Source organism: Ahaetulla prasina, chromosome 7 (assembly GCF_028640845.1).
Source record: "Ahaetulla prasina isolate Xishuangbanna chromosome 7, ASM2864084v1, whole genome shotgun sequence".
Taxonomy (NCBI): domain Eukaryota; kingdom Metazoa; phylum Chordata; class Lepidosauria; order Squamata; family Colubridae; genus Ahaetulla; species Ahaetulla prasina.
In genome coordinates this window covers 46,699,199-46,915,062 of record NC_080545.1, presented here as the reverse complement: position 1 = coordinate 46,915,062, position 215,864 = coordinate 46,699,199, and the positions used below count along the sequence as shown (strand labels likewise).

The window sequence follows — 215,864 nt, the reverse complement described above, 5'->3', positions numbered from 1 at the left end:
CGTGATTAGGCTAGCAGAGCAAGAGTAATTCGCCCCGAGTCGTCCAGTGAATTTTGCGGTTGCACCACGCTGTCTGTCTGGAAGTAACAGTAACAGATTTGGAAGGGACCTTGGAGGTCACGCACGCAGGAGACCTGGGACTGGGATTCGAACCACGGACCTTTCTGATTGACAAGCTCAGCGTCTTAGCCTAGGGAGCTGCCATTAGTGACCCTTCGCATAACCAAGCCTTCACTTCCACAGCGGCTTGCTGGAATTCAGGTTACCCTGCCTAGCCGCTTCCAATCTTTTCACGGCTTGTAGCGAACCCACCGTTGCCTCCGTTTTCCCCGACCGACGGTCTGCACCAGCGCAGAGACCCAGGCGAAGCGGACTTTCGCCTGCTCCAATCACCTACTTAACTGTGGCATGTTCAGAAATCCTGTACATTAATTAAGCAAATCATAGAGTTCATATTATCTAGGAATAAGCTCTTTTAGCTGTTTAAACAACAGTATAGCAAACAGCAAGCAAACCAGCGAAAACAAATAATAGCATTGTCGGTCTTCAGAAGTCACCAAAGCGGTTCATTAACCATGGGGAAAAAAACCACGGCCGCCCAAATCGATCAGAGACGAATTAAAGCTTTAAGTCGCCGCCTAAAAGTCGCATTTGGGCGTTTAGAAGATGGTGAAGCCGGGCTTTTTAAGACAGACATTTCCTATATCCAATAAGAACGTCCAATAGTCGGTAGCAAGGCGGTACTTCGCCTCGGCAGTGGTCACGTGGGTGTGCTGCGCCTGCGAAACTTCCTTTTCTGGGCGGCCGCGAGAGAGGCGACACCATGAAGGCGTCGGGCACGGTGAGTGCTGCGCGTGCGGCCTTGCAGGGGGTCCCGTGCGGGGAGACCTCTGCTGCTGCGTGGCCGATGGAATGCGAGCGAGGCCAAAAAGGGTAGAAAGAAATCTCCGTTCGGGAACCTTCTTGCAGTCGTCTTTTTCCTCTGCCACGAGTGAGCACCCAATATGGCCGTCTCCCCTGCGCTAGTTCCTGTAGCGTGGGTCCGGATCGGCTGCTCAAGTCGGCGGATTCAACTCGCAACATCTTTCCCGAACCTAGGATGCAATATAGTAGAACGAGATTAGTTGAGAGGAAAATGCAGTTGTAGCCGTCTTACTCATGTCATTCTTAGGTTCTTTTCGCTCTAATCCTCGTATCGGTTTCCAAGACTGAACTCCTCGAGGAGGTTTCAAATAGATAATAGTCTACGTCTGTAATTATTATTTTTGAAAATCTTTATGCTTAATTTACATTGGGGAAGCATGGGCTTTCTTTGATTTAGTAAAGCACCTAAATAACACCTTTATGTTACAATAAGTGCATCTACTGATCAAGTTTGAATCTAAAACTAGAATGGATTTTATTAATATTTATTTCTCTTCTTTCTTTTAAGCTGAGGGAGTATAAAGTTGTTGGGAGATGCCTTCCTACTCCCAAATGTCCAACACCACCTCTCTATCGGATGCGTATCTTTGCTCCTAACCATGTTGTTGCAAAGTCCCGTTTCTGGTATTTTGTCTCACAGCTGAAGAAGATGAAAAAATCTTCTGGGGAAATCGTATACTGTGGACAGGTATTGTAATAGGAAGTGGAATAGATTTAAATATTGAACATATTTTCTAATACTGCTTATCCCTAATACTTATAAGTACCTATACTCATTTGATTAAAATGGTTTTCTCAAAAAGTTTGTCTTAAAATTTCCATTACTGGTCCCATCATGACGTATAAAATTCTTAAATTGCTTTACCCTATTTCATTTCATGACTGTTGATAAAATGAATGACCTATTTGTTGAAGATAAACATAAAAAATAATAAGTGTTTTTGTGCCCTGGAGATGAGATAGAAGTTACAAAATTCTTTTAAAATTAGAAACAGTATGGAATTTTTCCCCCAAAAAAGTGCCCTTTTTAAATTTCTTTCAATGAATTTGGCAAAGAGAGGAAAAAGGTTAAACTTTGCACAATCCATTGCAAATTTTCTCTTGCAAAGTAAGGTAGTTATTACCTTACTTTCAATGTCCATCAATTTTATGTCCAGCATGTGGAGGCACCTAGTTGATGACTCCTTTTGATAGACCGTTAGAGAAGCAAACCAGTCCTGGCCTCTTGAGAGCTACAGGTTGATTCTATGTGGTGCCTATGCTAATGAAGAATTAATCTGAGGTGGGCTTCCATAGATCAATGAATATGTTTATAGAGATAAATCTGTCCTCAACAGCAAACCATGAAATAGGTGAAATAGTAATAAATAGAACCAATTTTGTGTCTGCTGAATTCAAAGCACTTCAGGTGGGTCAAAGAATCATAGTACAATGCTACTGACCTTTGCATAAAGATTTCAGTTTGTTTCAGGATTAGATTCATGGTAATCTTGGGTATGTTTTTTTACCCTGTCTAGTCAGATTCAGAGAAAATCTAATGTATTCTGTGGAAATTGGATGACAGCTTTAGGATGTTTGTTCTAATTAATTCATTGTAGACTTGACATGCTAATTAAAACAACACTGATTTGTTTTCTTTTGTTTTAATATGGGTATTTTTATACTGTTAGGTGTTTGAGAAGTCTCCTCTGAAGGTGAAAAATTTTGGTATCTGGCTGCGCTACGATTCTCGTAGTGGAACTCACAATATGTACAGGGAGTACAGGGATTTAACAACTGCTGGAGCTGTTACACAGTGCTGTAAGTAGAGGCCATTCAGTATTAAATCATCTTAAGATATCACTCATAAAAGAAAATAAGTGTTGCAGAATTGGTATTCCTCAGTCTTGGTTTTACAATCATGTTCCTGTTACTTTGACTACTAGCTAATGTATTCTGTGTCTTTACTGAGAAGATAGTAAATAATGGGGTTGTTTTGGGTGCCTTTAAATCAGTTTTGACTCTCAACAACTGCCTGGACAAATCCCAGCAGTTTTCCTGGAAAGGTTTGAGAATTGGGTTGCCATTGTCACTTTCCTAGGGTTGAGAAAGAATGACTGGCCCGAGATCACCCAGTTGATTTTCATGGGATTTCTGTTCTTTAGCTTAATGCTTTAACCACTACATCAAGCTGTCTGTCAAATGGTAATATAGGTAATCCTTGACTTACGACCACAATAGGGCCCAAAATTTATGTTGCTGAGTGAGACAATTGCCAAGTGGAATTTGCCCCATTTTACAACTTCTTTCCAGTTAAGTGAATCACTTCAGTTAAGTTAGTAACATGGTTGCTAAGTGAATCTGGTTTCCCATTGACTTTGCTTGTCAGAAAGTCACAAAAATGATCACATGACCCCGAAACACTGCAGTCGTCATAAATATAAGTCAGTTGCCAAATGTCTGAATTTTGATCACATGATCATGGGGATGCTGCAATGGTCATGTGAAATATAGTCAATCACTTTTCATTGCTGATGTAACTTCGAACAATCACTAATGGACTTGTAAGACAAGGACTACCTGTACTGAATGTTAAAATTTAATGGTTGAAATGTGTTATATATTGCAACTTGGTAGACTCAATCTCATATTACGATTAGCTATGACCGCTATGTTATACAGTGCAACCTTAGTTTGACTATTAACTAAGCTACCTGACATTTATTTCAAATCCAAATTGTCAATCAACTCAAGACCATTTGAGTGTGTCCTAGAAGGCCTTTATTGGTATTAGACAATTATTGTTAAAGTAAAAAAAATTCAAAAATTAATTTGGACAATAGGCAAGAACTTTGGTATAGCTACGTGGAGTATGCTGTCTTATTCAATCAGTAGCTTCAAACTTTAATATTAGATACATTTCTAATATCCTAAACATACATTCAGTTCAGAAAAAACTCTTTGTTTGAGCTAGTTGAGTTAGTCAAAGGATGCTTTAAAAAGGCTCCCCTTCTATGCTGGATATGTAATAATTTTGAAGAAACATGAAATAGACATGTCCCCTTGTAATTCCTTCTCAGTTTTATGTTAATGTTGAACCACATTCTTGGACAGATGTCAGTGTTTCGTTAAATATCCTTAAAACTGGGAATCTTTTAATCTGAGGAACTTTGGGTAGATTGGTGTTGGATTTGCTGCAAAAAGTGATATATTCTTGGAAGCTACTTGTGTTCCAGAAGTTAAAACTTGTTTTAATAAAAATTGGTCAACTGTCTGCTTTCAAATTAGCTTTGTTCACAAAGAGAGGCAAGAATTGATCATATCATTATTTGTGGTCTAGGTTTAATTTATTGCTTAAAAGTTAATGTTAACATTAAAGGAAGTTACATAATTTGAATAGTTTGATTTCTCTGTCTGTTTAGTTTTATTTTTGGTTATCTTTAAAAATAAATTCCTACATTTGTTTGTTTATCCCCCTTGCCCCAGTTTCCCTATTACAGTTTTTTAATAGGTTTCTTTCTAGCAGTGTATAGTATTTTATAGAATAACAATATGATTAATTTAATATAATTTTAATATTTGTAAATATATTTTACAATTAGTTTGTAAAACTAAACTCAAAAGTTTGGAGATCCATACATTTCCTTGGAAGTTAAATTTGGCTAACTTAAGGTAGAGGGATCAAGGATTATATCACAACATAATTTAAGCTTTTCTAAATAAATTCAACAAATTGAATTCCTATATAAATGTTTTTTGCATATTTAGCTTCCCTTAAACCTGAAATTCAAGTCCATCTGATTTTAAAAAGTATAAATAACATGCCATACATTAATTCATTAAAAAAATTCTAAACATATTCTTGGATACAAATATTGAATGTAGTTATTACACTTTTTGTTTCTAGAACCTGTTGATTCTCCTCTAATTAAGCTTGCTCAGCTTATATGGCAGAGCCATAAATTACTAGTTTTGAAATTTTTTAACTGCATGCAAACCCAAAGAGCATTGTTTATAATAAAATGTTCTTGTCATGTGTGCAGATATTAAAAGTTTCTTGTCGCCTTTCAAGAGCTGAAGTGTTTTTGAAAGTGAAATTGAAGATTCTACAACAAATAACTATTATTATATGGAGATTAGTATAAGAGTATTTAAATCAGAGCTAATTGTTTTGCTAAAATGTATAATTCAACTGATGAATTGCAGATCGTGATATGGGAGCACGTCATAGAGCCCGTGCTCATTCTATTCAGATCATGAAGGTTGAAGAGATTGCTGCTAGCAAATGCCGCAGACCTGCTGTCAAACAGTTCCATGTAAGTAAAACAAATTTTAAGTGTGGGTTCTCAAACTGTACAATTTGGAAGTTTTTCTACTTTCTATGAAACTTTATAATTCTGGTCAATGACTATTAGAAGATTGAACACACACACATATATATATTGAAGTTCCTCCATTAATTTGGAGTCACAGACTGTTCAGATAACTACAGAATAATTGGGTCACATCTTTCAGCTCAAATGACTGTAGGTTTGTTGGAAAACTGAAGAATACTTTGTGCACCAATTTGATCTTCTAGAGAAAATGATATATTAAGCTAACAAACACATAATACTAAAAATACTAATATGCCAGAGTTCTAATATGTAATATTTAAAAAAAAACAATTTTCCAAAATGATCCTGTTTAGCATTATACGTGTTTTAAAAAGTATATAATCACTTGCCTTGTTTTTAAAAAAAATATTTTATAATTATGCTCTAAGAAATCCATCCTTTATTTTGCATAGAATAAATAATCACTTGGTACTAACATCAGAGGGATGCGGTGACTTAGACGCTGAGCTTGTTGATCAAAAAGTCGGCAGTTCAGCAGTTCAAATCCCTAATGCCGCGTAACGGGGTGAGCTCCCATTACTCAGCTTCTGCCAATCTAGCAGTTTGAAAACACGTAAAAAATGCAAGTAGAAAAAGAAGGGCCACCTTTGGTGGGAAGGTTACAGCGTTCCTTGCGCTTTTGGCGTTTAGTCATGCTGGCCACATGACTGCGGAGATGTCTTCAGACAGCGCTGGCTCTTCGGCTTTGAAACGGAGATGAGCACTGCCCCCTAGAGTCAGGAACGACTAGCACATATCTGCGAGAGGAACCTTTACCTTTACTAATATTAGAAATATATGTTCTTTCACTAGAAAGTGTCATTCTTAAATTTTTCTGAATTTTTTTTCTGAAAAACCCAAACTGATGAAATTTTATTTGGGCTTCTAATGAAATTTAATCTCTTTCTACAGGATTCTAAAATTAAATTCCCTCTGCCACACAGAGTGTTGCGCCGTCAGCATAAGCCACGCTTCACTACCAAGAGACCAAATACATTCTTCTAAATGTAGGCTTGATTGATATCTTCCATGTATCAATAAAGTTTTTTGAACATTTGATTGTGTTTTAAACCATATTTATTCTACTCTTATTTATATGGCTCCTCATCTCATCAGTGAGACTCTGAATGGCAACAGTTTTAAACATTTAAAACATTTAACAATAAGCATTAATTAGCAACCAAGACAAATATCAACACAGTAGCTTTACAGGCTCTGACTCCAATCCTTCCAGCTTTTGCAAAGACCAACAGGTTCAAGGCCAATCTGAATTATGTTCCACAAAGCAGATGCCATGACGCAAAAGGCTCTCTTCCTGGCATTTGCCCGATGAATTAATTGACAAAATCCATAGCATGTTTCTCAAGTCATACATGATGGGACAAGTGGATATAATCGAGTAGAGGTGGTTTTGCAAATAAAATGCATTACAAATTCAATATTCTGAAATATCACCTTGGAATGGTATAGTCTGGCCCCTGCTCTACTATACCCTAATTATGCAGAAGGCTGAGGTGATAAGAATTTTAGATCTTGCATAAATGTTCACAGAGTATGCTTATTTACTTCAATTTTCATAAGCAATTTCAACTTTATAAAAGCAAAACTTAATTTCGGTCTGGCAACATGCTAAGTAAAGATGCAGAAAACAACGTTCAGTTGAACAATACATTTTCTCAAAAATAGTACTACTGTTGGAAGAAATATCCATCTGGTTCAGTTCCAAGTGGGGAGAAAGACACTGGAAATATGGAGCCTGATTGGAAAGATGGTTTAATGAAGCAGAACCACATGGGTTTGTGGATCTGGGGAGCTGACAAAATGGAGTTGAGAGTGGGTGGTTTTTATACCTTCTTTGGGCTTTGTATTTGAGCTTCCTGTTCCTGTGTAAGAACATGTCCTTTAATATTCTGTTGGCTGTTGTCAGATTCCCATGGGGCTATGCAGGAGTCATAGATGAGGTTGTCTGAGATAAGTTTGGTTGAACCTTGCTGGGTGATGCTGGTCCTTAGGAAATTTTGAAATGCAGTGACTCCTGCTGCTAGATAGGTAGAGGGCTAATCCTATTATGTCCTGAGGGGGTAATGTCTTCATCCCATTACCCTGGAGCTGGAGGTCTTTTGTCTTGTAGATAAGCTGGCCCAAGTCTGTCTTAATGTGCACCAAAATATCTGCTGGGGGCAGGGAGTTGGGGTTTTGTTTCCTTTTAAGATTTTTATTTCTCTTAGGGGAAATATTTTATCTTGCCTTTTTAATATTTCCTAAAATACTTCATTCTTCTAGGAGGGTTGGGTGCTACACTACCTTCTTTAGAATTAAATGTGCCTCAATAACAAAAATCAAAAGACTTGGAAAATACATCACAGGTCATGTAATTGACCCTCTTCATTGGGAAAATCCATTGCAGCATTCCAATTGTATTCTAAAAATAGCACATTTACACACTGAAAGCAGATCAGATATAGCCCAGAGGGGAAAAAAGCTGTTGATATCACTTTTCTTTCAGGTATACTCTTCTTTCAGTTCTGGACCTGCTTGTTCTGGAAATAGATCCTCCCGCTTTTATGTCCTGAGGTCTAGAATTTACAAAAAGTAAGCATAATCATGTATCCAAACTGAATAGCACTAGCAGTTAGTGCATACTACTTCACAGTGCTTTGCGAAGAGTCAGCATATTGCCCCCATTAATCTGGATCCTCATTTTACCGATCTCAGAAGGATGGAAGGCTGAGTCAACCTTGGGAGGAACTGCGGGCAGTCAGCAGAATGAGTTGTAACCACTGCGCCACCACAGGGCTCTTCTAAATAGGGGGGGGAAGATCTATCTGTCTTATCCAAACTTCATACTTTTCCTTTGCATCTAAGGTCACTAGACCTGTATTACTAATTAATATCATAGAGGTGAAAATTTGGGTTAGCATCTATTATGAAAGGGCTGGAAAAAGCTATTCAGCAGGAAAAAGTTTCTTAGGTACTGAAACAGTCCATCAGTGTTTGATTTTAAGGCTCTTCGCTGAGCAGCCTTTTTCAGCGTTTCCCTAAAAAGTGCTAACCCCGAGTAAAGCTCAGCTGTGTGACCTTAATTAGTTGATTAGTACTTCCTCGCAGGCTCCCGCTACTGTCTGAAATGGATGAGACCGTAATCAATTACACGCGGAGGAACGTCTGCCTCCTAACCAATAACTGAGTCGTTTCTCCGTTGCTTCCACAGTCACCTGGTTGCCACGCCCTTCCCGTCCCCCATAAGTCACGTGGGGCTGAGCCTTTGAAAACCGCCTCTCCGGAATGGCTCCTGAAGGGGAAGGGGTTGGGCTTACGCCTGTTATGGCCTTGCCTCTGGCTCACGTGACTGCCGTTCCGGTGGGTCCGCGGCTCTCGCTTGGCTCAAAGGCTGGCGAGCGGAGGCAGCCGCGATCGTCGCGGCGGCGGGCGGCGAATGGGGGAGCCGATGCCCGTGGGAGCGCCAGTCCCGGTGGAGCAGGCAGTGCTGGAGACGTTTTTCTCTCATTTAGGCATCTTCTCTTACGACAAGGCCAAGGACAATGTGGAGAAGGAGCGCGAAGCTAATAAGAACGCCGGGAGCAGCTGGCTTTCGCTCCTGGCCGGGCTGGCTCATTTGGCGGCGGCTGAAAAAGCCTACCATAGCATGACCTTCCTGGGCCAGAAGCTAGGTACCGAAACTCGGGCTGCTGCTGGGCACTGCATCCCACCTTGTCCGTTCTGCTTTGGGGGCGCTTCCCTGGGAAGGAGTCCTGAGTCATGGGCAGGGCTAGAGGAAGAGGGCGGCGTAGGGCTGGGTCTGGGGAAGAAGCCTTTCCCGCATCTGCTGAGCCTCGCTCGGAGCTTGCCAAAAGTCAGCGCGGGGGAGGCTTGAATCCCGACCTTTCTTACAGAACAGATTCAGTTTTCCAAATTCGGGCATTTCTAAGCTTATCCGAAGCACCGTTGCTCCCTTCAGAATGACTCGCTCTCTTATCTTCCTCTGCATCTTGAGCAAATGAATATATTTGGGGTTGAGTCTTATCAGTATCACTGTCCTTGATACTTTTGCTTATGGTGGGGACTGTGGAGGTGTTGCTTTTGGACAGAATGTGCAGACTACATAGGGAAACCAATGTTTACTTGAAGCAGATAACAAATTGATCCCCCCATTTCTGATTAACTGGCTGTAACATAGATTAGTACTTGGGGAGCTGTGCTGCCCATTTTGAACTAAAAGCTCTGTTCTTTTATAAAATATCACATAGAAAGCTACTAGATAATGTTTGGGACTGAATTTTCTTTTAAGGCTCTTCCTGAATTTTTTTAAATTTAGCTGAACAAAAATGAAAACTAATTTTTTTTTAAGATGAGATATAGTGAACAATAAGTGTAATATATATATGATAAATGTAGTAGGGACAGTTTGCCAGCTAATGTAGTATAAATTTTATTCATATTTTTAAGACTAGCTCTTGAAATCTCAAAATTGATATTATCAATAGGCTTTCTTCTGGATTATATTGCTTTATGTAATGTGGGTAATTAATATAATTTGTAATGTTGCTAAATATGCACTAAGGATAGTAAAAACTATCCTGACTTAGAGATACATAATAAAAGTTACAGATCAAAGGAAGAAAGGAAATTGGAGATAGAAATGAAACTATGTAGTAGTTGGAAAAAGAAAATATTAAAAAAAATCACTTAGTAATAAAATGACTGGCACATTCTGAGGAAAGTAATGAAAATGTCTTAGTATTTAAGAGAGGATAAAGTGCAAGAAAAAAATATATACTTCTAATTTAAAATTAGTTCTAAACCTGCAGCTACCTATAGTTCTACCTTCATGGAAGGGTTCTTTTTCTTTCTCTTCTTTAATTCTCTTTATGGTTATTACAATAGACTTATCACTTTATATACAGGTCTTCTGGTAGATATAGCCATTACCGTGACTGCTATATAGTTATATAGAGTTTCTTTCATCTGCTTGGTCAAAAAGCTGAACCACCTAGAGCTTTTAGTAGCAATGTGAAGTATCAACATTTAACAATGGCTGTTCACATTAACTCTCCAGGAAAGGAGTTGTTTTTCATTATAACTAATTTTAAAGTTCTAAATATTGTGGAAACAAAGGTTGGATTCTGAGAGATGTGAAAGTTTTTTAATAGATAGATCATGCTGATAAATCATAAGTTAATATTTTAACTACACTATGAATATGTACCGGTATTAAGGAATAATGAAAGCAGCTGTAAAAGTGTGCCCCCTGAATGTATCAATCAAAAGAAAATTTGCATGAATATTGTATCTTATTCATCATTTCATTCATATCTTTAGTGACACCTTATTCTTTAACAACAAACAATAGGTGGGCAATCATTCTTCAGCCGGAAAGATTCTATACGAACTATATATACGTCTCTGCATAATGAGCTGAAGAAAGTGGTAGCAACTGGTCGGAATGCAGTGGGAGGAACAGCTCCTCACCTTGAAGAACTACTTTCTCATCTTTCTGAGCAGCTCTGCTTCTTTGTCCAGGCTCGGATGGAAATTGCTGACTTTTATGAAAAAATGTACAGCCTCAGTACCCAAAAGTATATAAACTCTGAGGAACTGATAAATGTTTTGGAATCCATCCTCAAAAGATACAGCTCAAGGTTAGTATGTGTACACTGTACAGAATGACTGAAAATCTGTAAAATTCTTATTAATACGGTAAAGGTAACAATACTCTCAAGTTGAGCTCTTGGTAACTGTATTTGCACAGTTGTTCTGCCAACAGTAAGAAAGTGGTTTACTGTGCTTTCAGGATGTTTTAGGACTTTCCAATTTAGCCAACAGTGCAGAAATTCTGCTGTTGTCTACTATCTAATTCTAAACTCTAATTAGGACTCACCAGATTAGCCATTTGATAAAATGAAAGCATGTTTTAAATTTCAAAACAAAGATTATTTAGTTTCTATTTTTGTAAAATATGTAATATATTCATAGCATCAACAGAGTTTAGGCCATATTCAGTTTATATATATATAAATATATATAGCACGTGCACTGGACTATAAGACTATAATTTGCCTCCTTGCAGCAAACAGCCTGGTCAGCTTCAGCACAGCCTGATTTATCATGAGCAGCTGATTGGCGGTTGGATCGGCCTCCCAGAATACCACCGATCAGTTCTTCCAGGCTGTAGGGCTCACTGGCCATTGCTGCCTCCGCATGTCCCATTTTTGGCCTCTGTGCGTCCTGTTTTTGGCCCATTTCAGGTAGTGGCGGTATTCCAGGAGACCGATCCAACTGCCAATCAGCTGCTCGTGCTAAATCAGGCTGTGCTGAAGCTGAACTGTTTGCTGCAAGGAGGCCAATTGCTGGGAGGCAGAGGCCGAAGGGTTGGGGCCAGAGGGTGGGCAGGGCTTCAACATTTGCTCTGTAAGACACATAGACATTTCCACCCCTTTTTGCATCTTATAGACCGAAAAATACGGTACATAACTGATGTTATCAGGCATTGCCACCCATCGCTGCTGCCACCTATTGCCACCTCGGCATGACCCATTTTCGGCCTCCGCGTGTCCTCTTTTTGGCCTGTTCCAGGTGGTAGGGATAGGCGGCGGCAGCGATTCCCACCACCTGGAATGGGCCCAAAACAGGACGTGTGGAGGGCCAAAACAGGCACGCGGATGCCGAAAATGTGGGGGCATGGCAGTTGGCCACAGCAGCGACGGGCAGTGGCGATAGCTGATAGGTGATATTCCAGGAGCCTAATCCAACCACCAGTCAGCTGCTTGTGCTAAATCAGGTTTGCTGTTTGTTGCAAGGAGGCAAATTGCTCAGAGGCAGAGGCAGAGGCAGATTTTTTTCCCTTGTTTTCCTTCCCCAAAAGCTAGGTGCCTCTTATACTTCAGAGCATCTTATAGTCTGAAAAATACAGTATATATTGAACTAAAGTTTATTTATTTAACTAAAACAATAAATGGCTTGTTAATACTTTTTATGTACTATTTTTCCACCTTTTCTAGATTTCATCACCCAATCCTTAGTCCTCTGGAGGGCAGTTTCCAGTTAGAAACTGATGTGCTTATGCATCTTCTGAAGGCTCAGGCCCAGATCTCTGAATGGAAGTTTCTCCCATCCTTGGTCCACTTGCACAATGCTCACACCAAATTGCAGACATGGGGACAGATTTTTGAGAAGCAGCGGGAAACAAAGAAGCATCTCTTTGGTGGGCAGTCTCAGAAAGCTGTTCAACCTCCACACCTTTTCCTGTGGCTAATGAAACTGAAAAATATTCTCCTTGCCAAATTTAGCTTTTATTTTCATGAGGCACTTAGTCGACAAACAACCCTATCTGAAATGAAAACTTTGACTGCAAAAGCTAATCCTGATTATTTTGGGAAAATCTCTAGCTTCATCAGGAAATACGATGCTGTTAATGTTTCATTAATCTTTGACAATCGTGGCTCAGAGAGCTTTCAGGGACATGGTTATCATCACCCCCAGTCCTATAGGGAAGCCCCAAAGGGTGTAGACCAGTATCCAGCAGTGGTATCGCTGCCCAATGACAGGCCGGTCATGCACTGGCCTAATGTCATCATGATTATGACTGATAGAGCTTCTGATCTGAATACTTTGGAAAAGGTTGTCCATTTCTATGATGACAAAGTTCAGAGCACATACTTCTTAACCCGACCTGAACCTCATTTTACCATTGTGGTTATTTTTGAATCCAAAAAGTCTGAGAGAGACACTCATTTTATTTCTTTCCTCAATGAAACGTTCTATTCTCTTAAGAATTCTAAAGCTTTTGCAAGCCTGAAGCCTGGATCCAAAGGGTAAGAGGACTATTAAGGCAAGATAGACAACAGTAGCACAATACGTTCCAAGCTTCCTCAAATAAGCATATGTACATGTCATTATTTTTAAAAGTATTTTAATAAGTATTTAATGATGAAAATTAAATTATTAAGCATTTTTGGAATGAAAAATCAGAATTCTATAGATTTGAATGGGAACATGCAAATTACACAAAGGTGCACTAAAATTATCAGTGGAGTTTTGATCAACTTTCTTTTTTGTCTGTGACCCTTCCTTGTTCTTCCTATATGCACTTTATCTTTTGTTACTTCTTTATTTAGGATCTGCAGAAAATCTGGTTTCAAATTTTCAACCCAGAGCTCACTGTCTTCTCTTAAAGTGTTTTCCAGTCATAGTCACTGGAAAATGCTAGAACTTAAAGAGATATAATTGCAATAAATGAAATTGTAGAATGAAGTATTTTATTTTTCCATTGCTTCTGCACCTTTCAAATACTGTACAAGCTTGGTTTGGCATTCTGTATTTTTCTAATGTGATACAGACCACATTAAAAATAATTATTCTGAAATTGCTTATATTTACATATTGTATAAGAAAAGAAACTGTTTAGTACATTTTAAACCTGCAATATTACTGGCAAAGTTGAGCAGCAGTAATTTTCAATCCTAAAACTAAGTGCTGAAGGTTAACAAGTGGATTTTTCATTAAATTAATGATATTCTGTAATTAAATTTGAATGTTAATAAAATTTAAAAATTAGAACGGAAAAATAGAAGCATGAGGATATGTAAAATAATACAGAAGGAACTGTACAGTATTATCAAAATCTGGTAAAATGATTACCAGGGCAAAAATTACAAATCAGGATTAGTATTTTAAATACTAAGTGCTAACTAAAATAATAAATGCTATTTTGGCTCTGTTTGGATTATTGTATTTTAGATTAATAAGATTTATTTATGAAAACATTTCAGTTAAGCAGTTTGGTTAATAGATCTGTTAAATTTGTTTGCTACCCATCTCTTCACAAGGTGACTGGGTAGCTTACAACACTAAAAGTAATAAAACCATAAAAATAAATACTTCTAATAAAAATACAAATTATAATTAAAAGATGGAGGGGAATAGGTCAGGATGCACAAGGGAAGAGGTGGGATCTTCTATTGGTCCATCAACCACTTCCAGCATGTTTCAAAGGGCAGGAGCCATGGCATATATTGCTCTTCTGGACACACTTCCAACTAAAACAGCTTGACAGAGTACACAGCATGCCTTCTCTGCCAGGGTGAGTGGGGCAGGCCAGTCCCATTGGGGTGAGACAATTCCTCACATAACCTGGACTCATGCCATGCTGGACTTTAAAGGTGATAACTTGAATTGCACTCAGAAGTGAACTTGCAGAACAGTGGTGTAACGAGCCAGTCTAGGGCCCCCAAGGACTGCCCAACCTGCACACACTGTACCAGTTGTAGCTTCCAAATAATCTTCAAGCATAGCCCCATGTAGAGCATATTGCAGTAGTTCAGGCATAAGATGATCTGTGCTTGAGTGACTAAGTGCAGAAACTCCTGATACAGGAAGGGGTGCAACTGACACACAGTGTGAAGTTGTGGAAAGGCTCTCCTAGCCACAATTTAAAGCAGCAATCATGAGTCCAGGAATTGCAGACTGGGGATGGCTGGGATAGTGCCATCCCATCCAGAACCAAAGTCCCAGATCTTGAAGCTCCATACATTTAAAGCCATTGAGTCTGACCAGGGTTCAATCAAAGCCTGTTCTCAACCATCCAAGTGCCCCCACCCCAAGTGTCCAGGAATCACTGGAGGGCAGTGACAGCATCACTTTGATTGCCATGGGTGAGATATAAAGTTGAGCATCATTAGCATAATGATACTTCAACCATGGCAATAGATGATCTCTCAAAAGGAGTTGAGAGAGTATGGAGCCCTGCAGCATGCTACAAAAAAGCAGCCATGGGTTGGAATCTCTTCCTATCAACACCAATTGCAACTGATCTTGGAGAAAGAAACCAAATCAATGCAAGATTGTGTTGCCTAGCCTCAAACTCCATAACTGGCCCTAAATGATAGGCTGATGGTTGATGGTATTGAAGATTGCTGAGGTCAAGGAGAACAAGGATGCATTGAATGACCAATGCTGTTTCTGTCCCATAATAACCGGAATCCTAACTGGAAGAGGTCTAAATAATCTGTTTCATCCAGGACTCTCTGAAGCTGCCAATTAACCACTTTTTCTATCACCTTCCCTAAAAAGGAAGACAGGAAACTGGACAGAATTTGTCCAGGCAAGTGGACCAAGTGATTATTTTTTTTAAGGAGGGAGTGAACCAAGGCCTCCTTAAATGGCTTTGGGAACATACCTATGTTTATGTTTGTTTATGTTTATTTAAATTTTTATACCACCCTTCTCCCGAAGGACTCAGGGCAGTGTACAGCCAAGATTAAAACAATTAAATATACAAAATTAAAATAGCAATTAAAATACATATTCAATAAATGGCCGAATTAAAACCGTCAAATTGACCGATACTAAAATACCCCAATAAAATTATTAAAAATTCAAAAATTTAAAAATTTAAAAATCAAGCCAGTCCCGCTTGGGTAAACAAATAAGTTTTCAATTCACGGCGAAAGGTCCGAAGGTCAGGTAGTTGGCGCAAACCGGGGGGGAAGTTGGTTCCAGAGGGTAGGTGCTCCAACAGAGAAGGCCCTTCCCCTGGGGGCCGCCAGCCGACATTGCTTGGCGGACGGCACCCTGAGAAGACCCTCTCTGTGAGAGCGTACGGGTCGGTGGGAGGCATAAGGTAACAGCAGGCGGTCCCGTAAGTACCCGGGCCCTAAGCCATGGAGCGCTTTAAAAGTTGGTAACCAGCACCTTGAAGCGCACCCGAAAGACCATAGGTAGTCAGTGCAAACTGCGCAGGAGTGGTGTTACCCGGGAGCAACGTGAAGCTCCCTCAATCACCTAAACCCTCTGACAGTCACTATCCTAGAGGTTTGTCACCAGCCAAGAGGAACTAGGATCTAATTGGCAGGTGAGATGCTGACAACTTCAAGGACCCTGTTCCTCAGGTTCAACCAGCTTGAAACTCTTCCCAGATAACCAAGCAAGACCTACACCGCACATGGGTTTCAATTGGAAACAAATCCGAGTTTGCTCATTTTTATATAACTGAAAATAAAATAATAGAAGACTGTAAAGGGCTAATGCACAGCTGAAAGAATATCGTAGCTAATTAAACTGAAACATTGTTTAAATGGAACCTTTTTCAGTACATCAGCATTTCACAGATAATTGGCATCCACTGTTAGGGAAAGAGTGATAAAATGCACATCATGACACTGCAAATCACTGTATACCTCACACCACACTTGTTTCTGATGTTGTAGTACAAATATGAAATGGCACAGCTTGCATTGTATGATGCGTATTTTGGCTAGCTGTGAATGCCTACAGATAACAAAATAGTTCTGTTGCATGAAACTAGAATTCTGTTCCTATCAACATGTTTTTGGGAAATGTGAAAGTGACAATTTATGTTCATTATTTGCATAGTATTATTGGGATGAATCGTATCCAATAGCATTTTTATATTTATACCACAATGCCTCATTTCTGGATTCTAGATGCTTTATTGTGTATTTTTAATAAAATAATGCAGCATGTAAAACCACACACAGGACTAAGTTCTACATTTATTTATTTATTTATTTATTTTGTCACAACAATATACATAAGCAACATTGGCAGCTCAGGAATGAATCTTAAAATGCTCTCTGGAAAAACCAGGTCTTTACAACTTCCTAGAAGGCTATAAGGGTGGGAACAGTCCTTACCATGGAAGGTAAAGGTAAGCTCTTCTATTGGAAGGGAGTCCCTACAGAGAATGCCTACTATTGGGCCTCTTCCCATTACTCCGATGGTAACTGAGCAGGCATTTTCTGACTGGATGTGATACTATTTATCAGGTGCTACAGTCTGTTAAATACTCAAGATCCCATAGCAAAGGTATACAGTAGCTTGTAAGCACTTAGTGCTTCTCAAGCTTGACAACTTTAAGGTGCATGGACTTCAAGTCCCAGGATTCCTCAGCTAGCCAGGTTGGCTATTTTGGGAGTAGAAGTCCACACATCTCAAATTTACTCTGCTTGAAAACACTGACTTGCAGGCTTCTGCATTATGTACCAGCTGATTTATTTTTTGATTGGTTTTTGATAATTTTCAAGTGGAGCCCCATATAGAGCAAATTACAATAATTAAATATTTACTTGGTGCTAAACACCAAATGTTTTTCAATTGTTTCATTTCTTGCATTTAACCAGCTATATGGAATGGGAGGCAGACTACTGAATGTGAACAACAAAATGTGGATGAATATGCCTCTTTTAGTCAAACTTTAGACAAAATACAGAGGAAAAAGTGAGTGTCTACATAATTATGTTTCTTACACTTCATATGTCTTATACATCCCCTTGATCTCAGAGTATTGTGGATTTAACTCTTGGTTTTGTCAATACAACAAGGACAATGCACAGATTGTGCTCCACAGGCTACTTTTGAAAAAACGCTGAAGTGAAACAGCTGCCGTGCTTTATTAAGGTGCAGCAGAAAATGGATTTTTTTGGGGGGGAGTGATAGCATTTCTTCTAAGTTTATTTTGGAGATAAATTGGGGGAAGGGAGAAATTGCTATTGCTTTTATTTATTTATTTATTTATTTTTATTTATTTATTAATTAAACTTTTATACCGCCCTTCTCCCGAAGGACTCAGGGCGGTGTACAGCCTTCATTTAAAACAATTAATATACATATTAAAATAACAATTAAAAAGCTTATTCAATAAAAGGCCGAAATTAAAACCGTCCAATTGACCATATAAAATACCCAGTAAAATTACAATTAAAAATTAAAAATTTAGAATTTAAGAATCAGGCCAGTCCTGCTTGGATAAATAAATAAGTTTTCAGTTCCCGGCGAAAGGTCCGAAGGTCAGGCAATTGGCGTAAACCGGGGGGAAGTTCATTCCAGAGGGTAGGTGCTCACACAGAGAAGGACCTTCCCCTGGGGGCCGCCAGCCGACCCTGCTTGGTGGACGGCACCCTGAGAAGACCTTCTCTGTGAGAGCATACGGGTCGGTGGGAGGCATGTGGAAACAGCAGGCGGTCCCGTAAGTACCCGGGCCCTAAGCCATGGAGCGCTTTGAAGGTGGTAACCAAAACCTTGAAGCGCACCCGGAAGACCATAGGTAGCCAGTGCAGACTGCGCAGGAGTGGTGTTACCCGAGAGCAACGTGGTGCTCCCTCAATCACCCGCGCAGCTGCATTCTAGACTAACTGAAGTCTCCGAGTACACTTCAAGGGTAGCCCCATGTAGAGAGCATTGCAATAATCCAGTCGAGAAGTGACGAGAGCATGAGTGACCGTGCATAAGGCATCCCGGTCGAGAAAGGGGCGCAACTGGCGGACCAGGCGAACCTGGTAAAAAGCTCTCCTGGAGACGGCCGTCAAGTGATCTTCAAATGACAGCCGTCCATCCAGAACGCCCAAGTTGCGCACCCTTTCCGTTGGGGCCAATGACTCGCCCCCAACAGTCAGCCGCGGTTGCAGCTGACTGTACCGGGATGCCGGCATGCACAGCCACTCCGTCTTGGATGGATTGAGTCTGAGTCTGTTTCTCCCCATCCAGACCCGTACGGCCTCCAAACAACGGGACAGCACTTCGACAGCTTCGCTGGGGTGGCCTGGGGTGGCCTGGGGTGGAGAAGTACAGCTGGGTATCATCAGCGTACAGATGATAACTCACCCCAAAGCCACTGATGACCTCGCCCAACGGCTTCATGTAGATGTTGAACAGGAGAGGCGAGAGAATCGACCCCTGCGGCACCCCACAAGTGAGGCGCCTCACGGCCGATCTCTGCCCCCCTGTCAACACCGTCTGCGACCGGTCGGAGAGGTAGGAGGAGAACCACCGATAAACGGTGCCTCCCACTCCCAACCCCTCCAGCCGGCGCAGCAGGATACCATGGTCGATGGTATCAAAAGCCGATGAGAGATCCAACAGGACCAGGGCAGAGGAGCAACCCCTATCCCTGGCCCTCCAGAGGTCATCCACCAACGCGACCAAAGTTGTCTCCGTGCTATACCTGGGCCGGAAGCCGGACTAGAATGGGTCTAGATAGACAGCTTCCTCCAGGTACTGAGGAAACTGCCGTGCCACCACACTCTCTACAACCTTCGCCACAAAGCGAAGGTTGGAGACTGGACGATAATTACCCAAGATAGCTGGGTCCAGGGAAGGCTTCTTGAGGAGGGGTCTCACCACCGCCTCTTTCAAGGCGGCGGGAAAGACCCCCTCCATCAAAGAAGCATTTATAATACCCCGGAGCCAGCCTCGTGTCACATCCTGAGTGGCCAGCACCAGCCAGGAGGGGCACGGGTCCAGTAAACATGTAGTGGCATGCAGCCTCCCCAGCAACCTGTCCACGTCCTCGGGAGCCACAGAATCAAACTCATCCCAAACAACATCAACAAGACGAGCCTCAGTCATCTCATCCGGATCATCGCAATCTTGGTCCAAGCTATCCCGAAGCTGAGCGATTTTATCGTATAGATAACCGCTAAACTCCTCGGCACGTCCCTGCAAGGGGTCATCCCGTCCCCCCTGGTGAAGGAGGGAAGACAAGATGTTTGAGACAAGAAACATAACATTCATAGATAGTTACACCTTCTTGTTTAGTTTCCAAATGTAGTATTTTAGATGTGTATAAGGCGAATATTCTATCCCTCATTTGCTGAATGGAATTGTTAATTTTAAGCAGTTAAAACTTTAACAATAACATTACATGGACAGGTAATATGGGATATCAGTTGCCTCTACTGATTGGTTCATCAATTGCAATTACTAAATGCTTCATCATAAAATGATTGTCAAGGGACAATCCTGTGTCTTCTGCTCTCCTATGATATATTTCCCCATTTTTACCTTGTCTAAAATTGACACTTGCCTTTTTCCTCTTCCAGTTCTTTTAGGTTTTTTTTGTTTTTGTTTTTTTGCTATTTTCCTTATAAACAATGCCCAGCTTTAATTGCACAGCCTTTCAGGAAATGTAATTTTAAATGTCTATATTAATGCTAAACTTAAAAGCATCTAGTTTTGGAAAAGAGGTACAGATCCCATCTTGTTGTAATGAACTCATAAAAAGATTACAGGATGTTGATAAAATGTTATTTGAGCTTCGGGTGACGTATCATACCAATATACTAATATAACAAAGCTACAGTCCATATTTGACAGTCAGTTACTTGACATACATGACAGTAAGTTACCATTGCACAACAGGATATTTAAAGAAAAATAGTCATACCTTTAAGCTGTAAATATTTAGGTGCTAATAGTTCTGGGATCTTCAACTTTTTTGGACTTGCACTCATATTTAGGATTTGAAAATTAATATAAGTAGTGCTTAGTTTCAAGATTTGTGACTGCAAATAAAACGTTCATTTTATAGATACAGAGTCAGAAGATATTTCTTGGAATCCCTAGTTTTCTGTACTGCTTCTCAAAAATATAGAACAATTTTCTCAGATCCCCTATATACTATTGTGCAAAAATAATTTTTCCACATGTATTTCTCCAAACAAGAAAATATATCTGAATTATATATCTACAAATGTAGATATATGAAAGAATAGATGGAATAGTGCTTCCATATTCAAAGATGGTGTGTTACCTGGGTCCTTCCTGACTGAGAGTTTCTGCTCAATGATCAGGTGGCAGCTCTGACCAGAAAGGCCTTCATCTGGTGCATCAGTTCTGCCCCTTCCTAAATTGGGCAGGGTGGGGGAGGGGGTCCTTCAGATAGTCATTCACCTTGATCACCTCATGGTTAGGGTACTGCAATGCATTCTATATGGGACTGCCCTTGAAGATTACCGCAAAACTCCAACTGGTCCTGAATGCAGCAGCATGGGTAGTGATGGGAATAATTTAGTATGCCTCTGTAACATCTCTGCTTCGTTGACTGTACTATTTACTAGTTTGCTTCTGGGTGTGATTCAAGATGCTGATTGTTATCCATAGGATATGGTTACTTGAGGATCTCCCATTGAACCTGCTCATCTGATTTAATCTGGCAGGGTTCTAATATTTCACAGGAGCCTGAAGACCTGGCTCTTAAACTTCAGACTTGTCTGACAAATGTCTTATCATCTCTACTGCATTTATTGCTTGTCTAGAACAGGGGTCCCCAACTCCTGGTCCGTGGACTGACAGCGGTCCACAGCATGCCAGAAACTGGACCACACAAACAAGCTCTATCCGTGGGATGCAGGCAGCACACAAAACCATGCCCTCTCTGGTCCACAGAAAAATGGGAGACATGATAGCAGTGTTCCAATATCTCAGGGGTTGCCACAAAGAAGAGGGAGTCAAACTATTCTCCAAAGCACCTGAGAGTAGAACAAGAAGCAATGGGTGGAAACTAATCAAGGAGAGAAGCTACTTAGAACTAAGGAGAAATTTCCTGACAGTTAGAACAATCAATAAGTAGAACAACTTGCCTGCAGAAGTTGTGAATGCACCAACACTGGAAATTTTTAAGAAAATGTTGGATAGCCATTTGTCTGAAATGGTGTAGGGTTTCCTGCCTCGGCAGGGGGTTGGACTAGAAGACCTCCAAGGTCTCTTCCAACTCTGTTATTATGTTATGTTATGTTAAAACTTCTCTTCACAGAACTGGTCCTGGTGCCCAACGGTTTGGGGGCCACTGGTCTAGAATACTCTCTTAGGATCTGAATAATTGACTGCTGCTATGAAATCATGAGCATTTCAGATTTAAGACTTGTAATGCATTTTTAATTGTAAATGTTACCAAAATTAAATTAAATTATTACATAACATTCCAAGGACAAACATTAAAAAAGCAGCAATAAATAAGGAAAGATAACCATATATTCAGAATATTTTTAAATGCCACTTTAGAAGATTGTCTTTAAAAAGGAGAACCTCCTAGTAATACACAATAAATATTCTACCACAAAAGATAATCATTTTCTTGCCTAACTGCAGCTGTGGGTATTTTGCTGGAGTTGACAATCATAGCACATGCTGTCAAAATCCACAGAATTAATGCTTGCTTTGAGTTGATGTCACTTTATTTTTAAATTGCTATTTATTTAAATAGCTTTAAAACAATTATAGAATTTGCTTTATCTTTGATTTTGAAAGTATGGAATTTGCTTTGTCTTTGATTTGGGGGGAGGCAGATTTGCTTTGAATGATTGTTGATAATTTGAATTATGTTTATGCAGACAAAATTTTCATTTTATGATGTGCAGATTTAGTAATAGAAGATTCAGGAAAAGTTTGAAAAGTACTGTTTCCCTTCCAGATCATATGGTTCTTCTATGGACAATTCTCTAGGGACAGCTTAGTGGCCAAACTGCCCCCACGTCAGAGGAATTTCAGATGACCATGAAAATAAACAAAACATTTCAAGTTTATATTTTATAGCCATTTAACTCATATGGAGGCTAGGCGGCAGAAAAAGCCAAAGAAATTCATAAAAACATATTAAACATAAAACCATGCAAACAACACCCAATAAAAATAATCAACAAATCAAAATCCCCCTTACAACAATGCATAAACCCCAGGCCTGGGACCAAACTCAAGGTTTAAGGCAGGGGTGTCAAACTTGTGCTGTCACGGCAGTGTCACGTGACGTATCAGGACTTTTTCCTCCTTTGCTAAACTAGAAGTGGGCATGGCCAGCACATGACGCATCCGGCCTGCAGTCTGCAAGTTTGAAAGCTCTGGTTTAAGGGTTTTTCAAAACCTTAGGATAGAGGGCACAGTGCTTATCTTGGGTAGGGGAACAGATTGATGTTGCACAAAGAAGATGTTTCCCAGAGGTGGGATTCAGTCAGTTTGGACAGGTTTGTGTGAACCGGTTGTTAATTTTCTGCGCAGTTTGATGAACCGGCTTATTGCACCACTTGCTGGCCCCGCCCCACCCTGCCTGGCTCCTCCCAGCCACTCCTTATCTTACCTTGTCCGCTCACCTAGAGTCATGCCCACAGCCTAGCTGCTCTCTGGCTGCTCTCTGGTTCCTCACCCAGGCCCAGCCTTATATCTGCAGCACCGCCTCGGCCCCGCCCCCTGGGTGTGCACCAGAGGTTGGTTTCAGCAGGTTCTGACCAGCTCTGAAGAACCGGTAGCAGAAATTTCGAGTAGTTCGGAGAACCTGTAGTAAAAATTCTGACTGGCCCCGCCCCCACCTATTCTCTGCCTCCCAAGCACCAGCTGATCAGGTGGAAATGGAGATTTTACAATATCTTTCCCCTGCCACACCCATCAAGTCATGCCACGTTCACCAAGCCATGCCACGTCCACCAAGCCACACTCACAGAACCAGTAGTAAACATTTTTGAAACCCACCACTGGCGTGCACACAGGAGGTGGCGAGTGCACATGGCCTGGCGTTCCTGGGGACTGCTTGCTGAGCGCTGCCCTGGATGCCAGCCCAGCCGTCTCATGCTTGGAGCCTCCTGTGCACATGCCCAGGGGGTGGGGCCAAGACAGAAGTGCAGATCTAAGTCTGGCTGCGGGTGGCACCGGCGCCTCCATGCCCTGCTTGCTGGCCTTTCCCTGGGACTGCCCCACCCCATGTGGAAAAGCCATGTCCCTACCTTTGCATGGAGGAAGGAAAGAGGTAAAAAGGAGTGGGCATGGGACCCAGGGGGCTTCTGCCTGCCAGTGCGCCATGGGCAGTAGGAGATCACAAGCCGCAAGGGCTCTGGCGGGGAATGGAAGGTGAACAGCAATGGTGTGCGACTTCTGGCATTGCAGGGGGGGAGGGGGCAAAAACCAGAATTGGCCTTTCAGCATCAGGCATGGAGGCAACGGAGGGGAGGGTGGACAAAAAGGGAAGCTCCACAGGCTTTTTTTTTTTTTGATGGGCAGAGGCTTCCCATTTTGATCCCCTTCCCATGTCATTGCCTCTCTGCCTGACGGACCTCTGCATGACTCTCAGTTCACCTCTCCAATCCATGCACGTGTGTGTGTGTGTGTGTTTATGTGTGTGCGCACTTGCCTAAGATCTCCCCCCTTATAGAGGTTGTCAGATTCTGAGGGAAGTCCTGCCTTAGCATTTGCCACCACCAGCAAAAGTGCACCGCTTGCTGCCCTTTCACCATTCCCTTGTCCCCTCCTCCTGACCTCTCCTGGTGGTCTCCCATCCGATTGCTGAGGATGCCTTGATTACAAAGCTGGGTCACCTCACATGGAAAGGGAGCGGGCCACACACTTTGCCCTCCTGCATACACCATGAGCAACATGCCCAAGGAGAGCGAGCAAAGCAGCAGCAGCCTTAAGGAGGAGGTAAGCGCAGCCAGGCGCCCCCTCAGGGGAGTGGGCTGAGCAGCGGGGTCCTAGTGCCCTGGGAGCTTGAGGGCCAGGCTGGGCTCTGGCCCTCTGTTGCCCAGTGGTCTGGGCAGCCTACGCTGCTGTCCAGGGGTCCTTTGTTGGCCTGAGAGGCTCCTCTGGAGGACAGGCATTTAGTTCTCACCCTGGTCTTGCCTTCCTCTGCTGGAGACAATGGATTCTCCCAGACCTGCCTGGACCACCACAGGCGCCCCCCGACATGAGTGATGTCGACTGGCCATGCGATGCCACCCTGGCCTTGGCCACTTTGGCCACGCCCACCCAGTCACATGCCCACTCAGCCAGTCATTAGGGCAGAGAACCGGTTATTAAATTATTTGAATCTCACCACTGATGTTTCCTCAGTGATAATAACATTTTAAGAGAGGGTACCTGGAGTATACCCATTCTGCCAAAATTTACTGACAGTTAGAAACATCTGGAAACAAACAGTTTCTCATGTATTTAGGCATAATGTCATACAGGGATTTATAATTGATGATCAGCACCATGAATTATACTCAGAAGCAAACTGGCAATCAATGCAACTTCCATAGCAGTTGTGACATAGGGACATTGTGACAGGCACTCATTGCTCCTGGTATTGCATTTTGAACCACCTTTAGCTTCTAGGTGGTCTTCAAGAGTAGCCCCATGAACATTGCAATATATTATATATTATTGCAGTATATTGCAATAATCACATTGTGAGGAAACCAGGACATGAGTGTGTGGAGCGTCTTCTGACTGAGGACAGGGTGCAACTGTCTCACTGGGGCACCTGTGCAAAGGCCCTCCTGTACCCTGCTCTTTGAGCAGTAGCTGCATGTCCAGAAAGATCCCAAGTTTGCACCAGTCATGAACCGAAAAGTGCATCCAAGCCAAACAATGGTAACAACTCTGACCCCAGAGAACCAAATGACAGTCACTAGGCCTTGTCATGATTGAGCTGAAGTCTTTCTACCCCATCCAGATCTGAACAGCCTCCAGACACTGTCAATACATTGACAGCTCTACCTGTGTAGTTCTCTGAACATTCCATTCTCAAACTAGATTTGCAAATCCTTAGTTGCACTCAACTAAACACTTGTGAAAAAAAAAACCTTTCTTCACCAAGTCAGTGTTCAAGGCTACCTCAACTTTTTCTTTCCCTTGGAGCTTTCTGGTTTCACAAAAAGGACTGGTTTTAATGTAGTCTGGATAGCTTTTGTCCAGGATCCAGGTTTTTTTGGGGGGGAAGATTGTGAAGAGTAATTGTATGGCAACTGCAGAGACCCCTGATGAGGTAGATTATATACACCCCTTTCAATCAGGGTTCAGACCAGGGTTGGCTCTGAAACAGCATTGATTGCATTCATGGATGACCTCTGGAGGGAAAGGATGGATCAATCCTGGCTCTTTTTGACCTCTCCGAAGCTGTTCAGTACCATCAACCTTGGTATCCTTCTGGCTGGCTTTGAGAATTGAAGGTGGGTGGCACTGTATTGTGTTGGTGTTCTTCCTTTCTTTAGGAACTGTTCCAGTCAGCGTTGATGGTGGGAGTGGGCAGGAGGAAAGAGATGCAGCTCATGACAGCAGAAAAGGACCCTGTATAAAGTGGATTATCTGGTCCTTTGTCAAGTCAATTCAGGTTGGGTTGCAGGAATATCTCTATTCATGGTTCACATTAACATGGACCGGAATTTTAAGAAGTGTTTCCTCAGTTTAAATTTGGCAGGGAAAGTTCTAGTTTTTTGGCAGCAGTCTGTGCAGCAGTATTACATCTGATGCTGCACCATTGTCACATGTTGGCTGCATGCTCAACTAATAAACCCTCAAGTAAAGTATCTGACACTCTAAAGCTACTTTGAAATTTCCATTTAGGACTTGATGGAGCAAACAATACAATGTATCTCATCTGTGACAAGCAGCTCTTATTCACTGAATAGGAAGAAAGGATCTAGAGGGCATCCAAGAATAAAAAATGATTGACAGATATCATTCAACAAAAATATACTCTGACAGAACTATCCTTATTTATTATAAAGTTACACTATGAGAAACAATTTTGAAAGTATATGGTACATGCCAAAATGTACAGTACTATACATCAAAGTGCATTGTCACAACAGCTTAACAGTACATTTTCTTTTTTTCTTCCAGGACTGTGCAATTGTAATTCCTTTTTTTTTTCCAGAATGGAAGTAATGTTGTGGGAATGCAGCAGGACAAAAACAACAGAACATGAAAATGAAAATGCAATAGTATAAGAAGCTAAGCCAAAGCAGCTTCTCTAAAAATGTAAAGGCACTTTCACATGTACATACTTACAGATGTACATTGACACAATTAGGTAACAGTCAACAAGCAGGAAGCTACCAGTACTGCAATCTATCTAACTGACAGTCAAGGACAATACTGACTTGATTAGTACAGAGGCATTTAGCCTTCACTATGCCTGTAGTTGTATCCATTTCCCTTTACATATCCACTTACTATACTTGAAGTAGCTACAACATACCATCAAACTACACACATTTTAACTCAAGTGAATGTTCTAACTGGAAACATTCACTAAACTCACTGTTCGTAATAGTTTTCTTCACTGAACAATTTCTAATATAAGCAGTATGGAAGCCAGTAGAGTTATATTCAGACATACAGAATTTCCTTATGCACTTTCAAGATACAGGCACCCACCTTTGTTACACCATATATGGCCTGTTAATAACAACAATCACTAGGCTAGAATGCACTTAAAAGAAAGCTGACATTTTCAAGTTTGTCCCACAGTCTCAGATTTGGTCTAGTTAAGCAAACAATTCTCAACCTTACACGGTCACTGTCATGTTTCACAAGTTTTATATTAGCTGAAGCCTCAATATTGAATGTGTGGTCTTAGTTAAGTTTCTAGGGTAGAGACATGTCATAGTTCATTTTGGTGACCGCATTCAAAAATATGAAAGCTCTATTGTTTCAATCAATTGAGGGCAAAAAATATAATTCAGCATATCATAGCTGAATATCCCTAAGTGGATTCTTTGTCTCACATTAATGAATATCATTAATTTCTAATTTTGTTTGCTAAATAGCTATTAACTACATCATCTGGGGCACACAAAAATTGGTCCCCAAAAATAGGCTTGCAAGTTTTACAAAATATAATACTTAACAATAGATCAGAAATAACTATTGAGCAGCTGATTTTCAATACATTAGGAAACAGCAACTTTTGTGAACTTCTTAGCTAAACATAATTTAATGAGTTTTAGCATTTATGATCACTTAACAAAATGAATTAACTTCACTTAGTAGCAGGGAACAATGCCTTTCAAATATTATGCAATAACAAGTGTTTTCACATATTAGCTAGTCTTCTATATTTTGGAATTTCATATAGTATAAGAGAAAAATGTTCAACTGGAAGAACTGCAAATTTCTATTGTGACAACAGCTATGTGAAAATAAGTATTTGGTTTCAATTTTATATGTGTCAATGGATATAAACTGACTCCTTCCCTACCCCCCTTTTCCCTAGACTGTTTTATTATTTTTTTGTTACTTTTAATTAATGACAAACAATAGACTCTCCTTTAGAGTGCAAAGGTAAGCTATAAAACATTCAGAGAAAGGACATGGCTTAAGTGTTGGTTTGTGCAAGAGTTGTCAAGACAGGTCACATATAACAGAAAAGTTCCTAATGATGTAGCATTATGCCAGTTGAGAGCATTCACTCACACATGAAAAAGATACTGACATAATTAGAAAAAAAATAGTTTTGACCCATTTTATTCAGATTGTAGTACAGTAGAAAACAATGTTTTGCCCTGTGAATAAACTCTTGCCTTAACTGAAGGAGCTATTCCAGTTGAAAAAGAGATAATTCAATTTAAATAAACTAACAAAAAACATAACACAATTCATCTGTATGCAGTGTTTCATAATCTAAAGTATTAACAAGTTACTCATTTAGTTTGCAGCTGTCCAGGAATGTTTTGCTACAGATTATTGATTAATTAAAACTTGTCCAGACAAGTGGCTCTTAGGAATGTAAACAGTTTTTGAGCTGAACTGATAGCAAGCAGATTCAGTGGCTAATGTCTAGTTTTATTGCACTGCAATTGGCCTGAGTGGAAGCATTAGAAACAACCCACTTTCTTCAATAGAGTCAGAACACAATTCTCAGTATTCCTGGCCAGCCTGGTGAAGGTGTCTGCTGGATATCAACCAGAGGAAGACTGCAATTGTCATTCTGACCACAGACTTCCACTGGTTTAGAAAACTGCTATTTCCTAGAAGCAATTTAATTCCTCATATCCTGTCAGTGAACTACACTAGGACTGTCACATGCATACTGAATAGCTACTACAGAAGGCAATGTCAAGGTGAGTCTCCTTTCTGCATTGACTTTGACAGGCTGCTTAGTAATTCTTAAAACACAGCCTCAGACCTTCTGAAAAATTAACTGGAACCAGGCAGCACTAAAAATAAACCCTATTTCTTAACAAATTCATTTCAAATTACCATAATTCTTTGTGAAGTCTTAAACCACACTCAAATATATATTGTTAAATTAGTGTGATGCTGGCAGTGACTATGGTGTCTTCATCAGAAAAAGTGCAGTGTGGAGATTTCAAGTAAATGTGTGTATTCCTGTTGCTTTAAAATGGCATACACGATACATGTAATTTTCCTTTTTGCGATACACTGGATCATAAACTAACCAAATAGGCTGGGTTTGTGAAATGTGCTAAACTACATCCTCCCAACCCAATCTAATCCAGCTCAGCATGCTGTAAAAATGCACTCACTGAGTCTTTAACTGTGTTAAGCATATATTGCAAAAGTAGACACTGAATGTTCCAGTTTAAAAATTGAACCCAACTCCTATTAAATACCCATGTTAAAGTAGGTAGCTCAAGACTTTAACATTTTAAAAAACAAATCTCTCCCTTTCTAAATATAAACTAATAATATATTGTAATTCAGACAACTATCATGGATACATTCTTTTGGTAGTTCACTCCGCACTTGGTTTCTTGGGTTCTACATCGTGCAAGACTTGTCAGCTGGGCCTTGGGAAGGAGAAGAGGGGCCTATGCTTGGGTTTGTTTTTGGAAGAACTATTGGCTTTGGTCTCAGTGCAGGTGGCTTTAGCTGCACCCCCATTCTTGGTGTCATCATGGGCTTGAAGGTACTCATAGTATCACTGGAAGAACTAGTGCTACGGCGAATCTGAGGCTCGGCATTTCTTAACAGGATATTGTGAAGAGGACTCAAAGATTCTGTTGAGGTGGTGCTGGTGGGAGAATTCTTCATTTGTTCTAAGGTATCAAGGACAACATCTGGAGCATGTTTTGCAGAACTCTGGCGTTCCAGTTCCCGAAGTTCATTTAGAGCCGTATTCATTGTCTCTTCAATATCCTATTAAAAGGGAGAAGCAAATATGTTGACAATTACTACAGAAATAGAAAATTCAAGCTTTGTAAATACTTTTTACTGTTATATGAAGCAACAGATAGATATAAATCTCACATTTGCATAAATGTGTGTGCACCCTGAATTATTCACACAAATCATATACAAAATACAATATATGCATATACACTACCATTCAATTCAAGTGATAATGATTCTGAAAGGACAGACAACTAAAAGAGGAAGTAGGAAAGGCCACCCCAAGCAGAGAGTTAAAAAAGCTTAACTGGGAAAGAGAACAGAAAAATATTCATGGAAGACAAAGGAAAAAGGATATATTTATTTCATTTTATTTAAAACTGGCTTTGTAAATTAAACAGAAAACAGGTTTAGCAGAGTTTACTCACAAGTGCAATACCAGGGGTTTCCTGACTGGGTGAAATAAAATACTGATGCTTTCATCAAAGTAAAAGTTTGAAGACCTTTATCTGAGTTTTATCTTTAGTGTTTTATCTGGGAGCTTCCTTTATGCTTGCAAAGGATGAGCATAGGGAGAGTCTTTCAAATTTGAATGACTGACATTACCAAAGCATTTTCAAGTTATGGTTGTAAAGATACAGGTTGTGTAGGAAGGAATAAATATGCATGCATGTGCATAAATTAAAGTCTACACTGGACAATTGTAGCTACACAATTGTAGAATCATGTTTTGCAAAGCATTATATTTGCAATTGGAATCAGAACTGTACTTGCCAGAACAACAAATATTGAGAACCCTTTTGTATTGACTTTTGTAGCAAAAAAAGTTTTCTTACAGAAATTTATGCAATACTTGAATAAAATTTAAGCACTAGTGATCTATTTTGTATCAATAAATGACAATTAAAAAGATCTTAGCAAATAGTAATGCAGCTATACAAATATGGACAGGGAATTCAGACTAAGCTACAATTCAGAGAAGTTGAACAGCTGCTAGAGAGTAATTTTTATTATGTGCCATCAAGTTGTTTTTGACTTTTAGCAACCACATAGATAGATTTTGTCCATAAGGATCTACCCCTAACCTGTCCTTTCAAGTCTCCCAATGGTGCACTCATCACTTCTATAACTGAGTCCATCCAACTTGCTGCTGGTTGTCCTCTTCTCTTTTGTTCCATCTCTCCCAACAATAGACCCTTTTCCAGAGAGCTGAGTCTTTGCATAATTTGTCCGAAATAGGATAATTTAGACACTGGTGATTTGGGCCTCAAATAAGAACTCTGATTTGTTCAATGATCCATTAGCTTATTTTCGTGGCTGTCCACAGTATTCTCAGGAGACTTCTCCAAAACCACGGGAGTCAACCTTCTTCCTATCCTGCTTCTTTAAAGTCCAACTTTCGTAGTATCCCAGGGAATACCATGATTTGCGATTCTAATCTTTATAGGTACAGACACATAACGACATTTGAATATTTTTTCCAAGGCCTTTGGACTCTCCTACCAAATACTTGAATGCAGTGAATTACTTGACTGCTTGTTCTTTTACTGATGATGGTTAATTCTAAAAGGAAGGAACTATCCACTCAAACCTATTTACAAAATGCTGATGATATAACATAGCCTTCCCTAACCTGGCCTTCTCTGGATGTGCTGAGGTTTTAATTCTTAAAAAGTTGTAATACTACTTGCTCCACCCCCTCCCCCTGTCCAATTTGGGGATTTTCACTCCAACATATCTGAAGGGATTTATGATGATGAAAAGATATATATTGCTTGATGAAATTCATTTCCCCCAATTGTTTGTATGTTAACAATACATACCTGAGCAATTGACTCTGGGTCAAGTGGTTTGTGGTCATTGAAAACAGGATACTGGCCAGATGAGGTTGATCTTCTAATTGCAGGGCTGTCACTTTTTTTCAGAGATTCATGTCTACTAATATTGGTGAGGCTGCTGTGGCCAGGCTTCCGTCTCCTTTCTGGGCTATCAGTTGTGAGGCTATGGTTCTGAAGGGCAGCTCGAGAAGTAGAGTGGCTTGCCATACTGGGGGAAACTAATTCCATTGAAGAATTAGTAAGGCCATGTGGTGTATGAACTGGACAGTGTCCATCACTGGTCCTGCCAGGACGTCTGCCAGAAAGTGGAAGTTCAGATCTCTTGCGCTGCCTGCAATACAGGGCAAGAAAAGGAAGTTCCAGAAGACAAAATAAAGAATGTGTAAATAATACTTTCAAAACCCTCCCACACCTGGCAACGATGCCGCAGCATGATATTATGTAGAATTTGAACTCAGAAAGTTCCCCCTTCAAATATTAACTTACACATGACTAGTCATTACTCCTTAATTTCCAAGTTCTCTGCGTTATAAAAATGATATATATTACAGGCATTAGTGACTACTAGATTTGAGGAAAAATAAATTTTAATATTTTGAAGTGCAATATAAATGAAACAGATTTATTTAATGATAATTAATTGATTATATTTACCTTCCTAGATATACTTCAGAATTCAAATCTGTTGGTGAACTCATATCTTTGGAAGAAGATTTGTCTTCAAGTACTGGCCCACTGCTGGTTTCACTATCTGCTTTTTGGCTCAGTGTATCTGAGAATGTATCATCCCTAAACATTAAAAAAAATCTTATTTTGCAAAATTAGGGTATGTAGCTTTAAAATAAGAAAAACATGTTTTATTTCAGACCCAGTTTTTTATCTCCCTATTTCCCTCTATCTTCTCTTCACTAACAATTGTCTTGTATGGGATTCACAAGGAGAAGCAATGAGAGCCAAAGACAAACTTTTATAGTGATATTATCATGCAAATACTGTAATGTGCATGCTTGCATCAGAGATTAAGATACATCATGGCCATATTTGCATGATGAGATCTTTCTGTTCGTGTCATTTTGCTGTAATTATAGTTTACTGTAGTTGCCACTGTTATAGTTACTGTTTTCAGAGGCATTTGTTACATACATAATCAAACATCAACTACTACATGGCTATCAAAACCCTCTAACCAGCGTAGTTTTCAATTCAATATTTAGTTTCTAGATAACAGCCTTCACTTTAGATGCCTGCCTAAATGATTTGATATATTCAAAATAATATGATTGTTTATTAATTGTTAAATAAGTATTTGAAGTATAACTTCAAATTAGCCTTATAAAGAGGCTGATGTTAAAAGACAGAAAACTAACTAAAATTAAAATCACAAAACAGGAAATATGTTATCTTATATTTATGACAGAATGGCTGGAGAGAGTAATCCTTAGTTGCACTTGCAACAGTTGAGATGTAAAGCTTTCTGGTATCCTGTAATTTGGAATTTAGAATCTGTAGATCTCCCACCAGAGGAAAATGCTGGTCTGAAAAGAGTACCTCTGGTATTACAATAAATTTAGCTGTTTCTTACATATCTTGAACCACTATATATTGGTGGGGTACAAGGCCATCAATTCCATTATGTCTTCCTTCCCACCAATCATCAGAAGCTCGATGATATAAAAGCAGTGAGGCCCCTTTCTTAAAAGAGAGTTCTCGTGCAGATCTTCCAATATAGTCAAACTTGGCTATAGCTTCTATTGGATCACATTCTGTGAAAGATAAATCACAAGACTTTAAAAATAGCTTATAACAGCAAGGGACATGAGTACATAATAAAAATTAGCAAGCTAAATGAGGAAAAATATTATTATTCAAATAGTACATTTTGGGATCCAATAATCTCTAAGGAATAAAGCTATCAGGCTAGGACTAAAGGATTTATTTTCACAAAATTACCTTATAAAAAACTATGGTAAGACCATCTTGAAATATTGTACATAGTTCTGTTCACTGAACTTTAAGAATTCATTACAGTTGGAAAACAGCAAAAAACACAATCAAAAAGACTAGAGAATCGGAATATCTGCCCTATCAGAAGAAATCAACCAACTGTGGCTCTTCAGATTGTACTGAAGGAAAGAGAAAACAACATTGAGAAGTACCAACATGCATAATATGGAGAGAAAGTTGTCTTTCTTCTGCTATTACAGTGTTATAACTTGAGGCTAACTGCTGAAAACAAATGAGGACAGATTCAGAACTGACAGAAGGAAATACTCTTTTACACAGTAAAAAATGGCTAAAATGATATGAATACCTTTGAAACACTGAATTCTGTGACATGGATTTCAAGAACTACAAGAAGACTTGTACACATTAATTGTTCAGTGAAGTCTCATTCTAACATTAGCAAAAGGTTTCTCACAGACTCTCAAGCAAATATAAAAACTTGCTGGATTTTTGATTATTCCCTCCTATGTTGGAAGTTGTTCTTCTGATAATGGAAGCAGCTATCTGTTAACATATATATATATATAGGAAGAAGAAAAGAAAAACATAGGTACCTTCTAATATTTTAGCAAGTACCAGTATATATTTTGGAAACAGTAATAGCTGTATTTTAAAGTCATTGTACTAACATTTTACTGTGGTAGTACAACCACTTTAGAGACCATTCATTATATAGCTGTAGGGATTTTGCTACCTTAGGAATTCTGTTGCCATTTTTTCTGCTTCCTTTATGTTGTTCTAAATAGGCAAATTATGAAGAAAAATCAGTTAAGGAGTAGAGCTTTAGAGGATGGTGAGAGAGGAACTACTCTGAACAAACATTCATTGATTCGCAGTGAATATTCACTTTGCTTTTATCAAAACAAAAATGTACAATTTGCTACAAAAATCAAAGGATGGACATAAATGATTTAGTTGCAAATTAGGGACATATTTAACATATACAATAGTTCTTTTATATATTTAAACGTAACTTTAATAGGTTACGTTCATGCTAACATAATTATCTTTACTTCCCACTGAAAATAATGAAAATGTTTATCATGCCATTTACTTTATTACTTACTTTTTGAAGATCTTATTTTTTTGAAGAACTCCAGAGGTCCAGAAGAGGCTGACCCATTGGCAGAGAAGCCAAAGTGTTTTATTCAGATGATGGTGAAGCTGTAAGAACGTGAAATCTAAGGAAAACATTTTCACCAGCTTCTGAGTAAAAAACTTCAGTTGGGGCCATGTGGCCAGTAGTCTCCTGCTTCAGCCAATCAAAGGGGAGGTTGCTTTCTTTGTCTCATTGGGCTGAACCTTGTTGATTGGCTGCCATGCCCCAATCCCCGAAGCTGCTCATTTGAACTAGCCAATCAGCAGCAAGTAGACTGGGCCCAACTAAGTCTGAGCAGACTAAGCCTGCAGGCCCTCATGGTAGAGGAGCTGAAGTCTTTTTATTCAGATGGGAAAAGCTGTTTTCCTTACATCTCACCTTCTAACAGCTTCACCGGCTTCTGAATAAAAGACTTTGGCTTCTCTGCCACGTGGCTCAGCCTCTTCTGCAGCTCTTTGAAAAGTAAGTACAGTAAAGCCATGGGAAATGGGGTGGGGAGGGCAATTCAGGCCCAGGGACCCTCCATTTTGGCAGGTAAAAGGCCAGGGGAGCCCTAAGAAAGCCCCGTAACAGGCCATTTGCACTGGCAAAGTGGCGAAGGAAAGATCACCCGACAGGCAGCTAGCTGGGCCGCATGGGAGGCAGGCAAGTGGGCTGGGCTGCGGTGTCCACATGGTCGAGACAAGCGAGCTAGTGAGTGAAGGAGCCAGAGAACAGCAACTGCTAAGCCAGTGGTTCCCAACCTTTTCTTGTTTGAGGCACAACCTTTTCTTGTTTGAGGCACCCTTGGAAAGCCTTTCAAAAGTTCCCGGCACCCTTATAAGGAAATAGATATTTAAAATCTCCGTAGCTCAAAAGTTCCCAGCACCCTCAAAAGATCTCACGGCACCCCTTAGTGCCGCGGCACACTGGTTGGGAACCACTGTGCTAAGCCATGGCCAAGGCGGGCGAGGCCAGATAAGGAGTGAGTGGAAGGGGCGGGGTTGGCAGGGCCAGCCTGTGATGCAATTAGCCGGTTCTCCAACTGTGCAAAAATTTAACAACTGATTCGCCCTTTATGCCCTTTATACTGGCAGTAGAAATAGTTTTTGCTGCAGTACTTATTTCCAACCTGTCTGTGTTAGTCAGGAAAAAAAGCAAAGAAACAGGTAAGAGTATTGAGCAAAAAAATTTCATGCAATATTATAGACAATGAAAAAACATTTCCTCTGTGAATGGCATACACATGGAATTAAAAAGAGACACAATGTCATGGGAAAGAGCAAAAAACTGCATACCATCGTCACTAGTGTGTACTTCTGCCCCAGCATCCAGATCCACTTCTTCTAAGGTACCATGTTCACTATAAGGGCTGTCACTGTAGAGAAGGAGCACATGAATTTATTTGATGGTAGGCTGGAACTATCATTTAAAATTCCAATAAACTGGTCATATTAATGTATTATTTTTTCAAATATAACAAGGCTTCAGCAACACTTGGTTAAGTAGTTTTCTAACTTTCTATACACAGAGAGAGACACAGACACAGACACACACACCATGCTAGGTACAGAATACACATCCTTAATTCAAACAGAATCACTTTTTTTCATGGGAAAGAAGCACTCTGTAATGTCACATAAAGAGGTAATCCCAGCAATTCCCTCTGAAGGAAGGGAAGGAAATGTTTGAAGCTTTTTAAAGTAAGGCAGAGTTGCATAAGCTGAGATTCAAGATGGAAAAGGAATCTAAATGGCTTCACACAGACCTCTGACAAAATATGAATATATTTGGATATATTAGGAATTTGGAGCACATCAAGGTACTTGAGATAGAGAGGGAATTCTAGTTCTTAATTAGTGGGCAAAAAGTTAACCAGAAATCTAGGCTAAAATTAATTTACTGGGTGGTGTTACATCTTCTGTATGTCTCCATATAAATTATAGAATCGAATCAGTCACAAAATTGTCAGGTTGGTGATGGTGATAATGGTGATAATATTAGTGTCCTGGATGGAGTATTTCCAAATATCTGTATGTAACATCTAGTTTGATCTAAATAGTCATAGTCTGCATCTTGATTTTGAACACATTGATGGGAAACCGCCATACAAAAGAATTAATTTGACATCAAGATATCAAAGAAAAAAAGAGACTGACTGCATCTTAAAGTTATTAAGCCAAGCCTACTAAGCCAGTCCCATCTACAATTTCCCCGGATCCACAACACAGCCAATGTGATTTAAAATCCACTTTTTTCTCTTCTTGGCTATTATTTGACCCTCAAAAAATTACCGCCATTTTATGGATGATCTTCATCTAAACGTAGGTCTCTAGTCTAAGATAGATTCATGTTCTAGACTAATCTCATGCACCTTTTATCCTATATAAGAGACCATGTGGCAAGGCTTCATACCAGGTTGGGTGATTAAACTTTCTCTCCCATGCCGACAAAAACAGGTTAGAAAAACAGATTTACTGCAGAGTTAGGAAACTATACAGACAAATAAGTTGTCTTATACCACTCCAGAATTCTGCTGTTTATATATATTAGTTCCAGGATTTAAATACTAGGCCTCTCAGTGCTACTGCATTTTTGAACCATTGGCTGCATAGCTGCTGCATGTTTTCCAGCCTTGAATGTTTCTGCCATCTGTCCTTGTTTACAAAATGCTTTTTTCTCTGGCATAAGTAATTCCTCCTCCACCAGCTTCAGGCCTTACATCATATTAAAAAGAACTGGTTGCACTATTGACAAATTTCTACATATAATTTACCTAGACTGGCAGGCAAATCACAGGTTTTTTTGTGGTAGATGGGAGCAAGATTCTTCAAAGCTGCTCAGAGAATAATATGACAAGTTTGTTTGGTAAAAGGTTGAAGGACTTACCAGTAGTCATCACCTGCCATACATTTTTCATATACTGGACCATCTAATTCTTTGCTATCTGGGAAAATGATCTCCTGGTGAATAATAATGGTTTTGATGATTTCATTTACATGAGCCTGGCATGACACTTGTTCTTGTATATCTGGAATTGGCATCAATGTTGGGCCAAAACAAATGGCCAGGTTATAAGGATCCATCATATTTTCATCACTGTACTGAGAAAGGCTGTTTAAATAAAAAGAAAGAAAATAAGTATTTTGCAAGCGTGTTATTGGACAGTTTTATAGTTATTTTTCCCTAAAAAATCCAATTTGATTTCAGTTGAATTGTACAGTTTATATATTATATTAAAGTGATTTATCTTGGTCTGATTTTTTTACATCTCAAAAATCTGGCATATTAACAGGGATGCGTAGACAACAGTTCAGTCTAGTGGACCTCTTACATTTTTCCTTATCCAAAATGACTAATTTTATTACATATGCTATTTTTTAAAAAAATCATTATCATTTTTACCCACTCTATATAAGGGATTTTAATTTGTTTGCATTCAGAGAATTTCCTTTTGCCTTTGAACCATTCTCATTTTTTTCTGAATTCTTCGTCCCAGCATCTTTCATAGCCACAATGGGTGTTTTCTTTATTACTACATTAAAAGCCAAATAGAAGCTTATTTTTTACACTACTTTAAAAGAAAACTCCATTGCCTGCCTGTAAACGATTTCCTTTGCTTTTCTTTTGGCTAGCTCCCTTTTTGCCTAAGTATCTAACATGCACTCCATTTCTGCACAGGAAGATTCTCTATATCTCAGTTCTTCTGTTTTGTCTCATCTCATATGTTTATCTTGTTTATTTATTTACCATATTTATATGGATGCCTATCTCATTGAAAGTGATTCTACAGTTTCAATTAAATATATAGTTCAGAACCACTGAACTATAGCTTTAAAAAATCCTGGCACACCGGGGAACTACTAGAGGACTGAAAAAGAGCTAATGAAGTTTCCATCTTCAAAAAAGGAAAAAAACAGATCCAGGAAACTATATATCTATTATCAGCCTTACATCAATACTTGGGAAGATTCTGGAAAAAATAATCAAGCAACGAACTGCAAATACCTAGAGGCAGACAAAATCATAACCAAAAGCCAACATGGGTTTGTCAAAAACAGATCATGCCAGATAAATCTTAATGCATTCTTTGACAAAGTGACAAATTAGTGGGCCAGAGGAAAGCTGTGGATATAATTTACTTGAATTTTAGTAAAGCATTTAATAAAGTAGACCACAACCTACTACTTGATAAGATAGAAAAATGTGAACTAGAGAGCATCACCGCCAGATGAATTTGTAACTGGCTAACCAACTGCACTCAATGGAACTGCATCTACATGGAGGGAAGTATGCAGTGTGCTATCCCAAGGCTATCCCAATGATTTGGACAAGGGAATAGATGGGAAACTCATCAAATTTGCAGATGACACCAAGTTGGCAGAAATAGTGAACATTCCAGAAGATAAGCTTTAGATGCAAAAGGAACTTGACAGATTTGAACATTGGGAGCTATATAACAAAATAAAATTCAATGGTAAAATACAAATACACAGGTGCAGTATATGTGGTACCTGGCTCAACAGTAGTAACTTTAAGAACGGCGTCCTATCACTTAAATATGACCCAGCAGTGTGCTGCAGCTGTCAAAGAAGCCAACAAAGTTCTAGGCTGCATAAACAGAGGGGCAGAATCAAGATCACATGAAGTGTGAATAGAATAGAATAGAATAGAATAGAATTTTATTGGCCAAGTGTGATTGGACACACAAGGAATTTGTCTTGGTTCATATGCTCTCAGTGTACATAAAAGAAAAGATACCACTTTATAATGCGTTGGTAAGACCACACTTGGAAAACTGCATCCAGTTTTGGTCACCATGATGCAAAAAATATGTTGAAACTTTAGAAAGAGTGCAGAGAAGAGAACAAAAATGATTAGTGGACGAGAGGCTAAAACATACGAAGAATGGTTGCAGGAACTGGGTATGTCTAGTTTAATGAAAAGGAGGACGGGTGACTTGACAGTGTTTCAATATCTCAGGGGCTGCCACAAAGAAGAGGGAATCAAGCACCTGAAGGCCAGACAAGGAAAAATGGATGGAAACTGACCAAGGAGAGATTCAACCTAGAAATGAGGAGGAATTTTCTGACAGTGAGAACAATCAACCAATGGAACAGCTTGCCTTTGGAAGTTGTAGGAGCTTCATCACTTGAGGCTTTCAAGAAAAGATTGGGCTGCCATTTGTCAATAATGGTGTAGGGTCTCCTGCTTGAGTGGGGGGTTGGACTAGATGACCTATAAGGTCCCTTCCAACTCTGTTAATCTGTTAATCCAAGCTATTCTCCAAAGCACCAGAAGGCAAGGCAAGAAGCAATGGATGGAAACTAATCAAGGAGAGAAGCAGCCTAGAACTAAGGAGAAATTTCCTGACAGTTCGAACAATTAATCAGCAGAACAAATTGCCTCCAGAAGTTGTGAATGCTCCCAGCACTGAAAGCTTTTAAGAAGAGATTGGACAACTAAAAGATGAGGCTGCTTTAATGAACAGCAGAGATATGACTTTTTCATGTAAGATTTAAAACACTTTTCCAAAACCATTTTCAAAATGCCATAATCCTCCTATATACTGTATGCTTATACATGAAAATTAAAATGAAGCGTTAAAATGAATCTCTCTACATACTCAAATATGTTGGTTGATGCCTGTACTAGACAGAATTCCAGTGTGCTCTATAATTAGACTTAAATTGACAGGTACAAGCTGCTGAAGGCAATAGCTGAAATGTACTTTTGTGATCTCATTCTGTATTAGTATTGTGGGTGCATACCTTTTGCTAAACTGCTATTTTGGAACTTAGATCTGTGATGTTTACAAAGACTGTTATTATTTTATAAATTATTGATAATCCAAGCATAGGAATACTGCATATGCCTTCTGTGAGTTAGAAAGTCTTTGTCTTAAAACGTTCACACCTATTTCCCAGACCTAAATATTCACCATCTGAAGAGACTGAGATGTCACCTTATATATTGTTTAAAGCCTAGATTTCCAAGGAAGTTCTTAAGGGTAACAATACACACACAACTTGTTCCTTGGTGCCTGCCAAACTTCTTGCCTAACAATCTTATTTTAACAATGCTTTAATTAAAAAGTGAATAGAATTAACCAAGAAAACCTCCATGCTCAAACATAATCTGCTGTACTAACAATGCCTCTAGCATTGTAAAGAAGTTTGTGTGTATGTGTGCGCGCGCACACGCATAGTCCAATGCCTATTTTGAAACCAGCCACCTGCCAAATTAAAAAGAAAAGTAAACTGGGGTGACAGAGAGCATCCTCATATTCTAGAGCAGCATTTCTCAACTTTTTCAACTTTTAATATGTCTGGAGCAATTCCCACAGAATTCAAAATGTTGCTGAGGTTCAGAAATGCTGAGCTAGACAGAATGGATAAACAATAGATAAATTCTGATTCACTACACCATTATGTTAAGTTCCTGTAACATCTACTCAAAATTCCAAATGTTCCCACTGTCTCAGTAAATAACCAGGAATCTTGTTTATATTATACACTGACTAAATCTGCGATTATAAATAAGATAACGGGAAAAAAGTTCTCCTTAAATTTCTATACATTTCACATGAATACAACTTTGTATTTTCAAGAGCAATATTTACATTCAGTGTCCAATATATTCTGGGATGATGGAAATTAGAACCTCAAACATTGTTATACCATATTAAGGTACATGTAAATATGTTGGTGAAGCTTTTTTTGAAAAAAATCCAACAAACACAATGTTCCAATGTGCAAATATTATCATAACTTCTATTTTCAAGCTTTCAATACTATTTCTATGGTGGTGTAATTTAAAGAGCTAATTCTAGTTTGCATGAAAATCATTCCTCTTCTGTCAATAAAAATAATATACAGTCTTTGTTAAAATCAAATTCTTTCTCTCCCTCCCTCTCTCTCTCTGGTCTCCCCACCACCACATTCTTTCTCTCTGTCACACACAACTTCCTTAAAATATAGAAAACTAAACCTACTTACTGACTGAGGAAGGCAAAAAGATATCTCAGTAAGATAAGGACAGATCTGGGCAATGTCAGCAAAAGTTTACGTATGTGAAGAGCTCTCTCATAGAGATTTTCTGTTCCTGTAACATTAAGTAGAAAAAATTAGTTATGGTTGGCTACTGAAAGTATAGAAGAACTTTCCAGAGCTGATATGCTGGGCAACAACTCAAGATGTGTTGGGTCATATGACATTTGACAACTATGGGAATTGTACTGCAACACATTTGGAGAATACCAGATTGGAAAAAGATTGTATAGACTATACAAGAGTGCAAATGGACATATTAATCTGTTCTAAGATTTCCTGTTGATATTAATGATACTGTATGAACAAATTCCAAAGGCTTGTGAATGGTTAATTCATCCAAATAGGATCTTTGTCTATATCTGGAAGGAGAAAAATATGGTTCCTTGCTTAAGCTCTGTCCTTAACAAAATGCAGTACATTAACCAAACCAATGGTATTTGGGAGGGGGGATATCTAATAAGCTAACTTAAATATCTATACAAGGGAGACGGGTATATATATGCTGAGTGCTATGTATAATTTGTTCTTATTGAGGAGAGAATGTAAATTCAAAAATATATGTGTTAAAATGGATGCACATAAATAACTATGATAGCAGTAAGCTGTCCTATATAAAGCTGTTGTAAAATAGATTATGTCTGAGCAAATAATACAATTTCATTCATTAAAGTGACCATTCAAAACACAAAAAGAAACAAATTTAACTTACTGACACAAGAAATAAGATCATTAAACCTTTCCTTAGGAAAAATAGGATTCTCCAGCCCTCGGAAATAGAGCTTCAGTACTCCAGCAACTGAGTTAATATCATGGTTACTTTGGTCATCTGCCAAAGGATTTTCACCTACAAAAATAAATCAGATTAAATACTTACAGGCCTTAGATCTTGACAGCCTTTTTCTATTTAAGATTCTAAGATTATAAGGTTCCTATGTGGGCAAGTCCTAGACATACAATAGAGAATATAAATATAGAACAAAATCAGGAAATGATTACATATAAAGATCTTTTGTATACTGAAAGAGGTAATTTGCAATTAAAATCTCTGCATGTATTAAAAGGAGAAGGGAAAAATTATACTTGGTTTCAATATGAGCAACTACGTGCTAGATGGAAGGAAGATCAGAAAATTGGTATAGTGCAGAATGAGGAAAATTTGGTAAAGCAAATTAGAAATCAGTCTCAGGAGCATATAAAGAGGTTGTATAATGTGTTACTTGAAATACGATTCTGAAAGGGACTTGGTAAAGGACTGTATGATAAAGTGGGCACAAAATTTTCAGGAGCCAATATTATTGGAAACTTGGGAAAAAATTTGGGTTAGAAATGTTAAATTCACGCAGGCACAGAATTTAAGGGAAAATTTTTATAAAATGTTTTATAGATGGCATTTAGATCCTAAGAAACTATCGTTTATGTATCCAGATATGCAAGCAAAATGTTGGAGATGTAATTGTGATGACGCTACATATTTTCATATTTGGTGGACTTGTAAGGATATTAAGGCCTTTTGGATAAAAATTTAGTGGATTTTACAAAATGTTCTGAAAAAGAAGATAAACTTCCTGCCGCAATTTTTTCTGCTGGGAATTATTACGGACTGTACAGTAATTGAGACTAAATTGATTTTAAATCTAATAACAGCGGCAAGATTACTGATAGGACAGTATTGGAAGAAAAAAGAGGTACCTACAATAGAAGAATGGATATTGAAAGTTGCCAATTTGGCTGAGATGGCAAAAATCTCAGCCTTTTTGAAAGACAATACGCAAGAAAGATACTTAAAGGAATGGACAAAATTTATTTTATTTATTTATTTATTGATCATATTTATATACCGCCCTATCTCCCGAAGGACTCAGGGCGGTTTACAGGCACTTAAAAAACACATAAATACAATATAAAAAACAATTAAAAAACTTATTCTAAAAGCCCAATAATTAAAAAATATAAAAAATAAAACCCAATTAAAAACCCATAAATTTAAAATCTAGCTCAGTCCTGCGCAATTAAATAAGTATGTTTTAAGCTCACAAGGAAGGTCCGAAGGTCCGGAAGCTGACGGAGTCCGGGGGGTAGTTCGTTCCAGAGGGTGGGAGCCCCCACAGAGAAGGCCCTTCCCCTGGGCGTCGCCAGACGACATTGCCTCGCTGACGGCACCCTGAGGAGTCCCTCTCTATGAGAGCGCACGGGTCGGTGAGAGGTATTCGGTAGCAGTAGGCGGTCCCGTAAATAACCCGGCCCTATGCCATGGAGCGCTTTAAAGATGGTCACCAAAACCTTGAAGCGCACCCGGAAGGCCACAGGTAGCCAGTGCAGTCTGCGCAGGATAGGTGTTATGCGGGAGCCACGAGGGGCTCCGTCTATCACCCGCGCAGCCGCATTCTGGACTAACTGTAGCCTCCGGATGCCCTTCAAGGGGAGCCCCATGTAGAGAGCATTGCAGTAATCCAGGCGAGACGTCACGAGTGCGTGAGTGACCGTGCACAGGGCATCCCGGTCCAGAAAGGGGCGCAACTGGCGCACCAGGCGAACCTGGTAGAACGCTCTCCTGGAGACGGCCGTCAAATGATCTTCTAAGGACAGCCGTTCATCCAGGAGGGCGCTAAGTTGCGCACCTCTCCACCGGGGCCAATGCCCCGCCACCGATGGCCAGCCGTGGATTTAGCTGACTGTACCGGGATGCCGGCATCCACAGCCACTCTGTCTTGGAGGGATTGAGCTTGAGCCTGTTTCTCCCCATCCAGACCCGTACGGCCTCCAGACACCGGGACAGCACTTCGATAGCCGTTGGGGTGGTCCGGTGTAGAAAAGTACAGCTGGGTGTCATCCGCATACAGCTGGTACTTCACACGAAACCACTGATGATCTCACCCAGCGGCTTCATGTAGATGTTAAACAGAAGGCGAGGATCGACCCCGCGGCACCCACAAGTGAGGCGCCTCGGGCCGACCTCTGCCCCTGTCAACACCAACTGCGACCGGTCGGAGAGATAGGAGGAGAACCACCGATGAGCGGTGCCTCCACTCCCAATCCCTCCAACCGCGCAGCAGGATACCATGGTCGATGGTATCGAAAGCCGCTGAGAGGTCTAATAGGACCAGGGCAGAGGAACAACCCCTATCCCTGGCCCTCCAGAGATCATCCACCAACGCGACCAAAGCCGTCTCCGTGCTGTAACCGGGCCGGAAACCGGACTGGAACGGGTCTAGATAGACAGTTTCATCCAGGTGTAAGGGAAACTGATATGCCACCATACTCTCTACAACCTTCGCTGCGAAGCGAAGGTTGGAGACCGGACGATAATTACCTAAAACAGCTGGGTCCAGGGAAGGCTTCTTAAGGAGGGGTCTCACCACCGCCTCTTTCAAGGCGGCCGGAAAGACACCCTCCACCAAAGAAGCGGTCGTAATCGCCTGGAGCCAGCCTCGTGTCACCTCCTGAGTGGCCAGCACCAGCCAGGAGGGGCACGGGTCCAGTAAACACGTGGTGGCATTCAGTCTACCCAACAACCTGTCCATGTCCTCGGGAGCTACAGGGTCAAACTCATCCCAAACAATGTCACCAAGACCACTCTCGAGCGTCTCACCTGAGTCACCGCAATTTTGGTCCAACCCGTCCCGAAGCTGAACGATTTTATCGTATAGATAACCGTTAAACTCCTCAGCACGTCCCTGCAGCGGGTCATCCCGCTCCCCCTGGTGAAGGAGGGAACGAGTCACCCGAAACAGGGCGGCTGGGCGGTTATCTGCCGACGCAATGAGGGAGGAGGCGTAGCAACGCCTCGCTTCCTCAATGCCACTAGGTAAGTCCTAGTATAGGACTTCACTAGTGTCCGATCAGCCTCTGAACGGCTGGACCTCCAAGAGCTCTCTAGGCGTCTTCTCCGGCGCTTCATCCCTCTCAGCTCCTCGGAGAACCAAGGAGCCGGTTGGGACCTGCGCCGGGTCAGAGGCCGCAGAGGCACGACACGATCTAAGGCCCCCGTCGCGGCCCGTTCCCAGGCCGCAACAAGTTCCTCAGACGTGCCGTGAGCCAGACCCTCAGGAAATGGCCCAAGCTCCGTCCGGAACCTCTCCGGGTCCATCAGGCGCCTGGGACGGAACCAACGTATCGGCTCCGTCTCCCTGCGGTGTTGGATGGCGGTCAGAAAGTCTAGGCGAAGGAGAGAGTGATCTGACCATGACAAAGGTTCAGTGACTATTTCCTTTAAGTCCAGATCTCTCAACCACTGACCAGAGACAAAAATCAGATCGAGTGTACCACCCCCGATGTGGGTAGGGCCATCAACTACTTGAGTCAGGTCTAGGGCCGTCATGGAAGCCGTGAACTCCCGAGCTGCTGTCGATGACGAGCCGGAAGATGGCAAGTTAAAGTCCCCCATGACTAAAAGTCTGGGGGTCTCAACTGCCACCCCAGCAAGCACCTCCAGGAGCTCGGGCAGGGCAGCTGTCACGCAGCAAGGAGCCAGGTACGTGACCAGCAAGCCCATCTGACATCTATGGCCCCACTTCACAAAGAGGGATTCACACCCGGCAATCTGAGGTACAGTGGTCTCCCTCGGCTCCAGACTCTCTCTAATCACAACCGCCACCCCCCCACCCCTACCCTGGGCTCTCGGCTGATGGAATGCACGGAAACCTGGCGGGCACATCTGTACCAGGGGCACGCCCCCTTCCGCGCCCAACCAGGTCTCCGTAATGCCTATAAAGTCCGCGGCACCCCCCTGAATAAGATCGTAGATTAGGGGGGCCTTATTGGCCACGGACCGTGCATTACACAACATCAGCCGAAGGCCCAGGCTCTGAGGGTCTTGACCATCCGGGGAACGGGAAAAGTCTGGGGGCTCGGGGCGCGCGATCGCCTGCAAGCATCGAGCGCGCACCCCCTTAACACGATCCGAGCCCCCGCTTCCGCCAAATCTGCCCCTCCCCCATACCGTGCAAATAGCACCACCCTCTACAAGTGGAACCTGAACTCCCCCCGTAACCCTCGGACCTATTAACTCGCCGCCACGAGCATGCGCAGGAACTGATAACCCACCCGGCGGGTTTCCCCCAACACCCGCCCTACCCCTCCCACCCCTTAAAAATCCCTCCCAACCCTTAAAATCCCCATTAAAACTCCCCTTAAAAAATCTATTAAAACAATTAGTTAAAAATCCCCTAAGTCTCCTGGATTTAGCATGTCAACTATATATGGATTGACTATATTCAAAGTAGATATCAGACTAAGATTTATCAGACTGCCTTTGAATGATTAGGATGTATTATTTCTGATTGTTTTGGGGGAAGTTAGGAATTGATGAGAATTGTAGGAGTATTATTGAGTTGGGAGGGAAATTTTTTTAGCATATGTTTGTTTTATTTTTAACTATACCTTGTGTTTGTTCCGGGAAGTCGGGGGGGGAGGGGGGTTTGTGAAGGGAGGGGGGAAGAGGGGAGGGGGATGGGGGGAAAGGGGAAAAAAATTGTAAAACTTTTTCAATTAAAAAAAAAAAGATTCTGAGCTGTACTATATTGGTCATCCTGAAATTAGAATGAATGCAGCAAGAACTAAAATATTGCTCAAATATATATCTTCCCCATTTTTTTTAAATTTACATTTATATCCCGCCCTTCTCCGAAGACTCAGGGCGGCTTACAGTGTGTAAGGCAATAGTCTCATTCTATTTGTATATTTACAAAGTCAACTTATTGCCCCCCCAACAATCTGGGTCCTCATTTTACCTACCTTATAAAGGATGGAAGGCTGAGTCAACCTTGGGCCTGGTGGGATTCGAGCCTGCAGTAATTGCAGGCTGCTGTGTTTTAATAACAGGCTATCTTACAGCCTGAGCCACCACGGCCCCTTCATTGGGATATGAACTTTGATTTCATTCTTTCTAATTATAATACAATATAAAGTATATTTTGTTTTGATTATTTTTAAAACCTACTTTAACCTTATGTTAAGTACTGGAGTTACCATGGGAAAGTTGGGTAGTGATATTAATTGATTGAGTAAATAAATAAGTGCATAGCAGTATGTCAGAGGGGATAAAAATGCTATATTGTTGATGCAAGGCTAAATTCATTTGATTCAGTCATCCTTAATGTGAGCATGATCCAGATATGTAGATATCAGAATTCACAAAATTTTCCTCAAATGCTAAAGAACTCTAGGAGGTAAAGTCTTCATATCTGGAAGGCATTCAAGACAGGAAAGTCTGACTTGGGTAAATGAATTTAATTAGGCTGAACAGAATTCCAGTATTCCTGAGAAACTGAAGACTGCATTGATTAAATATATTGGTTTTCACAACTATTTTCATTCAAGTTACATACCATACAAATACTGACATATTCAAGCTCACATTTTCTTTGAGGTGAAAAAAGTAATTAAAAAGATTTTTAGAAAAATATGTTCTGCATTCTGTTGTGCTTATAAAGAATAGATTCTAAAGCTAAGCTCTCATAGAAAAGATGATGTTATCAAGGACTGTGGAATACGTTTTAAAAGAATGCTGGTACAAGATTGAATTATGTAGTTTTAACAATGTCCATTTAGTAAATTCATTTATTAAGTGACTAATTTAAACAAAACTTTAAAACTTGACTGGTAATAATAAGTAATTAGCAATAAGTAATAAGCAAATTCGTTCATTAAATAACCTAGAAAAATACTGTATTTTTTGGGGGGTAGGTTTCCACTCACCATTATAACAAAATTTAAGCATATAGAAAAAACTTTGCAGGTTTAGATTAGTCTAGTCTAGCAATTTATTATTTCTCCCCACAATGATCAATACAGTGTTTGAAAAAACCCAACAGGAAGACATGTCAAAGACAACAACCTATATTCAGAAACCGTTTTAAAATGATAAAGATGCAGTTGGCTAGCTATATGCAGTATTATTTCATTCCCCATTAATTGGAGAATAATGGAGTATAATGGAGTATATTTCCCCCCAAAAAGGTGACTGAATTTAGGACAATTTCACTATAAATAAAGTGGGGGCCTCTGGTGGCGCGCCCAAGGTTGACTCAGCCTTCCATCCTTTATAAGGTAGGTAAAATGAGGACCCAGATTGTTGGGGGGCAATAAGTTGACTTTGTATATAGTATACAAATGGATGAAGACTATTGCCTGACATAGTGTAAGCCGCCCTGAGTCTTCGGAGAAGGGCGGGATATAAATCCAAAAAAAAAAAAAAAAGTGATAAACACAGAAAAAAATCCTGTACGATGTCCAGTTTCCCAGTCTTCTCCATCTAAGATTTCCAATTCCAGCTGAAATCCATCATGAGATTTTAGTCTTTTTAAATAATTGTGTATATAATTTTAATGTATAATCCATACATATATCTGAAAGAATTTTCTAAACTTTTTTCCACCTCCCCCCCCCAAAAAAAAATAAGAAAAAAGAGGAGGATGAGAAAATAAACAGAAAAATGGAACACAACTGGATAGCACTGAGGTAGCTGGGGGAAGAAGTAACTGCAGAGAAGGAAGAACCTGCCTATTTAAAAATTACAAAAAGAGTTAAATTCAGGAGCTACCTCTGGGCTGAATAATGTGGATGGTCACAATATGACAGAAGAGCTACATTAAACTCTTTGCTGTCATTTAGAGCCTTCAAAGTTCAAAGATAGTAGCCTTATCTCCAAAGCCAATATCCAAAGCTATCTAAGTTTTTAATGATCAATTGTGCTAATTTCTTTGTTCTTCTATTCTTCTCAGTGAATAAAAGTTCTCTCCCTTTCATAATAATAATTTAGGAAAAGATTTTTTATGGTATAGTACATGAACAGAAAAATGATAAATCACCTCTTTCGAATGAATTTTTAATATCATTAACCTCCACCTGAGAGCCCGACACCCTGAAAATGCCCTGGTGTTGAAGTCCTGAAAAATAATAACAGAGAAATATATAAAATTCAACATAATGTTTCAAATGAGGGAAAATACTAGCATCTTAGTCCTTTATTATCACATTTGTATAGGGCCGGAATAGCTCAGGCTGTAAGGAGCCTGTTATTAGGACACAGTAGCCTGCAATTACTGCAGGTTCAAGCCCGGCCCAAGGTTGACTCAGCCTTCCATCCTTTATAAGGTAGGTAAAATGAGGACCCAGATTGTTGGGGGGGCAATAAGTTGACTTTGTAAATATAAAAATAGAACGAGACTATTGCCTTATACACTGTAAGCCGCCCTGAGCCTTCAGAGAAGGGTGGGATATAAATGTTAAATATATATATACATACATATATATATATATATATATATATATATATATATATATATATATATATATATATATATATATATATATATATATATATATATATAACTTTCCACCAAGACTCAAGTAGCTTACTGCATTTTCAAATGCAATGCTAACTGCTTCCAAAGAACAGAATTCCTTTTCTTGCTTGATTCCGGCTCTTCCTTCCTTTGCTCCATGGCTTCATACCTTCCAATTAATCCTTTCTTATTGCTGTCTGAATTAATATTCTGCCCTTTCTCTTTTTGTTTTATTCCCCACCAAGCCCTTCCCTTTTAAAGTTTTCAACAAGTTTTCATTCAAGATTAAAGTTTCATTATACTTCCTAACTGTAATTGGAAAAGGATTATAACATGCCAGAAAAAAGCATCATGATTATTAAGCACAATAGTTTTCAAAATTAAATTAAGTATTTAGTTAACCGCCCTGAGTCCTTCGGGAGAAGGGCTGTATACAAATGCAATTAATAAATATAAATAAATAAATAAATATTTTAGAACTCACCATATAAATTGATAAATCGGATACAGCTTTCTACAATGAGGGGGATTATTTGTCCTGAGTCCTGGTGAGGGGAAAAAATAATCCATATAGTTTGCAAATTGTATGAGATAAATAGCACTTAATTATCATTAGGATACAGTGGCATCCTTATAGTATCAGACATATAATAGAATAGAATAGAATAGAATTTTTTTATTGGCCAAGTGTGATTGGACACACAAGGAATTTGTCTTGGTGCATATGCTCTCAGTGTACATAAAAGAAAAGATACCTTCATCAAGGTACAACATACAAGGTACAACAAGGTACAACATAATACACCCAAATCTCACTAGAATGATATCTGTACCAATTGTGCTTCTTGAATATTTAACTTTTTCATAAAACAAGCTCTTGAGCTAATCGTGTTTTTCAGTTTGGCCAGGAAGCAAACACTAATGTCCAGTGTCCATAACCAGTGCTGTATATTTCTACTGATGGTAGCTAGCAAGCCCCATTTAAGAAGACTGGTAGATGTAATAATGGAAGGCACATTGAAAGTAATAAATCTTGCCTGCTAGAGTGTTGCTGTTATTGACTTTAATAAATCTTAGCTTATTTATTTAAAAGCTAGGCAATTTTACATTCTTCTTCTTCTGTTCCTTTTTTGATTTGTTTAAAGCATTTTATTATTTGAGGGATTCCTCAAACACAATTTCCTGTTACAACAGAACTGATAAAATGTTATTTATTTATTTTATTTATATTTTGAATAAAAAAGTAATGAATTATACTATACAAGAAAAAAGATGATACAAACTTAGAGGCACAGTGCACAGAAGTTTATTAAACTAATACCCTTACACCTAAACTGCTTCTATAGATTATATGATAAATCTGGCTATTTATGTTTCCCCAAACTACCCTGTTTCCCCAAAAATGAGACCTATCCTGAAAATAAGCCCTAGTATGTTTTTTCCATGTGCGCATAACATAAGCCCTATGCCCAAAATAAGCCCTACTTAAGAGCATGCATAACCGGCCAGCTGTCCATTCCACCTGGTTGCTTGGGGTGCCACAGCCATGAGGCAAAGCAGGGTGGTGGGGGAGCTGCCCCATGTGCCCTGCTCCAGCTTACCTCAGGGACCCTGCAGCCAGGCCATCCACACCCTACTTGCCTTGTAGAGGCAGCACTGACAGCCATGTGCAGCAGGAGCTCACATGGCTGCTGGCCCACTTCTTCTGCTTGCAGCCAAAATGGAGGCGGCGGCTGAGCAGTGTGTTGGTACTGCAGCCGCGAGGTGAGACAGGTGTCAGGGCAGGGTGGCCTGGCTACGGGGGCTCTGAGGTAAGCTTGAGTGGGGCACTGGGGGCACTTCCACCCGACTCATAGTGGCAGCACTCGCATGCTGCGTGGCCTCCTACCCCACCACAAGCAAGCAGAAGAAGTGGGCCTCCTGTACATGGAAATAAGACACTCCCTGAAAATAAGCCCTAGTGCTTATTTTGGGGCCCAAAAGAAAATAAGACCAAGTCTTATTTTGGGGAAAACATGGGCAGTTGTAACTAGCCCAGAATTGTGGGTTGAGGGACCAATGCCCCACTTTCTTCCTTTGTCTGGCCATCAAATTGTTCAAGAGGAAATGCCTAATCCGCAAAATGCAATGGAAAGCTTGTGCAAATATATAAACTATGTTGGTTGTTTACCAGCTAATATGTGCACAGAATGCAAACCAGATGGAAAGGGTACTGTTGGCACAAGGAATGTAAAGATTAAAATGACTAAATTATTAATATACTTCTACAGCTCAGTGAAAATCTTGGTTTTTCTATTAACCTACTTCAGTGCCCATCATTCTACAGATATTTGACCAGTTACAACATGAATAGAATACAAATACAAATAAATTTCCAGGGTTACAATGTAATGCAATAGTCTGAAATAACCCTTCACCATCTCATCACAAGTGAGAGTGAGAAGAGTCAAGGGTAGGACAAGATGCTTCCCAACTGCACTTCCCATTTTGTGGAACCACCACTTGGTATGCCCTGATTAGGTCCTCAGAAGTTGTCTGAAATACAAAGCTCTTGCAGACGGCTTTTAAAAATTAACATGAAAGCACTGTTGGAATTCCTAATTTTTACTAGAATATCATGAACCTTTTCTCCAAAGAATGATAGCTCCAGTTTATTACACTCTTAATACAAAGGCACTCCTGTTTCCATGATGACTCTGAAGGAATCCTGCAGTCAAGCATCAGATGCTACTGGGAAAGCAATAGTTCTTTTTCTTTTCTGCCTGATAGTTTTGTCACTTAATATTCAAGAGCATTCTTGAATTTGAATGAGACCAGAATGATACTAATTTCTCTGTATTACAAATCCAAATTCCTGTTATTATGATAGGTGGGCAGGGACATTTTTTCCAAAAGTAGGAATTTACCAGCATGCAGAAGAATTCTTTATAAATCATGGCTGAATCACCAGTAAAACTGACAAGTTATAAGCTTCACTTCCAAACAGTACTTTATTGTTCTCATAGGAATGAAAGTGAACTATTCATTTTCTATGGAAAAAAAGTATAAAGGAGTGTATTTATTGACATTATTTCAGTAAGAACTAAATATTTTATATACGACAAATACTTTTCCTCTTTATGGTTCTCTTATTCTTTCCTATAATATTCAATGGGAACAAGTAAAAAACTAAATCAACAACTGTCATGTTGGATTCTGAATATATTATGTCAACATGGGATAGAATTATCACAGCTTTTTGTATCATATGTTTTTTGGTTTCGTTTATTTCTTTTAAATGGATCATTTCTATTGGTCCTTTAAAGCACTCAGCAAGATAGTTAATAAAATGAAACAAAAAAGGAATGTACACATAGCTAATCACTGAATTGACTCAAAATCAGATTATCATTGTCCAATAATGTTTTCATAATGTACAATAATGTAATTGTCCTCTCTCTGTCTCTTTCCCCCTCCCTCCCACATCAGTATTGTGTATATATTGTGTATATCAGTATTGTGTATATATGAATTTGTGTCAAGCCCCACAAATTTGGATAAAATAAAAAACCAAGAATCACACATAGTTTCAGTAAGATATCTTTAATATTAGTCTGGAATAAATACAGAAGATGATCAGACTCTCATTTATAGTGAGTTAATTAAGATGAAATCTCTTTGAAGGATTAGAAATGATTCTTTCTAGTTTCTTTCTGCCTGGAGTAAATTGCTGTTTATCAGATAAAGTTGTCAATTGATTCACTTGTTATCTGTTTACTATTTTTTCTACTTTCTCTGCTATTCCTTTCCCAGCCTTCCCTCTCACACTCTATTTCTGTGATAGTGAACTTATAGCACGTGTGCCAGAGATGGCATGCAAGCCCTTTCTGCTGGCACACACGACGTTGCCCCAGGTCAGATCTCAGTGGTGTTTCTTTCATGAGCTTGTTTCCCTGCAAACGACAAAACAGAAGCTCACGAAAGAAAAAGATCTTATTTCTTGCACGCCCCGCCTCCCACCGGCCAGCTGGTCTTTAGGTGTCTGCTGCACATACACGTTCATGCATATGCGCATACATGCATCTTTCAGTTTGGACATGCGCACACACACAGTTTGGGCACTTGGTGTCTAAACTGGAAGTCTGTGCCAGAAACCGGAAGAGCAGCTGCCTTGGTGTGCATACAAGTGCTGGGAAGATGATCTGGTTTCTGGCGTGCACATGCACCTTGGCCACCTGGTCTTCCAGTTTCTGGTACACAAAGACCAACTGCCCCGGGGTGCATTCACACCCCAGAAACTGGAAGAGCAGCCGCCTGATGCGCACATGCGCATAGGGTGGTTGCTCTTCCATTTTTTGGTGCTCTTGCGCATATGAAGACCAGCTGGCCAGTGCACCGGAACCCAGAAGAACAACGGGCAATGGCTCGCATGCACAAAGAGATGGCTTTGCGTGCCACTTCCGGCACGCGTGCGATAGGTTCACCATCACTGTACTAGAGACCATGTATATCCAGGTTATCAACCTTAGTTTTAGAAACGCACTTGAAGCCTTCGTACTTTTCACTCTTTCACAAATCCAACCTACTTAGCAAAATTGTTGTCATGGGAATTAAACAAAGGAGATCTCCATGTAACCTGGCATAACCTCTTTGAGGAAAAGTGCAATGAAAATCTTTTAAACAAATAAATAAGTAATATGAAACTGACAAAATGCATCCAAGTGGTTTCCACTTGTGAAGCTTCTTTGGTCAGCAAAGTTGTTACTGAAATAGGAAGTTGAGCAATTTTAGATTTCTTTAACTTTTTTGTTCTGCTTGTAGGAAAGAATGGGAAATTACTGAAAAATCACCTCACTCTTATGTCAGGGAAAGAAGACTGCTGGATTAAAGAGCTGTCATCAATGGATAGAAATTGACTAGAAATAAGCCAAGCCCTGCTACATTTTTGGACCAGAAACAGAAATTAACGAAGAGTAAGAATTGTCTACTGGCTTGAATGTTTTCTGGCAATCAGTTTTATGTCAAAGTACTTTGTTCTAAAAACTTTTGTTTTTAACAGCCAATATCTGAACATGAAAGATTTTACTCTATTCTTCTATTACCCACTGCTACAGGAAAAGATAATGTGAGATATGGGGCTCTGTGGGAGTAGAGGGTTCTCCATTCCATTCCTAAAAAGAGAAACCAATTACTCCTCACGTGACCTGTTTGTGAATTTTGTAAAATACCCCATGGTTACATTCCAAAAAGAGTTTACAATTTCAGGGGAAGATCTATCCATCTTAAGAATGTAGCAGATACTCTTGATTAAGTTATCAAATTCTACAGGATTAACTTTAAGGAACATTTTATATAAAATGTTATACTTGTCACTATGTTTCCTGACAAATTTGTGGAAAGTATATTCATCCTTGAAAATATCTTGGCGCTGGTAATGAATGATGCTAAAAATACAGTTTTTAATTTTAATTTTTAAAAGCCACAGACAATCTAAATGCAAAGTAAGACTTTCATTTATTCTTCTGATACAATAAACACTTTATGTGATATTGTAAACTGCTTTCGTAGACAAAAAAGTCCCAGATAATAGGATTTTCAAGGTGAATATAGGTAGGATTGTTACATAAAAAGCCATAACAAATATGTCATTGCATGTATTCATATCTTGCAATGTAAGTGCTGTCTCTATATCTCTTGTTGAATAAAATGGACATTTTAAATATGAAGAATGATGAAGAATATTTGAGCCATTAAAATGAATTCAAATAGTTCCCAATAACTGGTAATTTTTAAAAATCAGACAAAATAATGTTAATCAGTTCATTAGCACTATACCTGATATCTGGTGTGTGAATTCCTTCGTCCTCGGCTGTAAAATGCAATTAGAAATAAAGTTCATAAAAACAGATGAAGAATGTAAATACAAAAGTCACAAAATATAGCTATTCATGAAGCTTAGAAAATAAAAACAACTACTGGGTTCTTAGAACCAGAGTAGCATAATAATGACTGGATGTAATCTTCCCTGTGAATTTAATCAGGACATTACAAGAACATATATATGGTATAAAACAATCTGCATAAAGCAAGATACTCTACATGCTATTGCTATTATTAAGCTAAACTTCTTTTGTAAAATTTGCTATAATTTTAAGTCTTACATCTTTTTTTCAAGTGTGATGCATCTTAAGGATACTGTTGTTTTGTGAATTGATATACCAAAATTACATATTTTTATATCATCACATGTAACTGTAATCCGCACAATTCTTTCCCAAAGATAAGATTAGGAGGCAGTAGTAAGTTATGTGTAGTCGCCTAACCAAAAGACCTTACATTGTTATGTGCTGTTTCTGCTCCTGCTATTTCCAAGTCACTACTTAACATATCAATACTAGGGAAGAGCACTGGGCCACCCAAAAGATGGACACTTCCACCAAATATCCATATGCAATTTATTCACCTCCTAGACCTTCTCTTTGTAGACCTTCTCTTCAATGAATCCTGAAGTTATACCCTATATATTCACTACATGTAAAACAAACAATGAACTTTGATCAGGAGGCTGATTTCCTTCCTTAGAAAGACAAAGAAATATGTCACTGATGCACTGATGTAGACACAAAAGAAATCAATGTATGTACCGACCACAGAGGTTAGAATTCTGATAGTAATAGCACTTAGACTTTTATAACACTTCATAGTGTTTTATAGCCCTCTCTAAACAATTTACAGTGTTAGCATATTAACCCCAACAGTTTGGATTCTTATTTTACCGATCTCAGAAGGATTGAAAGCTAAGTCAACCTTGAGCCTGTGAGAATCGAACTGCTGGCAATCAGCAGAATTAGCTTGCAATACTGCATTCTAACCACTGCACCACCACAGCTCTGATACTGGTGACAAATAACTACCATCTGTGTATGCATAAGCAGGCCATTAAAATGGTATTTTTAAGAAGGGCCCACACCTTTTCTTTCCAGGGGAAGGCGTTGAGACCCATTGGGAAATTATTGGAAATGTGATTATAATCTGGAGGGTTTAATGTCCTATTCCTAAAGTTTCTTCCTTTTTTTAAAAAAAAGGAGATATTAAGCCTTTCTGAAACACAATACTCCTATTTTATAGCTTTCCATAAAATAAACTATGAGAGTATATTTAACAACTTACCTTGTAGTCATATATTCTGCCCTATGACCTAAAGGATAAGAGAAATATAATCTGAAAACCAACGGAACCACAAGTATATTTCTTGTATAACTGTACAACACATATGCTAATCAGATTTTAAATCCTCAATTATTTATAATAACTGTTCATATTTATTTCACAAGACTTATGCTTACATGCAAGAAAAATAGTTTCCTACTTCAGAGTTTTAAAATGTTCAGAAATAAACATTGTTTTTTATGCAAGTAAAGAATATTTATGCTATTAAGTTAAGCAAAACAAAATTTGAACCAGTGGTGCCAGTCTGTGCATGCATACATATTGAATTATTCACAAAAAGAGAAAAGCTTGCCAGTATGCATTGGGGAATGAACGCATTGCCAACTTTTGTAAGTTAAAAATAATTTAGGATGTAGCTATACTTAGGAAAGTAAATATTTAATGATGCCACAAAAAAAGATATATGACTTTGGGGTAAGTAATATAAATATCTGGTACATATGAGCCCAATAAAGTTCTATATATCCTTCATACATTTCAATTATGTATAACTTAGCAACTCTGCAAAAGTCCCTCTGAAATAATTTGTTGTACACAAACTGTCAGAGATGGATAATTTGTAGAAATTAAGACCAAAAAAAAAAAAAGAATAAATTTCCACTACAGTAGTTTACCAAATAAAAAAATCAGGGGTCCAAATTGTATTCAATAAACTTAATTATGGTAATTTGATGGAGAAAGAATTCATTTTTGCAAACAGACCATATACATTAATATGGTAACTTGATTTAGTTATAGTTAACCTGAAATTTAATTATTCTATTATTTAGCACTACTTACTTATTCCTATAATGATTTCTAGTTCCTGTAACAACTATGACTCCTAGTTCCTAAAACAGCACTGATTGCTGTTTTTCATAAATGATTACTTAGATTTTGTTTCACAACACAATTTCCATAAAGTTAATTCTGGTTGTCCAAAAGGGGGAAAAAAGAAATACAATCATATATTTAATCATATTTTAAGACCAGTGAGCTGGTCTTATAAGCAGCAATTTATTTTTTTTAAAAATTCATATAAGCTGATCTTAAAACTGTAAAATAGCAGGTATTCCTGTACAAAGATCATGACATATCAGCAGACAATACAGTTAAATATTAAATTTTGTGGGTAATAAAATGTTTCTTTTAAACTTGATTTTTGCATATCTGGAACAGCATGATTATAAATCCCATTTAAAATATGAAAAAGATTTTCTGTGATTCATGACAATGCATGAAATCCCATGTTAGAAGAATTACTCTGCTGGAGCACATTTGGAATGAAAGACGTGCTTTCTCAGTAATATAATGAACAAAGTGGCAGCTCCATGCTTTCGCCCAGAAAGTTTATAATGAATTCTACTCATTATGAGGCACTGTTTGAGCCTTCAGGGATGTAGTTAATAAATACTACAGCAGAAGATGCAAAGTAATGTTGTTAAGAGACAAATATCTTGACTCTTAGGAATTACAATATAAATCAATTCGCACAGTAAATTGGACACTAAATGGTCTTGCACAGTGGGATGGCTAATTCTGCCAAAGTTTCTTCTTTTCTATCTCATACTGCCTATTAGAGGTTTAATGCCTTTACTGCAATAATTATTAATTGCTTTATTAAAAGGAAGAAAGGAAAATGTAATGATTCAATAAATAAAAAAACAAGATTAGTTTTATTTTGTCTTTGTGGTTTGGGATGTTTTCCCTTTAGCAAAGTATATACTGATTAATTGGCTATGATATGAGACACCATTTGCAAGCAGTATTCAATAATAATATGACTTTTGGTTTACATCCCCTTGGTTTAGCATGATCTCTTATCAAACAGCAAGCATAGTTTACAAATTATAAAACATGAGCTTGTGCATTACGCTAAACCCCCAAACAAGCAGAAATTATTATTTAAATATATTGCAATAGTGAAAAAAAATAGTGAATTGTTGGATTATTGGTGTTCTCTGAGTTTGCTATTGGTATCTAATAAGAAAGATCTATGCAGCAGAAACCTACATTACCTATCATAACTAACCAAATCCTAATTTCAATATATGTCTTTAAAGTATTTTGAATCATTTACCTTCTCCAAGTGTTCGCTGCAGTGAATCATGTTTTGCCTGAAGCTTTGTAATAAGATTGCTTCCTTCCAGGTACTCTCTGAATTTCTGTAGAGACATAGACCTGTATTTCTTATCTGAATATTTGTAATCAAAATTAGTGGGATTTCAAGGAAGAAAACAACTACAATTAGGTCATATTACACAGTATGTAAAACATCAGACATACCATGAAATAGAACTGTTCAGTTTCCTGCTGGTTAGCTCTTCTTTTAGCTATGCTAGGCTTGCTCAGGTAGGTCTCAGAAACTGTTGACTTCACAGACTCAGTCGAACGACTGTGCTGGAAGCATTCAGAAACATCATAGTCTTCAATGGAGACCATGTCTTGTATTGTCTGTGAAGTAGCTTCTGTCGTCTTTTTAACCTGTGGTTAACAAGTACATTTTATCAAACAGAAAGGCACATCAAAATGTATTTCAGAATGAAAATGGAAAAGGGTTGAAGGAAATCAATCCTCTGATAAATCATCTCTGATTGAACTATGGGATGTGAACATAATACGAAGTTTCACTACATTCTATATATAAATTCTTCTTTTGAATCATCAAAACAAAAACAAAATAAATTAATAAATCAAATTATAGTCTTCAGTTTGTTTATTTCAGTTTATTTCAGAAATATACTGTATTATACTGTAAAAAAAACTCAGAAGCCATTGTCTTTCAGAGTTCTTTACTAGCATAAGGAAACTGGCATGAGTGAAATTCCAAAACTGAACTTCCGGATTCTTTTCCCAGTTATACAAACCCCAAGAGTCCCACCCCCCTAACCCCTTTGCTGGTCACATGGTCCCACGTTCTCCCAGTTCATTCAAATATCTTCCCGCCACTCCTCCTGCAGATGTGAACACTATCCGACCTTGACCGCTTGAAGAATGTTACCATACCCCTCAACCCCCCTTCTTCCCCTCAGGGGAAAATGTGGCAGCATCTGGAACCCTAAGGCCTAGTATGGTTTCCAGGCCTGATATTGGTATTTCTTGTGAGAATTAAATTCTTTTCAGAGACTACACTGCAATATCACACAGCATTATGAGGGGTCCTTGGTGCTCTCTAAGCTTGCTTGTTTTCTTGCAGATGTTTCATTACCCTAACTAGGTAACTTCATCAATGCTAGTAAGGAGTGCTGTTTGCTGTCAGTTTATTATCTGGTGACTTGCCTCTCTGTGTGGGTGGGGGCAGTCTTAAGAGATTCTTTGATTGGGCTGTTTACTGATGGCTTTTTGGCAGTTTCTTGATTGGGGTATTGCTTACTTGGTTGTTGGTCTGAAGTTGACTTTGAAGTTAATCTATGTTGATCTGAGTGCTGATTACTGGCAGAGAGGAGAACAGCCCAACCAAAGAATCTCTAAGACTGCCCCTACCCACACAGACAGGCAAGTCACCAGAATATAAACTGAAAGCAAAAAGCATCCCTTACTAGCACTGGTGAAGTTACTTAGTTAGGGTAATGAAACATCTGCAAGAAAACAAGCTCAGAGAGCACCAAGGACCACTCATTTCAACCCTGAGCTACACATATTCTCCTTTATTGGTACAGCATTGTTTCTATTCATAGCACATATGAAAGTGTGGGATAAATAGGGAGTACTTTCAAAAGCATCAAGAAAGAGTGGATTATTTCCTGAGAGCAACTCATTAAGCACCACACTTTTACAGTATAGTGCTGAGATTCAGAGACTTAAGATGTTTCTACTGATGTTCTTTCTCCTTGCCGAACAGTTTTTCTTCCTACCCATAGACTGTAAAATGTTCCATTTTGCTCAGTTCTGTAGAAACATTTTTTAATTATAAAATAATTTGAAAAGGGAGCTCTGTAGATAAGCATTCAGCCTCATTAATGGCAGTTGGCAAATGGAGACCATACTTACAGTATGTCCTCTATGTTATCCCATTCTCCTAAAACAATTAAAATAGGTGAGAAAAGTTTACTTTGCATGATGAAGCTGTATTCACTTCAGAATGGTCCATATGATTTCTATACAGAAAATCACTACTGAAGAGGAATGCAATTTTTAAAAAATCTATAATAATAAAGATTTGCAAAAAAAATTGGAGTCAAATTGTGTGATTCCAACTTAGCAAGTGTATCATTTATATCACTAATAACACAAGTGTTATAGAACTGGAAAAAAGAAGAATTGTCCCAAAGTCTATTATTTTCTTGCTTTGTATTTATTTTTAGTTTGTAAACCCTTGGGACGTGGACTTGCCATTTCATTCTTTATAAACTAAAATGTTTTTCCTAAATTGCAGACAACTTTATAAACCAATTTGATAAACAGAATTTTTCTAGTAAAGGTATGAAAAGTTTATTACAAAGAAATTAATATGGTTGCAAAACATGGAATGAATCTTATACGTATAAGGCACAAAACAGAAAAATATGCTACCCATATTACAAATCTTACCTCTTCATTTTCAATTTTCAATGTTGTTAGTCGAGACTGAAGTTGCTGATATCGAAGCACGAGTTCTCCTTGAACTGGCTGTTGGGCACTAACTTGAGAAACCTGAAAAAAGCAGGAAAAACTGAGAAATGATGTGAAAAGAGAAGAAAAGAGAAGGAAAAAAGTGTACAGTTGTAATGGGCTCCTACAATTGTTATGGTGGTGCAGTGGTTAGAATGCAGTATTGCAAGCTAATTCTGCTGACTGCCAGCAGTTCGATTCTCACAGGCGTAAGGTTGACTTAGCATTCCATCCTTCTAAGGTCAGTAAAATGAGGATCCAGACTGTTGGGGTTAATATGATAACTTTATATGTTTTTTAAATTGATATTTTAACTTTGTATATTTTATTGTTTTTATCTTTGGCTGTACACCGCCCTGAGTCCTTCGGGAGAAGGGCGGTATAAAAATTTAAATAAATAAATAAATAAATAAATAACTCTGTAAACTGCTTAGAGAGGCCTGTAAAGCACTATGAAGTGGTATATAAGTCTAAGTGCTATTGTTATGGCTACTTTGCATAATGGATCAAAAATTAATCATCAAGACACAGAATAAAATATATGATGCTAATAATTTTCATTTAATTTAAAGTCTATAAGAATTTACATTAAATGAATATTCTTGGATATTCATTATGTGAATAATTAGATATGCACACATGTCATTATGAATATGAGAACATGAAAACTGCTGTAGGTGCTTACATATGAAACACTAAGAAAAAACCTATGGTGCTGATCCCCATGGATGTCTGGGTGTTCTCAAACTGGTATTAATTATACAGTAGCCACAAACACCAAAACTGAAACAGGTGGGCTGACTGAACTGCCAGAAGTTTGATTCTCAGAACTGCTTGAAACGTGGCAACCCACTGTAACGTATGGCCTTCCCAACGGCTATTCTATGTCTGACTTAGAAATGATCAAAGATAAATTGAGGCAATTGTTCATTCTAGAATGCAGCTTAAACAAATATAAAAAAATTCAGATTTTTAAATGATTAGTTTTGAATGACTGTGGAGCACTCTAAAGAAGTTTGAATAATATTGAAACATATAGAAGCAACTTTCACCTTCCTTTACTTATTGGTTCAAACTATAGTTGATTCTCATTATTCATAGTTCTACATGTGCAAATTTGCAACATTTATTTGCAATTCCAAATCAAGATTCTTGGTATTTTCACAGTCATGCAGACTGTTGAAAATTTTTAATCACCTAATGTGTGTGTTCTTAGCGGAGGTTTCAGTATTCACTAATTTAGTGTCTGAAATTGTTTTACAGAACTGAACTACCACAAAGAATGAGAAATCTTTGTATTTGACCAATTAACAAAAAGATTACCAATCTTGTGGTACAGTTGAATAGACAATAGTGAATGGCTGATGTGGCCTGTGATATGCATAGACTATCTAATAAATTAAGTTCTAGACAAAATGTTAATGAGCAGTGTTCTTGATATAATTTCCTTGGCCATATTGTAGTATCTCTAGAAACAATATTGGCTCTTAGGGTACCAACTCTTTCCTCAGATGAATAAAAGATAGAAACTAACAAAAAGGCATCACAATAAATATCTAGATGCAAACAAAAACATTGTTTAAATTTTATTCTTTCAGGAAATTTTAATTGCTCTAAATAACAAATTGAGATATTTGCGAGTTTATTGGCTGTAAGGGGAAGAAGGAATCTCAGTAAGTAAATCACCTCTTAGATTTTTTTCTGCTATTTTTCCAATTGTATTGAAAAAATTCAATATAATGGATAGGAGGGTAGGAAGGTTGACATAGAGGCATGGTACCATGTGAGAGATGGGATGGGGGAGGAATAAAGGTGACTTTTAAAGAGGGGAAGGTGAGAGGGAGGAGGCAAAAGAATACCATTGTTCTTCATAATATCAGGCAACTTTTCAATAGATTTTGTGGGGATAGAGCTTTCAATAATTTTCTGCATGTGAGATAATCTTAACTCCATACAGAAATTACATAAAGACATTCAAAAAGATATAAACAATGGAGGAACACTGTAAAATTATTTCTTTACGTGTTAAGAGATCTGGGAGATCCTATTAAAAGGAAAAGAATATTAGTTATGTCAAACCATTTAAACCTCATGTGGCTATGTTATGCATACAACAAATAGATTCAATGTTAGTACAACATGAGCATGATTTAAAAAATCAACTAAGCTTTATTTAGAAATTAATAATTTATTAGCAAATTATATTAGAACTGGATTAGATACCTGTTCCCCCAAAATAAGATATCTCCCTATAATAAGCCCAATCAGGCTTTTGAGTGCATGGCAATAAAGCCAAGCACTTATTTCAGGGTTCAAAAAAATATAAGACAGGGTCTTATTTTCGGGGAAACACAGTAGTATTTCAAACAAATTTGCTTCCAACAAGCAAAATCAATGGGAAAAGCTAGAGTCACTTAATGATTCATGATTCACTTAATAAATCTTAAAAAAGGTTGTAAAATCAGGTATAACTCACTTAACAACCACCTTGCTTAGCAACAGAAATTGTGATCCCAATTGTGTTCATTAAGATAATTTTGATCCTTAAATTGGATAAAGATTTTGGGTTTAGCATTTTGTAAGCCCATTTCCTTTCTCAGTAAAGATTGTAAGCTGTATAACATAATGGTTAGTTAATGGATTAAAAAGTGATTATAGATAGTCCTCAACTTATGACACAATTGAGCCCAAAATTTATGTTGCTAAGTGAGAAATTTTTAAAGTAAGTTTTGCCCCATTTTTCAATTTTTCTTGCCACATTTGTTAAGCGAATCACTGCAGTTGTTAAATTAGTAATATGGTTCTTAAGTGAATCTGGCACCCCTATTGACTTTGCTTGTCAGAAAGTCGCAAAAAGGGATCACATGACTTTGTGATGTGATCACTGCAACCGTCATAAATACGAGTCAGTTGTCAAGCATCTGAATGTAAATCACGTGACCATGGAGATGCTGCAGCAATCATAAGTGTGGAAAAATGGTCATAAATCACTTTTTTCAGTGCCTTTGTAACTTGGAACAGTCATTAAGCGACCTGTTGTAAATCAAGGACTACCTGTACATAAAAAAATTACTCATTCTAGCTCAATCTGGCTTTATTATAAACTGTTAACAAATCTTTATTAGCCATAAGTTCCTTAGATATACTTAAAGCCTTTGAAACTCTGGAAATACAATGTTTAAAACAAATATTAATTCAACTTAATTTTGGGGCTAGCTTTTGAAAAGCTAAGTTGAATCATAAGATGATTGAACATAGTTATGGACCAACTAAAGCCCTGATACTACTTAACAGTTATGATTCAGATCCTAGCATAATTTTAGCAAGATGGTCCTTTATCACCTTTATTATTCAAGTTAGCTACAGAAGTGTAGGAAATAGTACTTAGATCTAATAATCAGATTAACAGGATAAAAATGGAAGGTGAGACTTCTCTTTTAAATCTATTTGCAGATGATATGAACTTGACTTTCTCAAATGCATCTCATTCCCCTAGCTATATTAAGGAGTTAGAGGTATTTGCACAAGTGTCAGGAATATCAGTTAATTGTCATAAATCACATTTGATATTTTTTATATATTCTAAAAAGCTATAAAGGAAAATTTCAGATTTAGGAATTCCAATAGTATATTACTATTGCTAAAATATTAATAAAATATTTACAAATAATTATGTACCAACAAAGAAGATAAACAAATGAAAACCGGACTTTACAATATTTCAATCTTTTAGGGCAAACTGCAATGATAAATCCGAAAATTATTGCATGGCTTAATTTTTTTTATTTTATTGGTGAAAAAAAGAAAAGAAACTTTTGTTTTTATTGGCAAAACTGAGAGAAAATAAAAGGATTTTATGTAGACCTCAGAAATGGGGGCTGGCTGGGGCATTTCCAACTTTTTTAAAACATTATTATGCATCACCGTTAAGGCATAGGATTATTATTAAGAATGTACTTTGCTGGACGTGCTCTGCATGAGTGAGAGACGTCCACCAAAGTCCACAATCAACTGGATACCATCATATGGTTGGAGAAAAAGAGGAAGATCAAAGCAAACCTAGTGCCAAAGCAAACCTGGTGCCAAACATTTCAAGAAGATCTGAAAAACATTAATCTTAAATGGAAGAATGCAGAGACTGTAGCTGTAGAGACCAAAAGCTGTGAAGTAGCTTGTAGCTCAACGTGCTTAGCACAGGATGTGATAATATTTAGAACAAGCAAAAGGAACAATTTTAAAAATGTATAGGTTATCTCAGCAATCAGAAATAGGAGATCGACCAATATGGTTTAAAGGAAGCTTGGGATACTGATCTTGGTAATCCCATAAAGAAGACAAATTTGCAGAAGTTATGGAAACTGTGTGGATTCACTTCAGCTTCAATGCAAGAATTGTAGTAGAAGATTACATATCATTAATATTTGATTTCTGTTAGATAGGGTACATATATATCAAAATTATTCTTCCGTACGTTGGAGAGGTTGCCAAAAAAAGGAATAATTTTTTAATTTGTAGTGGAACGGGATAAAGTCATAATCTCTGGGCATAAAATATTTGGGGAAATAAGTACTATCACTAATGGAATGTTCCCCAGAGCTACGTTTACTGGACTTATTTACAAGACCAAACTATAAGGTTCAAAATAAAGAAATTTATTTATTTAATCTTAGCAACTAAAATAAAAATTGTGCAACTGTTACAAGCGATCTGTATGCTTCAACACATTGAAAGCTGCTGGTACTTTGTGAGGCTTTGCCAGAAGAAAGCTAGGCCAAGCGTGAGTAGAGTGATATGTGGTAGTCTGTGGGCACCCGAAAGACAGAGATGGGAGAAAATAGGCAGCTGAAGCACCCGTGGTCATAAGAGTGGACGGATTGTCAAGGCTCAAATTTTGATTGTGTGATTGTGAGGACAGTGCAACCACTACAGCTTTGGCGAACAATCATAATTCCATTTTTTCAGCACAGTTGTAAATTCAAACAGTTGCTGAATGGATGGTCATAAATCAAGGATTGCCTTTTGACAACATATGGTTTTAGAGATTTATTTGGAGTTATATAACAGGAAAATAAGGAAATGGACATGATGTATTCTTACTACTATAAAATAGAAGGCTTTACAAGGATGGAATAATAACCATTCTCTATAAATTATACACTGCTTGAAGAATTTACTTCTTCTTCCAAACTTGATAAATTTTCTACTATAGGAAGTCTTGAGTGTGAGACTATTTAAACATTTGGTCAACAATTACTGACCTCATCACCCATATGGGGCTGAAACTCAAATTTCATTGGAGGACAGAAGGCTGTAGGATACATTTCCATGAATCTCTGCTTGTCACTTCGGGGCTCCAGATTGTCAACAGCATTTTCAATGATGTCCAAGCCCTCGTGTCGTGAAGTTTCAAGGTTATATTCTGCAGAGAGATATGTTCTTAAGGCTCTGTTCAGGCTTGCATGGTATCCAAGATCGCAACACTAACAGAATATCCAAAAGAAGAAAATACATTTAGAAATAAAAATCAAATTTCAATGCAATAGCTTAAAGCAACAGCTACCATATTGACATATAATAAAACTTTGTAGCTTATTTAATAATCAATAGGCTGATGCCATTAAATATCTTAATTAAAAGATCTATATAATAATTACAATTATGGAATAATTATTGGATAAGGAAGATAAGGATAAGGAACTGTAATGGAAACTTACTAAAGCTATGCTTCTCACAGTACTTTCATGATAAATTATCATGATAAATTGTCATATTGATCTTAATAGATATCACTCTATCACTTGTATGCAGATAATGGTGAGATTTAAAGAAATGTCACTTAATCTAATATTATCACATTGACTGTCTAGGTATTTTGATATCTAATTGGCAGGCTTAGCAGACATAGGTTCAAAACATTACCATAAGATTTGTGCAGAGTTTGAAATTATATTTTACATATTTCAAGTAAAAGTTTAAACTATCAGAATGAATCTCTAAGTTACTTGGTGTATTTCAGTTGTCTTCTAAACACATTCATTAATTGGATCATTTTCTGAAAAGATTTCCTAGCTTTTGAAATAAGGACAATTTACATAATGCTATTTCAAATAAATATTAAGTATGTTTTAAGTGTACCTTTAAAATGTTAAGTGTTGATAGTCTGGCTCCCATACAAGAGCACATCTGATGGCAAAACCTAATTTATATTATATAACATTTGAAACATATTACTGCATCTTAAGCAGGGTGATAAAGTATTAATGAAATGTGAATATTTAGAAATAGGGAAATAAGTGTGGAAATCAGAGCAATCTGGAAGTTAGCAATAAACTTAAATCTTGGAATTTGAAAAGGATATGGAAGAGGCTATGCAAATGACTATTTACTTACTAATTTAAATGGATTTATCTATATCGCTCCATCTGTAATAAGTTAGCAATGTTAAAATTTACTTAAGAAATACTCATGATCAAGAAGTAAACAATACTTCTATCAAGGAACGTCAAACATGTTCACCAAAGCCCAACCAAAGAACCACCACAACCATTCCAACCAACACTGACAAGCCTCTAGAATATAAAATGAAAGCAAACCCCACTCTACTTGCACTGATGATGTTACCTACTTTGGTAATGAAACTGCAAGAAAACAACTATGTTCAGAGAGCACCAAAGACCCCTCATTTCAATCATGAGCTACAAATGTTCTCCTCTATGGCAGTATTTCATAATAAACATGTTTTTTACTCAGATGAGTAGCAATAGCAATAGCAGTTAAAACTTATATACTGCTTTGCAGTGCTTTACAGCCCTCTCTAAGTGGTTTTACAGAGTCAGCCTATTGCCTCCAACAATTTCCCAGCCCATTTTACCCACCTTGGAAGGATAAAATTTGATTAAATAAATAAATAAATAAATAAATAAATAAATAAATAAATAAATAAATAAATAAATAAAAGGCTGAGTCTGGTGAGATTTGAACTGTCAAATTGCAGACAGCTGGCAGTCAGCAGAAGTAGCTGCAGTACTGCACTGTAACTACTGCACCACCTTGGCTCATATGCTAATAGTAGTCACAGTATTTCGTCTGGGAACCTGCAGTTGAGTAGGAGTAGGCCTATACCATTGTATGTTTTCCATATATTTTCCTATACTTCAGTAGAAGAAAAGGTGACACTAAAAAAAACAATCCTTTTATAACTGTGTTTAACATAACACTAATCATACTATTTTAAAGGGAAAAAAAGCAGACCCAGAATTTGAAACATGATCCAGTAGCATAAGAATTTCAGAAATATCAACTACTTACATCAATCAGATCTGAAAGGTCATGAATATAATATTTGAAAACAGAGGCATTTGTTGCTTCAAGGGTTAGCAGATATTCATTTCTGGCTTTAATAGATTTCAGTTTGTTTTCAGAGTATTTTGCTTGACGCTGAGAATAGAAATAATGTAGTTATATATTAACACGTGCAAAATTATAAATTTATGACACTATTTTACAAAATAAAAAATGGCATACTCACTATGTGTAAACAATTACATTCCTTTCTTAAGAAATCTTACTGGAGGATTATTTGTTTTTATTGTTTGTTTTTATTGTTTTTATCCCTGGGATTTGACACACCCAGAGATTGGTCTAAGATGGGTTGATCTATTAGTTGATTGACATTGTTTTAACTTTCCTCTTGCTACAAAACTGCTATATGACACAGATCATGGAATGCTATAACAAACTGAACAGAGTTGTTTCCAAAATCAGAGAGACAATGTTTTCATTGATATGCAAAATGGCTGTGTGACTTGCCATATTCTGTAACTACAGAAAGCCATATTGACCAATGGGAGTCCTGATTTACTAGCCACAGCATCCAATATGAAGGAAAAATAAGGATTTCCTCCAACAGGAGAAAAAAAAACTTCGCAGGGATAAAATAGAGAGGGTAGCAAAGCCCATTACTCTGTTGATAACGTTTGTGGGTTTGTAAAAACACACTGGTACATTTAGTTTTAGATTTCAATTTCTAACATTGCTCTTACAAAAGGTTTTAGTTGCTTTAAGTGTAGAAATACAACCACAACCCTGAAGACACCAATAAAACATCAGCTTTCCCATCTCTACAGGAGAGGACCACTCATGTGAATATGACGCCATTTTATCTCCAGCCAAAATTACTCAATCTAACATAAAACTATGACCAAAGTGTAAATGAATTTTGGAATTACTATCATTTTGATTTCAAACAATTAAGGCAAACTGAACCTTACTTTTTCCTTCATTTTTTCAATTTTCTTCACTGAACTCCGTCTTTGGTGTCTTTCCTCCAATCGAATGTGAAAAACAGGATCTCCTGATCTTCCAATTTGTTTTTCTTCTTGCTTTTCAGCTTCTTTCAATTTACTTTCTGCACTGATGCTCTCAGAATGATACATATGGTATGTTTTCATAACCTGGGTCCAAGACAGTTAAAAGTTAAAGGTAAGATTAGAAAATGAATCAAACTGCATTATACACTATTTTAAATTATTACACTATCTGTTCTGGGGCTCAGGACAGGTTATAAGAGTGTCTGAGTTACATTGTAAAACCTATAATTGGAAAAAACTACATAATTTTAAAAAGTATATAATTGGAAGTGTTTTACTTGTTTAACTTAATTCTACAACACTGTACTTGCCTAAGGATTTATAGTTTTATATATATAATTATTTTCATAAAGCATTTTTAATTTCAGGAATTTTAGGAAGAGTAACATTAGCCATTAGGAAGGTAGGCTCTTAAAAGAAAGAAGTGTCAAGTATAAAATATGCAACCATGTATCAAAGGTATTTATTTATTGATTTAAAATGTTTATAATGACTCATTTGCCATGCAAATCTAGATACCTTACAATAAATACAACCTTACAATAAATACAACTTACAATTACAACTCCGTCGACTTCGACATGACCTGTGTTTAACACACAAAATCATCTATTGCAATATTCTTCCTGTAAATGACTACTTCAGCTTCAATCGCAATATTACAAGAGCAAAAAATAGATTCAAGCTTAATGTCAGCCGCTTCAAACTTGATTGCAGAAAATATGACTTCTGCAACAGAGTTGTTAATGCTTGGAACTCATTACCTGACTCCATAGTCTCTACTCAAAATCTCAAAATCTTCAATCAAAAACTGTCTACTATTGACCTCACCCCATTCCTAAGAGGACTATAAGGGGCGTGCATAAGAGCACAAAAGTGCCTACCGTTCCTGTCCTATTGTTCCCTTCATTATATCAAATTAATATAGCTGATGCATATTCTTTACTTATATAGATATATTTTTTCTTCATGATATTTTTTTTTTACTTATGACAATGTTTGTGTATACTGTTGTGACAAAATGAAATAAAAAATATATATGCAAATTTGGTCATTTTCAGATGTTAATATCTATACAACCATGATTAATTATTTCTAGGTTCTTATTCCCATTCCAAAAAACACACTTTTAACTGTATGCTGTAAAAAGACTTATAACATCTGTTCTGTTTATTCCATATATACAATTACAGGTAGTCCTCAACTTACAACCACAATTGAGCCCCACCTTTATGTTGTTAAGTGAGAAATTTGTTGAGTTTTGCTCCATTTTATCACTTTTCTTGCTACATTTATTAAGCAAATCACTGCAGTTGTTAAATCAGTAACACAATTGCTACATAAATCTTGTTTCCTCATTGACTTTGCTTGTCAGAAGGTCACAAAGGGGGATCATATAACTCAGGACACTGCAACTGTCATAAACCCGACAGTTTTTATATTATGTTTTATGTTCATCCAAGCATCCAAATGGCATATTTCTTAACTGCTTGTTTCTTTATTGTTAATGGTTCACCCTAAAAGGAAGGAAATATTCACCCAACCTATTTACAGAATGCTAATGATATAATGCAATTTTCCCTAACTTGGTATCCCCTGGATTTGCTAGAATTTCAACTCTCAGAACTTCTAGTGAGGAATTCATCCTAAACGGCAGAAGCTATCCATCACTTATATTATAGCTCTGTGATAACAGTCTGGCAGTGATACTTTTGAAGAAGAATGTGTGGACTCTCAGATTCATGAAATTGTATCAATTTATTCCTGATTTTATTTATAAACAGAGTTTCCAAATGGAAGCCGCAATCCATATTACATTCATACTCAAATTCTGTAGAAATTCTCAGTCATGGTTGTCCCACAGGTGCTTTTTCAGGAGGCAACTGGACTTGTTTTTTCTTTTGAGAAGCGAAATGTCTTCAAAAGAAAAAACAAGGAAGTCCAGTTGCCTTGTGAAAAAGCATCTTTCGGTCATATTCAGATTGTTAATTCATTGCACTTTTGCTTGAGCAATACAGATTTTTTTCCCCACCTTAAAGCATTAGAATTGAAGTTTTGGTAGTAGCATTTTATTATTTATTTTCTTTTATTCAAATAATAAATACTGTTGGTGTGTTTGCTCTATTTGGTCACTAACCAAACTAATCTCTCTCACTCTCTTCCTCTCTTTCCCCAGTGGAAAATTTACAGCATAAATTTACAGCAATACTGCTGTTTAAGGATTTTCATATGACAGCAATGCCAAGCCATTCCAGTTTGTAATAGACATACTTAGTGGTATGAGATCAGTATATTGCACTGACCGGAGACACCATTTTCTTAATTTAAACTTAGTACTTCCTCTATTTTTATGCTGCTCTGAATGTAGTTCCTTTTAATTTCAACTACCGGTACTACATTGTACCTACAAGCTACAAATGCCTCGCCAAATTTACTATATTTAGCAATAAGAAAAACAAAACATTGAAATTCTAGATTTGTAGAGATTTTAGTTATGGAGGCAGTCCATCCCAAGATGCTCTTGAAATCAAAGAGGTAGATGGGAAGTGGAATCCACTTCACTGTAAGAAACAAAAGCAAATAGCTCAAAATAGAGAAACCATCACTGGCTTCATTGAAAAATGAAAGAAGGGAGAAGTGGGGAAATTAATAATTTCAGATAATGTGGCAAGGGAAGCATGTAGAGAATAGCTTCTGAAAGTCTGTCCAACCCTTAAAAAGAGCAACTCAAAGTAGCTCCATCTTTGATCACATGACCAAGAGACAAAGGGAGTGAGGTTTAAGAATGGAGCAGTTGTCCAACTGCATCTCCTCCAGCAATAAACTAAGAAAAATTATTCTGCCTTTTTTTCCTTGCAGTTTCTTGCCAGAACCAGCCATTTTCAAATTCAATATTTATTTTGTTGGCTTCTCCCACCATACCAAATTTGATCACATTCTGTTCGGTTTTTGGAATATTATTCTGCTGTTTGGCATATGGTCAGATGGACAAAATCCTGAGCCTTTTACATAATTTGTTTCCAGTATTTCATAGGGTTTGAAGGAATAATAAAAGCAATTAGTCTTAAGCTCAGTTAGAAAGATACAGATTGTCTTTGGAGTCCAAATCAACCATCTTATTTGTTTAGATATCATCAATTTAATATTATTCTAAGACAGGTTGACTCAACTGAAACATTTAAAATTATGTAAAAGAGGATTTTCAGTCAACAATTCTTTCCTTCAAGCCAAATCAATATGCTTACCGTGTAAAGCTCATTAAGAACCCTCATTAAATCCTCATGAAGCTGGAATGCAATTTCTTTGCTCTGTAATTAAAAAGGAATTATTAGGAAAAGAAACATAAAACTACCATTGAGCAAAAACTAGATGAAGTATTTTTTACACTAAACATATTCATTTTTTGTTCTGCCTGATGAACAGCAGAAATTTATGTCCATGTGACAGGTGTCAGAAAACAAAACACATTGCATGACTCTTGTGAAGGCAATTAAGCAATATTAATTTTGCTACTCTGTGACAATTAAATCAGCCATAAATAGCAAAATAGAGAGTGTTGATAGGTTCCATTCATAACAGGGCTTTCTTTCTTCTCCCTGACATTTATTCAAAGTAAGGATGTTGGTCGTACTACATATTTGCAAATTAGCCAACTGAATAATTATTGTAGCCACTCCATTGGCAACTGATTGCTTACCAGGTTTTCTCAGCTACTTTAAAACTAGAACTCCTGTGACTCCAATGATTGTAAAGTTTTTGCAAGCGTTAGAATGGATGTTTTACGCTAATTGTAAAGCCATTGCACTTTTATTGAAAAAAATAGGTTCTGCTTTGTTAGATCCAAACTAAAGCTACTCAGTTTAGCATTTTTTGCAAGTGAATAGTTAATTAGATAGCAACAAGTGGACCCAACATTCTCCACTGGTCATTCTGGTTAACAATTATGGGATCTGTAGTTCAATGTCCGGAAACCACAAGTTTTTAACCCTTTTGTATGCTATTTGAACTGACAATTTTTCAAGGACATATTAATTTATTATAAGCAGGCAGTTAATGTTCATGAGTTTGTTGATATATTAAATAACTGCATTTGTTTTAAAAATACAAGCAGCAGCCAACTTTTTAAAAAGATTGTAAAATTGTTTTAAAAGGAGTCAACGGAATATATGTTTGATAAAACAGTGATATCCTGGGAAAAATCCAGAGTTCTTTGGGGGCAGGGAGGAGACTGTGTATTCTTATTTTACATTTAGGGGATGTGGTGGCTCAGTAGCTAAGATGCTGAGCTTGTCAATCAGAAGGTCAGCAGTTCAAATCCCTAGTGCCACGTAACAGGGTGAGCTTCCGTTACTTATCCCAGCTTCTGCCAATCTAGCAATTTGAAAGTATGTAAAAAATGCAAGTAGAAAAATAGGGACCACTTTGGTGGGAAGGTAACAGCGCTTTGTGCACTTTCAGCATTGAGTCATGCCGGCCACATGAGCACGGAGACGTCTTTGGACAGCGCTGGCTCTTTGGCTTAGATGAGCACCACCCCTAGAGCTGGAAATGACTAGCAAGCATTTGCAGGGGAACCTTTACCTTTACCTTATGTTAATTTATTCTTTTACTGTTTTAATCTTTTACAATATTGTTTTGTTGTATTGTGAGATGGACAGCATATAAATTTAAGAAATAAATAAAAATAATTTTGTTCATTTTCCAAGAATTCACAATATTTTTGCTTCATTTGGCAACACAAACTGTCTGTGACCGATATCAGGCATTAGCATACATATAGAAATAACTTACTTTGTATTTTTGCTTACATCTGGAATCAAATCACATTGTTTTCTCATCTCTTTTTGTGCTGCTAAATCTTTCTACCATTCTGCTTTTCTTCTGTCTGACAATATAATCTTGCTCACCACATTTCTTATATCTTTTACCCTCAAAATTTCTGGGTATTTCTAACTGAAAATACTGTTTACATTTTTAAAAGTCCTTAAATAGCTAAAATGTTTATTTAAGTAACAAAAGTCCAATACAATGGAGAAAAACAATACAATGGTTGAATATCTAATTAAAACAGTCATGCCTCTGCAAAAAAGTGACTAGTATAAATTGACTGCTTCAAATACAGATAAAAAATATTTTAAGTGAATTGCTACAGCAAATGGAACTTTAAAGGGTCGTAGAATTGGAAGATTTGTTTAGCCTAAAAGATGATTATTTGTTGAAATGAATAAGTAATACTTATAAATGTAACTTGGGGGCTTTACCTTGTCCAGTTGCTGGGAGTGGTAGGTGCAGGCTAAGTCCATTCAACATGCATTGAAATGGAACTTACTGTATTTCACTAACTATTGCTTGTGGACATACAAATGAAATCTGCTTTCTTCTTCTTCTTCTTCTTCTTCTTCTTCTTCTTCTTCTTCTTCTTCTTCTTCTTCTTCTTCTTCTTCTTCTTCTTCTTCTTCTTCTTCTTCTTCTTCTTCTTCTTCTTCTTCTTCTTCTTCTTCTTCTTCTTCTTCTTCTTCTTCTTCTTCTTCTTCTTCTTCTTCTTCTCTTCTTCTTCTTCTTGCAAATTTTCCGTAATTTTCAAGGAAAAGATTCTTGGACTCAGGAGCTTCAAACACTTTTCTAATAAAAGCACAGATTTCTATACTGTACTTAAGAGTGAAATGCCATATTTATGTTTATGTCTCTCTGAGGTTCTTTCTGTGGGTTCTAATAACCTAAGGGGGAAAATATAGTTTTAAAAAATAAGTGACCTTTGAAATGATCTAATATCTACTTGACATTTATGCTGAAAAGCAAATGCCAGCACTTCTACTTAATTGGATCCTATAGCCACTGAGCACCTCACAGCTCTTCTAGTAGACTGAAAATTGAAGAATTGCGCCTTTTTCTGATCATAATCAGAGAGCAGAGACAGATTTAATCGAATTAAGTGTGTGCATGTGTGTGTTGTAAAAGAGAAATGTTTATTACTGGCACAGAATTAATAGAGCAATAAAGGTAAATATCTTAATTGAAGAAAGAATATATTCTAATTAAATTAAATGTGGAGGGCTTATATAGCTCTTTTTCCCCCTACCAAGCAAAATTAGATTTCTTAACAGGAAAATAGGCAATATTAGGCAGTATACAAAAATAGGCAATATATGAAAAGCTATTAGCAAAGTGACATTTCAAATTTATTTAGAACATCTTTACTATTCCACTGAGTACAATGAAGCTTTCTCCCAAATAAATTAGAATAGAATAGAATAGAATAGAATAGAATAGAATAGAATAGAGAGTTGGAAGGGACTTTGGAGGTCTTCTAGTCCATCCCCCTGCTTAGGCAGGAACCCCTACACCACTTCAGACAAATGGTTATCCAATATCTTAAAAACATCTTCCAGTGTTGGAGCACTTACAACTTCTCGAGGCAAGTTGTTCCACTGATTAATTGTTCTAACTCTCAGGAAATTTCTCCTTAGTTCTAAGTTGCTTCTCTCCTTGGTTAGTTTTCACCCATTGCTTCTTGTTCTACCCTGAGGTGCTTTGGAGAATAGCTTGACTCCCTCTTCTAGCAGCCCCTGAGATATTAGGGGCCGTGGTAGCTCAGGCTGTAGAAGCCTGTTATTAAAACACAGCAGCCTGCAATTACTGCAGGTTCAAGCCCGGCCCAAGGTTGACTCAGCCTTCCATCCTTTATAAGGTAGGTAAAATGAGGACCCAGATTGTTGGGGGGGCAATAAGTTGACTTTGTAAAAATATACAAATAGAATGAGACTATTGCCTTATACACTGTAAGCCGCCCTGAGTCTTCGGAGAAGGGCGGGATATAAATGTAAATAAATTAAAATTAAATTAAATTAAATTAGAACACTGCTATCTGTTGTGATCTGTCAGCAGCCTGGGGAGCTGTCGGCGCAATCGGACTGCGATGAGCCTGTTCCTAATGCCCGCATGAGGCGAGCTGCCAGAAGGCAGGAGCAGCTTAAGCAGAGAGGTCACCTCGGGAGTAGGGCCAAGAGATAATTAGCCCCTCCCATAAGGTTTAAAAGGAGACCAGCACTGGTGTCTCAGTTTGCCGGAAAGCAACGTTGGAGCTGCACTCCTCCCATTCTCTGCTCTGGATGTTTCTCTGAGAAAACCTTGGCAGCTCTCCATTCTCTGCTCGAGATGCTTATCTGCAAAGGACTTTGGCAATTATCTAAATTAGACCAGGTTGGAAATAATGACAGACTGTTTTGTGTGAGAAGCCTTTGCTTTCTTTTGAGTTTCACGACACTGGGATTGGGTCAATTCCCAGCTGCTTGAATAAAGTTTATTTTCATTAATTTTCATTAAGCATTTGTTGCTACCTGCTCGAGTCTGGGTCACAACACTATCGTGTCTCCCCTAGTCCTTTTCATTAAACTAGATATAACCAGTTCCTGCAACCGTTCTTTATATGTTTTAGGGTCCAGTCCCCTAATCATCTTTGTTGCTCTTCTCTGCACTCTTTCTAGACTCTCAACATGCAGTATTCCAAGTGTGGCCTTACCAAGGCATTATAAAGTGGTATTAACACTTCACATGATCTTGATTCTATCCCTCTGTTTATGTTGGCTTTTTTGGCAGCTGCTGCACACTGCTGACTCATACTTAAGTGATTGTCCACTAAGGCTCCAAGATCCCTCTCACAGTTACTATTATTGAGCAAGGTACCACATATACTGTACCTGTGCATTGATTTTTCTTGCCTAAATGTAGAACCTTACTTTTTTCACTGTTGAATTTCATTTTGTTAGATAGCACCCAATGTTCAAGATCCTTCTGTATCTTAAGCGTATCTTCTGGAGTGTTGGCTATTCCTGCCAGCTTGGTGGCATCTCCAAATTTGATGAGTTCCTCATCTATCCCCTCATGCAAGTCATTGATGAAGATATTGAAGAGCACTGGGATTAAAACAGAGCCTTGGGGTACTCCAGTGCATACTTCCCTCCATGTAGATGCAGTTCCATTGAGAACTACATGTTGAGTGTGGTTGGTCAGCCAGTTATGAATCTATCTGGTGCAGTGGTGGGTTGCTACTGGTTCTCACTGGTTCGGGAGAACCAGTAGTAAAAATATTTAGTAGTTCGCAGAACCGGTAGTAAAAGATGGCTGGCCACGCCCCCAAACCGGTCGCCAGTTGCTCGCCCCGGCCGCCATGTTTGTTGCCGCCCCGCTCCCACTTCTGCCGCCGCCACCGCTGCTCCGCCGCCCCCACCGCTGCTGCTGCCCTACCACCTCCAGGCATCTTCAAACTTGCCTCCTTTAAGACTTGTGGACCAATCAACTCCCAGAGCTTTGCTGGCTAAGGAACTCTGGGACTTGAAGTCCACAAGTCTTAAAGGAGCCACACACACACCCCGCTGCCTTCCTTGCTCTTTCTCTGCCTCGCTCGCTTGCTGCTCAGCCAGAGGTTGCTTGCTACGCCGGAGCCGACGTGAAGAGCAAGCCCGCCGTCATGAGGTGACGCTCGAGCGGGGGCTGCCTTTCCAAAGGGTCAGGGGGTTTCCAGGGAGGGGGCCCATGGGGGCTGCACTGATCCGGGAGGCGCACACAGCACTATTCCTCTTCGCTCAAAGAGACGGCCAGGGTGGGGCAGGTCGGGCGTTGGGCTGCGGAGAGCGGCTGGCTCCATGGGCATCCCTGCCTCTTGCCCTGCCGGGTGTGGGGGGGAGCAAGAGGCTCCCGGAGCTCCTGGAGGACAGGCGGAGCAGAGCCAAGCCAGCGGCCCGTTGGGATGTGTCAGACTCTGGCCCTGGGCTTGGTCTTCTTCCCGGCTTTCTTCGCTGCTTCCATCTGCAGCCTGTGGTGGCTGGCACCAGAATGGAGCTTCAAAGATCGGATCCTTCTCAGCGACAGGTACCGGCTGACACCGGCCCCTGAGGGAAGGGAGGTAGGAAGGCAGGCAGCATCCCAGAGGAAGGCAGCGGGAGACTCCCCCAGCCCACCTCTCCCTCCCCCAACCCGGATATGCTCAAGAAACCAGGGAAGGGAGCCATGCAAAAGGAGCCAGTGGGGGTGGCGGGCGCAGCCAAGAGAAGTGCCAACTCTGAGAGCACTTTCGCGGGGATAGAATCTCTTGCTTGTGCAAGAAAAGCTGAGTTGCAGAAGGGTTGGGGGGCGAGGGGCGGGGGGGGCTGGGGGCTGGGGAAGAGCAGAGCCCCCCTCCCACTCCTTCCCGAGGGTAGGATCTTGGGGGTCTCCCCCGCCCCGCACATGGGGGGCGCCAGGTTGGGGAAGCTACTGATCACCCCAAGTCCCGATGTGCCAAAGGACTGCAGGCTTTTGGCTTGGTGTGGCTAAGGTTCGGTCCTTCTGCATGGAGAGAGGGAGGGAGAAAGAGAGAGAAAGAAAGAGAGAAAGAAGGAGGGAGAGAAAGAAAGAGTGAGTGAGGGAGTGAGAGAAAGAAAGAAAGAAGGGTGGGAGAGAGAATGAGGGAAAGAAAGAAAGAAAGGGAAGGAGGAGGAGAGAGAGAAAGAAAGAGGGAGAGAGAGGAAGGAAGGAGGAGGAGAGAAAGAAAGAAAGAAAGAAAGAAAGAGAGAGAGGAAGAGAGAGAAAAAGAAAGGAGGAGGAGGGTGAGAAAGAGAAAGAGGAAGGAGAGAGGAAGGAAGGAGGAGAGAGAGAAAGAAGGAGAGAGAGGAAGAGAGAAAGAGAAAGAGGGAGGGAGGAAGAGAGAGAAATAAATATAGAAGGGAGAGAGGGAGAGAAAGAAAGAAATGGAGAGAGAGAGAAAGAAAGAGGGAGAGAGGAAGAAAGGAGGAGAGAGAGAGAGAGAGAAAGAAAGGAGGAGGAGAAAGAAAGAGGAGGAGGGAGAGAGAGAAAGAAAGAAAGAAGGGTGGGAGAGAGAATGAGGAAAGAAAGAAAGAAAGGAGGAGGAGGAGAGAGAAAGAAAGAGGGAGAGAGAGGAAGGAAGGAAGGAGGAGGAGAGAGAAGAAAGAAGAGAGAAAGAGAAAGAGAGAAAGAGGGAGGAAGAGAGAGAAAAGAAAGGAGGAGGAGGGTGAGAAAGAGAAAGAGGAAGGAGAGAGGAAGGAAGGAGGAGAGAGAAAGAAGGAGAGAGGAAGAGAGAGAAAGAGAAAGAGGAGGGAGGAAGAGAGAGAAATAAATATAGAAGGGAGGGAGGGTGAGAAAGAAAGAAAGGGAGAGAGAGAGAGAAAGAAAGAGGGAGAGAGAGGAAGAAAGGAGGAGAGAGAGAGAGAGAAAGAAAGGAGGAGGAGAGAGAGAAAGAGGAAAGAAAGAAAAAGGAAGGAAGAAGGAAGGAAGGAAAGAAGGAAGGAAGGAAGGAAGGAAGGAAGGAAGGAAGGAAGGAAGGAAGGAAGAAGGAAGGAAGAAGGAAGGAAGAAAGAAGAGGAAGGAAGGAAGAAAGAAAGAGAAAGGAGGAGGGAGGTGAGAAAGAGAAAGAGGAAGGAGAGAGGAAGGAAGGAGGAGAGAGAGAAAGAAGGAGAGAGAGAGAAGAGAAAGAGAAAGAGGGAGGGAGGAAGAGAGAAATAAATATAGAAGGAGGAGGGTGAGAAAGAAAGAAAGGAGAGAGAGAGAAAGAAAGAGGGAGAGAGAGGAAGAAAGGAGGGAGAGAGAGAGAGAGAGAAAGAAAGAGAAAGGGAGGGAGGGAGAAAGAAAGAGGGAAAGAAAGAAAAAGGAAGGAAGGAAAGAAGGAAGGAAGGAAGGAAGGAAGGAAGGAAGGAAGGAAGGAAGGAAGGAAGAAAGAAAGAAAGAGGAAGGGAGAGAGAGAGAGAGAAGAGGAAGGAAGGACCACAAACCCTGGCACTAGACTTGGCTTCAGAAGACGCTTTGAAACAGGACAGCAATCTGGGGCTGGAAGGGACCTTAGAGGCCATCTAGTCCAACCCCCTGCTCCAGCAGTAAACCTTCTATTGTCTGGATTATTTTGGTGCCTCAAACAGAGAGGAAAATTGCCAGAAAGGAGAAGGAGTTTATTAGGACAAGGCTGCCATGCAGAGAAAGGCAGAGATAGTCCTTGTCTTATGACCAGAATTGAGTCCAAAATTTTGATTGCTAAGCAAGAGCATTGTTAAGTGAGTTTCACCACATTTTACTCAATCCATGATCTCTCCTGGCTCTAACAGTCATGTGCAAGTTAGGGAACAGAAAGTGGACTCTAGGTGTGTTTTTCCAAATGTAGTGAAGTTGAATGTGTATAGTTTTAGAAGAGGGGTGTGTGTCTGTGTGTGTGCGTGTATATACATACAGTATATATATAGTAGATAATGTATCTTTTTGTGTGCCTATACACGCTATACTATGTAATATGTATGTACACATATGGCATATATACATAGGATTTAATAGTATATTTTGGATGTTCAGTAGTAGTAAATAAATAGACAGGGAAATTGACGTGAGTTACATCAACCTTTGAGGCGAGTGATATCAAGTTGGCCACACCCACCCAGTCACATGATTACCCAGCCACGCCCACCCAGTCACATGACCACCAAACCACTCCTACCCAGTCACATGACCAAGCCATGCCCACTGTCATATGGCCATCAAGCCATGCCCACAAAATAAGCCACACCCACAGAATCAGTAGTAAAAAGATTTAGAACCCACCCCTGATCTGGTGGTGATGCTGTCTAACCCACATTTTTCTACTTTATCTAGTAGTAGGTTATGGTCTACTTTATCAAATGCTTTACTGAAGTCCAAGTAAATTATATCGACAGCATTCCTCTGGTCCACTAATTTTGTCATTTTGTCAAAGAATGCAATAAGATTAGTCTGACATGATCTGTTTTTGATAAACCCATGTTGGCTTTTGGTTATTACTTTGTTTGCTTCTAGGCGTTCGCTGATTCATTGTTTGATTATCTTTTCTAGAATCTTCCCCGATATTAAGGTCAGGCTGATAGGTCTGTAATTTCCTGGATCTATTTGTTTTCCTTTTTGAAGATGGTAACTACATCAGCTCTTTTCCAGTCCTCTGGCAGTTCCCCAGTGCACCAGGATCTTTCAGAGATATAGTTCAGTGGTTCTGAGATCTCATCTGCCAGTTCCTTCAGAAACCTTGGGGTGTAATCCATCCGGTCCTGGTGATTTGAACTCGTCTAGGGTAGACAAATGTTCACTTACCATTTTGTTCCCTATTTAACTTGTGTTCCAAATCTGCTTTTTGTGATGCTGTTTTTGATAGATTGGACTGTTTTTTCCCTTTGTGTAAGGACAGATGCAAAAAATGAGTTAAGTAGTTCTGCTTTCTCCCTGTTGCTTGTCACCTTCTTGCCACTTTCTCCCAGCAATTGACCAATTGTTTCCTTGACTTTTTTCTTGTTATTAACAAGTAAGAAGAAGATTGTTATTTTTTTACTTTTGACGCAAGCCTTTGTTCATTGTGAGCCTTAGCTTTTCTCACTTCATCTATACAGGCTCGGGCTATTTGCTGATATTCTGCTTTAGTTATTTGCCCCTCTTTCCACTTTTTATACTTGTCCTTTTTGTCTTTCAATTTGTCAAAGAGTTTTTTATGCAGCCATGCTGGTTTCCTTTGAGAACTGTTATTTCTTTTCTTCATTGGTACTGTGCTAGACTGGGCTTTTATAATCTCACTTTTCAAAATTTCCCAAGCTTTTTGAATTGTTTTTCCCTTGAGGATTCTCATCCATGGGATCCTTCCCAAGCTCTCTCTATTGAAATTAGATCTCTTAGAGTCCAAGACTCTGGTTTGACTTTGTTCTACTACTTGTGCTTACATAATGTTGAATTCCAATATTGCATGATCACTTGCCCCCCAAGGTTTCTGTAGCTTCAACATATAGATACAACTGCCACCCAAAATATTAATTTGCTGTTACTTTGCCCTGATGGGTATCTAAAAGTTCTTAGTAACTATCTGAAACCCCTGAGAAGGAAACATAAATTTCAGGTTACATAAATTTGGATTTAATTACTTAATATCAAATCATAGTGTGGGGAACATCCTTACATGTGATCCAACCACCTACTCAGTGCAGGATCCATTAGTGTTCTTTAGGAGATGGCCATTCAGCTTTTGTCTGAAGACTTCTATTGTTGGAGAACTCAGCACTTCCATTTACTTAATATTTCTGTAAAGTCAGGAAATTTCTCATACTGAACCTACATACATCTCTGTAGCTTTAATCTGGTGCTGCCTTCTCAGCATAAAAAATAAGATCACTCTGTGTTTCAACTCTACAGATATTTAAAGACTTCTACCATATCTCCCCCTAGTTATCTCTTCTATAGGCTAAGGTAAGTGGTACATAACTGAACAGAAAGTACAATAGATTTTTAGAGATAATTTCTTTGACAGGGCAAAGGCTGCAAAGCCCTGTGAAAATACTCAATGTTTATTCTTCCATGTACTCTAAAACAGAAAGCAAAAAATATCTTTAAAAACTAGGTTCTGGTTAAAATATTTATGAGCATGCCATCATCTCAAAATGTTTCCTTAGCTGGAAGTGAACACAAATTTATTATAAAAGCTGATAGAATTTGTCAAAATGGAAGGCACAGAATAATGTAATTAACTATGCAATCTTACAGTTTACTTGCTATAATTAAAGTAAAGTACAGAATTTCAGATCATCACCACATTCCTAATTTTCACAAACACATTCCCTGATGTGATTTTATAATCTCTGTTGTTTTATCCTCAAGAACCATCTAAAGAATTTACAAAGTTCATTGCAGTTTTTTTAGGGTCGAGTTTTTAGCATTAAACTATTGATAATAGTTTTCTTTTTCATTAAAAATGTAACTTCTCCCAAGTATTGAAAAAATAATAGAATTATCTTGTATATTGGCTTAGATTTGATGTCCATAGGCCAGGGGTGTCAAACTCGATTTCATTGAGGGCTGCATCAGGATTGTGTTTGACCTTGGGGGGGGGGCAGGATGGGAGTGGCCAGGTTGATGTCACTTGTGTTGGGAACACCTGTGGTGGCCAGAGTGGTTTGCCAGTGAAAATTGGCTCCCAAGCTCTGTTTTTGGATGGGAAGGCCTCCTGCAACCCTCTGCCAGTGAAAATAGAGCTTGGGAGGGCCTAACGCAAGCCTCCCAAGCTCCATTTTCATTGGTAGAGGCACTGCAGGCCAGTCCTTTGCTGTTCCCAGGTTGGCCCCACGGGCCAGATCTAAGCACCCTGTGGGCTGGATCTGGCCCCCGGGCCTTAAGTTTGACACCCCTGCCATACACTATCTTCCCTTTGTGTTAAGTATAACACAATATATTTAACCATGTTGCATTTAGCTTTTCTGCACTTAAAATTGTATATTCTTGTCACTTTCACCAAAAAAGCCTCTTCTCCATTATTAATGGTGAAAAATGTCATAATGAAGTCAATTACTACTCTCCTGAAGAGTATTTGGTTTCAAATTATGTCTTTTAGATAATTCTATTTCATTGGAAATGAGAAAAACAACATTATTATACCTTCTTGAAAACTCTGGTGGAATCTTCACTTATCTGCATAAAACGCATGATGACATTGTTCAAGTAGATATCGCTCAGTGTCGCATGGTCTTTGCTTTCTCTTCTTACTTGGTTGAGTAGTAAATACCAACAATTTACTGGAGATAACAGATTCTGGTCTTTCCTAGCAAGCATACATATGTTATATAGTTTATATCGATTGCAGGTACCATTATGTTTTATTTATTTTAATTAAAATATTTGCAGCCATTAAATTATATAAATACATTAACAAAACCAGCATTTTCAAGGTTGTATTTATGTGTGAATTATATCTTAATGTTCATCAAGCACACCTTCAATGCTGAAAATCAGCACTCTGAAAGAACTGTAAAGCCTTCCAGTGTATATTTAAAGACAGTTGAGATTTTAAACTTTTTTAAAGGCTATAGATTTGCAATCAGACTCTAAGTTTACATTTTTAAAAATAAAGGTATAAATAAATATGTGCCACTTTAAAAGGTAACATATATTTATTTATCCTGTAAATCTGCTTTTATCTGTAGCATTCATATCTATGCAGGAAGTCAACAAACAATAGTGAATAAGGCCCTGTCCAGATGGTATGCTTTAGTGTTTATAGTTTAGAGCTGTAGCTTGAAACGTAGGATATAATTCAGGGACAGGACATCCAATGGTCCCTTGTGGGAAGCTAGTCATAAAACTGGAAAAGCTACTCTCTAGGTGGCACAAGGTGAAACAGGCAGAGGCATTTTAGTTTTACACTCAGTAATGTCTAGAGGAAAAAGATAATTCCATGTTAATCTTTATAACTTTACATAATGATATAACTACTTCAACAACATTTCAAATTTTGCTGTTGTTTTATAGTTGGCACAAAGGCACATATTAGACGTAAATTTTGGAGTTGGGCATCCAACAAATTTAAAACACAGAATATTGCTTCATTTCTCCACCTTTAAAATGTTTATTTCCTTCTGGAGAAAATTCATTTATGTGGTCACTAAGCATAAACACTAACACTGATAATCAATAATGGATACTACATAGTACAAAATACAGAATATTCCAAGATTTTTAAGGGAGGGAAGTAGTTGAAATCACCAAATTCTCAAGTGATTGTGCACATTAAAAATCAAAATGCAAAATGCAAAAAAGTAAATATTGCTATTTTAATAAACAACATTGAAATTAAATAAATATGCAACTCTCAAATGAAAAACATTTACAAACGAAACAAATGAATTGTATTCAGATTCATAGTATTAGTCCAATATAACCTGACCTAGACTAGGAACAAATCACATATCTGGATAATCTGCCTAGGAAATACTGCTTTCACATACTTTGGTATCCTTGTTAGGTCTAGAGTACAATATTAATAATCATTATTATTAATATTAGTCTCATTATTAATTATGAGACTAGAATAAGATGATTTATTTCACACCATAATTTAGATGTCATCCTCAGATCATTGTTCAAATTTCATGGAGAATATCTATTTTTTAAAAGGTTAGGATGACTTTAGAAAAATTGGCTGAGTGCATGAAGCACATAAGATCAATTCTAGTCCAAACCATGATTGCACAGTGATTCTAAAAATTAGTTTAGCCTTCAATTGTATAAGAAACTTCAGCTTACTTGTACTGTTGATGATCTTTAGTACTTCTTGTTTTTGCCATGAATCTTTCAGCTAACTTTTCAAGACTGCGTGAATATTCTGTTTCTATTTCTGCCTTTTTACGAAAGAAATCTTGCAAGTCTTGAAGAAGCTGCACTCTCATCTCAGTTTGCTGCTCCAGGCATTTTTGTTGTTCTATTAGCTGAGCTCGAATTTCTAGATGGAAACACAGCAGTTTGGTTAGAAGTTTACTAATTTACCAGCAATCATTCTCATACACATACTTTCATGAAGTTAATACCATACAATTTAGATCATTAATTCAGATCATTAGCAAGAATGTACAAATGGTTTGTGGACAGGCTACATTTGATGCTTGTCAAAGGAAACATGTTAAACCTGTAATGAAAAATAATTCATTGGTTATCATTAAGAATTTGGAGAAATTAAAGGAGTTGCAGTCACATCAAATATATCGTTTCCACATTGCATGAGATCTTGGGAAATACTGCTTTTCGTCTAAATTCTGGTTTTAGTCACAGTATTGTCTCGAGGAAACAGATTATTCCATGTTAATCTTCATAATTTTACATAATGATATAACTGCTTCAAAAACAATTCAAATTTTGCTGTTTTATAAATAATGGCACAAAGATATTGTATTTGATGTAACCTTTGGGGTTGAGGTCCAACAAATTTAAAACATAGAATATATGCTTTATTTCTCCATCTCTAAAATGTTTTTTCCTCCTGGAGAAAATCCATCTATATAGTCATTAGGCATTAACACTAACACTGATAATAATGAATGCTACATAGTACAGAATACAGAATATTCCAAGATTTGTAAATTTCCTGTCATGGCATCATTTTATAAATGATGTATTACATTATTTGGAATGTGCTAAGGAATTATATTTCCTGGATCGTTATAAAAAGTGAAAGCTTTTTGGTAGTGCCTTGTCTAAGATCATCATGACTTTTTCATCCTGAAATCCAGGCCTTCAAGTGAATTAGCTGCTGAAGCTTTCTGAATACTATTGTAAATCTGGAAATCTTTTCCTAACTTATGTGCTGATGAAAGATAGAAAAAAATAGATCTGGCCATAACATTTAAAAATGAGGGCCAAGGAAAATATTTTTTAGAACTGATGTTGCTGGGTCACACCTCTTTCATTACTTGCTTGTAACATCTACAGAAAATATAACAGGGTCACTGCATTATACATTTTCTTTTAGCAGATGTGTACAAAGCAACACATTACAGAATGACATGATGTGTTATGCTAAACACTGGGAAGTGAGAGGAGATTTCATGTGGTAGCAACTACTTATAAATGTTCAGCTTCTTTCACATTTTTTTTCTAAATGCAAATGAAACACACACACACACACACACACACACACACACACACACACAAACAAAAGGACATTGTTAATTTTAGGAATAAATGTTAAGGTTCTCTTCCCCCTTCTGATCTTAAAACTTGTTCATAATCTTCCACAAGTCATGGGTATGTATATTTTAGTAGGAAATTAACAGTATAATAATATGTAATTATGTAACACATGTTGACAACAGTAGAAATTCAGAATGTTATCAAAAATTCACTAAACTTCCAATCTGCCTTTGAAAGAAAATAATTTAGTTTGGCGAATAGAGGACCATGAATCAGATTACATTCATATAGACAAGATATCAGATCCAATAGCTGCAATGTTAAGTGAAGAAATCCAGCATGATGAAAAGAACTCACAGTCCAAAACTCTAGAGAACTATCAGCTACAATATCAGCTATCCTCTCTCCCCAAACAATATTTTTCTATGGAGGAAGCTGACAAATACAGATGTAAGACTGAATGATGAAACATCAAGTAGTTTATATTTTATGTATGACTCATTGGGCTCAGAAACAAATTCGTCACTGGTCAGTCTACTTTCCTTCCTAGCCATATTGTTGATTTCTAATCTAATCTTAGCTTTCAATATTGCATGTAGACCCGCATTCCTGTATGCTCTGAATTGTGGATTCCAGGTTTTCTTTGGCATTCTGAATTCAATGATGTGTCCCTTCTCTCTTCAGGGTATTCTGTAAAACATCTCCTTTAACACAAACCCTTCAGGGTATTATCTGAGTAGCAGGTTGCTCAGCAAATGCTGGAGAAATTGTTTATAACTCGGAGTGGAGCTGGTAAGAACATTCCTAAGGGAGTATCACCATCTGTCTTGAGAGAAAAACTAAACAATAATTCTTCACATTATTTTTCTTTTTTTCTTTACTTCCACATATTCTTCAGTGCAGAATTTTAACCATCCAAGGTACAAAACTATTCACAGACAAAAAAAAGGCTGAATTTCAATCGTTCTTAAAATTATGAAATCATCATTAAGGTTTCTTCATTTTTTTTTTGATTGTTTTTTAAATTGCTGCTAGGAAAAACTAAGGAGTTTTTCACTATAAAAACCAAATACTGAAGCACTGGCTGAATATTGAATATTGAATTATTTTTACAGCATTTTTTCTTTAATTTGATAAACATTATAAAACAATGAAATATATGTATGAAGGCATACAGGTAGTCCTCGACATAACCATTCATCTAGTCTAGTTCGGAGTTACGACAGCATTGAAAAAAAGTGACTTATGACTGTTGCAGCATCCCCATGGCCACATGGTTAAAATTCAGACACTTGGCAACTGATGCACATTTATGATGGTTGCAATGTTCTGGGATCATATGATCCCCTTTTGTGACCTTCTGACAAGCAAAGTCAATGGGGAAGCCAGATTCACTTAACAACTATGTTACTAAATTAACATCTGCAGTGATTCATTTTATAACTGTGGCAAAAAAGGTAGTGAAATGGGGCAAAACTCAAGAAACGTCTCACTTAGCAACATAAATTTTGGGCTCAATTGTTTTTTTGTTCTTTTTAATTTGAATTTATATCCCGCCCTTCTCCGAAGACTCAGGACAGCTTACATTGTGTAAGGCAATAGTCTCATCCTATTTGTATATTTATATACAAAGTCAACTTATTGCCCCCCCAACAATCTGGGTCCTCATTTTACCTACCTTATAAAGGATGGAAGGTTGAGTCAACCTTGGGCCTGGTGGGACTCGAGCCTGCAGTAATTGTAATTGCAGGCAGCTGTGTGTTAATAACAGGCTGCATTAGCCTGGTGAGCCACTTCCCAGCCCTATTGTAATTGTAATTTTAAGTCGAGGTATACCCGTACGCATTAAATTCTGTTACATTCTATCACAGTCAAATAAATCAACTCTATTGTCTCATGGAAATGTATTAGCTGGAAAAAGAATACCAGTCAATATATTTATTTAAGGGCAAGTATTTTAATTCTATAAAGGATGCATTTAAAGAAAACTATTGAATATTTATGCCTTTATCTATGCTTTACATTGTTCAGAGTCAGTTGGGGCAAAAGCTGTGGATAGTGTTCTGTTATTTTCCTCAATAGATATTCTCAGATGTGTTGGATTTTGCTTCATTTTGTTCCTGGTCAGCTTTATAACAGATTTTGTTTACTGACTGCTTCTCTCCCCCTATTCTCTTTTGGCCTTAAACCATCAAATTATCAAGTAGTAAAAATTGTTTTGTTTTTTTTACTTGTCAGAATGATTATTACTTAATATTGTTTTGTAACTTGCTTTTGAATCTATGTATTATTCCTGAAATATACACCTATAATAAAGGCAGGATATATAGATACACACAAATATATATACTGTATACAAACGCGCACACGCATGCACACACACCTCCCTTCCATTATACATCTTTTTAGCTACTGCCATGAGTTGGAATTGAAAGTTAAAGTTAAAACCTGCTAGATCTGTTGCCTAATTACCACCTTGTTTCTGAAGTTATATAATAATCTTTGGGGTTTATTTTATTGCTAAAGATGAATCCAGTTATTCTTCTGAATTAAGAATTAATTTTCTATTCCCACAACCAACTCAATTCTGGCAAGGAGACCTTTGTCCTGCTGTTTAGTCTGTAGAGAGTTCTACTCATTGGAGTAATAAGGGTGCCAAAACACTCCACGTAGTTGCAGAGATCTTTGATTCTCGTTCTTGGCCATTCGTAATCACAGCTGTGAGTCATTTGGCTGCCTATTCTCTCAGAATTTTCAATGGATGGCACTTGGCCCACCCACAATCTGGTAGGACTGAGACATCATAGTGGAATGCTGAGTAACATTTTGAGCACCATCGTAGATTACCACTCTATTGTGGAAACCAGCCATCTGTGCCAGCAATGAAGTGTTGGCACTACATCTGTTCATCGCAATATAACAAAGTCTGTATTTTGCTCTCTGCAGGGAGGGACCTGAAAATCCAACGAAAAGAACAGGGTCTTTTCATACTTTAAACCTGTTTCTCATTTCGAAGTGTAAGCAGCTGAATAAAACACAGATGCACACTGACACCCATTCTTACTTATTTGTAAATTCTAAGTTTAAAACTGAAGTTTAGGAGTTTTATTAAATATGTTTTTCACTAACATTCACATTGAAAATTAAATTGGAGTTAGATGCTGCTTTAATCAGGAATAATATGGCATGGAAGAATCGACACACTTTTGCTTCTTAATGTTTCTGTTTTTGCAGCTAAATGTAAATATATTGCAGGAACTGATTTTTGTTCAGAGACAAAGTTGAACTAATACTTAATTTGTCTGGTAAAAATATGCTTTTAGATATAATAAATTTAATAATTTCAATATTACCCAAAATATTAAAATGACAACTATTGGAAGAAAATCCTCAAAAGATAATCATTACAGAAAGTACCAATTCTATGTTATCTTATATATATAGATAACTTGGATAAATTACATGACATGCCTAACGTATATTATAAAGAGTTGCCAGAACAGACTTGAATCCTTATTTTTAATTAGCAGTTACCAATAAACAGAATATTTGTAGTTCATGGTTGAAATGAGGTGTCCTTGATCCTTCTGAGGTTGGTTGTCTTCTTGCACAAATTACCAAATTACGTAACATTATGATGTTTCTTTGTTTGAGTAATGAAACATCTGTAAGAAAACAACTGGCCTCAGAGAACACCAAGACCCTCTCAATTAGCAGTTATTTAGAATGAACGTAGGACTTACCTGAACGTTTGTTCTATGTGCGCTGTGAGAGTCCAAGCAATGGGTGTTAACCTCATCTGATTGGCCAGAGACTGAGTTAAAATTTGTTTGTTTGGCCATACCTCCTCCTCCTGGCTAGACTCCAACGACCAATGATAAGATGGTGCTGGAGAGGCATAACTTGTAAAGGAAAGTCATCCGCTCCTGTACCCTGTACCCTTACAGAACCAAGGAGGTGTTGAATTCTCACGTAGCGCACATAGAACAAACGTTCAGGTAAGTCCAACATTCATTTACCTGTGTGCTGCTTAAAAAGTCCAAACAATGGGATATACCCAAGCTAATTATCCCCAGGGCAGGAAATGGATGGGTCCAGGGTTCCCCCAACTGGAAGAACCTGTTGTAGCACCCTTCTTCCAAATGCTGCCTCGACTGAGGCAAACAGATGATGAAAGGTGAGGGCGATGCCCAGGTAGCCACCCTGCAAATTTCCAGGATAGAAGCTTGTGTAGCCCAAGCCTCCATGGTGGCTGTGCTCCTTGTTGAGTGCACCGTAATACGGCTGGGCTTTGGCCGGTTCTGATGCTTGTACACCAATGCTATGCACGCCTTGAGCCAGCGACCGATGGTAGATGGAGTGACTCTCTAGCCCATGGACCTGGGCTTAAATGAGATGAATAGCAATTCAGTTTTCCTGAAGGAAGCCATTCTGCTGATGTATTTGCGCAGGGCTCTGCGTACATCTAATGAGTGCCACCATCATTCTCTGGGATGTCTGGAACTCGGACGAAAATTCAGGAGAAAGACCTCTTGGGTCCTATGAAACCAGGTGTTGATTTTGGGCACGAATGTTGGATCTACGTGTAGTATGACTCTATCTGGGTGAAAGATGCACAAATCTTTACGTACAAAAGGGCTGCCAGTTCAGAAATTTGTCTAGCAGATGTAATTGCAATGAGAAAGGCGACCTTGAAGGTGAATAGTTTGAGACTGGCAAACCCTAATGGCTTGAATGGAGGAGAAATGAGTGCCTGCGACACTAGAGATAGGTCCCAAGATGGGTATCTATGGACTGTTGGCGGCTGCAAGTTGGATGCCCCTTTTAAGAAGCTACGCACCTTCGGATGTTGTGTGAGGGACAATGTGCCATCGCAGGTCAGGATAGTAACTAATGCTGCTATCTGTCTGCGGAGAGTGTTTGTGGCTAATCCCTTATCCAGGCCCTCTTGAAGGAAGTCCAAGACATGTGGAATGGACGCTGACGTAGGAATGAGCCTTATCTTAGTACACCAGCGGCAAAAGGAGGACCATGTGGACTCATATATGCGGTTCATCGATGGACAACAAGAGGCCTGAATGGTAGAAACGACTCTCTTGGAAAAATGGTCCTTCTTTAGGATCTCCCGCTCAAGTGTCAGATGGCCAATTGGAGCCACTGAGGTTCTGGGTGGATGACAGCCCCTTGGCAAAGAGAGATGCTGTCTGGAGGAATCTGCCAGGGTGGATATATGGACAGATTCACTAGGTCCATGAACCAGACTCATCTGGGCCAATGAGGGGTCACAAGCAAGACCTCTGCACTCTTCTCAGGATCTTTCTGATGACTGTGGTATTAGAGGGATTGGAGGAAAGGCATATAACAGGGCCTGGGGCCACGGTCAGCAGAGGGCGTTGTCCCCTCAGCTCCTGGTGTCTGGAACTAGGAGTAGAACCTCAGTAGTTGTGCATTCTGTGGGCTGGCAAAGAGGTCTACGCATGGCAGTCTGAATTTGGTTGACAGTTGGAGAAAGAGGTCTGGATGCAATTGCCATTTGGCCTGATCGATGGTGGTCCTGCTTAACCAGTCCACCTGGGTGTTGGTAATCCCAGAGATGTGTTCTGCTTGCAGGGATAGCAGATATTTCTCCGCCCATAGACCCATCTCCGCCGCTTCGCGCATCAGTGCCCTGAAGCGTGTACTCCCCTGACAGTTCCCGTGAGCCTTGGAGGTAACAATGTCTGTCAACAATAGTGTGTGGTGGCTCGACAACAGCTGTTGGAAATGCTAGCGCACCAGATATGCAGCTCTCAACGCCAGCCAATTGATGTCGTTTAAGAGGTACGCTGAAGCCCATTGGCCCTGGGTTACACTGGATTGCAGATGGGCATCCCAGCCAAAGAGGCTGGCATCTATGGTCAGGACTAGAAGGGAAGGTTCCTTGAAGAGACAGCCCTTTTCCATGGCTTCCGATGTCCACCACTCTAAGGATCTGATTACCTTCTGTGGAATCCTGATTCATGAGTTGGCATTACTGAGACCGGCTTTTTGACTTGGTAACAGCAGCCACTGAAGAGGCCGAGAGTGTGATCTTGCACAAGGTACTATTACCAAAAGGAGATCATTTCCCCCAATAATTGGGAAAGGAGCACCAATGGCACTCGCCTGAGGGATTTGACCTGTTTGACAGTGGATCTGACGCTGGCTAAGCACTCTGGGGACAGAAAGACCTGACAGGTCAGGGTGTCGATCCTTGCTCCTAAGTGGAGCAAATTGGTAGAGGGAGTCATGTGGCTCTTCTCCAGGTTCACGGAGAATCCATGCTCCTGAAGGGTTTGGATCGTAATCTGGAGGTCCCGTCTCACTTGTTGTGGAGACGATGACTGGATCAATACGTTATCCAGGTAACATTGTATTCTGACAGGTCTTGCTCGCAGGTGAGCCGTAACCATGACCAACAGTTTGGTGAAGGTCTGTGGGGCTGAAGAGAGCCTGAAAGGCAGGGCCCTGTATAGCAAGTGGGCTCCTGCATAACAGAATCTGAGGAACCTTCTGTGAGATGATCTGATGGGTACATGGAGATAGGCCTCCTTGAGATCTATTGGTGTTAATAGATCTCCCTATCTGATGCCCTCAAGGATGGAATGCAGAGATTGCATTTTGAAGTGCCTGTACTTCATGTGTACATTCAGCTTCTTCAATCTAGGATGGCCTTGCTTCCTCCTGACTTCTTTTGAACCAAGAAGAGGATCAAATAGAAACAGAACCCCCGATGTTGCGGAGGGACCGATTCTATGGCCTGAATTGGCAGGAGATTCGAATTTCGGTTTCCATCAGAGATGGTGGAGGTGGTGTCCCTCGACACTGGGCATTCGATGAACCTATGTGGGGGCTTGGAGCAGAACTCTAGGGTGAGACCAAGTGGCACTGTTTGCAGTGTTTGCAATGTTCAAGAGTTGGTGGTTGTGCATTGCCACCAGCTGGCAAACATCCCAAGACGACCACCGATGGGACTGACTTCGGAACAGTCACTTGGTTCAATGGTAGGGCCGGTAGCCTGAAACCCGAAAGGGGCATCTGGATTATGGTTATCTGGTATTATCTCGAAAGGACTGTCTATCCAGTGATCTATCTGCGCCCTGAGGATAGGTCCTTTGATAGGCCTGGAACCCGGTGTCAGGCATTCGAAGGGCTGCCTGCGATAAGGAAAGGAGGGCCTCCTATCTGTCCTTCTGTATATGTGAGGAAGAGCTTTCCTCTTGTCCTCTTCCACTAGAATGGGGTCTAAAACCTCTCCAAAGAGTTTGCCCCCCTTTAAAGGGGGCCAACACTAGCCTCCATTTCATTTTCATATTGGCTTGCCAATGCCTCAGCCATAAAAGTGGATAAATCTGGATGTGACATTTGATGCTAGGGCCTGTGTGGCAACTTTGCCATATTGAGGGTTGTGTCAGCAGAATACTCAGCTGCCGCGATCAGCTTATTTATGTCCTGATTCAACTGAGTGTCGTCAGGGGATGCATAGGACTGCATTTGTTGAAGCCAAATTAGAGATGTCCTGACAAAGAAGGATGCCACCGTGGCAGACCGAATTGCCCAGGCAGCCGCTTGGTGGGTCTCACAAGCAGCTAGCTCCGCCCTCCTGCCTTCGGTTTTGAAGCCTTCAGCCAAATCTGAAGGATGTTGGAGGTGGCCAGAGGCACATCTATGGTTGGTAGTTTCAAGAGCTCCTGAAGCTTTTGCTCCACAGTGTACATTGTCCTATCCATCCCACTAGGGGCAGAAATGGTCCTGGGCTGATTCCACTGTCGTTGGATAACATCAACAAAAAGTTTGGGCAATGAAAGAATGTCTTGTTCCGTGACAGGTTCAGTGAAAAGATGAGAAGTGGGGTCTTGAGGATCCGTGGAGGCCTCAGAATTCCCAGTAAGCGCCCCCATATTGGTCGCTGCTTTTGCCTTGAACAATAGAGTTTTAAATTCATCATGGTGGAAAAGCTCCGTGGTGGCAGATTTATCTAGTATGACACCCTCATCCTCAGAAAGATTATATTCTGCCATGTCTTCCTCACCATAAGTGACAAGTTGCTATGATGTGAGGGTAAAAGAGACTGAGACTCCTGAATATATTCCCTGTCAAGATGAGCCACTGGGTGAAGGGCCCATTGGCAGGGTTCAGGCAATGGTAATGGGGTTAGAATACCCCTCTAGATGAGGGTTGCATTAATACCCCTTGAAATAATTTGTGCAATCATGTCACACATTTCCTGTGATAATTCCTGTGGGATAATTAGCTTGGGTATATCCCATTGCTTGAACTCTCTAAGCTGTGCATAGGAGAATGAATGTTGGACTTATCTGAATGTTCGATCTATACATGCTGCGTAAGAGTTCAACACCCCCCTGGTTCTGTAAGAGTACAGGGTACAGGAGTGGATTACTTTCCTTTACAGGTTATGCCTCTCCAACACCATCTTATCATTGGTCGTTGGAGTCCAGTCAGGAGGAGGAGGTGTGGCCAAACAAACAAATTTTAACTCAGTCTCTGGCCAATCAGACGAGGTTAACACCTATTGCTTGGACTCTCTAAGCAGCGCACAGGAGAACAGCTCTTCTGATACTAAGGCTTAATGTCGTGTCCCACTCCTCCGCTGACGGCTGGGTCCGGGAAATCCGAATCAGGCTTGCCTCTGCAGCTCTGCCCAAAGTCCTAGCAAAGTCCTCAGAGCAGGCAGGAGACCAGTAAGTGACTTCAGCAAGATAAGTTTGACTTTTGCCTGACTCAGAGACTGCCAGAAAGTAGCTCCTTTATATAGGCCATGGGGTGTGGCTCCATGACTCAGCACTCATTAAGGCCTGCCCCTCCTTCCTCTGTTGCCTCCGCCTCCAATCTTCTGATGCGAGGGTCACTCCAATCAGCTGTTCTTGGGAGTAAACCCTCCTCAGGCTCACCTGCTGTGGAGGAGGGGGAGGGGTCTAGCTGCTCCGTTTGCCTGGGCATGGAGTCAGGGCTGGGGCAGGGAGATGCTCCTTCTTCTGCAGTTTGTGGGGGCATGGAGCCAGGACTTGGGCCGGAAGGCATACATTCCTCAGTGTTGGGGAGCAGGTAAGAAGGCCCCGGCTGCTCCGAGGGCGGGCAAGACACAACACTTAAGTTGTACAGGTAGTCGACCTACGACCACAATTGAGCCCAAAATTTCTGCTGCAAAATGAGACAGTTGTGAGTTTTCCCCAGTGGTGGGATTTAAGTAATTTAACAACCGGTCCTCTGCCCTAATGATTTCTTCCAACAACCAGTTTACCAATTGCTCAGAAAGTTAACAACCGGTTCTCCCGAAGTGGTGCAAACTGGCTGAATCCCATCACTGGTTTTCCCCCATTTTACAACCTTTTTTGCCACAGTTGTTAAGTTAATGACATTGTTGTTAAGTGAATCTGGCTTCCCCATTGATTCTGCTTGTTAGAAGGCCACAAAAGGTGATGACATTTATTTATTTATTATAAATAATAAATATTATAAACATGACCTCAGGAGACTGCAACCGTCATAAATAGGGCCTCTGGTGTCTCAACAGACTAATGCAGTCTGTTATTAACAGCAGCTGCTTGCAATTACTGCAGGTTCAAGTCCCACCAGGCCCAAGGTTGATTCAGCCTTCCATCCTTTATAAGGTAGGTAAAATGAGGACCCAGATTGTTGGGGGCAATAAGTTGACTTTGTATATAATATACAAATGGATGAAGACTATTGTTTGACATAGTGTAAGCCGCCCTGAGTCTTCGGAGAAGGGCGGGATATAAATGCAAATAAAAAAATAATAAATAAATAAATAAATACAAGTCAGTTGACTATGGTGATGCTGCTATGGTTATAAGTATGAAAAATGGTTATAAGTCATTTTTTTTGGCACTGTTGTAACTTTGAACAGTCACTAAATAAATTGTTAAGTTCAGGACTACCTGTATTTATGTTTATTAAACGTATTTTATTAAATGCTCTTTAGATTGTAAGGCTGCAAACTAAATTCTCTGTGTTAAAGTGACAGAGCCAAAGGCAATGAAAATAAAAGGAATAAATAATGGAAGAATAAATGTGGAATAAAGCAGACTCAATGACATACAGGAAAAATAAAATAAATAACCAGAACCTTTTTAGTATAAACATGCAATCAAATGTTGCTTCAGTTAGTAATTATGGCTGCAATCTTACTCATGGGTCCCTAGAAATGAAGTCCTCTAAATACAGTGGATTGAATATACATCCATAGGGTGCTGCAATATTCTGCATAACTGCAGAATATTGAATTTTTGGAGGGGATGTTCAATTCATCAATGAAGTAATTGCTCTTTAACACATCTATGTAATTTTAGATTATCTTTGGTACCTAAAGAAGAGATTCTGCATGTATGTTCAAGAAAGCACACCCAACGCACTGAATCAATATCTGAAAAGCAAGGGCAACGCTATCAGTGTCATTTCTCATTTACAAAAGTCTAACATGAGTAACCCAAAGGGCAACCAAAAAGTTTCAGATCTGGAAGGTAAATACACAATGGAGATGTTCCAATTTATAATAATTCCTTATTCCCGATTATAATTCTCATGCCATATTAAAATAATTCCTGAGATTCTCCCAATCCTTAAGAATTAATTTGGCAGGAAAGAATAAGCAGAAGTTTGCATTTGCCTGCAGCCAAGTGTCTCTATATAACCTATTAGGAAAAAATAAAGTGTAGATATAGGGCCAAATTAATACTATAGGTTGATCGCTAAAGAACAGGCACTCAAAACAAAATTGTATCATAATTTAATGTCATGTTGCTATGCTCAATAAGAAGCTGTAAAGACTGGCCTTGTTGCTGGGAAAACTACCCTATGGACAAGGGCTGTCTCAAAGTATAATCTCACTACACAGTAAGAACATAAAAACACAGAAAAAATAATTTCTAAAAAGCAGTTTTTTTTTGAAGAGGCAGCTTTCTCTGGCAGGATTTAGAACTAAAACACAAAGGAATGAATCCACCAATCTTGGCATTTAAAGAACTTGCGCAGGCTTTGACACAAGAACAAGCACAAAACTGAATCTAATTACACTCCTAATTGCAATGTGGGCTGACTTTCCTTAAATTAACTTGCAAACATATTCCACTATGTAAAGAAAAATGTGCTTAAGAGAACAGGGAAGTTTTCAATAGAGTGCTATAACTTTAAAAACAGATGTAAAAGTGTCACTTTTGAGGGTTTTTTTTTAAAAAGGAAGATCTTAATTTCTAAATGTCTATGAAGATTCTCAGTCATCCAGATCATTGTTGTCCCAAAGGTGCTTTTTCAAGAGGCAAATGAACTTTCTGATATTTTTTTTGAAGACATTTTGCTTCTCATCCAAGAAGCAAAACGTCATCAAAAAACCCGGAAAATTCAGTTGCCTCTTGAAAAATTATCTTTGGGACATCTTAATTTTTAGTTGCTGTTTTCAAGATGTAGTATTTTGAGCTGCAAACTCAAGTGTTTTAATTCTAAGTAAAAATTACAATTTAAAGTTAGAAAAAAATTATAAACAGTGTACTACAGTTAATGAGATCAGTTTGGTGAAATGATTAAAGCATCAAGAGATCATAAGTTCTAGTCTTCCTTTAACCACAAAGCCAGCTAGGTGACCTTGGGCCAGTCACTCTCAAACCTAGAAAGGAAGCTACTCTGTAAATCTTGCCAGGAAGACTGCATGGACTTATCCAGGCAGCTCCTAAGAGTAAAATCTAATTTGAAGGCACACATACACACGTACAAAATAACTAACACAAATCAAATCAAGTTTTGCTACATAAGATGGGAAGACTATAGCAATAGCATTTGGACTTACTGTATATACTACTTCATAGTGCTTTACAGCCCTCTCTAAACAGTTTAGAACTTTAGAGAGTCAACATATTGCCCCCAACAATCTGGGTCCTCATTTTACTGACCTTGGAAGGATAGAAGTCTAAGACAACATTCAGTCAGTGAGAATTGAACGGCTGGCAGTCAGCAGAATTAGCCTGCAATACTGCATTCTAAGCACTGCTCAACCATAGCTACTATAGAACTCAGCATTAAAGATTATGCTAAAATTATAAAAGTAAATTAAATATATACACACAATATATATACACACACAAACACATACACAAAAGTCTACAATTCTTGATATAAACAGAATTTTCTCAATCTATGTTATTAATCAATATGTAGATGAAGGAAAAAAGTCCTCTGGGCTTCATGTCTGACATCTATGTTTATAAATAGTGCACAAGGGCCTGAGATATGTAACTATGCAAGTGTAAGGCTCCACAATTACATTAGAAACCCTAATCATGCCCAGCTTTTATTTAGGACTCAGGAAAGAACTTTATGTACAGTATGTGAGGTCTCTTTCATATAATCAAGAGATAGGTGTACTGAAGCACTGATCTAATATCTCCACTATGCATTCAGTGAAAGGAGAAAAGTCATTTTATGAATAGGTTTGATCTATGACACTGTTTTTTCTACCTCTTCTTGAAAACTTAAGAACTGAGACCTTGGGAAGATGATGGGAAAAGAATTGGTTCTTTAATTGTTAGTTAAACTGTCAACAACCAAACTAACTGTCGGATCTCTTCTCCCTTCATCAGGTATTAATTGTATTTGTTGCAAATAGTTTTCAAATGAATAGCTCTAGGGTCTTTGGTGCTCTCTAAGTTTGTTTTCTTGCCACGCGTTTCATTACTGAGTTAGGTGATATCATCAGTGCACTAAAACATATGCAATAAACAACCTAACTGAGAGAGCACCAAGGACCCCACGCTTCAATCCTGAGCTACAAATAATTTCTTGTATTAATAAATAGCTTATCATGTAACAAAAGTAGGCAATATTAAAATATTTAGGTACTACCTTAATAGCAAAAGATTTTTTTGCTTTAAAAAACTCTCCTGTGTCTGGATTTGTTATGTAGGTATCATAGAATTACAATGTAAAGAAAAAAACCCAACAGCAAAGCAAAGACATCCAGCTTTTGATATCAAGTGCGCAGACACTTTCAAAGAGATAGCCATTTTAGTGTTTGGCACTGAGAGTGCTTATAAATCTGTCATCACTTCTAAGCACTTTTTGATCTTTTTCATCTGCATTTTAGTGGAGTCATTTGCCCACAGAATGAAGGAAACCACATCCTTCTTTCTGAAGCAGTCATTCATTCTATCATTCCAAAATGCTCTGCCATCTCAGATACTCAGCCTAAGTATTTGCACTTGTTCTTCCTTTTAAGTGTGCACGAGAGAACATAGCTTAACAGCTGCCAAGTGAGAATGTCAAAGTATCTCTTTTCTTGGCCTCATTCATCATGTCAGTTTCATCTGAGATTGTACCTATTTCAGATGTCATAAAGCAGCGAATGACATCTATTACTGTACAATAAAATATTTAAAAGCAGCTCACTGAATAAGGCTGAAATACAGCATTTACGGAAACAACTAGCCTCAATGGCTAATTTAGTCAACAAATCCCTTACTATCCCTGCAGGCTGCAAACTAGAAGACATTATATGTAAGATATATGGAATTTAAATTCAGACCTATTTGCCTTACTGCCAGGACCTAGTATGCACTGGGGCATCTTCTTATTCTGTTAGCAACAGAATTGAACCTATATATGGGCTACTTCTCCTCTGTTGCCAATATTCCTACTATTCTAAAGTTGAACTTGTATTTGTATCATCCATGTAAGAACATGATTTTTCCAGAACATGAATTCTGTCTTTGAGTTCTACCAATTGCTGTCTCCCCAAACTGACTACTGTCGCTTGTAATAAGAATGCTATATTTTAAGACTTCCGGTGGCAACGCAGGCTTCGTGGACGTCCCTTTGGGATCGTCTGCCCTGGGTTTCGTCAAACCATTTCTGACAGCGTAAATCGGCTGTCGGACGGTTTGAAAATTCTTCCCCCGGGAGAAGGGGGAGAGAAGAGTGGTCAGGCTTGGGTAGAGCTCCCCGGGGAGCCCCTGAAATTAAACCAGGGGCACAAAGGGTGAGAGCCCCCCTCCAGCCTGATGAAACTCCATACCCAGGGTGCTACTGTTTATACAGAACGAGAAGCCGCGACCATCTCTTTGCTGAGGATTATTTTTAAAGAGAACTCAACGCAGACAGAACAAAGCAGGAGGACTAGCAAGAGGATTTGCAAGTAATAAATCTTAACTTCGGCTTTTAAATAGCTTTTCTTTGAACTAACTTTCAACTTGAGCGGACTTAAAATGGCGCTTGCAATACACAAAGGAAAGTGAAAGTTAAAGAGCTGCTTGTTAAAGCCATCAGTGTTTTTAGCGATGCTTAAAGCCACTGTTTCTATTTGATAAGAGACAGTTGGAATTAATTGGAAGAACTATAATTAGTTAATATTTCTGCCAGAGACTGTTGGAAATTTTTAAATATAACTACAAAAGAATAAAGGAAGCGATTTTAAGACTGTGGTTGCAGAGAAATTTAAAAAGACTTTTTACTAATTTTTACTAATTTTAACTTTAAGAAATAAAGCTTAAAAGAAGATGGCAGCTAAGCAATTAAAAACAACTGCTTCTAAAAGTGTTGGAGTATCCCCAGCAGCATCCCCAGCTCATACAGCAGATACTAAAGCATTAAATTTGGAAGCATTACAGAGAAAAAGAATGGAATTGTCATATATATAAGGAAAGGCTTAATAGCAAAATTAATTGAGGTGGACAATCAAGGAAGATACATTGCAATTGAACTCTTATTGGAGGGGGAAAAGATACTTTTAATTGGAGTTTATGCACCTAACCAACAACAGGAGAAATTTTTTAAATTTCTACATAATAGAATAGTACATTGGGATTATAGATCACATATACTAATGGGTGATTGGAATGGACTGATGGATACTAGAAAAGACAAAAAAGGATTACAAAATATTTCAAGTCGTGCGAAATTGCCAAAGGTTTTTTTTTTTGATATGATGGAAGATTTAGAATTAAAAGATATTTGGCGAGAACGCAATATGGAAGAGAAAGATTTTACTTTTTTTTCTTATAGACATCAATAATTTTCTAGGATTGACTTCTTTTTAATTACTAATGATTTGGTTTCTAGGGTGAAGAAGTCCAAGATATGCCCAAGAACTTTATCTGATCATAGTCCGGTTTGGATAGAATTGGATCAGGAAAAGGGAGTTAGAAGATCATGGAGGTTGAATGAAAATTTGTTTAAATATGAGCAAAATGTAAAAGAATGTAAAAACAAATGAAAGAATTTTTTGTTATGAATATGCAGAAGGGTACATCTATAGAGACGGTTAGGGACGCTAGTAAGGCCTATATGACGGGAGTTTTAATACATATGAACATTAAATATAAAAATAAATTGCAGAAGAAGAGAATGGAGTTAGAGGAGGAAATTAAAAAGAAAGAGCAGTTACTGGCAAATAATCCAGGAGATAAAAAATTAAAAGAATCTATAAATATATTACGAGGGCAGTTCAATATGATGATGGCAGACCAAGTCGCAACCAACTTACAATATGTTAAGCATAATACCTTTAATAATGCTAATAAGCCTGGAAGGTGGTTAGCCTATTTAATAAGAAAGAAACAGAAACTACGTACTATTGGTAAGATAGAATATAGAGGCAAAGATGTATATCAACAAAATTTGATTTAAAAAGCCTTTTTAGAATTTTATACAAAGTTATATGTTAGAGATTGTATCAAAGATATATATATATATAGAAAGATATTTACAGGAGCAAGGTAAACCGCCCTGAGTCCTTCGGGAGAAGGGCGGTATAAAAAATTTTTTAAAAATTTATAAAAATTTAAATAATAAATAAATAAATAAAAATTCAAGAAATTACAGAAGAGCAACGGGAGGAATTGAATCAATTTATAACTTCAGAAGAAATAATTTTAGCAATTAAACATCTTAAAATGGGTAAAGCACCAGGAACAGATGGTTTAATGGCTGTTTATTATAAAAATTTACAAAATGAGATGGTGGAACCGCTTAAGGAATTGTTTAATAGAATTCAATTTGGAGGAGAAGTACCTCCTTCATGGAGGACAGCTTTTATTTCACTAATACCGAAGGAAGATCAAGACTGTAATAAACCAGAAAATTATAGGCCAATATCGCTTTTAAATACTGATTATAAGATTTTTGCTAAAATATTAACAAATAGATTAATGCCAGTTATGAGTCAAATAATTCATAATGATCAATCAGGATTTATTAGGGGAGACAAATGAGAAATAATATTAGACAAATTGTAAACTTATTGGAATATTTAGAAAGAAACAGCCAGGTTCCAGCAGCGCTCTTTTTTCTGGATGCTGAAAAGGCCTTTGATAGATTGAATTGGCAGTTCTTATTTAAATTAATAGAAAGATTGCAATTTGGAAGTTATTTTATACAAGCTATTAAAGCAATATATCGGAGGAAAACAGCACAAATAATAGTTAATGGTAGATTAACAGAATCTTTTAGAATTGAGAAAAGGACGAGACAAGTATGTCCTTTGTCGCCATTATTGTTTATTTTGACTTTAGAAGTATTATTAAATAAAATACGTGGCTCAAATCAAATTAAGGGAATAAAAATTAATCATCAAGAATATAGATTAAGAGCGTTTGCAGATGACTTGGTTGTTACCTTATCTCAACCAATATGTTCAGCTGTATATTTAAAAGAGTTAATTGATCAGTATGGTAAAGTATCTGGTTTTAAAGTGAATCAACAGAAGACAAAGATGATAACTAAAAATATTAATGTACATCAAAAAGTAGATTTAGAAAGAGTAACTGAATATGAAATAGTTAAGAAAGTTAAATATTTAGGAGTATATATTACATCTTCGAATACGAAATTATATAAAAATAATTATGAGGTAATGTGGCAGAAAGTACGGAAAGAAATGGAGAACTGGAAAAAGATACAATTGTCTTTGTTGGGAAGAATAGCAGCCATAAGGATGAATGTTTTGCCTAGGTTTTTATTTTTGTTTCAAATGATACCAATACTTAAAAAGGATGCAAATTTGCAAAAATGGCAAAAAGGGATTAGTAATTTTATTTGGATGGGTAAAAAACCGAGAATAAAGTTAAAAATAATGCAAGATATACGTGAAAGAGGGGGTTTAAAAATGCCTAATTTGAAATTGTATTATGAAGCAGTTATTCTTTCACTAATTAGTGATTGGTTTAACTTAACAGAAGAAAGAATTTTGAATATAGAAGGTTATGAGTTGTTATATGGATGGCATTCTTATTTATTATATGATAAGAAAGCTGATAAGACTTTTAAAAGTAATATAGTCAGAAATGCATTGTTGAGGGTGTGGAAGAAATATCAATATAAGTTAGATGGTAAGATACCAATATGGGCAATCCCTAGACATATGATAGAGAATATAAATATATATCAAAAAATGGAGGTGATTACTTATAAAGAACTTCTTTTTATGGAAAAGGGGGAATTTCAATTAAAATCTATAGATAAAATGGGGAAAGAAGGGATAAACTATACAGGGTTTCAGTATGGGCAGTTGAAAGCTAGATGGAAAATAGACCAGAAAATGGGTATTAGGCCAAATGAGGATAATTTGGTAAAACAAATCAGAGATCAAGGACAACAGCATATTAAGAGATTGTATAATGTATTGGTAGAAATAGATTCAGAAACGGAATTAGTTAAGGATTGTATGATAAAATGGGCACAAAATATACAACAACCTATAATGTTGGAAACATGGGAAAAAATTTGGGTGAGGAATGTTAAATTTACACAAGCACAAAGCTTGAGAGAAAAATTTTTTAAGATGTTTTATAGATGGCATTTGGATCCTAAAAAGTTGGCATGTATGTATTCGAATATGCAAGCTAAATGTTAGAGATGTGATTGTGATGACGCAAATTATCATATATGGTGGACTTGTAAAAAAGTTAAAGCATTTTTGATTAAAGTATGGTGGGTTATGCAGAATATTTTGAAAAAGAAGATTCAGTTTACTCCACAGTTGTTTCTACTGGGAATAATCACGGGCTGATAGAGACTAAACTGATTTTAAATTTAATAACAGCCGCAAGACTTTTGATTGCACAATATTGGAAGAAAGAAGATTTGCCTACAATTGAAGAATGGACACTTAAAGTATCAAATTTGGCAGAGATGGCTAAAATCTCTGCGTACTTGAAAGACTATACACAAGAGAAATATGTATCGGAATGGAGAATGTGGATTGATTATATTCAAAATAAGTATCAGACTAAAAAGAACCAAATAGCTTATGAGTGAATTTAGGAATTGTATTATACTAGTTTATATGTTTAATTGGGAGAGGAGTTTATGATACAAAGGGTGAGGAGTGACTATGGATTATGATTTATGTTGTATTTTAATTTATGATTGTTAACTTTATACCCTGTACTTGGTTCTGGGAAGTCTTGTGGGGGGAGGGAGGGGAAGGGAAGGGGAGGGGGTGGAAGATGACGGATTATTAATGTACAGGAATGATTGAAGATATGTAATTAAAAAATAAAAATAATTTGAATAATTTGAAATGAAATTGGGGCTGCTCAGCTGCTATTTCAGAAGGGAATGGAAAGGGAGAGAGGAGTAGAGAGAGGGAAGGAAGAAAGTAGGTAGGAAAAGAGAGAGGTAGAAGAGGGGAAAAGGAGAGGAAGAAGAAAGGGGAAAGAGAGAGGGTTAGAAAGTGGGGAAGAGAAGAGTGGGGAAGGAGGAGAGGAAGTAGAAAAGTGAAAGAGAGGAAGGATGGAGAAAGTAGAAGAAGGTAGAGGAGGGAAGAGGAAAGGTTGTGTTAAGGAAGGAAGTGGTAGCTGAGCAGGCCCGAATAAGTAACAAATGAAAGTTAATGATTAATGTTGAATAAGAGACTGTAAATTGAATATGTTGTTGGAAAATGGAAATAAAACTTTTTATATATATATATAAAAAAAGAATGCTATATTTTCATTTCTTTGCATCTCTCTATCAAAAGAACAGTTGCTCTCATACCATGCTCACAACAAAATCTCTGTAACCTCTTCTGCAGGAAATTCTGGAGTTTATTATTCCACAATGACTTTTTATCATGAATAATACAGTTCTGACAATACCATGACTGGAAAATGTTATTTTCATCAGGAAAGAGAATATTTTCTCCTTTAAAATGAAATTGCACATGAAGTGTTTTGATTCCGTGAGAAGAATCCAACTGTCAAGGTTCCAGAAAAACCTCTTCTGCATAAAAAAACTCAGAAGCCATTGTTTTTCAGAGTTCTTTACTAGCATGAGGAAACTGGCACACGATGAGTGAAATTCCAAAACTGAACTTCCGGATTCTTTTCCCAGTTATACAAACCCCAAGAGTCCCACCCCCCTGACCCCTTTGATGGTCACATGGTCCCACATTCTCCCAGTTCATTCGAATATCTTCTCGCCACTCTTCCTGCAGATGTGAACACCATCCAACCTTGACCGGTTGAAGAATGTTACCATACCCCTCAGCCCCCCTTCTTCCCCTCAGGGGAAAAATGTGGCAGCGTCTGGAACCCTAAAGTCTAGTATGGTTTCCAGGCCTGACACCAACAATTATTTATTTGCAGAAAGCACTGACATTATTTGTTCCTCATCTGTTTGTCTGGGGGAGCAATAATTGCCAACAATAAATATCTGAATAATAAATTGTGAAACGTACAGACTATGCATACCCTGCTTGAAATATTGCTGTGTTAAGACTCTATGGTTCACTTGGTATCAGCATTCTTCAAGAAATGTATAGCAACTGTTAACATTCTTAACAATAATTTTAAATAGGCCATTAAAGTAATAAAAAGAGAATTGCTGCCTTTTTCAATTAAAATCACCTATTTCAACTGAAAAAGATTGCTATCAAGGACTTGGTGATTTACTACAATGTTTTTCCCAGGGTTTATGCATACAGTGCATTCAGAAAGTATTCAGACCCCCTCACTTTTGTCAATTTTGTTAGGCTGCAGTGTGATTCTACAGTTGTTGAAATCCCTTTTTCCTCACTAATCTATACTCAGCCCCATAATGACAAAGTGAAAACAGAATTTTAGAAATGTCTGAAAATTTATTAAAAAGAAAAAACTGAAATATCACATTGGCGTAAGTATTCAGACCAGGGCTGAAATGCTCCCGGTTCGCACCGGCTCTCCTGATTAGGTAGCGATGGCAGCTGTTGGTTCAGAGGACCGGTAGCAAAAATCCGTGGCCCCACCCCCCCACCCTGCCTCTGCTGAGCTGCACTATCAGCAGAGGGTTTTTTTTTTTACTTTTAAAAGTTTTTCTTCAGCCGAAACATGCCTTTAAAAGTAAAAAAAAAAACAACCTCTGATGATGGGGGGGGGGGCTGAGTTCCTCATCACCAGAACCTTAAAAAACATGTTTTCTACATGTTAAAACAATTATTTTAAGAGGTTCTGGGCTGCTATGAGGGAACTTCAGCTGAGATCGTCAAAGGAGCTGACTTTAAAAAAAATTTTCTCTGGCGATCTCAGACGAGTTTCCTGATCCTAGCAGGCTTTTAAACTCACTTTTTAACAGCCCCCACTTACAAGAGCCCCCACCCATGCCCACCCAATGCCCCCTCCTCACTTACCTATAATTACTGCTCCTTTCAGGCTGGCAACGCCATGCTTTACTTCAGCTACTGATTACAGTCTGCTTTGACTTCCTGCTTTGCTGAATGAGGAACTCTGGGATTTGAAGTCCATAAACCTAAAGCTACTAAAGTTGGAGACCCCCTGATCTAAAAAAATAAATAAAAATAATCAAATAAAATATTTGTGCAGCTTTCTGAAATTTGGTGTGTTTCTGTAGTATTTCACTCTAACTACACAAACACACAAAATCTCACAAAGCTGTATTTTTTATTTATTTATTTATTTATTTATTAATCAAACTTATATACCGCACCATCTCCCGTAGGACTCAGGGCGGTTCACAGGCATATTAAAACAATATAATAAATAAACATTAAGACCCAGTTAAAACTAAATATTATCATGGCCTGATCACTAAAACAATAGAAACCAATAAAAACCCCATTAAAATATGCTAAAACATTTTATCTTAGGCTAGTCCCGCACGCTGAAATAATAGAGTCTTCAGTTCACGTCTGAAGGTCTGGAGGTCGGGTAGTTGTCGTAATCCTGGAGGAAGCTCGTTCCACAGGGCTGGTGCCGCCACAGAGAAGGCCCTCCCCCTGGGGGCCGCCAACCTACATTGTTTGGTCGACGGCACCCTGAGGAGGCCCACTCTGTGGGAGCGCACAGGTCGTTGGGAGGCAATCGGCGGCAGAAGGCGGTCTCGAAGGTATCCCGGTCCTAAGCCATGGAGCGCTTTAAAGGTGGTAACCAAGACCTTGAATTGCACCCGAAAGACTACCGGTAGCCAGTGTAGGCCACGCAGGATAGGTGTTATATGGGAGCAACGCGGTGCTCCCTCTATCACCCGCGCGGCTGCATTCTGGACTAACTGGAGCCTCCGGGTGCTCTTCAAGGGGAGCCCCATGTAGAGAGCATTGCAATAGTCCAGGCGGGAAGTGACGAGGGCATGAGTGACTGTGCGTAAGGCGTATGTGGCATTTTGTGCGTGTGTGAGTCAGTTGTGGTGTGTGTGTGTAAAGTGTGAAAGTGTGAGGTTCCTGCTTGTTGCAGGGGCCATTCTGGGTGAAGTGCAGCTGCTTTTACATTGTGTGTGAGTCAGTTGTGTTGTGTTGTGTGTGTGTAAAGTGTGAAAGTGGGTTTTTGGTACCTCTTATAGTTTTGTATACTATGTTTATTATTTTTATTATTTCTTGTTATTGGCCATGCCCACCCAGTCATCTGACCACCAAGCCACGCCCACCAATTAAGCCACGCCCACAGAACCGGTAGGGAAAATTTTTAGAGTTCACCCCTGATTCAGACCTTTTGTAACAACACATGAAATTTAGCTCTAATGTCTCCCATTTCTCTTGATCTTGCATACATGTTTCTACACCTTAACTGGAGTCCATTTGTGGTAAAATAAATTGATTGGATATGATTTGGAAAGGCGCACACCTCTCTATAGAAGGCCTGACAATGCATACTGTAGCAGAACAAAAGCCATGAGGTCAAAAGAACTGCCTGCAGAGCTCAGAGACAGGAATATTGCAAGGCACAGATCTGAGGAAGGCTACAATAAAATTTCTGCTGCACTGAAGGTTTCTAAGAGCCTCCATAATTCTCAAATTGAAGATGTTTGGCACAAACAGGACTCTTCCAAGAGCTGGTCGCCTGGTCAAACTGAGCAATTGGGGGAGAAGGGCCTTAGTAAGAGAAGTGACCAAGAACCCGATGGTCACTCTGTCTGAGCTCCAGAGATCCTGTGTAGAGATCGGACAGAGTTCCAGAAGGACAACCATCCACCAATCTGGAATTTAATATAATATAATATAACAACAGAGTTGAAGGGACCTTGGAGGCCTTCTAGTCCAACCCCCTGCCCAGGCAGGAAACCCTACACCATCTCAGTCAGATGGTTATCCAACATTTTCTTAAAAATTTCCAGTGTTGGAGCATTCACAACTTCTGCAGGCAAGTCGTTCCACTTATTAATTGTTCTAACCGTCAGGAAATTTCTCCTTAGTTCTAAGTTGTTTCTTTCCTTGATCAGTTTCCACCCATTGCTTCTTGTTCTACCCTCAGGTGCCTTGGAGAACAGCCCGACTCCCTCTTCTTTGTGGCAACCCCTGAGATATTGGAACACTGCTATCATGTCTCCCCTAATCCTTCTTTTTATTAAACTAGACATACCCAGTTCCTGCAACCATTCTTCATATGTTTTAGCCTCCAGTCCCCTAATCATCTTTGTTGCTCTTCTCTGCACTCTTTCTAGAGTCTCAACATCTTTTTTACATCGTGGCAACCAAAACTGGATGCAATATTCCAAGTGTGGCCTTACCAAGGCATTATAAAGTGGCACTAACATTTCACGTGATCTTGATTCTATCCCTCTGTTTATGCAGCCCAGAACTATGTTGGCTTTTTTAGCAGCAGCTGCACACTGCTGGCTCATATCTAAATGGTTATCCACTAGGACTCCAAGATCCCTCTCACAGGTACTACTATTGAGCAAGGTACCACATATACGGTACCTGTGCATTTTGGGTTTTTTGCCTAAATGTAGAACCTTACTTTTTTCACTGTTGAATTTCATTTTGTTAGATAGCGCCCAGTGTTCAAGTCTGTCAAGATCTTTCTGTAACTTGAGCCTATCTTCTGGAGTGTTGGCTATTCCTGCCAGCTTGGTGTCATCTGCAAATTTGATGAGTTCCCCATCTATCCCCTCGTCTAAGTCATTGATGAAGATGTTGAAGAGTACTGGGCCTAAAACAGAGCCTTGGGGTACTCCACTGCATACTTCCCTCCTTGTGGATGTAGTTCCGTTGAGGACTACACGTTGAGTGCAGTTGGTCAGCCAGTTACGAATCCATCTGGTGGTAGTGCTGTCTAACCCACATTTTTCTACTTTATTTAGTAGTAGGTTATGGTCTACTTTATCAAATGCTTTACTGAAGTCCAAGTAAATTATATCGACAGCATTCCTCTGGTCTACTAATTTTGTCATTTTGTCAAAGAATGCAATAAGATTAGTCTGGCATGATCTGTTTTTGACAAACCCATGTTGGCTTTTGGTTATTACTTTGTTTGCTTCTAGGTGTTCGGTGATTCGTTGCTTGATTATCTTTTCCAGAATCTTCCCCAGTATTGAGGTCAGGCTGATAGGTCTGTAGTTTCCTGGATCTGTTTTTTTTCCTTTTTTGAAGATGGGAACTACATCAGCTCTTTTCCAGTCCTCTGGCAGCTCCCCTGTGCTCCAGGATCTTTGAAAGATATAGTTCAGTGGTTCTGAGATCACCTTGGGGTTCTGAAGGAACTGGCAGAGTGGGAGAATGGCAGATTTATGGCAGAGTGGCTAGACAGAAGCCTCTCCTCAGTACAAAACATATGAAAACCTGCTTCGAATTTACAAAAAAGCACCTGAAGAACTTTCACACACATTTCTACAATTTTGTTTTCACTTTGTCATTATGGGATACTATCTGTAAATTTATGAGGGGAAAAAATGAATTTCAACAACTGTAGAATTAGGCTGCAGCATAACAAAATGTACAAAAGGGGGTCTGATTATTTTCTGAATGCACCATATATCCTGGGTGGATCAGCACATTGTATCTATCTCTTAATTGGGCTGGTATAGGCAACAGTATGTTGGCTTGCATGGCAGAGAATAGATCAGAGATTGTATCTTGTATTGAATAAGATGAACAGCTTTTGGGATAAACTTGGGTTTTGTTTCTGCTTGAGATTTATTAACTAACATGTACCAAAACTATTTGATATTATAACCTTCATATTAACAGTGAATTCTGCATAGCTATGAGAAAAATAGAGATAGAAAAAGAAGAGGAAAGGTAGGATAGCTTGAATTTCACAGTTTGAAAGTGCTATTTGTTTTGAGGTATGAAGAATCCCTTATTCTCCTTTACTGGTTTTGAGTTATAGATAGCTTCTTAGTATCTCTAATAAATGTTGAACCTCAGTCTGAGAACCTTCCAGTTCAAATACTGAAATGGGAGAAGTCTAACATCGATGTTGTGTAGTAATCTTAAATTGACCAAAGTCACAACGGGCAGTGGATATATATAGGGTCAACAGGTAATGTCCAAGATATATGGAGAACTGCAACTTGGAATACAGGATGAGAAATAGCGAAATACCAATTAACAAATGAAAAAAAAAGTTGTACATTTGTGAATCTAAAAGAGAAAGATGTGATAGATCTCAATAAAGATGTTCCAACAGTGTTCCATGATAGTGTTCCAATATTTAAGGGGTCACCAGAAAAAAGAGGTGGTCAACCTATTCTCCAAAGCACCTGAAGGCAGAACGAGAATAATGGATGGCAACTACTCAAAAAACTAGAACTGAGGAGGAATTTCTTGACAGAACAATTAATCAATGGAACAACTTGCCTCCAGAAGTTGTGAACGCTCCAACACTGGAAGTTTTTAAGAAGAGATTGGACAACTATTTGTCTGAAATAGTATAGGGTTTCCTGTTTGAATTGAGGGTTGGACTAGAAGACCTACAAGATCCCTTCCAATTCTGTTATTCTGTTAAGGTGATCTGATCGTGTAGAGTAGAATTATTGAAAACATGAAGACAAGTGACAGTGTGGTCTTAATTATGAATTGAATAGCTAAAATGTTCATCCATTAGTATCAATTAGTATCATCTTGATTGTTGTAGGAGTATATGATAAGTAACAACCTATATGCTGCTGATTGGTTCACATTATATTCCAGTTAATAATGACAGTGGAAGGACAAGGTATAAGTTTTGGGACAATTGTCCAATTCTTTGAATATATGTGATCCAGGAAAAAAATTATTCTGTGGGTAACATGAATGGATGGAATCTGGTGTGGAATATGATAAGAGAGTACATAAAAAATGACTAGGCCATTCAGAGGCCAAAAATGAATCAAAATTGTGTTTGGAGAGCATTTGCTCAAAACTCCTGTACGAACAAGTATACAGATCCTTAATTACCAACTACTCATTCAGCCACTGTTCAAAGTTAGGATGCACTGAATAATGAGATTTACAACCAGTTCTTGAAGTTGCAGCTCTTGTAGTGTCCCCACAGTCATGTGATCACAATTTGGGTATTTGGCAACCAGCATACATTTATGATGGTCAGTGGCCCACGAACATGTGATCACCATTTGTGATCTTCATAGCTGGCTTCTAACAAGCAATGTATAGTAAATAATGGAAAGCTGGCAAGATATCACAAGTTGCAATCAACTTGGAAAAAATTGTATTCTATAAAGACACTCTAAATGAGAATGGGGAACTTAAAACCAGACAGGAATTTCAAAACCAAGGGATGGATTTATCTTGGTGGTCACACTTGCAAATACAATCGAGATACGAGAAAGATGCAAAAACATGGGTTTTTTATAAAGAACCAACAATACTTGATAAGATGTTATTAGAGACAGATGATAAACTGACAAGAAAAATATATAATTATCTATTAAGCTTTAAAATGAAAGATGAACAAGTAGAAACAATGACAGTACGGGCTTAAAACTTTGGCATACTATAGAATTAGATAAATGGCAAAAACTTTGGGATAGGAATTATAAACTGACAATGGCTACTGCATATAAGAAAAATCTTTATAAAATGTTTAATAGGTGGCATTTGCCACCGGCAAGACTAACAAAAATGTTTAACAACATGTCTGCCAAATGTTGGAAATGCAAACAGACTCCAGGTACTTATTATCATACATGTGGTGGACATGTATGAAAGCAAGAAAATATTGTATGAAAGCAAGAAAATACATACATGGTTGGAAAAGATGATTTAAGCACCATATAGATTTGAAACCAGAAATATTCAGGTATAATACCAGAAAGCTATGATAAAGGGACTATATATTTAATATTACATGTATTGACTGCAGAGAATTGTATTTGCACAATACTGAAAAAACGAGAACACCCCATCAGATGAAAATATAATTCGGAAAATGTTGGATTATGCAGAGATGGATAGATTGACATTGAAAATAAAAGATAAAAGAGATAGAGAGTATTATTTAACGTGGAATAGATTTTAACCATGGTTAGAGATAAAAACTAGAAATTAGATGAAGAAAGAGCATTGTTATGTTCAAGTAAAATATGAATGTTGTTTATAAATATGCTAATATAATCAATAGGATTACAAATAAACCAATACAATTATGTATATGGTTAGAATTATTCTGTTGTATTATCACTATTACTATCAGTATATATGTTACTATTTCTTTTTTTCTCTTGTAAAATGATATGCCCGGACAATACACTGTATTCAAAATACTTATATATAAATTAAAAAAACCTGACTTAAACAAAATAGAATATTTTTTTCTTTTATAAACATCCTTTTTAAGACAGTTTCTCTTCAACTTTCTCTTAATACAGGTACTCTCAAATACATTTACAATATCTTTTGCCTACTTTAAAAATTACTTATGCATTATGTGTGTGTGTGGTGTGTGTAAAAAAAATTACATTTCAAATTTTGGGTTAAACCTTTCTTTCAGTTGCACATATCAAGCACAAGAATTCCAGTTAACTTGTTAAGTTTAAGTCACTTCTTCCAGCTTATCTTCATGAAGTAAAATATTTTCTTCTCTGAAAGATTTATCAAAGACTTATAGGCCTTTCTTTTTATCACAAGATCCTCAACCTTGTTAATGTCTTTAAAGAAAACGTCCCAAATTTGTCTATTTTCTCGACGCTCTTCTTTTGAGTTGTGTTGAGAGGCTTATATTTAAACCATAGTAGTGAAATTTAAAAACAGATTTTTCCAAAACTGCAATAAACTCCTCTGTATTTTCAGCTACTTGTGAAGTTGCCTCAGCAGTTTGGTAGCATTCTCCACCTTTTGCATCTCAGAAATAATTTGAGATGATTTTTTATTATCAGAACACCAATTGGTCAACAAATTGGCATATTTTATTTAGAGACCTTTCAATTATATCTTTAATAGCTTTCTCCACCATCTTAGCTTCCTCTTTTAATCAGGATCAGAAGATTTTAGCCACCCACAGCAAAGATCAAGCAACAAGTTACTACAATAGTAAACTAAAATCACAGCTTTCAATCTATATCTTTCTCAATCAGCTTTTTTTCTCCCTCTCACCACACTTCCTTATTTGATTTGCCTTAGCAACCTTCTTCCCAAGGGTGAAATTAAAAAATTTTCCCCATCAGTTTTGTGGGAGGCGTAGCTTGTTGGGGAAGGTCATATGACTGGGTGGGCTTGGCCAACTCAACATCACTCACATCACTCACTTAATACTATTCTATCAGTGTGGAAGATGCATAAATCCTCCCTTACGGAAAGAGCAGCCAACTCCAATATCCTCCTGGGCGATGTTATGGCCACTAAAAACACCACCTTGTAAGTGGGAAACTTTAGGTGGTTAGTTCTTAGAGATTCAAAGGGTGCGCTGATAAGGGCCTGTAGCACCTTGGTGAGATCCTAGGTGGGATATCTATGAACCACTGGTGGTCTTAAATTGGTGGCTCCCTTACGGAATCTCCACAACTCCAGGTGGTACACTATGGATTCCAGATTTCCACAGGATAAAATTGGTGCTAAGGCTGCTACCTGTCTCCGAAGGGTGGTCCGAGCTAACCCCTTATCCAGGTATTCCAGAAGGAAGTCCAGCAATTGAGGAACTGATACTGTGGTGGGCTCCAAGTTACTTCCAGTACACCACCTATAAAAAAATCCCCCATGTAGTGTTATAGATCCGAGTAGTGGATGGTTGTCTGGCAGCCTGAATGGTGTATATGATGCCAGAGGAGAAATTTCACTCCATCAGAAGTCTCCACTCAAGGGCCACATGGTCAAGTGGAGCCACTGTGGTTCTGAATGAGATACGGATCCCTGGTTGAGGGAGACTCTATCCGGAGGAATCTTTCACGGCCTGGTAATTGAAGGCTAACCAGATCTGCAAACCACAGACATCTGGACCAGTGTGGTACTATCAGTATCACCTCTGCCCTGTTGGCTAACATCCTCCTGAGCACCTGTGGAATCAAGGCCAGGGATGGAAAGGCATAAAGAAGCAACGCCAAATGGTCAATGGTGGCACAGCTCAGCCAGTCTGCCCGTACATTCTTCACCCCTGAGATGTGCTCGGCCCTTATGGAAAGCATGTTATTCTCCACCCAGCACCAAAGTCGCTCTGTGTCTTTCATGAGTGCCTTGGAGTGCATGCCTCCTTGCCTGTTGATGTGCGCCTTAGCTGCCACATTGTCGGTGAGAAGGAGGACATGCTGTCTGACAATCTGCTCCTTGAATTCTCTCTCAGGGTCAGGCGAGCTGCCTTCAACTCAAGGCAACTGATCTTTTGATGTAAGTCTTTCTGTGTCCACCTCCCTTGGGCTACCAGATTCTGGAAATGGGCTCCCCAGACCCCCAGACTGGCATCTGTGGTGATAGACACTTCTGATTCCTATACACACAACCCTTGTTCATATAATCTGAAGTTCACCAGAGGACTGACCTCAGGACCGCTGATCAGGTTGATGCTCTCCAGATGAGCTGGCAACAGAAACACCTGCCCTGATAAGGTATCTATTATTGCCTCTAGGTGTAAAAGGCAAGTAGCAGGTTTGAGATGGCTCTTTTCCACATTGATGGAAAAGCCATGGCTCTGCAAGAGCTTGAGAAAGGCTCCTAGCGCTGCCAATAGTTTGGTGAACGCCCTGGATGCTAATGCCAATCCAAATGGAAAGGCTCTGTACTGCAGGTGACTGTCATTGTAACTGAATCTTAGGTACCTTCTGTATAGAGGTGACATCGGTATGTGAAGATACACCTCTGTGAAGTCAATGGAGGTCAAGGATCTCCTTCTCTGACATTCTCCAAAATCGATTGTAGAGAATGCATCTTGAACCTCTGGTACCGTATTTGTTGCAGCCTTTGAGGTTGAGAGAATTGGTTTCAACACCACCATCACCCCGAGTCTTTCTGAATCACAAACAGCATGAAATAATAACTGTGTCCCATCTGATCAACAGGGACCCTATATATCCAGCAGATGCTGGATGGCAGCTTCCACGCTCTTCCCTTTGTACACGTCTCTGGAGACGGGACAACAGATAAAAAACTTCAGGAGAGGGAGGGGGGCAGAGGTAATTCTAGGGATAGACCCAATCTTATGGTCTCCCTGACCCAATTGTCCATAGCTGTTTCTTTCCATTGGTGAGCAAACAGCCCTAGTCGGCCACCAATGGGAGCCATGGTCCTGGCGTTATCAACAGTGACGAAAAGGGCAGCTGTCCCCTCCTCGAAAGGGTTGCCTGTTCTGGGGTTGTGGTTTGGTTTTATCTACAAATCCCTGCCCCAACTGTTTTTACTGTCTGGGTGCATAACCCTCTGTTGTCAGTGAAAACTTGACCCTGCATACGGGCGAGAATAAGGTTTACAAAAGGGAGGGGAGGGTCAGCGATCCAACCTCCTGGAGATCAATGGTAACACTCTCCTCTTGTCCCTAGATTCCACTAAAACTGGATCCAGGGACGCACCAAATAGCTTGCCCCCTTTAAAGGGCACTGAAGCCAACTTCCACCTCCTCTTAGTGGCTGCCTGCCAGTGCTTTAGCCACAGTAGAGGCCTTGCCATGACAGAAGAAACAATTGCCCTAGCTCCGAATTTCACAAAATTCAATGTGGCATCCATCGTGAATTCCGCTGCAGCGACAGCCTTGTTGAAATTCTGGTGCGTCCACAGATCAGAGGGTGGGACTCTTTCCTGTATCTGCTTCAACCAAAGCAATGACGCACTGGTGAAAAAAGAAGCAGCTGTGGCAGCCTTGACCGCCCAGGCAGCCGCTTGGTGGGCCTTGCGAAGTGTAAGCTCCATCTTCTTCTCATCTGGCTTAAGCACGTCCTCTGCATCAGAGCAGCTGAGGGGGATGCCAATGTCATCACTGGCTCATCTACCTCTGGAATATGTAGAAGCTCAGTAAGTTCCGGGGTGACATTGTAGAATTTTTTGTCAAAGGATGTGGGATTGGAATAAGCTCCCGGAGAAAACCATTGCCTCTGAATTATGTCCATAAATAATCTTGATGCTGGAATGGCCTCCGTTTCAGTCATGGGCTCTGAAAACAGGAGATCAGAGGGATCCACAGGCTCCAGAGAAGCCTCAGGCTTTGACGAGCCCATCCCTAGCTGGATTGAACTCTTAGCCTTAAAAAGCAGTGCCTTAAACAAATGAGGCCTGAACAACCCTTTGAAGCTAGGTTGTTCAGGAGCCATACCCTCATCTTCTGATAACTCCTGATCAATCAGGCCCTCTTCCTCCAAAACCAAATCTTCACTCCTTGAGGAACAGTCCAGAGAACCAGAAGCCTGGTAACTCGGCAACTCCCTTGGATGCTGAGGTGAACTCTCGTGCACCTGCTTTTCCGATGCCATCATTGCTGTTTGGAGGAAATGCTGTCTGTCAGCTTCAAACACTGTCTTAACTGCCTCAGAAATCCACTGTTGGACTAAAGGATGCACTTCTATGTCACCTTCCCCCAATGGACAGAGTCCCGCTGCCATGGGAGTGAAGGTAGCGTCTGACTCGCCACCCCCCCCCACTCATGTGGTAAAGGTGAGAGGCCCTGTGGAGGCCAAATGCCACTTGTAGATGGTCCAGGATCTGGGATAGGGACTGAACCCGACTCCTCCAGCATAATCAAGTCTCCTGCAGTGCTGAAATTATCAGACAATATCTGGCTGAAAGCAAGGCCAACCCTAACCTCCTTTTCTACAAGGGGGCTTAGGTGCTTCCTTTTCTCTGCTGCCTTTGCCTCTTTTTCCACCTGCTTCTCCAAGGCCCTTTGAAGCCTTTGCTCCGCCTTCTCCTGGGGCTTAGAAGGCTTCTTGTTGGGGACAGCCTTGGATCTTGTCATGGCTGCTGCTCCCCTAGCCTCACTCTTACATCTAGAGGATCTTACATCTAGAAGTGCAAGGAACAGAGAAGAAGTTTACAACATGAAGAGGCGTAGGCTCAAGCCCGCTGTTATTGGAGGCTTGGTATGCTTGGAGCTGCAACTGCTAGCTCTGCTTGCCTGAGCTCTTTCAGCCATTTCTCTGTGTGCCTGTGAAAAAACTGCAGACATGTGTAATACCTGGTCTACTAGTTAGCTCTCTCTCTCTCTCTTTTTAAAAAAAAGCTTCCTGCTAGGAAAAGCCCCAAAAGAAAAATGGCTCCAATGGCCTCAGTTATCTCACCACTCCAGATCACTGTCACGCTCAGGCTGCTGTTCTTTGGAGGTCCTGGTCTACCTCCAACTGAGCAGACAGCCAAAAAACCTTAAGTTTGCCTCTGTTGCAATAGCTGTAGGTGTCAGCCTGCCCCAGATCAGTGTTTGAGAAAATAAAAACCCAACTTCATCATGTTGAAGAATTTGGTAATCTTTATCATACAAGTCTGGATGCGGTGAAAAGCAAAGCTGGAACTGGAAGTAAATCAAAACCCCAGAGTCATATTCTCTCCTGAACCCTCCCCCTACTAGAGGTCATACAGTAATAGTCCAATGTCTTCTTTCTCCTCAGCCAAGTGTAGTTTCACTTCCGATATTCTCCCTCTGTCAATCTTCTGAATGGAATGTGGAATCAGCAGCTGCCGTTACATTCACGCGCCAACACAATTCAAACCTCTGGTTTTGAAAATGGCATTTCCCCTCCCCCCCCCATACAATGACAGCCGACGCTGGGAACAGTGAAAACCTCCCCTTCTCCATAAAGCATGTAAGACAATCAGTAGAGCAAACTTTTAACAAGGTAATAAAATAGTCAGATAATCTAGTAGGAGAAATACACTAAATTAAAGCGGAGGCTGACATTCGGCCCTCCTTCGAAAGAAGGACGTTAGTCCTGGAAAAGGAAAAGAAAAGTTAGGGTTTATCCGGATATTTGTTATAAAATAGTGCCAGTTTTTTAGGGGTCCGAATATCTTCTTTGTTAACCCATTCAGCTTGTGATAGAAGGAAGTGTTTCCATGCTACTAGATATTGGATTTTATTTCTATGTTTTCTAGAGTCTAGAATTTCTTTAATTTCAAAATGTTCTTCCCCGTTGATGAGGATAGGTACAGGGGCCTTAGTAGGATTTGGTCTAAAGGGGGATGTGTGCTCAGGTTTGAGCAAACTAACGTGGAAAACTGGGTGAATTCTTTTGAGAGATTTAGGTAGTTCCAGTTGGACCGTTACCGGATTTATGATTTTCACGATGGGGAATGGGCCCACATATTTTGGTCCAAGTTTTTTAGATTTTTGAGTTGTTTGTAGATATTTAGTAGATAAGAAAACTTTATCTCCTACTTGGAACTTTTTCTCAGGAGCTCTCTTTTTATCTGCTTGTTTTTTGTGTGAGTGATGAGCATCATCAATTGCTTTTCGTGTAATATTCCATGTACTTTGCAATTGTTCTATCCATTCAGCCAGGGATGGAATCAATGGTTTTTGTTCAGGGAGTTCGGGAATGGGGACAAATTCTTGACCAGAGGTAATTTTAAATGGGGTGAATCCAGTGCTGCTATGAACAGAATTATTGTAAGCTACTTCCGCAAATGGTAATAAGTCTGCCCAATTATCTTGTTGATAGTTAATGTAACATCGTAAGTATTGTTCCAGTACTGAGTTCGAGCGTTCACAGCCGCCATTAGTCTGAGGATGATGGGAGGAGCTTAAACCTTGGGTGGAGCCTATCAATCGCAAGAATTCTCTCCAAAACTTAGAAGTGAATTGCACCCCTCTGTCTGAGATTATTCGTTTAGGAACTCCATGGAGTCTGTAGATGTGTTGCAGCAACCCAGGAGGTTTCCCTGGTGGTCTTTTAGCTGATGCACAAACAGGACAGCTTGCTATATAGGATTCAATGTCTTTTTTAAGACCTGGCCACCAAAACTGTCTTTTCAGGAGGTGTAAGGTTTTGACGAATCCAAAATGGCCAGCCATTTTAGCATCATGACAACGTAGAAGTATGACCTCTCTCAGAGATGCAGGCACGTACAACTTTGCTCCCACCCAAGCTAGTCCATCGCGAAGAGTGCACTCGTGCGAATGGGCTAAGAACCAGTCATCTTTGTTTAAGGCTTCCTTGAGCGAATTGGTGAGGTCGTTTGGTAACATTGGATCGGTATGAGCTTGGGTACGAGTAATCGCCGGGGCTGCTAACTGTTGCACTGGGAGTATAGGTCGTGCTACTTCCTTGCGAGTACTGTTGTACTGAGGTAAACGGGAAAGGCGTCCATGAGAAGTTCTTTCCCCCAGGAATGTAGCGCAAGGCAAAATTAAAGCGGTTAAAGTATTGGGTCCATCGAGCTTGTTTTGGTGATAGCTTTCTGGGAGTTTTCAGGGCTTCTAAGTTTTTATGATCAGTCCATACTTCAAAAGGGTGTTTGGCCCCCTCTAAGAATTGTCTCCATGTTTGAGAGCCCAGTGCACTGCAAAAGCCTCCTTTTCCCAGATGGCCCATCTCTGTTCTGTTTCAGTGAGTTTACGAGATGTGTAAGCACATGGTTGTAGCTCACCTTTAGCATTGGTTTGGAGTAAAACTGCTCCAACTGCTACGTCGCTAGCATCAGCTTGAACCACGAATGGGGATTCCATGTCAGGGTGCTTGAGGACAGGCTCGGCGAACAATCGCTTCAACTTCTCAAAAGCGGCCTGACACTCCATTGACCACTTCAGTGGTAAGGATGGTTTGGGTTTAGTATTTCCTCTTGTTTTGAGGAGATTGGTGATTGGCAGGGCAATGTCAGCAAAAGAGGGAATGAATTGACGATAAAATTTAGCAAATCCCAGAAAGCTCTGTAATTGTTTGCGGGTGCGAGGAGGTGCCCACTCTAGTACTGCTCGGACTTTGGCAGGGTCCATCTCCAAGCCATCAGAGGAAATACGGTATCCCAGATAGTCGATTTTTGATTGGTGGAATTCACATTTCGACAATTTTGCATAAAGTTCAGCGGCCAGCAATTTTTTAAGTACTGCTCTTACTAGCTTCACATGCTCCTCCATGGTTTCAGTGTAGATAAGTATGTCATCAAGATAAACAAGAACCCCTTTAAACAAGTGTTCATGGAGAACCTCATTTATTAGTTGCATGAAAACTGCTGGGGCCCCTTGCAACCCAAATGGTAAGACTCGGAATTGAAAGCAACCAAGGGGACAATTGAACGCTGTTTTCCATTCATCCCCTTCCTTTATGCGTACTCTGTAATACGCTTCTCGTAAGTCCAGTTTAGTAAAGAACTTTCCGTTGGCCAAGTGGGCGAGCATGTCTTTCATAAGAGGCATGGGGTATACATTTTCCACGCACACACAGTTCAGATTTCTATAGTCAACTATCAAGCGAAAGGTGCCATCTTTCTTTTCCCGGAACATGACTGGGGCTGCAACCCGAGGCCTAGCCGGTTGAATGAATCCTCGTTCTAAATTTTTATCTATGAAGTTCCGTAATTCCCCTAATTCTTTTTGGGTCATGGGGTAAGATTTCGGTTTCGGGAGTTTCACTCCTGGTAGAATGTCTATTGCACAGTCTGTGGGCCTATGGGGAGGCAGTACGTCAGAGGCCTTTTCGCTAAAAGCCTCTCGTAGGTCCCAGTACTCTTTAGGAATTTTTTCCTCCCCCTCTAGGCGCTCAACCATCGCCCCTAGTTTCTCAGGGCAATCAGGATCAGGGGTTTTTGAAATTATGTTCTTCTTCTTTTGTGCCTTTGTGCGGAGTCGCACCACCCCTGTTCTCCAGTTTATTTTAGGGTTCCATTTCCAGAGCCACGAGAGACCCAGCACGAGAAGTTGGTCCATCCCTGGAGCAACTATGAAGTTTATGATTTCTTTATGGTCACCTATGGTCATCTCTATGGGCTCTGTCACAAAGTGGGCTGGGCCTCCCCCCGCTATCGATCCATCTAGTTGGCAGAAGGCTATGGGCCTGCTTAATGTTTTTAGTCTCAGTTCCATTCTCTCCACCAACTCGGGGCTTAAGATACATCGGGTAAACCCAGAGTCTAGGAGGGCTAGCATTTCCCCTTGCATTCCTGAGGATGGGATAAGCAGTTGTACAGGAACGGTAAGGGGCCCCCCTTTCCAACTCACCAAGAGGTCCTCATCCGATTCCGAAGATGGCTCGGTGTCATCTGACCCGGTCGGAGTCCCAAGTTCCTTCTCGATGGGAGGAGCGTACTTTGCGTCATCTGTTCCCCTCTTTGCGATCTCTCGCGATTTTGGTTCCACCTGCGCCATTGGTTTTTTGCCACTAGGGGTCGCCTTTGGCGGCAGCTTTGCCCAACAATCAGCGGCTCGGTGGCCTTCTTTTCCACATCTGAAACAGCCTGTGGGTTTCTTCTTCCCACTCTCCACTGCAACAGAATCCTTGGTTGGTTCCCTCTGGAATTGAGGTTGGGTTTGCCTCCAGCTACGATCGCTTCGCAGGCGGTCCTTGGCTAGGTCTATCTCCATTTCTGCTGCCAGGGTGTACCAGCCATGCAGGGTAGTTGGGGATGCTCGGGCTCTACACAATTTATATAGATCTCCGTTTAGGCCGTCTTTATATAAATCCAAAAGAGCCACTTCCGACCACCCTCTCATGAGAGGTGCCAGATCGCTGAACTCTTGGTTGTAGTCAGTCACTGGTCTCTTCCCTTGTCTGATGGACATCATGCGAATCTTGGCCTTTTGCTCTGCCAAGGGATCCTCAAATCTCATTCTCAGGGCTGCCATAAAATGGTGGTAGTTTCTTAGGAGAGGGGAATCCTCTTGGTACAAGGTCACGTACCAGGAAGCTGCTCTCCCACTCAAGACTTGAGTCACGCTTCTCACTTTAGAGGCTTCTGACAAATAATCCTCGCCCCATTCTTGCATGTGGCTGTCCACTATAGCCTGGAATAAGCCTACTTCTTTAGGGTCTCCATCAAACTTTCTGGGAATTTGGGGAATTTTAGGGTTTTTTTTTCTGCGAGGTAACGTTTGTGCAGTGGGGGTCCCCTGACCCCTACCCAGATCTGTGGCCCCTGGAGAACGCAGCACAGGCTCTCGTTCTTCCTGAATATTTCTGCTGTATGGTGTTTCCCCGGTGGCCATCAAAATTTCTGTTTCCACATCCTCCCTATCCCCCCAGGGGTTTTGGGTGGGGTCTTCATACCTTTCACGCTCTCTCTGTCGCTCTTTTGCCTCACGATACAGTCTGACGGCTTTTGCAATTTGTAATTTATCCTTAATTTGCTCCTCCTGTCGCCAAGCAGAGAGTTTTTTATGTAGTTTTTTCAGTGTCCCCAGCCACTCTGTAGAAATTTCTGAGTATGTGGGAGGGTCCGTTGTGGCTGCCAAGGCTGGTCCTGTCTCCTCCAGCTCATCTTCTGAGGTTGGCTTTCTCCCCAGAAAAGATTCGTTATCAACTCTTCTATGATAGTTCTGGGATGAGATGTCTGCCAGCTGCTCCTCATTAGGTTCGCATTCGTGCTCCGACATCGTTAAGGAAAAAAAAATTTTTCAGTCCCCTCGGTTGTGATCCGGGATGACTGATTTTGGGTGAGTTCCAGCTTAATGTCAGCCTGCCCCAGATCAGTGTTTGAGAAAATAAAAACCCAACTTCATCATGTTGAAGAATTTGGTAATCTTTATCATACAAGTCTGGATGCGGTGAAAAGCAAAGCTGGAACTGGAAGTAAATCAAAACCCCAGAGTCATATTCTCTCCTGAACCCTCCCCCTACTAGAGGTCATACAGTAATAGTCCAATGTCTTCTTTCTCCTCAGCCAAGTGTAGTTTCACTTCCGATATTCTCCCTCTGTCAATCTTCTGAATGGAATGTGGAATCAGCAGCTGCCGTTACATTCACGCGCCAACACAATTCAAACCTCTGGTTTTGAAAATGGCATTTCCCCTCTCCCCCCCATACAATGACAGCCGACGCTGGGAACAGTGAAAACCTCCCTCCCCCTCCATAAAGCATGTAAGACAATCAGTAGAGCAAACTTTTAACAAGGTAATAAAATAGTCAGATAATCTAGTAGGAGAAATACACTAAATTAAAGCGGAGGCTGACAGTAGGTGTTCTGTCCCCTCCCGGCCTCAGCCACACGACCTGGCTAAATGAGCCAGTAATTCAGTTCACGCCTGCTATCAGTCCTGGCAGGGAATCTGCAGCTGCCTGCCAAAGTCTCCCTTTTATCTTGGGGTTGCCAGGCAACCAGGAAGTCAGCAGTCCAGGCCGAATGTTCAGCTCAATTCTCCAAGAGTCAAAGAGTTCAGCTCAATTTTCCAAGAGTCAAAGAGTTCAGCTCAATTTTCCAAGAGTCAAAGAGTTCAGCTCCATTTTTGCTCATCACGGAGCACAAGAGCAGCCAGGGCTGCTTTTATACTCTGTGGGGTGTGGCTCCGTGACTCAGCACTTCCTAGGCCTGCTCCACTCCTGCTTCTGTTGTTCCCGCCTCTCCTTCCAACGAAACCTAGGGTCCAGCCAGGCCTGATTGCCATCAGTCGGGTCTGGAGGCATGGCCTGGGGGGGAAGAGTCAGGGGACGGAGGCCTCGTTATCTCCTCCACCTGGCCTGCCTCTGGCTCCTGGAGCTGAGCCAGGGAAGCCGGTGCTTCAGAGATAAGTCCTGATGGCCCTTCCCCCTCACTTTCCGAGTCACTTTCTGGCAGGGGGTCTGGCTCGGGGGGGCGCAGACACAACAGTAGGTTTTGGTCTACCTCCCAATCAGGCAGGCAGCTGAAGAACCTCAGCAGTTCTGTATATAGGCAATGCTGTAGGTCCCGGTCTACCTCCCAATCGGGCAGGCAGCCAATAAACCTCCACATCATCTGGGGCCAGCAACAACTCCAAACTGCACTCCGTCCTGGCCAGGCAGCTGACAGATAGGGCTCACCTGAATGCTACCAGCCGGTAACACTCATTAATGGCCTTTTGGAGTAGCATGCTCTGGCTTACTGTCCTCACACTACTCCACTTTCAAAATGGCGCCCGGCCTCTTCACTGTTTCACACCAACTAGAAAAAAAGGCTGCCCAAGCTTCCAGAATGCAACTGATGGTGCTGGCAGCCACGAGGAGTCAAAACGCGCTGTTAGCCAACCTTTCCTCCCAGTGATGCTTTCCAATCCTCCCTCATCGCGGGGTAGTGGGCTCAAGCCACTGGCTCTTCACACAGGCCCCCAAAAATGGCTGCCGCAGTTAGTGGAGCCTTTTCCGGCCTCGCTTTCCTGCATACCAAGCCTCCAATAACAGCGGGCTCGAGCCTACGCCTCTTCACGCTGTAAACTTCTTCTCTGTTCCTTGCACTTCCAATTTACTGCTGAATCAAAAGCTGTTTTTGGCACAGCTCACTGTGCCACGTCTACTCAGAACCACAGACTGAGTTGACACTGGGAGGTGTCAGCAGAGGGCATTTCTTCAGTTTACACTCAGTCTATAGAGCTATAAGAGAAGAGTGATACCCATGTCTGGAGTCTCGAGGCACCGTATAGGAAAATGAAGAGATACAGAAGTGCCCAACATTAGCCAATTAGCCTGTTGAATTAGATAGACTTTATCCATCAGTGGACCCACCACCAATTGTAACATTTCATTTTATTTTGTTTTTTATTTTATTTCTATTTTAATATTTTTTTCTTTGCAATTCTTGTCAGTGACTGTAATAACAACTCTAGCCAGTTCATGACCATTTTTTGTTTGTCATCTCAGTTATGTCATATTCTTATTTCTAACAAGTATATGCTGAAGATATTTATTCATTATTTCTGATAAAAAGAAAGCCAGTGCTGATTTTCTGAGTGTCACATCTCTTATAACATTTCCTTCAGATTTTAGCATTTGGAGAATATATTCCAGAACACGCTAAGGTTAAAAGGGGAGGAATTATTAATGAGGCGATCAACTAAACAGGTAGTAAAAATGAACAGACAAGGGTTCTGCACAAGCTGTCAAGTGCTTCTACTGCTTCATAAGTACACTTCTAATATCCAATTATAAAGCATTTATATATTGTTTTTCTTTTAAGAATGAAGCATTTTGTCTAAGCCCACAAGCTGACTATCAGAAATAGTAACAGCCAATTGTCAAAAATTGTATTCAGTGTTTGTCTTAGTTCAACCAACACACAAATATCTGCTGGCTTGTCAAATTTAAAACAAGTTAGGAGAGTCTGGCAGCTGTCTACCTGCATGGTCAGCAATTGAGATAATCCCGTGGAACTGCAATTATTACACAGGGAGAGAGCTTGTTTTGAATAGATATTCAATTGCAGTTTTAAATACATTTTATGTTTGTAATTTTATGAATTGTGCAAACTCTAAGATTTTCTTGTGATTTAGTTAATCACAAATATCTACCATATAACTTTTGTACAACTTACTGTCTCTAAAATAAAAACAATGTTTTACAGATGTTAGTGTCCATCACACAATGCTATATGGATAGAAATGCAATACATCTGCCTTTGTTATTCACACAGATTCCATACCAGCCAAGCAGGATTGAAAATAATATAACCATAAAAATGTATTCTACCGAGTTGCAAAACCCAATCCATTATTTTGCAAATGGATAAAATTCATGAACATGTATCCAAACCAATGATGGATAAATTAAACTCTTTAAATACTTTAAAATCCTTCATGGCATGAGAACAGATTACTTGAGGAAATGTCTTGTCCCTATTTCATCCATCCCATCCAGTCAGATAAGGAGAGTATGTTGAGAAGCCCATCGATTAAAGAGTTTTGACTGGCAGAGTCTGTGAAAAGAGCCTTCTCTGCTACCCTATGATTCATCTTGCCCTTCCTCCCCTCATCCCAAGATGAGCACACTCCTATTCTTCTGGCCTTTCAGAAGAGCACCCAGATATGGCTCTGCCTACTGGGATGGAAGTCCAAGAATGGCATGCAAGCCTAGGGATGGTTGGATGCTACTGCCACCTTTTTTAACTTCTTACCTTTGTTTTTATTCTGTTTTTGAACTAAGTTTCTTTTTATATGACTGTTGATTTTTATTTGCCCATAGTCACGTAGGTGAGATAGGCAGTGTAGGAATTTGACAAATATATGAGTTAAACCATGAATATGTAATTGAAACTATAGATAACAAAATACACCTGGACAAATATTTTGTATCGAAACAATTAATCACAAGGCTGATACCCTTGTGAAATTTATTTCAGTTTCACTTTCACAAATCAATCAATACATTTGGAATTATGGAATCATCTTAGTTTTAGCCATGACCTTTGATAAAAGAAAGAAGAAAAGTATTTGTATTATGTATTTGTAACTAAAAATTATATATCACTCCTAATTGCAAATTAAATTAAATTGCAACCTATGACCATCATTTGTGTTGTAAATGTTGTACCTTTGATGAAGGTTTTTTTACCTTTCTTTTTCTTTTCTTTTATGTACACTGAGAGCATATGCACCAAAACAAATTCCTTGTGTGTCCAATCACACTTGGCCAATAAATTCAATTCTATTCTATTCTATTCTATTCTATTCTATTCTATTCTATTCTATTCTATTCTATTCTATTCTATTCTATTCTATTCTATTCTATTCTATTCTGTGTGATGCTCTTCTTAATTTCATTTTAAAAGTTATTGACTCAGCCAGTGGGAATCTTACAACAACAACAACAACAACAACAATAATAATAATAATAGTAATAGTAATAATAACAGAGTTGAAAGGGACCTTGGAGGTCTTCTAGTCCAACCCCCTGCCCAGGCAGGAAACCCTACACCATTTCAGACAAATGGTTATCCAACATTTCCTTAAAAATTTCCAGTGTTGGAGCATTCACAACTTCTGCAGGCAAGTTGTTCCACTTATTGATTGTTCTAACTGTCAGGAAATTTCTCCTTAGTTCTAAGTTGCTTCTCTCCTTGATTAGTTTCCACCCATTGTTTCTTGTTCTACCTTCAGGTGCTTTGGAAAATAGTTTCACTCCCTCTTCTTTGTGGCAACCCCTGAGATATTGGAACACTGCTATCATGTCTCCCCTAGTCCTTCTTTTCGTTAAACTAGGCATACCGAGTTCCTGCAACCGTTCTTCATATGTTTTAGCCTCCAGTCCCCTAATCATCTTTGTTGCTCTTCTCTGCACTCTTTCTAGAGTCTCAACATCTTTTTTACATCGTGGTGACCAAACTGAATGCAATATTCCAAGTGTGGCCTTACCAAGGCATTATAAAGTGGTATTAACACTTCACGTGATCTTGATTCTATCCCTCTGTTTATGCAGCCCAGAACTGTGTTGGCTTTTTTGGCAGCTGCTGCACACTGATGGCTCATATCTAAATGGTTGTCCACTAGGACTCCAAGATCCCTCTCACAGTTACTACTATTGAGCAAGGTACCACATATACGGTACCTGTGCATTTTGTTTGTTTTGACCTAAATGTAGAACCTTACTTTTTTCACTGTTGAATTTCATTTTGTTAGATAGCGCCCAATGTTCTAGTCTGTCAAGATCTTTCTGTATCTTGAGCCTATCTTCTGGAGTGTTGGCTATTCCTGCCAGCTTGGTGTCATCTGCAAATTTGATGAGTTCCCCATCTATCCCCTCGTCCAAGTCATTGATGAAGATGTTGAAGAGTACTGGGCCTAAAACAGAGCCTTGGGGTACTCCACTGCATACTTCCCTCCATGTGGATATAGTTCTGTTGAGGACTACACGTTGAGTGTGGTTGGTCAGCCAGTTACAAATCCATCTGGTGGTGGTGCTGTCTAACCCACATTTTTCTACTTTATCTAGTAGTAGGTTATGGTCTACTTTATCAAATGCTTATATCGACAGCATTCCTCTGGTCCACTAATTTTGTCACTTTGTCAAAGAATGCAACGCAATGAATGCAATGATCTGTTTTTGACAAACCCATGTTGGCTTTTGGTTATTACTTTGTTTGCTTCTAGGTGTTCAATGATTCGTTGCTTGATTATCCTTTCCAGAATCTTCCCTGGTATTGAGGTCAGGCTGATAGGTCTTATAGTTTCCTGGATCTGTTTTTTTTTCCTTTTTTGAAGATGGGAACTACATCAGCTCTTTTCCAGTCCTCTGGCAGTTGCCCTGTGCTCCAGGATCTTTGAAAGATATAGTTCAGTGGTTCTAAGATTTTGTCTGCCAGTTCCTTCAGAACTCTGGGGTGTAATCCATCCGGTCCTGGTGATTTGAACTCATCTAGGGTAGACAGATGTTCACTTACCATTTCTCCCCCTATTTTAACTTGTGTTCCTAATCTGTTTTTTGTGGTGCTGTTTTTGATAGGTTGGATTGTTTTTTCCTTTTGTGTAAAGACAGATGCAAAATATGAATTAAATAGATCTGCTTTCTCCCTGTTGCTTGACACTTCTTGCCACTTTTTCCCAGCAATGGACCAATTGTTTCCTTGACTTTTTTCTTGCTATTAACATGTAAAAAGAAGCTTTTTTTTGTTATTTTTTACTTTTGTCGTTAGCCTGTGTTCGTTGTGAGCCTTAGCTTTCCTCATTTCATCTTTACAGGCTCGGGCTATTTGCTGATATTCTGCCTTAGTTATTTGCCCCTCTTTCCACTTTTTATACTTGTCCTTTTTGTCTTTCAATTTGTCAGATAATTCTTTATGCATCCATGCTGGTTTCTTTTGAGATCTATTATTTTTCTTCTTCATTGGTATTGTGCTAGACTGGGCTTTTATAATCTCACTTTTCAAAATTTCCCAAGCTTCTTGAATTGTTTTCCCCTTGAGGATTCTCATCCATGGAATCCTTCTCAAGCTCTCTCTGTGCTTATTGAAATTAGTTCTCTTGAAGTCCAAGACTCTAGTTTGACTTTGTTCTACTACTATCTTAACCAAATGCACAGAAATGAATGAGGAAATGGGACACTAAACAATTTACATTTGATATGCATACAGCGAAAGAAACTATGTGTAGGAGGCCATTTCAAAAGAATCTTTGGAATGAAGCTTTTCAACAAATTCCCTCCTAAATCTGTATTTTGGAACAATCCGATGCTGATAAACATTTAAAACATTGTGCAACAAGTCACCTTTTTTTCACATCCAGCGAATCTTGAAAACAAAACTGTAACCTACTTCATCTTACTAACTCTGGGGCAGTCTGCTCTGTATATTTTGTTCAGTGCTAATTCCCATACTATAACACTGATTATAGTATTCCATTTCCACATGGAAAGCAGATTGATTCCATTTCAGATGGAAGCAACCAATGCTAGTTAACTTTGCCCTTAAAAGTGACATCATTTAAAAAAACAACAACCCTAAATTGTGCTATTAGGAGGTAAAACTAAGTGAGACTAAGTTTTGCTAAAACGAAAATTCCCTGTTCTGGTGTACCTTGGTTTTCTCAGATCATTTTGAATGGATTACCAAAAGAGTAAGAGGGTCAGTGGTGGGAGGAATAGGCCTGATTAGTACTTTGATGGAGAACTTCCATGGAAAAACTAAGGCTGAAGGCTTAGATTGGTGAGCCAAAAATAAAAAAGGAGAAAATGTTTCAGAAGAAAGCAATGACAAGCCAGCTCTGTCTCGCTGCCAAGGAATATGGCAGCAGGAATCAATCTATTAAGTCTTAGGGGCTGAGCCATAACACAACATATGTGATACATGAGACCAGCATGTATCAGCATGAGACCAGCAGTAATGAATTATGACTGGAAATGGATCTTGAACAACAAAAATGCCAAATTAAACTTTCACTGTCTGAAAGCCAAAAATATAGTCATAGTCATATGAAACTCAGTAGTTTTCAGATTTGTTGCTCCAATTTGTTCATTTTCTCTCAACTCCCAACTACCTGTAAATTGATCTGCATTTAAGCAAACTACTCTTCTTTAAATAATTCTAAAATATTTAGATTTTAGCATTCATTCATTATAAAAAAGTAATTTTTCTTGTTTTTCTTTAACAAATTAACCTCAAATATGTTTGCATGACTGTAGAAATACTTCAGAAATTCCATTGTGAATACTTATTTTAGAAGCAAATATGTAAATGAAATAAACATTTGGTATTCTTTTGCAGATAAAAATAATGGACCATAAAATAATGGACATTGGACTAAGTTTTAATGAGGCTTTATGTTTTACAAATAGCTTTCAGATATAACACATATTGCAATTTAAACAATCATATACTAAAGCAAAAACAGACTTAATTCAAGTATCAAGAATACAGAAAATTCTAGATGTCCATGTACTTAAAGATACATCATTTGAAAAAACAAACAGCAGTGAGCAGGAAATGAAAATATACAACTATCTTTCTGGAGTCGATGTTTAGTTACATTACAATTGCAAGTTCAAAATGAAAATATAACAAGGAAAAAAAGCAATGCAAATTGTTAGCAATTTAACTTTAGAAATTATTGTAACATTTCACCTTTGAAACAGCCAGCAATCAATGAAACTTGTTCTTAGCTAGAGGATATTAAAAAGTTATTTTATGGGCATTAAAACTCATAGGAAATATTAGATATATTGTTTGAAAATTCAATCACATTCTTGATTTATGGTAAAACTATTTTATCTAGGTTTTTATATACAGTATAGTAAAAGCAATCCTTTAATGGAGTATCCTTTAAAATATTGACTATCTAACTAAAAAGTATTAAAAATTCATAATATTTTGAACTATCTTGTGTGGTAGAAGTTGGCTTTTTGGAAATGGCTCATTTTAGTTATTACTTTTTACTTAAGGTAATTATTATTACCTTTTACTTAAGATTATATACATTATTTGCATGCCATCAATAAATCTAACTGATTCCTGCCTTTGGACATAAATTTGTAGTATACAGTGGGTATTTTTAATAGTAAGAAACTTCATGTTATATGTTTTCATATAGCTGCTGTTCATTTGCTAGTGTCGAGGTAATGTTATACCAACTCTACAGAAAAATATATTAGAACCATTTCTATGATGCAAAAAAAAACCCAGATAGTAGCAGATCAGAAGATAAAAAGTATAATTGAAATGGTCCAGAAGTATTTGGAATTGCAGGCGTTCCAATTACCATAATTCCACAGCTAAAGAACGCTTCCAATCATATGGAGAAGGCAATTCCTTCATGTTCTCCAAAGTAAAAATGTTAGAGTTCCCTTCATATATTTTGTTAATACAATACTCCCAGTATTGGATGAATCAGCAGAACAGCTACACTATTTGTAGGTTGTTGTTTTTTAAATATGTCAACAGGTTCGCCTCAGAAGATAAAAATTATGAACCAATTGCAATAACACCAGGTATTTTTTACAGACAACTTTGCAAAATCATATACACTGAATGGAATGTTAGGCCATATACCAGACCGATCATCAGGGATGTCTAGAAAGGCAATGACTAAACCAGTATCATGCTGTTGCAATAAAAGCTCTGCTTCTTTTTTAAATACATTATGTTGTTTCATACAGAAATGAGAGAAACAGTAATTGCAATTGATAACATGATGTTTCTATAATTTTAATAAAACTGTTTGATCCTGTCATATATGACATTCAAAGAATATGTAGGAAGTATCTTAAATGAAGAACAAAGTGTAATAGCCTAAAGTTCCAGAATTTATATCAGTTCTGCTGTATGGGATGTTATTTTTTTGATTTATTGGACCTTGAGTAAATTGTAGCCTGAGTAAAATAAATAACTACATCAATAATACATAAATCAATATATCTGACTGTAAAAACCTAACTGCAGATCATAGAAGTTTATTTATATTAACCCTTTCTCCCTGGCATGCAATTATACATGCATCCTTCGGTCTTACAAAACAAGATAAAAAGAACCAATTCTCTTGCATCCAGCTTGATATAATACAATCCTTATTTCAATAATGTTATTTTGCATAATGGTTGTAAAATGAACATTCAGTCTGAAACTGTAACTACGACATTTATGTAATTATTAAGAAGAATGGAGACAGTAGCATGTAATATTTAAAAAAAGGAAAGAAAGTATCCAATTCTTTCAATAACTAGATACAGACTTGTAAATATACAAAGGAAATAGAATTGTCAAGTAAAAGAAACATTTCTGTTATGTAGATTTTTTTATTCACAAGAAGAAAATAAACCACTTTACAGATGTGGTTTATCATGCCTGTATCCATTATGGAATCATTTTGTGTATTTTAATGGCAATTCTTATTAACAGTAGATATTTTAACGTTTGTGAAATAAGTAGGAAAGGAAACACAGCTTAGAGAAATTTAAACTTCAACGGAAATTGAAGTTAGCTGTCTAAAAATAATACAATGGGACCACCAGAAGGTTTTTCAATTTAAAATTTCCTGCTAAATAAAAATGAGAAATGATGACCTATGAAGTTTTAAACCATGTCATACATCCTGTAAATTTAAAGGGAAAAAAGAACAATAAGTGGGTGAGTCATAGTTCATGGAATTGCAGAATAACAGATGTAGCAGTAGTTAGAAGAAACTAATCTGGTATTTCCTTCAATGTCAAATATTTATTTTTTTTAAAAATTGGGGAATTGAGTGTCTTGTCTTATAGCTTTAATGTACAATACAATCATATAATACATAAAAATTAGTCCTAAGCAAGCAACAAACTGCACCTACACAGAAAACTTTGAAACGAAAACCATCAACAAAATGGTTTATTATCAACTGACTGGAAAGTAGACTCAGCTTAAACCTGACAGCACAGACCATAATAAAAACTTTTACTTCTTTATATGTCACAATGCAAAATAATCTGTTTATATATACTCTAGCTATATTCTTTCTGCAATAAAGAATCTGATTTAACTAAGCCATGGGTTTCAAACTCAATCACATCATGTGACATATTGCGACGTATCGTGATGCTTTTTACCTTTGTGGAGCCAGGGTAGGCATGGCCTGCATGTGATGCATCTGGCCCATGGGCCGCCAATTTGACACTCTTAACTAAGCTGTCCCTTGAAATCCTAAAAGTTGGTCAATTCCTGAATAAGAGGTTAGATGTCTCAAGAGCTGAGATTTATTGCCAACATGTAATGCTTGGCAGATACAAACCCAAATCTACCACAGTGGCAACATATGCAATCCAACAGATTTTTATAGTTGAAAAAACAGCTGCAGTTAAAAAAACAGGCTCCAAAAGGAGAGATGATAGACATCCAATAGGACTCTGAGTTTTTCCTGGGCCAAGCAGTGAAGACTAGTTTTTATCTATTTATCCATTAAAACCACCACTTCTACCACGAGAACTCTAGTAGTCTAAATAATTATCAATATAAACAGTAATGGGATATCATTATACCCACACTTTATTGAAACTTTTATTATCTAAGCCTCTGCACACATATCTATACACAAGATGTTTATTTGTAAAATTTGTTTTCTTTTACTTTGTTTAAAGAAAGAAAGACAGGAAGGAAAACAGACATAATTTATAGAATATTTCTACATAGGAATAAACTCACCTGTCTGAGAAACAGCATTACTCATCAGTTCTTATGTTTATTAAGATCGGACTGAGGTTGCATTTTTCATGTTTGTTCTAGACATGAAGGTTTTCTGGATGAATGCTTGTAACTGTGTATATGGCAAAATTGCATTAGAGACACCTATCACTGAGACTGGTGGGATAGAGACAGTTGAGAAGATGCCATTATCTGGAAAGACCTCATGGGATAATTGCTCCAGTAAAATGAGATAAGGGACCCAACTGTATTCTTGGAAATAATAAAACCAAATTAAGGAATATAAAATAATATTTTCATAAAATAAAATCATCTTTAAGATAAATATTATTTAAGAACAGACATATTCTCACGGGAACACTTAGGTTCAAGAAGATATAATGAATTAAGAAGTTTTAAAGTTAAATCTCTGTTTTATTTTATAACTGCCTTGGAAAAGTTTATATCAGAATAAGATACTTCACAAAGAATTGCTTAGTTTAAACATCTTAGGGAAAAGATGGATGAGATAAATACAAAAAATATATTTAATAAAGAGCAAAGAAAGAAATACTGAGACAGGATTAGATGGTGAATGATTTCTGATTCTTCTAAGGCAGCCTTCCTCTGCATGCACTCTAAATATATTTTCCTGGACCAGAACATACTTGCTTTGGATGACATTTTAGGATGCCTGGAATGCATAGCTGAAGAAGAATCAACTAAGATATGCTTGTAAATCAATGGAAAAATATTCCCTTATAAACCTTTAAAAAAACCCAAACTAAAAGGGCAGTAACAATGCTGCCTGTGGTTATGTTATGTTATGTTACGTTACGTTACGTTACGTTACGTTCTGTTGAAATCCTTTAGGAATCACATTGCATCTATTAGCAATTGCTGAATTAAGCCTTTAACAGCCACTGTAGCCGTATCTATTCATGCTGCTGACCTCTGCTTTTCTGAATGAATTAAGAGGAAGAAAATAATGTGGCTTCCACAAGGCTTCCTTTCCCTTCCAACACAGGAAATCCTGTGTGGTTAGACACAATATACATCATGCATGGGGATTTAATTCTATTCCCCTGAAATGCCAACATTATCAGTAGATTACAGGAAATTATTCCTTATTTTCAATAGTTGCAGGACAGGGTTTCTTTAGATTCAAGGTCAACATGAATGCATCATTGCTTCCTTATCATTGCAAAGCAGCTGTATGGAGTTGCAAGACACAGTGCAGTTTCATGTTACTGAATGCCTCTCTTCATACAGCTAAAGCACATCTAGAGAAATGATGGGGAGAGTGCTTTGAACTCTACATTTTGGTTCAACTTACCATGTTCTAAGCATGTCTAAAATAAATGATTATGGGCAAACAGAAGATAAACTGAATTTAATTTTTCTGTTCAATGATATTCAGAAAGGAATAAAAAGATAGTAACTTGAAAAACAGTAAGTGCAGTTTTAAGTTATCAACATGAACTCTTGCTCTCTGTATTGTCTGGAGGAACAGGGAAGTTGAACCTTTCCAGAGGCAGGGACTACCCCAAATTGGGATGGAGGTATGAGGTCAGAGCTTCCAAATGAATTTGCCAAATAAAAGGAGTATTGTCTCTGATATTTTCTGAAGAATATGCCAGATATTTTGAATAAGAAACAACGGATCCTGGATGGCTCCACTGTAAAAGAACTGTATACTACTAGGTTTACATATTTCTTGTTCTGTACACACTGTAGTATTTTGTAGTATATGCAGCAAAATGTGCAATAATATTTAGTTACTTTCCATAGGAGAATTATTCCAATCAACAGAAATAAGAACTGCAATTGAGAGAAAATACTGTGTTCTTGGCAAAACTAAGATACAGGTAAAAGAGATGAAAAGTGAACAGAAGGGCAAGAGATATTGTGATCAAGGTTACTGAATCTACGTAGATAAGTATCAAGTCAAGCAGAATTTTATTTAGTTAGTTAGATTTGTTTCTGGTTCTTTGTTTTCTTTTCTCCTTGATTCAATTCAAACTATGGTTTCAAATACCAGCATTACCATAAAATTGGTTTGTGGAGGTTCCAGTGCTAATTCATGCTAGAAGGAAAAACATACAAAAATGACTATTTTTAGGAGCTTCAAGCAAGCAGTTGAAGCATTCTGCTCTACTGCAAAATTCTTAGCTTGTATATAGCTGTTGTCCTGAAACAAAGGCCTACCTTGAAGCATATATCCCTTTTTTAAAAAAATTTGCATTTATATCCCACCCTTCTCCGAAGACTCAGGGCGGCTTACACTATGTTAAGCAATAGTCTTCATCCATTTGTATATTATATACAAAGTCAACTTATTGCCCCCAAAAATCTGGGTCCTCATTTTACCTACCTTGAAAGAGGCGGTGGTGAGACCCCTCCTCAAGAAGCCTTCCCTGGACCCAGCTATTTTGGGTAATTATCGTCCAGTCTCCAACCTTCGCTTGTGGCGAAGGTTGTAGAGAGTGTGGTTGCATGGCAGCTTCCCCAGTACCTGGATGAAGCTGTCTATCTAGACCCGTTCCAGTCCGGCTTCCGGTCCGGTCACAGTACGGAGACAGCTTTGGTCGCGTTGGAGGCTGACCTCTGGAGGGCCAGGGACAGTGGGTGTTCCTCTGCCCTGGTCCTATTAGATCTCTCAGCGGCTTTCGATACCATCGACCATGGTATCCTGCTGCACCGGTTGGAGGGATTGGGAGTGGGAGGCACCGTTTATCGGTGGTTCTCCTCCTATCTCTCTGACCGGTCGCAGACGGTGTTGACAGGGGGGCAGAGGTCGACCGCGAGGCGCCTCACTTGTGGGTGCCTCAGGGTCGATTCTATCGCCTCCTGTTCAACATCTACATGAAGCCGCTGGGCGAGGTCATCAGTGGTTTTGGGGTGAGTTATCATCTGTACGCTGACGATACGCAGCTGTACTTTTCCACCCCAGACCACCCCAACGGTTGTCAAGTGCTGTCCCGTGTCTGGAAGCCGTACGGGTCTGGATGGGGAGAAACAGACTCAAGCTCAATCCCTCCAAGACGGAGTGGCTGTGGATGCTGGCACCCCGGTTCAGTCAGCTGCAGCCGCAGCTGGCTGTGGGGGGTGAGTTATTGGCCCCAACGGATAGGGTGCACAACTTGGGTGTCCTCTTGGATGGGCGGCTGTCATTCGACGATCATTTGGCGGCTGTCTCCAAGAGGGCCTTCCACCAAGTACGCTTGGTGCGCCAGTTGCGTCCCTTCCTTGACCGGGATGCCTTATGCACGGTCACTCATGCCCTCGTAACTTCCCGCCTGGATTATTGCAATGCTCTCTACATGGGGCTGCCCTTGAAGTGCACCCGGAGGCTGCAGTTAGTCCAGAATGCAGCTGCGCGGGTAATAGTGGGAGCAACTCATTGCTCCCATGTAACACCACTCCTGCGCAATCTGCACTGGCTTCCTGCGGTCTTCCGGGTGCGCTTTAAGATTTTGATTACCACCTTTAAAGCGCTCCATGGCTTAGGACCCGGGTACTTACGGGACCGCCTGCTGTTACCGTTTGCCTCCCACCGACCCGTACGCTCTCACAGAGAGGGCCTTCTCAGGGTGCCGTCCGCCAAACAATGTCGGCTGGCGGCCCCCAGGGGCAGGGCCTTCTCTGTGGGAGCTCCCATGCTCTGGAACGAGCTTCCCCCTGGTTTACATCAAGTGCCTGATCTTCGGACCTTTCGCCGTGAGCTGAAAACGCACTTATTTATTCAAGCGGGACTGGCCTAAAATTTTAAAATTTTATTGGGGTTATTTATATTTTAATATTTTAATTCGTTTTAAATTTGGCCACCTTATAATATGTTTGTTTTAATTTCTTTTAATATTTATACTGTGATTTTTTACTTGGCTGTACACCGCCCTGAGTCCTTCGGGAGAAGGGCGGTATAAAAATTGAATAAAATAAATAAATAAATAAATAAAGGATGGAAGGCTGAGTCAACCTTGGGCCTGGTGGGACTTGAACTTGCAGTAATTGCAAGCAGCTGTGTTAATAACAGACTGTCTTAGCAGTCTGAGCCACCAGAGGCCCTTGACTATAGGAGTAAATATCTACAAAGAGCCTTCCACAATACACAATTTACTCACCAAGCAATATTATTAGCATTACAGATATAAGCTTTCTTTTTACTAAGTCAACATAACAGGACGAATACTTTATCATAGCTTAACAAGTAGGAATGTGGATAACTTTAACATTTTTTTAAAAAATCTCTTTAAATTGTTAATAATAGCAATAGCATCTTATATACTGCTTCACAATGCTTTAAAATTGCTGATGTGGTGATCAGAGCTAAAACAGAGAAGTAAGAATATCCCTATAACCTATAATAATAAGAAAGAAAACTATGTACAAGGACACCTTAAGTTTTTGAAGAAATAAAGAAGTAAATTTAGTAATTTTGAGAGAAGATCTTAACAGTTTTAAGTGTACATATTAAAAGTTTCAGATCTAATTAGTTTACTTAAGCACTGAAAAAAACAGGTCCATGTAACTGTCAGCTTATATTGAATGAAGAGTCTGCCACAGCACCAATGACCAAAACTTGCAGCTCGTATGAAAACAGTGCCACCACATTCATTTCTCCTGAGAGTTTTATAAGATATGAAAAAGAACATAGATACATTGACAGAGAGAAGGGCTCATCATTCTTCATCCTGAATCTTAGCACTGCTTTATTATTTACAGCAGTGTTTCTTAAATTTGGCAACTTTACGTTTTGTGGACTTCAACTCCCAGAATTCCGCAGCAAGCCATGTTGGGGATTCTCGCAGTTGAAGATCACATACATCAGAGGTGTCAGGCTACCTCCGACTATAATTAGGAAAGAATTCACCTTGACTTCATTTGGAATAAAGAAAAGTACTTTTACTATTTACAGTCTTGATAGCAGCCAAGCTAAGTTGGATCTGAGACAAAATATGGCTAACATATCATATCCCCCCAATTGTCCCTCCTCCTCCAGGAGGTCAGGCTGGTCTGGTCCAATGCCAGCTCCTTCTCGGCCCCTCGTGGTAATCTTCTTCCACAGGTCTCTAGATGTCAGTCATCTTAGGAATGCAGTGTCTGTTAGAAAAGCCCGCGCTGATAACACTCAGTCGTTAATCACCCCTCCCCCACTGTTATGTCAGCCGACACTCTTAATAGGCTCCTTTCCCTTACCCTGTACGGTGGTATGATACATCTCATTTCCTTAATAGTTTTATAATACAGAAATAAACATTTCACATTCTATCTACTGATATAATCATTCAAAAGTATACGAAGATTGGAGTGGAGGCTGACAAGAGGTGTCAAACTCAAGGCCCACGGGCCGGATCCAGCCCACGGGATACTTAGATCCAGCCTGCGGGGCCAGCCTGGATATATCAAAGGACCAGCCTGCGGTGCCTCTGCTGGCCAAAACATTTTCGGCCGGCGGAGGGCTGCAGGAGGCTGTGGAGGCTGAAAATGAGCCGCACGGAGCCTCAGTACAGCCTGTTTTTGGATGGCAGAGTGCTGCAGGAGGCCTGGCTTGGACTGGATTACAATTATGTGGCCTCAAGTAAGTGCCTGATCTGGATAGAATACAAGCAACTTCCTATGTTAATACTACAGTTTAATGCCAGATTTTACATACTGTAGGTCCATTTAATCTACAATCAAGAATCTATTCTGTATTCTATTCTGTATCTATAATTGAAAGCCATTTCTATTTACTATCCTGGAAATTTACCTCTGCTGTTAGATCTTGTGTTATCACGTTATTTATGCTATTGTATTTTTATTATTAGTTGAATAATAAAAATACAATAGTATAAATAGCTTTTCTCCCTGGAAAAGCAATTTACTATTAAACAATGGGGTATAAATTTAGAAATAAAAAGTTTGGTGGAATATGAAGAGTAAGTAATAAATGTTTGCCAGTAATATCTGGTAGAAGAGATAGGAAAATGGTTATAGTAAAGAATTGTGGAAAGAAAGAAGGGGAAAAATGCATCTTGTGCCTGTGTCAAATGCCCACCATGGCCACATCACCCGACCACACCCACCATGACCACGCTCATCATGACCATGCCCAACTCTGGCCACCACCACCACCCGGCCCTCCGAGATCAAGCATCTCCCTCATGCGGCCCTCAATGAAATCGAGTTTGACACCCCTGACATACAGCATCTGAAAGTTGCCATTTTCAAACATATGTGTACAATTTCTGATTATTATTTTTTGCCGCCTCAGATTCATGTCTTAACATAATACATATGTTACTACCTAGCATTTATTTATGCTACTTAATTATTGTACAAATCAGGTGAGTACAACATAGGATAAATTGTTATGTTTCTTTCCTGACAGTCATTCATTTTATTACCTCTTTAAGCAAATTATCCTACTGAATTATAGTTTTTAAGATAAGACACAAGCAAAAATCTTCTAACAGTAGGAAAACAATATTTTTCTTACTTTATTACACACTGACAAGATGTAGTTTTGTATTAAATAATTAAAATGTATTAAATATTTATTTAGTTGATGAAATATTTATACTTCCCCTTTATAATTCAGATTATCATGAAATAAATCAAAGTAAATATACCACGCAGTAACAAATTTTAGAAAATGTTTTGTGATATACATAGATGTAACATTTAAACTATAAAACAGCTATTTGGAAAAGTTTATTCTGGATCCTACAATACCTTTAATTATTTAAACCAAATTTTTAGTAAAATAAATGTTACAATACTACAGCAAAATACTTCAGTTACTTTTAATCCTATTAAAAGCCAATATGAGTACTCAGACTAGCAGTTCCGTAACATATTCAATGCAAAAGAAAAAGGAAATACAAATGAAAACTAACTTGTATTTCCTGTAAAATATAATTTTAAATCTCTTTTTTCACCATTCCATTGAGATTCTAGCAGCATGTATGCTTCCTTAGTTTTCTGGGGTTTTGGTAAGATTAATTAATTGATGCACCCCAGAAAACTAAGGAAGCATACATGCTGCTAGAATCTCAATGGAATGGTGAAAAAAATTGAGATTAATTGTCTATAGCAAAGTCCATATTTTGAAATTATTCATTTTCATCTAGTGAAAGCCAATTACAGGAAACAAAACAGGGTCCTTCAAAAGAAAGTTTTGCAATTTTGATATGACTACTGAAAACAATAGCTATCCAAGAAAATGGGAGACAGGTACAGCAAATACATTAAAAGTTAATGAACTGTTTGTAAAAGAAATCTTGTGGCAGCTGATTAAGCCAAATATCAAATAATAACATAACTGGATAATGAAGCATCCAGTTTTGTTATTCTTTGTATAAGCAATAATCAATTCTTCAATCTCACATATTGAGTAAATTAGTTACACTACACTCCAAACTATTATCTTTGACCATTGCCTACTTTTCTTCTTTAAAAAGTTGGGGAAACCTTAACCTTTGGGCTAGTGCTCCACTAATAATACTACATATATTAATTTCTAAACCCTAAATTCTGCAAGTCAACTCCTAGCATAGATTAAACTATAAAGAAAACTCTATAAATGTTTAACAACTTGGTATGTTGTAGTTACAAATTCTTAATCAGTGTCTCCTAGTCAGAGAGATATTTTGGGTGGAAATTCTCATTAATGCCACCCAGCATGCTAGCTGTTGATAATTGGTTTCTAATCCTTTACATCTGAACAATATTAGATTGCTGAAATAAAACCAATCTCTTGGAAACCTGAAGCTGCTGAATGCACATATCTCAACAGTGATAAATCTAGCAAAAATAACTATCATGTTCATTAAATTTGAAATGATCTTTCAAAATCCTTTCTAAAAATAATTCTGTTTAAACACTGCCAACCATTTGAAATACCAATCCTAGACACACTTAAAACACTTCCAGATGAAGAAGCTTTTCATCTCAATTCTCCTAAATTAGTATTTCAAAGAATACAAGATTCTATTAAAATTACCAACCCCCACCCTCAATAAAGGGTGTTATGGTCAGTTCTGTAGTGCTTCCAGGGAAACTACCCATCATTAGTTGCCTTTCCTGGCCAATAAGGTACTAGAGATATTTCAGGCAATCAGTGATGGAGAGCAAAACAAAACTCAATTACTTCCACTTTTTGATGGGAATAGATGAACTTTTTGCAAAAATGGTGTAATGTCTTATGAATAAAAAAGTCTAGCAAGTAAAGCAAGTGAAAGCTATAATTTGATGCAATCACCCCCCACCAACAATGGCATTGATTAAACTATGTTGGGAATCTATCAGTTTACAATAGATTCAAGATTTCATTTGAAAGTGGCCTTAGATATACATTTCATTTCCTATTTCATATATCAATATATAAAGCAGATTTTTGCTCCCATCATATTTATTCCCAATCTAGATTTACCATTTTACTCCCCTTCTGTGACATAATGCTATTGTCTCCTCGTGCTTTGAAATTACAATCAGAATTGTTTACTTCTGACTTTTCTTATTGGTTAAGTTCCCCCTAAGCTTTTTCAATAGAAGAGCCAGATGGTGAATGAAGTGAATGGAAGTATTTCTCATTGTTGCCCTGCAATATTATAATTAAGTTGATTGCACAATCAGCTAGATGTTTGGACTGGATTTGGCATTTTTATCCACCTACTGAATCCTTCTTCCCAAGGACCTGAAATAGGCAGATTTTGTTGCCTGATGGTGTTAAAGGCATGTCACAGGATGTAAGCTGTTCCAAGATGCTTTTTGCAAGTAACTGATGGCGGTTTTGTCAATGCAGATGGTATTCATATGGTGCGCCAGATGTTTTTGGATCGCATCTGAAGCACCTAGGTACTACCTTTGCTTTCCTTTGCCATAATTGTTCTACTTCTTTTTGCAGGACCTTGTATTTTGTAGTTCTCTGTCACCAAGGACATAAGAGATGAGATTATTTGGCTATATATGGAGTTTTAATTAAAAAATACAGTTAAACTATTACTAACCTTAGATAAAGGTTATAAAGTCCATTTACATTAACAAAAAATAAAAAATAATATAACAGTAATGTTCCATTCTATAGTGAAGAATAACATAACACAGGGTTTTATCCTTCTGAAGACTATGTAATATTAATTTTAATCTTCTACTTCAGTGCCAGTCCTTAATATAACAGGAACCAAACTTTTCTCAGGTAGCTGTATCACTACAGAAAATGCTAAGTAAATGGCTATTATTTCATAGTTTGAGTAATTTATGATCATACAATAATTATATTTTATCGATGAAAGAAACATATTTATAGCTTTGTTATTATTATGGACTTACAAGATTTTGTGGTATAAAATAAAGATAGTGATATATCTAATCAATATGGTAGAACATGTATAGACAGGAAAGTTATGTATGTGTTAATTTACATTTTTTTTAATACTGTTGTAATTTTATAACATTTCTAACCATGGTCGGTCATGGTGGTCCAGAATGCGGCTGCGCAGGTGATAGAGGGAGCACCTCGTGGCTCCCATGTGACACCTCTCCTGCGCGGCCTGCACTGGCTTCCGGTGGTCTTTTGGGTGCAATTCAAGGTGTTGGTTACCTCCTTTAAAGCGCTCCATGGCTTAGGACCAGGCTATTTACGGGACTGCCTACTGCCACAAACAGCCTCCCATTGACCTGTGCGCTTCCACAGGGAGGGCCTCCTCGGGATACCATCAGTTAAAGAATGTTGACTGGCGGCCTCCAGGGGGAAGGCCTTCTCTGTGGGGGCTCCTGCCCTCTGGAATGAGCTGCCTCTGGGGCTTCATCAACTCCCCGGCTTCCGGACCTTCCGCCTTCCACTCTTTTATTCTATCGAGCAGGCCTAGCCTAAAAATCTAGTTTTAATGGGGTTTTAGTTTTATTGTTATTGTTAGTTAAATTCCATGTCAAGTGGTCTGATTTCAGAAAAGTGCCCAGCTCGACCATCACGGATTTCAATAAAACTTTGTGTGAACATGCACACACGTCCCCAATGAACATTGGTAAAGTATTACGTGTGCCGATGCAATACCTGCGGAGATATAGTCATTTGTGTGACCCCATACCGCAGCCCTTACAGTATGACTCTGAGGTTCCAGCAACTTTGAGACATAATATCTCCGGCAATATTTTGTTGAGAGAAACAAAACTTGGCCCTCTTGTACAATGTTTTGTTTTCTATTAAACAAAATAATAAAAACATTCTCATGAGCGATCTCCATCTAGATAATTTGAAGCAAAGTTGGCCAAAAATTACTGCGGCTCAAAAAAAGGTTAAAGATTGGCTTCTTATATATCTCTGGAAGGAAAGGTATGAGAAACGTGAAACTTTGTGAGTAATAGCTACACAAGGTTGTCGAATATAAAATTTAATTCTCCTACTGCTTTCCAATAGTTCACAAATTGAGTGTAAAGTTGACAGTTTTTGTAAAAACACCAAAAATAGGGTATTTCAACTATCACTTATTTATTATTGAATTTATGCACCACGTTCAATCTGACGATGTAACTGAAGGCCCTGGAAACATGAAAATAAGATGTGGTTCTGGAACCTAACAAACATCTTGTCTTTCAGATCAATAAAATGAATGAGCTATGTGTGCTTCCAGTGCCTTCAATTACAAAGTCAGGTTGACAATATCAATTCCCAGAAATGACGCTAAAGAATGTGTTGCATAAATTCAATAATAAGCAGTTGTTGGAATTTGGCATTTTATATGAACAGTATGGACTTAAGCTTGGGAACCATATAAGCTACCCACTTTAGGCTTGGAAACCTAGGATAATATGCCCAATTGTCGGCTTGGGAATCGGACAGATACCCACACAAGGCTTTGGAACCTCGAGGAAGAAACCAAACTACAGGCTTGGGATCCTGAACCAAGAAACCCACTCATGGCTGGTACTGTACGGCTATCGGGTGTGCCCCCTATGGCGATGGGGTTGCTGGTTCAAGTGCCTGAACTGGTAGTGACAATGTCACTATATAAAACAAACAAGATGAAACAATAATAGAATGCATGTGACGTTGCCACAGCAACGTCCTCAACTTTGTCCCTATTTTTAGGGCTTTATACATCACCAATGAAAAACCAACCCTACTTTTTTAGGGGGTTTGAAACATGCTCTTTCTAATGAGAATGATTTAACAGAGTTTCCAGAAGGTCTTTTTTTGTAAAAGCGGGCTGAAAATACCCTATTTTTTGGCATTTTTACAAAACCCATCACTTTACACTCAATTTGTGAGTGGAGGCAGTAGGAGAATGAAATTTTATATTCGACAACCTTGTGTTGCTAAGTTATTACTCACAAAGTTTCACGTTTCTCATACCTTTCCTTCCAGAGATATAAGAAGCCAAACTTTAACCTTTTTTTGAGCCGCAGTAATTTTCAGCCAACTTTGCTCCAAATTATCTAGATGGAGATCACTCATGAGACGTTTTTATTATTTTGTTTAATAGAGCACAAAAAGTTGTACAAGAGGGCCAAGTTTTGTTTCTCTCAACAAAATATTGCTGCAGATATTATGTTTCAAAGTTGCTGGAACCTCAGAGTCATACTGTAGAAGACTGAGGTGTGGGGTCACACAAATGACTATATTTCCACAAGTATTGCATCGGCACACGTAACACTTTACCAATGTTCCTTGGGGATATGTGTGCATGTTCACACAAAATTTCATCGAAATCTGTGAAGGTCAAGCAGGGAGTCCCAGATCACTTGACATGGAATGACCCTGGTGTAAATGCCATTCATTTAAAATTAAATGTTTTCTAAGATTTTAAAAGATTAAAAAGTCAAACTTCTCATTATTATTATCTGCAGAAAAAATATTTAATTTATCTTCTTTTCTAGGTTGCAGTTATTTTTTAATTTTTTTATCCCATCTTTAATTATTTTCATAAATAGCTAAAGGTGGCAAACATACCTATACCTCTTTTTATTTTCCCTCATAACAACCACCCTGTGAGGTTGAGAGAAAGTGACTGGCCCAAAGTCGCCCAGCTGGATTTCATACCTAAAGTAGGATTAGAACTCACAATCTCCTGGTTCCTTGAGATGCTGAATGAAAAGTAATATAAATGTAATAAATAAATACAAAATTGGCTGTGCATTTTTGTAATATTTTAATCAAACTAAACTAGTAAACTATTTTAATAGTTTTTTTTATTTTTTTTATTTGCATTTATATCCCGCCCTTCTCCGAAGACTCAGGGCGGCTTACACTATGTCAAGCAATAGTCTTCATCCATTTGTATATTATATACAAAGTCAACTTATTGCCCCCAACAATCTGGGTCCTCATTTTACCTACCTTATAAAGGATGGAAGGCTGAGTCAACCTTGGGCCTGATGGGACTTGAACCTGCAGTAATTGCAAGCAGCTGCTGTTAATAACAGACTGTCTTAGCAGTCTGAGCCACCAGAGGCCCTTCCAGTTTACTTTGGAAGCTGTGGGAAGCTTGTTTTACCCAGAATGTGCTCCTGGAAATTTTTATTTTTAATAGGGAACCACCATTAAGAAATGGCTAATTCATCCTTTCACTGAAAACTGTTTTACTAATAAGCAGAAAAACACATTTACAGAATGTATTTTTCCTGAGACTTTAGCTTTAAGCTAGGAGGTATCCAGTAATAAACACTTTTTTCAAATCAAAAGTAAATTTAAGCACAGATAAGCAAAGTGCTGCTTCATACAATCCTAATTTAACATCTGAACTACTAGGCAGTTTTTTAAATTAATTAAATTATTAAAAACTTTTTTTTTAAAGGTCATGTTCTCAAGTCAGTTGATAACAAAAGTCCTAAAGGTACAAATTAAAAATGCAATGAAATCCATCAAACAAATCCAAAATCAGTCACAACAAGTAATATATAAAAATAACTAATCAATTCACTAAATGAAAAAGCTCACTAAATGGAAGCTTGGGTGAGAGAATTGTGCACATACACTGATGCTGAAAATATCAGGGTGATGTTATTAGTCCAGTGAAACTTTCAGGAAAAGACATGACATATAATCTCACAGTCATTACCAATACCTAATATTGGTATTAAAAATAAAATAGGGAAAGCATAAGGAACATAACCTTTGGGTTCCAGAATTCCTTCCAACTCTTTTACTAGCAGTGGCCATACACAGCATATTATTTTTTTCCTTGTGGTACAAAGTCCTGTATTGTACTTCTGCCTTTTTCTCATATTGGGTCTACCTGCTTTTCTGTGAACATATGCATTGGGAAGGAAAGAGGAGGCTGTATATATTCTGGGTCACGTAACCAGGAGGGTGGGGGACTTAGAACGGAGTATCTGGCAGCATTCCAAGACACTGACCAACTCTCTCCCATGGGGATGCTTTGGAAGAATTATTTTTCCCCCTATATAATTCCAAGCTGGAACTGACCCATGTTTTTAAGAATTATGTTTTTATTTTATTTATTACATTTATCTCACTTTTCATTCAGGAGCTCAAGGAACCAGGAGATTGTGAATTCTAATCCTGCCCTAGGAATGTGTTATTTTGGTTTAAATCCCCACTATAGTTATGATAATTTGATTAAAAATTTCCTTTATTTATCTTACTGTGAAATAAAATAAGTCAGCTGCCAGGACCAAGGATGTTGGATTTGTCTCAGTACTTTGGAATAACTGGCTTAGAAAACTCTCCTAGGTTTTTTCTAAGTCTCTAAACTGTTTCTTCTTGAGTAGCTTTTAGATGACAAAATTAAAAGACTATGCTATTGGATATTGAGATTGCTTTATTCAGTTTTGTTGCAAATAGCTTGGAATCAGGTAAGACAATGTGTTTATATGTTGGTACAGAAAACACAGAGCAGAAATCTAATGCAAACAGGGACACAGGAGATCACATTTTTAATGAAAAAGTCACAGAGTCTCCAAAAGACAGCTATTATAGGAAGGGTTTTAATTACCAGTAGATCACAACAAATTATAAAGGCAGCTTTTTAAAACATGTGAATATCAGACAACCTGATTTGCCCACTAAAGAATTTTTATGATGAGCAAGAAGCAAAGAGAAAAGAATATGCCTAAGTGATAAATCATCATCTTATTGATTGAACTTAAGTACATAATACATCATGCAAAAGGCTGGACTAGAAGGAGTAGAAATTATAATTAAAATTGCTTGGGAGAAACATCTGCAAATTCATACATACAAAATATTTTCTTGAAAGGAAAAGGTAAATGCCAGTCTCCAACTCAGTATTAAAAAATACTGGCAATGCAAACAGATGGAGATTAAACTGAAGTAGTAACATACTGTATTTTGGGGAGCTCAAAAAATTTAAATACTATCAAAAATAAAGAGGTCTCTGCTTCTTGAAGAAAGGCAACAACAGAACAAAAAAATATAAAAGTATAGAGGCACTACATTGACAGCAAATGGACATATTGCAAAACCATAGTTTTTCTAGTGTTAACAGAGTAGGGCAAGTTGGACCATTTTTATTCAGAAAGGCTGAATAAAAAAATGTCTTTCAATTGTGTTGGTGCAGAAAATCATTGAGAAGAATTTGACATCAAGAATAACATACTGAACAGTACTAGATAAAGTAACACCAGACTGCAAGCATACATAGTGAAGATAATATTTAAATATTCTGAATAAATAATGTGAAGTAATATCACTGGAGAACACTCTAATTCTTAGAAAAATAAAAAGCAATCCAAAAAACTAGGCAGGGTGGCTAGATACTACTTCTGGCACTATCATGAGTTTACAAGAATTCAACGCAGCAATTACTGATAGATCATCCTAGCAAAACTATGTCTGTAAAATCACAAAAATAAAAATGACTGAACAACTCAGCAACAGCAGTAAATGTGCCCTAAAGGTAATTTTCTGTTACATATTAAAAACATTATTAGGACTAATGTTCATTCTCATTATTTTTCACCATCTGTCTATAAAACCTTCCTCCTATTTGTGCAAGTTTCACATAACTTTAGGAAAACATTCTGAATGTTCACTACAAATTTGTGCAAAAACTGCTGTTACTATTATTTAAATAATGCCACATAAAATATTGAACTAAAAAGCATAAATGGTAAATTACATCGATGAAGCAGCTGTTTAAAAAGAATCTTATTGTACAAAATGTGAATGTGAAAACTAAAATTGACTACAGCTTCCTACTGATCATATAATGGTTTGTTTCTATATGAGACATGATTTAGAAATTCTAACATATATTTATTTAATATTTACCATATTTCCTTTTAAAGAGAGCCTAAAAGACAGGGCTTACTTTTCTTTTGGTGCCCTATTTAAATATAAAATATAAAAACTTATTATAAAACATAGATGATGATCTCTTTACCACTCCTCTATGCTGGATGGATGGAAGGAAGGAAGGAAGGAAGGAAGGAAGGAAAGAAAGAAAGAAAGAAAGAAAGAAAGAAAGAAAGAAAGAAAGAAAGAAAGAAAGAAAGGAAGGAAGGAAGGAAGAATACCACTGAAATAATTTTAGGGATTTTAATACCTCAGGTTAAGATACTCCTTCATTTTTATTTTCTACAGACATTGTATACATGTAGTCCTTGCCTTACAACTGTTCATTTAGTGATGATTCAAAGTTACAACATCACTGAAAAAAGTACATTATGACAGTTTTTCATACTTACATCCATTGTAGCATCCCCATCGTCACATGATTTACATTCAGATCCTTGATAACTGACTCACATTTATGATGGCTGCAGTGTCCCAGAGTCATGTGATCACCTTTTGTGACTTTCTGACAAGCAATATCAATGGGGAAGACAGATTCGTTTAACAACCATGTAACTAACTTAATAATTGCAGTGATTCACTTAACAAATGAGGCAAGAAAAGTTGTAAAATCGAGCAAAATTCATTTAACAAATTTCTCGCTTAACAACATAAATTTTGGGCTCAATTGTGGTCATAAGTTGAAGACTACCTGTACATTCAGTAGCATAGACCATATTAAGATGTTACTCTCTACAGATTTGGAACCAATATGATGTCTTTATTACAGTTGTAAAGGAGCATAACAACGGTGGGGACAGTCAATTCAAAAGCACAGAAGATGTATCAATGTCTAAAAACTATGAAAAGTTGAACTACAAAAAAGCTATACATACACACACACACACACACACACACACACACACACACACCTTCATATATAAGAGCATTAGATGGGTGTAGGGAAGGATAAATGTTAGTATGGGGTAGATTATATATATCCAATTATAGAGCACTCTAGTATAGTGAACTAGATGCTCATTAAAATAGAATATTTTATTTGGCCAAGTGTGATTAGACACACAAGGAACTTGTGTCTGATTCAGAAGCTCTCAACATGCATGAGGAATAACAGAGTAATAATAATCATAACATGATACCACTAAGGGGTGGTAGTAGGGAAGATAAGAAGGATAATGATACTACAGCCATACAACGTGGGTAAATATACTTAGAAATAAAACAATACTGTGATGATTAGGTATTCAGCAGAGTGAACACCTTCCCTAACGAGGGGAAAAAATTGTTCCTGTGTCTAATTATTTTGACGTGCAGTGCCCAATAGTAGTGTCCTGAGGAGAGGAGTTAAAACAATTTATGTCCAGGATGTGAGTCCAGTTCATGGACTAGATTAAACCTAGTTCATGGCACAGATAATCAACTGACACATATAAGCACTGCTGTGCCATCCTGTATGTTGTAGCAGGATTGGTATTTGAAATCAGCAAGGAGATATAGAATTGTTCTGGGTATTTATGCAGTAACAGCAAGCTGTTACGAGGCTAGAACAAATGTCTCTGTAATACAGGCACTGAAGAACGACATGCTCTGTTGTTTCTATGTGTCCAGAAGAAAATAGTGTAATCTCACATATTTAAAATTCAGATCTCACTTAAAGTGGAATATATAGGAAAAATAAAAACAATTAAATTGTGGGGATTTTTTTCTAAAGGAACAAGGGATAATCCATTATTCCCCCCAGATGTAGAATTACAACTTCCAACACATTATTCAATTTTCCATATCTGTAACTCTGAAACAAACCTTTTAGTTCTCCTTATGTCAAGATGGGCAGGTCTTGTCTCTAATGTTTGACCTTTAATGAAGTTTTTATTGGAGTTTTATTATAGTCTTATATTCCTTCAGCCTTTAATTTAAGTAGTTTTAAAATGTTTTTTAACTTTTCTGAGTTGTGCTTTTACCCTGGCTGTAAACCGCCCTGAGTTGTTCCGGAGAAGGGCGGTATATAAATTAAATTAAATTAAAACAAATAAATAAATGTTGAATTGCTTCTCATTTTATTTATTTATTTAAGTTGCTATGATAGCTCATTGACTGTGGGCAACTAACAAACATTAAAAACACCATATCACAACAGTATCAAACAGAGATTGACAGCCAATTTGTATTTATTGCTACAGCAGCCTTTCCCATACTTCCAGGAAGCTCTCAAATATACAAAGTATACCAAAAGTTAGGACCCTTAGAGAATTTATTCTATAAATTATATTGAATGTTCAATTTGGTTTCCAGTTTCTTTTAAACACTCCTTTACTCATTTGAAGCATGACCTTTGAACATTCATAAGTACAGTAATTTTCTTTCTGAAAACAGCATTAATTAATAAAACATATTGTGATTGGTCTGTGGGGCTTGACTTGCATAAACAGGGCAAAGACATCTCCTTGATTCTTGTACCCAGGAGTATACCACTCTCAACTTCAGTGATTTAATTCCATTTCTGCCTAATTATTAGTTATGTTGCTGGAACCAGAACTCACCATGTTAAAGTTCCATCAAATGGTAGGGGTTCAGCCCAAATTCAACCAGAGGCTTCAGTCAAAAGAGAAGATAAGAGTGATTTTTCCTCATACTGAAGACAGGAGACAAATTTTAAAAGAAAGCAATTCACTGATTCCTGATTAAATCAGACAGCTGCTATTTTGATTTTATCCAAATGCCTTACTCTCTCACAAAAAAGAGGAAACTATAAATAGAAAATTGTGTGTGTGTGTGTGTGTTAGCTTTTGTTTCTCCACCAAATGCCTTCATAACCAACATGGTAGGCTAACAGATTAGATATGCAGGAATAATTCTGCCTCCCCTAAAATGTATGAAAAAAGGAAATGAATGATATAAATATAATCAATGTAAAATCTAGTATATTTTATATGAAGTTAGGGAAGAAATATTTATAGTTAAACAAAAGATTAATTGATTAAAATATTTGGACATAGATTGGTAAAATGCAAAATAAGATGAATTATATATTATGAATATGGTGAAATTGCACAAAAATTTTTGTAACTAAACAACCGACACGCTGTTTGTATTTTTATTAAAGATGTTTTTATGTATGTTTGTCTAGAAAAATAAAAATAAAATAAAATAAAAATAAATAAAACGTATGACCCATCTCTAAAAATTGCTGATTGGTGGGATAGTTCTGAAAATGTAGCAAAAAATTCAGGGGCCTATTTTAGCAAAACCTTGGTAGAAAAAACTTTGTGTGGTTAGATGTATAAAGTAATAAAGAAGTAATAAAAGTGGCTCTGTAATGCATATAGAACTTTTAATAACATAATCTCTGAATTCATTTCCATGTCTTTAATTGGTATATTCCTATATTTGAAGAACGCATCCCTGGAAAGCATGGAAAATTACTCCTAAATTTCCATTTCATGAATTGAATTTCTGAACTACTGATATAACTAATACTATATATTGCTGTTTTCTGACTGAAATTCCATATTAGAAATCTGAAAACAGGCAATTGGCACCACAAATCTCAAAAAGCCTTTTTTTAAAAAATAAACTAGACAAACAGGGAAACTAGTGAATAGGATAAGGATGAAGAGAAAAAAATTAAGGATGAAGAGAAAGAAATTAATAGAATTGATAAAATAAAGTTTTTAATTAAACATGTGCATCAGAGGTAGATCTGTTAGGGTCCAATATACAAATAGCTGCAATTCAGGTAGATCTGTTAGGGTCCAATATACAAATAGCTGCAATTCCTTGTTTCCAACAACATCTCATTCACACAAAACTAAGAAAATTCTCACCCGCAACTGACTCATTATTTGGTAAGACGAAAACACTCGTATTATTATGGGGAAAATGAAGCATTACTAGGAACTTGAATCAAAATAGAAGAGCAAAGAGATTAAAACATATAAATGGCAGCAAGATAATAGGGTCCTATTAATTCATGAAATATTCTAGATCTCAGTATTATTGAATAATTTGCTTTGCTGTTCTGTGCTATGTTGCTGACTTAGCGCTATTTGCCCTGCACTAGCTAGTCTATTTGTTTCTCTCCCCCCCACCCCTTTGATTAAGATTAACCTCTTGACTAAAACACCTCTTCCTCCTCCCTTTTATTCCAAAAAGCCTCCAATAAACCAAATATGCTGCTATTTGCCGCAGGTGTGTAATTTTAAAAAAAGCTAGTCCTTCTCTGCTTGGGTTCTAAAAAGACAAAGAATCCTTTTTTCCTTTCAAATAGCAGTGGAAACATATGAACTGGCTACTGAAGTTCATATGACTGTTTTAGTCCTTGAATGCAACTGCTGAAAATTCTAAGTTTGTTTTCTATCTTGAGTCCTTTTATGACTTGTGGACTTCAACTCCCAGAATTCCTTAGCCAGCCATGCTTAGGAATATCCATATGTCATAAAGGGACCATGCAGGGGTGAAATGCTCCCGGTTTGGACCGGATCACCCGATCCGGTAGCGATGGCGGCGGGTGGTTCAGAGAACGGGTAGCAAAAATCCCTCCCCCCCTTGCCCATGCCCAGCTCAGCCGCGCGATAATCAGTTGTTGTTTTTTACTTTTAAAAGCATTTTTTTCCGCTGAAGAAAAAATGCTTTAAAAGTTAAAAAAAAAGCCTTTGATGATCGCAGAGCTCAGCTGGGTGCTAGCCAAAAAATGGGGGGGGGAGTCCATTTTTCCTCACAGCAAGCTTCCCTGAAGTTTCCCTGAAGCCTGCTGGGAGGGAAAACGGACTTCCCCCCCAACCCGTTTTTTGGTTTGCCTAGCAAGCCTGCTGGGAGGAAAAACGGGGTGTGGGGGGGGTTCATTTTTGAGAGAGAGAGAGAGAGAGAGAGAAAGGAAGGAAGGAAGGAAGGAAGAGAGGAAAGAAGGCATACAAAGCTGGCACTAGACACAGCTTCAGAGAATAATCCAGGGCTGGAAGGGACCTGGAGGTCATCTAGTCCTGCTCCGGCAGGACATTGCTAGTGAGTTTCTGTTGCTTGATCCACCAGTCACATAGCCCTGCCCACCCAGTCACATGAACCCCCCACCAAGCCACGCCCCACCAAGCCACGCCCACAGAACCGGTAGCAAAAAAAATTAGATTTCACCTCCGGGACCATGGTTCCCCACCTCTGTTAGATGAACCCACTAATCACTATTCTAGAATTTTAAGCACCACTTGGGAATCTTACTAATGGAAACAAATTGCCTCCAACTGTGTGAGAAACTGCTATATAAATGGAACCCAATTTTGGGAAAAACTAATGAAATTCCCAGGTTCTTCAGATAACTGATCATCTTTAAATCCCAAGACCCTAGGCACTAAAGGCTATTACAATGCGCTTTTAGGATATAAAACACATGAGGCCAAGAGAAAAGTGAATCTTGCACAGAAAAGAGCTCCACTATTGATTGTGATGGAAATGATCAGAGCGATCTCTGGATTATTTTAAATAGAATAAACTCTTTCTGAACTTGTCAAGGTTCCCATCTGTTGATGTGATTCCTGAAGTCTGGGGCACACAAACACATTTTAGACATACACATTAAATATAATGTTATATCTAATATAAGCGGAGGAATGCATCCACATACTATGTATCTTTCTGGAGAAGAAGCTATGTATCCACATAGCTTCTTCTCCAGAAAGATTACACTACTAACCAGAGCATACAAAACATTTGCTAGACCAATTCTCGAATACAGCTCGCCTGTCTGGAACCCACACCTCATTTCGGACATTAATACAATTGACAGCATGTCCAGAAATATTTTACAAGAAGAGTTCTCTGCTCCTCCGATCACAACAAAATACCTTATGCCACCAGACTTGAAATCCTGGGTTTAGAAAATTTAGAACTCCGCCGCCTTCGGCATGACCTGAGTATAACTCATAAAATCATCTGCTACAATGTCCTTCCTGTTGAAGACTACTTCAGCTTCATTCGCAACAATACACAAGCACACAATAGATTTAACCTTAATGTGAACCACTCCAATCTTGATTGTAGAAAATATGACTTCAGTAACAGAGTTGTTAATGCCTGGAATGCACTACCTGACTCTGTGGTCTCTTCCCAAAATCCCCAAAGCTTTAACCAAAGACTATCTACTATTGACCTCACCCCATTCCTAAGAGGTCTGTAAGGGGCGTGCATAAGAGCACCAGCATGCCTACCGTTCCTGTCCTAATGTTCCCTTTCATTGTATCCAATTTGTATGGTTATTTCATGCTTATACTTATATATACTGTTGTGTTTGACAAATAAATAAAAAAAAATATTTATTATATAAACAGTATCAGCATCCACCCTCAAATCCTAATTTCTTAACATTATTTCAGTTGATTATCTTATCCATTGTGAATCATACATATTCTTTTAATTTACGTATTAGTTCATTCTACATCCTAATAAGTTTGAGAATACTTGGGGTTGCTCTTCTAGCATTCCAGCTTCCTTACTTTACAACAATCCTTCTTCTCTCTTTCCCTTCCCTCCCTTCTTCTATCCTTTTCTACTTTCTTCTTTCCTCCTCTCCTTTCCCTTCTCTACTTCTCCTTCCTTTCCCCCACTCCTCCTCCCTTCCTCCCTTTCTGACCTTCTCTCCTACTCTTATTTCCCCTCCCTTTCTTTCTCTCCTTTTCCCTTTCTTCTGTTCCTCACTCTCCTTCCTCTCTTCTCCCCTCCTTCTATCTCCCTACTCCTCTTTCCATTCTCTCTCCATTGTTGTATTCATTTTCAATTCAATATTTTCCAAAATGGTATCCGAGCAACCCCGATTTTTTCTCCATTTATTAAATATGTTTCCCATCACATTTTTATTATTAACAATATATTTCATCTTATTTCATTTTTACGTTGAAACCTTTTAACTTAGTTAACATTCCACCTCTTATTTTCCTTAATTCCTAATTTCTTATTCTAACATCAATTATTTTATTTCATAATTTACTAACATTTCTATTTTGTATCTTAATTTCAGTTATTTCCATAGTTAAACCAAATTACATTTCATATTACATTTGCTGATCCATTTTGCAATTAACAATATACTTCATCTTGTTTGCTTCTTACATACAATTTCTACTATTAATACAATTCCCTTAAAACAACTAATAAATGCTTTATTTCCCTTCCTTCTCTCCATTATTATTCTCCTTTTAACCATTTTCTTTGGGCCTCTCCAAAATTCCACTTCTTAATATCTTCTCCCTTTATCCCATTCTCTTGTCTTCTTCTTTTTCCTTTTGTATTTATTGTATCTTTTCCCTTGGATCCTTTCTCTAACTTTAAAGACTGTTATCCTCACAATTCTCCCCCTGTTTTTACCCAGTCTTTTTCCCTTTCCTTCTCTTTCCTTCTTTTTTGGGGGATATTTCCCCCTATCCATTTTTTTTGTCACTGTCAATCCCAGTGTAATTATCTATCTTTTTATCTTCATTTATTTTCCCTTCAACATTGTATTCTTGCTTCTTATTTTTGTTCTCTTTTTCCTTTTTTGTATATTCTAACCAGGCTTCTGCTTCTTTATTACCCTTAAATGCTTCACACACATTTTTAAACATCTCCATTAGTTCCTCATATTCCCAGTGCTCCATATTGTCAATTCAAAAAGGTTTTTATTTTACTTTATGTTTAAGTAGTTTGAAGTTTCTCTTTTTTTATTTCCAAGTAATATGAAGTTCAACTATTTTTCTAGTCCAGTCCAATTTAAGACTTTGTTCTTTTTCACCTCCTTTCAAAGTCGAGACCCAGCTGTTTAAAAATAAACAAGTACTCCTTAAAACTTCTCACAGTAGTCGAATCCTTCAATCCTTGCTAATCCTTCAATTTTCAAAGCAATTGTTGTAGTGCTTTCTTTCCACCCGCAGATGTCTCTCTCCAATCCATAAATCCCAAGACAACAAAGTAACACATTTAAATCCACATAAAAAGTACTTTCTCTTCAATTTGTTTTCCTTTTATTGTTTTTAATTTCTCCAATTCCAATTTTAAATCCAGGTAGAAAGTTTTTTTTCTTTATTTGGGCTTTAGTCCTTTAACTTCCTCTTTGTTCTTCTTCCTCCAATTAAAATTCCCAAGTGCCAATTAGCCGCTTAGTTCCACGCTTTTAAAGTTTAAGCTTTTTTTTTTTTAATTGCTTTTTACCTGTGAGTTGGCTAGTCACTCACCCAGTAACAATACTCCATTCAACCATCGCTCCTGCACAAATCTTAGTCCATTTGCCCCAGATTCAGAGCAATCATTTTAATGGCCACCACCCCCGCCGGCAGTTCAGAGAGCTGACTCCAACTCTTCGAGGAGCTTGCCTGTTCCTCTTGGTCATCTGATGTGCCTCTCCTTCTTCGCTGTCCTTCCAAGATGGTTCTGGTCCGAAGACCCCCCCGACAATGGTTTGTCTGGCTGGATTTTCATGAGGCTCATTGGAGCCTGCTATTTTCCAGCCAGTTTCACTGCAATGCTTCCAGTTCTCCCACAGTTCTAATTTCTTATGCAGTCCATCAAAATTATGCCAAGGATCCTATTAAGATGGCACATTCAAAAGCTTTCTTGTTTTTGGATCTCTGACTATAACCCGGATTCAGCCCCATACTAGCATGTAAGCAATAAAACATTCTCATTTTAGTGTATCACGGTAATGTTAGGTAATGTCCCTTATTAGTACCAGATGAATGACCCCAAAACTGTAGTGGCAGTACCAATTTCTTCTTTAATTTCACCTACTGAGATTTTTAAGAAAAGATTAGACAATCACTTACTTGTCCAAGATGATACGAAGAATCCTGCCTTGGGCAAAGGGTTGGACTAGAGGACCTCTTCCAACCCTATGATTTTTTCTATATTATGGAGCTGAGGTGTAAGAATCAAAGTTCAGTTATCAAAGGGTTCCCAGTCTGTATATCCTATCTCATTGCAAAAAATATCACCCTGAGATACCATCCTGAGCAAAGTCATAGAATTAATGTGGCCAGGTACTTTATCAACTTAAAATATTAAAATATGTTATATGATGAAAAAGTAGACACCACTGATAGGGATGTGACATGTGATCCATATGGAAGCAATGAAAATACTGCCTCTGATCACTCACCGGTGATCATAAATAGGGTTGACGTACAAATAAATAAGTACAATTAGAAAAGTATATGAACTCAAGTACCACAGCTCCATAGGTTATAACTTAACATATATAATATCTCAAAAACATATACAATCTAAAAATAACCTAGTGAAAGCTATTTAAGAGTTGACAAAACCATGTATCATGGAGACCTTTTAGCCTTTCTGGACTTCATATTATTCAAATTTTATTAAATACATTGCCATTAAGATCATTTCACCAAACCTTCATTTGAAATGTAAAGAGAAAATTGTATGAAGCATATCATAAAATAATTTCTAAAATAATTAACAACTGCTAAAATTTTACTTCATTCCTCTTGATGTCATCAGGCGAGTAACTGCTCCCTAATAATGGACAATTCCGAACACTCTTATGCTATACTACTGACACAAAAGAAACAGAGAACCATGAGAAACAATAGTAAGGCTTGCGAGCATAATAATAATCTGGAATTCTTGCTGAACGCTCTGAGCACCAGAAGGCAGATGTGTGGAGAAGGAAGGGCTGTGAAGGAATGAATTAAAGAAGGAAGATAGTGATGAGAAAGAGGCAGTTTCCAGAAAGCAAAGGTATCCAGAGCAGCATGGGAAAGGGACATCAGTAAGATAGAAAGGAATTTGGTCAAGATAGAATGGAAAGGGCAAGAATATGGAGAAACGGGGGGAAAAAGAGATGACAACTAGGATGAGTGGAGGAACAAATGAAGAGAGGCTAAAGGATTAATTAAAGATAGAATAGGGCCAAAGGTAATCGAGAATTGATGGGTCACTGGCCTATGACAACAGGTTTAATAGAGGTTAAGAGTGCTGGTGCCTCTTTCTCCACTCTTTGTCAAGGCAATTGTCCTCAAGGCAGGACAATTGTTGCTATCACTACTACCATCACTGCAATTGTTGTCATTTGAAGTTACGGAAAAAGGAAGAAGATCAACACAGTGCTGGTTAGAAACTTGTCTTCACATCATTGCTGCAACTGTAGCCTTTGGCTTCCTAAAGCAGGGGGTCTCCAACCTTGGTCCCTTTAAGACTTGTGGATTTCAACTCCCAAAGTTCCTCAGCCAGCTTTGCTGGCTGAGAGACTCTGGGAGTTGAAGTCCACAAGTTTTAAAGGGACCAAGGTTGGAGACCCCTGTCCTAAAGAATGTATTTGAAAATGTAGGCTAGGTGCAGGCCATCGCTGTCCATGACCCTGCTATGCTTTCTCCTATGATTTTGCTTGCTGTTAGAGTGAAAATTGTGTGAAAGAGAAAAGTCTAGGACCCCCCAGAAACAGACCAGAAAATATTTCCTCAGCTTATGAAGCCCTGATGGAAGCAAAGATCCAAGGAGTGTGAGAAATGCTAAACTGAGACTATGTTGTTATTTGAGTGGTTGAGATACAGCAGCTATCAACAGAAATGGCCTTTGGCCAGACAGCCAGGTAAACCTTTATAGACAGCATATGGGAACTATTAAGGACCTCAACTGTTTGCTGTAGCAGATCATGGGAACATCAGGAGGGCAAGGGAAAATTACACTCCGATGGCTAGAGTGAGATATAGGTGATCCTTGACTTATGTTTAGTGACCATTCAAAGTTACAACAGCACCGCAAAAGTGATTTATGACCATTTTTCACACTTATAACCAGTACAGCATTCCCATGGTTCAAAATTCAGACCCCTGGCAACTGACTCATATTTATGATGGTTGCAGTGTCCCAGGATCATGTGATCACCTTTTGCAACCTCCTGAAAAGTAAAATTAATAGGGAAGCCAGACTCATTAAATGAACTGCAGAGATTCATTTAACAACTGTGGCAAGAAGGATCGTAAAATAGGGCAAAACTCACTTAACAACTGTCTTCACTTAGTAACATAAATTTTGGGCTCATCTGTGATCATAAGTCAAGGACTACTTATACCAATAAGGTAGCCTGTTCTAGGAGAGAATAGTAATTTGTTACTGGTTCTCCTCCTCTATCCAGCTGCCTTCTTCCGTATTCTGTTTGTTGGATTGCTAGGCACCTTAGCTTCAGCCTATTGTTAATGAATGCCAACTTCTTGTGTAATAAGTGTCAGGCCTGGAAGCCATCTTTTACATTGGACTTTCAGGCCTGCCACATTTAGTGCTGTGGGAAACTGGGAGGGGGGATTGTATGGAGCTGGGGAGATATATAGCCATAATAAAATTCCTTTCTCCAGGAGTCAAGAACATCCTGCCCTGTACCTGTAGGGGTGTGACTCGGAGGCATCTCCAGTTGGGATGGTGCATTGATTGGACCATGTGATGAACATGTGGGTGCTGGGCAGGGATTTGGATTTTCATTTGGGTGGGGAAAACCTGGAAGCTTTCAGATTCGACTTTTCCCAGATGTGCCAATATGATATCTCTAATAAAATGGAACTTTGAGGAACTTCAAACCTCAGAGCCTTCTTTTGTTGTGAATGTTACTTGGAACCCTGACAATAAGATCTTACTCCTTCTTAATCCTGTTTGATAACGATAAAGTTGGCATTATAACCATGTCCTAATTGGCAGAGCACAGCAGATAAACCCTATTTGAGGTCCGCCAACAGAAATTTATGTGCACCAGCAGCTATAATTCAAAGGCTGGGAAGGCAGAGTAACAAATATCATGCAACAAACCTAGTGATGATCAGATATCTTGCTCCATAGGTGATTGGATTTACCGGTAAATACCGTATTTATATTTGAAGATTCAAGAGCCAGTTAGTACTTTGTTAAAGGAGGAACTAATAATTATTGCCCTGAAAGGTAGTGATTCATTCATTCTTCTCTTAAAATAAAATAGTTTTGATCTTGTGACCTTATCAATAAGATAAAAAAAAAATACATAATTTAAATCCAGAATACAGTGATAAAATTCATATGTGGTAATAGAAGGAGTTGACCAACTAGATAAGTGAATCTCTTTGAATAGAACCCCAATTTGTTTGATGTATCAGGTTCTTAGCTCAACTGCCTTAATTAAAAATTTAGCAGTTCTGTTTACAATATATACATATTGGATGTGAGCTGGATGTGAGCCCAGGCCAGGGCATCCAATAAACTATGCTTGGCCTCACCCCGCCTGCACCACATTTGTGCACCTTGGGGCTCTGCAGCCAGGTCACACCCATCCCACCAAGTTCCTCACCTCACCCCACACACCCCGGCAGCCAGACCAGCAGCAGCAGGTGTCCAACAGAAGCCCCATCGCCCCCCACTCTTCTCCAGCCCAGGAAGCCCATGAGTCTGGAGGGGAAGAGGGCCAGGGCTGGGCTGCAGGGTCCTGGTGCCCCACAAGCTTGAGGGCTGGGTAGCCACAGTAGTTTTTATGGGAAAAGGGGAGGGAGAAGGGAGGAGGAGGAGAAAAGGCGCCAGCTGGATACAACAGTTGCCAGGAGCCGTTGTGCCCACAATGGAGGCATCGCAGCAAAATCAGTTGAGGGAGTGGGAGGAGCAGAGGTGGGTAGCGGGCTTTCAGAGTTGGCGTGGGGTGCCACAGAGGCTGCCATCACCGCCTGCCTGTCAGCTTTCAGGTGTTTCCTCAGTGCTGCTTCCTGTGCTGACTACAGCGGTGGCGCATTTAGCAGGAGGGAGACGGGGTTCACTTCCTTGTCGGCTGCGCTTTACAAGTCTATCCGACCAGATGCATTTGGTCCTTCGAATTGACTCTTGGGTTGCAGAGTTGAGGTTACTGCACTTCCCATTTTGCAGAAGAGGCCGCAAGAATGAGGGAAGCCAGGAAGGAGCCCGATCAAAAGGCGGGTTCAGTTCTCGTTCTGACTGTTATCTCATGTGGGATTTGATGCACTGAATGAAAAAGAAGCCTCTTCATTAAGGCATTGTCATCCCAACTCTCACTTATCATTCCTTCAAAGGGTTGTATCAAGTTGAGTCTGTTTACTATATTTAAAATGCTTCAACTTCACCCCACCTGCCCTCTTAATAGCATAAGCCTGTTACCTTCACAGCAGTTGTGTGAGGTACTTTATTTTGAGACTAGTTCTGGGCTAAATCCCATCTAGAGCCCTCTATAGTTGCTGTTACAACTTTTAAACTGTGTTTGCTTGTGATGTCTGATCCCTCACATTTTCACAAGTCATTTTATCACCTCCAGACATCAGTATACAATTTGTGTATTGAGTTAGTTCTAAACTTTGTATGGAAAGGTAAAATGCTTAAAGGTTTTTTTTCCCCTTTTGGTTAAAATTGATTTTTTTAAAAAATTAAAATCTGTGGGAGAATTGTCAGAGTACGCATCCCAACATTCAGGAATATTTCACTTTGACTTCCCATAAGGCTGCCACAAATGAAAATGGCAACATTAGGACAAATTCGTAATGCAATTTGGCTCTTTCTCAGAAAGGAAATGGGTGGATTGATTAAACCTCCCTCTCCCCAATATGTTGTTTAAATTATGCAAAAGTCTGAAAGAATTATTTTAATCTGGGGGAGTGTTGCGGAACCTTAATTTTGGAATTTAGGCCCAGGACTGTATACAGATAGTTCTTGACTTACAAAAGTTCATTTAGTGACTGTTCAAAATTACAACAGCACTGAAAAAAATGACTTATGACCATTTTGCATATGGCCTTTGCAGCATCCCCATGATCACATGATTAAAATTCAGACGCTTGGCAACTGATTCTTATTTATGATTGTTGCTGTGTCCCAAGGTCATGTGATCCACTTTTGCAACCTTTTGATAAGCAAAATCAATGGGGAAGCTAGATTCACTTAACAACTGTGTTACCAACTTATCAACGGCAATGATTCACTTAACAACTGTGGCAAGAAAGGTCATAAAAGGGGGCAAAATTCACTTAACAAATGTCTCACTTAACAACAGAAATTTTGGGCTCAATTATAGTCAAAGACTAGTTACCTGTACACCCAACTGGCCCTTTTAGGGCAACAATATTACTGATGCAGCCCTCAATGAAATTGAGTTTGACACCCCTGGACTAAAGCAATCATGGTTCTAGTCCTCTTAGTAGAGATGTCACCAAACATACCATCTCTCTGGACTGCAAATGTTACGGTATCAAGACTCTACTCCTTTAAAAAGTAGTTCCAGATCTCTGCTTTCTCCCCAGGTTGTTAACATCTAAACGAAAACACTGGAAAAGATCATCTATCAGTTCAGGGTGAGGCATTATCAGTATGCGGTGAAGCCCTACATCTAGGTCAAGCAAAAGATACCCTGGATGTCTTTCTACCATGCCTAAAAGATCTGAAGAAGTGGATGGGAGGAAACAAGCTAAACTGAATCCAATGAAAGGAAGTTGATTGTCGTCAAGAAACCAACTGATTTATTGGTGACTCCAATAATAGCTCTGGATAAGATACTTCCCACAAAAGCTGGTCCACAATTTGGGAGTTCTCTAGGACCCTCCTACTTGATCAGCAGGTAGAGAGTGTGGCTAAAGGATATTTTGTTCATACCAACATCTAGACAGTATTGTGGGAGTTGCATTGATTACCAATACGTTTTTAGAAAAATTCAAACTGACAGTTATGATTATAAAGTTTTTCATTGCTTGGGTCCAAGTTAGCAGCGGGACCACCATCTTCTCTGAATCGAATTTGCCCTATCCTGTGTGTTTGATCTCAGAGGGCAAGATTCAGCTCTCCCAACTTGGAACATGAGGGGATTGATGATCCGGAAGACCTTTTCAATAATGGAACAGATTGTTCCACAAACCCAGATAGTTCCAACATTCTTAATAGTTAGAAAAGCTGACCATGTATTTGAGGTTCAAGTGCCAGCACTGTGCTATTGTGGGTATTTGTGCCTTGTTTTTTCTTTTATTTCAGAATTATAGAACATAAGGGATCTAGTTAATTTAATTTTACTTCTAATTCTCTTTTAATGATATGTTTAATGAGTAATCTGGTGGTTTCTACTGACTGTTATTATATTTATGGTTTTATTATTTTTTTCAGCGATCCAGAATTTTATAAATGGAAACTATATAAATAAATTATTCAAAATTTGGATACTGAATTGTACAATTTGGAATTGTACACTTCCAAAGATTCGCAAATAAATGAACTCTTGATTTTCATTCTTAATATCTTCTTGATAAATGCAATATGTTTCTAGAAATGTTATGTAATATATGGATGGAATAGTAATTCAACTTGTCTTCAGAACAGAGAGCATTCTTGAAGAATATTTGTTGATATTAAATAAAATCTCAAAATATTTCCATGTTATACAGTAACTCTGAATATATATTAGTTACCCTAACATATATAGTCAACTATAACTGTAAGCCTCCCAGAGTTACCCTGAGGTAAGATGGGTGGCCAATAAATTCTACAAATAAATAAATAAACTATCCACTGACTACTACCAGCCTCTTTACAAGCCACAGTAGTTAATTTGACTAAACAATGAGCCAGAAAAACTGATGACCATAAATGGACAAGTACATTACGGAAGCAATTAAGAACTATCTGACCTACACCTAAAGAGGTGATCTCAGAAATATTTGATATCCCATTAACTCCAGTAGAATATTGTAATAGTACACAGAGAATCTTGTTTTAGGCCTAATGGATTTTTGATAAACAAATAATGGTAGAGTATTACTTCAGATGGCCTATAAACAAAGCAATTCAGTTCATTTCATGCTTGCTTTTTTTCAAGAGACACTAATACATAAAATAGCAACTGATAAAATGCCGATTGCTTCATTTGTAGTGGAAAAAATATTTCTGTCACAATGGGGTAAACCACAAAAATATTTATTTATTCATCTAAGGATATAAATTTTGATAGAAAGAATAAAAGAAATGTAATAGTTAACAATTAGCCTCATTCTAACACTAGTTCATGAAACTCTATTGAGGATTAAACTACTCCTCATTCTATCACATAAAGATCACCATTTGAACTGATGAAAGAAAAAGATAAAGCTTCCATAAAACTGACTTCATTAGCAACAAGGTTTTTCTACAACTCATCCTGTGTCAAGTCTAATTGTGTCCAGAGGAAACATAAGAGAAACAAGCATTATGTACTTTTAAAAGGTGCCAAAGAATATATCTTCCAACAAAAGATTCGGCCAAAGAGGTTGTGGAAAAAATGCTTTTAAAAGTAAAAAAAAAAAAAGTTGGCCACGCCCACCCAGTCACATTACCCACCACCACCAAGCCGCGCCCACAGTAACAAATTTTACATTTCACCACTGAATGAAATATTTAAAAAACATCTAACCTAACCAAACAAACATTTATTGAACAATCTAAAGAGGATTTTGCTCTGAATTTTGTTGTTAGTTTTGCTGGATGAATACAAGAAACTTAATAAATAAATCTTAACAAAAGAAGACAAACCATGCAGAGATCTTACTACAAACAATGCAGGAGTTTAAAAGAATACAGGTTGCTAAAGAGTTTTCAGTATTTCATCACAAGTTTTTAAATGAATCTTGTGGGTCTATTAATAGTTATACAAAGAGGGTTTATATGTTACATGTGCATTTATGTTTTTAATTAGAAGCTTATATTCGTGAGGGAATTGTAGAGGGGAAAAAGGCAGAATGAACAGAATAAATGAAGTAGACTGAAAGAACAAAGTTCTTAATAAAACCCAATTTGAATTCAAAACCTTAGATATCAAGTGCCTCTACTGCTCCATTCCAATAGTCCACAGACATGCTAGATAACTCTGGATTAACAGTCATATAAATTCAAAATGACCACCATCTTGGATCCTTTAATAAGAGATGTGAAAGGGGGAAAAAGGGTTTATGAAGTATGTACTATGAACCGAATACAATGCAAAATAGTCCAAAACATACCAAATTAAGAACTAAACTAGTACATGGAAGTTTTACTTAATAAAATCTACATAAAAAGACAGTAAAAACTGTTGATATTACTACAGGTTCAGAAATGAAACTGGTTAAACAAGACTTCATGTGACAACTCATGAAGTCTGAACTTCCATCGCCATCACCTTTTTTACTATTTTTCCTGAAAAGAAGCTTTCTGTAACTGTTTGATGGAGGACAAGGCAAATCCAGAAAACACACTGTGTTTACAACAATACTGATAATTTATTTGGTTTTCAGCATTAACTTGTTTAAACCTAAAAACAAAAATATTTAAAGTTCCACAGCTTGTAGCTCCATTTGTAAAAGAATGAACATTCCAACTTGTATATCAAGTTTAGTTTGTGGACAAATCATGTCATACATATTGTATTTTAAAATGTCACTACTGCATGTCTATTTTTTTCTATTCTTTGAACTCTAGTAGCTGGAAGATTTTATTTCCATTATCCTTTTTCTTGAAGGCTATATGATATATGGAAGAACAGAAAATAGAATAAAAAGTAAAGTTCTTCAAATATAATTTTTGTAACATGAAAAAAGTAATAACTGAAGAAAAACATACGAAATGGTCAAACCACTGCGTTTCTCCTTGGCTCTAATAGGATTGGTTTTAAAAAGTATTTTGAACAGCCCTGATAGATTGAATGAAAAGTGAATTGAATATATATGGCAGATGTGAACCAGCAACAACCTTCCTTTCACCAAATCAAAGTCCAAAAGAACTAGACAAGTTCATACACTTTGCTCAATTGCATTGCAATTATTATAAGTGTATAACTAACTTTTTAAAAAATTAAACCTCTCTTCCAGATTTCTACTCAGGAAGAGTTATACAGATGGCTGGTAAATCTATAAAGGCTTGCTTACCAATGTCCCACCTATTCATTTTCCTCAGAGACTGAGTGATCAGCTGGATGACTCCTGGGTTAGTGTCTCCTGGAAGCTGGCACACTTACCATTTAAAACGATTTAATTTTACCCCCACACAGCTGCCACATCAACAGCAATATTACTACAGTCCATCAACAGTTTCAGTGATACAAGCGTGGATTTTCTTGTCATCCTTTTCAATCAATGTAATTTATCTCAAAGAGTGCCAAGATTGTAATCCACACTAGTATCTGGTACACAGATCATACCGTGGCTTTTTCCGGTTGATTAATCCGGAAGGACGGATTTTCATTCTGTCCTCGGCACGAAGAGGGCAGGGAAGCGCAACCAAACAGGTGATGGTAGCGATGGAGGAATAAAGAGAAACAAACTACGGGCATCTTGACCCACCCCGGCTTTTTTACCTTTCACTTGACTTTCGTACTCGGCTACGATCTCTTTGTCCTTCTTAAATCTGCTTGAGGATGACATTCTCCAGACGGTTGTTTTCGTTTTACACTGCTAGAGAAGACTCCGGAGTTGGGATTACAGGATTATCGTTTTCCCACAGAGAAAGGGGGATCGGCTGGGTTAGGCGCGGCACTAAGCAACGCGTCCCACGCCAGAGCCTGCCGGTTCTCGGAGTAGGTGGCGTAGGTCCCTCCAGCTCACCTCCACAAAAGCGGGGCTGAAGAGAAGGCTTTAAACTAATCCCGGGGCGGGCACCATCTCCGGCAGTAAAGACTGGGGGGAAGAGAGCAGCACAAGGCTGAGCATTCGCCTCCTTTCGCTCCGTACCGCGGCTGCCCTTCTCTGAAGCTTCGATTAAGTCACTGGAACCGGCGAGTGTTCCCTGGAAGCATCGCTTGCCTCGGGCGAGGCGAAGGGATGGATCCCGGATCGTGCTCGGCTAGTCTCCGGCGCGTCCGGCGGCACTCGAGGAGCTCTAGGCAGCTGCTATCGCTGTTGTCGCCTCCTCCCGGAGAGCGAGAGCTACACAAGCGACCTGCTCCCAAGAGACCTGGGCGAGGCGCCGTCTAACTCAACCTCCAGCAGCCCCTCAAAGCGTCTCCCGGATAAGCCAGCAGCCTCGCCCTCCCAACAAAGTTCTCGCTTCGCCCTTTCCTTCGCCTGCTCCCACTCCCCTCGCCTCCTCCAGCTGGTGCCGCCGCCAAGCCTTTAACTGAGACCGCCGCTTTGCCGCCGCTTCCCTCAGCTGTTGGCCTGAAACGGGAAATGGGAAAGAAGACCAGCAGCCCATCCGAAGGCGCTCAAGCAAGCAGAAAGACTTTAGTCTCCTGCCCAGCGGCGCCCAAGTGCCTGGCGAGTTCTTTCCCCACCCTGCGCGGAGCGACGTCTCTAGTAGCCAACGGCAACTACGCAAGTTCTTCTGCCGCCCAATGGCAGAGAGCAGAAGGTGGGACGTAGCGTGCGAGGTTGCTGAGTGCCTCCCGGGGTGAAGAAGCGAGCGGCCTGTGCCCAGGCTGGCGCTGGAGGCTGCGCTTAAGCGCCGGCTTTGCTAAGCGCGCTGCTGCTGCGCGGGACTCAAAGCAGCTGCAGAGGGGGAGGAACGGCCCTTGAGCCGCGCGGCGCCTGTCCTCTTCCCTCTCCAGGCGAGCATCTGGTGAGCGGGGCTGTGCTGAGGAAAGGAGTGCTGGGCGAAGATGAGGTGTTGGAAAGCGCTCGATCCCGGCGTGGACAGCAAATGCGGCTCTGTCTGGAAGACATAAAGCTGGAAACGGAGGTGGGAGGAGGAAAGAGAAGGGCGGTTGCTTAGTTTGGAGATCACGTCTGCAACCTTGTCGCAAGATCGCCCGAGCATTGTTTCCTTGTGTTCGCTTGAAAACCGCGTTCATCTTCTAGGTGCCTCCGCCATCCTGTCCCTTTTAAGAATCCTACTAAATAGTTACGGTATTAGAGGGGAAACTGTAGAGTATGATGATGATCTTACACCGAGAAATAATGTATAGATGTGCGCACGCATCTATGTATCTTCCACGAATGCGCCTGGAAGTATAAGAAGTAACCACACCCATCTTTGTGGAAGACACGGGCGCACGGTCCAGATCCGAAGGAATAACTTAATGGAGAAGGTCCTCGGGTTGCGAAATATAGATAGTACATTGATGCTTGCAACACTATGACAGAAAATTATGCTGCTATTGTTAAGTTGCGAACAATGATGGGAATGTTTTAGATTTCTTATTTTTCTAAACTGTTTTCAAGATTAAGGATCGAAATTTATGTTTCGTGGCATTTAAGCAAAGTACTAAATAATATATATCTCATGTATAATCCGTTTTTCCAAGGAGTTGAGATGACTTCCTCAACCAGTTTTATAATAACTCTGTGAAGATAGGTTCAGATGTGGGCTTCATGGCCGAATAAGAGTTGAAACATGCCTGGACAGCTGCAGTTTGGAAAAGCCTAAAATCAAATGCAGAATAATTCGATATCGGTTGATGGTGAGGGTCATTTCTCCCACAGAGCTGAAAATGAAGGGAGTGACATGCCCTTTATATTGGGCAGTTGATAGCAAGTTAAGAGAAGTGTGTATTGGGGGGGAGAACCATGATTCTAGCTCTTTATCTGTAGTCTGACCCTAGTTTTCAGTTTGACTATTTAAACATAATAGTCCATGCCTTTCTAGGGCAAACCTTATTTTATCCAACTTGGATTTAATTTTTTTTTCAGAATTATACTCAGAAGTAGATGAAGCAAAATAGGCCTTTTACCAATTAAAATTCATTATCACATTAAACCACTACATCATACATTGAGATATTATTTAAAGCAAAATGTGCTTTTATTTAAAAAAAGATTTCTGTTGCATATGGAAATTTTAATTGAACAATCACTTTCAGGGAATTCTATAATAAATACCAGAATAATTGTTACTTTTTCTAGTACAGGATGTTAGGCACAACTATAGGACTTGGTAGGCCCTACAGATAGCCCTAGGCTGAGATGTACATTTCAGGTTGCAGTATATTCATGGGAAACATATCTGGGACTGAAGCTATCTTCAGATAAGACAAAGTTTATTAGAATAGAATAGAATAGAATAGAATTGGCCAAGTGTGATTGGACACACAGGGAATTTGTGTGTCCAATCACACAAACAACCTTGATCAAGGAAAAGCAATAGATGCAATCTACATAGACTTCTGCAAAGCTTTTGATTCAGTAGTACATGATAAACTACTCCTCAAGCTAAAATCCTACGGCATTTTGGGACCTCTTCACAATTGGATAAATGCCTTCCTGTCAAACAGACAACAAGTGGTCAAAATTGGCAACGCTATATCTAATCCCGTTCCTGTCAAAAGTGGCGTTCCCCAAGGTAGTGTTCTTGGATCAACACTCTTCATACTATACATAAATGATCTCTGCGACCTCATCTCAAGTTATTGTGTTCTCTTTGCTAACGATATCAAACTATTTAATACCACTAATAATACTTCTACCCTTCAAGAAGACCTCGACTTAATTTCCGATTGATCTAAAACTTGGCAACTCCAAATCTCAACCAGCAAATGCTTAGTCTTACATATTGGAAAAAAGAACCCTAACATCAAGTACAAACTTGATGGACATTACCTAACTGATGACCCCCACCCTGTCAAAGATCTTGGGAGTTCTCATATCAAATGACCTTAATGCCAAAGCCCACTGCAACTACATAGCGAAAAAAGCCCTAAGAGTTGTAAACCTAATTTTACGCAGCTTCTTTTCTAAAAACTCTACACTACTAACTAGAGCAGGGGTGTCCAAACTTGGTCCCTTTAAGACTTTTGGACTTCAACTCCCAGAGTTCCTCAGCCAGCTTTGCTGGCTGAGGGACTCTGGGAGTTGAAGTCCACAAGTCTTAAAGGGACCAAGTTTGGACACCCCTGAACTAGAGCATACAAAACATTTGCCAGACCTATTCTTGAATACAGCTCATCCATCTGGAACCCATACCACATCTCTGACATAAATACAATAGAACGAGTCCAGAAATATTTTACTAGAAGAGTTCTTCACTCCTCCGAAAACAACAAAATACCTTATACCAACAGACTTGAAATCCTGGGATTAGAAAACTTACAACTCCGTCGACTTTGACATGACCTGTGCTTAACACACAAAATCATCTATTGCAATATCCTTCCTGTAAAAGACTACTTCAGCTTCAATCGCAATATTACAAGAGCAAAAAATAGATTCAAGCTAAATGTCAACCGCTTCAAACTTGATTGCAGAAAATATGACTTCTGTAACTGAGTTGTTAGTGCTTGGAACTCATTACCTGACTCCATAGTCTCTACTTAAAATCCCAAAATCTTCAACCAAAAACTGTCTACTATTGACCTCACCCCATTCCTAAGAGGGCTATAAGGGGCGTGCATAAGAGCACAAAAGTGCCTACCGTTCCTGTCCTATTGTTCCCTTCATCATATCAAATTGATATAGTTGATGCATATTTTGTTTACATATATGTATATATTTTCTTCAAAATATGTTGTTTTATCTATGACAATTGTTTGTGTATACTGTTGTGACAAAAAGAAATTAAAAAAATTGTCTTGGTACATATGCTCTCAGTGTACAAAAAAGAAAAGATACCTTCATCAAGGTACAACACTTAATGATAGTCATAGGGTACAAATTTAACACTTAATGATACAACACTTAATGATAGTCATAGGCAACAAATAAGAATCAGGAAACAATATCAATATAAATCATAAGGATTACCAGCAACAAAGTTACAGTCATACAGTCATAAGTGGAAGGAGATGGGCGATGGGAACGAGGAGAAGATTAATAGTGCAGATTTAGTAAATTTTAACCAAATTTTATGTGGACTGTAATATGGCTTGGCTGAATTAATTAGAATAATCTTCTAAGGATCAAAGAAAGATTCTAATCTAGGCTTATAATGATACAATCATCTTTCAAGTTGTTAAAGGAGTTACTAAACTCATGGTCTGAAGTCAGTACTGACTAAATGACAAGAAATCATGTTTGGATCATAGAATGCAAGTCAAAAAGAATTTAAACGAGGATAGAGAGAACACTGAGGATATCTGCAAGGTTATTTTTCAAAGCCTGATTTTATTTATATATATGAGAAGGACTCATGAAGGCAATCTTCTAAAGTATAGCTTTCACTTAACAAAATATGTTTTTATGTTTTTATGACCCATTTTCATTAACATGCAATCTGTTTGAAGCTTAGCTCATTCTATTTTTTTCCTGCTAATGTGATTATTTCATTTTAAACAAATCTCTTCACTTGCTTAATCCTTTTCTATTTACACAATGTAGACCTATAAAAGTGAGGCATTTTATCAGTAGGCAAACTCTAGTGGGAGTAGTTCATGGCAGTATATCTGGTCATTAATATAAATTGCACATATTGTTTATAGGTAAATTGAAGTTATTATACTGGGTCAGAAAGAAGATTGCATATGCAAATATAAGCTCTTCTATTAAAATATTAAAGTCTTTGATGAAAGAGATCTATTTGTTTATTATACAGAAGAAATTCTAAAAACTGGCCAGAAGGAACAGCTTAAGCTACCTTATAAAGAATATGTAATTGAGTTATTGCCAGTATTACCTACCTAGCATGGGAAATGTGGCTTTCTAATATGTTGCTAAAGGACAACTTCTGGTAGTTGATACAACTGAGAAACACCACTTTCCACCCCAGTATAGAAGACGTGGTACACAGCTCCTTGGGTTCAAACAGGGTTTTTCCCCCTCACATCTGCAACTTTCTACAGACAAAACATTCATCTTACTATTAAATTGTAAATAATAAGTTTATCAGCAATTAAAATATTCGTTTATATTTTCAAGAGTCCCCAATTCATAACATCGTGGGTTGGTCTAAAGGATTTAGAGTATATGATGTTTTAGGAGTAGCCTCATCTGACTATATGAGAAGGACATCTAATTGCCCATCCCATGTTCCTTTCATTGCAACTACTATGTAAGTTTCCTTACAAAACTTCTTTTAAAAATACAATCTTATGAACCAGCCTTTTCCTCAACCCCTACCCATTACTGAGGCCACTTAATTTCATATTTATTTGATCCAATGTTAAAGTGGTGTTTTTCATCTCCTGAAGCACAGTTTGTGGTAATTTCACCAGAATTTGACATGTTTCTATTGGTCATTTTCTTGTACAGTGGACACATTTCTCTCCACTGATCACTGGAGACTTTTGTATAACGTTAAGCCCTCACTATGCAGGCTCTTTGTCTACACAGGTACTGATGAGCTACTTATATGCCAGAACAGGGCCCAAAACAAATGACATAATGGGCTGGTGGAGTGAGCAATAGAGAGAGAGATGACAATGGACAAAAGTGATGGAGTAAACTATATCTCCCTAACTGAAGGTAGAGTGAGAAAGTAAGAAAAAAAAAAGCAAGGAAGAAAAGTGAAAAGGTGAAGACAAGGTTGAGTGAGGAAAAAAACCCGAGCATGAGGAACACAATGAGAGGGAGTGATAATCTATAAATCCCCCTTGAGACAGCAGCTGTGGTCTGTGCCCTGTGCAGTAAGTGTGGGCTTCCTAGTAAAGCAGGAAAGGCAGAAAGCCCCCATCCATCCCATAGATCAGGTTCAGAGAAGGCCAAATCCATCTGCCAAAACTCATCTCTATTTTCCCAGTCCCATGCAGCATTAGGGAGAAGGACTGGGGAATGTTTTTCCTGTTGGCAGGAAATCTAATGACTTTCCTTAATTTGTTGCATATTAAAGCTGTCGAGACAGCACCATTTGCCAGCCTTGTTACTGAGGCGGAATAGAGATCAGCTGTTGAGACAGCAAATAATGCTGGCCTACTTTGTGTCGCCTCACTGGCTGGAGCAGAACATGTTGAACTGGCCGCCTGGATGTGCCTTTAGACTCAGGAACTGTAAATTATAGGGATCAGCACACATTTCTCCGTCATAAAAGCAGTGATTTATGTTTAAACACATGATGTCATAACTATAAATGCACAAGCATAACAAAATAGTACTAAAAGCTTTTTGCATTGCAGTCTTTCATTATATGTCCTCATTAGCTGTTGAACAGTTTATGAGTTATGCTATTAAAAAAAAAGAGACATCCTTTGAATACCTTTCCTGAAATATCACTCAGATTGACTAAGCTCACATTATAATGAAACCCATTAGTTTCCTTAAGTGAGAAAGTTGGAACTTATTTTCAAGGGAGAAGTCTGCAGAAATTCTAATCATTAAATTCTTTTATTAGATTTTATTAGGATTTCCAAGATAATTATCATCATCATTATGACGGACGTGCATGTACAATGTTAGCAGAATTAACAAGCATATATGCTATGTGGTAAACAAAATACAAATTTACTTAAAATTATGCTTAATATGAAGATTTTTCTTTAATTACTAATGTTTCTATTAAATTTTTATACTAAAAATAAAAACATAAGAATATAGTTCTTAGTTTGGTAGTCAATAACTGATAATTCATTTACTTCCAATTAATTTCAGTGAATCATATGATCAGATATGGATACAACCCATTCAGTTGGCTATAAAAAAAATGAACATTTTTAACAAAGGGTAGCTAAATTAAAATGCTATGATGTGTATGTATAATTTTTTTGTAGCAATATAAAGTAGTTTCCCATTGCTGCCTTCCAAAAGCCATGGGATTCAGACAATATTAGCAAGATACTTCCACAGAAATAGAAGTATTTAGTGGTCTTTGGGCCAGATGGAAAGATTTACTTCATGAACTAGAATTCAGTTTAAAAGTTCAGTACAGTTAAAGACTTTTTAAAATAACCATTAGATAAAACTCTGTAATACAGCACTGTTACTTTCTGAATGGTTTTAGAACCTGAATGGAAAATTATCTTATTCATTAAATGCTTTGATAATGGCTAATTTTATTTTTTTAGCTAGATGGGTAATCTACAACCACACATATGACAAACTGATTCTTTTATATTAATTGAGGAAAAGCTTTGCTTTGCTTTGCTTTGCTTTGCTTTGCTTTGCTTTGCTTTGCTTTTTGCATTGCAGTCTTTCATTATATGTCCTCATTAGCTGTTGAACAGTTTATGAGTTATGCTATTAAAAAAAAAGAGACATCCTTTGAATACCTTTCCTGAAATATCACTCAGATTGACTAAGCTCACATTATAATGAAACCCATTAGTTTCCTTAAGTGAGAAAGTTGGAACTTATTTTCAAGGGAGAAGTCTGCAGAAATTCTAATCATTAAATTCTTTTATTAGATTTTATTAGGATTTCCAAGATAATTATCATCATCATTATGACGGACGTGCATGTACAATGTTAGCAGAATTAACAAGCATATATGCTATGTGGTAAACAAAATACAAATTTACTTAAAATTATGCTTAATATGAAGATTTTTCTTTAATTACTAATGTTTCTATTAAATTTTTATACTAAAAATAAAAACATAAGAATATAGTTCTTAGTTTGGTAGTCAATAACTGATAATTCATTTACTTCCAATTAATTTCAGTGAATCATATGATCAGATATGGATACAACCCATTCAGTTGGCTATAAAAAAAATGAACATTTTTAACAAAGGGTAGCTAAATTAAAATGCTATGATGTGTATGTATAATTTTTTTGTAGCAATATAAAGTAGTTTCCCATTGCTGCCTTCCAAAAGCCATGGGATTCAGACAATATTAGCAAGATACTTCCACAGAAATAGAAGTATTTAGTGGTCTTTGGGCCAGATGGAAAGATTTACTTCATGAACTAGAATTCAGTTTAAAAGTTCAGTACAGTTAAAGACTTTTTAAAATAACCATTAGATAAAACTCTGTAATACAGCACTGTTACTTTCTGAATGGTTTTAGAACCTGAATGGAAAATTATCTTATTCATTAAATGCTTTGATAATGGCTAATTTTATTTTTTTAGCTAGATGGGTAATCTACAACCACACATATGACAAACTGATTCTTTTATATTAATTGAGGAAAAGCTTTGCTTTGCTTTGCTTTGCTTTGCTTTGCTTTGCTTTGCTTTGCTTTGCATTTAGCAAGAATCCTTTAGTAGCTGGGAGTATATCTGAGATGGGTGGCATTTACTTCTGAGTAAACAACTTCTTCCTGCCAACATCCTGCTCTACAGCCTGATTGTGGAGAGGGTTGTTGCTGAGAGGGATGAACAATGAATACCAGGAGAGCACACCAAGTCTATTCTAACAGCAAGATCACCCAAAGTGTGAAGGTTATTCCAGCTGCCCAGCTAAAGGAAGCCAGCATCTATATCAGGCAGCAGTGATACAGGAAGATGCTGGAAGCCTTGACATACAGTGTGAGAGAAGGCATTGGTAAGCCACTCCTGTATTTTACTGAGAAAGTATCTTGAATAGATAATATAAAATGATTGAGGATATACTGCTGGATAATGGGCCCCTCAGGCCAGATAGCATTCAGCAAGCTACTGAGGAAAAGCTGAGAATCTTTCAGAATACTAATAGTATTTGTGATACAACTAAAACTGATGTTGCCATGAGAGAGAAAAGAAAAAAGGCCAAAGTCGGAAAAGAAAATCTAAAGCTGCAAAGACAAAATTACAGGAACATAGAAGGTAAAAAACTTGAATGTGGGAAAGTAACAGAGAAAAACTGTAGGCATAAGTGAATTGGACTAGTCCACTAGTAGCGAACAGTAGTATTTACTATTTACTACTCAACACACAAAAAACAACAGCCATGAAAGATGTAGCAAAGGCTTTTTATAGCCTTTGCTATATCTTTTCATGGCTGTTGTTTGTTTTTTGGCTACAATGTACATTTAAGCATAAACCCTTTATTAACATTATCATATATATTTATGCTTCAATCACTAATGCAGAGGATGAGGCAATTAAAGAGTTTTATGGTTAAGTTCAATTGACAGAATGTTCAAGTTTGGGATTGTAGACCATAATGTCAGAGTTTGAAACAATTAGAAAAAATGGGTTGAATTATATGGCCTAGGACAGTGATGGCTAACCTTTTTGCCATTGATGCCAAAAGTGGAGGGAGCATGGGGGAGGGTCGTGCATGTTGTTGTTTTTTGTTTACATTTATACCCCACCCTTCTCCGAAGACTCAGGGCGGCTTACAATGTATAAGGCAATAGTCTCATTCTATTTGTATATATTTTTTTTTACAAAGTCAACTTATTGCCCCCCCAACAATCTGGGTCCTCATTTTACCTACCTTATAAAGGGTGGAAGGCTGAGTCAACCTTGGGCCGGGCTCGAACCTGCAGTAATTGCAGGCTCTGTGTTCTAATAACAGGCTTCTCTATTGCCTGAGCTATCCCGGCCCACACCCATAATTCAATGTGCCCCACCCCCTTGCGCTCCCCCACTTTTGGCACATGATGGCATGGTGGGCCCGGTAGGCCCATTTTTCACCCTCCCCAGGCTCCAGAGGCTTTCCTGGAGCCTGGGGAGGGTGAAAACAGCCTTCCCCACCCCCCAGTGGCCCTCTGAAGGCAGGAAACGGCCCAGTTCCTGACTGCCAGTGGGACTGGAAGGCCCGTTTTTTGCCCTCCCCAGGCTCCAGAGACTTTCTAGGAGCCTGGGAAGGGCGAGAACAGCCTTCCCCGCCCCGGAGGCCAGGAACAGCCCATTTCCTGGCTTCCAGTGGGCCTGGAAGACCCAAAAATCAGGTGGCTGGCAAGCACATGCACACTGGAGCTGAGCTAGGGCAATGCTCATATCCCCACAGATGCCCCCTCTGGCACTCATGCCATAGGTTTGCCATCACGGGCCTATGAAACCAAAATGAAATAATGGAACAATGTATCAATTTCTGCCAATCCAACAACTTTTCGTTGCTAACACATTCTTCAAACAAGCAAAAACATACATACATACATACCAGAGGTGGGTTTCAGCAGGTTCTGACCAGTTCTGGAGAACCGGTAGCAGAAATTTTGAGTAGTTTGGAGAACCGGTAGTAAAAATTCTGACTGGCCCCGCCTCCATCTATTCTCTGCCTCCCAAGTCCCAGCTGATAGGGAGGAAATGGGGATTTTGAGTATCCTTGCCCTGCTACACACCCCAAGCCACACCCACAGAACCGGTAGTAAAAAAATTTGAAACCCACCACTGATATATACATACATATATACTTGTTTTCTGAGGTTTTCGCGGATGTTTGTATGTAGGTCTTTGGTTATTCGGGTTTTCTCCCACATAAAATTGGAAGTGTCTTGGCGACGTTTCGACGAAGTCTCATTCGTCATCTTCAGGCTTCAGCTTCGTGCTTCGTGCTTCTGGGAGCAAATGCAAATGCATTGCTCCCAGAAGCACGAAGCTGAAGCCTGAAGATGACGAATGAGACTTCATCAAACGTCACCAAGACACTTCCAATTTTACGTGGGAGAAAACCCGAATAACCAAAGACCTACATACATACATACATACATACATACATTATACATATATACAATTACAGATATGTAGATCTTTGGTTATTCGGGTTTTCTCCCGCGTAAAATTGGAAGTGTCTTGGCGACGTTTCGACGAAGTCTCATTCGTCATCTTCAGGCTTCAGCTTCGTGCTTCTGGGAGCAATGTGTGACTGTAGCTGTTTCTTCCTTGTATGTGCTGTAGTGACTGTATGTGTGTGACTGTAGCTGCCCCACCACATACATTGGACAAACCAACAGAAGAATAAGTGCACGCATTGAAGAACACAAGAACTCAGTCAAAAAAGAGGAACCAACTTCTTCCCTGGTCCAACACCTTAAAGCCACAGGACACGATATTGACTTTAAAAAGACCAGAACTATCGCCAAAACTGAACACTTTAACAACAGAATAATCAGAGAAGCCATCGAGATAGAAAAACGCCCACACAGCATGAACAAACGAGATGATACCTCCCGCCTACCAGCCATTTGGAAACCTGCCCTTATTGACAAACGTGTCCCTAACACGAGGAATGACACCAGACCCACACTCACGAGGTCCACACAGGATGTCACCAAAACACATCCACCCAGAAAGCAGACCCAAACCCACACTGATCATGAAGCACGATTAAGGACCAGAAGCCAGACCGCAGCTGCAACATTGGCCATTTCAAACCCTTCCAATCCATACATGCAGCAGACTGACACCCACTGTGAAGATGTGGCACGACCGCGAACACGAAGCCGGACAACAGCTGTGCAGCTAACCAGCTCAAATCCCCCTGGAACTCAGACTAATCTGAGCACAACCAAGCCCCCACCCAAAGAGGACACACCCCCATCCAATCAGAGCACCAAAAAAAACCCCATCCAATCAGAGCACAGCCAAGCTCCCACCCAATCAGTTCAAACCCCCACTAGCAGTTAAAAAGGAAGAAACAGCTGCAATCACACATTGCTCCCAGAAGCACGAAGCTGAAGCCTGAAGATGACGAATGAGACTTCATCGAAACGTCGCCAAGACACTTCCAATTTTACACGGGAGAAAACCTGAATAACCAAAGATCTACATACAAACACCCGCGAAAACCTCAGAAAACAATTACAGATATATACATACACATATCAGTGTCACCAGATAGAACCAACAGAAATAACATTGACAATATTATTGGTACTTATTGATATTATTGGCCAGGGACTGACTGTGCAACACAAGCTGCTTATGTGCAAGTTCCAAATTGGGCTAAAGGAAAGAACAAATCCAATCATTTTCTATTAAACTATCTTAAGCTTATGTCCACTATTTTCAAGGTAAACTTCAGGAATTACTTTGAAGTCCCAAAGCTCATTGACAGGGAATCAGAGGAAATGTAGAATAAAATCAAGAATAATTCGATTTAAGGATAAATGTAAAAAAAGATTGTCAAGAGTCTAAGACCAGTAAAGAGAAGAAACCAAACTGGACATAAAGACAACAATGGAAATTGCCAGGAGGCAAAAATAAAAATTGAAGTTAAGAAAGACAAAGATGTCAGGAAGTAACTTATCAAATAATTTAAGAGAGTTTTTAGAAGAGACAAGATCAATATCAATAATAATATCTGTTAAGTCTGGGCAGTAACGAGGCAGGAGACCAGGGTAGTGACAACAGCTCTTTAATATATGATGAACCCAGCAACCGGGCTGGGGAAAAACCTCTCCTTAAATACAGTTTAGCCGGCGGCTTCAACCAATCAGCAACGTGCTTGTTTCCCGCCAAAACATTTAAAGATACATTACACTCCTTCCCTCCCAGAAATCACTTTACCAATATTTACATGATATTTACATATTATTTTTCAACGTAATCACGCAAATAGACTGGGCGTCTCCTGACTCTTTCGGACCTGCGCAATTCATTCCCTGGGAGTGGGTCGAGCTGACCGGAGGGGCTGTTTGCTCCTCTCAGCTCCTCCTCTAGGCCATCCGGCCCTGGATTATTTGCCGAGTCGTCCCTGCTGTTTTCTAATGGAACCTGTTGGCGTCGCTGGACCTCCTGGAACTCAGATAAGTCCTGCGATTTCCCCGGGTTTGAGTCAGCTGTGGATTCAAACATTGTATAGTCAGGGCCTGTTTCGTCTAATTCGGATTGTTCGGCTATGCGTTTTCTTATTTGGTCTATGTGGCGCCTCCATACCCGGCCGTCTTTTATCTCCACCAAGTATGATTTTGGACCTGTTATGTTTAGGATTTTTCCTGCTACCCAGGTCGGGCCTTCACCATAGTTGTGTGCCCACACTCGGTCGCCTATGTCCATCCCTCGTGTTTTTTCAAGTCCCCCCTTGTAACCCTCCGGTGTATAGTTTGGATTTAAACGGTCTAGTGGGCACCTGAGCTTTCGGCCCATTAATAATTCTGCTGGGCTTCTGCCGGTTGTGACACAGGGGGTTCTGTGTTGGACGGCCAGGAAAACATCGATTTTTGTTTGCCAGTCGCCTGGCTTGAGTCTGGACAATGCCTCTTTTGCGCTCCGGACGGAACGCTCTGCAAGGCCATTCGTCGCAGGGTGGAAAGGCGCCGAGAGGGCATGCCGGATGCCCTCTTCTGCCAAGTACTCCTCAAACTGGGTTGCCGTGAATTGCAGGCCGTTATCGGATACTAACGTGTCGGGCAACCCATGGGTTACAAATAGGTGTTGTAGGACTGAGATCACGGCCTCGGCTGTCATGGATCTCATGAGAATGATTTCCAGCCATTTGGAGTAGGCATCGACTACTACCAGAAAGGTTTGGCCGTGGAAGGGGCCGGCAAAGTCAATGTGGATTCTAGACCAGGGCCCTTGGGGTCTCTCCCATTCCCGAACCGGGGCCGTTGGGGGTAGCGGTCTGGACTCCTGGCAGGCCTGGCATTTCCCTACCCTTTCAGCAATTTCCGAGTCCATTAAAGGCCACCACACATAGCTTCTCGCTAGACCCTTCATCCTCACGATCCCTGGGTGACCCTCGTGGAGGAGATCCAACACCCTTTTCCTCAATTTCTCTGGGATCACCACTGATCCCCCATAGCAGGCATCCCCTTGAGCCGAAAGTTCCCACGCTTTACAAACTCTTTAAAACGCCGCCCGCGCAGCGGCCACCCTCTTGTACCCAACCAAGTACAGTTCTCAAAATAATGTCCCGGTATGACGCCCGAGCCACCTCCTTAGACGTGACTGGGCCAGAGTCCAGAGAGTCAATTAACAGTATGGGCGTCCCGGAGTGGGGTCTCGATCGCCCCTGGCAGTGGGCATCTGCTTAACGCGTCCGCATGCCCCAACTCTTTTCCTGGCCGATGCCGCAGTTTATAGGAGTAGGCGGCTAAAAGATAGTCCATCGGGTCAATCGGGCGAAAGTGCCACAGGCGTTGGGCGGTCGCCAGCCAGTAACCCTAACAGTGGTCTATGGTCTGTAACAATTTCAAAGTCTCTACCAAAACGATTCGTGAAACTTTTTACCCTGATACTATAGCTAGAGCTTCCTTATCCAACTGACTATAGTTCCTCTCTGTCGAGGACATCGTTCTGGAGTAGAAGGCTATTGGGGCTTCTGTGCCATTTGGAAGCCTGTGGCTGAGCACAGCACCCACCCCGTAAGGGGAAGCATCGCAAACTAATACCAATGGCATTGTGCTATGATACTGGATCAGTAAGCTATCGCCGAGAGTAGGTTTTTTACTGCTTCGAAAGCCCTAGCTTCCATCTTTCCCCAAGACCAAACAGTATTCTTTCCCAGTAACTTATGTAGCGGCTCGCAACGGTTGCATTATTTTCACAAAAGACCGCATAAAAGTTCACTAGACCCAGGAATGCCTGTAGCTCTGTTTTGTTTTTGGGCGCTGGAGCCTTTCTTATTGCCTTGACCTTGCTCTCAGTGGGGTGGATTCCTTCCTTGTCTATTCTGTAGCCCAAGAACTCTACGGATTCTACCCCTATTTGGCATTTGTTCACTTTAACCTTTAGACCGGCTGACCGGAAAATGCCCAAAACTTTTCTCAAACGCTCCCCCAATTCTTCTAAATTTTCAGCTGATACCAATACATCATCAAAATAGGGGACTACCCCCGGGAGCCCTTGCAGAAGTCGCCCATTAAATTTTGAAATAGACCAGGTGCCACACTCACCCCAAACTGTAACCGGGTACACTTGAAAGCACCTCTGTGAGTCACAATTGTCTGGGCTTCGGCTGTGTTGGCGTCTACAGGCAGTTGTTGATAGGCTTGGGCCAAATCTAATTTGGCAAAAACGTGCCCTTGCCCCAGCGAGTGCAGCAAATGTTGCACCACGGGGACCGGGTAAGCGCTTTTTTGCAAGGCTTTGTTTAACGTTGCCTTGTAGTCAGCGCAGATTCTAACTGACCCATCTGGTTTCACTGGGGTGACGATTGGCGTCTCCCACTTTGCGTGATCGACTGGCACTAGTATCCCCTGACTGATGAGTTTGTCTATCTCCCTGTCAATCTTGGGTTTAAGGGCAAAAGGGACCCTCCTTGCTTTTAACCGTATGGGGGCTACCTGGGGGTCTAAATTGAAAGAAATAGGGGTCCCCTTGTACTTGCCCAGGCAGTCCTTGAAAACATCTTCGAATTCGTCCATGAGTGTGTCCTTTAGGTTAAAGTCATTTCTGTAGATGCCAGTCACTCCCATGCCCAACGCACGGAACCAGTCTAGTCCCAACAAACTTGGCAGGGTCCCTTCGACTATCGTGATGGGCAGGGTCTTCTTGTGTGGTCCGTACTCGACGCGGACGGAGGTTGTCCCTCGAACAGGGATGCGATTCCCTTGGTAGTCTTGAACTTTTAGCCGCTGTGTTTGCAGTTTGCGTTTGGCGATTTTCGGCAAAGCTTTCGCAAAAGTGTCCCAGGACATGATTGTGATCGCTGACCCTGTGTCCACTTCCAGTCGGCACGGCACTCCTTCGATTTTCGGTTTTGTGAAGATTTTCTTCTCTACGCGGGTTGCTGCACGACCCACTATCACGGTCGTTCGATTTGACTTCGCGCCCTTTTTGTTTTGACCAATCACGGGTCGCCTTGCCGATCCCGCGCTCTGATTGGTTGGTTTGAATTTTCGGCGGGAAGGTTGGGGTGCTCGACAGACTTGAGCCAGGTGCCCCTTCTTCTCGCACCGCCGACATGTAGCGTCCTTGAACTTGCATTGTTGACGCTGGTGTTGCCCTCCGCAACTTCCGCATTCATCCCGGTCTTCTTTGCTCATTCTCCCGGTGTGGAAAACTCCTTCCTCATCCTCGCCGTCTGATTCGGTCTGGATTTCTTCGTTGTGGACCGGGGTTGATTTCGCGCTCGCCATTGGTGTGAGCGGCTTTTGTAGGGTTTCCGCTGCTTGGGTGGACATCTCATGAGCTCTGGCTTCGTCCAGAGCGTTTGCCAGCGTTAGATTGCTTTTTGATAGCAGCCGCCTCCGCAAACGAATGTCTCTAACCCCACGGATGAGTTGCTCTAACAGTTCCTCATCCAAATCTCGGTACCCACAATCCTTGGAGGCTTTCCTCAGGGCGGCCATGTATTCGCTGATGGATTCGCCCTCTTGCTGTCTGCGCTCTCCAAATTCAAAACGCCGTACATATTTGGACGGTGTTGGCGCGAAATGGTTCTTCAATAGATTCTGCAGCGTTTGCCACGATACCGATTGTACCGGCGTTGGCTCTGCCAGGGCTTCCGCGATGTCGATGACCTCGGGACCGCAGTGGCTCAAGAAATACGCCCTTTTTCGGTTGTCTGGAACTCCTTGCAGTTCGTTCGCCTCGAGGAAACTCTCGAAACGGGTCATGTATGTCCCCCATTTCTCCTTGGACGGGTCAAAAGGCGCAGGCGGTGTGTAGCTAGCCATCGCTGTGTTCCGCCCTGAATTTTGCTGGGTTCGGTCCTCGTAGTGCGTTCAGCTCTTTCCTGGTGCTTTTAGCCTCGGGATCCCACCTTCGTCGCCAGTGTTAAGTCTGGGCAGTAACGAGGCAGGAGACCAGGGTAGTGACAACAGCTCTTTAATATATGATGAACCCAGCAACCGGGCTGGGGAAAAACCTCTCCTTAAATACAGTTTAGCCGGCGGCTTCAACCAATCAGCAACGTGCTTGTTTCCCGCCAAAACATTTAAAGATACATTACAATATCTGTAGAAACAAAAACAAAGGACATTTTTTTGTAAAACCATTTGAAACTCTGAAGGAGGTTCCAATTTTGAAATTGCATTCTAAAATTGCCAATAGAGAAAGTTAATGACTCAAAAAAGATTTAAAAATGAAATATATGACATTCTATACAATAGGGGTATCTATATCCATTAACAAAACATTCCTTTTTTTTACAAAAATTAGTGCTAGAGCAGGGGTGTCAAACTTGCAGTCCACAGACCAGATGTGTCACACTCTGGCCACGTCCATCCTGGTTTAGCAAAGGGGAAAAAGGTTGTGATAATCACGTGATGATGACGCGAGTTTGACACCCCTGTGCTAGAGGATAAAATTTGCACTCTGATTGCTACCAAGCAGGAAGGCTACAATTAATGGAATATCTACAATAATAATGGCAAGTAGCAGGAGCAAATCAGTAAAAATATCAGTCAACTATGGCAGGAAGAGAGAGCAGATTGGAAGAGGTCAGTTTATATAACAACATCAAAGAAAGGAGACTTAAGAGTGTGCAAATTAAAGTATCATACAATATCCTCAATGTCACATAATAGCAAAATAAAGTTTGGTATCACCAACAAAGATAGAACCCAGAATAGAAAATTAAATGCCAAATATTTAAGATGTTTTAGAAAAAAATGAGTATCAAGGAACGTTAGTGGTAATGCACAGTAGATAATTGAGAAAGTCAAAGAATACATAAAAATAAAAATATGTGCTTCATTGATTAGAGAAATGCCCTTGATTGTGTTGACCATGTCAAATATGGATATCCCTAGAAAAATGGGAATCCTAGAACATATAATTGTCCACATGCAAATTCATACATAAGTCAGGAAACTATAGTCCAGACCGAACATGACAAAATAGTTTACCTTCAGTTTGACAAGAGAATGAGACAAATATGTGTACTTTCTTCTTATTTATTCAATCAGTATATACTGAATATATATTGTGGAAGGCTGAATTGGATGAACATTAATATGATTTTGAAATTGGAGGAAGAAGTGTTTTAACTTGTGTTTTTTTGCAGCTCTTTAAAGTGTTATTCCTTTGTCCTGTTTCTCAATTTTGGCAATTTCTAAATATGCTGGCTCTGAAATTCTGGGACTTGAAATCCAAATTTCTTAAAGCTGCCAAACACTGCCACAAAATATGTCATTTTAGGGTTAATTTATCAATTTGTATAGAATTTTGGATTTATTGGGCTTTCAATGCAGTCAAAAAGTTTGTTTTAATTCAGTGGAATTCAGTGGAAAGAAGCTTTTTTAAACTGGATGTTAAATCCTGGCTTGAAGATAACGTGCTCCTTTTTTGTTGTTTCTTTTCTACATTAAAGAAAAAGAAACAAAAAATAAAATAAAATAAAAGCACATTTATAGGAATATACTAATGTCACTAAGCTTAAGAACCATCTTCAGAGACATGCATTTAAAATAAATGTGCAAGCTATTACAGTATCACTAATTTTCTATTTGAGATTATTTTATATGTTACCTTTTGCAAACACATTATTTGTGCCCCTATTATTCAGGAAAAGGTTAAAAATGTTAACAGTTTCTTATTTTCTTAAAAATGATTATATGAATTCATTAATGAAACTCTCACTACCATGCTTTAATAATGCACAGTTTTATGGTTTCATTATTAATAATGTATATCATAGTACTAGGAAATCTTAGCTCTCTTTCATCACAATCATTATTATTCAAAATTTCTATAAGAAACATTTTAAATTATTCTTTTCATGACAATCTACGGAAAACCAATTATTTGGCTAAGACTAACCCTAGGGGTTAGTAATCCCTTGATTTAGCTCACTAACTCTTTTATTCTTTGTAATGTTGAATACATTATTTTATAACTGCTTGTTCCTTCCATTCTGGTTAAATGACTCTTTATTTACAAGTAAAGAATACAAAAATGCAATATGTGAAGGACCAATTCGCACAAATTTCAATCAGATGTAGCATAATAAAGAATAACTATAGATAGGAGATTACAGGTAGTCCTTGATTTATGACAATTGAGGCCAAAATTTTTGTTGCTAATGAGAAAGTTATTAAGTGAGTTTTGCCATTGTATGACCTTTCTTGCTAAAGTTGTTAAATGAATTATTGCAGTTGTTAAGTTAGTAACATGGTTATTCAGTAAAGCTGGCTTTCCCATTGACTTTGCTTGTCAGAAGGTCGCAAAAGATGGTCGCATGACCCCAGAACATGTCATAAATATGTACCAGTTGCTAAAAATCTAAATTTGATTAAATGACCACAGGGATGTTGCAATAGTCATAAGTGTGAAAAATGGTACTAAGTCGATTTTTTTCAGTGCCGTTGTAACTTCTAATGGTCATTAAATGAACTGCTGTAAGTCAAAGACTCTCTGTATTGGTGTTTATTTTCTCTCTTTTAAAATGACATTTTCCTTCTGTTTGAACCGTCATGAATATGGCATATATACCAGTGGTGGGATTCAAATTTTTCCACTACCAGTTCTGTGGGCATGGCTTGGTGGGGGTCATGTGACTGAGTGGGTTTGGCCAACTTGACATCACTCGTGGCAAGGTGGTGTGGCACCATGCCCACCATGCCACATTCACCAAGCCATGCCCACAGAACCAACAGAAAAGTTTGGCCAAATCGTCTAGCTGGCTGCTTCTTGCCTCCTTCACATGTTTGCTCCTTGTGTATGAGGCTGAGAAGGAAGAGAGAAGCAACCACGTTGAATGCTGTGGCAGAGAGAAGCCAAACTTTTCTGCCTCCCTTTGCAGCGAAGCTGCTCGGAAGGCAGCTGCTGTGGCCTGTCCCTTTATGGTCCCACATCCCCCTCTCATTGAAGTACCTTAAATACTGCGGTGGCTGCCTTCTAAGCAGCTCTGCTGCGATGCCATCCTTCCGATGCAGCAGGCCATTCTCCTGGCCAGGTCCAGCTGCAAGCAGCACTGGCAGGCAATGGGGTGTGCGTGCGCGGCCGGTGCGAACAGAGTGGCAATGGCAGTGATGGTCATGGGACTTGTCCCGGGACTTGTCCTGTGACTGTCGCCACCGCCGCTGCCCTGTTCTTTGCACTGGCTGCACACGTGTACCCCATTACTTGCCGGTGCTGTTCGCTGGAAGTATGGCCTGCTCCGCAGGAAGGATAACATCGCAACAGAGCTGCTTGGAAGGCAGCCAAAAACAACCGGCGGCTAGAGGCCTACCGCAAAAGGCGGCCAAGCCTTGCCATGTCCCCCCACCACTAAGGCAACCAAAATAACCGGAGTGAGCGAGGTGGAGGGCAAGTAGGCGGCAAGCAGACTCCGGGACATGGCTGTAGCCAGGGAATGGCATATTTCTGTGACCTGGCCGAGGTAAGCGGCGAGTGGGCGGAGGCTCAGGGCCTTGGGGAATGGTGCGTTCCTGGGCCCCAACCCATGTTGAAGGGCAAGTGGGTGGCATGCTTACCTTTGGTGAGCTGAGCAGAGCCGGCAAGGCGACTAGCAAGGCAATTAGCTGGACCGCATGGCGAAGGCAACATATATAGGGCTGGAGTGGGTGGGGCGAGCCGGGGGGCAGGTTGAGCAGCAGGTGGGTGGGGAGAGCAGGCAGGACAAGCAGGACAAGCAGCGAGAGGGTGTGGGCAGGACCAGTCAGAGGTTGTATTTACTGGTTTGGCGAACCAATTCAAGTTGCTGCTACCGATTCGCCCGAATCAGTCCAAACCGGCTGAATACCCCCTCTGATATATACCATAAAACATTACTGATTCCTTTATCTGATAGTGGTGACCACAGTGTCAAGAGATAAACCTCCTTAGATATCATCACAACCACCTTTCATTGGGCACTTCTGCCATAGTTTTGGCTATATTCTGTCTGATGCGAGGATAGTGGCACATGCTCCACTACTTTGCAGTTACTTCCATAAAATAGCCCTTTCTTCTAGGATTAATGTCACTGGCTTCCAGGCAATCCGTACAATGCTGCTGTATTGCTGCATTCCACTGTTTCTACTGCCTTCCTCTATCTTTCTGGAAAATTTGCTTTCTTGTAATCTTTCATACTAGCAAAGCAATCATAGTGCCTGTTGTTTTTTTAAGGATTGACAAAGCACAATTGGCTTACTTGATAGAGGAGATAGGAGTGTCAGTGATAAAATCATTGTCCTCTTCACTCACTCCAACTGATATATTCTGCACATATTTTCCCTTTAATTAATAATAAACAGCTTCAAGTGCTTATTGCTGACAGCAGCAACAATAGTGGGGACAAAGGGCTGGGTAGGTGAAGGAGGAAGCACCTGATTATCTCATCCAACTGAGCAACAGTCAGCAAAAATGCTGTGGCCACATCTCAGTCTGCACCTGGCAAAAAAGATTGGGGCAGGAAAGAGAGGATCTGGATTTGGAGGCCTGAGGATCTGTCACCACCTGCCAAGACTTGCTGGAGAGCCAGATTACTTTTCACTTAGACTTGCAGCTGCAGAGATTCACAATTCAATGTTTCTGAGTGTTGTTCCTTTAACTAGTTGGCTTTTTGACAAGGAAGAGAGCAGTCCTACACTCTAGGATACCTAGCCGTTTAAAGGTTTATTTTTTTCTAAATACTTGCTTCTGGGTAGAAGCATACCAATGGTAGGTTGCTACTGGTTTGCCCCGGATCGGGAAAACCGGTAGCAGCGGTGGCGGGAGGTTCCGCCCACCTGCCCAGACGCTTCTGTGCATGCTTAGAAATGTCATGCACATGCAAAAGCGAACTGGTAGCAATAGATTTTGAAATCCGCCCCTAATTCAGCTTTTCCCGAGCAAGGAATATTTCATCTGGGTGGGGATTATGACATCTGGTGCACCTAGAGACTACCAGATAAAACAGCTGTTAGAGAGGAAATGAATTAAGGAAACAAAGGATCATAAATATTGTACAGAAAGGATAGCCAGTTTTTCTTTAAAAGGTTCACTGAATCTGGTAGAACTTCCTTGTGTATATAGTAAAAGGGCTTCAAATGTCTTAGCAAAGTTGTCAATCATATAATTAGTAATGTTGCATTCTCTTAACCTTTAGTTTTGAAATGGACATTATAGCTTAGAAATGAAAAATATAGCAATCTATTAAGGCATGTGCAGGAGAAGGCAGTGGGAAATAGAACAATGAGGTATGTGCTGTATTAACATTTCCAGATATACCATGGAAAAGTGGTTAAACTACAGTATATATGCAGCTGGGAGCAATTCAACTGATGGAATTGAAAGAAGAGAAAAGCAGAAGCTCCTTACAGACCATTAAAGGGAAATTCTCTACTATATTATAACCAAGATGTGCAGTTGCATTCAATTAGCTGGGGCATGCAAAGATATTTTGCATATTTTTCCTCCCTTTTTGCATTTGATAGTTATGGTTCAGAGAAATAAATGACAGTGACAGGACAAACATGTTTGAGGGAAGAATAAGTGAACTGGAAACCCCAGGGATAAAGGAATGGCTGTGTATATATTGTAGCATATAGTTATGAACTTTATTATGGTTATGTGTCTTTGCAACTTACAAGTAGAACTTTTGAGGGGGAATTCATAACAACACTGATATAACATGAGTTTCATTCATATATATCTCTATCTATCTATCTATCTATACATACATACAACACACACACACACACACACACACACACACACACACACACACTGTATTTTTTGGACTATAAGATGCACCTAAATTTAGAAGAGGAAATCAACAAAAAAAGGTTTTGGCCTCCATGGGCCCCATTTTCAGGACTTTTCCCGGGCCTTTTCCAGCCTTTTTTGGCCCATTTTCAAGGCTTTTTTCAGCCAATTTTTTAAAAAAAAAACAGCCTGAAAAAAGCCTGAAAAACGGTTCATTTTTGAGACTTTTTTCAGGCTGTTTTTCAAAAAAAAATTGACCCCAAAAAGCCTCAAAATGGGCCAAGAAAAGCCTCAAAAATGGGCTGAAAAAAGCCTCAAAAACAAGTTGAAAAAAGCCTCAAAAACAGGCTGAAAAGGGTCCTGAAAAAGGCTGCAAAAAGGCCTGAAAATGGGGCGTGTGGAGGCAAAAAAACTGGCTGGTGGGTGGGTGGAGCTTCGGCAATATTCGGTCTATAAGATGCAGAGACATTTTCACCCCCTTTTTGGAGACAAAAAAGTGTGTCTTATAGTCCAAAAAATACAGTATATAAAGCTGTTGGATATTTACTTGGGTCAATATATTTGAGGTTACTTTTTCTATTACTCCACCCCAATTTCATGATTTTATCCATTATAATTGTACTTTCTTATATTATTTCACTGTGACATTTGTTCTATTCTGAATTTGAGTTATAAGCAATAATTACATCCACATATGGAATTGTTATTAAGGGTTTTTTCCATATCTATTATTCCATAATTCTATTTTTTTTACAGTTTTTACTCTTAAGTGCACTCTGATACAAGAAGACAAAAACTATCGGATTAATAAATAGAAAATTTGTCCTCCAGTTAAAAAGAAAATTGTGGTAAAAATAAACTGCAGTAAAATATTGATTACAACTTTTCTTTTCCAGTACCATTTTGTTGCTATAAAGGAATATTTATCCTAGTCCAATTTAATCAAAACATACTGGCAAAAGAATTGTATGTAAAATAAAAGCAGATGTTCTTATATTTTTAAAGTATATTTCAACTGAGTAGTTGATACTTTTGTCCATTTCAGAGAAAATGGACAAAAATTTAAGATCTACGAAACATGCATCACTACATATTTACAGTAAAAACAAAGTCTGCTCATTTCCATGAAAATATTAAGTACACACTTCCATAAATTTATGTCTTTAAAATAAAATAGTTTTAAATTTGTTTTAATTTTAGCTATATTCTTATTATGTATCCTTTATTCGTATTATGGATACGATAGCTCCCTCAAGTGGCATTAGATTGTGTCAGAAAGTTGGAAAAAGGCACCTTTTCACATCCTTATTTTTAAAAAACTGAATATCAAACTAGATTTCATTGTTATTGACTGAGATGTATTTCCTCTCTTTTATTATTCTATGATTAGGGATATAGAAAATCCATTATGATATCACACACAACATTCAAAATAAAGATCCTAATATTTCTTATAATGTTGAGTTAATCTATAAATTAATTATGTATCTTTGGTTGTTATATTTAACCAGTTTTTAAAATAATAAGTTAGTTACAGTGTTTAAATATGCCTAGAATATTAACAGTGAAATCCTTTGTGTGTAGATCTGCATATTTAAATTTTAATGCAAAAGAGAATATTCTGAAAAAAGATCCCAAGTTGGGTTATCTATGCTTTCCTTTTTTTTAATCATCCTGAAGTTCTCCTCATTTACCTTTAAAAGTGATTTTATTTCTAATCAGGGAAAAAATTATCTTTTTCATCTCACATATTTTTCATTTCACATATTATTTTATATACTTCTATCACATGGTCCCTTCTTCCCTTCCAGCCAAGCTAAGAAGACCAAAATGTCCTAGGTTTTCTTCATAAAAAAGCTGCCTGAAGCTCTTTTAATATTTGTCCTTTTTGTAGCTTTCCAACCTTTGCAATATCGTTTTCTGAGTGTGATCAGAACAGAATACAATGAATCCCAACAGATTTAGATAGTAAGTATCTATTGGTTATTTTTTTTCTTTTTCCTTCTTAATTAATCCAAGGGTTGGAATTTGCCTTCTTAATGCAAGTTTTATAGTATACCATGGAAGCACGTTTATTTTACATTTGCTTAGGTCCAACTAGATGCTTTACAATTGATATCAGGAGTATGCCAGTTTGATCTAGAATCCAGATCTTTCTGGTCAAGCAGAAATGACGTAAGAAATATGGTTTCCCATGTAGCCAGATCTGAATTTACTCAATTTACTCTCTAAATCTAATCTGCCTGCTGGGATTATTATGAACTTGACAGAACATTTGCAGAATCATGTTGTTGAATTCCCTCTTTGAAAGCTTTTACTCAAAGATGATCAGGTTTTTTAAAAACAAAAAATAAAGGAACAAAATGTTCTTTATTTATGTACTGCCAATTACAGTACTAGAATACAAAGAATGGAAGTATGCTTCTTTACTCTGGAGCTTTATTTTAGTTGTTTGTTCTTAACCTTGTCCTTAGAACTACCATTAAATGCTAACAAATGCTAACAAAGTTAGGCCAAGATGTTTTGGCAAAATAGGAAGAGACACCTTTACTCAGGTCCGTTTTCAGAGTAAACGGCTTTGTTGTTGAAGAAGAAGAAATAAGAGAAATCTTAACTTGTATCTTAAGATACTATAATAAACTTCTGCCCATGACTTGCAGAAATAAATAATAAATATATGAAATTACCATAACATCAACATTACATAATAACCCTAGTCTGTCTGGTGACACAGCTGATCCTAGCCTGAATGCTTAACTTCAAGAGTAAGCCTCTTCTTGAGATGAGAGGGTTGAGCTGGGTTGTCTCTATTCTTATATCCCTCAAGATGGACCCCAGTGAGATATAAATTTGAGACCCTCCGGGATGATTGCCATTTATATTCTACTATGTATTATTTTCTTGCTTTGCTGTTTGTTTCCTATTGCGATGCCTGGTCTTGGTTGACATGTTAAAGTTTCCTTATTTCATTTTTCATAAACGCCTGTTCATTCTATAAATGTCTATTTGTTTTTTAAAAAAACAGGTATTATTTTCCATCTCCTTCAGGAATCTATGTAGAATGTACCCAATGTTGTACCTTGATGAAGGTATCTTTTCTTTTATGTACACTGAGAGCATATGCACCAAGACAAATTCCTTGTGTGTCCAATCACACTTGGCCAATAAAAAAAATCTATAAAAATACTGGTCTAAACCTCAAGGATCTGCTAGATTGAGTGAAGCTAAAGTAATTACCAGCAGTAGCCTGAACAAGTACTTTTATGTGCAGCACATTTTTCACCAGAACTTGCCATTTATAGAATGGGATTTTAAAGCAAGTCATTTTCTCAGGAGGTGGAGTCTAATCTGTCAAGGGAACTGACACTTATTCTGTTCAAAGGGAAATAACAATGTTAAATGCTATCGTTTATACAGTTTATATAGTTAGATAGAGTATATCTAACAAGAGAATTAATTATTTTTCTATGTATCTTTGTGGTATCTTTGACCACATTTTAGAAGAAGGATAGAAGAATGAAGAAGGATAAGAAATAATAACAAACTGAAAATAAAATGGATTTTCCTTTTAAGTCTTTGTCAAAATCACACAAAAATCACAAAGAGTAGCCAGATACTTTTTTCTTGATATCATAATGTTTCTAGCTGTTGCTAGAAATGACCTAAAATAAAAATACTAAGTTTATCTTAGAAGTAAAAGTTTGTCTTAGATAACAAGGCAAGCATTTTGTTTGTCAAAAAAGAACACAAGACAGATCTGTAATATTTGGACAAATTTTGGAAGCCTAGACTTACATATTACCATTGTAAAAACATATAAAATCTCTCAACTAGTCAGTTGTAGTTAATCCTTAGGCAAGTCGGTATTGACATGACTACATCCCAGAAATAGCAAAACAACATTCAAAGCTATTTCTCATCATAGAATTCAGCCGTGCTTTTGAATGCAACAGAATTTACTAAATAGTCAAAAGAATCACGATCTATTTGGTTCCAAAAGAGCACTTACTTTCTTTTATTATTTGAACAGCGAGTGGCTTTTGAGCACTAATACAATGAATAGAGGTTGCTTAAAAGCATGAATAGACTTTTTGTTTATCAGTCATGCTTGTGCATGAAATACTGTAGTATAATGACATACACAATTCTCTAATTTCTGCAGACTCTGCAAATTCTTAAAGAGTCCCATAAAATAATTTGAAAGCTGAACTGAAAATTTATGGGCTGGTTAAATGCCGATCTACAATTTTGAACAGAAAGAATACAGAAAAAGAAATATGAATTAACTACTATAATATCACAGCAGAGAGCGTTTATGCTAACCGACTTACTACACCAATATTGGGAGAATGGCAAAAGGCCTGATAAAATCTTGGGCAATAGTTTAAAAGAAAAGAAAAATAGGGCAAAGTTTCCAATTATTAAAGGTGAAAGAGATATGTATAAAAATTCAATGGGTACAAATTGTGAATTTTTCAAATGTTATTCAGCATTATACAGTAAACCACCGAATTTTTCAAATGAAAATATAGAGGCCTTTCAAAATAATTTTTTATTCACTCTACTATATGAATTAGAGGTTAAACAAATTATTTTAAACAAAAGTTCTTAAGAGTTCCATATAATCCACTTTCACAATTCTGTAAAATATCTAACTAAGCTGTTCTCCCTATTTCCCATCGCCCCCATTTTTAATGACATTTTATGTATCTTTCTGTATGGTCTCATCAACATTTTTTTTTTCAAATTTTACATAGCAGCTGAAGCATAGGTTTCCTTCTACCACTTTCCCCTTGTCTTCTTTACTGTCCCAGTCCCAAAAGGAAAGGGTCATGTGAGCAGGTTGTTTCTTCTTCCTCTTTTTATGGCTCACAGTGGGGAGAGGCCATTAAAATGCAGCAAGAAAAAGCAAGAAATTACAAGGATTAGCAGTGGGATCCTTATGGAGTATATCGGGTGGTCAAACCCAATTTCATTGAGAGCTAGAGCAATATTATGACTGCCCTCAAATGGCCAGGTGGGCATGGGTGGATGCTCAAGTGACTAAGTGGGTGTGGCCAACATGATGTTGCTCACATCGAGGGACACCTGTGAGCACCAAAGCTGGGGGGGACAGCAGAGCATTGGTGCTTGCGTGCAGCTGGGGAGGGTGCCTGGGGGTGGTCAAATGGTGCTGGGGCATGGGGGGGCAGCCAAACTGCCCTTTAAGTTTTAGGCTGGAGTCTAGGCACAGAGGCAAGAGAGAGGTCAAAATGGGAAGCCCCTGCCCACTGCTGCCTGTGTTCGGAGCTGGAGCCGAAGGAACAGCTTCATTGGCTTTGGACGAATGTGGGAGAAGGCTGGCCAGGACCCCTCAGGAGTGGGACAGCTTGCTAGTAGGGAGGAACAGGAGCAGGATGACAGAGAGGGCAAGCAATGAATGAAAAGCACAGAGCTCAGGCAATAAGCAAGGACCGCCCCCTCCTGATCCATGAACACGGAGAGTGGAGAGGAGGCAGAAACAGCACATGCCAACCCAACGACTTGGGAGAAGACCGCCATGCCCTTCTTCACAAGGCATACCTGGGGACTTGAGATTTAAGGAGATGTTATGGGGAGGGGCATTTGTCGGGAACAAATGCTGAATTCATGGAGTTTTGTGTGCTGTTGCCGACGTTTGGAGTTTCCTGGACTTCTTGCTTTATTTTTTGCTTCCTGGATTAATTGCCTTGTTCCTTTGCTTCCTGGACTCATTGACTTATTCCTCGCTGGATTTCTTACTTTGCAGCCATTGTGCCCATTGTGCTAAACTACTTGAAGTCAGAGGCTGCTGGAGGATCACTTTGCTCTGGAATTTGCCATAACATGGGAGCATTTGGGGGAAAGTTGGACCAATAAAGGGGCAATTTGAACTATCAGCTTACTGTATTGTCTCTGTGCCTTTCTCTGGGTCATCACAGCCTGCCTATTGTCTATGATGGCTTTCTATTTTCACTCCCCTTCCCTGTTGCAGTTCATGCAGTTTGGCTGCTTCTCCCACCATGCCCCAGCACCATTTCACCCTGCCAATTCCCCAGGCACACTCCCCGAGGGGGCCCCCAGCCATGCTATTCTGAACAGCTTACCACCTCCTCGAAACTTCTGCTCTGCTGCTGCCCCCACGAGACAAAGCAAGGCAAGACCAAAACAGGCAAAGAGAGGAGAGGCCGGGTGTGAGAAGGCATGGCTGGGAGGGGAGGGGTGAGGCCAAGTGGGGCAGGATGGGGTAAGACAGGACAAGGTGAATGAGCTGCGCCCAATCGGGCAAGGACGAGGCTGCAAGGGCTGGTCCCTTGCCATTTCCAGGCCAGCCTTGCGGGCCAGATCTAACCTCATCACGGGCCAAATCCAGACCGCGGGCCTTAAGTTTGACATCATGGAATACATGGATGCTTAATACTGTCAGTCTCTAATGCCATCCTGAGCCAAGAACTTCAATGTTAAGCAACAATATTTTAGGAGTGTCATGTATTTTTCTGACCTTCCTGCAAGTTCTAGGCATGCAATGCCTTAGGATGGAAAGTATTCCAATCTCTGGTTCTCACCTGCTAAATAAAGTATGGGGAAGCCTCAGTACACACACACACACACACACACACACACACACACACACTTACCTACACCAGTATTGGTGTAGAGACATGCAACATATATAGCTCAGTCTACAATAGGATAGTTAGTTTTAGGAAAGGAAGGATATAGCTTTCTGTTTCTGTTCTAATTTGGCATGGGCCTGCAATGGTCCTCAACCTAACCAACTTCAGAAGAGGGCTATAAAATTAAGTGTCGTGATAAAAGCCCTAAATATCTAAGAAATGTCATCTGTATAGTTCTAATAGTCTACTTATTTGTTTTGCAGGTAATCCTCGACTTATATTAGTTTAGTGACCAAAGTTACAATGGCGCTGGAAAAAGTGACTTACAATTGGTACTTGCACTTACACCCATTGCAGCATCCCCATGATCAGCTGATCAAAATTTGAGCACCTGAGCACTTGACATATATTTATGATGGTTGCATTGTTCTGGGATCACGTAATTACCATTTGTGATCTTGCCAGGTAGCTGCAAACAAGAAAAGCCAATATGGGAAGCCAGATTCACTTAAAGACCATGTTATTAAGAACTGCAAATGATTCAGTTAACAACCATGGCAAAAAGGTCATAAAATTGGGTGTGACTCATTTACTTGTTTAACAGGAAATTCTGGTCTCAGTTGTGGTCTTAAGTCAAAAACTACCTCTATTAGATTTGTGTGTCCGTTTTTTTTGTTCAGAGCTGAAGGCATTTTTTTTTATAGGGCTTTCATTTTCTCCACCTCTACAACTTGTGAGGTACAGTAGGTCTGACTGAAACTGACTGGTTGAAAGTCACCCAATAAGTCAGATATATGTAATTAAAAAATGGGAGGGGAATTAGAAGAACATTGACTATTACAGTATTTAACTCATCTATTTTTGGTTTTGTGGTATGAAACAAATAAATGAAATTAGGATATAATTTCTAAAAATAGAAAAAAAAATTGCATCTTAATTCTTTAAAATGACAAGGCAACAGCTTTGCCTTCAGACCTGCTGACAAAGTGGTTCTGCAACATTATATGTTGTAGTCGGCTCCATGACTACAACATATAATTACTCTGTAATTTTCTTTAAATTAAGGGGTATTTTTAAAACTCCCTGATGATAACATTTTCAAGTAATGTAGGAACTCAAAACCATAAAAGTTTGAAGTTGCTTAATGGTGTGTTTATGTGGGCTAAATCTTTAAAGGCCTGAAAAAGCAAACATGGTCTCAGAAATACATGCTTTTAAACAGACATAAAAGATTTGCTAAATATCTTCTAATGAATATTTCATATTTCACTTCATGCACTTGTGTATATGAGATTCAAACAGATATTTCAGAGGCCACTTTGTTCTTAGCAATGTTGAAAGTTTCATACATGTTGGTAAAGAAATACAAAAATTATTCAGGATTCGGTACAGAGAAACACAGATTTATTTATTTATTTATTTATTTAATCAAATTTTTATACCGCCCTATCTCCCGAAGGACTCAGAGCGGCTTACAGCCCAATAAAAATACAAATATAATACAAGATAAAACACTAATTAAAAAACTTATTGAAGTAGGCCAAAATTTAAAATTACAATTAAAATAATAAAACCCCGTTAAAACTAAATTTAAAATTAAAATTCTAGTCCAGTCCTGCACAGATAAATAGATGTGTTTTAAGCTCGCGGCGAAAAGTTCGAAGGTCAGGAAGTTGGCGGAGTCCTGGGATCAGCTGGAAGTGTTGTTATGTCGAAATGAATTAGATATTTTTTAAAAGGAGACCATGTTACTATATATTCTCTCAAAACTGGAAAATTTTATGGTACTTATCTAACAATGGTTGTCAATCCCTAACCTACTGTATGGTTTCTAAATACGTAAGAAGGGATAATATTTGATTTTTTAAATGCCTGCAATTGTTTGCAATATTTGCTACTTGAAACAATATCAATCTGTTTAGGTTAACATTTTTAAAAATTAGAAATGTGGCAGCACATCCATTGAGCAAATTGTTTTGAATTAATTTGTCACTGAATAGAAAAATGAATTCCAAACACATTAAGGAAGACAGACTAGCAGCAAAGATGGGAAAGAAAAAGAATGTAAACACATCAAGGAAGCCCTCAGAACATGTGGCTATCCCAAGTGGGCCTTCATCAAATCTCAAAAAAGATCCTACAGAAGCTCTTCTGTAACAGACAATGATGAGAGCAATGAACAAGGCAACATTGTCATTATGTACATTGCAGGCATATTGGAAAAGCTCAGGAGGATCTTCAGTCAACATAACATATGCACACACTTCAAACCCAAGAATACACTAAGACAGAAGCTTGTCCACACCAAGGATAAAACACCCAGACAGAAACTGAGCAATGTGGTATATACAGTACAATGTAGTGAGCCGTGTGCACATCTGTACATTGGGAAAACGAAACAACCACTTCATAAGCACATGGCACAACATAGGAGCACAAACCCATCAGGACCAGATTTAACAGTCCATCTGCGTTTAAAAGACACAGGCCACTCTTTTGAAGACAAGAAAGTCCGTATTTTGGACAGAGAGGATTGCTGGTTTGAAAGAGGGGTTAAAGAGGCCATTTATGTCAAAATTGAACAGCCCACTTTCAACAGAGGGAGAGGAATATGACCAGAGGTGGGATTCAGCTGGTTCGCACTGGTTCGGGCAAACCAGTTGTTAAATTTTTGTGCAGTTCAGAGAACCAGCGAATCATATCATTGGATGGCCCCTCCCCTCCCCGCCCAGTCACTCCTTGTCTTGCCCACCTTGGCCGATGTCTAGAGTCACACGCACAGCATAACTGCTGCAGCTCTCTATTTACGTCACTTGCCTCGACCACACGGTCCCCACCCAAGGCCTACCTTTCTGCCTCAGGTATTTGCCTTCCCTGATCTCTGCTCCTTGCCCAGCTTCCTCCCCATGCACTTTTCTGCTGCCTGAACTACCCACCTGTGCCTTCCTCGATCTCTTCAGGTTCCCCCCCAGTGTGCCCTACCTTTCTCCATTTCTGCCACCCATACCTTCCCTAATCTCCACAGATTCCCCCCCAACATGCCCTACCTTTCTCCTCCATTTCTGCTGCCCATGCCTTCCCCAATCTTCTACCCAACCCCTTTGTTGGATGCAGAGCCCTCGCCAACTGGCCTTGACCGCCAGCCTCTCCAGCATTTCTGCATTTAATATGGAGCTACCTGGGCAAGGGCAGCTCGCCGCATCCAGGCCTAGTGGCATCCCCCAAGTGGTGATCCCGGCTGCCACCACCACCTCACAATCTAGCCTTGCCCGAAATCACCAGGCGCTCCTGGCCAGTCCCCCGGGGACCGTGCCTCTCTCAGTCTCTCTCCATCTCCTACCTCCCTGGGAGAGCCGCATGACACCACAGAAACGAGGCACCTGGATGGCCCCCTTACTCGCACTCTTGGCCTTGTGCTCTTCCTCCCCGGCCAACCCACCTCCTGGCTTGAGGAGAAGTGCAGCAGCAGCAGTCGGAGACTGTCCTGCAACCGGCCAAGTCTCCCAGAAGCCATGAACGAGCTGGCTTTGTCCTCACTGCCCAGCAGGAAAAGCTCCGCTTTGCTTGCTCTGGGGATGCTGCTGCCAAGGGAGATGCTGTTAGTCTGCCCCCTTGCCCAACAGGTGCCAGCGTCGCACCAAAGCTCCCAGCCATGGTAGCTGAGGCGTACTTGAACAATCTCCAGCGCTCCGTGCAGTTCAGGGCCGCTGCCCTCCTGCCAGCCCCCCAAGGCCTGGGTGACCCCGAGGTGGCTACACTGCAGGTAATGGGAGAAGGCTTTGCCCTTGTTTTAGAACAACTACAGACTACTCTGTCTCTGCTCCCTGCCCTTGTTGTTGACCCAGCTTGCTGCTTGATTGCAAGGTTTGAATCTTCCTCATGTCAAACCTAAATTTAAAAATTGTATTTTATCCATTTATCTATTTGTTGTAATTCTTTATAATCCTTCCTTATAATCACTGGTATACAAAAAGCAAGTTATGATATTGATAGACAGAGCTGGCCACTTGAAACATGAGGGGGAGGCAACATTAGAGATAAAGGGCACAGATAGCAAGGAAGGGAGTACCCCCTCAGCCCCTTTCCCTCCCTTAAAGTCTTCTTTAGCATCTCCAGGCTCTGCTTATCTCCAGTGCATGAATGTAACATCCCTACAAGGTCACTTCTTGAACAGGAAGAGAAGTTGGATTTTAAGTTTAGTTCTCTTAGAGTCCATGAAATTTTACCTGCTTGGGGTCCCATTGGTGGTTGTGATGCCTGCTTCCCAATGATAGTTGATCTAAAATATAGAATCCAAAGCAGTAATAGGCACTACTCACTGTGCCCATATCATCACTGAGCTGCATTGGCTATCAATTGGCATCTGGGTACAGTTCAAAGTGTTGCTTGTCACCTATAAAGTCTTTGATTGCATAAAGAATTTGATTATCTGTTTGGCCACTTGTCTTCAGTTATTTTGGCTCATCTGATAAACTTGGGCAGAGTGGCTGTGTCCTTGGTGCCCACAATTAAACTTACCATCTTATTTATTTTTTTATTTTTTTATTTATTTTATTTTGTCACACAGTATATATAAGCATAAGCATTAAATAATTATGCAGTATATAAGCATATATATAAGTATGAGTATGTAATAACTATATTAATTGGATATAACGAGAGGAAATTGTACCAAAAGAGCAGTGCAAGAGTGAAGGTGAATGGAATATTAACTGAAGAGATAAAATTAGAAGCTGGTACGAGACAAGGATGTCCCCTGTCCCCAACATTATTTTTATTGGCTATGGAAATATTGACAAAAATGATAGAAAAAGATGAAGAATTAGAAGGATATAAGGGGTATAAGATAAATTTGTATGCGGATGATACTTTAATTATTTTGAAAAATGTAGAGAAAGATCTGAAAAAGATATATAAGCATTTGATAGAATTTGAGGAAATGACAGGATTGAAAGTAAATTGGTCAAAGTCAGAATTATTGATGGATAGTAATGGTAATGAGTCTGAGAATATGCAAGAGCAATTTGGGATAAGGATTAAAAACACATTGAAATATTTGGGTATAGTGCTTTCACTTAAGGTTAAAGAATTGAAAAAACTTAATTATGATGTGGTGATTAACGAAATTGAGAAGAAGATAGATAAATATAAAATTTTAAAGTTGTCTTGGTTTGGTAGAATTGCAATGTGTAAGATGATGTTGCTGCCCAAGTTCAACTTTTTATTCGAGATGCTACCACTAAATTTGACAGAGAAAGATATTGAAGGATATCAGAAAAAACTGGATAAATTTTGCAACGGTGGCAAAAGACCTAGATTAGTGAAGAAAATGTGGTATCAAAATCAAAAGGAAGGTGGATTAGGAATCCCCAAATTATTTAATTATTACTGTGCATATGGTATCCGGATAGTGGTAAAAATACTTAAAGGTGAGGATAACTATTGGAGAGATTTAGAGTTAAGGGATATAGAGAAATTTGGATCAAGGTGGTTTTTAGATAAAGCAAATTTAAAATGTGTAAGTAGAAGTTATTGGTTAAAGGGATTAAGTAAAATGTGGAACAAATTTGTTAAAATTTTAATTCCGGATATAATCTTTTTGGGGGAGACAACTGGAATTTGGCTGATTAAAAATAATATAAAACGTAATGAAGTGATTAAAGAGGAAAATATAGAAATTATTAGAGATTGGATAAAAGTTATGGGAAATGAAAGGAGGAATAAAGAAATTATTGAAAAATTAGGGTTAAGTTGGTTTGAAAAATACAGATAGAAAATGGACAAAAAACTAAAGGAAAATTATTCGATAAATAGATGTGAAACTGAATTTGAATATTTAGTATCTCGGATTATGAAAGATGAAATTGGGCTAAAGGGACTCGTTAGTAGGGTTTATAAGATTATAAATTCTGATGAAAAATTACAAAGAGTGATGAGGACAAATTGGGAAAAAGATCTTAATATTGAAATACCAGAGTCAGATTGGAATGTGAATTGGAAGAGTAGAATTATGAGAACTTTATCTATAAGGATTAAAGAGCACAATTATAAAGTTGTTTGGAAATGGTATTTGACTCCAGTAAGATTGTCACAAATGGATAAAAAAATTAGTAAAAATGTTGGAGATGTGAGATGGAATTGGGGACTTATGAACATATGTGGTATAATTGTGATAAGGTTAAAAGTTTTGGCAACAATTGGAGAAAATGATATTTGAAATGATGGGAAAGTAATAACATTGAGAGTGGAAACTATATTATTGTTGGTAATTAAGGAAATAGAATTAACAAAATATGAAAAAGAATTGATTAGAATTATGATTATAATAGGTAGAATTATAATAGCTAGATATTGGAAACTAGATGTGATTTTTAGAATAGAAGAGTGGAATTCTGAAATGTGGAAATTAGCTTTAAATGATAAAATGACATGTGATATTAAAATTAGAAGTGGTGTGTATAAAGAAGATATTTTCTGGAAGACTTGGAAACCATTTGTGGACTTTGCGCTTGGAACATTGGACGCTTCAGTACCTGTACCTCGAGAACGTGGATTTTGGCAATCATGAGGATATATCCGAAGACCCAAATCTTCCTTTTATGTATAGCACAAGGGTGTAATAATGTATTTTTTTTTGTTTGTTTGTTGTAAAAAAAGTAATTAAAAAAAAAATAAACTTACCATCTTATTTATTTTTTTATTTTTTTATTTATTTTATTTTGTCACACAGTATATATAAGCATAAGCATTAAATAATTATGCAGTATATAAGCATATATATAAGTATGAGTATGTAATAACTATATTAATTGGATATAACGAGAGGAAATCTTGTGTCTTCTCTGTTACAAGTGCTCTGTGCCTGCTCTCTTGGGGTCTGGAAGATGGACCTCTGTTCCCTGTTCCCTGTCATGGAATTACTGGAGTCCTTCTTTTGACTGTTAGGTCTGTTTTTTGTCTCAGCTGTTATGTTTTTTTTTTTTTTTTATTCAAAAAGTTTTTATTAGTCAAAAAAGGTTTATACAAATACATATCAGGTATGGTAAATTTTCATTTTTCTTATCTAAAATAAGAATTTTACTCAAATTTTTTAACACATACAACAGCCATAAGGCAAGCAGGTGACACGAAGTAGCTAAGTTTGCAAATTTTAAATACGTAATAAAGAAGAGTCAAGAATAAACAGAATATCGTACAAAAGAGAATAAGGAAAACCAACACAATCCCAAATATCTTTATCACTTCCTAGTTTTGGATCTCAGAACTCTGGGTTCAGCCTGACCCAACTCCAGGGCGCAACAGCGGCAGCCGCTCAGCCCCATGATCTATAACCTCCCTTCTTCAATTCCTGGGTCATCTGATTCCAGGAAGGCTTTGTGTTCCTCCACATAGGCCGTAGCCTCCGCAATTGTACTGATTTTTCGTAATGCCCTCCCGGAAAATCATCAATCCCTCTGGCATCAGCCATCTGAAGCCCACTCCCTTCTGGTACAATTTGCTTGACAAAAATAATATTTCTTTCTTTTTCACGTACCTGTCTGGGAATCTGCCTCAGAATGGCTATCTCCTGCCGCCCAGTCACTCCTTGTCTTGCCCACCTTGGCCGATGTCTAGAGTCACACGCACAGCATAACTGCTGCAGCTCTCATTTACGCCACTTGCCTCGACCACACGGTCCCCACCCAAGGCCTACCTTTCTGTCTCAGGTATTTGCCTTCCTGATCTCTGCTCCTGCCCAGCTTCCTCCCCATGCACTTTCTGCTGCCTGAACTACCCACCTGTGCCTTCCTCGATCTCTTCAGGTTCCCCCAGTGTGCCCTACCTTTCTCCTCCTCCTCCTCCTCCTCCTCCTCCTCCTCCTCCTCCTCCTCCTCCTCCTCCTCCTCCTCCTCCTCCTCCTCCTCCTCCTCCTCCTCCTCCTCCTCCTCCTCCTCCTCCTCCTCCTCCTCCTCCTCCTCCTCCTCCTCCTCCTCCTCCTCCTCCTCCTCCTCCTCCTCCTCCTCCTCCTCCTCCTCCTCCTCCTCCTCCTCCTCCTCCTCCTCCTCCTCCTCCTCCTCCTCCTCCTCCTCCTCCTCCTCCTCCTCCTCCTCCTCCTCCTCCTCCTCCTCCTCCTCCTCCTCCTCCTCCTCCTCCTCCTCCTCCTCCTCCTCCTCCTCCTCCTCCTCCTCCTCCTCCTCCTCCTCCTCCTCCTCCTCCTCCTCCTCCTCCTCCTCCTCCTCCTCCTCCTCCTCCTCCTCCTCCTCCTCCTCCTCCTCCTCCTCCTCCTCCTCCTCCTCCTCCTCCTCCTCCTCCTCCTCCTCCTCCTCCTCCTCCTCCTCCTCCTCCTCCTCCTCCTCCTCCTCCTCCTCCTCCTCCTCCTCCTCCTCCTCCTCCTCCTCCTCCTCCTCCTCCTCCTCCTCCTCCTCCTCCTCCTCCTCCTCCTCCTCCTCCTCCTCCTCCTCCTCCTCCTCCTCCTCCTCCTCCTCCTCCTCCTCCTCCTCCTCCTCCTCCTCCTCCTCCTCCTCCTCCTCCTCCTCCTCCTCCTCCTCCTCCTCCTCCTCCTCCTCCTCCTCCTCCTCCTCCTCCTCCTCCTCCTCCTCCTCCTCCTCCTCCTCCTCCTCCTCCTCCTCCTCCTCCTCCTCCTCCTCCTCCTCCTCCTCCTCCTCCTCCTCCTCCTCATTCTCCTCCTCCTTCTTCTTCTTCCTCCTCCTCCTCCTCCTCCTCCTCCTCCTCCTCCTCCTCCTCCTCCTCCTCCTCCTTCTCCTCCTTTTCCTTTGCCTTCGCCTTCTCCTCCTTCTCCTCCTCCTCCTCCTCCTCCTCCTCCTCCTCCTCCTCCTCCTCCTCCTCCTCCTCCTCCTCCTCCTCCTCCTCCTCCTCCTCCTCCTCCTCCTTCTCCTCCTCCTCCTCCTCCTCCTCCTCCTCCTCCTCCTCCTCCTCCTCCTCCTCCTCCTCCTCCTCCTCCTCCTCCTCCTCCTCCTCCTTCTCCTTCTTTTCCTTCTTCTTCTTCTTCTTCTTCTTCTTCTTCTTCTTCTTCTTCTTCTTCTTCTTCTTCTTCTTCTTCTTCTTCTTCTTCTTCTTCTTCTTCTTCTTCTTCTTCTTCTTCTTCTTCTTCTTCTTCTTCTTCTTCTTCTTCTTCTTCTTCTTCTTCTTCTTCTTCTTCTTCTTCTTCTTCTTCTTCTTCTTCTTCTTCTTCTTCTTCTTCTTCTTCTTCTTCTTCTTCTTCTTCTTCTTCTTCTTCTTCTTCTTCTTCTTCTTCTTCTTCTTCTTCTTCTTCTTCTTCTTCTTCTTCTTCTTCTTCTTCTTCTTCTTCTTCTTCTTCTTCTTCTTCTTCTTCTTCTTCTTCTTGGCATCCCCAAGTGGTGATCCCGGCTGCCACCACCACCTCACAATCTAGCCTTGCCCGAAATCACCAGGCGCCCTGGCCAGTCCCCGGGACCGTGCCTCTCAGTCTCTCTCCATCTCTCCAGCAGTTGGTCTCTGACCTTTTGCCATTAAGGAGAAAAATACAAAATCCTCAGGCAGGCACAGTATCCTTGTAATTTCCTCCGGATCCACCAGGGGCACTCACAGGAGCAACGAGTCCAGAGTACAGTTAGTCAACCAGGAAGCCGAAGGAAGTGATGTCATCAAAATTCTCATAGTGAAGGCGGAAGCTGGGCGCCACTACTGTTCCCCAGAAGGAGGGGCCTCAAACCTTCCACTTTCTGCTTGTTTTCTGCTGAAACTTGTTGAGTATCCTTTAAATCCTTTTGGATAGTCACAATTTCTGCTCTTATTTCATCAATTTCTTGTCCATATTAGATAACTTTTCCAAAATTCTCTCCATCTCTCCAGCAGTTGGTCTCTGACCTTTTGCCATTAAGGAGAAAAATACAAAATCCTCAGGCAGGCACAGTATCCTTGTAATTTCCTCCGGATCCACCAGGGGCACTCACAGGAGCAACGAGTCCAGAGTACAGTTAGTCAACCAGGAAGCCGAAGGAAGTGATGTCATCAAAATTCTCATAGTGAAGGCGGAAGCTGGGCGCCACTACTGTTCCCCAGAAGGAGGGGCCTCAAACCTTCCACTTTCTGCTTGTTTTCTGCTGAAACTTGTTGAGTATCCTTTAAATCCTTTTGGATAGTCACAATTTCTGCTCTTATTTCATCAATTTCTTGTCCATATTAGATAACTTTTCCAAAATTCTCTCCATCTCTCCAGCAGTTGGTCTCTGACCTTTTGCCATTAAGGAGAAAAATACAAAATCCTCAGGCAGGCACAGTATCCTTGTAATTTCCTCCGGATCCACCAGGGGGCACTCACAGGAGCAACGAGTCCAGAGTACAGTTAGTCAACCAGGAAGCCGAAGGAAGTGATGTCATCAAAATTCTCATAGTGAAGGCGGAAGCTGGGCGCCACTACTGTTCCCCAGAAGGAGGGGCCTCAAACCTTCCCTCCTAAATTTCTCCATCTCTCCAGCAGTTGGTCTCTGACCTTTTGCCATTAAGGAGAAAAATACAAAATCCTCAGGCAGGCACAGTATCCTTGTAATTTCCTCCGGATCCACCAGGGGGCACTCACAGGAGCAACGAGTCCAGAGTACAGTTAGTCAACCAGGAAGCCGAAGGAAGTGATGTCATCAAAATTCTCATAGTGAAGGCGGAAGCTGGGCGCCACTACTGTTCCCCAGAAGGAGGGGCCTCAAACCTTCCACTTTCTGCTTGTTTTCTGCTGAAACTTGTTGAGTATCCTTTAAATCCTTTTGGATAGTCACAATTTCTGCTCTTATTTCATCAATTTCTTGTCCATATTAGATAACTTTTCCAAAATTCTCTCCATCTCTCCAGCAGTTGGTCTCTGACCTTTTGCCATTAAGGAGAAAAATACAAAATCCTCAGGCAGGCACAGTATCCTTGTAATTTCCTCCGGATCCACCAGGGGCACTCACAGGAGCAACGAGTCCAGAGTACAGTTAGTCAACCAGGAAGCCGAAGGAAGTGATGTCATCAAAATTCTCATAGTGAAGGCGGAAGCTGGGCGCCACTACTGTTCCCCAGAAGGAGGGGCCTCAAACCTTCCACTTTCTGCTTGTTTTCTGCTGAAACTTGTTGAGTATCCTTTAAATCCTTTTGGATAGTCACAATTTCTGCTCTTATTTCATCAATTTCTTGTCCATATTAGATAACTTTTCCAAAATTCTCTCCATCTCTCCAGCAGTTGGTCTCTGACCTTTTGCCATTAAGGAGAAAAATACAAAATCCTCAGGCAGGCACAGTATCCTTGTAATTTCCTCCGGATCCACCAGGGGCACTCACAGGAGCAACGAGTCCAGAGTACAGTTAGTCAACCAGGAAGCCGAAGGAAGTGATGTCATCAAAATTCTCATAGTGAAGGCGGAAGCTGGGCGCCACTACTGTTCCCCAGAAGGAGGGGCCTCAAACCTTCCACTTTCTGCTTGTTTTCTGCTGAAACTTGTTGAGTATCCTTTAAATCCTTTTGGATAGTCACAATTTCTGCTCTTATTTCATCAATTTCTTGTCCATATTAGATAACTTTTCCAAAATTCTCTCCATCTCTCCAGCAGTTGGTCTCTGACCTTTTGCCATTAAGGAGAAAAATACAAAATCCTCAGGCAGGCACGTATCCTTGTAATTTCCTCCGGATCCACCAGGGGGCACTCACAGGAGCAACGAGTCCAGAGTACAGTTAGTCAACCAGGAAGCCGAAGGGAAGTGATGTCATCAAAATTCTCATAGTGAAGGCGGAAGCTGGACGCCACTACTGTTCCCCAGAAGGAGGGGGGGCCTCAAACCTTCCCTCCTAAATTTCTCCATCACCTCTTCTCTCCAGAGCTCCACAAAACCGGTAATCTTCTTATTTTAAGTTCTCCTCTCTCCAGAATAACTCGTGCTCCTTCCAACCGCAGGGGAGAAAACCCCCGCACTCCGGAGCACTCCACTCACGTTTACCGGGGTCCCATTGGTGGTTGTGATGCCTGCTTCCCAATGATAGTTGATCTAAAATATAGAATCCAAAGCAGTAATAGGCACTACTCACTGTGCCCATATCATCACTGAGCTGCATTGGCTATCAATTGGCATCTGGGTACAGTTCAAAGTGTTGCTTGTCACCTATAAAGTCTTTGATTGCATAAAGAATTTGATTATCTGTTTGGCCACTTGTCTTCAGTTATTTTGGCTCATCTGATAAACTTGGGCAGAGTGGCTGTGTCCTTGGTGCCCACAATTAAACTTACCATCTTATTTATTTTATTTTATTTATTTATTTTATTTTGTCATATCAATATATAAAGGCATTAATATGAACTGAAATAGCTATATAATATATAAGCATATATATAAGTATGAGTATGTAATAACTATATTAATTGGATATAACGAGAGGAAATCTTGTGTCTTCTCTGTTACAAGTGCTCTGTGCCTGCTCTCTTGGGGTCTGGAAGATGGACCTCTGTTCCCTGTTCCCTGTCATGGAATTACTGGAGTCCTTCTTTTGACTGTTAGGTCTGTTTTTTGTCTCAGCTGTTATGTTTTTTAAATAGTTTTAATTCTATATTTGATATGTGGTTGATATGGAAGTAGGTGACTGTAATGAAGCTAAATAGGAAGGAATTTATAGGCCAAATGGCAAATCCAGTATAAACATCTGTCTGATAACCATAATAACTGATAAAGGCGGGGGGGTTGGGAAGCCAGGTGAGTGGGCAGCCAGGTGGCAAGGCAAGCGGCCGGGCAAGGTGAGGAGTGGCTGGGAGGGGAGGGGTGAAAAGAAGTGCGGTGAGGCACCCCTCGACATGAGTAATGTTGAGTTGGCCACGCCCACCCAGTCACATGGCCACCCAGCCACGCCTACCCAGCCAGTCATTAGGGCAGAGAATTGGTCGTTAAATTATTTGAAACCCACCACTGGATATGACATCATCTATCTCCAATCTACAACACAGTCCTTTCAACAGTTCCAAGAAGGCTCCACATCATTTTGTTTCAAAGAAAAATAAGCTTGTTTGAACCTTGGTACCTGCTGTTTATTTAAAAAGTTCAGTTGTAAAAGTGCAAGAGCAATATGGTAACTGTACAGCAAGCAAAAACTAACTGAAATAGTATTTGAAAAACTTGTGGAAGGCCACTTGGATTTATAGATAGTGCTTGCTTTGCGACTGCCTTGTACAGCAACCAATCACAGTTATATCAGTAATAAAAAAGTAACTTTACAACCAGTCCTCCCATTATGACCTTCACAGGTCTATAAAGCAAAACAAAGCTGAAGCTCATACACATAGCCCTGTTGTCACTTAGCGATTGCTTCACTTAATGACTGAGTTGTCAGTCTTAATTGTGGTTGTTAAACGAGAACTACCTGTACTTGGATGGATAACTTTGTGACATTGAGACAATATGATTCTTACAATGGCAACATGTAGCCAGGGTTTCTGTAGCATCCCGCCCTGGGCTTCCATTCACACATCAACGAGGGTCTCCAGTTATGTCCTGCCGGGGGCCTTCATTCATGAAATAAGCCCAGGCACAACCAAGGCTTTCTTTCACGTGCCTGGCTGCTTTGGTGAAAAAGGGTCCTGAGCAGGGTATCACAGAGCCCCTGGCTGCACCAGCTGAAAATAAGGCAGCTGTCATCCACCCCATTTAATCAACTAGCAAAAAAAAAAAAAAAAAGACTCCTACCCTGAGATTTTCCAAGAGCATGCTTTACTAGAGCAATAAATGGTTACAGGCAAAGAGAAGCAGAATCTGGCAAATTGGTGTGAATTAATTTTTCCCTTTCCCCTGGACAACCCCGCCCCCTACAAACAGTCATTGTCCAATTAACAATGCTTATTTTGTTTTGGGAACAGAGTTTTGGTGCGGTTTCTCCATCTCTGCATTCTTTCAGGTGATCATGAGCTGGAGTGGATTCCAACACCACCACCCCACATTCCAATTCTTCCTCCCACCCCCCATTGCAAATATGTCAGGCTGATAGGTTGCAAAGTGAAGCAAGCAGAATGGCAGCTGTGACATGCTGCCCTTCCAGAAAAAGGACTGATCCTACAAAAGAACAGAGGAAATATTAAATAACAGGAAATAATAAATCCCTCATTTGGTCTTATTAGGATACCTAGCATGAAATTGGCAGACCAACCCGAGGGAACAAACATGGGCTGCATCAACCCACTCCACCTCAGAGGGAGGGAAAGCCTTCCATAGAATGAGATCCCTATGGAACCTTGAGTTTGAGATCTTTTGACCTCAGAAAGCTGCTCCTTCGCTATCATTATTGGAGGAGGGATTGGCTTTGTGGCTGGCCCTAAGTGGGAACTAGTTTCTGCCTTTAGCAGAGTACAGTGAAAGACCAGATGAATCCTTTTAAGATTTTTTAGCAACAAGAACTCCACCATCACTGGGTTAATGACCCTGGTGATGGGAAAAGGGCCTACATATTTGGGAACCAATTTCTTGCAAGGCTGCCACAACTACAAGAACTTGGTTGAAAGATAAACCCTATCTCCAACTCAAAACTCTTTTTGTGGGGTTCTTTTCTTGTCAGCTTGTTCTTTATTTTTATTTTATTTATTTTTTATTTTGTCATATCAGTATATAAAGGCATTAATATGAACTGAAATAGCTATATAATATATAAGCATATATATGAGCATAAGTATGTAATAACTATATTAATTGGATATGATTAAAAGAAACAATAGGACTTCATCTAAAGCTTTATGAACTACTGGCCAGGCGTTTTGCAAGGACTTAATCCATTTGGCCAATGGCATGATGGGAAACTTGTAACTCAGAAGCAATAGGAGAAGACCTTGAGTATATTTGATAAGGTGAATATGAGCCAGCATTGTGGCCCAACACTGTGACACTGGAAGGACCAACAGAGTTCTGAGTTACATCAGAAGAAACTCTATATCAAAGACATATGAAATTCTTATTCTTCTTTACATTGACGAAACCAGACCTAGAATACTATGTATGATTCTAAATACATTTCCAGAAGGATATTGTCAGGTTTCAGTAAGTTCGAAGACTGACAAAGGCAATGAAGGAACTTAAATATATGCTTTTTGAGAACAGGCTAAAGGAATTTGTAATGCTCAGGAAAAAGGAAGATTAATTCAGGTAAATTGCAACAGAAACTAGAACCAGTAATTATTAATGAAATAGATGCCATAAAATCACAGACTCATAGCACTGTGGATTTGAAAAGGATCATAAAGATCATACAGCTGGTCCTCCACTTGCAACCATCGTTTGCGACCTTCTGACAAAGTCAGTGAGGGAAGCCAAATTCACTGAACAACTGGGTTACTAAGTAAACAGCTGCAGTGATTCACTTAACAACTGTGGCAAGAAAGGTCATAAAATGGGACAAAACTCTTGCAACTATCTAACTCTTGCAACTATCTTGCTTAGCAAAGGAAACTTTGGGTTCAATTATGGTCGTAAGTTGAGGACTATCTGCATTTTAGTCCAATCTTCTGCAATAAGCTGCTTCATGGAAATAATTTTACAAAGATAAATGTGATATTAATATTAAATACAAATTTAAAATGTAAGTCTATTTTCATCAGTGGTATACAGAAGGCGCACCATTATATTCCTTTGAGACAAATATATTTCTGCTTTTAATTGAATCAGCTTCGTAGTGAAAGGAACTGTGACATACTATGGGAAATATGTGGCAGGCATGTGGTTCTTCTGCATGATTCTGTATGAGCGCCCCTTGGGTAAGATTGGAAGGACATGCATTGAGATAAGAAGCAAAGTATTTTCTTTTGACAATTTTTGCATTTCTTCTTTTTCATGTGGTAGTCAGTTGCTGATATTTTCCCTTCCTGAACGACTCTTGTACACCTTGTAGTCCTTTGAGGATTATAAATGTACATTTAAAAATTTAATAAGACTTTCAATTAGGGTTATGAATTAAACTAGCATAATTATTATTAAAAATTTAATTATTAGTGGAGCTGCAATGGCTCAGCAGTTAAAGATACTGAGTTTGTCAGCTGGAAGAACCAGAGAATAAAAGAAGAAAACAAGGAGGAGATAACAATGAAAATAACAGTGACTGATGAACAAGGGGGAAACATATTAAGCGAGTTGAAAAGAGAATTGGAGATACAGGAAGATATTCTTGAAAGGGAAATAGGGGCCTGGATAGAAATATTGGAAGCTAGGCAGTGGAAGAAGGTAGAGGTGGGAGAAATATCTAGATTAAACAGCCAAGAAGTAGATGCAGATAGAGATAAAGATCCAAGAGAGGAATATGGGAGGAAGTAAAAAAAACACATAACAATTAAAGTATTGAAGCAGGCAAAAGACGATGGATAGATGATTTCTCCTTTTTATTGTTGTTCTGATTTGCTTTTCTATTTTTCTCTCTTTTCTTTTTTTAGGTAGGTGACATGACTAGAAGTTAGGTAGGATAGAAGGAAAACGTTTTTTTTAATAAAGGGTGACATGATTAAAAGTTAGAATAAGACATAGACATAAGAGAAGGGGGAATATTAGTATATACACTTTTATATAATAAAAGCAATAATGAGAAAACAAGGAATAATTGGATAATGACAGACTGCAACTTAATATAAACGTGTATTATTAATAGAAATATATAAATTGGTTGAATGTAACAACTGTGATTAATACTACTAGTTTTATTTGTATTAGAATGTATGACACACTGTTCACGCATTGATATATTTGTAAAAAAATAAAAAACTTGAAGAAAAAATAGAATGTAGTTGAACAGATATGAAATTAGGAGTCAAAAGAGGAGGAAACAGGATTCTCATGTAACTAAGAAGACATGAAGGCGTAGGATCACAAAAAGAGATGATAGGCTTAGCAGATTCCATGGAGTCTGCAATGAAATTTGAACTGGGGACTTCCACAAGGGAAGGGGAAAGAGGTTGTTTGAAGGAACTGAGGGGAAATGAACAAAAGCTAGAATTTGAGGAAAAGGTATAAAACCTGTCCAACTCCATAAACACTGGCAGACCCACAGGGAGACAAAAAAGAGAAACGGAGGTTAGCCTGAAAGAAATGAAGGGGAAAAGGAGAAAGAAGAAGAAATGGTTAGCCCATAAAAAGAGGCAGCAAAGGAAAAGGAGTCACACCTTTAGAGCAGAAAGATTGAAAGGCAAGAAAATAAGACACAAA

At 39.2% G+C, this 215,864-nt stretch overlaps 3 protein-coding genes and 1 non-coding gene across 6 annotated transcripts; 3 read left to right on the top strand and 1 right to left on the bottom strand.

Moving 5' to 3' along the window:
* The first annotated feature begins 707 nt into the window (after positions 1-707).
* On the top strand, positions 708-6,336 carry RPL18A (ribosomal protein L18a). The gene is made up of 5 exons (XM_058191207.1): positions 708-841; positions 1,433-1,612; positions 2,595-2,724; positions 5,110-5,219; positions 6,192-6,336. Exons 1-5 carry the CDS (start codon positions 824-826, stop codon positions 6,282-6,284), a joined length of 531 nt encoding a protein of 176 aa, XP_058047190.1. The 5' UTR covers positions 708-823; the 3' UTR covers positions 6,285-6,336.
* On the top strand, positions 4,889-5,017 carry LOC131202730 (small nucleolar RNA SNORA68). Its single transcript, XR_009156211.1, has one exon. It is a non-coding gene; the product is annotated as a small nucleolar RNA SNORA68 (small nucleolar RNA).
* Positions 6,337-6,457: 121 nt separating the features above from the next.
* On the top strand, positions 6,458-13,995 carry KICS2 (KICSTOR subunit 2). The gene is made up of 3 exons (XM_058191206.1): positions 6,458-8,950; positions 10,630-10,918; positions 12,278-13,995. Exons 1-3 carry the CDS (start codon positions 8,716-8,718, stop codon positions 13,092-13,094), a joined length of 1,341 nt encoding a protein of 446 aa, XP_058047189.1. The 5' UTR covers positions 6,458-8,715; the 3' UTR covers positions 13,095-13,995.
* A 12,527-nt stretch (positions 13,996-26,522) lies between these two features.
* On the bottom strand, positions 26,523-172,625 carry SRGAP1 (SLIT-ROBO Rho GTPase activating protein 1). 3 transcript variants are annotated; one of them, XM_058191200.1, is made up of 23 exons: positions 169,296-172,625; positions 151,414-151,526; positions 86,355-86,550; positions 84,711-84,873; positions 73,541-73,603; positions 70,197-70,379; positions 69,235-69,363; positions 67,185-67,406; positions 61,867-61,968; positions 59,623-59,820; positions 59,417-59,501; positions 57,298-57,325; positions 55,963-55,996; positions 50,633-50,693; positions 49,672-49,749; positions 42,573-42,707; positions 41,810-41,915; positions 37,701-37,925; positions 36,110-36,189; positions 33,312-33,492; positions 32,384-32,518; positions 31,715-32,060; positions 26,523-29,918 (listed from the first exon to the last, which is right to left on the bottom strand). In XM_058191200.1, exons 3-23 carry the CDS (start codon positions 86,495-86,497, stop codon positions 29,541-29,543), a joined length of 3,075 nt encoding a protein of 1,024 aa, XP_058047183.1. In that variant the 5' UTR covers positions 86,498-86,550; positions 151,414-151,526; positions 169,296-172,625; the 3' UTR covers positions 26,523-29,540. The 3 variants fall into 3 exon arrangements, with proteins under 3 accessions (XP_058047183.1, XP_058047181.1, XP_058047182.1); XM_058191198.1 differs by lacking the exon at positions 151,414-151,526; XM_058191199.1 differs by lacking the exons at positions 151,414-151,526; positions 169,296-172,625 and adding an exon at positions 108,361-109,650.
* Between the last annotated feature and the right edge of the window lie 43,239 nt (positions 172,626-215,864).

Coding starts and splice junctions, on each gene's coding strand:
- KICS2 (XM_058191206.1), top strand. CDS start 8,716: ATGGGGGAGCCGATGCCCGTGGGAGCGCCAGTCCCGGTGGAGCAGGCA. Junction 8,951..10,629: donor CTTCCTGGGCCAGAAGCTAG/GTACCGAAACTC, acceptor AACAAACAATAG/GTGGGCAATCATTCTTCAGC. Junction 10,919..12,277: donor CTCAAAAGATACAGCTCAAG/GTTAGTATGTGT, acceptor CACCTTTTCTAG/ATTTCATCACCCAATCCTTA.
- SRGAP1 (XM_058191198.1), bottom strand. CDS start 169,362: ATGTCATCCTCAAGCAGATTTAAGAAGGACAAAGAGATCGTAGCCGAG. Junction 69,364..70,196: donor TTGAAAAAATGAAGGAAAAA/GTAAGGTTCAGT, acceptor TTCTATTCTCAG/CGTCAAGCAAAATACTCTGA. Junction 36,190..37,700: donor ATGGCAGGTGATGACTACTG/GTAAGTCCTTCA, acceptor CCTTCTCTACAG/TGACAGCCCTTATAGTGAAC.
- RPL18A (XM_058191207.1), top strand. Junction 2,725..5,109: donor TGGAGCTGTTACACAGTGCT/GTAAGTAGAGGC, acceptor GATGAATTGCAG/ATCGTGATATGGGAGCACGT. Junction 5,220..6,191: donor CTGCTGTCAAACAGTTCCAT/GTAAGTAAAACA, acceptor CTCTTTCTACAG/GATTCTAAAATTAAATTCCC.